The sequence below is a fragment of the Microtus pennsylvanicus genome, chromosome 6 (genome assembly GCF_037038515.1).
Source record: "Microtus pennsylvanicus isolate mMicPen1 chromosome 6, mMicPen1.hap1, whole genome shotgun sequence".
Lineage (NCBI taxonomy): Eukaryota > Metazoa > Chordata > Mammalia > Rodentia > Cricetidae > Microtus > Microtus pennsylvanicus.
Window position 1 is genome coordinate 97,669,730 of NC_134584.1, and position 268,092 is coordinate 97,937,821.

At 45.5% G+C, this 268,092-nt stretch overlaps 5 protein-coding genes and 2 non-coding genes across 28 annotated transcripts; 3 read left to right on the top strand and 4 right to left on the bottom strand.

Annotated features, from left to right (window-relative positions):
* The first annotated feature begins 51,137 nt into the window (after positions 1-51,137).
* On the top strand, positions 51,138-60,021 carry Gins3 (GINS complex subunit 3). Its single transcript, XM_075977008.1, has 3 exons — positions 51,138-51,388; positions 53,194-53,427; positions 58,662-60,021. Exons 1-3 carry the CDS (start codon positions 51,203-51,205, stop codon positions 58,890-58,892), a joined length of 651 nt encoding a protein of 216 aa, XP_075833123.1. The 5' UTR covers positions 51,138-51,202; the 3' UTR covers positions 58,893-60,021.
* Positions 60,022-91,242: 31,221 nt separating this feature from the next.
* On the top strand, positions 91,243-125,894 carry Ndrg4 (NDRG family member 4). Of its 6 annotated transcripts, none has more exons than XM_075977012.1 (17): positions 91,243-91,342; positions 107,494-107,588; positions 110,406-110,450; positions 116,998-117,103; positions 117,310-117,430; positions 117,514-117,576; positions 117,748-117,808; positions 119,426-119,512; positions 119,595-119,651; positions 119,942-120,045; positions 120,602-120,658; positions 120,740-120,791; positions 121,481-121,528; positions 121,690-121,725; positions 121,845-121,896; positions 123,313-123,351; positions 124,099-125,894. In XM_075977012.1, exons 2-17 carry the CDS (start codon positions 107,517-107,519, stop codon positions 124,251-124,253), a joined length of 1,155 nt encoding a protein of 384 aa, XP_075833127.1. In that variant the 5' UTR covers positions 91,243-91,342; positions 107,494-107,516; the 3' UTR covers positions 124,254-125,894. The 6 variants fall into 6 exon arrangements, with proteins under 6 accessions (XP_075833127.1, XP_075833128.1, XP_075833124.1 ...); XM_075977009.1 differs by having other exon boundaries at positions 91,268-91,843; XM_075977013.1 differs by lacking the exon at positions 123,313-123,351.
* A 985-nt stretch (positions 125,895-126,879) lies between these two features.
* On the top strand, positions 126,880-129,949 carry Setd6 (SET domain containing 6, protein lysine methyltransferase). The gene is made up of 7 exons (XM_075977028.1): positions 126,880-127,277; positions 127,359-127,500; positions 127,619-127,813; positions 127,944-128,064; positions 128,859-129,039; positions 129,135-129,277; positions 129,418-129,949. The coding sequence occupies exons 1-7, from the start codon at positions 126,908-126,910 to the stop codon at positions 129,733-129,735; spliced, it is 1,470 nt and encodes a 489-aa protein (XP_075833143.1). The 5' UTR covers positions 126,880-126,907; the 3' UTR covers positions 129,736-129,949.
* Positions 129,950-130,988: 1,039 nt separating this feature from the next.
* Positions 130,989-209,463, bottom strand: Cnot1 (CCR4-NOT transcription complex subunit 1). Of its 10 annotated transcripts, XM_075977021.1 has the most exons (50): positions 209,332-209,421; positions 205,078-205,182; positions 193,636-193,898; positions 187,021-187,128; positions 185,938-186,036; positions 185,479-185,547; positions 185,338-185,392; positions 183,816-184,019; positions 181,728-181,896; positions 180,300-180,426; positions 180,046-180,156; positions 174,312-174,482; positions 173,780-173,907; positions 172,309-172,549; positions 170,656-170,775; positions 169,802-169,924; positions 169,346-169,497; positions 167,114-167,264; positions 165,811-166,012; positions 164,569-164,715; positions 162,999-163,123; positions 162,432-162,718; positions 161,629-161,707; positions 160,491-160,721; positions 159,922-160,062; positions 158,345-158,524; positions 156,297-156,413; positions 155,809-155,919; positions 155,489-155,566; positions 155,136-155,313; positions 153,998-154,128; positions 152,149-152,445; positions 150,871-151,011; positions 150,672-150,776; positions 149,733-149,852; positions 147,799-147,990; positions 146,766-146,908; positions 145,879-145,987; positions 145,619-145,788; positions 144,750-144,981; positions 141,787-142,035; positions 139,444-139,607; positions 138,983-139,100; positions 138,191-138,292; positions 136,885-137,058; positions 135,582-135,731; positions 134,382-134,562; positions 132,488-132,620; positions 131,492-131,626; positions 130,989-131,343 (listed from the first exon to the last, which is right to left on the bottom strand). In XM_075977021.1, exons 3-50 carry the CDS (start codon positions 193,735-193,737, stop codon positions 131,265-131,267), a joined length of 7,131 nt encoding a protein of 2,376 aa, XP_075833136.1. In that variant the 5' UTR covers positions 193,738-193,898; positions 205,078-205,182; positions 209,332-209,421; the 3' UTR covers positions 130,989-131,264. The 10 variants fall into 10 exon arrangements, with proteins under 10 accessions (XP_075833136.1, XP_075833134.1, XP_075833137.1 ...); XM_075977019.1 differs by lacking the exon at positions 205,078-205,182 and having other exon boundaries at positions 144,729-144,981; positions 164,584-164,712; positions 209,332-209,463; XM_075977022.1 differs by lacking the exon at positions 205,078-205,182 and having other exon boundaries at positions 164,569-164,712; positions 209,332-209,463.
* On the bottom strand, positions 156,775-156,910 carry LOC142853217 (small nucleolar RNA SNORA46). The gene has a single exon (XR_012911135.1). It is a non-coding gene; the product is annotated as a small nucleolar RNA SNORA46 (small nucleolar RNA).
* Positions 166,709-166,842, bottom strand: LOC142853218 (small nucleolar RNA SNORA50). Its single transcript, XR_012911136.1, has one exon. It is a non-coding gene; the product is annotated as a small nucleolar RNA SNORA50 (small nucleolar RNA).
* Positions 209,464-243,867: 34,404 nt separating the features above from the next.
* Slc38a7 (solute carrier family 38 member 7) lies at positions 243,868-260,284 on the bottom strand. 8 transcript variants are annotated; one of them, XM_075977029.1, is made up of 12 exons: positions 260,227-260,284; positions 259,561-259,665; positions 254,857-255,243; positions 253,279-253,477; positions 252,940-253,084; positions 252,062-252,160; positions 251,423-251,480; positions 251,109-251,223; positions 249,773-249,920; positions 249,137-249,336; positions 248,258-248,312; positions 243,868-245,580 (listed from the first exon to the last, which is right to left on the bottom strand). In XM_075977029.1, the coding sequence occupies exons 3-12, from the start codon at positions 255,124-255,126 to the stop codon at positions 245,478-245,480; spliced, it is 1,392 nt and encodes a 463-aa protein (XP_075833144.1). In that variant the 5' UTR covers positions 255,127-255,243; positions 259,561-259,665; positions 260,227-260,284; the 3' UTR covers positions 243,868-245,477. The 8 variants fall into 8 exon arrangements, with proteins under 8 accessions (XP_075833144.1, XP_075833150.1, XP_075833145.1 ...); XM_075977035.1 differs by having other exon boundaries at positions 252,870-253,084; XM_075977030.1 differs by having other exon boundaries at positions 260,213-260,280.
* Between the last annotated feature and the right edge of the window lie 7,808 nt (positions 260,285-268,092).

The following is a 268,092-nucleotide window of genomic DNA, read 5'->3' on the forward strand; positions in this document are numbered from 1 at the left end:
TGGGTATGGCTACAAAGCCTCCCCTGTGCAAGATGACAAGGTCCTTGGTTGGAGCCACGGCTACCTCCCGCCCATCACCTGCCTCCACTTAGACAAGCTGCCTTACAGACCGAGTGCGTCTCCAGTCCCTCATACTGCCAGGTTGGTTTCTTGGAGATGGAGCCTAGTTTTCTTCCTCCATGATCTCAGCTTGTGGGTCCAAGATAATCTACTGGATAGTCCTAGGAAACCATGTAGCCTGGTGGGTTCTGCTCTGCAGTTGCTGAGAGAAGGCTTGGTTCCTACAACTGCTAGGACTGGATGAGAATTGACAACATCATCGTAAGATAGAAAAAGAGAGGGCTGGCAGCCTGCTGGCATGGGCTCTCAGGAGAGATTCACTTGGTGGGCAACAGTGACCATAGAGAGGTTTGGGGAAATGGAATGGGAATCTAAGAAGTGGTGACTGTCTCCTACTCATCCCTGATGTCCTCTGGGGAGGGGGTTTGGACATGAAGACTGATCTGTCCATAGTTTGCTGCTGAAAGACCTCGGGACATTTCCTGGGCATTTTCTCATTTCCCTGGAAGAACAAAGGAAATGCTCCCCAGAGAAGGACACGATGGCCCAGATTGGTCACTTCCCCAGTCATCCACCTGGGGGTTGGCAGGGGAAGAGTGAACCCAGATGCTCCCAGCCCAGAGATGGTGAGCCAACTCCGTGAGTTTCCCTGCCAGGCTATGACTGCTTCTATCAGGGGCAGGAGCAGAGACAGGAAATGGGACTCTCAAGGGGGCAGGGACTGTTAAGTGACCTTTTCTTGAGGAGTCTGTTTCTATTCACCCCAAACAGAGAGCCTAACAGCAGCCAGAAGAAAGGATTTCATCCAAGTCTAGCCTGGTGAGCCAGCGAGTTTGGGGGTTACTCAAAGGAGGAGAGTAGAGCAGTTACTTGTCAAACCATGAACTTTAATCAAAAGCAGAACTTTTTTGGAAAAGTCCGATACTTTTGAGGGAAATCTCATTGATTCCTCTTTGATTATGTTTCTGAAGCCAAGAGGCCACGGATCACCCCAAAGATGAGGTGTTTGGGAAATGGAGTCTGTTATTTCCTTTACTCTCCACTATATCTGATAAAAGAAAATAATAATTGCTGACCTAGCAAATAATCAGCTCTTTAGTGCCATACTCATAGAAGACAACACTAATCTAACACCGCACCCTTACCCCAACCTGAACTCCCTCCATAGACTACTCACAGCAGACATCACCAATCTAACACTGCACCCTTACCCCAACCTGAACTCCCTCCATAGACTACTCACAGCAGACATGACTAATCTAACACTGCACCCTTCCCCCGACCTGAACTCCCTCTGTAGAATACTTCAGAATAGGCAGTCATTACCAACCAGTCATTTCACAAGAAAAATCAAAGACTCACTTTCTCCTTCACAGAAAAGAGATTTATTCAGCAGCTTCCAGCACTAAAAACAAGAATATACAGCCTACTAGTTCAACTAACTCAAAATATCAATTTCCAGGGGCTGGAGAGATGGCTTAGTGGTTAAGAGCACTGGCTACTCTTCCAGAGGTCATGAGTTCAATTCCCAGCAACCACATGGTGGCTCACGACCATCTGTAATGAGATCTGGCGCCCTTTTCTGGCATGTGGGCAGACATGAAGGTAGAATGTTGTATGCACAATAAATAAACATTTAAAATCTTTTTAAAAATACCAATTTCCAAACTAAACATTGTAAATAATTTGCAAAAAAGTGAAAAAAATCATGGTTATGTTTTTGGATTAATTAGAGAATACACGGATACTTGAACTAATATCAAGTTTGTAGTAGTTTGTTAGTTTGACTTTGGAATTCAACAGTTTGAATTTTTTCCAGAAATATTTCAAGGTTTTCTGGCTATTTACAATGCCATTCCCACGACTTCTCTGACCTGGCAACCTCCAGGCTACCCCGCATCTCTATGCATTCTCTCTGTTGAATCCTCATCTGAGCTGGAGCGTGCGCTTGGCAGCCTTTGGTGTCTGGTGTCTTTTATATGGAATGGTGATTTCAATGCTGCCCAAGTTACTGTGTGTATCAATGCTTCGTTTCTTTATAAAGCTGGCTAATAGTACATGTATGGGCACACATGTTTGGACATGCATGTAATATTGCCACCGTTCAACCTCCTTTTACAAGAGGGCGTTTTTACTCTGGGGCTCCTGGGAATAATGGAATTATTCATATTTATCTGACTTAAGTTTCTTGGGCCCTTGTCTGCATGGAGTCACATTTTCATCATATCTGGGGCTTTTCCGGCCATTGTTACCCTACTTCTGCCCCTCTATCTCTCTCTCTGCATTTCATGTATGTTGATGTGCTCTTGGCATCCCCGTTCATTTGTCTTTGTTTCTCAGGCCTGCTAATCTTGATTGATTTAGGTTAACAATCGTTCCCTCTCTTCTAGCCGGCTCCTGAAATGCTTTATGGAATCTTTTGGGAGGATGGTGATTATGCTTTTCAGCTCCCAGTTCCTATCTGGGTCCGTTTTTATACTCGAGCTCTTTAGCTATTAATATTGCCTGTCTGTTCTCTCACTGTTCCCATCATTTCTTTTTCTATATCTAGTTCTTTGACTATTCTGGAAATAGATAGTTGGTCCGGGGAGTGCGGCTCAGTGGCTGAGCCTGGGTTCATCCCTAGCGCCGCATGTAGGTCCCTTGTGTGCAGATCGTCCTTTCTAGGTTCCCATAATTCTTTGAAAGTAGGGACAGCACTTGGATCAGTTAAGACACCACAGAGCTAACCTTCCTGTGGGCTGGCTGGTTTTTTTCTAGGCATTCTTTTTGTTCCTTTAAGACCTTGGTTTCCAGAGTTCTGAAAAACTTAATTCTAATGATTTTTACTAGATTTTTCCATTAGTTTTTATGGAAGGACAGACTTTAAAATTTTTTTAATGCATTCTATGTGTGGACAGACTTACACCGAAGTTCCTTACACTGCCATTTTTACGAGTTCTCCTTCTTCATTCATTCATTTATATGGTGACAAATACACTTAGACACTCCCTCATCACCTAAACCTTTTCAACGGCAATGCAGTGGTGTTAATATATTAGTGTTGGGCAGCCATCAACACGGTTCTTCTCCAGAGCATTCTTTTTCTGAAGCAGGATATATGTATGTACCCTGTGTAGTAGTCCCAGAGAGCTGGCCTGGAACTTATGTAGACCAGACTGGCCTCGAACTTGTGGTGATCCTCCCGCCCCTGTCCCTGATATGCCAAAATTACAAGTGTGCACCACCACACCTGGCTCCAGAGGTCTTTCATCTTTTTAAATGGAACTTCACCTCTCAAACTGTAACTTCTGTCCCCTTTGTCCACAGGCACCATTCTGTTGTCTGTTTTTTAAGAGTTCTGATTGCTCTTGCAGAGGACCTGGGTTCAATTCTCAGCACCCACATCGTGGCTTACTATCTGTAGCTCCAGTTCTAGGGGACCTGACACCCTCACACAGACATACATGCAGGTAAAATCCAATGCACATAAAAATAAAAATAAATAAACTTAAAATAGTGAATGAAAATTTTTTAAGAATCTGGTTACTTGTGACCCCACACATAAGTAGATCCACCCAGTATTTGTCCCTTTGTGTCTGACACTTCATTTAACACACTGTCTTTACTGTCCAGTTGTGTTGTGGCATGTATCAGAATTCCATTCTTTATGTATTTGGTGGGGTGGGGCAGCTGGGGTTGACATCAGGAGTCTTCCTCAGTCATTCTCCAGTGTTTATGAAGCAGTCTCTCAGTCAAATCCAGAGTCTACCAATGAGGCTAGTATCCAGTCAGCTTGTTCCAGGGATCTCCAGTCTCGGCCTCCTGAGCCTCAGGATTCTATGTGGGTCACCACAGCCACCAGGCATTATGTGGGGTTTGGACCTCAAGTTTGCGCTTTATCCACTGAGCCATCAGCCTAGAGGCTCCACTCCTTTCCAAACATCACCTTGTATCTGCTCGTCCTTGGGTGATGGATAGGGCGTGTCCATCCTTTGACGTTGGTGGGTAACTCTCCAAATTCTGGATTTTAATTTTGTTAGACATGTACCCAGTTACATCTTATTTGTCAACTTGCTTTTGGGGCAGAGCTCAAAATCCCAGGATGACCTGAAGGTTGCTATGTGGCGGTGGATGACCTTGAACACCCGATTCTACTGCTTCCACCTCCCAAGTGCTGCTCCTTACCATATTTATGCTGGGGGTTGAACCCAGGAGTTGGTGTTTACTAATCAGGAAACCTATCAACAGAGCTACACCTCCAGCCTTCTGGCACATTCACACACACACACACACACACACAAATAAATAATTTTTTTTAAGATTCAAAAGCTGATAAGCCAATTCAGTAAGTTGCGAGACTATAAACCCAACATACAAAACTTATGGCTACAGATATGACTTGGTAGGTAAAGTGCTTGCCGTTTAGCATGGGTGCCTGACTGTGGATACTGAACAACCTCATAAGACTTGAGTACATTGGTGCACGCCTGTCATCCCAGCACTGGGGAGACAGAGACAAGAAGATCCCCTGGGCTTGCTTAGTCACTCTAGCCAGATCAGTAAGCTCTGGGTTCAATGAGAGACCTTGTCCCAAAATTTAAGGTGAGGATCATTAGAAGAATATACCTGCTTCCAACCTCCGGCCTCCACATGCACACACACACATGTGCACATGTATCTACACACATTGATTCACATGAATACATACATAAACACAGAGACAGAATTGGTAATATTTCTATACAGTAACAACAAACAACTGAACAAAGAAATCAAGAAAACAATCCCAGAACTGTAGCACGGAAATACTCAGGGATAAGGTTAATCAAGAGGGCAAACATTTGTCAACTAAAAGCCATAGAGCACTAATGAAAGAAGACACAAATGACTGGGAAAGTGTTCTCTACGTTGGGGCTAAAAGAATTAATGTTGTGGGACTGAGAGATGGCTCAGAGGTTAAGAGCACTGACTGCTCTTCCAGAGGTCCTGAGTTTAGTTCCCAGCAACTGCATGGTGGCTCACATCCATTTGTAATGAGATCCGGTGCCCTCTTCTGGCAGGCAGAGATGCATGCAGACAGAATACTGTATATATAATAGACAAACAAACAAATCTTTAAAAAAGAATTAATGTTGCTAAATGCTAAAATCTTCATAACTCTCAATCTATAGATTGTATGTAACCCCTATCAAAAATTTAATGGCCGCAGGTGTGGCAACACACACCTTTAATCCCAACCCTTGTGAGGCAGAGGCAGATCAACCTCTGTGTTTGAGGTTGATCTTGTTTTTAGAATGAGACCCTGTCTCAGGAAAAAAAAAAACAGTATCATTCTTTCATAGAAACAAAAAAATCCTAACATTCAAATGGAACCACAGAAATACTATATAAGGCAAAATTTCTTTGCTCCCAAATAAAAAAGCTAGAGATCTTTCACTATTTGATTTCTAAGTGTGCCACAGAGCTCCGGTAATCAAAGCATTGTGTGCTGGAATTGGACTGGGTATTCAGGCCAGTAGACTAGAACAGAGTCCACCTGTACTTGTGGACAGTTGATCTCAGCAGAGCTGCCAAGGGAACACAACGACAAAACAGTCCCTTCAGGACACTGTGTGGGAAGCTGGATGTCCACTTGCAGAAGAAAGAAATCAGACCTTTTTCTCACACTCTATTCAAAAGGAACTCAAAATAGATTAAAGGCCTGAAACTGTAGACCCTAGTTCATAGAGGAAAACACAGGGGAAAGTTGATATTTTAGGACTTTTGTGACACAGCTCCAAAGCAAAACAACAAACACCAAACTAGATCAATGGGCCATGAGTTTTGTACAGTACCGGCCTATGCAGAAAGCAAGCAAGCTAAAAACACTTGCAAAGGAAGAAAACAGCATGAAGAATGGTCCCCGGCGGGGCTAGAGAGATGGCTCAGTGGTTAAGAGCATTGCCTGCTCTTCCAAAGGTCCTGAGTTCAATTCCCAGCAACCACATGGTGGCTCACAACCATCTGTAATGAGGTCTGGTGCCCTCTTCTGGCCTGCAGACATATACACAGACAGAATATTGTTATACATAGTAAATAAATATTTAAAAAAAAAAAAAGAATGGTCTCCGGCATGGTGTGTATCTGGCAAGGAGCTAACATCCAGGACTCCTAAGGAAGTCAACTTAATAGCCAAAAAAAAATCATATGATTCAAAACAAATGGACTGAGAGTTGGGGTCACAATGTGTGCCTGTAATGCCACCAAGCACTCAGGAGGCAGACGCAGGACTGCAAGCTTGACCTCAGTCTGGGCTATATTGAAAGACCCTGTCTTAAAAGGGATAATGCAGTTTTAAATTTTTTGAAATGTTCAAAAGAACTGGGTAGATATTTCTCCAAAGAAGACACTCAAGTGGTTGGCAGGTATATAGAAATCACACTTAGCATTACCGAACATCTGTTAGGACAGCTGGTTTCAAAAAGACAGAAGACAAGCGTTGGTGAGAACGAAGACAAACATTGAAGAGACAGAAACCCATGTGCAGAGATGGAAGAGTTTAAAATGATGGTGCTATTTTGGAAAATAGTATGTAGGTCCCTCAAGAAAGACTTAAAAATAGAACTGTGCCAAAAAGAACGAAATCTGACTATCAAAGAGATAAATGCATCCCCTTCTTCCTGCAGTATTATCTAGAGTAGCTACAAAGTTGAACCAACCTGGACCCATTTCCAGATGGGTAATGGGAACACGGTATTTATGCACCCTGGAATACTACTGAGCCTCAAAGAAGGAAATCCTGCTCCTTGTGACTGTACATGAATCTGTAGGACACTATCTCAGAGGAATAAACCATGCACAGAAAGACAGTGTTTTCATAACATTTATGTATGGAATCTGAAAAACCAAAGACGCAAGGAACGGAATGGTGGATGCCAGGGGATGGGGAAAAAGAATGGGGCACCAAAGCTTCAGTTGGGCAGCATGAGTGAGTTCTGAGACCCATTGTACAACCTGGTGACTGTCATCAACAATGATGAGTCCTGCACTGTTGCTATGAGAACAGATCTGCAGTTTTCTAGCAGGTAAAATAAAGGATAACAATGTAGAGTTATGGACATGGTAACCAACTTGTTTGTGACCATCCTCTTACAGCAGATATGTATAATAAAATACCCTGTTGAGCTGGCGAGCATGAGGACCTAAGTACAGACCATAGCACCCATATGGACTCAAGAATGTGTGTCTGTAAACCCAGTACTGAAGGGTGGAGACTGGGGAGCCTAGAGGCTCACTGGCCAACCAGTCTAGGCTAAGCAGTGATTTCAGGTTCCGTGACAGATGCTGTCTCAAATAGTAAGGTTCAGAGCAACAGCAGAAGACACCCAGTGTTGATCTCCACAGATGTATGCACAGGTGAGCACACCTGCACACATACAGACACCGCACACACTGTGTGGTGTGAATGAGAGTGGCCCCCCAGAAGCTCATCTGTTTCCGTGCTTGGTCCCCAGTTAGTGGAACTGTTTGGAAATGATTAGGAGGTGTGGCCTTCTTGGAGGAGGTGAGCTTTGAGGTTTCAAAAGCCCACACTAGGCCCACTTTCATATTCTCTCTCTCTTCCTGTCTGTCTGTCTGTCTCTCTCTGTCTGTCTCTGTCAGGTCTCTGGGACTGGCCATTGTCCAGTTCCACTTGGGACCTCATTGTTCCCAGAGGAGGTTCAGGGTTCCCTTAAGTGAGAGGCACGTGGTACCTGGCCACCAGCCTTACAAACGGCAAAATTTCCCCTCCCCATAAGGATCCTTTTGCAAATTAAATGGATGGTTTTGGGGCTAAGCCTTTCGTATTCAAAGTAGCAGGGCTGAAGACCACAGTCCCTGTAGGAGCCTCGCTGCATAGGAAATCTGCCCATAGAACAGGGTGCAGTTCAATGCCTGTACTTCCAAAAGGCCATCCAGTGTGGAGACAAGCAAGCTAAGAAACAGGAAGTAGAACTGATTTTTTTTTCCCCTCTAAACACACTATGAAAAGATCATCACTTCAGAGAATGTCTGACGGGCTATACATAGCCACACCTCACCTCCCGTGGCAGGGAGTTAGGGATGTGGGGGTGGTGGGAAGGAGAAAGGGCTCTTTTATTTTTGGCTTTATTCAGTTTTGTACTTTTCCTTTAATAAGATTGCGTGGCTTTTTTTAGAGCAAGAGACATTTACAGGACAACAAGCTGTCATCCTGCCAGCCTCTCTGTGGTGTCCAATGTTTTAAGAAGATTCTAGTATAATTAGTAACAAAGATTAGTTTAAGTTTCAGAAAATAGTGCTATACCTGGGGACGTACTGCAGTTCCAGTCACTCCGGAGCTGGGGCTGGAGAGATGGCTCAGTGGCTCAGAGTACTTGTTGCTCTTGCAGGGGATGGGAGTTTCATCGCCAGCACCTACATGGTGGCTCACAACCGCCTGTGGTTCCAGTTCCAGGGATCACATAGCCTCTTGGGTGGGCTCTGTACACATAGGGAACATGTAAACTCAAGCAGACACACCACTTGGGGGCTGCAGAGATGGCTCAGGCATTAAGAGCACCTGTTGCTCTAGCGGAGGACCCGGGTCTGGTTTCCAGTACTCACAGCAGGCAACTCACAGCGGTCTGCAGTTCCTACTCCAGAGGATTCAATACTCTCTTCTGGCATCTGTGGGAACTGCATGTCTGCGGTACATAGACATGCAGCCAAAACACGCATATACATAACAAACCCTTTTAATAATAACGAAAAGCGTTTTTAAAAGTTACAAAAGGGGAGTTCTGGAGAGAAGGCGCCATGGTTAAAGAGTGCTTGCTGCTTTTCAAGACAACCCAGTTTGGTTCCATACATTTGCATAAATAAAAGATAAATATATATGATGATACAGCTCAATGATAGAGCACCTACCTAGGAAGTACAGGGCCTTAGGTTCAGTACCCCAAAACAAGACCCCACACACATACAGGTACACAGTTGCACCCATGAAAAGTGCTAGGAAGGAAAAGCCCAACCAGGAACGGACTCTATGCACGCTATTTCAGATCGTGGTGGGCAGGGGCGAGCAGCTGTGTGAACACTCCCAAACTGATAACTTAGTCTCTGGAGCAACACAGATGAGGGCAGAAGTTCGGACTGCAGCGGTCAAAGTGGGATTTATTAAAGGGGGATTTATGGAGATGTAATTGGCTTTGAAATATATTTAAAAGAAAAACAGAAGAGCAAGGACCCAAGGATACCAAAGACAGAGCTATCCTGGTCCTGTTGGTCCTGTTTTCTTTTGTCTCACCTTGTGACACCAAACCTGGCCTGCTGGTAGGTACCTGAGGTTGACCTTGAACTTGGATCCTTCTGCCTCTACTTCCCAAGTGTTGGGATTACAGGTGTGCAGTGTTGAGAACAAACGCAGGGTTTCGTACACATTGGATCGTGGCTCTAAGTACTTCCTAGATAACTAGATAATGACTTTAGCTTCATCCTGGCTCCTGGACTGGATCTTCACCACAACACACTCATGCTAGGTGTGTGCGCATGTGTGTGTGCATGGGCGTGTGTGTGTGCATGGGCGTGTGTGTGTGTGTGCATGGGCGTGTGTGTGTGTGCATGGGTGTGTGTGTGTGTACATGGGCGTGTGTGTGTGTGCATGGGCGTGTGTGTGTGTGCATGGGTGTGTGTGTGTGTGCATGGGTGTGTGTGTGCATGGGCGTGTGTGTGTGTGTGCATGGGCGTGTGTGTGTGTGCATGGGCGTGTGTGTGTGTGCATGGGCGTGTGTGTGTGTGCATGGGTGTGCGCATGTGTGTGTGCATGGGCGTGTGTGTGTGCATGGGCGTGTGTGTGTGTGCATGGGTGTGTGTGTGTGCATGGGCGTGTGTGTGTGTGCATGGGCGTGTGTGTGTGTGTGCATGGGCGTGTGTGTGTGTGCATGGGCGTGTGTGTGTGTGCATGGGCGTGTGTGTGTGTGCATGGGTGTGCGCATGTGTGTGTGCATGGGCGTGTGTGTGTGCATGGGCGTGTGTGTGTGCATGGGCGTGTGTGTGTGTGCATGGGTGTGTGTGTGTGTGCATGGGCGTGTGTGTGTGTGTGCATGGGTGTGTGTGTGTGCATGGGCGTGTGTGTGTGTGCATGGGTGTGTGTGTGCATGGGCGTGTGTGTGTGTGCATGGGCGTGTGTGTGTGCATGGGTGTGGGTGTGTGCATGGGCGTGTGTGTGAATGGGCGTGTGTGTGTGTGTGCATGGGTGTGTGTGTGTGCATGGGCGTGTGTGTGTGTGTGCATGGGCGTGTGTGTGTGTGTGCATGGGCGTGTGTGTGTGTGCATGGGTGTGTGTGTGTGCATAGGTGTGTGTGTGTGTGTGCATGGGCGTGTGTGTGTGTGCATGGGTGTGTGTGTGTGCATGGGCGTGTGTGTGTGTGCATGGGCGTGTGTGTGTGTGCATGGGCGTGTGTGTGTGCATGGGCGTGTGTGTGTGTGCATGGGTGTGTGTGTGTGCATGGGCGTGTTTGTGTGTGTGTGCATGGGTGTGTGTGTGTGCATGTGTGTGTGTGTGTGCATGGGTGTGTGTGTGTGCATAGGTGTGTGTGTGTGTGCATGGGCATGTGTGTGTGCATGGGTGTGTGTGTGTGCATGGGCGTGTGTGTGTGCATGGGCGTGTGTGTGTGCATGGGCGTGTGTGTGTGCATGGGCGTGTGTGTGTGCATGGGCGTGTGTGTGTGCATGGGCGTGTGTGTGTGCATGGGTGTGTGTGTGCATGGGTGTGTGTGTGTGCATGGGCGTGTGTGTGTGTGCATGGGCGTGTGTGTGTGTGCATGGGTGTGTGTGTGTGCATGTGTGTGTGTGTGTGTGCATGGGTGTGTGTGTGTGCATGGGCGTGTGTGTGTGTGCATGGGCGTGTGTGTGTGCATGGGTGTGTGTGCATGGGCGTGTGTGTGTGCATGGGTGTGTGTGTGTGCATGGGCGTGTGTGTGTGCATGGGCGTGTGTGTGTGCATGGGCGTGTGTGTGTGCGTGCATGGGCGTGTGTGTGTGCATGGGCGTGTGTGTGTGCATGGGCGTGTGTGTGTGCATGGGCGTGTGTGTGTGCATGGGTGTGTGTGTGCATGGGCATGTGTGTGTGCATGGGTGTGTGTGTGTGCATGGGCGTGTGTGTGTGTGTGTGTGCATGGGTGTGTGTGTGTGCATGGGCGTGTGTGTGTGTGTGTGTGCATGGGCGTGTGTGTGTGTGCATGGGCATGTGTGTGTGCATGGGTGTGTGTGTGTGCATGGGCGTGTGCGTGTGTGTGTGTGCATGGGTGTGTGTGTGTGCATGGGCGTGTGTGTGTGTGCATGGGCGTGTGTGTGTGTGCATGGGCGTGTGTGTGTGTGCATGGGCGTGTGTGTGTGTGCATGGGCGTGTGTGTGTGCATGGGCGTGTGTGTGTGCATGGGTGTGCGTGTGTGTGTGCATGGGTGTGTGTGTGCATGGGTGTGCGTGTGTGTGTGCATGGGCGTGTGTGTGCATGGGCGTGTGTGTGTGCATGGGCGTGTGTGTGTGCATGGGCGTGTGTGTGTGCATGGGCGTGTGTGTGTGCATGGGTGTGCGTGTGTGTGTGTGTGCTTCACTTAAGGTCTTGGATGATAGCATTGAAACTATTATTAAATGTTTAGGCTAGAGCCGGGCGGTGGTGGCGCACGCCTTTAATCCCAGCACTCGGGAGGCAGAGGCAGGCGGATCTCTGTGAGTTCGAGACCAGCCTGGTCTACAAGAGCTAGTTCCAGGACAGGCTCCAAAACCACAGAGAAACCCTGTCTCGAAAAACCAAAAAAAAAAAAATGTTTAGGCTAGCATACACAGTAAGAGTTACAGCATGGCTCATTCATGTGTGTCATATTTTGTTCTCATTTATTCTCCCCTTCTTGTACCCCCAATTCCCCCACTTCCGTCCTTTTCCCAGCCAGTCCCTGTTTCTGCTCTCCTATGTCATATTTTCCATTACCTTCTTTGTTTTCCACCTTCCTAAAGACCTCTTCCTCCCCACTCATTTCTAGTTTTGTAACTGACAGACAGACAGACACACACACACACACACACACACGCACACACACAAACTAGTGAACCATGTGGTGTCTGTCTTTCCGATTCTGACATGTTTTGTTTAGAAGGTGCTGTGCAAGCTTCCAAAGGAAGGAAGTAACCAGTAGTCATATTCAAATGTGATGTCTTTGAAACATATAACAACCAGCATGGCATGGTAACCCTAAGGGTGCAGCAGTGGCATGCATCCCTTGGCTGTAACCAACAGCTCTCGAACTGGAATTGAGAACTGCTCAGCAAGAGGAAAACCATGCCCTGGTACCGAAAGCCTAGGTAACTATTCAGTGCTAGCTGAAATGATTATTGGAGAATCTACAACCACTAGTTTACTAAACCATCATAATCCCTAACAACAATCTATTTGTCCCTATAGCTGCAGATAAGTGTAGTCTTCACCCCTCATCAAGAAGATTTCTCTTTGCAACTAAAGGAGACCACTACAGAAAATCACAGCCAACCAACATACAGAGTTGTGGAGCCCAGTCCCAATAGATACATATACAACACACTCCTGTGCCCAAGGCTCAGGGGCTATTGTGAAAGAAGGAGCAGAAAGACTATAAGTCTGAGGATGGGGGGATTTGGTCTGAGATTGTGCCTTCTAGTAACGTCAGAAGCTACACCCATAAAATGTCACCAACATGACTGCCTAAACCTGAGCTAACAAGCACACCAATGAACATGTTAAACTGGATCGGGGAAAACCCAAGAGGCCTCAACTCTACACAAACTGTAGGCAATTGAGAAAATCTAGAAGCAGGAGAAGTGGTCTCCCCTAAGAAGAACACACCAATTGGTTGTCCAGCACCAAGTGGTCAACCCTGAAAACATACATACAAGTGAAATTATATTGATTGAACAGATTATATTTAGGAATATGTATATACATGTACAAATATGCATGCAACAACAATTAGTGAGAAATTGGCCATGAATTTGTAGCAGAGTGGGGAGAGGTGTATAGGAATATTTGGAGAGAGGAAAGGGAAGACAGAAGTAGTGCAATTAAATTATAATCTCCAAAAAATAAAAAGAAGAAAAATCTGTGACAGGAAAAAGAATCATCAGCTTACCTATGAAGGTAAATTTCTTTGAGTGACTTTTGGGGAATATTATTTTAAGGTGCGTTGCTTTTGTTTATGTGACATTTTTTTTTTAAAAAACTCTGCGAAACTGTGGTTCTTTGCCCATCTAAAACACTTGATGGTCTAATAGCTGAATGGCCAATAGCAAGGCAGGGGAAAGGAGGGATGGGGCTGACAGGCATATTCTGGGAAGATCTTCCCATAAATAGAAGGAGAAATGAGGAAGAAGAGGAGCAATGGGAGAACAAGGAGAGAAGGATGCCAGGGGCCAACCATGGAGTCAGAGTGAAAGTAAGATACACAGAAGAAAGGAAAAAGCCCAGAGGCAAAAAATAGATGGAATAATTTAATAAAAGCTGCCTAGAAACAAGCCAAGCTAAGGCCTGGCATTTATAATAAACAATACGACTTTGTGTGTGTGATTTATTTGGGAACTGGATGGTGGACCCCCCCCCCCCAAAGAACAAAAGACAAAAGAGTAAAACATTGCACTGTATTTTGACATATCCATCTAGAGCCTGAGAAAGCTTAAAAAATATATATGGCTCCTTTAAGAGTTTGTGTCTGCTGGTGAGCCCTTGAGCAGCCAGTTTTCTAAGTAGGAACAAAAAATGAAGTAAAAATGCCTGCCATAATGCAAGCGTCGGCATTCTAGAGCTCCAGGAAGGTTGAACACAGTTCCTGGTCATGTGCCTCCTACCTGGTTGCAAGCTTTGGGTCTGGCTTTCACAACCCCACCTGAGAGTGGGTGGAGTCAGTTGCTGGAGTACACTGAGGATCCAGGTGTAGCTTAACAGTCTACAGTTAGCTGGTGAGGTCAAAAAAGGTTAAAAGATAAGCAGTAAAAGAGGTCCAGATTTGGAAAAAAAAAAACTCTAAGCAGATTCCAGTGTGTTTAACAATGTATGTAGGCTTAAGAAAGAAAGAAAATGGGTATAGGCAGAAGTAGAAATAAATAGATTAAAAATAATAAAGTCTTTAAAAAGCAAAAGTAATGTAAAAGAATAGAGCCATGGGAAGCACACAGGGAGTCTGGATCCTGTATAGTATTGTGCTAATTTTGAATTTTTTGATTGCTGAAAAGCAAAGGACAGCTGCTAAGAGACCTGGAATTGAAAGAGGAACTGTGGAAATAAACCAGCCTAGATATTTTAAGAATGCTTTAACTTTAAAAAAGTGAAAAAAAAATGTATCTGGCAAATGGAAATCAAAAATACTTTGGAGAAGAAGTTTTGCTTTTGTTTCCACAGGAAACAAGAAGCTGTGAATTCGTTCCTGGTTAATTTGGATCTGGTTTGATGAGGGAAGACCTCCTAAAACTTGACAGGTGATATCTATCAACAAAGGTTATAACTGGTCTTCCCAGGGCTTGGCTGTTATCTTGACCTTAAAAATACTTCTCCCACATTCAGCAGGAAGCAGTCTAGAGAACACTGCGCCTACATTCCCAAGAGAAAAGGGAGTGTGGGTGGTTTTTTATTGGTTATTTTGTGGGTCATGGAAGTTGTTATATTTAGGGGAATATAGGATAAAAAGGCAACTAATAACCTCAGATATTTTACATTGGCATGGATTTTGTTATATGGGTACAAATTCAAAGTCAATTTTGTTACACTGTATATATGTTTTTGCTCTTGTTGAAAGGACATTTGTATATTGATACAAATTTAAGGTAATTTTGTTACATCACATAGTATATATGTTTATACTCTTGTTGAAAGGACATTTGTATATTGATACCAATTTAAGGTTATTTTTGTTACAACATATTACATATATGTTTTTGCTCTTGTTTAAGGTATTGTATCTATGCAGTTAATTATAAAATGTAAGGTAAAATTCTAGTTTTTGGAAACTATTATGGACTATTTAGAATAATCAAGAAAAATAATCAAGTCAGTAGTTATTCATCTATAACAATCAAATTTGCAGCTATACTAGGTATGTTTTACAGATCATATAGAGATATATTTTTAGATAGATAGATGGGATTCAAATACTTCAAAGACTCATAGAATATGACATTCTTCTTTCTTTTTTCTGAGGCAGGGATTCTCTGTAGCTTTGGAACCTATCCTGGAACTGGCTCTCATAGACCAGGCTGACCTCAAACTCACAGAGCTCCACCTGCCTCTTCCTACCAAGTGCTAGAATTAAAGGCATGTGCCATCACTGCCCAGCTAAAAATTTTTATGACAATGAGACACATATTCTACTGGAAGCACCAATTTACTTCAGAGAAGATAAGGGCATTGAATAAACTTATGGAGTTTGCTTTCATTGTGGCAAAGTTAGCCACTGAGCAAAGAAACTGCTCTTGCCTTTGGCTGCTGACTATATGCTGTACAGACTGGACATGCAGGACCCACAGGAAAATGACTGCTGAAAACTTTGCCAAAACAAGGCAGGATGGTCCTTCAGGGTTCATGATTCACAGAAGAAACTGCCAGACATTCTACAGGACACAGAAGAAAGTGACTGACAATTTGTCAATATAGGTGGAACAGTCTTTCAAATTTCTTGCTTCATAGAAAAGTCTACCAGATATAAAGGCTGAAGATGGATGACCCAACATTGCAAAGGAACTTGGAGTGATTATCCAGGCAATCAAATGTCTCTGTCATTTCTAGAGTTTTTGGAAGTCATTTCCATTGTACTTTTTGTTTATTTAAATAATATTATATCTTTCTGGTGCCTTTGATGGAGTTGAAGACTAGATAGTTATAATTGCAGTTTTTCTTAGGTATGACAGAAAACAAGTTAAGTACAAAATTTTAGATTTACTAAGATGAGATAAATTATAGAATATTTAAATTTACCAGACACAAATGAATTGGACTCAGTACATTGTGAATGTAATCTTTATTTGATAATTGTTCTTTTTTTTTAAGATGTGTTTATTATGTGTACAGTATTCTGCCTGCATATATTCCTGCAGGCCAGAAGAGGGTACCAGATTTCATTACAGATGGTCGTGAGCCACCATGTGGTTGCTGGGAATTGAACTCAGGATCTCTGGAAGAGCAGTCAGTGCTCTTAACCTCTGAGCCATCTCTCCAGCCCCGATAATTGTTCTTATTGTATACAGCCTTACTATGTTAAAATTTTCATTTTTGTTTAGAAAGAAAAAAGGGGAAATGTTGTAGAATATTATCTTAAGGTGTGTTGCTTTTGTTTAAGCAATATTTGTTTAACTCTATGAAGTTGTGCTTCTTTGCCTGTCTTAAACACCTGATGGTTTAATAAAGAGCTAAACAGCCAATAGCAAGGCAGGAGCATAGGCAGGGCTGGCAGACAGAGAGTATAAATAGGACAAGTAATGAGGAAGAAGAGGAGCAATGTGAGAACCAGGGGAGGAGGACACCAGGGACCAGCCACCCAGCCAGCCATGGAGTAAGCGTAAAAGTAGGATATATATAGAAGTAAGAAAAGGAAAAGGTCCAGAGGCAAAAGGCAGATGGAATAATATAATTTAAGAAAAGCTGGTTAGAAATAAACCAAGCCAATGCTGGGCATTTATAAGAAAGAGTAAAACTCTGTGTGTTCTTATTTGGGAGCTGGGTGGTGGCCCCTAAAGAACAAAAAGACAAAAGAGTAAAACATTGCGCTGTAGGTGACTATCCAGACAGATGCTTCTGTCATTTCTAGAATTTTGGAAGTTGCTTACAATATACTTCCTGTTTGCTTAGATAGATAATATATCCTTCTGGGGTCTTTGATGGAGTTGAAGACTAGATAGTTAAAATTAAGTTTTCCTTAGTTATGATAAAAGATAAATTAGATATGAAATTTTAGACTCACAAAGATATGATAGATGATAGGAAATTTTCTTTAATTTTTCAAAATACAAAGAGACTAAATATTGTAGCTGTGATTCTTTTTTATTACAAAGCTATTTTATTAAGGAATGTATTATCCCAAGGTTCTTGTTTTTAGTGTGTTAATACATTTTCTTCCCACTCCCCTTCCTTCCCCCCTTTCCCTTCCACTCATAACTGTAATTCTTACTTCATAACTGTTTTGTTATAGGTAATTTTACAATGTTAAAGTTAAAACCTTCCTTTTTAATTAGACAGAAAAGGGGAGATGATGTGGGATGCTCATCTGTATGTTGTGAATATGTTTTATTACCATTGTTTAATAAAGAAGTTGTTTTGGCTTATGATGGGGCAGAACATAGCTAGGCAGAAAATTCAAACAGAGATACAGAGGAAAAAGTAATCCAGAGACAGAGAGGCACCAGCAGCTGCCAGAGAAGGAAGATGTAAAGTAACAAGCCACGAGACTCTTGGTAAAATATAGAGTAATAGAAATGGGTTAATTTAAGTTGTAAGAGCTAGTTAATAGTTTATTAACTAGCTTATTAGTTAACAGGCTTATTTCTAATAAGCCTGAGATAATAGGCCAAACAGTTTGTAATTGTTATTAAGTCTCAGGATGGTTATTCGGGAATTGGCGGGCAGGAGCTAAAACCTCCAGTTACCTCAGCTTAGGCGATGTGAGACATTGTCTCAAAATTAAAACTAGAAACCTCTTCCCAGAGGAAAAGCAAAATAAAATATTACTATATTAGAGGAGGTGAGGGGTGCAGTCACTGCTATAGTAAAGGAGGTGAGGGTGCAGTCACTGCTATAGTAAAGGAGGTGAGGGTGCAGTCACTGCTATAGTAAAGGAGGTGAGGGTGCAGTCACTGCTATAGTAAAGGAGGTGAGGGTGCAGTCACTGCTATAGTAAAGGAGGTGAGGGTGCAGTCACTGCTATAGTAAAGGAGGTGAGGGTGCAGTCACTGCTATAGTAAAGGAGGTTTGGGGTTCAGCGTGCCCTTTATCAGTACAGTCTTCACCTCCCTGTTTGTGTCTCTGATGGGTTGGTTATCTGCTGAGGGAAAGGCATTGGGGGAGGGGATCCCAGATAAGGCCCTGGGTCATTTTCTTTCTGGGACCCCTTTTTGAGGAGGCCAGTGAAGTGGGTGTGCTGAGCAGATATGCCCCTCCTTCCTGAAGTGATGGCAGGGTGCAGAGAAGTTTCTTTTTTCCTTCCTTCTTTCCTTCCTATTTTTCTTTCTCTTCTTTTATCTTGTGTGGTTTTGGAAACTGTATACAATTTAGAGGGATCCAGTACACATCCCAAGACAGTTCCAGAAAATAAGTTTTAAAGATGATTGACAAAACAGGAGTCCATTAGACATGGTCCCCGAGGGCCCTGTTTGGGCAGGAAAGATAATTAAGCCTCTGTTGTAAAAGGTCACTTTTAGCAGGGCGTGGTGGCACACGCCTTTGGTCCCAGCACTCAACAGGCAGACAGGCAGATCCCTGAGGTTAAGGCTAGTCTGGTCAGCAGAATGAGTTCTGGGACAGCCGGGCCTGGTATAAGGAGAAAATAAAAACAACTAAAGGTCACTCTTAACCAGTCCATGAAGCAAATGGCTGCAGTCCCATCAGCTTCATCCTGTGTCTATGGCAACAGACATCAGAGCTGTGATTAAACATGAATCAGGGACCACTACACTAGTCCCAGCAGCAGCTACAAGTGTTTATGAGAACCAAGTAGCAAACCACATGTCCTTTCAGGACCCCTGACCTTTTAAAGGGAACACAACGCTGTCAAAGTTCTTGCTCAACCTGTCTGCTTAAGAACACGGTCCCCATCTGCTCTGGGGACTTTGTCACAGGAGGACGGCTCTCCACCTGGACTACTTTCCATCCGTGGGCTGTTTGTAAATCACAGCAAGACCTAAAAGGAAAGGATGGAATTGGCTCTGGGATGCTATTTTTAATGTATTACTTTACTTTTGTGCATGTGTGTGTGTGTGCACGTGTGTGGCCATGCGTGTTGCATGCATGAGGAAGTCAGAGGACACCCTGCAGTTCTCCCCAACCATGTGGGTCCCAGGGATGGAATCCAGGGTCTCATGTTTGGCGGCAGGTGCCTTTACCAGCTAATCCTCTCTCGAGCTCCACATTTGCCACTTTACTTGGGCTCTGGGGACCAAACTAAGGTCATCAGGCGCTTACAGCATTTATATCCACTGATCCATCTTCCCAACCCATAATTATATAGTTTTAAAAACAATATTCATTTTTTTTCAATTTTCTAGAATTCAGGGAAAGGAGAGGAATGGTTCAGCTGGAGTATCATCTTGCTTTACAAGATGAGGGTTTTTAGCTGCACCTTCATAACCCAAATGAAAACGCTGGGCATGGTGCCATGGGCTTGTGGTCCTGACTGGGGAGATGGAGACACAAGGATCCCCGAGGCTCACTGGCCTTTCCGTCTAGCCTTAATAGAGAGCTCCTGCCCTATCCTGAGAAACCCTGTCTCAGGAAGTGAATTGGGTTTCAGAGGATGAGACCTGAGGCTGTTCTCTGGCCTCCATGTGCGCACACACACCTGCATACATGCTCAAATACAGGCATGCAACTACATACATGAAAACACATATGCAAAAAAAAAGAACATTTCTGAAATTCAAATATCAAGGAGTACCTGAAATTCTGACTGGGTTCTTTGCTGTTCATATATTCATATCATATTATATATACATATATATTTTATAACATTCAATTTAAGCACATATGTTGTAGAATATTATTTTAAAGTGTATGATTTTTGTTTATGCTGCTTTTATTAACTCTGCGAAGCTGTGATTCTTTGCCTGTCTAAAACACCTGATGTCTAATAAAGAGCTAAATGGCCAACTGGGCGGTGGTGGTGCTCGCCTTTAATCCCAGCACTCGAGAGGCAGAGGGAGGCAGATCTCTGTGAGTTCAAGGCCAGCCTGGTCTACAAGAGCTAGTTCCAGGACAGGAACCAAAAGCTACAGAGAAACCCTGTCTTAAAAAAAAGGGGGGGGGAGCTAAATGGCCAATAGCGAGGTAGGAGCAAGGATAGGTGGGCTGGCAGGCAGAGGGAATAAATAGGAGAAAACGAGGAGGAGGAGCAAGGGAACAAGGAGAGGAGGACATCAGGGTTCAGCCACCCAGCTACACTGCCAGCCACGGAGAAAGAAGTAAAGAAGGGTATACTGAAATAGAGACAGATAAAAGCCCAGAGGCAAAAAGTATTTGGGATAATTTAAGAAAAACTGACAAGAAACAAGCCAAGCTAAGGCCTGGCATTCATAACTAAGAATAAGTCCCTGTGTGTGATTTACTTGGGTGGTAGACCTCTCAAAAAGCCAAAAGAGTAAAACATCACACAACACATATAGTTTTATATTTTTCTGAATCATCTGCTCTGAATTTTATTCTGTCATTATTCTTCAATGAGAATCCACTGTGTTCTTTTTACCCTTTAATGCATGGAATGCCAGCCCAGGGTTTTGGGCCTGCTAAGCACACGCTCAACCTCTGAGCTACATCTCGGTTCCCACATCAGTCACCGTTCGTTTTCTCTGCTGCGTGGCTTCTCCTGAAGACAGGTGAACAAATGTCTCTTCACCCTAGATAAGGCCAAAGACCAAACAGACCAAAGACATTGCCACAGGAGTTTAGCTTGATGAACCAAGAAGTTTACTGAGCCTGCTTCCATCTCCACAGGTACTGGTTACTTACAGGAGCGTGACTTACCCACAGGAAACCAGACGGTCTCCCCTCCCCCGTCTGTGTAACTACTCCCTCCCAAACCACATGACAGCTGAGACAGAATTACAGACAGGGAACAGGAATAGAGTGTGGGGGAGAGGAACAGGGGAGTGGCTGGAATCTCAAAAGTCTAATGACCCTTTCCACCACTTCCTATGAGGGTGTGCCGACAGGCCCTATCTTGTGAGGGTCACGGGAGGGTCACTGCCACTCTGAGATGGTAACAGCTGAACTACACTTGGAAAGCATTTCATGACAGCCGCTTATCATGCCTCACACAGAGGTCATTTATTGTTAGCCCCCGACTTTAGGAGGCGGGGCTCTTGGCATCTGCAGCATCAGTTGGACGCATTTAGAGATTCAGCTGAAGCAGAAAAGTCAGCCTTATCTGACTGCGTGTGTGTGAAGATTAACACACTGCAGGGAGTGACTAAGAGAGGGCCATGGCGATGCAGCAGCAGCGGGCGGCTTTCAGCCACTGATTTCAGTCTTTGGACCAGGTAGAGAAAAGGAATAAGGTTATTAAATTAGAACAGGCCAAGGGGGGTGTGGTGGCAGGTGGCTTTCTGAGAGTTTGAGACCAGGCTGGTCTGCATATCCCAGGACAGTCATAGCTACATAGTGAGTCAATCTTGTTTCAAAAACAAATAGGAGAATGAGGAAAGAAAAAAAAAAGAAAGAAGAAAGAGCGAGAAAGGAGAAAGACAGAGAGACAGACAGAGAGACAGAGAGAGAGAGAGAATATGGAGATTATAATGATTGCGTAGTCTATCTATGTCCTTAACTGTCTCCTGGGAAGGATGAACTTATTTTCAAGTTTGAACAGAAAAAGTTCTAAGCGTCCATCGGTGGACAATAGGAATGCCCACAATGGGCCATCATTCATTTTTTTTAAAAGAAAGAAATCTGACCATATACTACAACATGGATGGATCTGGAAGTCACTCTATAAAGTAAGACAGTCCTAGCTGGGTGTGGTTGTGCAGTAAGCACTCAGGAAGCAGAGGCAGGATGAATGAAGTTCAAGGCCAGCCTGAACTGAAGAATGAGATCTTGTCTCAGAAAACAACAATGGGGGGGGGGGGAGAATAAGCCAAACAAATCATTTAAAAATCAGGCAAAAGGGGAAGCTAGAGAGATGCCCCAGATTTCCAACATCCATGTGGCAGTTCACATACTTCTGTAATTCCAGTTCCAAGGAATCTATCTTCCTCTTCTGCTCTCCCAGGGCACCAGGCATTGTACACGTGCATAGTCATACACACTGGTGTAACGATCTGTCCTGTCCCTTTAAGAGACAAGCCCCGCCCACTCCCTCCCCTGTCTGCTGAGGCAGGCAGATCTTCCTTTCCGCTTGCACCCAAGTCTCTTCATTTTCCGGCTCTCCCCCTGAGATGCAGCTTCTGCCTCTCTCCATTCTGCATGGCATGCCTATCCATGTCTCTGTCTCTCGCCTGCCTCGTGGCTCCCTGCCTAGCACCAGCCATCTTTAGAGACCTGCGTTGTGGTCTCACAGTGTGCCCATATGTCTGTTACTCCTCGTGGCCTGCTGCAGTCACTCGGGGAACTGCGCGATTCTTGCCTAGGACTGACTGCTCTCGTGACCGCTGTTCGCTGCCTGCTGCCACTCGGGGACCTGCAGTGTTTCTGCCGCTGCAGCCACCAGGGATCCGCAGCATTTTACTTTGACCATTACAACTGGTAAAACACTCATACACACAAAATAATCTAAATAAAACACTCAGACACACAAAATTATCTAAACAAAATAAGGCAATTCTTGGAGGACAAATCCTGCATGCTTCCACTAACATGAGGTGTCTAAAATAGACTCCTAGAAACAGAACAATGATTTCAAGAGGCTAGATGGAGGAGGAAATGGGAATTGACAGCCAATAGGCAGACAAGAGATTCAAATTTATTGCCAGTAGAGACGGACATGGAAAGGTGTACATATAAATGTTTATATGTCTGATTTGACAAACTCTCCACTGAGTTCCTTGCTAGGCATTCCCATCCCCTTGGGTTTTAATTTTCTCAGAATCAGACATCTTATCTGAGCCTTTAATGCCATAGGTGTTAGCCACCTTCCTCATTTCCAACTTTGTATTTGGTTAACTGAGTAAATCAGCCCGGGTATTTATTGTAGATGAGAAATGGTGGATATTGTTTGCTTTAGAATGCTATGAGTAAGTAGCGTGGATCAGATGTGTTTATCTTTCAAAAAATAAAGCAGGTTGCTTCATTCTCAATTTAAAAAACAAAACAAAAAAGCTTCTGTAAAGCAAAGGACACTGTCACTAAGACACAAAGGCAACCTACTGACTGGGAGAAGATCTTCACCAACCCCGCAACAGACAAAGGTCTGATCTCCAAAATATATAGAGAACTCAAGAAACTAGACTTTAAAATGCTAATTAACCCAATTAAAAAATGGGGCACTGAACTGAACAGAGAATTCTCAACAGAAGAACTTCAAATGGCCAAAAGATACCTAAGGTCGTGCTCAACTTCCTTAGCAATCAGGGAAATGCAAATCAAAACAACTTTGAGATACCATCTTACACCTGTCAGAATGGCTAAAGTCAAAAACACCAAGGATAGCCTTTGCTGGAGAGGCTGTGGAGGAAGGGGTACCCTCATCCATTGCTGGTGGGAATGCAATCTTGTGCAACCACTGTGGAAGTCAGTGTTTCGGTTTCTCAGGAAATTCGGGATCAACCTACCCCTGGACCCAGCAATACCACTCTTGGGAATTTACCCAAGAGATGTTCTATCACATGTCAAAAGCATTTGTTCAACTATGTTCATAGCAGTATTATTTGTAATAGCCAGAACCTGGAAACAACCTAGATGCCCTTCAATGGAAGAATGGATGAAGAAAGTATGGAATATATACACACTAGAGTACTACGCTGCGGTAAAAAACAATGACTTCTCGAATTTTGCATGCAAATTGATGGAAATAGAAAACACTATCCTGAGTGAGGTATCCCAGACCCAAAAAGAAGAACATGGGATGTACTCACTCATAATTGGTTTCTAGCCATAAATAGGGGTCACAGAATCTACAATTGGCGAACCTAAAGAAGCTAAGTAAGAAGGTGAACACAAGGAAAAACATATCGTTATCCTCTTGGATAAGGGAAGTAGACAAAATTGCCGGGGAGAAAAGTGGGATCTTGGGGGTGGGGTGGGAAGGGGGTAAGGGGAGATGGGGAGAGAAAAGGTAGAAGGGAAGGAGGGGGGACTTGGGGAAATAGGAGGATCGGGATAAAGGAAGGTTGGATAGGGGAGCACGGAACCACAATTCTTAGTTAAGGGACCCACTTTAGGGTGGGCAGGAGAATTGACCCTAGAGGGGCTCCCAGGTCCCCAAGCTGAGGTCCCCAGTTAGTTCCTTGGGCAGCTGAGGATAGGGAACCTGAAATGACCCCATCCTAGCGCAATACTGACGAATATCTTGCATATCATCTTAGAACTTTCATCTGGTGATGGATGGAGATAGAGACAGAGACCGAGACCCACACTGGAGCACTGGACTGAGCTCCCAAGGTCCCAATGAGGAGCAGAAGGAGGGAGAACATGAGCAAAGAAGTCGGGACCGCGAGGGGTGCACCCACCCACTGAGACAGTGGAGCTGATCTACTGGGAGCTCACCAAGGCTAGCTGGACTATTACCAAAAAAAGCATGGGATAAAACTGAACTCTCTGATCATGACGAACAATGAGGGCTGATGAGACGCCAAGGACAATGGCACGCAGTTTTGATCCTACGCAATCTGCTGGCTTGGTGGGAGCCTAGCCAGTTTGGATGTTCACCTTCCTAGATATGGACGGAGGGGGGAGGACCTAGGACTTACCACAGGGCAGGGAACCCTGACTGCTCTTTGGACTGGAGAGGGAGGGGAAGAGGAGTGGGGAGAAGGGGAGAGGGGTGGGAGGAGGGGGAGAAGAGTGGGAGGAGGGGGAGGGAAAGGGGAGGCTGGGAGGAGGTGGAAATTTGTTTTTTTTTTCCTTTATTCTTTTATCAATAAAAAAAATAATCAAAAAAAAAAAAACAAAACAAAACAAAAAAAAAAACCAAATTCATTGCCAGCCAGTCCAGCCAAATCAATGAGTTTCAGGCTCAGTGAGAGACCCTATCTCAAAAACCAAGTCAGAGGAAAACTGAGGAAGACATTAGATGTCGGGCTCCAGCCTCCATATACATGTGTGCAAATGTGCACTCAACACCCCACACATGCGCATAACCATGTGGCATGGTTCTTATACATACAACACACATGGGGTGTGGGGGGAGAAGAGAGAGAGAGAATGTTTGTCAGTTAGTAGTTACTTCCCAAGTTTTCCCCAATCCCAGGACCTCTGGAAACACTCCCGTTAGCACCTTCCACCCCACTCTGGACTTGGCTACTCTAAAGACCCCACGTACGTGGAGAGCAGCATGAAGATGGAGGATGACTTTGCAGTGGGCACACGATGATGGAGATTTTCTATAACTGGCTTAGGTAGGTTTTATATTGCTGTAAATAGACAACATGACCCTGGGAAATCTTACAAAGGAAAACGTTTAATTTTAAACGTTTAAAACTGCAGGTTTAGTTCATTATTGTTAAGTTGGGAGTGTAGACCCCAGCCCCTCGCATCCATCCCAGCCCCCCAGGCCTGAGAGTTGTATTGGTCTGGACTCCAAATCCTAGCATGCCAGGTCCTGACTGCCCCCCTTCCCAGGACCACTCCCACAGGGTATTTAAGTGAGCTCCCCAAAAGAGAAACACGTGATCTCTTTCCTCTACTCCCACTGGTTGCACACGGCCTCCCATTTCCCCCTCGGGGTCACCCGAGAGCTCAGGAATCCCATTAAACCTGAACATTTCTTAATTTGGCTTGTTGTGATTTGGCTTGATTGGGATTTTTGCGTCGGCTAGGAAAAATTCCTAACAATTATCAGTATGGTGGGAAGCATGGTAGGGAGCGTGGAGGCACGCAGGCAGACACGGTGCTGGAGAGCAGCTGAGAGTTCTACCTCTGGATCCTCAGGCAGCAAGAAAAGAGACACAGGGCTTGACTTGAGCTTTTGAAACCATGAAGCCCTCCCCTGGTGACACACTTCTCCCAGTAAGGCCACACCTACTCCAACAAGGTCATACCTCCTAATCCTTTCAAATAAGGCTACTCCCTGAGGGGGGGGGGCATTTTCATTCAAACTACCATAGTACTGATGGTTATTACACAACAGCATGAACACATTTAACACAACTGAATTGTACACTTTAAAGTAGCTGAGATAGTCAGTTTTATGTTGTAGGTATTTTACCATAATAAAATTGAACACCCAAATCTGGTGCTGGAGAGAAAGAGCTACGTCATCAAAAGCAATGGCTGCTCTTCCAGGACACCCAGGTTAAGTCCCCAGCACCCACAGGGTGGCTCACAGCAAATCATAACTCCAGTTCTAGGTAAACTAATTTTACTAAAATGATATTGGGCATTTTTTTTCAAAACCAAGATGCAATTTAACAAAACCTACGGAGTAAGAAACTATTTGGCTATAACTATGAATGTCTGTTAGGTTTTAACATGTACCCGAGCGTCTTGGTGAGGCGTGAGAAGTTAAGTCATGAGGCTAGCCATCTCCCTCTTTTTACAAACTAGGAAAGAGGAAGAATACCTAGCTTTTCCAAGTCCCTAAAATGTTTCATTTCCAGGGCACTAGGTTACACAGCCTAGCGAAAAAGGAATTGCTTCTGGGGCAGCTGAACCTCTCCTCCAATCTTCTTCCGATGAGCAGGTTAGAGCACTATATATCTTCCAGGGCCTGGAAGAAGCTGTGGGCAGTGGCACCCAGGAAATACCAGCAGATCCTAGAGTCAGTCGGCTGTGTGTGTCGTAGTTGTTCTAAACATCAAGGCATTCCCAGGTGAGCGAGCATAGGAAATCAAAGATCCAAGAATATAGCACCCACTTAAGCACGGTAGCGCAGGCCTTTAATCCCAGCACTGGGGAGGCAGAGACAGGTGCATTTCCGTGAGTTTGAGACTAGCCTCATCTGTCTAGACTGTTCCAGGACAGCCAGAGCTACATAGTGAAACTCTGTCTCAAAACAAACAACAAAATAGTAACAACAAACCCGAGATGGAGCCCCAAGTTTAATGGCCGTACTTTGTGATCTGCGCATTACAGTCATCAGGGGAGTCAAATGCTGGGTGTGAGGCTGGGCGTCTGGCTTCCATGTTCTGCAGGTGTCTCCAGGGTTCCCAGTACCTCTTAGGCTGGAAACATTGCCCATCTGCACCAGCAGAGCAGGAAAGATACCGCAAGCGAAGAGTCCTGCTCACCCCAAATCCTACTCAAGTCGTTAAGAAAGAGCTGAGCAAGCAACGAAGACGGAAGAAACACTGTTAGGGACAGAGGAACTTCTTCCTGCCCCGCTCAGTCATTCGCGGGTTTCGGCATCCGAGACCGGGCTGGAGCTTGCTGCAATGATCATTTTGGACGGTAGGAGGCAATGTTGCCCACAGCATTCCACACTCATGCTTTCTCCAAGGGGCAGCCTGACTTCTATCTTGACAATTCATGGCTGAGAAGTGGCTATTTGCAGCTAGAGAGAGAGAGAGAGAACGTGCTCAGAAACAAATGTGCACTAGCTCCTGGTCCCTGATTTTCAGAGGAACCATGGAAAAGATACGGGAGGGGAGCTTTTGTTCACTGGCTAACGCCTCAGTGTTTTGGATTTTTTTGTTTTGTTTTGTCCTGGTGTCGAGTGGTTTTTCCATTTGTCTCCTCTCCACTAAGGCTGTGTGCAGAAATGAACTCTCAAAGCTGTGGAAATGAACTCTCAATGCTGACTGACTTAGGGAGAAAGGGTCAGCTGAGTCTGTGACCATCCCTGGATGGCAGAGCCAAGAGAGTGATTTAGCCAGGGTGGTGGTGGCACTTGCAGCTGCACATGGCTTCCCTTGTTGGCTCTTGTAGCCCCTGCGTATTGAGTAGACCCTTTTCCAGTCCCGGAGTCGGCTTTTGAATTGGGTTAAAGGTAAGAAAGAGTTCACTTAGTGGGGATTCTCTGTTGGCATATAAACAAACCCTCTACAAATTAGACAGCCCGGTGGCACAGAAAGGCAGCCGAAGATTATGCCAAGTCTCTAGAGAAATAAATCAAGCTGGCAAAGAGAAAACCCATGGCAGACATGGCATTCCATCCTCGTTCTGGTTAATTTGGTTCTCCAAATTTAATGTTTGTAAGCGAGTATTCTCAATGAAGTTCCAGCACTTTCCAGTTTCAGAGTTGAAAACCGTAAGGCTTTTGGAAAGACGACTGACACACAACCCTTTCCAACAGGTGAGAGCTTATTGCTAGCTTTTTCCTTCCGGAAAGTGAAAATACGTTGGCATCACTCACGCTGGCAAGCCAGGACATGTGGAGCAGGAGGAAACCAGAGGAGATATCAGGACGGGGTGAGGCAGTCACGTGGGCACAGTGAACACTTGTCTACTTAATTTTTCCCCCGTGGAGACTTTAACCTCCATCTGACTGGCAAGGGGACACAAGCAGACAGCCCTGTGGCTGCTCGGAGGTGCTTTGTCGGGTTTCCTTACCTTTCTCAAAACGACTCCATTCTAGGAGCATTTGGGAGTTGGAAGGGACAGAGCTCAGATGGGCTATATCTCATCTTCTAGATCAGCTGGAGCCAAAGATCTGGGTTTTAAGTAGGAGTTTTGACCACTGCATGCCACGAGACATCTACAGACATGCTGTGGCACTTGTGAGCCTGCATTCACACGCATACACACACACACACGCACACACACACACAATTGTTTTGAAAGCTGAACCACAAGCTGATGTGATGTACAAAGACATCTAGCCCAGCTACTCCAGAGGCTGAGATGGGAGGGTTCTGAGTGCAGTGATGATGTCAGACACACAGTTCTTACTGCCTGACGACATGAGAAACACCGTTAGTTCTTCTTTTTAAAAAGAAAGATCATGCAGTTTTGTCCTAATTTGTGATTTATTAAAATACTGTTTTGATTTTAGTTTTCCTGTGCAATATATTTTAATCATTATATAGAAATATTTATCTAACTTTTATCTTTAAAGTTTTTTACTTTCCTTGTATAGCTCAGAAAAAAAAATCTGCTCTTCAAGATTTAAAAAGCATCTTTTAAATGGCTGCGGGTGTAGCCTATGGAGAAAGTGAAGCAGTTGGAGGTATAAGGCTCTGAGTTCAATCCCCACCAAAACAAAACAATAACAAGCATCTTTCTGCTACATTTTTGAAATGCTTCAATGGTTTCATTATAGTTATGCTGGCAAACTGTTTCACGTGAGATGATCAAAGAAAGACACTGCAGGAAGGAATGGGCCCGGAGGACCGAACCTACAACAGCCCTGCAACACATATTTATTGATTGGTACACGAAGGTTATTTTTAGGGTAAAGTAAATTCCTCATACCAAAACCCATATCCCATCTTCGTGTTTCCTGAAAGGAACACCTCACCCTTGCAATTGCGGTCCTTATCGTGCAGTTGGCAGTACGCAATAGGGTAAGAGATTCCTGGTTTGCCAGGAGCGTCTTGTGACTAAAGCCCCTCAAAGGCTGAACAGCGTCTTCAGAAAAACAGCTCTGCAAATCACAGAGAACAATCACTGTCTTCCACAATGATTGTTTTCAAGGTCTAAGTACTTCTAAAAAAGCTACTACTTCATTCTGATGTTTATGTCAGATTCAGCGCTTTGCTGGTTTCCTCACTGTGTATTTAAACATTTGGGATCTAAAAGTAAATCAAGATTATTCCTCCTTTAGGGACCCTCCCACCCTCTGGAGTTCTTAATGTTCTATATATGTTTACTTTTGGGGGGGGGATTAAAAGTCAGGTGTGGTGGCATTTCACAGAAGCCCTGGCACACAGCGACCAGGCAGGAAGATTCTTAACTTCAAGGCCATCTTAAGATGACAGACTGAGTCTCTATCTAAAGAATAAAATAAATAAATAAAATTGCAATTTGACTTAATAATTTCCCCATATTTATTAAAATTGGGGGCTAGAGAGATGTCTCAGTGGTTAAGAGTGCTTTCTGATCTTGCAGAGGATCCAAGTTAGACTCCCAGCACCCACTTCTGATGGTACACAGCCCCATGTAACTACAGTTTCAGGGAGTTCTGATGACTTAGGCTTCTGTGGGCCCCTGTACTCATGTGTGTGTGTGTGCACACACGTGTGCACACATACACACACACACACACATGCTCATACATGCACATATCCCCCATACACATGCACATAATTAAAAATAAAATTGTTTTAAATCTACCTTTTAAAATAAAATATTTAATTTTTTATTAACTATTTTCCAGGCATAGTGGTACACACTTTTAATCCCAGCACTTGGGAGACAGAGGCAGGGAGATTTTTGTGAGTTCTAGGCTAGCGAGGGCTACAAAGTGAGAACCCATCTCAAACAAAACAAAAAAAAGCTACCTTTCTTTTCTCCACTGATCTGAAATGCCCATTTTAATCTAAAAACCAGTTCTTGTGTGTATTTGGGAAAAAGAAAAATCACCCCCGGGGTTCTCTGTATTCCATACCCAAGATTCACATGGTCAACCAAGGACCAGGGTTTGTCTGTTTGGATTCTTTCCAGCTTATTCTTAGTGTGCCTCACACTCCTTGTGTGCCCACACTGGTGTCTTTATAAAATTAGAAGCTCTCTGAGGGAGGGGAATGCTTTCTTATTAACTTTTAGATCTGAAAGATTTTCCTTATTGGGGGTTGGCATTTAGTCAGTATTAGTTACTTGATTAAACTTAGAATTGAAGGCTTGGTTGGTAGAGTCACAGCAGAGCTAAGCCCCTCCTTTACAACCCCCCCCCCCCCAGCCAACTTGAAACTCCTCTATTAGGGTTCTCCTTATCAGTCTCTTTAAAGTCCAGGCTCCAGTAGCTGTTCCCATTGCTTACTGGTTTTGCTCCTGTCCAACCTTCCAAGTATGGATGTCTGTTTCTCTAGGTCAGACTTATCTGCCATGTCCCTACAATGCCCGTGGCCATCTCTCAGATGGTGACACACGGAGGACATTCCACGCACTGCTGGGGAGAACAGCCTGAGGTGTGGGAGGAATTAACACAATGCTTTTGAATTTTTAAAGCTGTGTTAAAACTCAACGTGTTTGGCCATCTGAGCTTTTTTTTTTAATTTGTAAATTTTATTGAAATTTATGCTTAATTGTAATAAACATGTGTGTCTGGTGGTGATGGGTGCACATCTGCAGCGTCCACAGGTCCTTATATAGCATGAAATTATCATCTGGGTCATTTTATGTGCTTGGTACGTTGTCATTAAGAATGTCTCAGTACCAGGGGCTGGAGAGAAGGCTCAGCGGTTAAGAGCACTGACTGTTCTTCTAGAGGACCTGAGTTCAGTTCCCAGCAATGACATAGTGGCTCACAACCATCTATCATGGGATCTGATGCCCTCTTCTGGCATAAAGGTAGAAATGCATTTAGAGCACTCACATAAAATAAATAAATAAATCTTTTTTAAAGGGCTGGAGAGATGGCTCAGTGGTTAAGAGCACTGGCTGCTCTTCCAGAGGACCCAAGTTCAATTCCCAGCACCCACATGACAGCTAACAACTGTCTGTAACTCCAGTTCTAGGGGATCTGACACCTTCACACCAATGCACATAAAATAAAGTTAAATAAATTACTTTTAAAAATGCATCAATACCTTTTAGCTGTGACCAAACTATTAACAGGAACACCTTAAGGGAGTAAGGCTCATTTTGGCTCGCGGCTTCAGGTGTGTTTCCACTTATGGAGGAAGGGAAGGCAAGCAGAGGACCATCCATGGAGGCCAGAGCTGGAAGTGGAAGGGAGCCTGGAAGCAAAGAATGGCTAGAAAGAGAGGCAGGACTATTGATTTTCAAAGGCCTGCCCTTCGTCACCTATTTCCTAGGTTAGGTTCCGCCCCATAGAGGCTCCACAGCTTTCAAAATAGTCTCAAGACTGAGGACCAAGCCCCGAAAACACAGGTCTGAGGGAGCATTCCAGACTCAAACCAAGATAATGAGCGCTCACAAGCTCACAGGCTGTGTGACGGTTCACACCCTCCACCATCAGAACCCTTTGCTTCTTACAAAACTAAAGGCACCTGGGCATAGTGTCTCACACCTATCTATAGCTATTTGGAGGTGGAACAGGAAGATTAGGAGTTCAAAATGATTTAATTAGCTCAAAATGATTTAATTGAGGCCATTCTGGGCTATATGAGCCCACGCCACAAAGAAAACCCTAAAGGCATATCCATAAAAACAAAATAAAACACCCCCTATTCTTGATTTCCCCCAATCCCTGAGCCTCTTTCTAATCTCACCATCAGTCCACAGGGGTTCAATTTCTCCTGTCTTTTATGTTATAGTTTAGCAAGTGTAATAAATTTCCTACCTGTAGGGGGTAATATTTTAACAAATCTGCATCACCATTAAAAGTTTTTTTTTTAGAAGTCGTCTTGCAAAACTGTAAAACATTTTGTTATTTAAAAATGTAGAGTACACACAAGGGTAGGGGGTGTCGTAAGGGACCCCACTGTCCCTAGTGGCCACGTCAACCTTTGCTACCCCAAGCAGGGTTTTTCATTAGCTTGCTTCCCCTTCCATTTATCTAGGTTATTTTGAAGCAAATCTCAAGCTACTACGAGCCCCCAAAAATTCCAGTGGCATCCATGGGACTCATAAAAATAAAAGGACAGATAAGAAACAAACAGAAAGCAATTGCCCTGCTCCAAAGATGAAAAGCCCCGAACTCTATCTCTGTCTTTGATAACACTCCACCATCTCTCACGCAAGTTAGAGGTTATATAGACAGAGTGTATGCAGATAACAGAAAGTGTGCTGCTTTAATTGCTTTAAGTGATTCCTAAGTTAGAGAAGTGGCAGAATAAAAAATGACCGTAGCGAGGACACATTGGGGGTTAAAAGAATAACAGCAAGTCAGAAGTTTCTGCAGAGCGAGCGTCCGGATATAGAAAGAGAAAAGGAACAAGCCAGGGGAATGGAAAATTACTGACTTGTTAGAACAAAGCCGTGACAGCTGCTGACTCTAAAATTAGGAACAGAGGCGAATTTTCAGAGCACCCCCCAATAACTCACAAAGGTTCAATTCACCCAGCACCTTCCCGAGCAATGCTAACTCTCAAAAAGTGTGCACTGAACTTCCAATGGGTCTTCCATTCTGCAATACCTCACTGGCCCGATGCTCATGGCCTGCTGCCTGCAGGACTTTACCTCTCTAAAGGGGCTCCCCTTGAGTGACAGATCACGGAAAGTTCAGAGCAAGACGACCTCATCTCTAAAGATGTCTGCAGTCTCTGTGCTTTCCCGAGGCTTTTGTTTTCACAGACAATCTGAAAAAGCCATAGGTATTACCTGTCGCTATCCCAAAGTGAGGAGTTGCTATGACGACCTCAGCACCCTACCTGCACCATGAGGACCGTGAACTTTCAAACTGGGAAATAATATTTTTTTTAACTGTCTGATGCAGAAATTTAGCCAGATAAAGGAAGAAAGAGAGCAGACAAGAGAAAACAAGAGAGAAAAATGTAAAAGGAACCCTATGCAACGTTCTGTGCCCAGGGCACATTTGCCTTTGAGACGACTGGACAGTAACTGGAGGAGCCCACCGGTATCTGAGTACACAACACCCCGAAGTACCTAACTCAAACTCGGGGATTCATTTTGTCACTGACTAGCTCATAGGTTTGGGAGTTGTTCTTGATTCCTTCAAAGTTAGAGATTTTAAATAGTGTCTAAAAGTGCTGCTTTACCCCCCTCATCCAGAAAGCCAGAGTGATGCCATTGTAGATGCCCCGACCTTATAACGGGATTGTGTCCTGTAAACCTATCATGAATTGAAGATGTCTCCCCTACTGGACACCACATCTTAGTAGTGTGTGACAGCATGTCGGTTGACTGGGGGCTGTCATTCACTGTCAACCCGTAGCATTGCAAGAGAATACCGCTGGTTCTGGAAAATCCCCAAGTTCAAAATACAGTTTCCGCTAAATGTATAACACTCATAATTGTAAAGTCAAAAACTGGTAAGTCGTCTGCGGGTGGTCACTATAAATACTTAGAAAACGGAAGCAGGAAGCCTGGCGATGGTGGCGCACGCCTTTAATCTCAGCACTCGGGAGGCAGAGGCAGGCGGATCTCTGAGTTCGAGGCCAGCCTGGTCTACAGAGCTAGTTCCAGGACAGGCTCCAAAGCCACAGAGAAACCCTGTCTCGATCGAAAAAAAAAAAAAGAAAAGAAAAGAAAAGAAAAGAAAAAAAAAACGGAAGCAGGAAAGACACGGACTCAAGTTCAGACCCATGCAAGCTCAGGGCCAGCCTGGGGTTCAGAGTGAGACCCGGTTTCAGAAGTCCCCCAACCCCTCAAAACCAGTAGTTGGGAACCAGGGATTTTGAGTGTTTGTAGAATATTAGCTTTCTGGCTGAAGAGCTGGCTCAGCAGTTAAGAGCATTGCCTGCTCTTCGAAAGGTTCTGAGTTCAATTCCCAGCAACCACATGGTGGCTCACAACCAACTGTAATGAGGTCTTGTGCCCTCTTCTGGCCTTCAGGGATACACACAGACAGAATATTGCATACTAAATAAATAAATTTTTTTTTAAAAAAAGAATATTAGCTTTCAAGTGGACAGAATTATCCTGCGTTCTCAGTAACTACTACATGGTAGCCTTGATATGGAGATAGTTGCAGCAAGAAAAATAGATATATTTTTGGACTTCATCCACTTTCCAGACTCACAGAAGCCAGGAAGCTGAAGGTACTCTCTTCTAACCGAGAGGAGCCATCATTGGAAGCTAGAAGATTTTGTGATCTGTGCTTTAGCCTGTAAAATGACAAAGAGGAAAAAGGCTCTAGAAGCACCCTGGAAGGTCAGGTTTGGGACTCACCAAGCAGGAAGGGATGGTTCGGAAATGACTTTGGTGGTGGTGAATGAAGGCTGTTAGAACCCTCAGTCTCTCTTCAAGGGGACAAGATGCTTCTCAGTTCCAATGTGTTCCTAAGGCTCATTCCTCAATTGGAAAATCGTGGTTAGTTAAGACCAGGGAAAGGCTACGCGCATGCAAGTGAGGACTTTCTTTCCAGCTCTGATGCTGTGGACGCCTGGGTCCAAGTAATTCTTCGTTGTGTTCTTCCTAGTGGGAAGTTTCAAAGCACCCCTGCCCCGTGCCTTCTAGAGGCCAAAGGCAACAACTTCCTAGATGTGACAGCCAGAAATGTCTCTACCTATTTACGCAAGACTCCTGTTCGGGCCCCTTCACTTGGTGGGGAAACCGTGGTGTGCGTGTTCAGCCACTGGAGCAGGGCTGATCCCATGCACAACCGCTGGTTACACGAAGCAGAACCTGGAGCACCATCTGAGACAGATGTTGCAAAAAATCAACGACTAGGCATCTACCATGGTTCATTTGGGGAATTCCTAATCATTCTTCAGCGGCCTAAAGAACGCGACGGCAACAGAGCCAGGCTTTGTAGACTGTAAGCAATGCCGGTGGAGTAAAGGCTTTCCTGAAGCCATATGGCGGTATAAATGACAGCTGTCAAATAACATCTCACAGGAATCCACTTCAAAAGTCAAATTACCATAGACAGAAAGCGTGATCGGGGTGCCAGGAATCCAAGACAGAAAACAAAGTTGTTATTTAGCGTAGGGATGCTGCTGTGTAATGTGGGGAGGGTGTGGTGGTTGTCACACAACACTATAACGGGCTGAACACTACTGAACTGTACAATTAAGATGACTAAGATGCCAAGTTTCATGGTACATGTATTTTATCACATTTTCTAAAAACAGCACGCTGAGTTCATCCTATTGGTAGTGGGAGGAGTGAACAGTCTCCAGACATTTAAGGGCTCTGATTGGCCTGGCTTTGATCCATCTGTACCTGGAGTAGGCAGAGGTGAACAGGATAGAGGGACCACGGTTTTCAGAGGTCGCAGGAGAGCGGGAAAGGGCAGATTCACACATCTGACTCTCGCCTGGAGTAAGGAGCCTGCGATGGCAGCTTCCGCTCAAATACATGGCAGGTGTGGTGTGGACAGAGAAGCACAATACAGAAAAATGGAGGAGAGAGACAGGCACAGGAGTCGGGCAAACAAAACAGTGGTAGCAGCCTAACAATCTATCGCCATCAGTATGATGCGGCTTTCTGTCTTCATTGTCCCCTGTTATCACTGTCACCAAGTTGGAAGGGAATTGGCTTAGCAAGCCACATGACAGTCATCATGAAGTTTGCTGACCAGCTCAGGCTTCTGCCAAGGCAAGCCTGTGGTTTAGAAAAGCAAACCCTATTCTGAGTAAGTCTGCACTTCATGAGCGGGGAAAGGGCTGGGCTGGCACAATTGGCTTTGGACACCTTTTGACACCCTTTTGACAGTGGCATTAGACATTAGAATGCCGTGGGCAGAATCACAACTAATGAACCAGACAGTTCACAGCACAGCTCTGCCATTTTGCAGGGTCGTCCCACCTCTGGGTGCCCCCAATGCCTTGTGAAAATGAACATAGGTGGCAAGATCAGACTCTCTGTGTCTGACCAAGGAACAAAGACGCGGGTAGCTTATCTCTCTCTCCCCACCATCCCTCTCTCCTTTCCCTCTCTCACTTTTTGAGACAGAGTCTCACTATGTAGTCTAAGCTGGCCTCAAACTCATGATTCTCCTGCCTCAGCCTCCTCAATATTTTTTTTTGTTTTTTTTTTTTCGAGACAGGGTTTCTCTGTGGCTTTGGAGCCTGTCCTGGAACTAGCTCTGTAACCAGGCTGGTCTTGAACTCACAGAGATCCGCCTGCCTCTGCCTCCCGAGTGCTGGGATTAAAGGCGTGCGCCACCATCGCCCGGCTTCAGTATTGGGTTTTTAGGAGTGCATGTGCGCTTGTGTTCATGTTCGTGTGTGTGTGCGTGCACGCATCCACTCATATGGCAGTCATGGGTCACCTCTAAGTATTATTCTTCAGTAGCCATCCTCCTGGTTTTTTTTTTAACACTTGGTCTCTCTCTTGGCCTGGAACTTGCCAATTCAGCTGCCTGACTGGCCAGGGCGGGAGAGGGGCAGGGAATCCGTGTGTCTCCATCTCCCTAGCACTGGAATTCCAAGCACTACACTTGGCTTTTTACATGAATAGAAGAGATGCCCCTGCCAATGGGGTTGCTCCTGAGGAAAACGGGGAGCGAGAGGTTGAGGTGAGACAGGTGAGGAGGGGCTGGAGAGGAGGCTGAGATTGAGGCAGCCAGAGGCCAGCAGGCAGCTGAAGATGAGGAAGAGGATGAAGCACGAAGCTGGAGAATATGAGGATGGCTGGGCAGCAAAGGAGAGGTTAAACCTAAAAGGTCACTATGGCCTCATCACCCTCCACTTTCCGACTCAGCATCTAAATGTATTCACGTGGGTAGAGCAGTCGCCTATAGTGGGCAGTCCCACGGGAAGATGAGACACATGCTCTTCCACCGCACCAAGACCACAGCGTCAATTTTGTAACAGGGAAGGGAGAGAAAGCCCCCCAACCTCAAAAGTCCTGTGTTTCTGCTCGAAAGCACTGTACATGGGAAACTGTGTCTTTTATTTCCATTTTATGTTTTTAAAATATTGCTAGAATTTGGCTATTATTTCTGGTGACAGTGACCTAGCTAGCCCTCAAAGCACTCTCTGTCCTAATTCTGACTTTACTTGTCATGTGACCTTGTTCATTATAATTTCAAAGGACAGAAAAGGTTTTATAAAAAATATAAATAAATAAAATTGACAACAAACCAGTAAACATTTAAATACCTGTTTAATAAAAGATCTTAAAAAACTGTTTGAGTGTGTTTGTGTGTGCACATGCATATAGGTATGCGCACGTGTGTGCAGGTGCCTGCTGGGGCCAAAGGTGTTAGATTCTCTGTGAACCTCCTGATGTGGGTGCCAGGAACTGAACTCAGGTCCTCTGTAAGAGCAGCAACAATGCTCTTAACCACTGAGCCATCTCTCCAGCTCCATGTGTATGTGTGTGTGCATGTGTGTATGTACGTGTATGCGTGTTTACTTTACTATAAGTAGTTGGTTTGTATGAGATGGTTTAAAAAGCTAAAGACGAAAGATTCTGTTCCTTCCTTCTTTTCTTTGTTTATGAAGTTGCTATTTACTTATTTATTATTTGTTTGGTCTGCTTGCTATATGCATGAAGCAATGTCCAACAACAAACCATAATTTTATTTTGCTGACTTGTTCTAACAAAAAACTTTTTTAAAAAAATCTTATTAGAACAGTTTTTTTCTTCATTCAGACAAAACTGAATGAAAGTACAGCTCTTTCCCTCATACTCCCACCATCTCCTGCAAACAGGAAATATTGCAATCTCTCAGCAGAGTAACCTGTTTCTTCCAGGCAACAATCCTACAGAGCAGGGCTTCATCTCCTAAAGTCCATTGCTGTCAATAAGGTCAACCTGGCTTCTGTGCAATCTGTGGGTATAACCCTCATCACTCTCTATGGAAAGACTATTTCGTCTTTCCATACTGAAGGGTGACACCCACCAAACAGCAATGCTCCCTTCCTTCTCGTCCCAACCACCAAACCACCTTTCTCTTTTCTGTCTCCATGAACCAGATTGCTTTGAATACCTCAAGTAAGTGGGGATCTTAAGCTATTTTGACTTGTTTGTTTGAAATGTGGTCTCATTCTGTCCTTGAGCTCTATAGATAGCCCAAGTTGGCCTCAAATGATATGAGATTTGCCTCTGTATGCTGTGAATATCATTGGTTAATAAAGAAGCTGTCTGTGATAGGGTAGAAAAGAGGTAGGTGGGGAAAACTAAACTGAGTGCTTGGGAGAAGGACAGCAGAGTCAGGGAGAAGCCATGTAGTCCCACCAGAGACAGATGCTAGAACTTTACCTGGCAAGTCACTGCCTTGTGGCGGTACACAGATTAATAGAGACTGGTTAAATTAAGATGTAAGAGTTAGCCAATAAGAAGCTTAAGCTATTGGCAAACAGTATTGCAAACAATATGGTTTCTGTGTGCTTATTATGGGACCAGGCGGGACAGAAACCTCATACAACACTCAAACATGAACACATTCTCCTGCCTCGACCTCCCTAGTGCTCCCTGCAGGTCTCTGTTTGTTTCAACAGCATTATTTCACCCAGTAGAGGGTCCTCAAGCTCAGCCAGGTAGCATGTGCCAGAATGTTCTTCTGGAAAGTGCAGGAACATTCCATATTTTGTTTATTCATTTCTTTGTCTGTGAAAACTTGGGTGATTTCTACATTTTGCTATTATGGATGGAACTGGGTCATATTTTAAACACTAAAATTCTGTGCCGCAAGAAACTCCTAAGTCTTGGGCAAACTGGGACAGTTGGCTGCCCTAGCATGAATCCAGCTATCAGACCAGAAAGAAGCTAGGCCACCAGTGCAACAGGACAAAGATGCCCAGCAGGCAAAGAAAGCCCCCTACCTGCACAGAACATGATTGTGTTGTTCCAGGAAAGGTGGCTCTTTCTGAAGAACCCCTGGGGACAGAGCAGGTTGAGGAGAGGTGGCTGTCAGAGGTCCCCAGTGGACCATCCAACTCCCAGTGACAGAAAGATAGCATCAATTGTCCAAATGGGGTACCAAAGAGAAGCTTGCTCGGCACCTCAACACACACAAGGCGGGGAGGAGAGGAGAGGAGAGAAACTCCCCCATATTAATTTTGCTCAAAACCTAGCCTTACTCTTAAATGCCACGGTATGTCAGAGATCAAACCTCTATAAAACAGAAGGGTTTTCTAGCCACAGGCAACTTTATTAAAAAGCCCTGCATGTTTTCCTCCATGTTCAGTCAATACAAAAACTGTTTCTTCCCCCATGCTTTGCGCATTGTTCTGACCACACTTGCTGCTGCCCAAGGGTCTGCATTTTTAATGCAGTTTGTGTTGTTTTGTTTTTGTCTTTTGTTGTTTACACTGGATCATTTGGGAGTGAACAGAGATCTCAGATTCTGGCCTTCAGTGCAAGATTTTGGTATCACTGGAGTCTGCCAGGCCAGGCTCTGTTTTCCAGTCTGTTGTTGTGTGGCAAGATCGGGGCCAGTAGGTTTTAGGGAGGTGTAATGTTCTCTTTGCATCGGTTTCCCAACTGTTAGTGCTGACAGATTGGAACATTTTTCAGATTGCTGGTGGCCTCAGGAACGGGTGGAGGAAAGGAAAATATTTTTTTTAAAGCACTTAATATGTTTATTAGGGGATTATACCACTTTTTTTAAACCTCAGATTTGAAAATTCTTCTACAAATTTTGTCATTAGATTTGTTTGTATTATTTTGTGTGTGAGTGTTTTGCCTATGTGTATGTGTGCCACGTGGGTCAGAAGAGGGCGTCAGATCCCACAGAACCAGACTGCAGATGGTGGTGAACCACCGTGTGGGCGCTGGGAATTGAACCTGGGTCCTCCTAACAAATAAGTGCCCCTAAATCACCGAGACATGTCTCCAGTCCCACATTTTAAATACCAACTTTGACACAATGTCTTTGGTTTGCTAGCAGTGTAGTTTTCAAGTATTATTTTTTTTTTAAAAAGGGCCTTTCAGTCATTTTTTTAGTTAATTAGTTTGTTTCTTTTAGAGTAAAAAAAAACTTTCATCTTCTACAGAGGTTTCACCAAGAACTATCAGCTGCGGGGATGGGGAGGGGGCATAGAAAGCCAGAACATGGCGATGATGACTCAGGACTGTCTGCTGTAAACACCAGTGAGGTCCACTTTTCCAAAGACCCAGCAGCTCTGGTAGCTCTGCTTTAAGGTTTGGGTGAGGTGAGCAGCTGTTCCTGGGGTCCTTCCGGAAGCGCGGGGCTGCTTTCCCTCCAGGACACCGTCCAGCTTGTTGAGTTAATACCCAGGAACACCGATGCGGATATGGCTGAGGAGCGACTTAAAGGCACAAGCTATACGCGACGACATTTTAGAAGGTAAAGGCTCCCATGGGCCGGCACCACTGAGTAGCGTGAAGTGGAGTCACGGGGCTATTTATCAGCGGCTGAAGGTGGGCAGAGCGCCCCCTGAGTTCATAGGGTCTGGTGAGGCCAAGATACACAGGGAATTTATCAACCAAGAGACTCAGGTAGCCCCGTTTTTCTTCTTCTGAGGGGGTCTTGTGTAGCTCAGGCTGTCCTTTAATTCATGATCCCCCCTGCCTGGGTCTAGGGTTACAGAAGCACACCACCATGCCCAGTACTCAGGTGACCATTTGAAGTCATGCACGAGGCTGGCACCTGCCCAGGATCCTTTCCCTTCCTCGCAGATTTCTCTGAATGGAAAGAGCATGCTCCTTTTGGTACATGAATAAACTGGTGGTTTGCGTGTTCCCGTTTTAGCTGTTACAGCCCCCGCCCCCCAAAACACCCCTGTGAATTTCATGTTTCCTTTATTTTTACATTTCTTGGGGTTTTAAATGTCTAAGAAAAAAGTGGAGGCACAAATTAAAAATTCAAACCTTGCAAAAATGTACATGGTTATAATTAAGTCCTCTTCCCCTGCCCCCTTGCCCATTCTCTGTAGAAGAAACTGTGGCTTCCATTTTTGCTGATATCTTTCCAGAAGTATAATGTGCAAATACAGGCATACTTATAGATAGACAATTGCTATTTTTCTTTATTTTGTACCTTTATTTTTGTTTGTTTTTTGGGTTTTTTTGTTTGTTTGTTTTTTCGAGACAGGGTTTTTCTGTAGTTTTGGAGCCTGTCCTGGAACTAGCTCTTGTAGACCAGGCTGGCCTCGAACTCACAGAGATCCACCTGCCTCTGCCTCCTGAGTGCTGGGATTAAAGGCATGCACCACCACCGCCCGGCCGTACCTTTACTTTTTAATTAATATTTTTTTAAAAAACATTTTTCTTTACATATAATTGCAAGAAACAACACAGATTCTATTCTACTCCTGAAACATATCCCTTTTTAATTTTATTTTGAGATAGGTCTTACTAAGTTACTCAGACAAACTTTAAGCTTGCAAACTCCCTGCCTCAGCCTCCTAAGTTGTTAGGATTACGGGCCTGCATCACCAAGCATGTTGTAAGTGCTTATAGAGCTTCATACAACATCCCAAGCAAAACGTCAACACTGATACAATTCATCCATCTTGTGAGAAATGGTCACTTATTGTCCTGTTCATGGATACCTCGGTAAGTGTCGATTTGAAGCCATTTTCAACAGTGTTTACAGATACCTTTGTCTGAGGACGTAGATGGAGCACTTTGGGAAGGTGAACTGCTGGGTCCTGGGGTGGGTGTGGTGGCTTTGGGAGACACCGCCGACAGTTTTCCATGTCGGTTGACCACCCCGTGCCCTCATCAGTCCTTTGGAGGAGTTTTGCTTGCTTCCTAACCGTGCCAGCTTTTCTGGCCTCCCCACCTTAATCCTTCAACTATTCTACTGGTGGAACTGCCCCCCTTTCCTCTTTTCCGGTGTGTGGTACTCAAACCCAGTCCCCACACAGACAAGGCAAGTGCCGTATCCCTGATGATGTCCCCGGCCTAGAACTCTGACTTCTATTGCATGTCCTTGGCGACTAATGATGTTGAAGATGTTTTTTATAAGTTTATTTTCCCATTTTCCCTGATTTTTTTTTATCCTACGCTTTCTACTGTGAACAGTTTCACACACCAAATGTTGAAAGGATTATACAGTGAGCCTCCATCTGCCCAGAACTGGATTCCAATAGCTGACATCCTTCTTCTGCAGGGTTCCCTCCTCTCTTCCCTCTCCCTCGCTCTTGATCTGCTGTTGGCCACTGGTAAGTAAGTTTCAGTCATGATGACACTTGCCTCATAATTACCCAGGGAAGTCCTCCTGAAGAGAGGCTCTAGGAAGAGGAGCTGTTCTCCATAACTACAAAATCATGAGTGCATCTAGCACAATTAACAATAAACTCCTTAAAATGTTGATAGTCTATGTTCAATTCTCCCAAAGTCTGAAAACCATTGGTAATCATTTTTTATTGAAGCGAAGAGGGCTGGTTCGTTGTATTTGTATATATGTATGTATATGTGTATATATATATATATATATATATATATATATATATATATATATATATATATATATATAAAATCAGACACTACCACCACTCATAACATTGACTTTCTGAAGGGCCAAACTACCCCAGTTGTCTACTGAAAGATCTTTACTTTGAGACAATTTCTTATGCTATAGTTCAGACTACCCTCAAACTCAACCTGGCAATCCACTTACCTGCCTTAAGTCTCTCTCTCTCTCTCTTTTTTTTTTTTGTTTTGTTTTGTTTTGTTTTTCGAGACAGGGTTTCTCTGTGGTTTTGGAGCCTGTCCTGGAACTAGCTCTTGTAGACCAGGCTGGTCTCGAATTCACAGAGATCCGCCTGCCTCTGCCTCCCGAGTGCTGGGATTAAAGGCGTGCGCCACCACTGCCCTGCTCCTGCCTTAAGTCTCAAATGCTGCACCACTAAGGCTGGTTTAGGAATTTTAAAAGCATATATGTTCTAGAATTTTTGGTGGTTTAAAATGGTAATATTTTCTCTCATATGTCGTGGATCACAAATTCTGGCAGGGTCCAGGCAAGCCATTCTTCTTTTTCCACGACACTGGTGAGAATTGGTTGTCAGAAGGACAGGTATGGAGGGTGCAAAATAGCTTCACTTGAGTATGACACATGACACCTGTGACGGCAAGGAGCGTGGGATCAGCTGAATCTGCTCGATGGGATATGTCTCTGTGGCTTCTCTAGCATGTAGCCTCTTAGATCATATCTCACGGCTGTTGGGGAGACCCTGTCGGGGACATGACAGGAGACACATTAGCTCTTTTAATAACCTCGGCCTCAGAATCCACATCACCCCCATCAGGCTCCATGTTCAAAGGTGGCACAAAGCTCGCCCCAGTGCAAATGAGGGGCAGCTCTGTTAAACTTCCACGTGACCACAAATGATCTGTCCTTCACTCATGTGCAAAATTCACATCCTCTTGTTTGGAGCGCTGGCTCAGCAGTTAAGAGCATTTGATGCCCTTATAAAGCACCCAGATTTTGTCTCCAGCACCCATATGTGACTGTAGTTCCACGGAGTCTGACACCTTCTTCTGACCTCAGGTCCAGGCATACATGTGGCACACATTACAAAACAGGCAAGCAAAATGTTCATACACATAAAGCATAAATAAATCTTTTAAAAATCGACAGTTTCTTTCATGACTCCTTGCTATAGTTTGGATAAATGACCTGAAAAATCCCTGTGCTGAACGCTGGGTCTCTCTGCCTGTGGCACTCGTGAAGGTTGCTGCAGCCTGTGAGAGGCAGGGCCCACCTGACATCCCTGAGGCTTCTTAGAGTAGTGGGATATATTCAGCAAAGATAATAATTTTTTAATGATGTCTTAAAGAGCTAGAGAGACCCCAGCCCCTCTCCCCGCTCCTGTCCATGTCCAGACCACAAAGTCAGCAGCTTCTTTCATGTCAGCTGCTGCCATGAACAAGGAACAAGGCTAACCTGCCATGGACTGAAATCTCTAAACTGTAAACCAAAATAATCTCTCTTTGGAAGTTGATTGTCTCTGACATTTAAAAATGGTAATGGCAAACTGACTTGTTCACCTGTCCTTTAAAATCTCATTCTTTGGTAACATCAAGCTCGGGTCTGGGGACAGTCCTTTCTTCACAGGGTCCCCTGTGAAGCTTCTGTGTGAGCACAACCTTAGGAGTCTCAGGAGCACTGTGGTTGAGCTGAAAGAGCTATCAGATAAACCCTGAGTGCTCTCCCTCACCATCACTCCCACATCCTGGGGTTGGAACCTATGGCTTGTGTGTGTGCTAGATGTAACTCTATCCCTGAGTTACATCCTTCACCCTTGACATGAGGAAGGATCCTACTGTGTAGCCCAAGCTGGCCTTGAACTTGTCATCTGCCTGCCTCTACTTCCAAGTGTTGGAATTACAGACAGGCACCACCATACCCAGGTCCTCCAAGGTCTTGGAGAAGATTTTGTAAACCTGACCCAGCTATATAGGTAGGTACTGACCGACTTCAGAAGTCTTGATTGGCATATTGGGATGGGAGTGCTGGAAGCACATAGAACTGACTCAATTGGCAGCTAACCTGTGCCCTTAGGGGAATGAGTCAAAGATGGGAAGGGACCGTGTATAGACCAAAGCAGAGACAGATCCTCAGCAACATCTTTGTGGTTCAGCCAACCACAGTGTCCTCAGCTCAACTTGAATGCAGCTTGGAAGTCCTCAAGTTGTCTAAGCAAGTTTGAATTGGATTTTCCTGTTATTTAAGGACATAGGGGAGCTAAAGAAACAGCTCAGTAAGTATAGTGTTCTCTAAGTCAGCATGACCAGGGCCTTGTAAAAAGGTGCAGGCTTATATATCAGCCCCGAGGGTGGGAAGATGGAGACAGGAGGCTTCTGGAAGCTTCCGGGTCAGCCTAGATGAACCAATGAGAGATTTGGTCCCAAAACATAAGCATAAGGGCATCTAAGGGCAAGACCCACCATTGACCTTTGACCTCTATATACACATGTACCTGCACACACCTGAAGTACACATACACACCTAAAATGCCTTGATAATTATGAGCATGATGGTGCTATTGGTCAGGATAAGGCAAAGCGGTGGGAACAGGTGGCCTGGGATGAGGTGTGCTTTCTCCTGAACCTTCCCAACCCCGGTCTTTCCTCTAGCTTCATCCTTGGCTCCGGAATGACCTTTCCTTATATTTGTGGGCCTGCTGCAAAAGTCCTACTTTTACTATAAAGCCATCTTCTAGTGATCTTTCTCTAAAACATTTTAGACATTGTTCATTTATTTCGTGTGTGTGTGTATGTGTTGTGGAATATTTGCACACTGTGTGAAGATTGCTGTAATAAAATGTTGAACGGTCAATTGCTAGGTAGGTGTGATTTCTGGGGAGAGAAAGGAAGAAGAGGAGGAATCTAGACACAAAGGGAAAAGCCTGGAGACATGGAGAGGAAACAGGAGGTACAAGATGGAAGAGAGGTAACACCATGTGATAGAATGTAGATTAATATAAATGGGTTAATTTAAGTTATAAGAGCTAGCTAGGAACAAGCCTATTAGAAGTCTTCATGATTAATAAAAAGTCTTGGTGCCATTATTTGAGAGTTGGATAGTGGGACAGAAAAAGAGTCATTCCATGTGTGCATGGATACACACACACACACACACACACACACACAAAACAGCACACATATGCAGAGGGGAACTTGCGAGAGTTTGTTCTCTCCTTCTGCTAAGTCATGAGCTGTGGTAACAAGTGCCTTTACCTACTGAGCCATCCTGCCCATGCTGGCGGTTCTTCCCTACAGCCTTTATAAACACTTTCCCATCTAGGTTATAATCCACGTTGCCTTCCGAGCCTCCACATCATTTTGGACAAGACTCTCATTGCCCTGCCCCCCTGTGTGCTGACAGAGTCCTTACCAGCCCAGGACTGTCAAACCCATCCTGTGCCCACGTTCGCAGCCTCAGGACCTGTAACAAGCAACTGAACATCTTGATGAGCGAAGGCAGTCTCCCCCATCTTTTCTCAAATAAATCTGTTTACCACCCCTTCTCCTTTAAAAAAAATAGTCTGACTATCCCAGAGCTTAAACTATAAAACAGATTACCACAATAAGATGGAGCTACGGGAATGGTAAGAAAGGTATTTTTTGTGAAACTGCAAACACAGAGAAAAGGAAAGTCGGACTAACAAGTGCCTTTGTTACAGCGATGGCAATAGCGGCCTCTTTGCCAAGCGAAGCGGATGACACACAAGATCTCTCTGAATAAATAAGATGGGTTTACAATTTCATTAGTACTGCTGAAGACTGTGGGAAGAATCTAAAATCAGCGCTACCCACATGGAAGGTCGAATCATGCCCATCAATTTATTTTGATCTTGTGGAAGGCGTTTTGGAGCAGGGCTTAAGAAATAGCTCAACCAAAAGAACAGTCACATTATGTAAAAATGAGCCCCACTGATTTCCATCCATTAACCTTACATAATAAGATTTTAAACATAGCACTGTAATTTCATGATACAAAAGAAAATACCTTAATACAGCAATTTGTTCTAAGAGGTGGTAAACTCTACCGGATAATTTGCCGGAGGGTGGGGAGAATTGAACAGTAACTTCTCACCTTTAAATACATTGAGAAACTTGAGTTGGAGAGGAAAGAAGAGTGGCCAAGTCTAGAGTAATGGCGGTCACGAATGATGGTGGCTATTTAACAAGCGTTCCATGAGCGCTTCCTCTGTGCCGGATGTCGTTCGTGGCGCTGCGGATGCAGGAGTGAATGGACGCGGTTAACGATCAGTTTTTGAGCACTTTCTGTGGGTCCGCGAGCAGAGATCTGTGCAAACTGGCTCATTTGCTCTGTCCTCACCCCAGTTCTCTGAGCATCTTCATTAACCCTTCTTACAGGCAGGGACACTCCAACGAAGCGGTTTCCTGGCAATCACAAAGGTGTCTCAAGGGGTGGCCGTTAGCTACTAGCTGGCACTGATGAGTTCTGAAGCTGCACAGCAATTCAGTGGTAGCAGAATGTCTCACCAGAGAGAAAAAGCCACTTTCACATGTATTCACTGTCGGCTGAAGCACTCCGGTCTCACAGTTACTGTAAAGCCAACATTCAGGATGGCTTTATCTCAGTCTCAACTATATAGAAATCATCGGAGCTCAGTCAGGAGCTCCATGGCTTCAGCTTGTGGGTCTAGAGGAACTCGGGACTTAGACTGTACCTTAGAAAAATATTTTTTTAATCCCTGATTTCAGCATTTTCAGGTAAGAGCCGCTAATATTAAATTTCTAAAATACATTTGGCAGTAGGGTTACAGGGATGGAGAGAGACTAAAAGTCTTCCCGCCCCACCCCTACAGAGCTAACACTCTGAGAAGGGTAACCATGCTGTGGAAATGCAAGAGAAAAGTAATCTGGACAGTGAAACAGACAATTGCAAAGCCCTGAGGTGTGAGTGTGTCTTTGGTCCCCAAAGAACGCAGTGAGGTTATGGACAAAAACAAGGCGAGGCAGACGGCTAATGCAAAAATCCAAGTGGGAACTACCAGTGGCTTGGACTAGGCTTGCAAGTATATTCAACCTGCAGCCTGAAACCCACGTACAACCACGATGACAGCTACAAATGTGGCCCAATGCAGCATCATCAGCTTACTTAAAACTTTATGAAGTTTTTGCCCCTTTTTCTGTGACTCAGACTGTGAGGTTCTTGGGTGTAAATGTTGTAGCTAATAATAGCTTTTTGCAGTGTCAAAGGCTGGACGCCCCTGCCGGAGCAATGAGAAATGATCACCTACTAGAGCTTCTGTGAAGGCAAAGGCAACGGCGACATTTTGTTGATAAGCTAATGACTGGGAATAAGAACTAGGGAGGGATCCAGGAAACCCTGCCAAACGCTAAGGACGGAGCCCAGTGCATCTCTGTTTCCTTCCTGCCCCACAGATCTTCCATATCCCTTGCGTTTGGAGTTCTGTCATCAGTAATACAACTTCTCTACTCAGTGAGAGAAATTTAGAGAGCTCTGTGAGCACAAGGACCTCTGTGCTCCCAACACCATGCTGAGGCGTGTGTGCAGGAAATATCGGCTTTGTGTGTATGTTAGATAAACTGGTTTGGGACACAGACTTGGAATGACTGATTTATTAACTAAAGGCATGTTCACAGGTAACTTCTTTGCTATCTCTAGGAAGCAGCTAACTCTGCAGGGGCAATTCGTCCTAATGTCCCCAAGGGCCAAGATATCAAAGCATCATTAAATACTGACAAGATGGTAGCAGCAGAGCCGGCAACGGTTGGACTGTGTGACTGCTAATGCAGGAAACAGATGGATTTTGTTGTATAAGAGAAGCATGGAGGGAAGTTAAGGATGACAACCCCATTCATGCAACGTTTATGGAGACCAGCACAGAAAAAGAGGGGAGGTTAGTGTAAATCTACCTGGTTTCTTATTGTTAGGAATATTTCTTAAGACGAGCCTCTCTGCCGATGCAAATAATTCCAATCAGACCAAATTAAAGATGCCCACACTTAATGCAGCCCTCCGGGTGGCCGGGAGAGCATGGCGAGGGGGGGGGGAGAGAAGGAGGAGGAGGAGGAGGGAGGGAGACAGACCACGTGTGCATTCTCTGGGGGGCAGCCTAAGTAGCCTGTGGGAGTGGCTCTGACCCTCCCTGGGGTGGGGTCACCGCTTGGCAGGCTTTCCAGGAGGTGGAGTCCGGACCAAGGCAACTCCCAGGGGAGGAGGCTTGAAATGGATGTCAGGGGCTGGAGTGATGCTTCCAATCAAACATCCCAGACTCCTTGGATATAGGGGTGTCCGGGAGCTGGGGTCGCACTTCCAATCAAACACTTATCACCACTGCTAGTGAAACGGCACTATTTTAAATATGGTACGCACAAGGATGCATACCTGTAACCCTAATGCTTGGAAGCCTGAAGCAGGACACTCCTGAGTTTAGTGCCAGCCTGGGCGGCATAACAAGATGTTGTTTCAAAAATGTGGTAGGATATTACAAGTGAAGGGGAGGCAAATAGTATCTGAAGTTAAAAGGGTTCATTTGTAGGAACTGATGAAAACAATTTTATCCCTGCCATCTCTAATACACTTTTCATTAAATATTCCGTGATCTATAGCAGGGAGACTTCTCAATGAACCCATCATCAATTGAAAACATTCGGTGAAAATACATTTGATTCCTTACCCTACAAGATATCCCAGCTTAATTCAGTCTGCCTCAAATGTCCTCAGAACACACCAGCCTATGGTGGGCAAAATCATCTATTTTATAACAAGACATTGACTATCTCATGTTATGTATCGAATGCTGCATTGGAAACAAAAGCAGAGTGGGTGCGTGAATAGCTTTTGTGCCACTGTGAAGTGACAGGCTGGGAGTGGGGCCGCTGGGAACTGGGAAGCAGCTGTCTGTAAGACGCGGATACACTCAGGAAGTTGACAACAGTGGCTGCACGTGACTAGCTCACCCTGAGTTTGCCTCTGATCCTGCCATGTCAACAGGAACGCTATTCATAATTGTTTTGAAAGATATGATCTCGCCATGGAACTCCGTCCGGCCTCAAACCTGAGATCCTCTTGCCTAGGCTCTGCCCTTGCTGGGATTCTGGGCATGGACCACCATGCTTGACATTACTGGGACCTTTTAAAGTAGCTGCCTAGAATAAATTGTTTTATAGTGACTAGTGGTGGCGTTAAAAGAAGAGGGGGAAAAAAAGTAAAGAAAGCGATGTAAATTCTTCATTCATTTAACGCAAGTATTTTGGCAAGAAAAAAAAACAAGTGACTGTTGCTTAGCATATGTAAAGTTCTAGTCCGTATTTAGAAGGCTATTGCTGAATGTAGTGAATTATGTGAATACGTTAACAATTTTTTTTTCATTCAAAACCAAAAAAGAGTGAAGATGAAAGTCATGCACACCTCCCTTCCTGTGAGCACACCGCTCCCAAACTCCAGCACCCCCAGGAATGCCCTTCTACAGTAGGGAAGTTCTGCATCACGCCTCGCAACAATCCCCCTCCACCTGTATCCATGTGTGAGCAGTGCCACCCATCCAAGCGCCCAGCAACTATGCGCGACCTTTCCTTTGCTCTCTTCAGGTACGGAACCTGTGATAACACTTGGTACTGAACTCCCGTGTGTAGGGTGGCTGTCAAAAGACCAACTGGACTAGGATTTCCTAGTCTAACTTCCTCTCTTGGGAACCTAAACTAAGAGCCACAAGAGGAATTTGTCAGTTGGCAGAAAAGCAAGCTGGAAGGTCCTGAAAAAGACTTTGCCACCCAACCTGGCCCCGTGCCCCACCAAAGTACCACAAATAGTTCGTAATTCAGCACACAATTAGACATTTGGGCTAGAGCTTGTGTTTTAGTTTCTTCTGTTGTTTTCGAAAACAAAAATTAACCTATCCGTGAAAGGACTGTAATGAAAGCGGATTTAATGAGGAGTGAAGCAGATAGTATATAACGGTTTTATTTGAAGTCACCAAAGATGTTTTTAAATTTCATACATTTATCTAAAGGGCTGCATGAATACAGTCCAGTTAGTACAAACGCTGACGGTCCCTTCAGGTCATCAAGCTTCTAAGTACTTTTCCCAGCCTAGACTACCTGTGGCGAGAGAACTTCCGGCCGACTCAGCCAGTGCTTCGGAGCAGGGCGGTGGCTCTGGTCCCGATCAGTGGCTTCATCTATTGCTTCTGCCTGAGCAGCCGCAGGCCCGCAGGGATCGACTGCTCGGGTCTGGCGAGCCAGGCGCGGGAAAGCGAGTTTGAAGCAGGGCGCGGTTCGCAGAGCGGCCCGGCCCTCTCGTCTCCCGACGCTGCCGCCAGCAACCATGTCGGAGGCTTATTTCCCGGTGGAGTCGGGCGCGCTGGGACCTGAGGAGAACTTTCTGTCCTTGGACGACATCCTCATGTCCCAGGAGAAGCTGCCGGTGCGCGTGGAGAAGCCCATGCCGCGTCTGGGCGCCTTCTTCCTGGAGCGGGGCGCGGGCGCCGACTCGGACCAAGCGCTCCCGCAGGTGAGGCGAGCCGGGGAGGCCGCGGGGACCCGGGGGAGCTGCCCAGCGCTCGGACTGATTTCCTGCCATCACCGAATTCATTTCTAAAACTCTCCAAAGTTATTGGCTTTCCGAACGCTGAAGGATTGGCTGCAGCCGAGTGCCTCAGGGCTTGGTCCGGCTCATGTTTTCCCTAAAACTTTTTTTGAGGTGTGTGAGTCTGGGGGCTGCAGATCGCCTTGTGCGTTCTGCACTGATGACAGCGTCAGCAGCCTGTTCCCAAGGGCCGGTGATCCCCCCCAAGGGCCGGGGGATGGTGGGGTAGAGGTGGGTGTGACTTAACAGAGGTTGAGTCGCTCGGCCAGGGTCCCACAGAAGCCCATGGTGGCTTAACCAAGTCAGTCCTCGGTAAAAAGTTGCTCATACACTTTTCATTGTTCAGAGTGAATGTGGCAGCTCCGTGTATTAGCCCCTTTGCCCACCTAGAAAACTGACAAAGGCTGGGTAACAAGGTCAGGGGCCTCTAGGAAGTGATAAACTGGGATTCGAACCTAGCGCCTTATGGCTTCAAATAGGAGATTTAATTTCTGGCTCGTCATCTCATCTCATCTTGTCATATTGTTTTCCAATTCTTTTAAGACTTTGAGAAACGTAGACATTGACCCTTTCACCGTCACTGAAGCCATGATGTGGGTTGGGAAGGGACTGCCACCTGACTTCAGATTGATTCCATTTTGTTCTCTTCTACCAGCGTCCAGATTGGTGCATTTATACCAAAGAATATTTTTAAATTATTTTAAAATATTAATTTTTATATTTTTATAAAATATTAAATATTTTATATATTATATATATTTATATATGTTTTATAATTTAAATATTCATTTACTTTGGAAAACTTCCACTTCTGTCCTGTTGTTGTTCTTTGTCATGTTTTCATTGCTGTTGTTATAACCTGTTTTCTGTCTTCACTGCATCTAACATGAAACCTCAGCCTAAGCTGACCTCGTAGAACTTGAAAGTAGCGCAGTGATGCCAGAGGCTGGGGTAGGGGGTGACGACTAGATTAGCGGGCATTGCTCTGATGTGAGCATTAAGGAGTCCTGTGTGCTGCTGAGTAGCGAGTGACTGTAGAGTATAGTGAGGTGCTTGCTGTTTTGAAGAGCTGGGGAAAGGATTTTTAATGTTTTCACTTCACTACGAAGAAATGTTTGAGGTGGGCACTTAACTTGATGTAAACGATATACAGTGTGGAACTGTACTGCATCAGCATCTAGACCCCCATAAACATTCCATTTTAACTTACCCAGTTAAGAAAATAAATAAGGGCTGGAGGAGTGACTGCTTGCGTACAGTTCTTGATGCATTAGTATGAGGACCTGAATCTCTATCCTCAGCACCCACATCAAGAGCCAGGCATGACTGTGTCTCTAACTCTGGCAGTGGTGGGGTAGGGACTGGGGTTAACTGGCCAGCTAGTTTAACTGAACTAGGTAGTGCCAGGTCAACAAGAGAGCTATCTCAAAATTAAGATGGAGAAGGCATTGTGACAGCAGCCTCTGGCTTCCACACATACCATGGGTAGCAGGTAGGCAGTGTGGGTCCCTGCCCTACGCTGACACATACACCCACACACATGCGCTTGCGCTGAAAAGGTAAATACAATTTTTAACTCTATGGTTCATTTCTTCAGATCACGTCATAGTGACTTCCTCATTAGAAGAGGCAGTATTTCCCAGAAAATATGAATTTCCTTTTTTTTTTTTTGTCTCCACATACACTGACTGTGCCTTTGTTTTTGAATTCTGCGCTCTTGTCTGATGCAGGGCACGAAGCTGGAGTTTCCCTTGTGGCTGGCTAAAGGCCTCTTTGACAACAAGTGGCGCATCCTGTCCGTGGAACTTCCCAAGATGTACCAAGAGGGATGGAGGACTGTGTTCAGTGCAGATGCTAACGTCGTGGACCTCCACAAAATGGGGCCCCACTTCTATGGGTTTGGCTCCCAGCTTCTGCACTTTAACCATCCAGAGAATACATCTATCTCCCAGTCTCTGCTGCAGGTAAGCGGTGTGAAGTATTAGGATGTGCATATGTTAGCAGCCAGTGATGGCAGTTACCAGACGTCATTTTCACCCTATGCGTTAGTCAGAGTTCTCTAAAGGAGAAAGAGACAGAGAGAGAATGAGAATGTGTGTCTGTGCGTAGGGTCTTAGAGCTAGAGAGCTGGCCCAGTGATTACATACTGCTCTTTCAAAGGACCCAAGTTTGTGCCTAGTACCCATGTCAGGCAGCTCATAACCACCTGTATCTCCAGTTCCAAGGTCTCTGACACCTTTTTCTGGTGTCCATAGCCACCGTGTACACAGACATTGATATACATACATAAAAATAAATCTTAAAATTTTAAGCTATTAAAAAATTTAAGATTATAATCTAGTTACAGCATTTCTCCCTTCCCTTTCCTCCCTCCACTCCTTCCCCATGTGTCCCTCCCCATTCTCCATCAGATTCAGTCTTTTTTCCACTGATTGTTATTGCACGCATATATATATATATATATATATATATATATATATATATATATATATATATATATATTTGCGTATACATATGTATTCCTATATATGACCCGCTCAGTCTATATACTGTTTCTTGTATGTATGTTTTAAGGACTGATCATTTCAAAAAAAATAATAAGTTGAAAGAGTACCCGTGGGCTCTCAGATCTATAAAAAGCTTCTAATTGGAGAAGAAAACTATTAAGGGGATTTATTAGATTGGCTCACATGATATGGTCTCAGTGGTCCAGCAATGGCTGTGTCGCACAGAAGAGACTAAGAATCAGTAGTTGCGCAATCCCAATCTGGTGCTAGAAGCTGGAGGACTCTTGGAGAACTGCTGGTTCTAGTATCAGCTAAGAAATGCCACCCCGACAGGATAGGGGAACGTGCAAGAGTGAGGGCAAGCAGATGCAAGCAGACGAAAAGCAGCTTCCTTCTCGTCCTTTGATCTGAGCTGCCATCAGAAGGTGCTGCCTAGGTTTAGGGTGGGTCTTCCCATTTCAAGTAAAGAAAATCCCTTCTAGAGCTTGCAATTCAGTTGACTCTTTTTTTAAAAAAAATATTTATTTATTATGTATACAATATTCTGTCTGTGTGTATGCCTGCAGGCCAGAAGAGGGCACCAGACCCCCTTACAGATGGTTGTGAGCCACCATGTGGTTGCTGGGAATTGAACTCAGGACCTTTGGAAGAGCAGGCAATGCTCTTAACCTCTGAGCCATCTCTCCAGCCCTTCAGTTGACTCTTGATCCACCAAGTTGACAACTAGGATTAGCCACTGCGCTTAGGGAAACTTAGGGAACGTATGGTCCATAAATTTGGTTTGTGCTATTCTTGGGTGACCTACACTTACACTGTGTCTGCCAGATTGTTTTGTTTTTTTTAATTGATCCAGGGATGTAGATCAGTGATCTAGTGCCTGCCTATTATATGTGAAGCCATGAGTTCAAGCTCTAGTACCATTAAATATAACCCAGAAAGGTTTTCCACGATATATCCTGGAGGAGTGAGAAGGGGACTGAATGATGGATAAGATCAAGATTTGTGTGTGAAATTATCAAAGAATAAATAAAAGATACTGTATTTTAAAAGGGAAAACCAGTTAATCCAACTGCTGTCAGTCACCTGACCAGGTGGAAAGCTTGTTTACCTGAAGACATGCAAAGGAGGAGGGAGGAATAATTGCTCCTTATAAGTTAATGTATATACATCTTTCCCAGATGATGTTCCATCTTAGATCGTTTTAGGATACTGGCCAGAAAGCCTAAACATGTTTTCTTTAGCCCCCTGGGGCCTCTCACTCATGTGAAGTCCTCTCTACTTTCTGCCATACAGCAGCTCACTAACTTCCATTGCAAAAGGTGTGGCTTTCTCTCATCCTCTCCCCTGTCTTGCTTCCTTAGGCAAGGATCTATAGCTTGCCCTGCCTGTTGGTTTTCTCAGACTTTAATAAAATTCTCCTCTGGCTTCAAAACAAAAAAAAAATTTACACAATTATAGGGTCCTATGTAATGTTTTAATATGTGATGCTTATGTCAGGTTAAACATAGCTATCTTTTCAGTATTAATTCTTTTGTGTGTGTATGGTATGTTTATGTGTTAAGTGAGTGCTGGTGCATTCTTGCCCATGGCACACATGGAGTGGTCAGAAGACCACTTTGGGTGTCAATCCTCACCTTCCACGGTCTCTGTTTTGCTATTGACTACAGTTAAACTAGTCAGTGAGCGTCCCAGGAGTCTCTTGTCTCCACTTCCCATCTCACCACTGAAGCAGTGAAAGTACAGCTGTCCAGTGCTGTGCTCAGCTTTTCCATGGGTTCTGGGAATTCAGACTCAGGTCCTCATGTTTGCTTGGCAAGTGCTTTACCCACTGACCCACCTCCCCAACCCCTTAATCATTGCTTTTTTAGCGTTTGGAAATGTGCAGTTCATTATAACCCTCCATAGCCACTTTATTGTGTGGTAGCACTCCAGAACTTCTTGTTCTTATCCGATACATTTAAAAAAATATGGCCTGCCTATTCCTTTTTGTATTTACTTCCTAAAAATTGGAACCATCAGGAAATTGAAGAAAAAAGACAAAGGTGATGGTAGATGATAGGTGGTAGGCACATTGTTAAACTGTTATAGCCCAGTTGAAGGTCTGGACTGGAGCACCTTTTGGAAGTACTCGAGTTTCTTGTTTATCTGTTAGGTTCCCTTCTTCTGGAATTAAAGCGTGGCTCTCATTAATCTGATCTGTGATTTACTGAAGCTGCGTGGCCTGTCTTAGCATCAGTTTTTCACCTGTACGACAGACGTAACAGTAACATCAAAATCACAGAATTAATAAACAATGCAGTAGTCACGTTTCTGCTGTGATAAAACACCATGGCAAGGCAGCTCACAGAAGAGTTTGTTGTGGGCTTACTGCTCCAGAGGGTAACAGTCTGCCATAGCAGTAAGCAGCCAGCATGGTAACTGCAGCAGGAAACTGAAAACTCACTTCCCTTACAGTAAGCACAAAGCAGAGCGAGTACATTAGCCCGTAGGAAACATTCCCATTCAGACCACTGCAAACTGTAGCTAAAACAGTAATATATATATTACTGTCCTTTGTGGTATATCCTATTTTAACTCTTCTTAATTATTCTTGTAATGTCAGAAAAAAGGGATCCTTTGTGTCTCCTGAGCAATAAACAGTCAAAAGACTTTAATGCCTCCTTTTTAGTTTTATACAAACTGTTGGCTCTTATAAAACTGGAGAGATTGCTTATAGGTTAAGAGAGCCTGCTCTTGCAGAGGACTTGAGTTAGCTTCCCAGCAACCATGTTGAGTGAGTCTCAGTGGTCTAGAGCTCCAACTCCAGGGGACCCAGTTCCTTCGTGGCACCTTGGTAGTCACTTCAGCAGCACAGTAAGAACCTGTCTCAAAAAAGAAAAGAAAAGAAACAAAAACAAAAAAACTTGGGGCTGGTGGGCTGTGATGGTACACACCTTAACCCCAACAGTCAAGAGGCAGAGGCAGGTGGATTTCTCTATTTGTTCAAGGCCAGCATGGTCCACATAATGAGATCCTGTCTCAAAAACAATAACAAAAAGTTTGGGTTTGGAGGGATGGCTTAGCAGTTAAGAGCACTGACTGGTCTTTCAGAGGACCTAGGTTTGATTCTCAACACGATATGGTGGTTCACAGCATTCTGTAATTCCAATTCCAAGGGTATCCAACACCTTTTTGTGGTCCCCCAGGTCCTGCGCATATGTGGTACAAGACATATATGCAGGTAATATACTCATACATAATATAAATATAAAGAGAAAAAGCATTAAATCTTATTTTGTGACTGCCTGATACCACAAAATTAAGGAAGGAAAGAAAGAAACATTGCTATTCATTCAGTAAAAGAAGTCCATACATAGACTACAGACCAGAAGGTTGATGCAAGTTCACGAAAATGCAGAATGCAAAGCATGTTTGTTTACCAATATTTGGCCTTTTGGGTATCTCGTTAAGTTACTTGGTAGACCTCTAACTTGTTCAGTGTTCTAGGCTGGCCCGAATTTAGGATCCTCAGCCTCCTAATATCTTGGATTACATTCTGTGCCAATAGGCCCAACTCCCAGCACTTGTTCTTGAATTAAAGTTTTCTTAAAATAAGTTGTGTGTTTTCTTTTCTCATCTCTGCTTTCAAGTGTTTCAGAGTTGCTTCTAGACTAAATGATTGTCCTGTGAGACAGATGTGAAAGCTGAATTGGGGCTCGTGGTTTTTGCTCAGCACAGTGGTGAAATGATGCCTCTTGATCTTATGCACCCCCATCCTGCTCTTAGACTGAGAAAAATAGAAACCGAATCAGTTCATCCCAGATCCCATCTGGTTGAAAGCTGTTGGTTACAATTCCTGTAGTCATTGTTACCAATAACAACACGCAGTGCTTTTCCAGGGGCTTACTATGCGCCAGCCTCTTGCTATCTGCCCTACATACATTGCTTCTCTAGTTTTAGTGACAATCCATTGGATTTCCATAACAACCTATTTTATTGTAAAAGAAACAAAGGCTTTCTTTAGTAGTAGAGGGCATGCAAGCCTCCTGGGTGAGTCCTGAGACCAAATTCTTTGAAGCCATCTAAATATTCCAGTATGGGGGCTGGATAGAAGGCTCAGTGGTAAGAGTACACGTTGCTCTTGAAGAGGACCCGAGTTCAATTCCCAGCACCCGCTTTAGGTGGCTCACAGCTGCATGTAACTCCAGCAACAGGAGGGCAGGTACATTTATATCCATATACACATAGCCACATAATTTTTAAAAAAATAACAATAATGTCAGATATGGTGGTGAACACTTTTAATTCTAGCACTTGGGAGGCAGAAACAGGTAGTTCTCTGAGTTCCAAGCCAATCAAGGCTACATAGTGATACCCTGCCTGATAAATAAATAAATGAATTAACGAATAAATACATAGTGATACCCTGCCTAATAAGTAAATAAATAATGCTCCAGTTTAAAAAAACAAAACAAAAAACATCTGAGGACCAGCAAGATGGCTTATCACGATGAAGGCACTTGCATCTGAACATGATGACTGTGTTAGGTTGGAGGAAGGAGTGTCTCCCACAAGTTGTCCCCCTAACCTCTACACACATACATGGTATCACATGTGCCCTCTGTCTCCCCTCAAAAATAAATTAACAGGTCTTCGATCTGTCTGGCTTTATGAGATGTGGTATTGGCCCTGATTCTCTTACTCTTCTTCAGACTTTTATTGGCCGGTTCCGCCGCATCATGGACTCCTCCCAGAATTCTTACAATGAAGACACATCTGCACTAGTAGCCAGGCTAGACGAGACAGAGAGGGGCTTATTTCAAATAGGGCAGAAAGGACTGAATGACTTCCAGAGCTGGGAGAAGGGTCAGGCTTCTCAGATCACGGCATCCAGCCTCGTTCAGAATTACAAGAAGAGAAAATTCACTAATATGGAAGACTGAAAGTGGAACAGAACTGCAGCTTGTGGATCTCTGTGTCCCTCAGAAGACCACTTAGCTTCATGACCCAACTACTGCCTCAGGACTTCAGCAGTCTCCAAGCTTGGAACTATCTGGTTGGTGGCAGATGTGGATGCTTTTGATCCTATTGGTCTTCCTGGACTTTAGTTACCTGCTGTTCCACAGCGTGGGCCTTTTGACCCCAAGACTGCAGCTGAGATTGAGCTGGTCTTAAATAGGGGTCATGGACAAATGCAAAGTCAAGGTGGAACTAGGATTCCTCGAGTGTCTGGTCTCCTTGGCTGCAAAGGACAAGCACAAAGTGGGCCATCTCTGCCTGTTCACAAATTTCTCCTCAGCTGATTTGCCTTACCTTCCTCATGGCTGGACAAAGAACGGCACCCCCACTATGCTGCCCGCCTGCTGGGACTTACCCCAGTTCCCAAAACAGGAAACTGGGAGGAAAGGGGAAAGTCAGATGGATGGCATAGCAGAAGGGAGGAGACATTGAGCTTCTGTGCCCTGTAATGAGGGCTTTTGAGCTAGAACCACATCCCTCAGTCCACCCAGAGGGGCCACGTTCCTGTGTTTGTCAGTGATCTCTGGAGCACTGGCACACGTCTTCTGTTCCCTGTCTAGAAGAGCTGTCAGGGAGGTGCTAGGAGTTGAAAAGTGGTTATTAACTGGGTGTTTACCAGTAATGTTTGCACCAGGGGCTTACACTGAAAAACAGCCTGCAAGTGTTAGTAGGGAAGACGCCTTTACATCTTTTTCTCCAGGAAATATTACAACATTAATGCAAAGAGGACCCCTGACCACTTACTGGAAATCTGTTTAAAACTGCACCAAACGGAGGGATGAGTTCTCCAGATCCTAGGCTGTCACTGTCAAAAACCTCATTTCCTAAGGCCATTTGGACTGTCTGATGGACAACTTTTTCACACCACCGGTCACCCCTGGCATCCTATAGCTACTGGAAAATATCTTCATTGTAATTTGGAGAGATTTGGGTGTCCAGATCCCACAGATAATTTAATGGATACTTAAAATGACAGAGATGCTTTTAAATACCTGTCTTAGCATGAAATTGCTTTTATCATTTGACTTCATTCTAAATAAATGATGAACTTTACATTTTGTACATGTGTTGTCTAACTGCAAGGCTGCCAGGATTCAGCAGACCATCTAAGGACATGTTCTTTGATCGTATTTGACTGTAATGCTCAAATCTGTATTTTAACAACTGCACTTGTATTTGTACAGTATGCAGGAATACCAGGAGCGTTCTCTGGGAGTGTGCTAGGCCCTAGAAAAATGACACATCATTCCTACCACAGCTTTTGTGCATCCTCAGGGCCCAGAAACCAGGGTGCAAAGATTATATTAGCTTAGCTTTTGGCAGCTCTGCTTTCACAGGTAGCTTTGTCTTTAAAGATAATACTGAGACTGCTAATGTATTTCTCTTTTTAAAAAGCATAAAACTAATTTTCTCAGAGGCCACGTATTTAGAACTTGTTTTAACTTTTTAAACATTATATTATAGTTTTTAAACTGATTTTCAATTACATAATGTCCTTCAAATCTGTCGGACTTTTCCTCTTCCTAGAAACCACCCGCCCCTCTCAAGTTCAGGTTTCTAGGTAACTGTTTAGTTCATTCGAAGAGCTGGGTTTTTTTTCCCTCAAAAAGAATGAATTGTCTCAAATATTAAAGTGTTTCTAAAATTGAGAGAGTGAATGTGCTTTTTTTCCCTTAAGGGCCCTCTATAGGTAACTGACCACAGTACAGACAGAAGACTTCATTCACTCTGCAGGTTTCCCTAGGGACACACTGGGCCAAGGCGCTCTCTGAGTTCTTTCTGCTGTCCCTGACCTCTAACGTCTGGACAACTCCAAGCTTAGGCTATGGATCTTGGTATATGCTGATGACTCCCAAGTTCAGAGCTCCAGCCCGGCTCTTGCCCTCCAATCTGAGACCCGTACCCAACCATCTGCATGATGTCTCCACTGGAGCGTCTGACAGATCGCATCGGGATCAAGACTGAGTTTCCAGTCGTAGTCCCAGTCCACGCTTGTGACCTTTGTCTTCTCTCCTTGTTGCTCTGAACAGAAGAATGTGAGTGCTAGTCTGGCTTTTCCTTCTCCATCTCTTGTAGGCTCACCTTTAAGCAACTGACCACCTCTCCTACCTCCAGTGCTATCACCTAACTGCTCTCTGCATTCACCTTCCTTCTTCAGACTTCTCAGCATCTCCCCGATGCTTTGGTCCAAACATCAGATCCAGCCAGCGTCTTCCCATCTGAGTGGAAATGGCCACCCCATCCATCATCCTCACACTATCTGTTAAAAACTCTGCCTTTGGTCCACTGACCAGTAGTCAGTCACCTTTCTTACTGCTTCTGTAGCAGGAATAATCTGTTTCTTATTTTATATAGAGAATTTCTTCCTAAGAGTTGAGCCTCTTGCAGAGCTACTCATTTCATCCTCAGTACCATTGAACCAGCAGACTGCCGTGTCTGAAGTAGTCACACAGGAATGTGAAATATTAAACATCTCCAAAAGCTCATCTAAGAGTTGGTTTCGGAGCTGCAGAAATGTGGCTCATGCCTGGCAGTCAGGAGGCCTGGGCTCAGTCCTCAGCACTATTAAAGAAAATTCTGCATGGAATTCTTGTTCCGTCACCAATCTTCAAGAACCTCCAGAGAACTTTTTATCTGTATTGAAACAATGGTGTGCGATACCAAGATTAATCTTTGCAAAGAGAACCGTGGAAACCTCTTCCATGTTTCTGGAAGTGTTTTTGTGTTGATGAGGAAAATATGTACTTCGAGGATCTTATAGAACAAAATATAGACTGTAATTATAAAATGACTGGCTAAAAGTGCTTGCTGCCCAGTCTGACCACTTGAGTCCAGTCCTCAGGATCCACGTAGTTGAAAGAGAGAATTCATTCTCTTAGGCTGTCCTCTGACCTCCACGTGTGCACCAGAGCCTGTGTGTGTGCACGCACACAAAATACATTTTAAAAAATTTAATAAGAAATTACTCTCTGCACCATGGCTTCAACATTTGTTCTCTAGTAAAGGTGAGCAGTTTGGTGGGACTGCGGAGATGGCTCAGCGGGCAAAATGCTTGCCTTGCAAACACGATCTGAGTTTGATCCCCAGAAGCCATGGCCAAATACCAGGCATAGTGACTGCACAGTTGTAATCTTGGCCTTGGGGAGGCAAAGGTAGGCAGATCCTTGGGGCTCACCCACAAGCACCAGGCAGCCTCGCCTACTGAGCAAGCTATAGGCCAGTGAGAGACAGTCTCAGATAGACGTACAGTACCTGAGGGGTGACACCAGAAGTTACCTTCATGTTTTCATTCTTATGTACACATGTGCACATGTACCCAAATACACAAACACACAAAGAAAAATAATGAAAGGTCTCGGAAAGCTGGTATTGCTATCTCCTGATATTGCCCTCGTGAGTGATCTCCCTTTGTTAGTAGTGGATAAACGGTACAGTGGAGCGAGGGCCAGTCAGCAGGGTCACTGTACTGGCTACTCTTCTTGTCACTGTGAAAGGTTTATTTTGACTCAGTTGAAGGGGCTCGGGTGCAGACATGTCTCTGGCCACGGGGACATGCAGATGTTACCTCTTCATAACAAAGTCGAGACAGCAAGTGGAGCCTGGCATTAAAGTGGAGCTCAAGGCCAGTTCAGTGACCTGCTTCCTCCAGTGAGTCCCCACCTTCTGAAGATTCCATTATGTCCCTAAACAGCACCACCAAGTGGGGACCAAGAGTCCAAAGGCACGGGGCAGGTCACACTGAAGCAACTCCATCTTACTGAAAGCAAATGACGAAAGCCTGGGTGGGCTGGGCCTGCTTTGGTTTGAGCATATCATGGATTTTTCCGCCTTCTGCTTGTCTGCCTAGTTATTCAAGCAGACAGTGTAGACCAAATGGTTTGCTTGGCAAGTAGCAGCATCCTTCTTCCAGCCCCAAAGACAGGCTAAGAAGACAAGGAAACTTAAAGGGATGCAAGAAGAGAAAGGAGTCCCTGATCTTGGAGTTTGGTTGAAGTTCTTCATCCACTGAGTCAAGAACTAAGGTACAACCAACAGATTTGCTTTGAAGTTTGCCTGCAGAGATAAAACTCCTTTTTCTAAGATAGAACCCCAGACAAGGATGTTAAAAACAGAAAATAAAAAAGGTTTCTTGAGGTAAGAGTAATTGTGGCCTTTTAATTTTTTTTAAACCTTAGCAACATACCTCAAAACTATCTTACAATTTATTTTACAAGAAGGAAATACTTGAAGAAAAATAAACCAGCTTGTATTTTTGTACTTGTTTTTAGAGCATCACGTAATCTTCAAATCTTATTTAAATTCTGTGCCCTTTGAGCAATGTAATTTCAAAAGCCACAGAATTATAGACACCCAAATGTGACTTTCTTATGAGTTTTCCCACATTGGGTGTGTACTGCCCTTCCCTGTCTTCAGGAGTCTGTCTGCTCTGTATCTAGGATATATACTAACGTCATTTTCTTAGGTATCACTCTCTAAAATGTCCTTATGTTTAAGCATGTATGTTGTTCCTTATCGCTACTTAATAAGCTCACTGGCTTTACCTCACTGTGACTCATTGTGAAGTTCTGTCCTGTGCAAGGATCGAGCATCATTTGTGTGGTGGTCACTTGGGGGAAACTCCAGAGTCTGGCAGCAGTGCTGGGCTGTGTCTCCCTGCTGCTGTTGATAGTCCTATTATCCTGTTGTTTCCCTTCTTGTTCGGGTAAAGGTTCGTGGTCCTCACTGTCCCTGGAAGGTCTCATCCTGCCTGCTTTTCCAAGATCCACATCAGAACTAAAGGTCATTATTTCATTCAACTATTTGGAAATAATTTTGGATTCATAGAATAAATGTAAACACAGGACAAAGAGTCTTTCTGTATTCTCTCTCTAATAACTTGAATCGTGGTACATTTTCAAACAAAATGTTAACACAGGTCAACGTGTTAATCCCCAGACTTAATGTAGACTTCACCAACTATTCTACTGATGTCCTTTCCTATTTCAGAATCTGATTCAAAATCCTGTGTTACACTTAGGGATCTATTGCTCTGACAGGTAAAATAGCGTCAGCATGGCATCTGAATTTTGGAAGTTCATCTTACCAGAGTAGTTTCATTGCATAAGGAAGAGAAGGCAGGGTTTCCAGGCCAGCTAGCCCCATTCGCTTATGGGACACATAGCTAGTGAACTTACCGTGAGGGCAGAACTACTCACTGGAGCCCCTAGTGCATACATCTGGCAGAAAAGGATGTCTTGGATTCTACTTAAAATTTCTTAGCATTCTGTCTCCGACAATCAGTAACTTAATTGTCTCTCCCTTTCCCTTCTGGCTCCTTCTTGGTAATTTTCTTTGTGTCTAAATGAGCTTAGGATGAGCACGATTTTATATACCAGCATTATTAACAAGTGCCGGCACAGCTCTGAAAATAGTGCCTGGGAGTCACTTGTTTCGGAACTCAGAGAGCCGGCTCCTGCTAACTCCCACCCGTGGCTAATTACAAAAAAGTCCCAAGCCCACAAGACAATTTCAGCCCCAGTTTCATCCCTGAGGGAGGAAAAATCTGTCTGCCACATGATTTGCATGCAGAACTAAAGCTTGCCTGGGGACGTTTTCTTTGGACACAAGGAGTAAGTGAGTAGCTAAGAACAGAGCTCCAAGTTCACCAGAGGTGGACTAAAGGGAAGGGGGTTTGTTTTGAAGCCCGGAGACTCATCTGTCTCTTCAAGAGCAGAGCAGTATTTAAACTTCCAAAGAACAGTCATCTTCACGTTCGCTCTTGCTGAGGAGATAGCCCCAGATCCTTCTTTCACATTTTCCATTCAAGATACCATGTTTAAGTAATATGTTTCTTTTCAAGTAATGAATCAGTCCAGGAAACACTAGCTGAAGCTAGCTCAGGCTTTGATTGATTTTTCAGAGGGTCTTACCAGCTGAATTTCTCAAATCATTCCAAATATTTTTAGTGGGGAAAAGAGCCATATGCCAATGATAAATTATGCTGCTGTGTGACCAGGCATGGCAGTCAAGTGCTCTGATTTTTTAAGGCCTTTTAAAAAAGTCAATAAAAATTAAAAACCTTATTTCATTGAGATGTTGTTATTTCCTTTTAAAAGGCTTTTCTGCCAACTGCAAATAAACCATATAAAAAAACCATTTGCCTTGGGTTATTGTATGTGTGTCTGTAGAGAGAACAGAGTGTTCCTCTGAGCTAAATGGGGAAGAATGTATCACTGTGGAATTATAGCTCGCACATACCCACCTCCTCCCTGTCATCCAAGTGGTATGGTAAGGTCTCGCGTGGTCCCACACTGCCATGCCAGTCTCCTGGGGGAGATGTTCTCTGTTCGGGGCATCAAGGAAAAGAACTAATGCACGGAGGACAAGCTGATGGAGGCTGTTGAGGGTTTGATCCTTCCAAAGTGAGAGCAGAAGGACCACTGGGAGGAACTAGTCAGACTGCTGAGAATCCCTGATGTTAGCTAGGTGGGCTGATATGTGTCTGTAATCCCTGCTTTCAGAAAGCTGGGGCTGGAGATTTGTAACTTCAAGGCCAGTTTGGGCCACCCTGTCTCAAAGAAGAAAATGGTTTTTGTTTGTGTCCGATGCATGCAAAAAAAAATGTGTAACTTATTTGTATGTTATGACATGTTATAATACAGTGGATGTCCAGAAGTTTCCATTCAGTTCTAATGCAATCATGTTCCTCCTGCAATTTCCCCTTACCCACCACCTCCAGAGGTACTATCCTTCTTGATTTTATGTTTCTCATAAAATTATCCTTCTTGATTTTATGTTATATCAGATTTTTAGATCTGATGAATATATTGTTTTGGTTTGTTTTTAAAGTCTATGAAGATAATATACTCCCAGATGTGTTGCAGCCGGAGGGCTGGGGACTCTTTTGCTCTATCTAGATGGGAACGAAAGCTACATAAGGGGCAGCTCTCTCTACTTTATTAGCCAAGTTCCAGAGGCCCAGGCCTGGGTCTTCACAGCCATAACCTTATGGCTTCTATCATCAGGTTTTGGAAGCTGGAATACTTGCTCTAGGAGTTCAAGGCAAAGGCTTATTGCTTTGCACTTGGAGTATCAACGTCCTGAGGCTGGAGTTCCAGCTCACACGCTTTTGTGTGTTGGGAAGCATGGCTCTTTGGACCTCGGCAGCTCTCTCAATTCAGCACAGGACCTGCTGTCCTCCTGTCTCTGCCCCACCTTTGGCTCTTCCCAGCCTCTTTCCCACAGTCTCAGCTTCTATAGACTCACCCTTGTTCACACTCTGGAACTCTTGAGCTGCCTCCCTAGTGCTACAGTACAGTTCAGGCTAGTCCAGTATCAGGTCTTCTGCAAGGGCAACAAGTACTTTGAACAGTGAAGCCATCTCTCCAGCCTCAATAGAAGCAAGTTACAGGAAGGACTTGCTTGGGCTTTAAGTTTCATTATGGTAAAGAGGGCGTGGTGGAATTCTTGGCAGGGGGAGTGAACAAACAGAGGCTTCTTGCATCTTGGTAGATCAAGAAGCAGAGAGGAGGGCCCACACCTGGGTACTTGCCTATCAAAGTGGCTTGGGCTGCTGCCAAGGGCCATGTCTGGATCCATGGCTCTGCTGCAGCTGCAATCTCTGTTGATGTCCATGGTTCCTGTTACCACTGCACATAGTGAGGATAGGGTTACACAGACTTGGTCCTGCCCCTCACCAACTGCACCAGTCTGGAGAGTGGGCCCTCCACCTCCCCAGGGCAGCACAGTAGAGCTGTCCTTGTTGGTATGGGTGCAAGTGAGCTAGCCTTGAATATGTGAGAGTGGACGAGCTAGCTGGCTTGCCGTGGCATGGGCAAGAGAGAGATAGCCCCTTTGCTCCTCCCCCTTGTCACCTACTGCAGGCCAGAAAAGCTGCTCCCATGGTCATGAAAGTGAGAGAACCAACCTCCCCTCTCCAGCTGCAGCACCCCGGATAGTGGGCCCTGCACCTACCCTGGGACGTATACTAGAGAGGGTCCCATTAATGGGGGTGTATGCAGGTGATTCAGCACCATGACTGCGTGTGGGAGATCTGGCCCCACCCTTCACCCATCACATGGTGTGGGGGAAGATGAACTCCCTCCCATTCCTCACTGCCTATGGCCAGTGGGAGTACTGGCCTGAGGTCCTCAGAGTGGGAAGATTGACACTGGCCCCTACTGTTGTGGAATGTTATTTTAAGATGTGTTACATTTGTTTAATGATGCAAAGATGTGTTGCATTCTCTTAGGTTACATTGTTTAACTCTGTGAAGCTGTGTTACTTTGCCTGTCTAAAACACCCCATTGGTCTAATAAAGATCTGAACAGCCACATCGAAAGGCAGGAGAAGCTTGGCGTTGGTAGCACACACCTTTAATCCCAGCACTTGGGAGGCACAGACAGGCGGATCTCTGTGAGTTTGAGGCTAGTCTGATCTACAAGAGCTAGTTCCAGGACAGGCCCTAAAACTACACAGAGAGAAACCCTGTCTCGGAAAACCAAAAGAGGAAGGAAGGGAGGGAGGGAGGGAGGGAGGGAGGGAGGGAGGGAGGGAGGGAGGGAGGGAGGGAGGGAGGGAGGGAGGGAGGGGAAAGAGAAGAAAAGAAAAAAAAAGGCAGGAGAAAGGATAGCCAGGGCTGGCAGGCAGGAAGAAAATCTGAGAGGAAAGATCGGGGAGCAAGAGGAGAGAAAAGACTCCAGAGGCCAGCTACACAGCAAGCCACGGAGTAAGAAGTAAAGAAAGGTATATAGAATAGAGAAAGATAAAGGCCCAGAGGCAAAAGATAGATAGGATAATTTAAGAAAAACTGGCTAGAAATAAGCCAAGCTAAGGCCAGACATTCATAAGAAAGAATAAATGATTATTTGGGAGCTGGGTCAGGTTAGCCCCCAACGAGCTTGCAAGTAAAGAGTTAAATAAATCAACCCATTACACCCCACTGGCAGCAGCACTAGGGAGAGCAGGCTCTGCATCTTGCCTGGGAGGACCAATAGAGCTGACTGTGTTGTGTGTGTGTGTGTGTGTGTGTGTGTGTGTGTGTGTGTGTGTGTGTGTGTGCAGGTGAACAGGCCCAGGGGGCATGAGAGCAGAGAACTGGTCCTGCACTCCCCCCCCCCAATGTCTGCCATGTGGTGGCAGGGGTGAGGAAGAAAATACCTCTCTCCCTCACCACCTGCCACCTGCAGCAGGTGAGAGAGCTGGCCCCGAGGCCATCAGAGAGGGAGAACTGGCTCTGCCTCTCACCAGTGGCAGCACACAAGAGAGAGGGCATGGCTGACCCTGATGGTGGGGACTCAGGTGAGTCGGGTCTGTAGGAGTGAGAGCAGGAGAGCTGTCCCCACCCCCTCCCTGGTATGGCACAGAATGGTAGGGGTAGGGGAACTAGGCCCTCACCCCACTCCTTGCCCCTCCAATAGAGGCAGGAGAGCCCGAGAATGAGAATAGAAGAGCTGGCCCTGCCCCTCACTGAGGGCAGCAATCCAGAGAGCTGGCCCTGGGGGTGTGAGTGCCTGTGAGCTGGACCTGACATGTGAGAGCAGGAGAACTGGCCCCACTCCTTGCTGTCACATGGGGTGAGCCAGCCAGGGCAAATGCTGGAGAGCTCATCTGGGTGGTGACAATGAAAGAGAGCTGGCAGGCTGACCAACTCAGCTACCCACCCAGGCCCAGAACCAGGACTACAAGGTAGCCCACCCCAACACCTTTGTGAACTGCTGGAGCATGTGAAGGGGCTGAACCTGCAGACACAAGGCAACAACAGGATATCCAAGAGGAGTCCCAATGAGGGCTCAGTATTGATATCGTAGCAGAAGCCAGAGGCACTGAACCAGACCAACGACTCATAGCAATGAGCACTTACAAGTAAAGATGTATAGACTAAAGGGTACACTGTGTGACTCCCTGGACCACACTACAGCTTCCTGCCCAGATTTGTTCTATTATTTGTTCGTTGTTATTATGGTTTTTTGGGTTTTATTTTTAAACTTTTTTTGGTGGGGGTGGAGTTGCAAGGGCAGAGGACAGAAGCAAGGGGACAGGGAGATGAGTGGGATTCATGGATGCATGGAGAGAAATCCATGAAGAATTAATAAAAAGTTGAAGAAAAAGAAGAGAGGAAGACTACAAGTAGAGCAGGGCTTGGCCACCGCTAGTCCCTACATTCCAAGGGTCCCACAACCCCCCAGAGCAGCCCCACCAACTGGGGACCTAGTCTTCAAATGCAGGAGCATGTGCAGCACATTTCAAGTCTAACCCGTAACAAGCAGCAGATCCTGCGTGTGCAGTCAGAAGAGCCTGTGCCGCACTAGTGCTCAGATTGGAATTCCGCCTGTCACGCCTTGCTCACCTATGTTCTTCAGCTCACACGTGGGCCAACCACAGAGCTTGCATTCACCAAAGGCTTAAGTCACTGGGGAGGTGTTTCCCTTCTTGTCCACACTGCAGGGAGCAGGGCCATCTGGAGCCAACAAGGCTTAGTCTACCTGGAGTAGAGCCTTCCAAAGCCTTGCGTGTGACCAGGCCAGGGCGGCCCTTTCTCATGACACCACCTTCCAGCACAGCGTCTACAGGGAACACCGCACTCGTAATGGAAATCTTGCTGGGCGATGGTAGCGCGCCCTTTAATCCAAGCACTCAGGAGGCAGAGGCAGATGGATCTTTATGAGTTTGAGCCCAGCCTGAGCTACAAAGTGAGTTCCAGGACAGCCAAGGCTACACAGAGAAACCCCATCTCAAAACACGAAACAAAATAGAAATGGAAATCCTGGCCCAAGGTACACCCATCAAATAACCACTACCTGCAGTATAAATAGGATTCCACTTTCTGTTTCAAAACAGGGCTCATACTATTGACAATTCAGGCTCATTCCTGAGATTGCACATTGCTGTTTTTGAAATGTTGCTCTGCGTAGCATTCTGCCTCTGGGGTCTCTGGCCTATTTAATCTGATATCTCAATTGGCAGAACACTGAGGAGCCTCTGAATTTGATTGCATATGTCTAATCTACAGACTTGGCTGTTGTAGAACTCCCCGGCCTGCCTCTGCCTCCATGCTCTCTCTCTAGTCCCAGCACAATGATGGAGGGCTTGCTGTGATGAGGACCATAGTGCAAAGGAAGCAGGGCCCAGAGGAAGCGAGCTCCCTTCAGACAGACAGGGCCCAGGCTCAGCGAGCTCCCTTCAGACAGACGGGGCTGACTGATTTCTGTCATCTTGTATGGCTTCTACTGGGAACAGAAGCTTGTCCTATTCAGTCACTCATCCATCTGTCCATCCCCCCAGGAAGGGCCTTCTCTGCCCTTGTGCCAGTGGTAGGCATGGGGTCTGCAGCTGGGGGGTGAGGTGGGGAATGGGTGGCTGGCCATCCGTCCTGCCTTTGTGCAGTTTACATTCTGTGAGGTGAGAAAGATGATAAGCCGGACTGGAGTAAAATATGTGAGGTGAATTAAGTATGAGTGAGGGCGAACAGCTGGAGACACTCTTTACATGATGAACTTAAGAAAGCCAAGGATAGGCGCAGAGCTAGCTATGTGCAAAGGCCGGTGTAAGATATTCGAAGCAGAAGATCTTCCAACCAGTGTCTGGTTCTGGAAGAAGAAAATAAAATCTGTGGTACGGCATGCTTTTGAGAAGGGGCAAAGGCAGGCCCTAGCGGCACGGGTGTGGATGGCAGTGACAGGTGAGGTGGTGGAAAGGAACAGAGTTAGATCCCTGGGGGTAAACAGAAAGGACAGCCCGGGCATAATTAGCTGTTATTTGGGAAGATGGGGGGTGTTCCCTTATCAAACGTATAAGCCCAGCAGGAGCCACATCACTGGCCTTGAGAACCTAGGCTATGGCACCCTTCCAAACCAGAGCTAGGACATGGGGTTATAACAGTTAAGCAAATGCCACAGCCACAGTTCTCAGTGTCCCCAGGCCAGTGCTACCTGTGAATGCATTGGAACTACAAATCCCAGTGCTTTGACCTGGACCTTCCGGCTGCACAGGACACACAGCCTCTTACCGGAGAGATGCTCCATGAAATCAGAATTGCAAGACGCATCCTCCAGTGTGCCCTGCAGTCAAGATGGAGATTCACCTGGAATCACCACACAATGAGGACCGGACCAGCTCACACGGGGTGAGCTGATCTCAAGGTGTAAGAAGAGAGACAGGTCTGTGTCTCCACAGTGCTGGCAAAACTTCCTAGTTGGCTTCTGTGACCCTGGCAAGGTGTGAGAGAAATTCCCTGAAGCAAGTTGAAGCCTTCCAACCAATTTTGAGCAAATCAGGCAAAAAAAAAAAAAAAAAAGAAGAGAAAAGAGGTTATTTTCAACCACGGACCAGCTGCAGAGAGTGTTACCAAATTATCTGCTAAGAAAGCCTACCTTTGGGCTAAGACTACCCCCACCCTGAGTGTGTGCGGGGTTGAAAACAGTTCTGTGCCTTCAGTAGCTCACAATGCAGCCCTCCTTCACAGCCAGCAGAACAACAGGCTTTGACACTTTAATTATTCCAATAGAAACCCGTTAATGGGGTTTTAGTGAAAATAGAATTCAAATAGACTTCAAGTCCCCTGTTTTTTGCAGCCAGAGGCACTGGCTAGAGATTCATTTCCACTGTGCCATAGTTGAGAGTTATGGATGTTCAAGAGTGTCAACAACACAGGGGAAGGTGACTGGCTGCAGCAAGGTCTGTCATAGACCCACAGGAAGCGCTGCCAGCTGGGCACCCCAGGTCGCTGCAGGGAGGGACAGCAGGAACGCTTCTGGGTTGTGCTCCTCTGCCCTGCATGGCATGGGCTCCGCCAGCTTGAATCTTCACAAGATGACCAGAGTGTCCATTTCCATCTTCTTCATAGCTTAGATGGATCATTTCTCCAGTAGGGTCCAGTGTCTCATCTGAGAGCACCCAGGTTCAAATCCAGATTGCCATTTTAGAAGTGCATGATTGGGGGTGAGCCACTGGTCCTCGTTTTCCACACCTGTAAAATGGGAACATAGCTGTGCTTTTTATTTTATTATTTTATTTTTTATTTTTTTATTTTTTTTATGCTCTGAGGAGACCTGTAACTTCAGAAAGAATAATAAAGCCTCAGGGTGAAACTGGTAGGGGCCAGGGTCAGACATCCACTTAGCTGGCAAAGTACTCCCAGGCCCACCCATCTACCTCCTTCATCCTAGGCATATTCCTGTCTGGCAGGAAACCTAGAAGTAATTGGTTCCTCTTACCCCACCTCGACTTTTTTTTTCTCCTATTGATTGATTGATTGATTGACTGAGATAGGGTCTTAGTCTATGGTCCAGACAGACCTGGAACTCAGGGTTGTGTCTCAGCTCCCGAGTGCTAGGATTGACGGCATATCTAACCATGCCCAGCCTCTCCTGATTTTATCACTTCCCGTCCTTGCTGTTCCAAGCTGCTCACAGCGACTGTTGTTTGGGACACATTAATGCAGTGTGTCATGAGGTTACACCAGTGTTTACATACCACATGTCCTCTCATGAGGGACTGAGCCCATGTCTAACTCTGACAGTGACCCAGATAAATGGCGCCCGTTTGCGAAATGAGGGGATATTTTGGAGTTTGGGGGCTGGTTTTGGAATGCTGGGAATCATCTTACACATGCTAAGCAAGAGCTCTCTTCCTGAGCAGCACCCCCGCCGAGCTGCACCCCAGCCCCGGGATAGCTTTCTTATTTTAAAACTCTACCATACTTGTGCAGCATGCTTTAAATTTGTTATATAAATAGTATTTGTTTCTTCATATACAGCTTTATAAACATCTCAAAAGCCTACAGTGAAAGAGAGGCCCCTTTGCTACCACCTCTGACACCCCACACCCTGCTCTGAGTGCCTTCCTGGGGATGATTGCCACTTCCTTCCAAGGCCTTTGTATGTGCACACACAAGCCTGTTGTCTGTGTAGGCGTCGTTCTGTAACCTGAACAGGATACTCAGAGATCCCACTACCTTGCTTGGGTTTGGTTAAAACAGCTTCAGGGTTTGTCGTGGTAAGGTCACCCTCCTGTACCCTCTCCTTCTCTGAAGGGTTTGCACTCTGTATAGAATTTCACAATGCTGCGGTAACTGTTGCTAGACCTACAGTAGATCCGCATGCAAGGCTGCGTTGTGCGGGGCACACTTTTGGAAACAGAACTGATGGATGCCCAAGGGACGTGTGCATAACGTTAGGGTGGCCACTACCAAATGATCTTCTCAAAAGCTGCTACGTCTTCTATTAAAACAAGTTCCTTTAAATTCAAAAGTAGCTCATCTTCTTAAAAATATGTAAGTACACAAAGACCAGCAGTTTTAAAACATCTATAATTGCAAGTCAGATATGGTGGGACACGCCTGTAATGTCAACAGGTAGAGGCAGGAGGATCAGGAGTTCACAAGGTCATCCTTGACTATAAGGTCAGTTTGAGGCCAGCGACCACGTGTGACTTCATCACCCAGAAATGATAACTGCTAGCACATAGGCTACTGAGCCTTTAAATGCAGCCTTAATGTAATGCAATTCTCTTTAGTAACTGATCTTTTACCGTTAATATATATCCCAAGATTTCCCAAGTTATTAGCAACTCTTCCATCTTAATGATCTCAGCTCCCAACATGGTTTGAGACAAAAAGAGGAAGCTTATGTGGAAAGAAGGAAGCTTTGGAAATTATTTTAAAAGGCACTAGAGAGATGGCTCCGTGGTTCAGAACACTGGCTGCTTTTCTAGAGGATCCAGGCTCTATTCCCAGCATCCACACAGAGGCTCAGTTGTCAGGGATCTGATGACTTCTGGCTTATGACAGCCCCAGGCACACCACACTCAGGGTGCCTAGACATACAAGCTGGTAAAGCACACATTAAGAATAGAAAGTGCTTAAAGACAGCTTTTAAATAATTTTGAAAGACTGCAGAAGGCAACACTAATCCCGTCTTGGTTTATCAAAGCCCACAGAACACAGCCCTGGAAATCCAAAAGTTGTCTGTGGAATATTCTGCAATCCTGGTCCCTGGTGTCTTTGGAGGCTGATAATTCTGATGTCTTCCCAGCAATACCTATCAACATAATAAATGTAACTAACTTAAGGGGATATGATTTCAGAACACACACAAGATGTCTAGAGACATAGTCCCTTGTCTATTGCCATCACTTCAGACAGTTGTGCTGAAGGCCTCCACTGGGATGACCCACAGCATGAATGACCCATAGAACTTTTGACCTTGTATGGGGTCAGGGGTTTTGACTTTTGTTTTTCTTAGGACAGAGCCTTTCCATGCAGTCCATGCTGACCTCAGACTCACAGCAATCCACCAGTGCTGGGATTACAGGTGTGAGCCGCCATGAGAGCCGCCATGTGAGCCGCCGGGCAAGCCTGGACTCTTGACTCTGACCCAGGACTTCAGTCCTGGCCCCGCTTCTGGCTCCAGTCCCTCTGCCCGTTTCTGCCTTTGGAAAACACAGGCGTTAATAAGAGGTTTCAGGGTTGTTGTGAAGTTAAATGTGCTCATATGCATACAATGTTTGGAAGGGAGGCTGGCACAGGATAAGCGGTAATTACGCGTCAGCTCTTGTTATTTCCAGCACTTTGCCTTTGTAACGTTTCTAACACGCATCGGATTACTTCTGAGGGATAAATTCCTAGAGGTGGGAATAGCAAGGTTAAACTGTTAGCATACTATAAGATTTAACAGATATTATAAAATTTCTCCCTGAAGATTCAGATGCAGTAACATCCGAGGTCTGGGTAGTGAGTAAAGCTCATCCTTGTGGAGCCCCAGCCATACTTTATTTGCCCAGCGCTAAGGCTGGAAGCCAGCCTAGCCTGTAGCGCTGGGCAAGTGCTTCATGAAGCCCCGGCTTCAGTCCCTTCGGAACTTTCACTGGAAAGAGACAGTAAGCAGAATAAATAAGTGAGCCGTGAGGTGGCCTGCGCTGAGGTGGCCAGCGCTGGACAGAGAACTCAAGCAGGGTCAGATCAGGTGGGGTGGCCAGGAGAGGGTCTGGGGCCATGCTGGCCTGTAGGGGTGGGGAGTGAGAGCACAGGAAGGCAGAGCGGTGCTGGGGTGAGGTCGGCCGAGGGGAGCCTGGATGACCAGATCGAACTGCTATGGGAGCTGTTTGGAGCTTGCTAACCAGCTCTAGGAAAGGCAGAGTGGGCACTCAAGGACACGGGACAACCTGAATTTGTGTCTTCCGTGTTTAATCTGTTTAAGAACTGGAAGAGGAAGGGGCAACTGCCATTCTCCTCCAGGAAAATCTGACATCCCGTTTTCTCAGTGAATTGAAACTATTCAGATGCCCACATCCCTTCTTTTCTCCTTAGGACAGTAGAAGGGTAAAATGAGGGGCTGCGGCTCGTTTGTCAGTTCCCGGGCTGTGTTCCCAGGCAGCACTGAGGCGGCAGCTCCAAGCATTTAGGTCTGAGGTGACGGCGTCCAGATGAGGAAGAGTCCCTGAACTGCCTCTTCTCCTGTGCCTTCCGACCCCAGAGGGGTGAGAGTCGGAGAGGCAGCTCAGAGGCTGTAGTGTAGCGTGGGCCGACAGGGGCAGCAAGCCAGTGCACTTGAGCGCCATCAGGGCCCCTGTAAGTAGCCTGGAATCTCCACTGATGGCTCCAGACGTAGAGCCTGTGCCTTGAATAAGCTAGGATGAGCCAGGGGCCTGTGAATGATGAGACAAAGAGTTGAAATGGTTAAAGTGAGGGAAGGTGATGTGGGTGAAGGGTTAAGGCAGGGTCATGTACCTGTTGATACGGGAGTCAAAGCCGAGCCCTCGCAGGACGAAGTTTATCTACATCTTGCCCAGTGCTCCCATCTGTGGCTTCCCTTGGTGATGTGTTGTGGATGCCCATTGTGTGTGGGTGTGGGTGCCCAAACGGAGGGTATACAGAAACTGCCAAGAGGGGCTGCCAGTTCCCGCGGAGAAGGAGGAACATTCTGCATCCAGGAGCCTGGCTAAGCACCCACAACCTCCAGTTCCTTCACTATTTGGACTTCTAACCCCCAGTGCTGTACACTGTGGTTTAACCTGTGGTCACTAGTTACAGCCCCACAAGAAGTGAACACAGAAAATGGGAGGGGTGTAAAATTGGAGATTTTCTTAGTTCATTCAGGCTGCAATAGCAAATCTTACAGACTGGTAGCTTATAAACCCAGTTTGGCCAGCAAGATGGTTAGGTGGGTCAAAGGGCTTGTTGCCAAATCCAACAACTTCGGCTCAATCCCCAGGCCCCACAGAGTGGGAAAGGAGAACCGACTCCCACAAGTTGTCCTCCACACATGTGTGTGGCATATCTAACCACAAAAATGAGTAAGTAAAAATGCAGTTTAAAAACTATAAACTGCTGGGCATGGTGGCGTACACCTTCAATCCCAACATGCGGGAGGCAGAGGCAGACGGATCTCAGAGTTCGAGGCCAGCCTCTTCTATAGAGTGAGTTCCCGGACAGCCAGGGTTATAAAGTGAGACTCTGTCTCAAACAAACAAACAAACAAACTAACTAACTAACTAACTAACTAACTAACTAACTAACTAACTAAAAGTTATAAACCCCAGAAATGTACCTCTCTCTGTTCTGAAGCCTGAGAAGTCCGAGGCTGGTGTGTGGTGAGGGTGTTTCCCCTTTCATTCCTCCCCACATAGTGGAAGGGCTTAACAGTATGCCCGGGAAATGTACCCATAGGCTCGGGTGTTTCAAAGCTAGGTTCCTAGCTAGAAGTGCTGTTTTGGAATATTCTGGAACTTTTAGGAGGTGGAGTCTCACTAGGGAAGTAAGTCGCTGGGGGCAGGTCTTGAGGTCTGATAGCCCTGCCCCACTTCCTGTCTACTGCTTCCAGATGCTCTGTGACTTTCCCCTGTTGCCTGTTGCTATGCCCTTCCCACCATGCTGAGATGGTGTCCTTTGAACTGTAAGCCCAAATAAGCCCTGGCTCTTACGTAATGTCTTCTCAGGTGTTTGGTCACAGCACACATGAAAGTAACAAATAAATAAATCTCTTTTATGGGGTGTCAATTCCGATCATGCGGCGAGTAGGTTTCGGCATGAACTGGGTAGGGCACAGACCACAGCCCCTGCCTCCAGGGAGACTTGTTTCTCAACGGCTGTCTCCTATTTGCAGTATCCATCTGGCTACTTCCCTCCAGATATTTTCTAAGGGCCCATGACTGTCTCAAATGTCAATCCCACCCTGCCTTGCCCCACCAGCCCTTAGTGGTCCAGGCAGAGGAAGCATTTGGTTGAGTCTGGGACCTCAGAGTAACCCGAGCTCACTCGGGCAGAAACAAACAGAACACCTACACCTTCAGTCTGCCCTCCTGCCGTTGGCACATTTGCTATTGTGGCCGGGCGTGACTTCTGTCCTTCCTGCCTTTCACGTGTGTGCGTGTGAGAGGCTGGGATATCCACGAGCCCCAGCCGGATTCTGTCGCTGGTTCACTCTGCCCTCTTGAAGACGGACAAAGAGGGCCGTTTTGAGCTCTTACATCTGTCAAGAACGAGACTGATAGAGACAGCGTCATAAATAATGCAGAGAGTGAAAGCCTCGGGTCAGAAATGGCTTGACTTCATGGCCATAATGCCTGACTAGGCACTTTTAGTGACCTATACACAGGAGAGCTGGCTCAGCGCAAGGACTGGATTTAGGATGGGATTTTCCTTTGCCGTTGGTGCTGGGATGATCACGCCACTGAAGGGTCAATTTGGGATGAAAGAGGGGTGTCCTATGAGCCCACAGGCTGCACAGCCTTTGCAATGATGCCTCTGCCAGTGTCCTTGGACTCTGCCCAGCACACTGAGAACAAGCTTCCCAGGGTCAATGATTCCTCAGCACCCCAAAAAGAATAAGGTCGAGAATATAAGACAGCAGGGACTGGTCACATCTGCCTCAGAGCTTTCAGCCCCGTACAGGTCTGCAGTGCTCTCCCAGCACGTTCTGAAGCCTCACCGAGCCCTGAACTTGCCACATCACAGAGTTGACATGGTGGGATCTGCGTCTGTTTGCAAGGACCATTGTCATCTTACAGAGCACCATCTCACTGAGCCCCGAACTCACCACATCACAGAGTTGACATAGTGGGATCTGTGTCTGTTAGCAAGGACCACTGTCATCTTACAGAGCACCATCTGTGGCTTGTGTAACTCTGCACAACTTACCCCACTGGACTAAGTGCTGCTCAGGCCCGAGGCTCCATCTGCCTTCCTTCCTGAATCCCAAGAGCTTAGAGCACAGCTCAGCAGTGCCCAGAATTGGTCCACATCTGCTGCATGGAAAACATAAAAAACACTCTCTGCCCTGCAGTCCGCCTGGAAAATATCAGCAGTCCACAAAGTCAATGGTTTTCAAAACTCTCTAACTCTCTCTCTCTCTCTCTCTCTCTCTCTCTCTCTCTCTCTCTCTCTCTCTCTCTGTGTGTGTGTGTGTGTCTGTCTGTCTGTCTGTCTGTCTGTCTGTCTGTCTCTTTCTCCCTCTCTCCACATATATAAGTGGTTTGAATAGGAGGTATGGCCCCTATAGACTCAATGCGCATTTGAATGCTTGCCCTATAGGGAGTGGCACTATTAGGAAGTGTGACCTTGTTAGAGTGGGTGTTGCCTTGTTGGAGGAAATGTGTCCCTGGGGGGGGGGGGGCGGGACAGGCTTTGAGGTCTCATATGCTCAAGCTATGTCCAGTATGGTACACAGTCTGCTGCTCCCTGTGGATCAAGACACAGGTAGGAGTCTCGGCCCCTTCTCCAGCACCATGTCTGCCTGCACACTGCCATGCTATATATCATATGAATATATGATATATATCATAATATATATATATACTTTATTACAGTTGTTAACCCAGATTTTGTTCTCTCTTCCCATTGAGTCCTATTTTATTTTCAGGGGAGCCTTTTGGGCATGGTGTTAAATTTATAAACATTCATTCACCAGGTTCATAAAACAAGGCTTGCCTGAGGCTTTGTCTAAAGGACTAGATTCTCTTTATGCATTATCATTTTTAATTACATGTTACAGCCAGGCGGTGGTGGCGCACACCTGTAATCCCAGCACTTGGGAGGCAGAGGCAGGCGGATCTCTGTGAGTTCGAGACCAGCCTGGTCTACAGAGCTAGTTCCAGGACAGGCTCCAAAGCCACAGAGAAACCCTGTCTCGAAAAACCAAAAAAAATAATAATAATAATTACATGTTACAGTCATTCTAGTCTTACTATTAAAATTATGCACCCCCTCCCCATGTTGGGGATTAGAGCCAGGGCCTTGTTTATGCTGGACCAGTGACGCCCCTCTGAGCTACATCCTCAGCCCTCTATACATTGTTACAAAGTTAAAACACTAGAAAATACAACAGAAAGAGAAGTACAAGCAAGAAACAAAATATCTTTTAAGTCGAGCACCTGGGTAGAACCGCTGCATCTGGGCACACATTGCCCCAGCTGAAGTAACCTGCCTCTTCAATATTTTTCTTTCTATTTGTTCTTTTTCATGCAACACATCCTGACCACAGCCTCTCCTCCTTCCAATCCTCCCAGTCACCAATCTCCACCTCTCCTCTCCCCCAGATCCACTACTCCCGTTTCCCTTCAGAAAAGAGCAGGCCTCCCAGGGATAACACGATGCAGTGACTTTGCATGAACCGGGCATTGGTGGCACATGCCTTTAATCCCAGCACTCGGGAGGCGGAGGCAGGCAGATCTCTGTGAGTTCGAGACCAGCCTGGTCTACAGAGTGAGTTCCAGGATTGGTTCCATAGCTGAGAAACCCTGTCTCTAAATAAATGAATAAATAAAAAGACTTTCCGTAGCCGGGCAGTGGTGGCGCACGCCTTTAATCCCAGCACTCGGGAGGCAGAGGCAGGCGGATCTCTGTGAGTTCGAGACCAGCCTGGTCTACAGAGCTAGTTCCAGGACAAGCTCCAAAACCACAGAGAAACCCTGTCTCGAAAAACCAAAAAAAAAAAAAAAAAAAAAAAAAAAAAAGACTTTCCGTAAGCCCTTATATCAAAGCTGGATGAGGTGACCCAGTAGGAGGAAATGAGAGCAGGTAAAGGAGTCAGGGCTGCCCCCACTCCCACTGTTAGGAGCCCCATAAAACCCCAAGCTAAGCAACCACACCATGTATGCAGAAGACCTAGCACAGAACCATGCAGGCTCCGTGATTGCTGCTTCAGTCCCTGTGAGCCCGTGAGCCCTGCTCAGTTGATCCTGTGGGCCATGGTCTATGTCTTTTCATTTTTAGAATTTATTTGTGTGTGTGTGTGTGTGTGTGTGTGTGTGTGCGCGCGTGCGCGTGCGCGCGCGTGCATGCACACGAGTGTACATATACCGTGCGTGCGTAGTAATGAAATGTGTATGAGTGCAGAGGCCAGAAGAGGGCGCCAGATCCCCTAGAACTGGAGTTACAGTCGTCTATTGCCTGCCATGTTGCTGGGAACTGAACTTGAGTCCTCTGAAACAGCAGTATGTGCTGTTAGCCACTGAGCCATCTCTCCAGCTGCCCAAACTTCCTCTTTTTACAAGGATCTAGTGTAGTTTCCCAGGATTCTTCTGAGCCCAGGCACACTGTCAGACAAGGCATGAGCTCTGCTGAGCTGGTGCATTCCCTGACCCCACCGCTCCAGCTCTGAAATGCGCAGGCTTGTATGAGCCTGGGTTCAAAGAAGAAAACAAAGATGGAAAACTCTATACAGCAATCAGCCCAGCAAGCAAATTTTCAAGGCACACCTATTTTTAAAAGCAGAGCTATTAAATTAGCCAAAAGGAACACACCAGACCCAGCAGAGTGAGTTCCAAATGGCTTTTTGAAATAATTAACTCAGACAGCGGAGATAAGTACACTCACTATCAGCAGGAAGTGATACAGGGCTGCAAACTGGAGGTGGCCCTAGGGTGTGCAGAAAAGGGGCTGGGAAGCCAGACGTGGTGGCGCATGCCTGTAATCCCAGCATATAGAAGGCAGAGGCAGAATCGTGAATCCAAAGCCAACCTGGACTACACAGCAAGGTCCTCATATCTTCTCCCCCCCCCAAAAAAAAGCTGGGGGAGTAGCTTGGTGGCAGAATGCTTGCCCAGCATATACAAGGTCCTAAGATTGATTTCCAATACTAAAAAATAAATAAATAAATAAATAAAAGAGGAGGAGGAGGAGGAGGAGGAAGACGCACTGGCAGAAGATGAGGAAGGCTGACCCATGAAGTCGGGCATCTCTCCAGGGGCTTTTCAGTTGTGGATTTAGGCATCTAGCCTGTGTCTGACTCCATCACAGACCTCTCCAAACTTTCTTAGCTCCTCTATGCTTGGGTTTCTCATCTATAGAATGGGGATAGCAGCTTTGCACAGGGGCACTAACAGTACCATAGCCAATGGTTTATCTGAGGCACAATTACAGTGATTAAAATGGGGCCAAGCTAAATAACCGCTTCATAGGATTGTGGCAACAGACATAAAATATTTCAGCTGATTATCGCCCAAGTGAGCTTGTGATTGTTGGTGCTCCTATGAAGAGTGGTGTGGAAGGGGTTGACAAGATGGTTCAGCCAGGAAATGGTGCCTGAGTTTGACTCACAGGACCACACGGTGGAAGGAGAGAACTAATTCCTGCAAGCAGTCCTCCAACCATACACAGACCATGGGGCACATTCGTCTACACATACACTAAATAAATTAATTAAGTGTAATAAAGATACTAAAGAATGGGGTGGAAGGTGAGTGGGTGTGTGTTTGTGGTTGCACAGCTTGCGTTTAGCACTGCCAAAATCACTGAAATGATTGGGACCTCAGAACAAGACTGAGCCAAAGAGACAAAGCAAACAAAGCCAGCCTCAAGTGCCTCACAGACACAGCCCCTGCAGGAGCTAGAGCTGAGTGGCCCTTCTCACCTGGGAAGAGAAAACAATCCTGACTACAATCTCAGACCCAAGACCAGAAGAAGCAACACATTCAGTCATGAATGTTCCAACTCATCTCCACACATACAGCATGCACACTCCTTCCTAACACACACACACATTTGTATACGCCCGACCCTCCACACAGTAGGAGGAGTTGACTTCTTATGGCCATGACTTTGAAGGGAAATGGGAGCTTGCCCCTTGTGCCAGCTGGCTTGGCAAAGAAGGAACTGCTTACAATGTGTATCTTGTATATAGGAAGAGGGGCAGGTTGTACCATACACCAGGAGAGGAGGGGGCATGGAGGGAAAGGGAGGCTGGCAGGTAGGAGCTGCCCCTGATCCTGCCCAGAGGACTCAGAGAGGTCACAGCGTTGGCAGGCAGCATCTGGTCCCAGCAGGAGGCGAATAATTGGCTATAAATAATGTATGGGGTGAGCAGGGATGGAGTGGAGGAAGCTTAGGCTTAGATGCAGGAGAGCCCTGAAGGAATTCCCACTTTTGCCTTGGATGGGTAGTGCGTCCTCTCACAACCAGGCCATTCATCCTAGCGACCAGTCACTGTAAGGATGACCAGACACACAGAAAGGCCTAGACCAAAGGTATTGTAGAGGAGAAAGAAAATTAATTTTCCTCTGCCCCTCGTCCCGAGTTCCCTGGCTGTGCTCCCATAGATTATATTTACCAAGGACAGAAGCCAGACTAGAGAGGGCCATGGAAGGACTTGCAGATTCAGGGGGGTAGACTCGGGCTCAAGAGCATCTGACGTGTTGTTGGGGGAGTGACAGGACAAAGGGAGACACAGTGGGAAGGCACCAAGGGAAGATGGGACCACTTAGATTCACCATGATGCCCCACTGTACCCCAACTGTCTCCCTGGTAAGAAGCTAGGAATCTGGACAAACCACGTCCTTACTGGGTGTGGTGCTATATGCCTCTGATCTTCAGTCAAAAGATCTCAAGTTCCAGGCCAGTCTGCCTCTACGTACCCAGACCCTGAAAGAACAGAGACAGACAGAGCCCACAAATGTATGTCCTGCGTTAGGCAAATAGGAGGAACCAGAAAGCTTTCTATGTATTTGGCTCTTCTCCACCGTCAGCTCAAGCTAATGGATATGATAAGGCGTATGTGTGGGGGTGGCGTATTTTGCCATTACTGTGGTATCACTCGCAGACGGACACTGTCATGACTCCTGCATGATGGGCCGGATGGGGAGAAGTGCAGACTCCGTGCACGCTGACTCTGTGAAGGCAGCAGGGGGGACATCCAGAGATGGCGTACAGACCGGAGCCCAGGCAGCGACAACATGCTAGGGCCCGCCTGCTGGACCTTACTTCTCATTTCCCAGCTTGCAATCCCTTCACTTGAAAGTTTCTGACCCCGTGTCCTTCTTCGCAATACACATGACCCAACCCAACCCTCTAAGTCGATGGGTTTGTGTCAAGACAAATCTAGAACCTCCTGGAGACCTCTCAATAGGCCCTTCATATAAAAATGGGGGGGGGTGATTACTTTTTCTTATGTGGGTTTCCTGCCAGCAGTAGCCACTTCAAGTCAACCATTATTTAATAAGTGGCTATTAAGTGATGAGAATTATGGTCCTTGGCATAAGAGATGGGACACTATCTTAATTGTTTTTTACCGTGGTTATAAAAGAAATTATCACTTAAGAAGCTTAAAACAACACACATTAAAAATTTTTATGTGGGGCTGGAGAGATGGTTCAGAAGAGCGCTGGCTGCCCTTCCAAAGGACCCACATGGACGCTCACAACTTTCTATAACTCCTGTTCCAGAGGATCTGACACCCTCACACAGACAAACATGTAGGCAAAACACCAGTGTACATAAAATACAAATAAATTACTTAAAAATTGTACATGTATCATTATTTTGTCTGCATATCTGTCTGCGTACCATTAGCACACGGTGCTAGCAAAGTCCAGAAAGGACACCTAGTTCCCAGGGACTGGAGTTACAGACAACTATGAGCTGCCATGTGGGTGCTGGGAATTGAACATGGACCCCCTGTAAAAGTTCTTTTAACTGCTGAGCCATCTGTCCAGCCCCCACAGTCACACTTAAATCCTAGCTTTGGGGGACTTATGTCTGAAACGTGTTTCTTCAGGTTAAAAGCACAATAGCCCCTTCACTGATCCCCTTCTGGAACTCCAGGAAATGAACCACACGTCAACCCTTCTCAGCTTCCGGTCTGCCCACCCACTTGGGTTCACTGCTGCAGGGGAATATCATTTTAAGCTGTGTTACTTCTGTTTATGCTCTGGAACATTTGTTTAATGATGTAAAGGCGTGTTTCTTTTGTTTCTGCTGCATTTGTTTAACTCTGTGAAGCTGTGACTCTGTGCCTGTCTAAAACACCTGATGGTCTAATAAAGAGCTGAACAACCAACAGCAAGGCAGGAGCAAGGATAGGCTGGGCTGGCAGGCAGAGAGAATAAATAAGAGGAGAAACCTGGGAGACAGGAGCAAGAGAACACGGAGAGGAGGCATGGGGGCAGGGTTAGCCACCACAGCCAGCACAGAGTGAGAAGAAAAGGTGTACAGAAATAAGAAAAGGCAAAAGATAGGATAGTTTAAGAAAAGCTGGCAAGAAACAAGCGAACCTAAGGTCAGCCTTTTGTAATTAAAAATAAGCCTCCGTGTGGGATTTATCTGGGAGCTGGGTGGTGAGCCCTCAGAAAGCAAAAAGAGTAAAACAGCCGACAACACATGGCCCTATCCCCAACTTCCAATGCTACCTGCTTGGGCTCATGGCCCTGTCTTCAACCTCCAAAGCCACCAACGACTTCATCAAACCAAAGCCTCCTCACACTTCCCTCCTGTCCCACTATTTCCTCTCCCTTCTGCTTTCAAGGACCCCTCTGACGACATGGGTCAGAGAACCGGGGATGATCTCCTCTTTCAGCTTTGTTCATTTCCTTGGAGGAGGCACGTGCCAGCGTGCTCATGAGGTCAGAGGGCAGCTTGTTGGAGCACGTTTGCCTCTTCCACCCCGTGTACCCTGGGGACTGGACTAAGGGTGTCAGACCTAGTGACGGGTGCATACCTGCTGCGTTACCCCTCCCGCTGCCAGGCTCTGTCTAAGCACGCTAAGCTGGGGTATAGCACAGTTGGTAGAATGCATGAACGAAATCCAGAGCTGACTTCCCAGCCCCATATGAACCAGATGTGTAGGTACACTCCTGTAACCCCGGCACTTGGGAGGAGGCAGAGGCAGAAGGGTCAGAAATTTAAAGTCATCCTCAGTTACACGGCAAGTTCAAGGAGTTGAGTGGATCCCAAGTCAGAGAAGTGGACTTGGGTCAAGTTCAGAGCAGGGTGGGGCTGTGACAATGACAATCCTAGAAGCCTGAGCTCACGGGAAGCGGTTCCCAGCTCCCAGAGCCTCAAGACAGATTCTGCTGGGCGTGTGTTTTCTCCTCGAGAAGGGGAATGGCTTTGCTCCTCCTCTCCATGGCCCACACCTCATCTTTCTGCCAGGTTCTTGTCTGCTGGGCATGGTGTCTTCCTAGACTCACAGGGAGACGATGGAGGCGTGCATCCGGTCAGTTGCAAGCTTATGCTGCAGCCAGTGGGCACGAAGGTACAGGGAAGCCACCAGCCATGAGGGGCACCTTTCTCTGACCCTGCCCTGCCCTGCCCTGCAAAGGACACTAAAAGAACCCCTCCGCTCTGCTCCCCGTCACAAAGTACAGGCTCAAAAGCATCAACCTGTTTGATTTGGCTAAATAGCTCGCCCACAGGTCTGTACCAGTTTTGTTTACAATATTTATCTGAAGTGATTAACAGGAGGTTGCAATAACTGAAAAGAAGCTGGTGGGCTTACTCCTCATTCCGTTCCTCCCACTGTAATACTTTACATAACTATAGAACACGATCAAAGCCCTGGGCTTTTACTCCAGGTTCTTCTCCTTGGATTCGCCCCAGAACCCGCACAGGTGTGGGGACAGTCGTGCTTTGAGCACACACTGGCCTCCAGATGGGGATGAGCCAGCCCTGACAGGTGGTCAGAGAACACATAACCAGACAACGGAGGCTGCCGAGTGGCTCGCCAGACGCGTGTGCAAAGGCTTGGGTGGCGGGAGCTACTTGCGATATTGCTTGCAGTTATGAAAAATGAATGCAAAATCCTAAAGGTTCAAGTATTAAGGGGTTGGCTAAGAAAGTCAGATCCAAAGAAAGAAGGTCAGTACCAGCTGTTATTAATTAGAATAGAATTTTTGTTATTGAGATAGACTCTCACTTGATAGTCCAGGTTGGCCTGGAAACTACTATATAGTCCAGGCTGGCCTTGAACTTCTTTCCCGGTTTCCTTAAAGAATCATTTTTATCAAGATAAACATAAAGGGCTGGTGAGATGGCTCAGTGGTTAAGAGCATTGCCTGCTCTTCCAAAGGTCCTGAGTTCAATTCCCAGCATCCACATGGTGGCTCACAACCAACTGTAAAGAGGTCTGGCGCCCTCTTCTGGCCTTCAGGCATACACACAGAATATTGTATACATAATAAATAAATATTAAAAAAAAAAAAAGATAAACATAAAATGGTAATGGTTATGTCCTAAAATGTAAATATTGGCTAATAAAAATTTTCTTGCTATCTCTGTGTGTGTGCGTGTATAGGTTGACAGATGGATGCATGGACAGAGCTCTTCTTTTTTTAAAATATTTATTTATTTATTTATTTTTATTTATTATGAATACAATATTCTGTCTATGTGTATGCCTGCAGGCCAGAAGAGGGCACCAGACCCCATTACAGATGGTTGTGAGCCACCATGTGGTTGCTGGGAATTGAACTCAGGACCTTTGGAAGAGCAGGCAATGCTCCTAACCTCTGAGCCATCTCTCCACCCCCGACAGAGCTCTTCTTGATCACCCCATCTGCTGACCTTCCATTTATCTGCAGGCTCAGCTGTCTCCTCCAGGTAGACCTTCCTGAGTGCCAGCGCCCCTCAATGCCTCCACAGTAACCTCAGTTATACAGCCTGACTGTGCCTTCCTGGTCCCTAGACTGTGGGGTGACTGCTGGTTTCTTCCATCAGTTCATGGAATTTCAAGAAAAGCTCAATGTTGGGTCAACTCTTGTTTCCAGTGGACTCTGGAGCACGGGGCTTGACACCGGGGGATAAGAAACCGATGTCTCTGAAGGTGAGACCGGCTCCCTTCAGCGAGCTGTCTGGCACCTGGCCACTGAATAGGGATGGGAGGGGAGCCCCTGCCTCCTCCCTCCCTGCTAAAAAAATGAAGTTTCTTTGGCCCCAGGCTCATCTGTGCCCCTGCCTAACCCCATCACTTAAGTTCTTCCACTTGCTCCCAGTCATGGTCACAAGGGGACCAGAGAGGGATGGTGACTCAGCCCAATTTATCACCACAATGGAAAAACCCAGTCACCTGTCCTCCTGGCAGCAGGCAGCGCTGTTTCTGCATCTGGAAGGGCAGCAAGACACACCGCTTTGAAGGTCCTTTTGTCTTTCACCTGCTGGAAAAAAAGAATCAAGAAGAGAAAACAGAAGGGAAGACCACTGGTTGACAATGGGGGCTCACAGTACAGTGCAAGTCTCGGGGACCAGGGACAACATGTTTCTCAGCACCAGGCTCCAAGCTAAGTGTCTATGTGTGTCATCTCTTAGCAGTGCTGCAAGCCCACTGTTGCCTGGGATTGCTTCTGGGCACTTATTTGGCTACCAGCATCCAAGGTGATCCTATGAGGCAGAACCCACTTCCCTGTTCCTGGCTTCCCTTGCAGCTTTATCAGAGGGCCTGATCTGGACTCCCCCAACCAGATGTGCTCTGAACCGTGAATTAGAAACTGAAACACACAGCATCCATCCACCGGGTGAGGATGGCAGCGGAGGTCGCAACATCCACTCTGGTTCCAAGGCAGCTGTGGTCCAGATGGCAGTATACAGTGTCTGTATCCACAGGTACTGCTAGCTGCAACACCCCGGCCCGGGCATGACCCTGGCAATCTTAGTTCCAGATCAAGGCTGCCCGCTGATCAAGCCTGGCTTCTGCCATCCTGAGTTGCCAGATCCTTTAACCAAGTCCCCTCGTGCCCCAGTTAGCCAGAATAGGTTGTTTCATGTCTGGCATTCCAGTCTGCTGTCAAAAGAGGAGACAGGATCTTCCTTCTCCAGCCTAGGCATGGCACAGCCAGTCTTTTGCTTAGTCTGCATAGCAGTGACTGATGGAGCATCTTCCAAGGAACTAGGAACAAGGCCAAGGACACTTCTTAGGGGCACTCTGTCCCTGCACAAGCTTGGCCCTCTGCTGTGTTCCACTCCCCTCTGTTAAAACCCCACTATCAAGCTTGCCTTCAAGCAGCGAGCAGCCTCCGTAGGGAGCTAAAGATGAGGGAAGCCCCACAGCTCAGGGGACTGGCAGTGGGTTCTTCTCTTCTGCTGGCTCAGAATCAATCTTGCAGCGACTTGTCCACAGCATCTGCTCCCACGGCACCATTGCTTGACTCGACAGCCTCCAGGGGGCTTCAATGGTCACCTCTTTTGTCATCTAGCAAGTTGCCACATTCTGGGGTCGGAATGCAAATCCTGACACAACAGGTCACGTGAGCCAAACTGTATCGGCTCAAGGTCATTGCAGACACTGGGCCTCACACAGACAGACAGACCAGAGCTCTTGCCAGGAAGCCTTTTACAACCTCTAGGGCCTGTTTTTCTCCATTTCTAGGCAAGAACTTCAGTGAACTGGACATTACTAGCAATTCCAATACAACACAACTATTGGTTTATGTGAGGGGAATCTTGCTCGTGTCAGCAGTATACCCCCCTGACAGAACACTATGTAGCTGCTAGACGCATCCTGCACATGAAGGGCCCATGGGACTTGCTGAACATGTTTCTTCCAGTCTACATGCTTCTTTCTCTGAGAAACGCCCAGAAGAGAATACATCCCAAACAAAGGCAGTGAAGCTAAAGGCTGCATTCAGGAGGTACTCCCTAGGGTCCCCGTGTCAGGGCTCAGAACTGCAGGGGAATGACAGGCCAGTACTTGGGGCTGTTTTCGGTCATATTTCTTGTCAAAACTCAGCTGTAAAGAAGCCCCAATGGCCAGGATCTTGGGAGCACTGGTCCCATACAAGCAAGCGCTTCATCTGGGCCTGACGCTGTGCCCCGGGGCTCCTCTGACAGGGTTCCACTGATCCACTGATGGGTGGCGGTTGTGGTATACAGGTCATGGTCGGCGTTCACATAGCCACCAGGCGCCTGCTCCACATCCAGCTTTGGCTGTTGCCTTTGCTCTTCTCTGTGCTTCTCAGCCTCCAGAAAGTACTGGCGCAGCTCCTCGGCGATTCCCATATTGTTCAGGTCACATTCTACTTCATCATCTGACTCCACCGCCCGCTCTTTCCTTCCCACAGTGCTTCATCTTCTCTTGTGGATGCCCGGGTCCTCACAGCTGTCATGCAGAGGCCACCCAGAGCTTTCAAACATGAAGAAGAAATGTAGGGCAACTCCTGCCAGGCCGTGTGCTTGGCTTGGAAGGCTGAAAGACATTCAGCTTTAGAAGCACGGGGGCTCCAGGGAAGAAGTACATGAGGTGAGAACCATGGGAAATGAGACAGGAGTCCCTGAACTTTCTGTAGGCAGTCTGGTGCCTGTGCATCCAAGCTACTGCGTGATGACAATGTCACCAGTATTGTGCATATACCAGGTGAGAATACCTACATTCGGTAGCCCTCCATCTTGATGCCATTATTACTATCTCTGATTGGAAAATCCAAGTGGGCTCCTGTGTGCACAAACTTGCAAATGTCAAGCAAGGGCATGTCAGGCAGCGGGCATCTTATCCTGTGACTCGTTCTGAAATACCTGAAAAGGGCAGATGTTGGGAAGTCTGACTCTACGAGGCAGCAATGACCATCTCACCATCACCAATAATAACAACCACTATCGAACACTAAAACCATGTATCTGGCAAGACACTAAACATGGCCTTCAGTGTCTGTCATTGACTTCGGGGTGGTATGTATGTGTGTGGTACATGTGTGTGTGTATGTTTGCGCCCATGTGTGCATGCCCCTGCTTGCTGCAAGTTGACACAGGGTGTCTCCGTTTTGTTTACTGAGGCAGTCTCTCCATGAACCTGTAGCTCATCATCCAGCTAGCCCAGCTACCCAGGAGGCCCCACAGATGGAGTCTTTGCCTCTTGGGATTACAGATGGCCACTGAAGAGACTCTGGCCAGCTTGAGCAGGGCAAGCAAGACTCCAGCAGACCTTGCCCTTTTCTCCCTGAGTTCTTCTGTCCCCAAGGTCCAGCTACTAAAGTATTGATGTCCAGCAATCAAAAGCTTTGGCTTATCTAATTAACATGCCCAATCAAAATTAAACACCTCATCCTAACACGGGGTTTCCCCTCTTTACCTTTATAAAACTGACATTTTCCTCTGTGCCACGTCTGTCTCCTCTGTCCAGAGGCAGTCCTTTGTCCCTTTGGGACAAATACCCCTGCCCCCTTTCCCTTGTTCCCTTCCCCTTCTCCTTCATCCTCTGTCTTCTGTCTTTGTCTCTTATTCCCTGTCCTTTGACCCTGTGGGGCAAATAAATCTCCTTTGTTCGAGAACTTGGTCTTAGGGTTCCTAAGCCAACACTTTCCCTTTCGGCCATCATGTCTATCAGGCTTTATGTGGGTTCTGAGGATCGTAATTCTGTTTGCAGGGCAAGCGCTTTATCTTGAGCCATCTTCCACTGTCCTCCCTGACCCCGGCTCCCTCCTCCCCCACCCCACCCCGTCTCATGATTTAACAGGAGTCTTCTGAGGTCAGCTCCATTCCAGTTTCACGGAGTGTGAAGAGGCTAGAAGAGAGTAATAACTCAGAAGTCACAGGGGTGAAAAATAAATAAAGTGCTTGAAAGTGTGAACCCCTACTTTTCTACCTACAGAACCATAGCCCAAGGAAAGAAAGGTTTCAGAGATGCTTCATTCAGTCACCAAACTGCCCCACCCCAACTCCTTTAACAAAGGAAGACACCAAGAGGGAGGGATTTCCCAAACCTCCAGAAACCAAGCTTGCTGCTCTGGTCTCAGCGCTTATCCAAAGCACCACACAAGCTGTAAACAGGGATGTGTACCCCACCTGCAGCCATCAAAAGCTCAGCAGCTTCTTCAGCAGGCAGTGGAGTTAATTCATTGCCACTTCAAGTGTTGGCCACCTGAAGCCAGGGCCAGCGTGCATCCACGCGGAGCGCTGTGCAGAAGGGGGACCCTCTCTGGGAGCCCGTCAGAGGTGAGCTGCAGACTGCCTGGGTCTGTGCCAGGCTGTCGGTCATCCCACCGGGCCTCCCGCCCACTCCCACAGCCGGTGGGCGCCCCGGAACAGCCTCTAAGCAGGACTAGCGGTTCGGCCCACGCCCACCCACCCACGTGGGCACGCCCCCCGGCGCGGCGCCCCGCCCCCAGCTCCGGGGCTTGCTTGTGCCGGGAGCCTGCACCGCTCGTGGGCGGCGACGTCCAGGCCCGGCTCCCGCCTGCGCGACCGTGTCGCTCGGCAGCCTGGGTGAGTCGCCGCGCCCTCACCCCTGTCATCCCCTCTCGGTGCAGCCACACTGCAGCCCCGCACCTTCTTCCGCGGCCACCTCCCGCCCACGCGAGGGCGACGCCCTGTCTCCCAGCCATCCCTCCCCTTCTTGGCCCGGACCCCCGGAGACCGGGACACTTGTCTTGCCGCGACGGCCGGGGGCAGCAGGCGTCTTTGTTCGCGTGGAGCCCCTCCCGCGGTGCCACGCTCCCTCCCTTCGGCGCTCACCCCGGCCAGGTGGCGGCGGGTGTCTTTTGGGGTGCGAGGCTGTGCCATTGGTGGATTTTTTTAAACCCTGCTGGAGGGGGCGGTGAGCGCTCCGCGCTACCGGCTGCTGCTCCCGCCGCTCCAGCTCTCCCGCCGCTCCGGCTCTCCCGCCGCTCCTCTCTGCGGCTACCGCGCGCCTTGCTCCGGGCGGCCCAGCGCGCTCCCCGGACGCCGAGATGAAGGTGCTGGGACACAGGCTCCAACTGCTGACAGGTACCGCAGCCCGCCGCTCGCCACTGCCGCTTTCCGACTTAGAGCAGGCTCGAGGCGCGGTGGCCCGGGTTGGAAGGGGCGATCCCTGGTGCGCATTCCCAGGAGAGCGAAACCTGGAACACACCGGGCTCTACTGAGTCCCGGGCACCGGTGTCTGGGAGGGTGGAGCGCCAGCGCTGGGGTCGTGGAGCGGCGAGAGAGGTCCCCTGCGGTGTCCCGCCAGCTCCCGAGCAGCTTCCCCAAAGGCTCTATCAGTTAACTGTCGCTTGTCCCCTGAGAAAGCAGCCTTGGGCCTCCTGGGAGAGCGGGGAGAACCTGCGCAAAGGCTTCTTCCTGCTCTCCTATGACCGTCAGAACCCCATTTCTCTCTGGGGAGAAGTTTCTTGCTGGAAGTAGAGTCAAATGGCCTGGGAAGGTGGAAGCTAGGGTCATCCACCTTGGGACCACCACGGATGCACCACTGAGGGCATCCTTCGGCCAGTGACTGGAATGTCTTGGAGAAGATAGATGCCTAGAGGAGATGGGAAAGGGAGCAAGGACAGGGGCCAGGTGTCTGAAAGGTCCTCACACATGAAACCCAACAGCACTGGAGGCTGCTGTGTTCCCAGGGTGGAGGTGGACACCTGGCCTGGAGGTGACAGGCCCTGTCCAGACCCCACTGGACCCAGCTGGGTCTTTGTCAGGTGCCCAACCCATGTATACCCGATGAACATACTACAAGAGATGCCTTCCCACACTTGGGGACCTGGTAGAACGCAGGCCCCAGACCATAAAATGAGGAAGGGGCTGCCGCTCCGTGTGTAGTCAGGAACCAGAATGGGATCTGGGTCTGGGAGCAGAGAGGATGCAGAGCTTAGAGCAGATGGCTGCATTTGAAGGTACAAAGTAGAACTTTCCGTTCATGGGAAGGGAGGCCACATTTCAAGCTGAAGCATCAAGGGGTGGTCTGTGTGGACCCTCGGGTGCGAGTGACTTGATCCAGGAGTGGCTTAGCACTGGAGGGCCCCGTATGTGTGGGGGATGATGGGAGCTGGAGGGAAGTAGGCCAGGTGAAGGTTTGGGCTGTGAGTGTGTGTGAGCATGTGTGTGTGAAAGTGTGCATGTGTGTGTGGTGGGGTGTGAGAGGAAAGTAGGCCAGATGAGGGTTTGGGCTGTTTGTTAAACCACAGTGGGCCATGCTGAGCTCATAGAGAAGGGATCATAGGAATCCCTGGCTGGGTGTTTTGGGCACCCACCACCTCCTTTCAGCTTTTTCTTACGGCTCTCACATGAGACAGACCTGGCCACCCACCTTGAAGAGAGCTGCAGGCAAGTTAACTTCTCAAAACACCCTGATGGAAGGGGAGAGGTCTGTGGAGCCTGGGGTTCAGAGTCCTGCTTGAGCGCAGAACCAGGTCCTCCCATCTCCATGTGGCCCTCAGAGGGAATGGATGAGGGATGCTGGCATCACAGTGAGGGTCTGGACGTGGGTTCCATGTGCAGTGTGCCCTTAGGCCCTCATTGAGCTGTGCCAGGCTTTCTGAACCCCTGACCAGGCGTCGACAGGACTCTGTTAGTGTCGTGAGCTCCCAGTGTACCAGACCTGGCTGCGGCCAGGTGTGGTGGTACACCTGTAATCTTGTCACCCAAGAGGCTGAAGCACGAAGGTGGTGAATTTAGGGCCAGCCCGGGCTGTGAAATGAGTTCTGAACCCCTTTTGTTATATCCTTCATGCATCCCTCTGCTCTCACCCCCCCCCACACACACACTCCCTTTTATCTCATAGGTTTAAACTCCAGCCACAGCTAGCAGTGATTTCAAACAGGTTGTCTAACCTCCTGCGTAGGGTCTCATTATACAGACACCTAAGAGATGCCATGAGGTCTTCTGAGGCACAGCAGGTGACACATCTGATTGGGACCTCAAGGGTCCCTCCGCTTTGACTCCTTCTCCTGATAATGAAGGAGTCCACCTGCCTTGCCCTGCCACATACACACTCCACGTTACCCCTGCTGACAGGCAACTGGCAGATTTTTTTTTTTAAACTCATCTCCTTGGAGTGATGTTTAGGGGACAGGTTGATGGGTTTGTAGCGGTAGCATACAGCAGGTGCTCAATTCTTGGTTTGGCCCAAGCTCAAACCTCCCGCTCATCACCTGTGCTTCCAGGATGGTTTTGCAGCGCTCACCCTCCCCCCCCAGGAACTTGGTTCTAGTGGTTCTGGTGGCTTCCATCTTACCACTGTACCTATTTCTGCTGGCAGCATCGGTTACTTTGCCACGTCCTCGTAGCCGAGAGTGGGTGATGCATAGCCTACCTGATGTGCCCACGGCCTCCTGCCTGCTCAACTTCGGGCCAGACTAAGCCATTCCTCAGCTCATTTCCTCCTCTGTGAAATGGGATGGAGCAGCGCCTTCCACGCTTAGATGTGAGCATGCTTGCCAGATGTTGCAGCATCTTGGTTTCTGAGCTCGCTCCTCAGTGCCCTGCGGTCTCTAGTCCCTCTGCTCAGTGGCACCCAGTCCCCTCGCTGGGTTCTCCGCAGTAGACCTCTGAGGACCAGGAAACCTCACTGCCTTGCTGCAGCCAGCATCCCAGTGAAGCGGTGGTGTGTACCGAGACGGAGGAGCTAGAGAGGAAGACTCGGGGTCCCGAATCTAGTCCCCAAAGGCAGTTCTGTGCCTCAGTTTCCCCTCAACAGGCCCACCAACAATCGGGCACCATTTAAACATATCCCGTAAAACTGCGAGAGATTCCCCATGACTACAGTGGTTTTAATGAGAATGGCCCCATAGCCTCGTATACATGAGAACGTGGTCCCCTGCTGGCGGGAGTGGGGAGTCCAGGTCCTCAGATCTGGGGAAATGGACACTCTGTCCACCGCGTGCAAGAAAAGCTGGTACAACTCTCATGAAGAGCAAATGGGTGGTGGTGTCTCAGAGCTGTGCCTCTGCAGTTGAATTTTTAGGAACGAATCAAGACGCGTGCAGGGGTATCCATTCAGGGATGTGCGTCCTGTCATTATTTACTGGAGAAAGTGGCAAGTTGTGGACAGTAGAAGAAGGTGTTCAGCTCAGGACACACGGCCCAGGCAGCTGCAGATTGCATGGCCAAAGGCCGTTTACCCACCGCCCAGATGCCTTCTTAACAATGTGTGATCATCACGGTGGTGACAGCTCGCAGGTCCGTGGCCTTCTCCACTGCCGCAGTCTCAGGTGCCTGCTGTATGTCATCTTGCCATCATATGAGCAGCATCCTTCCCCTTTTAAGGAAACTAAGGCAGAAAATAGTTAAATCACGTGCCGGAGGTTACAGAGATGTCAGGTGGCTGACTGGACCTTGAGCCACGAGAGATGGCTCTGGGGGTGGAGATGTTTCCTTAGAATCATGTTTCCTGCCTTAAAAAATAGCATTTTCAAGGCTACGGCTCTTTAGCCCCCAAACCAAAGCTTTTTCAAGGTGGTTATGGGCATTGAAAAAGCCATGGTGGACAGATGGCAGAAATTACAATACCTTTCCTTTGTCTCCCAGGGTATATAATTTTCATTTTTTTCTTTCTTCATTTTTCTTGGTGAATGTATGTTACATGAACATCAAATTTACTTTTTTTTTTTTTGGTTTTTCGAGACAGGGTTTCTCTGTAGCTTTGGTGCCCGTCCCGGAACTAGCTCTTGTAGACCAGGCTGGCCTCGAACTCCCAGAGATCCGCCTGCCTCTGCCTCCCGAGTGCTGGGATTAAAGGCGTGCGCCACCACCGCCCGGCCTTTACTTTTTTTTTTTTTTAAGACAGGCTCTTTGGTAGCTCGGTAGCTCAGGTTGGCCTTGAACTTACTGTGAACTGACGAGAACCTTGAAATTCTGACCCTCCTGCCTCCAGTTCCCTAGTGCTGGAGTTACACGAGTGTGCCACTATGCCTGATGTATAAGGTCCTGGGGATTGAACCCATACAGGCAAGCACGGCACCAACCGAGTAGCATCCCCAGCAGTTACATTCCGTCCCCCTCCCCCCCGAACTGAGAAGTAGCCAGCAGTGATGGTTCACACCTATGGTCCTAGCTCTTAGGAGATTCCGGCAAGCATGGGTTACAGAGGGAGACTGCCTCAACAAAAACAAAAATACAGATGAATAAAACCGAAGCTTTGCAGATACAGGAGAGCACCCTGGAGACGGTGGTTCCCAGGAACCCGTCCTGCAAACTCAGGGACAGCGTGCACCCGTGACCTGTCGAAGGATGCACAGCCGGGGTCTGAGGGCTCGTGGGAGTTGGCCTTCCAAGAACCCGAGGGAAAGCAGATACTGCAGCCTAGAGAGCATCCCAGGAAGAGGTGAGCACAGTATGCAAGCTCCATTCTCAGCCTCCCAGCATAAATCCATACCTCAGTTTCCCCTTGTATGTTCAGGGTGTACTAGCCCGAAAAATGACCCCAGGCAGGTATTTTGACCTAAGTTCCTAGAACCTAGGAGTGTTGGCATAAGCGCTGGAGGGACCTTGCTGATGGGATTAAAGATTTCATCTGGAGAAAGTTACTGGATTAGCAGGTGGGCCCTTTGTGTACCTGCTTCGCCCCTCCAAGGGGAGGGGGCAGAAACGGGCCCAGTACAGAAGCAGAGGCCCAGAGCAAGCTGCTCTGATGTTGGCCAGGCGGTGGGGAGGGCCACCAAGTGCTGCCTGAAGGGGGGGGCGTGCCTCACAGACCCCCTGACTTCACCCAGCCCTCCAGAACTGTAAGGGAGTTAAGTCCAAGTAATGAAGATTCATCATAGTAATGCCACCAAGATAATGAAGATTTATCAGACCTGGCGCTGGAAAGTGACCTCCTGCCGAGAAGGTGGCAGGCCCTTCAGGGTTGGGTCTGCATGGAGGCTTCCCATCATCCCTGGCTATATGACCTGGAGCTGAACCTGGCTGTGCCCCACTGTGGTCCTGGGCTCAACGGAGAAAGCTCCATAGAAGCCTGCACTGACTGTGTTCCCACCCTACCTGCCACATTGTGGTCCCCTCGGGTATGGGAAGAAGAATGTGTATACACCTACACACACACACACACACACACACACTTCCTAGCTTTTAAGCCTTTGGTGTCCAGTGTTGACGAAATGTCCACTCTGGAGTGACTGGAAGCACGCACATCTTTGGGACACGCCAGCTTCTTCAGCCCACTGCAGCAGCTAGCTGGGGGTGCTGTGTGCCTCGCTGTGTACCCCATCCAAAGCAGGTGAGACAGGGACTTCAGCCACTTTGGGAGACACGGAGGGAAGTACTTCTGGGTGTCTTCAGAGTATAGAGGTGGTCCCATAGCTGAGTCCAGGGTTCGTGAGCCTTCAGACCATGCTCTGTATCCAAAACTGTCTCCTGATGGCTCCAGTGGCCAGACCTTGAGTGCCAGAAATGGCTTCTAGCAGTGTTAACCCCTTGATACTCTGGTGGGTGTGCCTGGTAGGCTGGGGTGGGGCCTAGGATAAGAGTGGGACCTGGGGCAGGGCTGGCCCTCTTCCTGGTGAGGGGGCTCCCAGTAGACAATGCCTAAGCTCGCTTCTCACCCACACGGCAGAGTGCTGGGCTGTTGATGGGCAAAACCTTCCCAGCTGTCCACCAGCACAGCTCAGGAGGCACCTTTGGTGACCCCTATATTTGAAAAGACCTGCACTGTCCTAGAGTGGAGGGTGCACTGGAATGCAGGGGCAACAGCCTGTCTCCAGGCCAGAAAGACCCCCTGAGCACACCCCACGGCAGCCATGGTAGGCACGGGGCTGTCTGCTTCTGTCTCTCTTCCATTCTTGTTTGGGTTGGCAAATTTCTTAGGCCCTTCTCGACAACGGGCCATCTTTTGTGCCCAGTCAAGAACTCTTCCCCAAGGATTCCAACAAAAGCCTGCTCTGAGTGGAGGCTCTGCCCACCCTGAGCCGCCTATAGGGCGTGGCCATATGCCCCACACCCTTGGGTTTCCATGGCTCCCTGCCCTCACACTGGGCCTCATCTGATCTCTGCGCTAATGGTGGAAGCGCCAGCCTCCCGAGGACCTGTGTCCACACTCATCCTCCCTCTGCCGTCTTCACCTCCACCTGGCTCAGGTCTGAGAGCAGACACCTTCCCTTCTCCCCAAGATTTCCCCGTGACCCAGAACAAGTGTCAAACCACCCTGCCGTCTTCCTGCCTCCCTGTCTTTCACACCAGGCCCTACTGTTTCTGTTCAGAGCACCAGCTCAGAGGGCCTTTCTGGTCCCAGGCTAGCCTCATACTTTCTGTGTAGCTGAGGAAGATCTTGAACTTCTGACCCTCCAGTCTCTACCTCTCAAGTGCTGGAATTAGAGGAGTCTCTTCAGGGCTCTGCCTCAGTTTCCCTGTCAGCTTTCCAGGCTGAGGTGACTGTCCCACTCAGCCTGTCCTGCTCACCCCACTCCTCTCCCTCACTGCTCTACCCAGCTTTCCTTGCCTTCACCCCACCAAGCAGGCAAGCGCTCACCTTTGAACTTGGTCGTTCCTCCAGCTTGGATGCTCTTCCTGGACTCCCGAGCCTCCTTCTTGCCTTCCTTAAGCTTTTGTTTGAGTCTCTTCAGTGAGGTGACACCTCTAACCACCCTGATTGAAATGGCCTCTGTGAGCAACCCCCAGGCCTCACTCTGTCCCTTCCGTGGCCTCCGTGTACCACCCCCAGGCCCCACTCTGTCCCTTCCGTGGCCTCCGTGTACCACCCCCAGGCCCCACTCTGTCCCTTCCGTGGCCTCCGTGTACCACCCCTGGGCCCCACTCTGTCCCTTCTGTGGCCTCCGTGTACTACCCTTGGGCCCCACTCTGTCCCTTCCGTGGCCTCCGTGTACCACCCCCAGGCCTCACTCTGTCCCTTCCGTGGCCTCCGTGTACCACCCCCCGGCCCCACTCTGTCCCTTCCATGGCCTCTGTGAGCAACCCCCAGGCCTCACTCTGTCCCTTCCGTGACCTCCGTGTAACCCCTGAGGAGAATACGGCAGGTGGCACCTCCTACAGACTGGGCACTTGAGAGAGAAAGCTGGCAGGTGGCTGGCGCTGTGGAGCCCTTTTCTGCGGCGACACTGATTTCTAGAGTGCTGATTAAACAGGTGGCTTGGAGGGGCTTTGATGAGGAAAATGCCCGGAGGGGATGTGTGTCGGCTACTGTCCGAGACCGCGGCACAGATCTGGGCTGGGATGGCGTCCTGCCTTGGCTTATTACCTTTTTGATTCTTACACCGGGATCCGGGACAAGCGTGTCTTTGTTTCTGGGAAATTCGCCAGGCTGGGCAGACACAGCTGAATTGAGTGGGATGCCTGTGCGGAAGAACTTTGAGAATTTCTGACGGAAGCGCCAAACGAAGCTTCGAACTTGTGTAGGTCACAGTTACCCGTGCAGGTGCCAACTGGTGCAGTCCTGAGAGCTGTGGGTCAGGGACTGAGCTTAAGATCAGCGAGGGCTTAGTTGTTGGGGGTCGGGAGCAGAGCCAGGAGCATGAGCACTTCCTATTTGCAAGTGGAAAGCCCCTCCCATCCCCTTCCCTGTGTCTTCCTTTTGCACAATGGGGAGGGTCTCTTCTCCCAGAAAATGTATGTCACAAACATACATTCGTGTCAGCTGTATGTGGCAGAAAACTGATGATGATCACAGGTTAAGCAAGCCGTGTTCCCCTCTTCTACACAGGCCTGGATTCCTAGTTACCTGTGTTGCCATTGCTGTTCCTAGTGTCTTACCTCTGCGTCCAAGGTAGCTGCTCAAGCTCCTGCCATTTGGCAGGGAAGGAGCCAAAGAAGAGTTTATCTTGGGCCAGTGAGGCGGTTCACTGGGTAAAGGCACTTGTAGCGGAGCCTGATAACCCGAGTTCCATCCGCAGAAACCCAGGTGTCAGGAGAGAACTGACTCCCACAAACTGTCCTCTGACCTTCACAAGCAGGTCATAATACGTGCACACCCATCACAACAAAACAATGCTCTGGGCAGTGGTGGCAGGGAGCACCTTTAAACCCAACAGTGGGAGGCAGAGGCAGGGGAATCTCTGAATTCAAGGCCAGCGTGGTCTATCAGATTCTGGGACCAAACAAGTTCCAGGACTGGCTCCATTGCTACTGGAAAACCCTGTCTCAAAAAAACAAAAACAAAAAAAAAGAAGGAAGGAAGGAAGAAAGAAAGAAAGAAAGAAAGAGAAAGAAAGAAAGAAAGAAGAAAAGGAATACTACATCAAAGTCACACGCTACACACTCAGAACTGAGGTGTTACATATCATGGTCATGAGCATCATTCCCATTGCCAACCTGCTCTTCTAAATTTCTCTTCTAAAATTCCTCAATGAGGAAAGGGGCAGAGCACGCATCGGGTTGGCAACGTCTCCTGAGGCGGTTGGGCGCTCCACACAGTTGCTGCCAGGGGTGCTGTTAGGATTTTCGTTCCCTCTGCCCTGGGTCTGGGGATCAGAAGTTCCCTGCCTGGATCTGTGTTGTATAGAGGAACGGAGCTCACACGCGAGCTGTGCCTCAACTCCCAGCTGCAGAGCGCCTCGCGTGCATGCTCTAAATCTCTGGTTGCCTCTGAAGCTGGGGGCACCCCACAGTTGATGGCAAGTTGGCCGCACAGCCCTGCTGTCCTTGCCATCTTGGGAGCCTAGAGATTGTTAGCAGGTGTCAGCGGCACTGTGTGCTCTGGAGAAATGCCACCGCAGAGACCAGGATGGCACATAAATGTGGGCACCAGCAGCAATGAGAGAACCAAAGGTGGGGATTGGAAGGCAAGGAAGCTGAAGCCATTTACTTCCCCCGTTTTTTGTTTGTTTTGTGTTTTTGGAGTCCTGTGAGGGAGCTGGGCTGTTTGTTTGCTTGTTTTGGAGACAGGGTCTCACTATGTAGCTCCGTCTGTCCTGGAGCTCATTATGTAGACCTGGCTGGTCTCAAACTTACAGAGATCCTCCTGCCCCTGCTTCTGGGTGCTGGGATTAAAGGCAGGCACCCCGCCCAGCTGAGAGAGCTGCTTTGAGTTCCAAACAACAGTCCTCTGTGATTTCAAAGACAAAGCCTTGAGTGGTGGGAACTTACGGTGGGCTGGAAGACACCTTACAAGTGAGGACCAGAGTTCCCCAGAATCCACGGAAATGCTGCCGTCTGTAATCCAAAAGAGGCAAAAAGATTGGCAGAGTAAGCTGCATGGCTGAGATGGAACTCCAGGTTTAGGGGGACTCTACCTTGATGTATGAGGTGGAGTACCACCCAGGAAAACACCTGATGTCACCTTCTTGGTCCTACGCACACACACACACACACACACACACACACACACACACACACACACGTCCCTCATCCTGTAGGCGACAAGTCTTTTTGTAACGGCTCTAGAAATGATGAAATAAAACCTTGTGGATCCCCTGGCATTCACAGGCCCTACGTTTGATCTTCAACACTGACAAAGAAAAGAATAATATAAGCCAGATTTCTCACCATTTGATAAGAGAAGCTGGATAAAGTCTGTGGTGTCCCATTGTACTTAAAGGAGTTAGAAGCCTAGTTCCAGGCTCCTTGTATGGTCACAGTAGGATAGATGCAGAGCAGATGTTAGTACCGTGCTTCCCTGGCTCTGTGGCTGACAGGACCTGGAGCACGGGTGCCCCCGCTCCCACTTCCTGCTTTCTAAACAGCATCCTCTACAACAGCAACCTGGACCCTGGGCAGGAGGGTGCCATGGGGCATGCAGAGAACATGCAAGACACACGTGCGATGCCAAATGTGGCTGGCCAATAAATGATGGGTTCATGTCGAAAGGACAAAGTGTCAGCTGAAAGGGATGCGAGGTGGCCCACTTTGAAGAACAAAAGAGGCACAGCAGAATTCGGGCTGTAGAAATCTCCGCGCGTCTGTTGTGGTGTGCTCATGGGCTGGGTAGCTGCACAGGGCAGAAAGGGTGCCTCTCTCCCTCTGAGTCCCCACCAGCAACTGGACAGGATGATGGAAATAGAAAGTTACCATTTGACGAACACCACAGTAAGAACTGTGGACAGGAGTCATCAAGGGCTGCTAAAATTAGCCTGGGGAAGCCTGACAAGAAATGGGGCCTTGGCAGAGTACCTTCCTACGCGGTAACCAGTTACAAAGAAAGATCGTTCCAGCGGCAGAGAAGCCCAGCAGGTGCCACCTCCCAGCGACGGTCAAGGTCGCCAGCCCCAGCGGCAGCACAGGGCAGCCGCTAGTCCAGTGTGCCAGGCAGCTCTGAGCCCACACATGGTTTCTCCTCTGACCTTGCCCCAAATGCCTAATGTTGAGTCTAATCAAGAGCAAGCGCAGACCGAAGTCCTTGTTCAAGTTCACTGACCAGACTTTCACAGTAACAAAACACCGAGGGCTGGGGACTGTGCCAGCTGCAGAGAGGGGCGCCTTGACAGCCGAATGCTGCTAGGCCCTGAACCCCACAGCCCCAGCATCACCTGCACACTGACAACATTGTATCTGTGCTTTCTTTCCTATCTCTTCCAGCTCTATTTGTGCCTCCATAGCACGAGACGATTGTGGGAAACAGGGCCAAAGGTGTGTGGAGGAGTGGATGGTCTGGAGTTGGCATGTGTTACAGTTCATCTGTAAGATAAAGCACAGGAAACACTGATTTATTACAAGTGGGTTTTGTCCTTAATGATGTGTACAATGTGTCGCTTCTGGTCCAGTGGTGTCTTAGAGGAGATGAAATCTGGTATAGGAATAGAAATCCGTTTGATCGCCTCCCAGCCAGCACCCTTGACAGGTGAACTGTTATTCCACCTGGAGCCCTGTGAGGATTTCGTTTTGAATTTGCCGACACAGGCACGTATTTCTTACATAAATGGGATATTTTTTTTAATCCTTACCATGTGGCACGTCCTTGTCCAAAGCTGTGTGTCTTTTTTTGGTTGCATGACACCCCTGAGCATAGGTGCTCTCTGTGTGTTGGCCTTCTCGTCACGTGAATTGCTTGAGCATTTTTACCGCTCTGGCAGAGTCTGGGGTCCATATATACTTCTCTCAGCGTGCCTGCAGTATTTCCTCTAGGGTTTGCACCCTGACACAGAATCCCCTCACCCTTATCACCTTCCAGGCTGTTGCCCATGAAGAACATAATAATGGTTGGGGTACGGGGGTTGACAGTTGTTGGAGCCCAGTGAGAAAACAGGAGAGCTGGTCTCTTTCAGGTCTAGAACAAACCAAGGGGCAGCAGCTAGAGGGGACATTGGAAAGCTGGCCAGGAAAGAAATGTCCTATGTCCTCAGGTCCAGCCTCTGTCTCCCCTGCTGTGTAAGGACACTCCCTGGACCCTCCCTGGGTCCATAGCATCTTCCCTGGGTGCCCTCTCCTTCCATGCTGTCTTCTCATTGGTGAGGTGGAAACTCTGAAGAAGAGACCCTACCCTCTGTGGTCAGGGTAGGGAAAAGGGGGCAGCATTCAGGGAGGATGGCTCCAAACCCCTAATATTGGGGTTCTTAGGGCTCAGGGTCAGGTGTGGCTGGAGCAGTGGGGGACCCTAGGCCAGCCACATCTGGAAGGGTGTTGAGGTGTGCAGGTTTGGAGGCTGTTCTTGTGACAGCCTTCAGGTGTTTGTTCATTTGATTATTCTTGTGACCATAGATCCTGTGACTGGCAGTGATACAGCCCAGCTGGGCAGTAGGGACTGGTTTGGATCTTGGCTGGTCAGGTTCCCTCACAGGTGGGAAAACAGAAGCCCTGTTCAGTCCTCTCTTCTGCCTTGGTGTCACCTGGTGCTCCTGAGTTTGTCGTCTTGACACAGTTCTCTCCTATGGCCTGGATTCTGGGGATTGAACTCAGGGCATCAGACTTGGCGGGTGATGCCTTTACCTGCTGAGCCATCTTGCTGGCCCTAATTGCTGTGTTTTTAACCCTCCTTAATCTGAGGGTTCTATTGACTCAGTCCCATCATGGAGCCACATTTAAAGATGCTCCCAAATGGAACACAGTCTTGACTTTGCCCTGAAACAGAGTCAGGAGGAAAACACGTGTCTGGATGGGCAGGGAGGACACCCATGCTGAGCTCTGCATTAGGTTTTTTTTGTGTGTGTGTTGGCCTCATTTTTAGGTATAGAACTTTAACACACCTAAGCTCATCAGATCTCAGGGTCTAAGCAGGGTAGGGCCTGGTTAGTACTGGGGCGGGAAACAAAAGTCTCCATGACAGAGTGTTCCATTATTCTGTGTGGTGCTTGAGACAGCAAGTAGAGATGACCTCAGCCTGGGCCCTGCACCAGAGAGCCACAGCCCTGCCCAGCATGGCCTTTATACAGCTGTTGTCTCTGCAGTTCCCCCACCCCCGAGTTTTCCAGGGTAGGCACAGGAGGCCCGTGACTCCTCCCCTGCGGTCTCCTTGTGAGCTGCCCACACAAAGCTGGGCAGTGAGTGATGGCAGACATGGCTCTGCACTGTGGGGACCATGGCCGTGGCCTAACCACTGTAAGTGCTGGGATTGGTGTAACCCAAGGCCCCAGATCCACCAGCCTCTAGAGAATGAGCGGTCTAGAGGAAAAAGAACAGAGGGGAAAGATTTGGTGGCATCTTCAGGCCCCACCTGTGTCACTCAGATCTCAACCAGGCCACACCGGGAAGACAGGCAGTATCTCCCCCCACCACCCAGCCGCTGTGGAGAGAAAAAAATATGTGGTTTTCTGAGGAAGACTGTCCTTTGCTGCCCTTGGGGGGAATATCACTCTAGCGTCTACCCGGAAGCCCCCCAGAGCAGGCCAGGCTGCCTAGGCGTTTCCTAGGGCGGAGGCAGGCTAAGTTCTCTCGTTGTCTCTCCCTACCTCTTCCCGGCTACTCCCTCATGGCAGACCATCTGTCCCTGCACTGCCCACCCTCCACCCTTTTAATAGCCCTGTCCCTGGAGAGAAGGGCCTCCAGGTGGCTTCACAGCAGGTGGGGGAGGGCAGGACATCCCTATGACGCCTTGAATTGAATTGAGGTGGGTGTTGGGGAGGCAGGTGGCTAGGAATGTCCTGATGAAGGAGGTTCTCAAGGCGGGGGGGGGGGGCTTTCCGAGCTCCCACTCGGGGATGGATGAGTGTGCACAGAGCCGAAAGGAAGGGAAGACAGGGCAGAGGGAGCCAAGGGGACGCCATTCTAAAAATACAACCCATCTGCGTCTTCGTTAGCTAGTTTCCTGGGAAACCTCTGGGAACAGAAAGCTCAGCAGGGTGGCAGAGTGTGATCGTGCGGGGGGGGGGGGGGGGGGGGGGGGACGACGACCCAGGGCAGATCCTCCTCCTGCCTCCTGTGCTGAGGGTTAGGACGAAGGCTCAGAGCTGCCCTCTGGTCAGACATGGGTTCCATCCAGGCCTGGGACCTTTGAGTCCTGGGTCAGTCACTGGCCTTCTGTAGGAGGAGCAAACAGGACAGGGTTCAGGAAGGGCAGCTTCTGCCTTCCTGCTGAGGACCCACTGCAGGAGAAGGCTAGAGAGAGTTCATCCCTCCACCTTCCAGGTGACATGACATTAGAGTGTGAACACGGACTAGGCACCCAGACAGGGTCTCAGTCTCCTTGCCTCGCTTCCAGTCAGGGTGAAGTGTGTGTTAGCCCAAGTTAACAATTTACAAACAGTGGAGGCCTAATAAGGGGGAGAAATTGGACTGGATGGTGATAGCGCTGAGGAGGCAGAGACTGACCGATCTCTGTGAGTTCAAGGCCAGCCTGGTCCACAAAGCAAGTTCCAGGACTGTTACACAGAGAAACCCTGTCTTGGGAAACAAAACAAAACTCTAAGCTAGCCTGGTTTACATAGTAGACTTGTAATGTTACAGGTCAGCCAAGGCTACATAGTGAGACTCTGTCTCAGAGATTAATTTAAATATTTAAATTTAAATATAATTTAGATATTTTTAAAAATATCTCCTTCCATACTTTAGATTAGACATCATTTTTTTCTTTTTCTTCTAGTCATATATTACATCTCTATTGCAGTTTCCCCTCCCCTTCCCTCCAGTCTCTTCCTCCTACCTCTCCTCTCCACCAGATCCACCCCTCTGCCTCCCATCAGAAGAGAGCAGGCCTCACAGGGACATCAGCCAAACGTGGCATAGCAAACTACAATAAGACCAGGCAACCTGGCAGAAAGAGAAGGGTTCCACAAGTTGGCAGAAGAGTCAGAGAGACCGCCCCCTCTTTCACTGTTAGGAACCCCACAAGAACACAAAGCTACTCAGCCATAACATATATGCAGAGGGCCTAGGTCAGACCCCTGCAGGCTCCCTGATCTCTGCAAGTCCCCATGAGTTCCGGTCAGTTAATTCTGTGGGCTATGTTCCCGAGGTGGACACCCTATCTTCAATCCCAATCTACCCCTCCAGGAGCAATGCCTGAACTAGTTGCTTATTATGAATATTTTATCAAAGTTTTACTGTCTATCTTGGCACCCCCATCCCCACCTCCACCCCCACTCCGCAGTAGCTCACTCTCCACCATGCTCTGTCATGGGATAATGCTTTAGAACACTGTAAAGATTTGGCAGCGGACCGGGCAGGACAGAAACCTCCCTCCCCGGGGACTGTGTGACATGATGCACAGCCTTCCTGGGTCTTCTGGTGGGGCCATTTGAATCTCTCCTGCATGGTAGGATTCTGAATGCTTCTGTGGCTGCTTTGTAAAAATCCCTGCCTTTGTCATGCATGTGTGGCGACATGCATGCAGAGATCAGAGGACACCGTGGGACTCGGTGCCGTCCTTTCACTGTGCAGGTTCTGGGAATTGAACCCAGTCGTCAAATCCGTTGCCGGATACCATTAGCTGCTGGGCCACCTCACTAGCCCTGTTAGCCGCATTTCCCCATGATCTGAAATAATCTTAGTCAGATTACCAAAGCAACGTGTGACCCCAGTGGCCCAATGATGGGCTTCTGGCTCCTTCCAGCTTTTCTGTTGATGGTGACACTGGTGAGCCCAGGTACATTCTGGCCTCTGTCACTATACCAAGGTGAGAGATGGCACTGCCTCTCCTGCGAGCCCCTCGTCCTGGGTTCCCTGCGTGTCTGATGTTTTTGCTGCACCCCTACACTGACACACACAAGGCAAATGTGTACGTGCTCTTTAAGTGTGACCCTTTCTTCCTCCAAAGCTCCAAAGTTTCTGTATCGGGGCTGGAGAGAAATGGCTCGGGGGTTAAAAGCACTGACCCAGTGGTCCTGAGTTCAATTCCCAGCATCCACATGATGGCTCGCAACCATCTATAATGGAAATCTAGTGCCCTCTTCTGGCCTGCAGGCATACATGCAGGCAGAGCACTGTATACAGAATAAATAAATCTTGGGGGGGGGGAGTTTCTGTGTCTATCGAGTCACCCAGAAATCGGGGTATGGGACCTTCTGGTGGATGTAGGCTGAGATCTTCAGCCCTGACGCAAGCTCTGTTCAAGTCCCAGGAAAGAGAGCTCCCTTCCTCTCCAGCTTCAGTCTACCAAAGCCCCTGCAAGGCACTTCTGATGCATTCTTACCTCCCCACAGAACCCCTCTGCCTCACCGTAAATGCCGGGTTTTGTTTGAAATTTACAGGGATCCTCTTGTGTTGCTTAGTTTTGCAGAACACGTTTTTATTTGAAAAGAGAAAATACAATATAATATTCCTTGTCATCGCCTAGGGGGCAGTAGCCCTGGCCTGTGTTAGCCTCACTGGGCAGCTTCAGAACAAGGCCCAACCTCATGCTCCCTTCTTTCTAGGGCTTCTGCTCCACGACGTGACCATGGCCGGGCTGCAGGAGCTGCGATTCCCTGAGGAGAAGCCCCTACTCCGGGGCCAGGATGTGACAGAGCTGGTGAGTCGCCCCTTCCAGGTCCTGGGGGCCGTGCGCCACCTTGTGGTGAAGAGGGAAAATGCGTGTTTTCCTGCAATCTTGTCTGTGGTACTAGAGAGAACTGCCCTGTGAACTCAGAGCTACCCAGAATTGACTGGTTCTTGTTTCTTTTTTCTTTTCTTTTCTTTTTTTTTTTTTTTTTTTGGTTTTTAGAGACAGGGTTTCTCTGTGGTTTTGGAGCCTATCCTGGAACTAGCTCTTGTAGACCAGGCTGGTCTTGAACTCACAGAGATCGGTGCACCACCACCGCCCGGCCTGGTTCTTGTTTCTTGAGGAAGTTGCGGGCGGGATCAGCCCAAGTGTGCATCCAGCGTTGCTGGGTATGCATCCTCTTAGCCTTGTTTGCAGCTGGGAAAGGCAGGAGCCCGGTGCTTTCCACCTTCAGCTCCGTGTTTTATTTCCACCCACCTTCCAGCCTCCCGCCAGAAGGAGCAGCAAGGATTGGGATCAGGTGGCTTAGTGGGGGCTCTGGGGAGCCCAACCACATGAAGCCACAGCCCTGCCCCTCAATGGGGCGTCGTTGGTCATTCAACGCATAACCTCGAGCCAAGCACCTACGCCTGGGTTATTCAAGGGTAGCCTGTAGGACCGGCAGTGAGCTGCGCATTTGACAAACTCCTCATCCCAGGTTCCAGAGATTGCTCCCCCGCCCCTGCACCTCCTTCCTTCCCAGCCTCCTTGAACCTTGAGGGTATCTGCCATATTTCCAGCCACTTCGCATCAGTCGGAGGACTTACAGGCAGCCCTCCTATTTTATTCTGGCTCTGCTCAAGCGTTCCCAGGAAGCCTTTGCTGGCCACTAGGCTGTTCCTGGCACCCCCACACACACCCTGTTGTCACTCACAGTGTGTCCCCAACCCTGAAGCACGGGTCTGTCTTGTGCCCAGGTCTCTCCAGCCTCCTGCAGCACCTTGCTGTCCCTTTCTCCTGACTCACGGTCCTCCCCTCCTGTTCCTGGCAGCCTTCCTCCTCCTTCTGCTGAACCCAGTCTCTCATTTCACGCCAGCGGCCATCAGGGCGGTAGTCTACCACTCTGGTGTTTGAGATCTGTGTTTCAGACTCGTGCAGAGGCTCCAGTCCTTGAGTCAGGAAGAGGCTCTTGCTGGGTACCCGGTCACCTCTACTTTTTCCAAAGGGGCATTTTTAAAAAATGCCCAGTGTAGCCTCCTCGTGACTCCCAGCAGAATCCTGGCGGTGTCAGCTAGCTGCGCCTTTGTCTTCAGAAGCTGCCCTTCCTCAGGCTGTGATGCTGGCAAGGTCTCTTAGCATCCTGAGTGCAGTGCCTGCCTGACCTCTTCACTCTCCGAACGGCTGTAGTTTGCTGGGTACAGACTTAGGTACAGGGATCTAGAGAGGGGTGAGTACGGCAGGCCCTCACATCCACAGTGTTCACACCCAGGACCTCAGTTAGTCAGAAGCAGCCAGAGAAAATCGTCTGTACACACTTTTCTTGTCCTTGCTCCCTTACCAGCGGAGTATAGCATCTACTTCCACGACATATGCATATCTTCTAGAAGGTGTGTTATCGGCAGCCTAGAGCTGATTTAAATTGTATGAGAGGAGAATCGTGGGTGCTGGGCAGATACAATGCCATCTTAGAGAAGTGAAGTTTGGTACCTACCGAAGGTTCTGGAACCAATGCAGAGGCAGGGGATGACTGTATTCTTTGTGCCTTTCCACCTCTATAAGCCACTTTAGACCGGCTTTCCATGAAGTCTGCAGGGTCTGAGGAGTCCCAGGTTCCAGGGGACACTGGCCGCCCCTTCTCTGGACCTCCCAGGTCTCCGCGCCCCTCATGGACTTTCCATTCATCCAGACCCTCTCCTGCCCTTTTTTCTGACCTCAGACACCTCCTGTGATTCCCAGGGTTTCATGCCGGCTCATTTTCCTGCTGTGTCTTGGTTTGTGGGCCCATCCCTCCCACGCGCCTATCTCCTGGGCCCCTAGCTTCCCGAGAGCATACAGCACACCCTACCATTATCTGCCTCATCCTTTCTGTCAGATTTTGTGTTTTTAACAGAACTGCCTCCTTCTCCCCCGAGGTAATTACCTTCCCACACTTGCTTTGCAATCCTCTCACTGAGGTGCTTTGGTGACAGGCTCCATCAGTGACCAGCCCCGCCCCCTTCTGCCAGCAGCCCCCTTCCTAAGGAGTTCCAGAAGTGGCCACCCGCCTCCCTTGACGGCTGTTGTTCCCCTAGGCCTTGGAAGAGTCAGTAGGTCTCCCTACATAGCCGAGGCTGGCCGTGGGTTCCCAGCCTCCTGGGTGTTGAATGGTTGGCCCGTGCTACTTTACTCAGCTTTGGGTGTCTTCTGTCATGGCATCTGGAGTCCAGAGGCAGGACAGGCGCTATTGGAAGATGCCACTGCCAGTCTCACATAGACCCAGGAAGGTTGAGAGAGTTGAATGGGCACTGCTGCCAGCCTTGACAATACCTAGTGTGCACAGGCCAGGACACTGAACAGGCCTCAGCTTCCCTCCCTGCCATGGAGGTGACAGTCAAGGTGCCTCTTTGCTCCTCCACGGTCCTCTACCCTTGTGTGCAATGATCCAAAGCCAGCACTCAGAGATCCCAGTGCATCCTACTTGTAGAGCAGCCCTTAGTCTCCCCGATACCCTACAAGATAGAGATCCTTGCACTGTCCAAACCCCGACACCCTAGGTAAGCCCGTGAGCCCCTTCTGTCAGCATGAATATGGCTGGGGTCAGAAGACCAGTCTGCTCCGGGCAGAGACTGGGAGCTGGTCTAACTTGTCCTTCTTGTTTGCTTTCCTTAGGATAACCCTGACACCTTCCTCTCAGTTGTGGACACAGACTGGAAGGTAGGTTAAAGTTCGCCTCTCAAAATGTGGGGCCCCGTATCTGTGTGGACCGCATTCCCGCTGGGCTGGGTCGTAGAGGAGAGTCATAGCCTGTCTGCATGTCCTGGTCTCTGGTGGGGAGGGAGGACAGGTCATCTCATGGTCTAATGACTGCCCCCACTGCTCACAGCGCCTCCTCCACTGGCTTCCTGTTACGGTTGCTCCCCCTACCCAGCGGCGGGCAGAGCGGGAGTGGGGTGGACCCTCTGTGAACAGCACAGCTGGGAAAGAAGCAGAGGCCTCAGGCCATGAGTGTGCAGAAGGGAGCGAGAGATGCTGTCGCCTGAATCAGCATTTTCCACCCCGTGGAAGCTAGGTTGACTGTGAACTAACTCTGGTTTCCATAGCAGCCGTTGCCTGGACAACCGTGTCCTCTTTAGTTTGATGCCAAAGGTACCATGAAAATGGAACTTGCTCTTTGTTTGATTCCTTCGCATGATTTTGTTCAACTGTTTCTCCCCTCTGAAATCCCCAGGAACCGTGTGGTTCCAGGTCCCAGACCATATCTAACAGCGGCATAGGACAGAGAGGGACATAGGCTTCCAGGGCTCTCAGACGTCACTGGCCATCTGAATATAACAAACCAGTTCAGAGCCCCCTCCTCCCCGCTGGATGGAAGTCACCCCAGGCCACTTTCTTTTCTCCTCCTGACCTTTATTTGGGTCAATCTCCTTGGAACAGTTTCACAGTCTGGATACGGGAGGTGGGGCTCCCCGATGGCTCCTCCCCGTGAAGCAGTACAAGAGGTGGGGCTCCCCGATGGCTCCTCCCCCTGACGCAGCTAGCGAGCAAGAATGAGGATCTGGGCCTGTGTTGGTCCCTTGGTCACGTGCCTCTTCAAGGAGGGAGGCGGTAGGCAGACCTTGCTCACGCCCACATCCCCTGAAGTCACAGGCCTCAGCTGAAAGTACAGCACTCTGATTGGCAGCTGGGGCCAATCAGAGTCCCCGAGAAGGATTGGGAGTGGAGCAGCCTCTTCAGAAGGGACAGCCAGAAATCAGCAGAACAGGCCCTGTCATGGAAGTCTCTGTCTGTGACAAATGAGGGTGGGGTGTATGAGTGGACAAGCCTCGAGCAGCTTGTGCACGGTGGGATCCTGGTTCTCAGCACCTTTGCTCCGTGAAGGGCAGCGTGCTCCCAGGGAGCGCTTCACAGAGGCAGGTTTTGCTTGGTTTTCTTTTTCTTAAAGAAAAACACCCACAAAGATGGCTGTTTTCTGGGCCACAGCTGGGGAACCACCGTCATGCCCAGCACCACAGTGGCAGGCAGTGTCACTGTCTCTGGCTCTACAGGGTCAGCTGCAGGAGAAAGAAGCAAGACAGAGAAACCAGAAAGCATAAGAGATCCCAGTCCTGGTCCATTCATGTCCACCCCACCCCTGCTGCTCCCAGCCTGCCCCAGTCTAGGTTCCCCCTCCCCTGCCCCACGCTGCCCCAGCAGGCTCATTCACTCATTCACAGTGAAGCGGCTCAGAGTGCTTAGAAGGGAATGGGCCAAGTGTTTGGACATCTCCCCCCACCTCCCCCACTCCCCGTGACCGTGACGAGGCACCCCCAACTACAGCACGCAGTCGCAGTAGAGCGCCTGACATGACTTCTGGTGCTGTGGCTTCTAGCTGTGTGAGGCGGAGCAGCTAATCACGTGTCTGAAAAGTGGGTACTGAGTGAGAGAGTGGAAAGCACTTAGGGTCTGGCATGGGGGACATTCTAATGTAAGTGACTGCTCCCCTCGATGGTCGTACCGGGGGCCTAGAATGCTGAGATGCTGAGAAGCCCTGCTGCCCCTTACCTGAGCGAGAAAACAATCAGACTCCTGGGCCTCAGGCACCCCGTCCTGTCTCTCAGGCTTCTGTGTTTCCTCAGAAGCAGAGAATTAAATACCTTGCCCCAGGACCCCGCAGACAGCTGGTTGAGCAGACCTGACTTTGGGTCTGTGGGTTTTCTAGCCAGCAAGCTGAGCAGAGACAGGAAGCTCTGGAAGAGGCCGGTGTTCAGGGAGCATCTCCGTTGGGAGCAGGGAGAGGGGAAACCCCTCCATAGGTAGTCAGGGAGTGGGCGTGGGTCGGTCAAGGACTGCAGGGAGTGGGAGTAGCAGGGTCCCATGGGTAGATTTGGGAGGAGCAGACCGGAACAGGAGGGCTGGGGCACTGTTCCATGTCTCTGTTTGGGGGTGGCCTGGTCAGAAGTGGCGCAGGCAAAGCTGTTGGTACCCAAGACAGAGGCTGTTACTAGGAATAGTGCACGTAGCTGCTGCAAAGGAGGTCACCAGGCGGGGAGCTGGCCACCTTTCCCCAGGACCCACCGGGATGCAGGGCCGTCAGCGCAGATAGGGACCGGAGGTGCTTTCCTCTACCAAGGAGACAGAATAGGGGCACCGGCACCCGCCCCCACCATGTTCCCTGTTACTTTGGTCCTCTCAGCCCCGGGGCGCCCTCCTCTGTCACTTCCCTGGCCTACTTCCTCTCTTTTACTCCCCTCGTCTTCCTGCTCCTCTGTGCGCTGTGTGCCTTCAGTCACCTTTTCACCCTCGCTGTCCTGATGGATAAAGCGTGCAGCCTGGGGAAGCTTGTGTGTCCTCTCCAGAGCCCCAGGAGCTGGATTCATACAGACTGGCTTCAGAAGACAGGACTTGGCTTGAGTGTTTGTTTGGAACCCAAGCATGTCAGCCTGTCCCCCGCCCCCCTTGCCTTATCCTCTTGCAGGAGTGTGGGGTCGAGGAGGGCTAGGCCTTCCCTATTGCTCCTCTGCTTCTGCCCAGCACCCCCAGACCCCTAAACTCCACATTTGCAGGGCTGTGGGTCAGCCCTGGGCATCTGTGTTGGCAGGGTTGGAGATGCCTAAGGGGGGAGACCCCGAAGCAATGGATAAACTCAGGTGCTCCCCAAACCAGTGACGTCCTCCCCAACCAGTAACTGCCCTCAAGGTTATACCACCTAGGCTGTCTTCTTGCTGGGATGTCTGGGCCTGGGAGTCAGGTGCTCCAGATACTGGGTCTCTCGGGACCCTTGTGCTCCCAGGGAATGGAGCCGAGCGCTGAGACGGGTCTGCAAGTCCAGTTTTTCAGGCCACCCCACACTGGGATTCATATCTGTCAGGCACCTCGGTGTGCGTGATGCAGGGGTGCCTGTGTGTCCCTGGCTGCTGCTTCCCAGGAGCCACGTAAAGCTGCACCTGATGGAAGGTGCCTGGGTGCTAAGCATCCTTGAGCTGCAGGGGCTGGGGACCATCGGGGTGTTGTGTCACTAGGGCGGGAGGGGCTGAAGCAAGGCGGAGTGAGCGAGGATCTCAGAAACCAATTGGAGCCAGGTTTGTCTCCTAACAGCCAATGTGGGAGCCAAGACTCGGAGTGAGCAAGTAGCTGCTCAGAAACCCTTCAGGGAGGAGGGACCAGCCTGGGCAGGGCCGGGATCTGTGTATAAAATCACGGGGAGCTGTGCGCCCTGTCACAGAGTCGCAAGTCTCCCACCCAAGCTGTCCGAGTGACTCAGGCTTTTGTTTGCGCTTTCTGGTTCGGCAAATTCCCTTCCGCGGCAAGATGCCGGAGTGCTGGGATGGGGTGAGTGAGGGTCCAGGGGCGCTGCGAGATGGGCAGGGAGAATGGGGCATCCTTGTGACCTACAGAGGATAAGGTGTCCTCCTGACCTGCCTGGTGACAGCGCTGCTCCGAAGCCTGTCTTCCTGGTCTCTTCCGGCACTGGGTGGAGGGCTGGGTAAGGATGGGTCCATTGGCTTCTGTTTGCTGGCTTGTGTTCTCGGCCTCATCTGTGAACTCTTGGGGTCACTTCAGCTTGGTGCGTCCCCTGTGAACCTCTGCCACGTTCCTAGCTTCTGTCAGGGTTGTGCCTGCAGGGTCTAGCCTGGCGGCGGAGGGGAGGGGAGACCGCATGATGCTGGATAGCTTCCGCAGAGCGTCATGTCTCCATGAGGAGTTGCTTGTGTATCCCCAGTGCACTGCGGTGCCGGGCAAAGAAGGCGGCGGGGTCTGGGTCTTCTTCGCGGGAGGAGTCAAGGAGAGGCTGCCCTGCTTTATTTTACAAGGTGGGGGAGACAAGACTGAAGCACTGAGCTGGCAGGGCGTGGGGCCCCAGGACACCTCCTCTAGCTACGCGGGAGGAACAACGGCTACCCAAGCCCTGTGCTCTTCCTCACGGTGGGAGATGCAAGGGCAGCTTTGCCCTGCACGCGGGCGTTCCGTGCCCCTGCCACTCATTCTCCTTTCCGGCCTGATCATAATCAGCCTCTACCCTCCCGTGCAGACCTGAATTACCCAGGAAGCTGCCGAAACCAAATCCTACCACATCCACCGCCATCGCCTTGGTGTGTCACAGTCCTGTTCTGACCCTCTTCTCCCCAGCCCTCAAGGTCACTGGTGTGGAGAGACAGAGCGAGAGACGTCAAAGCCCCCTCCCTTACTGCCTGCCGCAGTGCATCCCTCTAGCTCCCACCTGGAGGTGGGGCTCTGACGTCACTGAGAGCCAATGGGAGCACTCTACCCTGGGAATTGAGGGGCTGACAGTCTGCTGGGCTGTGGCCTTTGAGGCCTGTTTCCCCCCCACACACTCTGGTCAGCGGCCTGAGGGGTGGGGATGCTCAGCCTCCATCATACCACCTGGGTCTGAATTCTCCGCCCAGGGTTGAGGAGGATGCGGTGGTAAAGATGTTATTGGGAACTTTCAGTCAAGGTCACTATGCCTCAAGGCGAGAAATTTGGTTAGCATCACTCCTGTGGGTCCCCATGACCTGGTCAAAGCCAGAGCTTCCCCTTCTGGGAAGTGAACCCTCCTTAGCAAGGCCCATGCTGTGTGACTGATGGTATCTGCCTAGAGATAAGGACTTGGGCAGCTACATCAGGGTTGGGAAGGGCAGTGCAGACCACTCTGGTAACAGAGGGCAGAAACCGCTCACTATTTTGGAGAGTTCCGAGGCCCCGGGGTCCTTGCAGAGCGACATTGGACCCACCACAGCAGAGAAACAGCCCCTTTGCTGGCTGCCTGGTGCTTTTACACTGTGTCGCTCACGCCCCATCCCTTCCTTTAGAGCTGAGAGAACAGTGGAGTGACCGTAGCAGGGACCCCAGAGGAGAAAAGCAGCTGGCTGGGGTGGGGGCCCCCCTTGGTGAACCTCAGCCCCGCCCCTCAGAAAATGCTCTCCTCGGTGCAGAGCCACAGCCCTGAGCTGGCATCTTGTCAGCTCTGGGTTCGACCTTGAGTGAGTGGATTATCCTCTCTGGGTCTGCGTCTTCCTGTAGAGCAAACTGTAGAGGGTTGGGGTCCAGTGAGGAATAAATGAGGTGTCACATGCCAGGCACCAGTGAGCAGGAAGCTTCTCCGGTCAAATGGATCATGAGGGAGGATGGAGCTGGGAGGCTGTGTTGGGCTTGGGCCTAACTGAGGTCCACAGGATGATACTCAGGCCTCCCCTCAGAGTATGAATCCCAGAGTGTAGCCTGTGGCTGTGGGATTATCACCTCTTTTCCTTCTGGAGACCCAGTCTGAACAGTGGGCCTCTGACGCCACACCCCAAAAAGCCAGACTGCGGGAAGCTGGCTTTGTCATCCACAACTCCTTCTTCTGAAACCAGTGTCTCTGTCAGCAAAATGGAGTCTAGGTTCTCTCGGTCTCGAGTGTCCAGTAGGAAACTTGGTATACAGTCAGAGCTCAGCCACTTGATGTTTCTCTCCCCTTGGGGATGTAACACCACCCCAGCTCGGGGCCACTAGCAGAGGTATCGGGACCCATGTGATACAGGGTTAGGGTTTATTCAACTCTGACCAGTGAGCTAGGAATTTCCTGATTGAGGAATCCCAGGAATGGCCTGTTTGCAAAGAGGCCGGTTGACAAGGTAGCCCCTTAAGGTTCAGGGGTGCCACCTACAACAGCCCCCCTTCTCTGGGCCATGTCTACTTACTGCGGCTCCCACAAAGGCTCTATGGGATGAGAGGCCACCTGCCCTGTTCAAAGTCACACAGAACCAGGTCCTCCTGAAGGACTAGCTCTGAGCAACAAAGCCAAGGGCACGGAACTGCAGAAGGACTTAGGGGCAGACCTGGCCATGGAGATGGGTACCACAGGGCAGGGAATTTGAGGGAGCAAGAATAAGGACAGAACAAGGACAGATGTGTGGAACGGAGCAGGATGTAGCTGACGTGAAATGTTTGCTGTGGATGCTAGGTGGGGCGGTGAGGCCATTCTGCAAGAAGGAGGCACCCCATGGTTGGTAGTGGGGAGGAGACTGGACTGGGGTGGCAGAGCCCTCTCGAGAGGGCTGTGTGAAGTGGAGAGAACGCTGACCTCCCAGGACCCTGTGGCAGGCTGGATGCAGAGCAGGGGCAGGGCAGTGGCAGGTTCGTCTGTAGAGGGAATCGGGGCTGTTCCTGCGCCGACCACCTCTGAGGAGGAGGTTCCACTTGTCCTCTGTGGGGTGACCTGAAGGAATAGACACCTTGGCTAGGGGCTCTAGCACCTCATTCCCCAAGAACCAGAGCTCCCTATGTCATCTGTCCCCTCTAGGAACATGACATCGAGACGCCTTATGGCCTTCTGCATGTGGTGATCCGGGGCTCTCCTAAAGGGAACCGCCCAGCCATCCTCACCTACCATGACGTGGGCCTCAATCGTAAGTGCAGCTGTGCTCTGGTCACCCTGCCTGGCCCCACCCTGAACTGCAGAGCTGGAGAGGATTCCCCCGCTCCATGCATGGTCCTGCAGATCTCGGCTCACCCTCCCCTCTGCTTGGCCTCTGATCTGGGATTCCCCACTGGGCCCCTGACATCCTTGATGCCTGTCCTCTGTTCACGCCCACTGAGAGGTGTGTCTTTGCAGACAAGCTGTGCTTCAACACCTTCTTCAACTTTGAGGACATGCAGGAGATCACCAAACACTTTGTGGTGTGCCACGTGGATGCCCCTGGGCAGCAGGTGGGGGCGTCTCAGTTCCCTCAGGGGTAGGTACCCCCGAGTCTCTTTCCTCTCTCCAGCCCTGTGCCCTCGCTGTCCCCCAGGTCCTGAACTTCTGCTCTGTCTGCAGGTACCAGTTCCCTTCCATGGAGCAGCTGGCCGCCATGCTCCCGAGCGTGGTACAGCACTTCGGGTGAGTCCTTCCTAGCTCCCGCCTCTGAGCTTGGGGATAGGAGTTGCCCACACCACTGAAGATAGCCTGGCTTCAGTGAGAGGCTGAGGGTGGCAGGGGAGACCTGCTCTGACTGAGTCTCATGGGAAATGACATCCCAGCCTTAGAGGGACCAGTTCTGCTCTACAACAGGTTCAAGTATGTGATTGGCATCGGAGTGGGAGCCGGAGCCTACGTGCTGGCCAAGTTCGCGGTGAGTTTCCCCACCCTCATGGAGAACCCCGGGTCAGGCCAAGAGGGTGACCCCTACTCTGCTCTTCCTCCCCCTCTTCTTCCTTCCCTTTTGCTGAAAAACTTTTTCCCTCCAAGGAAATGGAAGGAAGGAAGGAAGGAAGGAAGGGAAGAAGGAAGGAAGGAAGGAAGGAAGGAAGGAAGGAAGGAAGGAAGGAAGGAAGGAAGGAAGGAAAGAGAGAGGTGCTAGGCTGTGGCTCCGTGACCGTGTTCACCTTGCACATCAGGCTCTGGGTCCCACCCCTAGCATTACACAATAGAGGAGATGGACTGATGAGAAAGCTCAGCAAGTAAAGCACCTGCCCCACAAACCTGGAGACCTGAGTTCAATCCCTGGAGCCCACATAAGGGAGGAAGGAGAAAAGGGACTCCACAGAGCTGTGACCCGCCACACCTACACCAACCATAAATGAATACTTAGAATAAATCAGGAAAATGAGTCCCTTCCCCCGCTCACTGCTTCGGAAGACTGTCAGCCACTACTTAACCCATCTCCAAAACCAAATTCCTGTTAGCAACAAACCAACTTGTCACCTTGCCCACCAGCGCAGGTTGTCCCCAGAGGACACAAATGGTCCTTTAACCCAGCACTACGCTTACATTCGGGTTCTGAGGTTCAAAGAGAACCGCATTTCAGAAACAGCAGGTTAGGCGGGAAAGCCTTCATCTCTAAAGCCAGGAATTGTTTTAGGATTCAAACATTTATTGTTGAAACAGAAACAGAATTTTCGCCTCTAGCTTCTGTTCCAACACTGAGCCGTTTTTGCCAGCTGTAGACTAGTCCAGACCCCGCAGACAGACCACAAGGCCTCTGCATGTCTGACACCCGTTCTTCCTACTCGCGGGCCAACCCTTGAACACCCCTGTCGCAGTCAGCACAGAGCTGGCTTTGGAAAGGACTGTGTCTTCTCTTCTCCCACAGGTACTTCAGCCATAAAAAGCTAGGAAGGAAACAGCCTGTTTTAAGATTTTAAGATGGGGCCTGCAGGCTGGCTCGGCAGGTAGATGAGCTCGCCACCAAGTCCAGCGGCCTGAATTTGATCCGCTGGACCCAGATGATAGAAGGAGAAAACCAGCTTCCACTAGGGTTTTGTTTCATATGAGAATGTATACACACACACACACACACATTCACACTTACTAGGGTCTTGCCTCCCTCCACATGCTCGAATGCACGTGCGCACACACACACACACACAAATGAATGAAGAAAAGTAAAAAATTTGCAAGATTTAAAGATATTTGATAATCAGTTTTGCAACACCATTATTAACATATTAAAAGCCCTGGCAGTGTGGCTTCATGATAGAGCATTCTCTGGGCACGTGTGGCAGAGCTCTGGGTCTCACCCCCAGAACCACACGTACATACACAATACATATACATGTCCTAGAAAGGGTAATGGATTCCGTCTAAATCAAAAGATCTTTAGGACTGGGCAGAGAAGAGGAGCAGCAAGGCCCCCCGGCATGGGAGCCTTATACAAACCCAGGTCCCCAGCTGGCCCATCTGTGGTATCGTGAAGACTTCACCAAGCAAGAGCTTCATGACCTGTTTTCTCTTTCCCCTCTCCCTGCAGCTGATTTTCCCTGACTTGGTGGAGGGGCTGGTGCTGATGAACATTGACCCCAACGGCAAAGGCTGGATTGACTGGGCTGCCACCAAGGTGAGCACCAAGCCCACATGGCCCATCTGGGAGAGCAGTGGGCTGAGCTGGGCCTCACCCTGGCTTTCCTCCCCTCCTGCAGCTCTCTGGCTTGACCAGCACTTTACCAGATACGGTACTCTCTCATCTCTTCAGCCAGGTAAGGGGCAGAACGGATTGCATTTGGGGCGTCCTCGGTAGCAGGGGCTATAGACAGGGGCTCAGCCAGCGGGGAAAAGGGCTGCAGGCTGAGCCAGGCTGAGTCACACAGTACTGTGTCTGAGGTGGTCCTTGGAAAGTCTTTCCATGCCCGATGCCCCTCCTCTGCCTTCCAGACCACTCCCACTAGGCTAGGAGTGGGGCCAAGGCTGTTCTGTAGATGACTCCCATGTGCCCTCTCAGGCCTGAGCCCCAGCCTGTCTGTACCCCTTCCCTCCCCCCCACGCCCAGGAAGAGCTGGTGAACAACACAGAGCTGGTGCAGAACTACCGGCAGCAGATCTCAAACGTGGTGAACCAGGCCAACCTGCAGCTCTTCTGGAACATGTACAACAGGTGTGGGTGTTCCCATCCCCCATGGGAGGGTGCTAGGCAGGCAGCACCATCCCCAGACTGGAGAGGAGCTGGAGTCTGGGAGAGGGTAGCTTCCTGCCTGGGGCGGCCTCCTCTAAGTTGAGGGGGAGCAGGGCCATGTACTCTGGCTATCAGGTTCTTGCTCTTCCCCGTTGGTGGCTGGAAAGGATATCAGTCACACCCTTGGTCCCCACCGCAGGACGAGGTGCTCAGCCCCATGCCTTTGCTTTTGCAAACTTTTAGTAAGACAGCTCCTGCCGGAAGAAACCCCCACAGTAAGGAAGAGACCCAGATGAACGCTAATATTCAGTCAGGGTTGTCTGTGTGGTCCTGCAAGATGGGAGAGGCACGGATGCCGAAGCACATACCTGGCTCACTTGGGAATGCTGGAAAGGAGTCATGACAAGGACAGGCCAAAGGATAGGTCCCGTGTAGGCAGAGCAAGTCTGTGACTCCCAGGTTTACCAGTTGGCAGTGTTGGGATCCACCTCTGGGGGGGGGGGGGATGCCGCCTTTACTTTTGTCCCTCCCCGCACAGCCGCAGAGACCTTGACATTAATCGGCCTGGGACCGTGCCCAACGCCAAGACGCTCCGGTGAGTGGCTCCTGCCCTCCAGCCTGTCCCTGCCTTTGCCCCTAAGCCCAGGCCGGATGACTTTTATCTTCTGTCTTGTAGTTGCCCGGTGATGCTGGTCGTCGGGGATAATGCACCTGCTGAGGACGGGGTGGTGAGTGTGACTCCCCTGCGCAGGCGCGGGGGTTAGAGTCTGGGGCAGATCCTAAGTGATGGGTTTCTCAGATACTCTTCTGCCACCTGGACGCACACTGGGGCCTGACTGCCCACTTTGTGCAGGTAGAGGGGCCTGGAGAGTCTAGGACCTGGTGGTCCTGCCTCTCTTCTCCCCAGGGTAGCCTACCTCACTTCAGTTTAGAGCCCAAGGTCCGCTTCTCCCAAAATTTGACCCATAAGTGACTCATAGACATCAGTGTTCACCCTGGCCACCCAGACACCCAAGATGGGGCTTGTACCGCTCCCATTGGAGCTCTGGCAACACGCCGTCTCGGGGTGGGCGCCTAGGATGTTCCGAAGATACCAGACTTTCAGGGCTCATGAGGAAGGCTGCACTGGCCACCTTGACCCAGGCAGGGACCCCAGTGTCCCCTGCTATCCCTTAACACTGCCCAGATCCTCTGGAGTGACCCTGGCCTTCTGGTTCCAACCCTGGTCCCATTCCTGCCCCACTTGCTGTTGTGAGTGGAATTTCAGGCCCCTCAGACCAGCAGGCCTCCAGGGCAAAAGCCTGGGAAGGGAAGGCCTTGGGCCTGTACCTTCCTCCCTCCCCTCCCTGCTCTGGGTACAGAACCTGCCAAAGCAGGTGGAACAGGGGCATTGCTGCAGCTGGCTCCTTGTCCCCAGGTTGAGTGCAACTCCAAACTGGACCCGACCACTACGACCTTCCTGAAGGTGAGACACCCCGCCACCACCCCAGCCCATCAGCCCGGTGGCCCAGCTGCAGGGAGGGGGCTGCTTGGCAGGGCGGACGGGAGCAGGATGGTGTTTGGACAGCACAGTCTGTCCAGGTGTTGGGAGGGGCTCCTCAGTCCCCCCTGTTCTTTTCCTTTCAGATGGCAGATTCTGGTGGTCTTCCTCAGGTGACACAGGTAAGACCCCAGGCCCTCCTGCCATTGTATCACCCAGCCTGTTGGGGGTGGGGGTGATGGCATCCTCCCCGCTAACCCTAGGCAGCCAATCAGAGCACTTTGTGTCCATCTTATTGCAGCCAGGGAAACTGACTGAGGCCTTCAAATACTTCCTGCAAGGCATGGGCTACAGTAAGTACACCTCCACCCATCCCGGGCAAGGGACTGGGACACAGTGCCCATGTGCTGGAGAGTCTGTGGTTGAGTGTACCCTGTCACCTGGACCCCAAAGGCTGGGCTACTCTCCCCAGACTCTGCATATATTATAAGGTGTGTGTCCCAGGCCCAGCCAGCTTCTCTGCTTGGGTAGAACCTTAGGCATTCTTCTGAGTCCCGTGTCAAGGCCCGTTTGGGAGAGGGCTCTTCTTCCAGCCCCTGAGAGTCCAGCACCTAGGCCTGTTTTAGATGAGTCACCCACACCCTGTTGGGATTAGGACACCTCAAAAGGCTCTTTGTCACAGAAGGAGGGTTAGCGCCAGGTGCATGGAGTCTGGGACTGGAGAACGGAAGTGGAAACGTGTCCAAACCTGTGGAAAGGAAGCCTGAGGACCAGCTGAGATCCAGGGCTCTAAACCAGCTCCCTGGTCCCCTTCCCGAAACATTCCCTCATGTAACAGCGATGAGACCCAGGCTGCACCCATGAGCACCCAACACACACACCACACACACATATACACACACCACACCCCCCCCACACACCACACACACATACATACACACACCACACACACACCACACACACACACACACCACACACACACACCACACACACACAAACCACACACACACACCACACACACACACCACACACACACACAAACCACACACACACACCACCACCACCACCACCCCACACACACACAGAGAAAGAGAGAGAGAGAGAGAGAGAGAGAGAGAGAATATGAGTTGTTCTGACAGCTCCTGTGTGCCTCCGGGACCTCTGGTCCCCTCTTAACAACACGCAACTGCCGGGTGAATCGCTCTCCCTCAATCTGGTGCCCTCCACCAAAGACTTCAGCCTCTGGAGCCTGTACCTCCTTGGGACAGAAATAGGATAGCCCTCCACCCTGCCAGCCCCATGGGGAAATAGCAGAAAAAGGGCACAGGCTGACAGGGAGGACTAGCCAGAATTCTAATCTAGGCCCCGTGCACTCTTGGAGCTTGGCAGACATCTGCAAGGCCAAGAGTGAGCGACACTTGCAGACACTAGAGTGCGTCTCTGGGCTTCCCGGGAGTCGGAGGGGCTTTGGAAGATTGTACGACCTCCTCCCCTTTCTGTACAAGATTGAGTTCTGGTAGAGCGGTGAGGGCACTAGGTCTAGGGTGTGGCCCACGGAGGCTTAAATCACAGCCTGGGCTGGAGAAGAGGGAGACCCAAGAATCCTGAGCCTGCTGTGTGGCTTCCACGAGCGGCCGTTTGAATGGGCTCAGCCCTGCCCTGTCTGTGTGTCTCATCTTGGCCCATCTTGATGCCCTTGGGCTGGCCCAATCTTCACCATGTTCTGTGTCTCCCCTACCCTTGCCCTCTCTGGCTATCTTCTCTCTTAGTTGCACACTTGAAGGACCGAAGGCTGAGTGGAGGAGCAGGTAGCCATGGCCCCTCTCCTGCTGCATGGACACCCTGCCTAGTCCCCCTCCCCCGCTCCACGGCCATGCTGCAGCCACACTGTGTCTTGCCTTGGAATCTTCTTGTGTCCTGCTCAGTTCAAAGCCCCAGTGGATCAATCCCCTGCTCCTCTGCGGACCCTGGTCTGCAGAGAGCACCGTCCTGTATGGGAACCTGACGTTGGCTGATCTCGGAGCAGTTGTCTTGTTTCTAGGTTGCCATGGGCTGTGGGGCTTCCAACGCTTTGGGAGTTAGAAACAGAAGTTCAGACACAGCCCTAGGCCTTTGCAGGTGTCATGCCTGTCCCTGGCCCAGCCCCTAGGTGGACTGGCCTCACCTACAGTAGCAGAAGCAAGATTCAGGGCTTGTGGCTGTGTTCTTCACAGAAGCAGTCCTGCCTCCTACCCTGTCACTCTCTGGATAAAGGTCTAGTTGGCTGCACAGTGCCTTCCTACCCAGCCCTAAGTGCCTAATCAACACCTGCCCTACCCTTCCGTAGCTCTGGGTAGCTGTTGGGACCTAGGACCCTGCTGGCTGCAGCCCCATCTGACCTGCTCACTGTTGCTGGCTCTGCATGCCTGATGGAGCCAGTGCCAGCACCGCGGCTTGGGCTGGGCCTCTGTGTTGTGGCAGGACTGGGTCTCCCTGGCCGCTTTGCTTGCCTTGCCCTTTTCCTGCCGCTGGTACCCACCCTGCCTGTCCTCAGGGCCCTTTGTTTTTGTCCACAGTGCCCTCAGCCAGCATGACCCGCCTTGCGCGCTCACGCACCGCATCCCTCACCAGCGCCAGCTCTGTGGATGGCAGCCGCCCACAGCCCTGCGCCCACTCAGAGAGCAGTGAGGCCATGGGCCAGGTCAACCACACCATGGAGGTATCCTGCTGAAGTCCTCGTCCTGCCCAAGACGCCTGCTTTCCTGCCCCCAGGTCCCACTGCCATCTCTGCACCGGCTCATCTTCCATTTAGTTTATTTTTGTGAGAGCGAAGGGGAGGAAATGGGGTTACTTCTCTTTTACTTAAAAAAAATGAGGGGATCCACCTTAGACAGTGCAGCAGGACAGTCTTCGACGGTGTGAGGGGCTGGCCGGATCCACTCCCATTTCTCTCACCATGTTCACTGGTTGATATGGCTCCTGTCACCTACTGACCATGGCCCTGGGGTGGGGGCAGAATATGGGATACAGTATTGAAGAAAGAATATGGCCCACCCCCTGGGCCTGGCAGATGTGAAGACAGCGTGGGACTTGAAGATGGTGGGTGATGAGCTCAGGCTCTGATGTGAGTGGGTGTCAGACCAATGGAGAATCCTAACCCTCAGGGGGTCCCTTTCCTATAACCCTTGCAGCAAGCACACTTAGTCTGATAGTACAGGTGACAGTCATGAGGATGGAAGCCACAAGAGGGCGCTCTAAGCAGACAGCCATTTTCCTGGTGCTCTCTGGGCAGGATAGCTATGGAGACAGAATATGGAGAACCCTGAGGGCAGGAACCCCCATACTCTGTCACTCCAGGGCCAGGTCCCACCCTGAGGCAAAGGTCAAGATTGCTTTGTGTGCTGTGTGTAGCCCCTGAGAACTTCATGGTGATCCCTTTGGAGCCCGAAGGTACTTGAGTCCATAGAGATTGCTCTTGTCCTCAGATTCAACCAAGAGTGTTTGTAGCAATGCCCTGGTCAACTTGGGCCAGTGAACTCGTTAGATCTGGTCCAAGACTGAAAGATCCCGCGACCTCTGCCTGCTGGAGGGGCTGGAGCGTGCTTGGTCCTGGGGTGGGAGATGGGTGGGGTTTTGAGGTGACCACAGGTGTAGAGGCCTAAGGCTCTTGATGCACCCTCGCCTCCCAGAGCCCATAGCTACGCTGTCTTCCTGTCCACTATCTTACCAGGTAGATTCACAGCCCAGAAACCAGAGCTTCAGCCTGGTCACTGGTTTCATCCACTGTAACCTCCAAATGGGGGAGAGAAAGAGGAGCTGTGTGTGTATGGGGGGGGGGGTTGTCGTGTGGGCGTTCTGAAGTAAGGACACCTACATCCAGGTATCTGTGGCACAGGCCACCCCCTTCTGTAACTGTAAGCCATTTCTAGACTGCTCTCAAGTCCAGTGGAGTGTGTTCTGTCCCCGGTTGTGTTCACTCCTGTGCTCCCGTGAGTGTTGAATGTGATTGTAAAGCTGGTAGAATTCAAATCCCTTACTGTAGACAGCACTTCAAGTATTGGACATCTCTCTGCTGTGTCCTCAAGGTATCTATAAATATCTATACATTATATATATATGTATGTGTGTGTGTGTATATATATCAGGCCCTCCTGTGTCTGGTTTCCCAATTGGTGATTGTCTCCTTTTTGGTCAAGATGAACTTTTATTGGAGTTCATTACTTTCTTCTCTGTACAAAGTTAAGAGCCTAATTTTGTGTATTCTGGTGGCTGATCAGCGATTTTGAGATGACAAAATGTAAAACAAAAAAAAAAACCCTCGTTGATGTAGAAAATTAACTGTGCAGAAAAACTAATAAATAAGTTAATCATATGAATGTGGTGTTTCCTGTCACGTGGAAGGCTGGAACTGCTTGGCTGCCTAGCTGCCTTGGGCTCAGGTGGGTGGAGGGTAGCTATGGTTTCTGTCTACCTTCAGTGCCTGTTAACACACATTTTGGGCGGAGTGAGAGTTGCACAGTCTCAGTCTGTTGCCCAGGCTGGTCTTGACTCACAGAAGTCCTGCTTAAGCTTCCTAGGTGTTAGGCCACCCTGCCAAGCTTTTGTTTTCCCTTTCATGGTGATGGGAATTGAACCAGGGTGGTCACACATGGCAAGGTTCTATCATGAGGCTATATACCCTGATTGAGACATGATTTTACTGATCCTGACACTAGTTTTTCAGGGTCACAGCTGAACAAAGAGTTTAGGCAGGAAGACCTCTTCAAAGCAACGGCACGCCACTCTTTTGCTTGGCTTTTATTGCTTTTGAGAAACAGTCTCTAGCCTAGGCTGGACAGGAACCCATCTCAGCATCCTAAGTACTGGAATTACATTGCCAACTTCTCCATGTCTAATCATTTGTTCCATTGTTCATTCACCTGATATTGACTCCTTCCAATGTATCAGTTGTTTTTAAAAAAGCAAGTAAAATTAAAGAGCCTATCATTTCTATGCAGAAGATGAAAAACGAGTAAGTTAGCAACTGCGGGTGTGTGTGTGTGTGTGTGTGTGTGTGTGTATTAGATGTAGAAAACCTTCAGGCCCCTTCAAACCCACGTGCAAACTGTAATCGACACAAGTCAGTGAAATAGTTGGCTATAGCTAACCAGTGGTCGGTCACTACCGCGCAGCAGCCAAGACCCCAGGAAGAAACCGGATTTTGTTTCTGCACTCTGCTGTCGGGAACGCGCCCAGAACTAGGGTGGAGGCAGCACAGAGCTCGCCCGTGTGCTCGCGGACGCGCCGCTCCTAAACCCGCAGCGCCGGCGCCGGGACCCGAGCCCCGCCCCATCCGCTCGCGTACAGCGTCACCGGAAGCGCAGGGAGGACGCGGCGCCTCCCGGTATGGCGGCTCCTGCCAAGCGCGCGCGGGCGAGGTCGCCGGTCACCGCTGCCTCCCCGGTCCTGAGAGCCGCCCCCGCGCCCCTGCCGCTCCCGAATCCCGGGCGCGGCCACGTCACTTGCTTCTCCCCGCTGGCGGCGGGACCCAGCGGGGACGAGCCCGACGGCGATGCGGTGGCCGGCTTCCTGCGCTGGTGCGCGGGAGTGGGGCTGGAGCTGAGTCCCAAGGTGGCGGTGAGCCGGCAGGGCACTGTAGCCGGCTATGGCATGGTGGCGCGGGAGAGTGTGCAGCCGGGGGAGCTGCTGTTCGCAGTGCCGCGTTCGGTGCTTCTGTCTCCCCACACCTGTTCCATCAGCGGCCTGCTGGAGCGAGGTGGGTAAGGGGCAGAGGGTTGGTTCCGAGGCTGGCGGCGGTGTCGCGCCGGGGCGGGCGTTCACCTGGCGTCTTCCCTAGAGCGAGACACGCTGCAGAGCCTGTCGGGATGGGTGCCGCTGCTACTGGCGCTGCTCCACGAGCTGCAAGCCCCAGCCTCACCCTGGAGCCCCTACTTCGCGCTCTGGCCAGAGCTGGGGCGTTTGGAGCATCCCATGTTTTGGTGAGAGTCAAGGGAAGGGCTGGGGAGAACCTGTTTCAGCCATTTTGCTCAGGGCACTGGATACCTGCAGCATCAGAGTGGCAGGTTGTAAAGGGCCCTGGGTGGGTTGTCCTTGCAGGCCAGAGGAGGAGCGGCTGCGCCTCCTAAAGGGTACTGGTGTCCCGGAGGCCGTGGAGAAGGACTTGGTGAACATACGCAGTGAATACTATTCCATCGTCCTGCCCTTCATGGAGGCTCACTCCGATTTCTTCAGCCCCACTGTTCGCTCTCTGGATCTCTATCGCCAGCTTGTGGCCCTTGTAATGGCTTATAGGTTAGTGCTTAAAGCCTAGAGCAGACCCTCGCCTTTAGAACCATTACTGCGGGAGAAGGTGGGAAAGAACAGTGAGTGATCCAGGTCCCTCACCCAAGACCGTGCCTTAGCTGAGTTCTCTCTGCGGCAGCTTCCAAGAACCGCTGGAGGAAGACGATGATGAAAAGGAGCCCAACTCCCCCTTGATGGTGCCTGCTGCAGACATACTAAACCATATAGCCAGCCACAATGCCAATCTAGAGTACTCTGCAGTGAGTGAACCCCTTGGCCTGGTTATATGCATTGAGTCAAATCATTGGGCTCCATTTTCCTACTATCGTGAAAATGAGTAGATGAGGTTAGCTACTCTCCTGTGTACTTTTGGTATCTAGTTACAGTAAAATGGTGCGGGGACACCTTAAGGCCACCAAAAAAACTGCCCGCTCTTGCCGTCACCTCAGGCCCCATGGTGAGCATCAGTACTTTTCAAGAGGTGGAATGTTCATGGCCAGAGGAAGCCCCCACTGTAGTGTTGATTCTGTATGTAACATTTTAAGACACACGTGTATGTGACGAGCAATTAGCAAATGGTTTGAGCCTGGTGGCTTAACACCGATAATCTTGTACGGCTGAGGCAGGATTGAAGGCTCACCACGTTAACTCCAGACATCTAGTTTATACTTTAAGACCTTGTTGGCATATGTGACTTTCACTTATTCCTGCTATTCTGACATGAAGTTTAACTTCTTTTTCACTGTGTAGCCCTGGCTATCTGAAACTCAAGAGATTACTTGGTAAGCACTGGGTGTGCATCACCAGGCCTGACCTTAACTTTTTTTTTTTTAAAGGTAGTGACCTTTAAGTGTAGATAACTACTCAGAGATGCACCTGGTACGCGAAGCTAACCTGTAACATTGGTTTCACCTCCTTCTATAATGGAGGGTTTAACAGTAGACGATGGTATGCAGTCTCAGCCCAGTCAAATAGGCTCTCTTCTAAGAGCGAAGTACTCTTCATAGGCTGGTGGGGGTTAAGGTGTGGCCCCAGCTTTTCCCTTTTATCCCAGGATTATCTCCGGATGGTAGCTACTCAGCCCATTCCGAAGGGTCATGAGATTTTCAACACATATGGGCAGATGGCTAATTGGCAACTGATTCATATGTATGGCTTTGCTGAGCCCTATCCCGACAACACAGACGACACCGCTGACATTCAGATGGTGACAGTCCGAGACGCTGCACTGCAGGGTGCGTCTGCCTGCCCCAGGTTCCACTGATGCCTTTGCTGACAGCATTTGGTTCGCTGGAGGTATTTCCTCCCGTTTTCATCCATTACTTCACAGGAGCAAAGGATGAAGCTGAAAGGCAGCTCTTGTGTGAACGCTGGGATTTCCTGTGCACACTGGAGATGGTAGGGGAAGAGGGAGCCTTTGTGATTGGTCATGAGGAGGTGTTGACTGAAGAGGAACTAGCCACCACACTCAAGGTATAGACTGACAGTTATGGGGTGCTGGTATTTAGAAAAGCCAAACTCAAGACCAAAGGACTCAGTTTTCCTCCAGTGATGTATCTGTCGAAGCCCCCAGAGAGTAGCACATCCTAACTAAGGGCCCACATTCCCTCCAGGTGCTGTGCATGCCTGCCGAGGAGTTCCAAGGCTATAAAGTCCAGGCTGGACGGGGAGAGCAAGAAAGGGAAGAGGACGGCTTGAAAATCACAAACATCCCCAAGCTCCAAGTAGCATGGAGACGGCTTCTTCGAGACAGTGTTCTGTTGACTCTACAGACCTATGCCACAGACTTAAAAACTGATCAAGATTTACTTAGTAATAAGGAGGTCTACGCCAAGCTCAGCTGGCGGGAACAGCAAGCCTTACAAGTCCGCTATGGTCAAAAGATGATCTTACACCAGTTGTTGGAACTCACAAATGAGCAGCTTCCCTGAATGACCAGCAGCGAGAACCTTTTAAGCTTGTGTTTTGTTGCCTGTAAAAGTAGCTGAAGGTAAACTAGGATTAATCCAAGGCAAGAGTTACATGTTGACATTTTAGGATTGAGATTACCACATTTGGGACTCGCTGCCAATTGTTAAGAACATTCTATTTTTACTAATGTCTTCAGATTTTTAATAAAATTTAATAAATATGAATTGAGCTCAACTTTGAGAAGTTCAGCCTTTTTGAAGTCGTTTCCTGTAGAGAACTGAAGCAGCAGGTGGTTCTGCTGCACTTTCAGTCTGCTCGGCAGTCTCAAGTTGGTTCTCAGTGTCACAGAAGGACATCCAAGCTTCATTCAGCAAGGTAAACACTACTTATTCATACCAAAAAGCCTAAACCTAAACTGAATTCGTTTAACTACATATTTTCTTGCTCCAACAATTTCTCCCTGTTGAAACAGAAAAGGTATACAAAAATTTCCTTAGGCATGGTTATAGTAGTAATCCCAGCCTCCAGGAAGCTGAGGTCAGAGACAGATAATTTGGTCTGTAAAGTAGTAGGGATTTTGACTCTAAAAAAAACCTGTAAGTAGGAAGGGGAAAATTTGATCATTCAACAAGTGATTATTATTTCCTGGGAGACTGGGCTATCTACTTTGTCCTCACCAGCACTGGCGGCAGCTGCTACTGAGAAAGGCAGTGGACTGCTGTGTATGTCATGACTTTATGGTTAGGGTCTTCACACATACAAGAAAGCTGAGCTAGGGCCCAGGAACTACAAAGGCTACAAAACAGAACATGGACAACATGGACCTGTTCTCCTCAGAACACTTAAAAGATCCTTACAAAAACCAACTGCATTAGTCCATCTGACTCTTGTTATTTAACTAAGCATGGTGACAGGAAGCCCGACGAGAGGTGGTTTCCTCTTCAGCTATGTTCTCCCTTAGGACCAAAAAGCAGGCCCAGCTTCCCTGCGAAAAGGCAAACAAATCCCGTGGATCAACTGTGGACTGTCCTGTGTTCTCAGGCTATTAAGAGTCTAGCATACCTACATCTTTTAACGACTTAAGTTGTTTCTCAAGCTTCACTACCTTTTTTTAAAGTGTTACATGAATGTAATGTTTTGCTGTTCTTTGGAATGCACAAGTGTCAGAAGACTTCTGAGCTATGCTCAAGCCAAGAACATGCCATCACTGCCTCTACTGCAAGGTACCAGTTTATGTACTTCCCTTAGACACACTTGGCACACACCCAAGAAGTTCAGACAAAAGTTTTCTCTTTCATATATTTACACAAGTTCAAAATGATATTCACAGCATCTTCTAAATTTTGGCCAAGAGTCAAAAAAAAAATGCATTTAAACTTTGGAACTTGCCCACATAGACAAGAGGCCAACCCCAGCATTTGATGGGGCAGACACCCGAGAACCAAAGGGCTGGGAAAGTCAGGAGGAGCTGAAAGGATTCTTCAGTTTATGAACTTGGTTCAGTAGAACCAAGGTCGAGGATGCCTCTGGCAAGGGATATACAGTTCATCTAACTGGCACCAGTCCCTTCCATCACTTGCTGAGCCTGTTTCTGTCCCATGCAGCACTGTGCAACAGACTGGAATAACCTGGAAAGTGAAGACAAGTACAAGTTTAGGCCTAAGGATAGCTTAATGTGCATCAGATATTAACTGCCTTTTATCTCATAGACCCAAATTAGAAGCTTTTTTCCCCCTTCTGTTTCCCTGCTAGGTACTTAAATAATTTTAAACTCACTTTTCAATCTCTGGGGCACAGTGTACAAACTCGTGGTTCCAAAACTTAAATGCTGGGTTTTTAATCAGCTCAATGAAGGTGATAAGAAGACCCCAAGGATGCGGCCTATTTACAATCAACCGTTCCAAGAGAACCCTAAAAGGGGGTAGAAGGGTTAATTAATACATAAACAAATTAACTATACCTCCGTTTCTTCTTTCTCTATTAATTCACTTAGAATTTTTTAAACAATTATAGCATATGTAAATGGGTGGAATTCTTTCTATGTGGCTACAAGTGCTGGTTTACACATTATACTGTGACCTGCTACTTGCAATGCTTGCTTTATTCTCACTTCATTGTTTCCTGGGGGCAAAGATTAAGGACTGAAGCCTTTGCTGCAGCTTTAGACATAATTACAAACAAAATGGTATGTTGTAATCCATGCAATAAACACAGTTCAGATGCATGAGTCCTAGCATTTAGTCAGGTGAATTAAAGTTGGGTTTTGTTTGTTGAGACAGGGTTTCTCTGTGTAGCCCTGGCTGTTCTTTCTGAAACTCACTTTGTAGACCAGACTGGCCTTGAACTCAGAGGTCCACCTGCCTCTGCCTCTGCCTCCCTAGTGCTGGGTTTAAAGGCGTGCATCATTACACCCGTCATAAATAAGTCTTTAAGGTACCTCACTGTGCTATGTACCAATTTCCAATCCTATACATATTTAAACAACAGAAAACAGTATGATCCTACTGCAGCTCTACCTTAAAAAAGGAAATACATACAAAGGAAGTCTGTATTATTCAAGAATCTGTATACAAATGCTACTGCCACTGGATACATACTTGCCACCAAGTATGTTGCTGTTATTGTAAACTAGTCCCTAGCACCCCAAAGCAAACTGTCAATAGCAACTTCTTTTGTAATTCTCCAGACATGCTTTAGTGTAAGACAGCTGAACTGGGAATGTATAGAGCTCCATTCAGGGCCCTTTTAAGGCATCTTGACAATAAACCTCACCTTGTGATCTGTTCCTGAATTGCCTCGGTGTTCGCCTCGGCAAAAAGGTACAGCATGGTGCAGCTGAAGTAGTGAGTGTGGCTGTTTGGGTATCGCAGCTGGTTTGCAATTGCATTTAAGAAGAGATATCGGCCTAAAAAATTAAGGAATTTTGATTTAGGGTTCACTCTTGAAAGGCTAATACGGGAGACAATTGCTTCTGTTTCTGAAGGGGACTGATAAAAGAATTAGCATGGCCCTTGTGCGAGGATGACATCAGAATCTGTAACGGGTATTCTAATTTAGGGATTTCCTAGTGGTTCTCTGGATCCCACCGTTTTTTGCTTCTGTAGGTTTATCAAAAATACTTTCCATGTTATGAATTAGCAAAAATTCTTACATATTTGTTTTTGAAACCATCTCACTATCCAACCAGCTGAAACAGTCTATTTCATCTAGCACTTGGAAAACTTTGTAGACTTGAAATAGGCACAATGAAGGAAATGTCTTATGATGAAAAGAGCCCGGACCTCAATGTCTTTATCTTTTAGAGTCTTGCCCCTAAAGATCCTTATACTGGTAGAATAACAGAGGATGGGGGTATCAAATCCAGAATATTTCACATGTCCAGAGAGCAATCGATTTCTTATCATCTGGATTTGATTATCTTGTTTGTACAGCTATCACAAGGACCCTTAAACACTTACCTAAAGAATGTAACAATGTTCAATTGTTAAACTTTGCTTTTACATTCAAGTACCTTTTGAAAATAGGTAAGCAATACCAATCTATATATCAAATATAGTTAGTTATCCTTTCAAGATATGTAGCAAAGTTAAAGTAACAGCCCTAAAGTACACAATGAGTGCTAATATGGCAAATTCTCAAAAAGCTAAAAATATATCTGTCACTCAACTACACGCACAACTCCTTTGCATATGCCCAAAGAACACATTCTATTCCACGGACACTGGCTCAGCCATGTCCACTGCTGCTCTATTCATAATAACTAAGAAATGGAAACAACCTAAATGTTCTTCAACCAGTGAATGAGTAATAAAAATGTACATTTACACTATGGGCCACTTATTTAGGCTGATAATACTCCCAAGAGCCAAGAGAAAAAAAAAGTCATGAACTTTGCAGGTAAATTGATGAACTAGAAATGATCTCACTAAGTTGAGCAACGACAAATATCTCATGTTCTTCTCCTTTTCCCCCCCTCCCTCTCTCTCCAGGCTCCACATCTTCAGAAATAAGTACATATCCTGGAGTAACTGTAAAAAGCAGAAAAATAAAAGGACCCTGCTGGGGATAGGGATGGGGGGGGGGGGGGAGAAAAGTACAATACAAGGAAAATGAGAAAAGGGGAGAGAATAAAGTAGGGATGTCTGGAAAAGTCATAAGGAATCACACTATCAACTGTTTCTTTGGGGGGGGGGGACCTAAAATAAGAGTCCTGACTTAGCCACAGAAGAAGCAAGATGTGTCTGACTCGCTGAATAAGGTACTGAGCCACATGGCTAGCACAGACAAGAATAAGTTTTAAGTATAAGGGCTAGTATAAGTTTTAAGAGTTAATAAGAACCTGAGCTAATGGGTCAATCAGTTTATAACTAATGTAGACTCCATGTGATTTCTTTGGGACTTAACGATTGCAGGATTAGACAGGACAGAAAACTCAGTCAACAAATAAATGGTGCCCACAAGGACAACTGCATCCACATAAAGATAAAAAATAATAGCGTTAAGTACAACTTATTTATAGCAAAATTTACTCAGGTGGGCTCTGTTTGCTAGAGGCAAAATGTGACTCATTTAAGTGTGGCCTAAAGAAATTTTCTAGATTCTTGCAATTTTTATCTGTGGCAAAGTGCGGAGAATTTGGCGATGCAAACTGGCCAGCTTCACTCACCCTCGGTGTCTAAGTCCACAGCCAGATTCTGGAAGATGTCCATGTGTGCTGAGTGGGTGATGGTGCTCATTGAAGGCGTGCTGCCCTTGTTGTGGATGTGTGCGATGGCCTGAGTCCCTACATAGAGCACCAGTGCATTGATAAGCTGGAGGTTGTAGCGATTGCCAGGCTCGTTAGATACCTAAAGGGGCAAAAGAGAACACTTTACCAAAGAACTAACTGACTAGCACTACTATTTCTTTTATTTTTTTTCCAGAGACAGGATCTCATAACGTAGCTCTGGCTGGGTTCCAACTAAGAGCTCCACCTGCCTCTGGTTCCCAGTGCTGAGAGTCAAGTGTGCACTACTATGCCCCACAGCACTATTTCTCAACCATCTAAAGGCTCTCTAGAAGAGATACACAGGTCTTGCTATTCTTTGCTATTTAAATAAAAGAAATGTGCTCAGGACTGTGAGCTATACAAATACACAGTTGCCCTAAGAGTGATTGAACCAGTCAGTTCCTTTAAGGAACCAAATACTGTATCACTTTTCACATTAGAAAGCTATAAAATAGGGGCTGGTGATATGTATGGCTCAGTGGTTAAGAGCACACTGGCTGCTCTTCCAGAGGTCCTGAGTTCAATTCCCAGAGACCACATGGTGGCTCACAGCCATCTGTAATATCTGGTGCCCTCTTCTGGAGGCAGAATGTTGTGCTGTATACATAATAAATAAATAAATCTTTTTTTTTTTTTAAAAAGAAAGCTATAAAATAACACTTTCATACAAGCACAACTTCCATAACTTTAGTTATAAGAAGTCAATTCTACTTCAAGTCACTCTATAAAGGAAATTTAATTGCAATCCCTTTATCTAAGCCAGGGCTTACAGAAAGTAATGTCTTTCCCCAAGTGGTTTCATCTATAACTGGGTCGATGATAAAATATTAGTAAAGTATATAACCCAGTTAAGGTCACCCAATGAACAGGTATGACAATATTTTGGTGTGTATATAGGGATGGGTGTATTTTTGGGGGTGAAGTCTTGCCAGTGTAGTTCAGGCTGGCCACAAACTTGTGATCTGTCTACCTTAGTGCCCAAGAAACAGGTGTGTATTGCCAAATTCAATCAAATTCAACAATGTTTCTAAATGAGACACACAATGTACAGTGCACACAAAGACAGAGCAGAGAACAAATTAAGTCAAACCAATTAACCTGTAGGTTACTGCGCAGATCCGACAGAAAAGTGACAGGGGATCGAGTTTTAAGATAGGAATCCAGATCTTTTTTGAACTGAGGTGGCATCACTCCAGTGAAATTGGTGAGGATCCGAGGCGCAATGTTAATTTCACTCAGCATGTCCACCTGCCACAAATAGCAAGAATTGGAATCAAGCACAGAATTAACAAATCACACCTAAGACAGAAAAGTTAGGACAACTTTCTAAAACTGTCCACACTTGCACACAGATGGTGAACACCACACATTGGAAATTTCGCATTGTTAGGAAGGGAAATTAAAGAATATTTTTATGCTGTAACTTGCACTGTTAGGCACTGTCTTGATTTCAAATTAGTACAGATGGAAGACTCCTCACTCACCACCAAGAACTCCAGCCACCAAAAGAAGCCCCAGTCAAATAAGAGAACGTTACATGATTTTTAAAATGTACTTGAAAGGGGCTTAACATAGATCCAAGAGCAAATTTAAAAGGCTAGTATTTATTTATGCAAATGGTGGTATGATTTTTAAGTGGTCCCTTCCCTTAAACAATTTAAACACATACACAATGAAACTTGTGAGCTACAGATATTGCAAAGATTAGTTTCTTCAACTATGCAGCATGGGACTAGTTCAACATTTAGTCTGGGATTCAATAATTATACCTAAATTTAATGTCAAACTTATGAGAAACAGTAACCAGAAAAATAGTATAAACCAATATTCAGACACAATATCATGCCTATCACGATTAATAACAGAATTAGCTACCCGAACAGTATCATTACCTAAAGCACACATGGAGAGGATTAAATAATAATTTTAAAAATAGGCTGCTTGCCAGGCAGTGGTGGCGCACGCCTTTAATCCCAGCACTCAGGAGGCAGAGGTAGGCAGATCTCTGTGAGTTTGAGACCAGCCTGGTCTACAAGAGCTAGTTCCAGGACAGGCTCCAAAACCACAGAGAAACCCTGTCTCGAAAAACAAAAAAAACAAAACAAAACAAAACAAAAGGCTGCTTAACAAAGGGCTGAAATATTAAGATAAAAAAATTTTCCTTTTGGAGCTATGAAAGATGGCCCAGTGATTAAGAGCACTGGCTGCTCATGCAGAGGACCTGAGTTCAGTTCCCATCGCCCACATGCCAGCTCACTCTCTAATTCTACTTCAAGGGGATCTACTACCTTACTCAGGCCTCTACAGACTCACTCACACACATATACATACACAGATTAGAACTAAAATTGTAAGACAAAAGCAAAACAAAACAACCATGCTCCATCTATTTAAACTTTACCTTCAGGTTAGGAGTGAATGGGTCTGGGAGCCTCATATTTCTTGGGAAGGCACTCAGGATCAAATTTCTTAACTGGATACAATTAGGAGGGATCACATCACAGAACCCATAATGGTAATCACAAAGGAACTCTGGGAAATCATGCAAAAGAACTAGCAGCACTCTTAGAGTACCCTACATAAAAAGGAAAAAAATGTTCCACACTAAGAAATCAGTATTTCTACCAGCATCATGAATTTTAACTCTGGTCAAAAATGCCAAAAGTATGTGTTAGTAACATTTTAAAAAAAATTATAGGCTTTAATCAATAAATATTGTTAAGAGCATAAAAATAATTACATGTAAAAGTCATGAAAAATTAGCTTTAAGACCTGGAGCCATGAATAAAGGTCAATAATGTATTCTGCACAAAAACAATACAACGATGCAGCATCTATCCCCAGAAGCTAGAAAGAGAACTGTAGAATGAACAAAATCAAAGAAAGGTATAAAAAAAGGGGGGGGGTACATCAACTGAAAAAACTTATTAAAAAACACTTGCTGCTTAGATCAAAGCTAGCTAGTTCTTGACAAGTTAGTAAATTCAACAATTCTGATAAATAGGTGGTAGGAATCCCTTAGCAACCCGAGATAGCCTAGCATTTGTAAGAAGGTCCTAGGTTTGATCCCCAGTGCCACAGAAAAACAATTTAAAAAGGGTACATCTGTACATGAAAATCTTATTATGAAATTATTAAAGACATCAGGTAGTACACGCCTTTAATTCCAGCAAAAGGGAGACAGAGTCAGGATGATCTGAGTTCTAGGCAAACCAGGGCCAAATAGTGAGGCTCTGCCTCAAGAAATAAACATCTCTGGAGATATGGTTCAGCAGTTAAGAACACTTGCTGGTCTTGCAGAGGACCAAGGTTTTATTCCCAGCACCCACGTGGTGGCTCACAACCATCTGTAACACCAGTTCCAGGAGCTCCAGCATCCTCTTCTGTATTCCCTGAGCACCAGACCCACAAGTGATGACTATATACATGTATGCATTCCAAAGTCATACACATAAAATAAAACCAAGAAGAAAAATGTTTAAAAGAAAAAAACCACTAAGGAAATAGGAGTTAAACCCCCAGTGAGATTGTACAAAACTGCTAAAATGGAGGCAGGGAGAAGAGCAGAGAGATCAAACCTAAACTGGTAGAGGCACTACTAATACTAGAGTTCCCTTAAGTAGGGCCTCTGAATCTTGTGTTACTGTAAAAACTTAGTAACAGCCCACGTGTTAAAAAAATCCCAGTTATTTGTAAGTAAAAATTACCTTATAGAGGATTTGCATAGGTTTAGTGAGTTCCACATTTCTAAGGAAAGGCGCTAAATATTTGAATAAATCAATCAACAGCTGTGCATACATAGGCCACCCCTAAAGAAAGAAATGTATATGAGTTGTACTGACATTTAGAAGTTGTTCAGTTACCAAAAGGTTCCTCGGGTTATCACACTGTGGTCATCTACACTAACGGCACTGACATGACAGGACCTCAGGTTATGACACTGGTCATCTACACTAACGGCAGTAGACAATACTGACATGACCTCTCGATTGTTTATTAGCTTAGTGTGGTAGTAGCACGTTTCATCTTTTTGTGGGCATGCCATGCACGTGTCTGCGTGCCATGGTTTGCATATGGAAATCTAAAACAAAATCAAAAGTGATTATTTCACTTTTTTAGCTACTTTAACACGTGGTAGTTACATTTTCTTCTGCTCTGAAGAGTCAAATGAAGGTACTATAAGTAGTATTCTTTTGCCACTTAATTGCAAATTGAGACAGTTATTATTGTTAACGCAAAGGATTAAGAGACTGACAGAGATGGTCCATAACAAAGCTAGAGAAGCAATAGGTGGTCACCCAAGAAAGCCTTATGTATTCAAGTACTTGATAAGTCTCTTTACATTCTGTGATCTGACATTTAATAATTACCAAATAACATGCTTGAAAAAAAAAACCAACTACTACTACTAAGTAACTAATAGAAATCTACATAAACAGTGCTAGTAAGCCCCCAGGTAGTTACAGGCTTCGTCTGTGGGAGATAAACTGCAGCCACACCTTCTGCTGTGGCGTATGTGCCAGCATTCTTGCGATAAAGATCCGATGGGAGATCAATTCAAGCCAGGCATATACAAAGCCAGGAGCTTTGGTAGGCCTTAAGATGTGGAATGTATTGCTGAAAGAAAAATTTCAGAAGCTCAAACTTTATATTTATATCAAACAACATACAAATGCAGACAACATGCAAGTTACTTTACAAAAAAATAACTTGTAACTAAAGAAACCAAAAGTTCTACCTGAGTTTGACTACACTAAATCAAGTCCTTAAATCTTAACAAGTACAGCTCGTGGTGTGGGATTCATGCCTTCAATTCCAGCTCTTGTAAGCTAGAATCAGGAGAATTAGGAGTTCAAGACCACCAGCCTCAGTAACATAAGAACTCTGGAGGATAATCTGAGCTATAAGGCCCTATGTCAAATGACAACAAATGTAAATCTCTACTAAGCCCAACACTCACCAGAAAGCTGTAAGAGTCTGGAAATTAATGGTTTCCAACACATGCTCAGGTGCATTGAGCTCCAACAGCAACATGATAAAAATCCTATGGTAGGGAAGCTGCTGAAATTCACTCTGCCGAACATCATGATCCTGTAGGAGAACTCCTACTACAATCCCGAGAACCTATACAGAATACACAGTTTACAACTCATTAGTCACACATATGAGCCACTTGCTGTTTTCAATTCATGGCTTTTTAATTTTGTTTATTTTCTTATCTATTTAGGTTGGTTTTATGAGACAGAGTTTCTCTGTTACAGCCCTGGCTGTCTTGGAACTCATCACTGTGTAGACCAGGCTAGCCTTAAACTCAGAGATCTGCTTACCTCTGCCTCCCAAGTGATGGGATTAAATGCGTAGGCCACCACTGCTCAGCTAACTCTTTTATCTGTGTTCTTGGACTGAACCTAGGCCCTCACAAATGCTAGGCAAGTTATTTTATCACTTGAGTGCTATCTTGGGGCTTTTTAAAAAACAAACAACAACAACAACAACAAACAAACAAAAAACCCCAAAACTTTGGGACAAGGTCTAAGACACCTAAAGGCTGGCTTTGAACTTACAAGTCTCACTGTAATGCTCCCGCCTCACCCAGTCTTTCAAATACTTACTACAAAGCACTTTGAAGGGAAAAGGTGATGGAGGAAGGTCATTGGCTAATAAAGGAACTGCCTTGGTCCATTTTATTGGTTAGGACATAGGTAGGTGGAGTAAACAGAACAGAATGCCGGGAGGAAGAGGAAGTGAGCTCAGACTCGACAGCTCTCCTCTAGGGAGCAGAGGCCTCAGAGAGACGCCATGCTCCCAGCTCCCAGGCAGAGGCACACTATGAAGCTCCAACCCAGGATGGACAGAGGCTGGAATCTTCCCGGTAAGCGCACCTAGGGGCGCTACACAGATGATTAGAAATGGGCTAAATTAATATGTGAGAATTAGCCTAGATAGAAATGGGCCAAGCAGTAATTAAAAGAATACAGTGTCCGTGTAATTATTTCGGGGCATAAGCTAGCCGAGCAGGGGTGTTGGGGACACAGCCCCGCCTTATTACTACAGCCCCTTATTACTACAAACAGGCACATGCCATTTGAACACAAATTTGTATTCTGGCAGAGACACTTGTTTAAATCTGTGTTTCCTCTGAATTTCATTGTCATTGGACCAAAACTTCTACATCCTCCACAGATGGCACTGGTTTTTCTAAAGCTATAGAAACCTGGGTGTCTCTTCATCATACTGAACACAACAGTGTTAAATCTAATGTGACCTGATAGCAACAAAGGGCAAATGGTTCTCAGCTCTCAACAGTCTACTCAGTTTGCTCACTGATCAGCATGTGTGTGTGTGTGTGGGGGGGGGTGACGTGGGGGGTGACGATAAGGACCCAATTTTATTTTTTCAAGAGCAAAATCTAGTCAGGGCGTACACACGGGCACCATTAGTAAATGCAGACTGCACTTTCGTTTCCTGGCTACCCAGACCCATTTAATCTCACAGAAATTGTATAATTACAGCAATACTTGGCCGATGGCTTAGGCATATTCCTAGCTAGTTCTCACATCTTAAAAATTAACCCATTTCTATTAATCTATGTATCACCGTGAGGCAGCCTGTGGCTTACATATAATGTTTTGGCATCTTTCTCCTTCGGGTGGCAGCAGCTATATATATATGGTGTTTCCTTGACTCGGCCTACTCTATATATCTCTGTTCAGATTTCCCTCCTGGCTTTACTCTGCTAAACCATTGGGCAAAACAGCTTTATTTATCAACCAATAAAAGCAATACACAGACAGAAGGACATCCCACATCAATTTTGATATTCAACTATTTCAAGAATCCCGCCATATAAATCAGGTCAATAATTAAATCTCACTCCTGATACTACTGGTCTACCCATCTAGACAGCAACTAGGGGTAGGAAGACACCACCCACCTGCTATCTCCTATTGGGATCATCTAAGCACTAACACACCAAAATACATTTTGAATTTCTCTATTTAAATATTGTTAAATACTATTTTCTTTTAACTGAGGTGAATATTATCACTTCATTTTTGGATTAAAAAAAGCTACTACAAAAGGTTTTAAGGGCCGGGTGTGATGATACATGCCCCTTAATCAAGCACTTGGAAGGCTGACTGAGTCTGGTCTACATAGTGAGTTCCAGGTCAGTAAAGGGATACACAGTGAGTACCTGTCTCAAACAAAGGGTGGTAGTGGTGGGAACCACACACAACACAATGGAGCAGAAAAAAACAAACAACAACAACAAAAACCCAAGGATCAAGAAAGCACTCCAGACCTTATTCAGGAGATTGATCTTTGTGACAGTGTTGGTGGCCTCCCCAGAGTGCTTCACTAACAGTGCAATGAGGCGGACAAAGGCATCCAGGTTGTGATAGCACTTGGCTCGTATCATGGTGGGATTAGCAGCAGGATTGTGCTGCTGCTCTGCTTGAGCACGGTAACTGATTTCGACACACATTTCAGTGCAAAGACGAAAAAACCTTGTTATGAGGTCATCAGTCTTAAGTATTCCTTGTTGGTGCATCTACAGTAGGAACAACCAACACAGTGAGATCATACTCAACATCAACTTTATACATGTTAGCTTTCAAACAACCACACTATAGTTTATTTCCATTTCTAAGTCTTACTTTGTGAAAGGATGCCATTAGAAAAATGACCCCTCTATTATTGAAGAGCCATGGCAGACTTCCTCCCAATTTTAATGCATGAAGATTGAAATTGACAAAGATATAATTAGCCTTGAAGAGGGTATGTACAAATAATTCAGGAAATTATATAAATAACACTAACTTTTAAAAACTTTCAAGGTGTTAATATATTGTTCTCTCAGAACGTCTCAATAGCTTGTACATTTAACTTCCCATAAGTAACACTTCTTCTAACAGTTACCCTCCTCTTATTTAACCACTGGCAAAGCTTTTGAAACTCTGGCCAACTGCAGAAAAATTATTAATTTATTTAATAAATACTCAAGAATCAAGATTGTTATTTAAATGTAATGTTCTTTTATACTACTATAATTAGTGGAAAAGGCCAGTTCCAGGTCAGGCAGGGCTACATAAGCAACACTGTCTAAAAAAATAAACCAACAGTCACAGCGGAAGTACATTAAAGCAGAAGAAAGATCATCTTGGAAAATTTAAAACTATTTAACTATCTTGATAAACAATATAAATAGGTTGAATTATGTAAACAATGTAACCAAGCCAAGACAGAAGGCCGGCAAAAAGACTTTACTCCACTCTGAAATCATTTAAAATTTTGAAGAGGAAGATGATGTACCATGACAAAGCACAAAAAGTAAAAAAGAAAATGCCTGGAAGGTCTACTGCACCACCTGCCTGAGAGAGATGGGTAAAGCAAATAAGGCGGAGCTAGACAGAAGCCACACCCATACCCAGGCCACAAAAATGCCCATAAAACACCACACATTTGAATTTCTCTCAGTGGAATAAAAAAATCAAACTATAAACATAGATGATAGCCTTTCAATGGACTTATGTTTTATAATATCCTGGATTCTTCTAGCAGAAGAAATTTACATGGCATTCTTTACTAGTATCATTTATGTTCAAAGTATATCCATCTAATTCTTAACAAGTTCATCCACACTTAACTGTCAGGTATTTTAAAAAGAGACCAATTAATCTTTCTTTGGCAAGACAACCAACTTTTGGTTTCAATTTGAGGAAATGGAAAAAATAGAATAATCAAGTGTTATATCTTACTGAACAAATATTGTACCATTTTATTAAGGAAATTTTAAGGTCAGTTCAAGAAAGTACTATTCCTGACAAGTTTTGTTACAGTAAGGACACTAATTCTTCCTCTTTGTTGCTCCCATCACTGAAAACAGTAATGAACAAAAACAGAATACAAATGAACCATGACTACTTTTCCCCCCAGTTTATTCTGTAACTGCTTTTTACGGTTTATTTTTACTGTATTTGTGTGCCTATGGATGCTTGCTGGTGTGCACGTGTGTTCAATGGTGCAGATGTGTGCACATGAATGCAGATGTCTGCCAAGACCAGAGGTGTGGGTTGTCCCTGGAGCTGGATGAGTTACCCAATGTCAGCACAGGGAACTAAATCAGTCCTCTGTCAACAGTACAAAGTATGTGCTCTTAACTGCCTAGCCATCTCTCTAGCCCACAACTACTTATTCTTGGTGTGGTGGTCTAAGAATGATCCCCATATAATCTTATGCTTAGTCACCAGGGAATGGCACTATTTGAGAGGGATTAAGCCTGGCTTTGAAGTAGGTGTGGCCTTGTTGGAGAAAGTGTATCCCTGGAGGCAGGCTCTTTTTATTTACTTATTTATTTATTAGGGGCAGTGCTGCAGGACTGTGATGCTGCTCTACAGTTTCAAATGTCTATGTCAGACCCAGTATGTCTCTTGTCTCTGCTTATGGATCAGGATGAAGCACTCAGCTATTGCTCCAGTGCCACATATGCCAGCATACTCCAAGCTCTGAAAACTGCAAGCAAGCCCCCAATTAAATGCTTTCTTTTCTAAGAATTGCCTTGGTCATGGTGCTTCTTACGAAGAAGCTTGGTACACGTGATTTTTAGAGAGCAGCTCAATTTCCAACACTTTCAATTTGCATCAGATTCAATAAACATATAAACTAAAGAAAATATGGTAAAAATACTCTACTACCAAATAAGGATTTATTGTATCTTGTTTTTAAAAATTTACGTGGTAGCTAGGTGTGGTGGCACAAGCCTTTAATCCCACCCAGCACTTGGGAGGCAGAGACAGGCAGAGCTCTATGAGTTCAAGGCCAACCTGGTCTACAAAGCAAGTTCCAGGGCACATACCCAAAGCTATACAGAAAGAAACCCAGCCTCGAAAAACTACACACATAGGATATTCTAAAATTGTAATGTATTGGCTCAAAGTCCATCACTGGTGACTATTTTATTAGTAAAATGATATTCTGTAGCTTCATTTTTCATTTTCTGACCCCACCCACCATACACTGTAGCTATGACAAATGGGATAAATAGACTAAAGGAGTAAGAATACTGAATTTACAGTAGCCATCATCAGTAGTGAGGGAAAAAAACACAGGCCATATTATTTTAACAGACCATGGTGGTGTTATTTTTGCTTGCATGAGTATAGAGGTAATTCTGACCACAGGTATACAATACTGAACTTTAATAATGGAGTTATCACACCCTACTTAATGTTGAATAAAAAGCACCTTTCTTTCCAAAAGCTCTACCTGTCCAACAAACGCAGAGAAAGCTTTGGTACTGTCACGGCCAGCTGCTGCTGAATGGTATAGATTCACCCATTCCCTCAGAAGATACTCTGCCTTCTCCCTCAGGCCTGGAGGGTCATCATATTCTGAGGCTTGAGAGATCCCAGAATGCATCATAAAGTTAGGGCCTCCGTGAGCACGATCAATCATTGCTTCATAGTTGGATCGCACTACTTCCATCAGCTGGGGCAATCTAGTATGATAAATTTACAGTGAAAATCAGTTAAACCACCATTTTTTATTTTATAGATACACAACTGGACCATTTATCAGAACTTGGGAAAATCAAGTAGGTGAGGTTGGCTGGTCAATGAGCCCTAAAATCCGCAGTGCTGAATTACCAGTCTTGTGTCACACACATTCCTGTGTGTGTACATGAATGCATGTGCACATGCTTGTGGAGGCTAGAGGACAACCTTGGGTATTATTTCTACAGAATTTGTCCATGTTGTCTGGTGATTAAGTTTCTCACTAGAACCTGGAGCTTCCTAAATCACCTGTCCCTACTCCAGCACTGGTATTCCAAGTGTGTGTGCACCAATACACTTGGTTTTAAGGGTGGGAGCATCCAAAGACTGGACTTAGATCTTCCTACAAGCATTTCACTAAACAGAGCCAGTGCTCAAACCAGGTTTCTGGTGCCAACTCATCAGTCATTGTATGCACAGAAGGCAGTTGACTTAGCGTTCACACTTTCAGGATATCATTAGGCTTAACTAAAATTATGTCTTAGGTGAAATAGTTACAAAATAATATTAGTGTGTACGTTAATTTCTAAAGCGCTTAGAGACTGCTGAATGCACAAGGAAAGCAAAGCATTCCATCCTTACCCTTCTGGAGCATTGCCTCTGGAATGAGCATTAATCCTCATGAGGGTTTCAATGGTATGGAACAGATCTGCCTCAGTAATATGGGCAACACTCCTTTCATCCACCAGCAGAATTTTTACCAGTTGCATAGCAAATGCCACGGCCATGTAGTTTAAGCCATTCTCCATTGACTGGCAACACAGCAAAAATGTGAGAGAGATAATTAAAATAATAGCACTCCCTAAATCCTTTAGTTTGCTCAAGTTAAATTTCTTCCATACCTGAGCTAGATGAAGATCATACTGCTGCATGTTAACCAAATGATTTCGAATTAACAACTCCACAGCCTCCACATTATATTTATATTCATCTCGACATTCAATTAGGCACCTAGAAAAAGACAGTCTGTTAGCCATATTAACCACATTGGCAATGTGTTCTACACAAAGGTATCTAAAGAGACAAAAAAAAACCCACAAAGCAGACAAACAAAAACCACCAACAAACGACACAAAACAGTATCAAGCTTTAACACAATAAGCAGGCTAGGGATAATGAAGCATAATCTAGGCTTAGCATATACAAGGTTCTCAGCAAACTGCCCAGCCAGCAGAAAGATCATTTGAAATGTTAACAGTCCAGGCTTTGCTTTTACATTGGGAAGTAGGAGAAATTTCATTCAAGACACTAAAATATTTCAACGAGTGCTACTGTGAAATCTTGAAAACAAGTGAACTAAAATGTATTCCTGAAAATCATGTACTGGAACCACCCAACAAGTCTTACCCCTTAAAAATCAAAAATTCAAAGCCCCATTTATTGTGTAAGCAAAAGAAAGACATCTGGAAATAAATAGGCTATGTCTATCAAAAGCTAGCCTACGGCGCTTTAGAAGATTCAGTGGTTTAGAATACTTTTTGTTCTTGCAAAAGCCCCAGGTTTAATTTACAGCATCCACGTGGTGGCTCAGAATCATTCTTCACACCAATTTCAGGGACTTCAGTTGTCCTCTTCTGTCCCCTGCAGGCACCCAGCACACAGAGTAGACATACAAGCATGCAATACATAATGTATGCAAGGAAAATATTCATGTACATAAAATAAAATTTAAAACCTAAAATAATGATAAAACTGGTCCAGTAATGACTTGTTTTCTAAGGTTACCCACCTTGTGATCTGTTTGTTGCACCATGGAGATCCATATGCCCTGCCATCCTGCAAAGCTTTTAGTACCAAGAGGTGACATTCCCTGTATCGCAGCAGCAGGTCAGCATCAGCACCACTTGTGGCATCTAATAAACCCTCTACAGCCTATGGACAAAAGAAAGTATTCAAAACTATGGAAAATACAGGACTCAGACCAAGTATGCAAGCTGGAAATCAAACATACATAATTTCTGAAGCTTAAAACTCTTATCTTCACTCTCAACTTTCATCTATTTTAAACTTAATCATTATTATTTGCCGTCTTAAGTCTCTACACAGTCAAAAGTCAAGGGCCAGCCCAGCGGTAGTGGTGCATGTCTTTAATCCCAGCACTTGGGAGGCAGAGGTAGGTAGATTTCAGTGAGTCTGAGGACAACCTTCTCTACAAAGTGAGTTCCAGGACAGCCAGGACTACACAGAGAAACCCTATCTGAGGGGGGGTGGGGGGGACCCTGGAGTGGGCGTCAAGGGCTTCCCAATTTAACCTGCCCATTCCTCAGACACTTGTATCAATTTACTTACTAATAGTAGTCATTCACCATATTTCCAAAATATTACCATACAGAAAAGATGTCCCATCTAGCTACTTCTAACTACCATAACTACATTCTACAGCAAGAGGATAGGATGGGGAAAGTGTCAACAAAACTTGGTTTGTATTAATTTTTATTTATTTATTTTTTAAAATGTTGTTGTTCCATCTTTTTTTAAGTTTTTTTTTAATTTATTATGTATCCAATATAGTGTGCTGCCTCCCTGTATGACTGCATGCCAGAAGAGGGCACCAGATATCATTGTAGATGGTTGTTAGTCACCATGTGGTTGCTGGGAATTGAACTCAGGACCTCTGGAAGAATAGTCAGTATCCCCAACCTCTGAGCCATCTCTCCAGCCCCTGTATTAATTTTTAAAACCCAATTCTAATTATATAGATTTAGATACAGGTCAGAGTCTATAAACCTAGTTCCTTCTATAAGCAATAGTTTAAAACCAACCTTCTGAAGTAATCCAAGAGCAGCTATCGCATCTCGAGAATTCCGAGACAACACTACAACCTCCAAAAGACTTCGTAGAGCTTGGGCTTGAGGATTCATGGCCAGAGTTGGTGGAATGGCATGTAGGTGCTGCTCCAGTTCTGTAATACACTTATCATAAATCTGAGCTACATCATCTGTTGCCCAAGCTTGCTGTTTTAGAAAAAGAAATAACCAAAGAAAAAAAAATTAAGGTTGTTCACTGGCATAATGTACTAATGAAATAGAAGTCTGTCCTCGGCATATTTCTCCAGCTTATTTTTTTATTCAAATTATAAATTCTGTTCTATAGCCCCCAACATAATAAATGATCACAGAGTATAGTATCAATAATGCAAAAGACTGAGCACAGCACATGTGGCATCCAGGAAGCCTTCTGCAACTCAGAAGTCTTACAAGTTATAGAGCATGACTGGACAGAGTAAACGTACAGCATCACTTCTGTGCTTTCCTTTATTTCACCTTTCACAACAGTGTTTCTCTCTGTAGCCCTGGCACTCCTGAACTAGTTCTATAGACCAGACTGGCCTCTAGCTTAAGAGATTCGCTTTTGCCGGGCAGTGGTGGCGCACGCCTTTAATCCCAGCACTTGAGAGGCAGAGGCAGGCGGATCTCTGGGAGTTCGAGGTCAGCCTGGTCTACAAGAGCTAGTTCCGGGACAGGCACCAAAGCTACAGAGAAACCCTGTCTCGAAAAACCAGAAAAAAAAAATCGCCTTCCTCTGCTTCCAGAGTGCTAAGATTAAAAGCGTGGGTCACCATGCCCAGCTATGTGCTCTTCCTATTAAAAACATACCACTGGCCTGAAAGCCTAGTGTAACCATAAAGACTTGAGTACAAACCTTCAGAACTATGTCAAGATGGGTGTTGGGTGTGATGCCTCTCCCCTACTTGACTCTAGGGAGAGGGAATAATTGTTCTTTAGGGGTGTAGCTGATATTAAATTGCCTGATCCAGTAAAAACCCTACCTATACCCATGCAAACAAGCAAGTTGCCCTACTTAAATTCACTGGGTTACTTATTTATTTATGAGTGTATGGATGCATATGGAGGCCAGAAAATAATTTGTGGGAATCAGTTTCATCCTTCCTGGGGAAAATACAAATTTTCAGGCTTGTTGGCAAATGCCTCATTACACCACTGAGTCATTTCTCTGGCCCATCGGTAAGCTTTTCAAGATAAGTAAATAGAAAGGGGTATAAAAGTGGGGAGAAAGGGAGGAAATTAGGCTCGAGGAACTAAAGGAGAATAAATGAGGGCACAAGAAAGGTAAATATGCTCAAAATACATGCATGTATGAATAATGAATAAATCTTAAAACTGTTTCAAAGACAGAGCCTTCACAAAATACATACTCAGTAAAGGCACTTTATATCATTCTTTCTAAAAAAAGAAAACTACCAAAAGCAAAGAGGGCAACAGGTCACAACTTCTCAAGCATGGAAATGTTTTTCTTATATTCTCAACTTCAGGTAAATCTCTTGAACAATTTTAGAAACTCTGCCTTCAAGTAAAAGTAGGTATAAATTAAAGAAACAAACACATACTCTGAGCCGGTGGCGCACGCCTTTAATCCCAGCACTCAGGGAGGCAGAGGCTGGAAGATCTCTGTGAGTTGGAGGCCAGGACAGGCCCCAAAACTACTTAAAAACCCCGTATTATAAAACAACAAAACAAAACAAAAAAAGAGCTACTCTGAGCTAAATAGTACAGTTAAGCTAATGCCAGAACATCATACAATGCCTACATACCATGCTGATTTAACAAACATCACCTATAACTCAATGGCTTCCATTCCCCTATACCCAGTAACAAGCTCCCAAGCAGAAAGTGATGCATTATTAAATTATATTTCATGACACAAACATCTAATTTAATCCAAGTGAGGTATTTACCTTCATTGGCTGAGCTAAAAATCCTGTAGGCTGACTTAAGTCATTTGTAGGTAAGAAGCCAGGCACATTTCGTGCAAACTCTTCATATACGGCTAGCTGCTTTGGGTCCACACCGCCAACCTTAAAAGAAGAAAGCCTTTTTTTGGTAAAATTTCCTTCACAATCAAAAGAAACTTTTTTTTTTATTTAAATTGAGGTGGAGAGGTTGAGAAAGGGTCTCTCTATGTAGTACCAGAACTCACTATGTAAACTAGGCTGGTCTCAAACTAATAGATACTCCTCCTTCTGCTGGGATTAAAGGCATGAGCCACCATGCCCAGCTGAAATTTACTTTCGGAAAATACAAAGTTTGTATTAGGATTCTGATAGAATCCTTTAATATAACATATGGCAGCATGCACACCCATAGACTACACAGAAGATGTTTTCTCATTTTCCTGGTAGAGTCACTGTTATTAAGAACTTTTTCACTAGAGCCTCAAGTGTTGGTACAGCTATAATCCCAGCACTCAAGAAGCAGAGACAGATGATTAAAAGTTTGAGACAGTCTGGACGATATATGAAAGCCCTTCCTCACAACAATCACTAAGAAATGGACTGTGTCGTGCATTCTCCCTTGATGTTGTTTTTATTAGGCCCTCACCATCAAGTTGGGATCAAAGTGGAGCTACCAATGAAAGTATACCAGAAAATGTGAAAAAGCAAGTTGGTAAACAAGAGCTAACAAGTACATGAACTTTTTATACCAACACTGAGCAACTCTGGGGACGGGAAGAATTTCTATACCTGCTCCAGGACATTTTAAAATGAAATGATAGTAGAGATGCTTTCTTCAGAAGCAGTATTTAGACACACTCCCTAGTCCTGACAAGGTATTCATGCAATAGTAACACATAGAAAGCAAAGGTGAAGCAAGGAGAAAACAGCCTCAATTCTCACTTTCAGCCTGATTTGCTCTGGCATCCTTTCCGCTTGATATGTTAATACAACAGGATCACAGTATCTGCGTCCTTCTTGCCGAGCATGTTTTCTCAGCTCAAATTCCTACAAATAAAAAAAGTCACTGAGGTTCTTGTTATAAGATACTTCCTCAAATTCAAAGAAACCACAACTTTAAAGATGAATGCTAAACACTTACAGTTGCCAATCTCTTGTCCATCTCAGGGCCTGCTTTCTCCACTGCAGTTTTCTGAATAAAACAGCAAGCTAATTCACAATTGTCCTGAGCTAACTGAGCAGCAGCCTGGTCCATCATTTCCCTTTGTTGTGGGGATGCAGTCTATTGAGAACACAAAAGAAGTTATCTTACAATGTACAATTAAGAGATGCAGTACCGTCAACAGGTCAGTCCAAGTATATATACTTATATACCAGTCACTACTCACAAGTAATTGCAATTCATTCACCTCTGAGATGAAAATACTTTTAAACATTTTATCAATTGTGGTAAACACAGTGAACAATGGTTAACAGTAAAGAAACAATTACTTCTAAATGTGATACCTGAGACTCAAGAGTGACCTGAAGACACAGTGTGTGGTGACTACACATAACAAAGTAATTTTAAATCACTTTATAATGCTCTAATCCAACTACCAGAATTAAATGCACCCATAACAGAATTTAGATTGTTTACTGTTTGTTAAAAAATGTTCAGCTCAAGCATAGTGGTAATGCCTTTGATGCCCCCCCCCCAACTGAGGAGGCAAAGCAGGTGGACCTCTATAAATTAGAGGCCAGCCTGATCTCTATACATAAGCTTCAGGACCACCAAGGTTGTATATGATCATGACCCTGTTCAAACAAAGAATCTTCTCTTCTTTAGGAAAATTGAGTATCTGCTAAACACCGCTGAGCACACAACTATGTACAAAAAAGTAAATGTGATCCTTTGCCTTAACACAACTTAAGAATCTAAAGACATCAGTGCTAAAGTGTGCCTTAACACAAAAAAAGTTATGGATTCCAACAAGGAAAGAGGGAAAAATTTATATTTAAAAAAGAGGGGGGGGGACTCTCTGAACATAGCGGACAATGAGGACTACTGAGAACTCAAGAACAATGGCAATGGGTTTCTGATCCTACTGCACGCACTGGCTTTGTGGGAGCCTAGGCAGGTTGGATGCTCAACTTACTAGACCTGGATGGAGGTGGGGGTTCCTTGGACTTCCCACAGGACAGGGAACCCTGATTGCTTTTCGGGCTGGGGGGAGACTTAATTGGGGGAGGGGGAGGGAAATGGGAGGCGGCGGCGGGGAAGAGACAGAAATCTTTAATAAATAAATAAATAAATAAAAAAATAAAAAAAAAAAGAGGGGGAGTTATTTTAGGATAAAGTAGTAACAGTGGGTGTACACAGGCAAAAACTCTGGTAAACAAGTAATGAATTTTATAGTACATAAAATGATCCACTTACACGAAGGGCTGAGGCAAAACTGTTTTTTAGGTTGGTAGATATGCTCATCAGTAAAGGCTCCCTGCAAGTAATCATAGCCATTCCAGCTGTCAAGTTCCGCATCATGTGATGAGCTGCTATTCGCATTCTGGATTCCTCAGAATCCAGGGCGAAATCCTTTCTGACTATCTGTTCGCAAGTAGTCATGGCAATCTTAATTGACCGATCTACCACAGGATGAACTAGCTCCTGGACAGCCCGTTCAATTGCTTGCCGCACACACTGCTTCAACTGTGGATGAGCCTGAAACAAAGGTATCTGGAGAGAGAAGAAGAAAGGCACAAATCATGTCATCAGCTTATTTAAATAAGACAGCCAAATAGTGACTCTGGTATTCTCTCAATACTATAGAAACTACAGTATTCACTTAAAACTAGCAAAACCTCAGGAAACAGAAGCTGGGGAAAATAATAAATTGGTATAACCTGTAATTCATGCTTTTTAAAAATTCCCTTCAATTTTAACAGGAAAGCTGATCATTAAACACCTACTGCTTATAGACACATTACATTGAGTTTCTAACTTAAAATTATGTCTAAACTAATTGTTAAAAAGGCAATTCCTTATCAGTTCACGGTGGTACCCATCTTTAAGCCCCACATTCAGTAGGCAGAGGCAGGAGAATCTCTGAGGCCAGTCTGGTCTACAAACCGAATTCCGGGACAACTACGACAATTTTAGAGAGAAACCCTGTCTCCAAAAACAACCAAACAAGAAAAAGCAAATTCTCAGGAGCCAGAGAAGATGGCTCACTGATCAAGAGCACTTCCTTTTCTTGCAGAGGCCCCAGGATTTGGTTCCCAGAACTTACATGGTAGCTTCGTTGCTGTGAATGGTCTCTAATTCCAGTTCCAGGGGATCTGGTGTCCCCTTCTTGCCTCCTCAGGCATACATGTAACTTACATATAATACATGCAAGCAAAACACTGATACACACAAAATAAAATAAATGTTGAAGCCTTTGGCTTAGAAATTCTATATACAAACTGCAGTCTGCCAAAAGAAATGGCTTAATACCAGACCAAAGTGACATGATAATGAAAGCAAATAATAAAGAAATAAAGAATACTAAAGCATAAATTAAGAATCCTTTGACCGGGCTGGAGAGATGGCTCCGAGGTTAAGAACACTGGCTATTCTTCCAGAGGTCCTGAGTTCAATTCCCAGCAACCACATGATGGCTTATAACCATCTGTAATGAGGTTCCGGTGCCCTCTTCTAGCATAGAGGAGTACATGCAGGAGGAACATTGTATACATAATAAATAAATCTTAAAAAAAAAAAAAAAAGAAGAATCCTTTGACCTATGTGTAGATTATCCAAAATTTGATTTTATTGCTAGTATATTAAATCACTGTGGGGTAGGATAAGAGTAACAAATAGGAATGTCAATCAAAGACAATTTTTACACGCAAAGGGATCTTCCTTGTTATATGCATTATAGAGCATGCACACATACACAGGGTTTCTTTGTGTAGCCCTGGCTGTCCTGGAACGTGCTCTATAAACGAGGCTGGCAGATTTGCCTGCCTCTGTGTCTGGAGTGCTGGAATTAAAGACATTTGAAGGAAACAAAACAAAAAACAAACAAAATAACCCACAACCAGCTGGTGAAGAGCAAAGGCCCAGTGGTTAAGCACGTGCTGTTCTTATGGAGGACCAGGAATTGATTACAGAACCAATATAGTAGCTCATATCTGTAACTCCAGTTTCAGATCTGATGCACACATACACATAAAACAATCACACATATAATAAATCAATATTTTAAACAAAGAAAGAAAGGAAGGAGAGATCAGTTTTTACTTACTGTAGGGTTTAGAGTAATGTGTGGGGCCAAGCCTGCCAGAGAATAGACATTGATGTCGTGGTAGCTGTACTGTGGCTGTGGTGGAACTGTGGCTGTACAGGTAGTACTGGTAGCTGGTGTTGTAGAAGTTGCTAGATGTAAAGAGATAAGAATGCACATTTGTTGGCCATACACAAAATTAACTGGACATTATATGGACCTTGTATACTTCAACTAAGTTAAGACTCTTGAGAAGGGGGCACTTAAGGTCACATCTCACCCATTCTGAAAAATAAATTGTTACATGAACAATGAGCCAAGTATATAAATGTCCACCAGTGGCAATATTTCATAGCACAGAAACTTTTTTTTATCCCACCCTCCTCTCCCTTTGTTTGAGACAGCGTTTCTCTGTGTAACAGCTCTAGCTGTCCTGGAACTCAGAGGGCTCCATCTGCCTCTGCCTCCCAAGTGGTGGGATTAAGTGTGTTTTAAGGGTAAATCTACAAGATCCATGGGTACCTGTCTTCAACCTAGCCTTTACCAGGCTCACTTGGAATTTGTCAAATGCCAGGAGTTAGGGGTGGGGGCGCGGAATGCTACAGGGTGGTGGCTGGCATATTTTACCAATACCTCACTGTTAAATATAACTACATGCAACACAAACATGTTTACTTGACTGGGTCCCAGGCTGGGTGAGAACTAAGTATGTAGCTTAGGTTGGTATCGAACTTACAACCCTCCTGGCTTTAGCTCCTCCAGGGCTAAGATTATAGGCCTGCATCTCTAAACCCAGTCCTGATCGTCTTGATAGAGGTAAAATAATGTTCTCCTAGCAGGTGTATATGATTTGACAAATCTTAGCCTTTAAGGAACAATACAGGCTATTGTGTTATTCAAGTATTTTTGATACTTAAAACAATGTAGGAGATAAACTAGTCTGGTTATGATACAAGGACAATTAATTGACTCATTTGCCTAAGAATATCTTAAGAGATGAGAGAAATCTGATTAGCTGTTACTCTCACTTGATTATTAGAAGACTCACCAAAAGGCAAACAAGATTTTATACAAGGTGGGATAGTTAATGGCTTGCTTATGTAGAGATGTACCGTTTGAGAAGATAATGGTTGACAAAAGGCTAGACTTCTGTACTTACTTGTCGTTGTGATGGCAGGAAGCTCTTCCGGCTGTTTGACGTCTTTCTTTGGAGCGGAGAGTTGTTCATCTAAGTTCTTCAGGCGGTCTTTATCTTTCAGTAGGTTTCCAGGTTTGAGCTCATTGATGTCTAATGCAAGGTTCTTACAGAGCACCTCAATCTCAAACTTCAAGTTTAACTGCATAATTCCAGTATTCGATTAGAATTTTGAAGAGAAAAATCTAAGTATTATTCATAAAATATACCACCTTCAATCCTATGGTACAATGCCCACTGCCCCCTTCAACGTCTGTCTTTACTGCAAAGATTAATCATCTTAAGAGAGAGAATTCTCCAAGATGAGGCAATTTTACCTTTAAGTCATGCTCTTGGTGTAGCTCAGCCAATACATTCATAATTGCCATTGTCCAGGGGTTTGGTGGTCTAAAAACCTAAAGAAAAGTTACAGTATTAAGCTAGCTCTAAATCAAACCATTATTTAGTACTATTTCAACATTTTCATGACCATGACCAAGTATTCCAGAAAAACACCAAAGGTAATACATTCTGTCTTAGAATTTCACCTAACTATAAATACCCAAGATCAGCTAAGGCAGACTTATGTGCAAAAGAACAAACCTACAATCTCTTAGGAATTGTGTTAACAATCTCTCAGAATTCAGCATTTACTCACCAGACTACGAATGCTGGACTCTAGAACTTTGGCAACAAAGGGCACTACATAAAGCAGCTCTTGTTGTCCTTTAACATAAGCTTCTAGCAGCAAAGATTTCACATCCAAGTCCTAAAATTTTAAAACAAAACAAAACTTCTGAGAATGAGAATCTGCTCCAGAAGCCCTCGGGGAAAATAATAAAATAAAAACCAAAACAAACAAAATAAAAACAAAGCAAGGAAAGCTATCTCACTAAGCTCATCTCTCAAAATATAATCAATACATTACCATTGCCTGAGAAAAAGAAGGGGGTGCAAGCACACCTTACTGGCTTTACCATATCCTAAACAAGCCCAAGAGACCATGGACATAGATAGAATTAAGAATTCTAACATGGTCAAAGTCTTAAAAAAAAAGAAAAAGAAAAAAAAAAGAAAAATCCCAGTGATAATTAAAACACTTCGTCCAGTCAACTTTTACACATGTATATCCATCTTAAAACTCACCGTGTGCAAAATGGGTTTATTTTTAGCTAATGTGATCATTCCTAGCCAATGCCCCAAGTTCTTCAGCAAAGAACGATCAGAGAAATTGGCCGCAGCTTTATCAGAGGTCAGCAGCACCTGTAATAGTATAGGATTTATAAATATAAGAATAAGCTTTATGAAAGAAATTCTCCATTTTGTATCTAGGAATTCTATTATCTTTTCTAAGGTATTTTTGAGAAAATACCCAAAGTAGATCTATTCCATATATCATATTGGTATTATCTTACTATGTTTATTACCAAACCTTTGAAAATGTTTTAAGGAGCTCAATAGGTGGAATACTAATCTATCTTGTACAAGACACATTTGGGTTGGAATCCTGTCAACACAGAGTAAGTAAACAAATAAATGGTTATTATTGAAATTTGTCTCAAAGTTTATATGAGAACTTCCAAGATAACAGTAATCCTTACTATAAGATAGTTAAAACTGAACACAATGTTCCTTAACTCCATATAGCACCAGCAAAATGGCACAAGTCAGCTGTGCAACAAGGAGCCAGGAATTCTTTTCGCACTACAGCGTAACCAAGAATGGGGAAAATTCCCATCCATAGGTTTAAATATAGTGCTACTTCCTAAGCCAGACCCAAGTTACTCAGCAGTGGATGATCTCAGCTCTATCTTGTTTACACTGTTCCTTGAAAATGCTTAGTATTCAAACAAATGATGGAAGATATCAGCAAATCACTTAAAGTAAACCAAGAACAAAAAATCAAATATATAAAAGAAACTATTCAGGACTTGAAAACTGAGATAGAAACAATAAAGAAAACATAAGCCAAAGGAATTATAGAAACAGAAATCATGAGAAAAAAGATCAGGAACCACAAATGCAAGCATGAAAAACAGAATACAAGAAATGGCAGAGAGAATCTCAAGTGTTGAAAATACAATAGAGGAAATAGACTCATCAGTTAAAAAAGAAACAGTTGAATTTTATACAACAAGTATAGTAAGAGCTTGACCTTATGCTGCCAAAGCTATTTCACAAATAGGTCTGGGATCTAGATAGCCAACACTTGGCCAGCAGAATGGTTTTCTTAAAGACTATTTCTAGTTCTTAAAAACCAACATGGAGAACTCAGAACATGTTATACCCCATCTCCAAAGAAATGAGGGAGAGTGGCTGTGCACAACCACATCCCCAAGATGGTATGCTACAAATATACTGAATAGTTATATTTAACAGAAAGTAAAATACTGAAGCCATATGTGAAAAGAAAACAAATTCTAAGAGGTGATCACACTTAAGCAATATACAAGGTTAAAAGATTAAATTTTTTTTAGTATTTATTTAATTTATTATTCATACAGTATTCTGTCTGTGTTTATGTCTGCAGGCCAGCAGAGGGCACCAGACCTCATTACAGATGGTTGTGAGCCACCATGTGGGTGCTAGGAATTGAACTCAGGATCTTTGGAAGAGCAGTCAGTGCTCTTAACCTCTGAGCCATCTCTCCAGCCCCCAAAAGATTAAATTTTTAGACCAGCTAGATGACGCAAGTTAAAGTGTTAGCCACCAAATCAGATATTCTGGTATTTGATAGTCTATGTTTGAGCCCCAAGACCCACATTTTAGAGAACCACCTCCTGAAAGCTGTCTTCTGCGCACACTTGTGCCTAAGTGCATGAACACATGTGCAAATGTAATTTTAAAGAAGTTTATAGAACCCAGTAGTTAAACATCATAAAGTCTATAGCACACTCCATGGGTGTCTAACATATTTATTTATTTATTTATATTTATTTATTTATTTGGATTTTTGAGACAGGGTTTCTCTGAAGTTTTTGGTGCCTGTCCTGGAACTAGCTCTTGTAGACCAGGCTGGCCTCGAACTCACAGAGATCCGCCTGCCTCTGCCTCCCGAGTGCTGGGATTAAAGGCGTGCGCCACCACCACTCGGCCCTCTAACATATTTAAAAAAGACAAATAGAACAAATTATCCAAGTTCTACCTGCTAAAATCAACTTAAAGCAAATTAAAGGATATATAAAAACTCTTACTTTAATGTTTCTGTAGGTTTCATTCAGAACCATCTTGTTAAATTCTGGATTCTTCAATGTGTCAAGAAAGTTGGAATACAGGCTATGAAAGTTTGGCTCAATACTGACTCTTTTCATAACTAGATATTGGGAAACCCAAGGCATAAACTCTTCCTTCACGGTTTCTTTAAGCTCTTCAACCTAGCCAATCAACATGAAACAGGCAATAAAGAATTAGTACAAACAGAAAAATAGATACAACGAAGCCTGGGTTCTATGAATCACACCAACACAGCATCCAGCTCCATATAAACTCTAGCGCAATACTTATCTACTAAACTCTTGTATGATACTTAATTACTAAGCTGGGTCTCTCCCCATTTATTTTGACAAGTACACCTCAGATTCACAAGTGCAGGTACAAATACTTTTTTTTTTTTTGAGGCATGGTCTACATAGCTTGAAACTCACAATGTAGACCAATGTAGGCCTCAAACTCAAAGAAATCCCCCTGCCTCTCTTTGACTATGTTCTACCTAAAACCTACTTCTTTAATCTTAAAGACTGCCATTTAAAATTTCTATCTTAATTTTTGCTCTCAGAAGGCAAGCAATGTTCTTTATGTTTTTCAGAGCTCTACCTCACAGTACTAGTGGTCCAGTTAACACTTAAAATAGTTTCTGGAAAAAGATAAAACAAACAAAACCTTCCATCAAGGTTGGGCATGGTGGTGCAGAGGAAGAAGACAGAATTTAGAGGTCATCATGGTTAACACAGTGAGCTCTAGCTGGCCAAGACCACTTAATGAAACCTAGTCTCAAAAACCTGCCATTAAAAATAAAATAAATAAATAATACTTTCCTTATCAGGAAAGCATGACATTACTGCAAAACAAAATATCTGAAACAGTGCCAGGCGGTGGTGGTGCACGCCTTTAATCCCTGCACTCGGGAGGCAGAGGCAGGCAGATCTCTGTGAGTTCGAGACCAGCCTGGTCTACAAGAGCTAGTTCCAGGACAGGCTCCAAAACCAGAGAAACCCTGTCTCGAAAAACCAAAATAAATAAATAAATAAATGAATGAATGAATAAATCTGAAATGGATATACTGTTTAATTCTTACAAAAATACCCTTTTTCCCCTCTTTTTTAAAGACATGCACCACCACGCCCAGTTAAAATCATACCTCTTAAACTGAGTTTGTTCACTGTTTTTAGACAGGCTCTCTATCACTATAATAGAAAAACCTAATCTTAAACTCCTCGTGTTTGCGTTATTGTCTCACTTCGCTTCCTCAGTAGCTTGGACTGCAGACTCACACAATACATCTGACTTATTGAACTAAAAAGGGTGTTTGTTTTTAAAAATCCCTCTTAGGACATACATGATCTAATTACATGGCAAGTAGAAAAAGACAAGATCTGAGTAAATTGGGAGCATGGGGACCATGGGAGAGAGTAGAAGAGGGGGGAAGAGGACGGAAGGGGAGCAGAGAAAAATGTATAGCTCAATAAAATCAATAAAAAGGAAAAAGAAAAAAATCCCTCTATCCATCAAGGAAAAGGAGAGGGCATTTTATAAGTTATTATCTCATGCTTACCTTCTGGGTCATATTTGACTGTGAGAGGTTGTTGAAGATAAAAGCAATTTTCTCTTGAATATTTTCTGGGGGCTCTACAATCCTCTCGGTTTGATCTGTAGCCACAAGCAATGTATCTATATTTGTTGTATTTATAGAAGGCTAGAAGTAATAAAATACATTAGATTAATGTTTCATTGGGAAAAAAAAAATCACAGAAAGTAGAAAGGCTGGCCAGATAGCTCAGAGGAGAAAAGCACTTGCCTCTAAGTCCAAAGACCTGACCTTAATGCCTGGGACCCACATGCCAGAGGGGAGAAATGACTCTAAGTCCTCTGACTTCCACAATACATCACAGCACCAAACACACAAAAAATAACAAACTATGTAAGTAATTAAACACTTTTTTAAAAAAGATTATAGAGAATCTATTAGCATGAAAAACACATATGGTATAACTACATTGGTAAGATAGTTAAATCCATTATTAAAATATTATATAGTGGTCTTTGGGGAATGAATACAAGGAGAAATGCTGATCTTTATGCTTACATAATGTACAGAGCTGGAAAAGAAAAAGACCTACTTACTGGCACATCTTTCTTAAAGCTGACTCCCGTTGGCTTGGTGACTGTAACCGTTTTAGCAACAGTGGTTGTTGTTGAGGTGGTTACCATTGTGTTAACCTGACCCGCAAGAGGAGCTTTTGCTGGAACCTGGGCCTGGGCCTGAGCCTGGGCCAGTGCAATACTTCCAGGGGTCGTGATAGAGCCCTGCATCTTCACAGGAGGATCTCGAGACTGCTGTCCGTACTCGATATACTATGTGGGTACAGAGGGGAACATACAGAGGCTTACTTAATAGAAATGGGGGAGGGAGTTTTGTTTCATTCATCATTATCATCATTTTGGAGACAAAAGTTTCTCTGCATAACAGCCCTGGCTGTCAGGAAATCGCTCTGTAGACGAGGTTAGTTAGCATCGAACTCAAGAGATCCACCTGCCCCCAAGTGCTAGGATTAAAGATGCATGCCACCTACGCCCAGCTAAAATGAATAATTTGTTTTATATGTCCTCCACTTATGAAATGATAAGAATAATTTCAAAGTTCTCTTGTAGTCTTTGTCCCTTAATCCTTGCCCTATACTGACAACAATAAACAAGTGGATACCGTGAACTCCTGTTAAGATAAAATATTAGTATGACAAAATGCTTTAAAGTAGACTAGCAAAACTACTTATAAAAGTAGTCTCAGGAGGCTGGAGAGATGTCTCAGTGGTTAAGAGTAATGGCTGTCCTAGAGTACCCAGTAACCAGACATAAATTATATGTGTGCAGGCAGACAGCAATGCACACAAAAAATACTAGTAAAAATAAATGATTTAAAAAAGTAGTTTTCGATATCTGTAAATAAAATTCCTTAAAGCCTTAAAAATTCGAAATTTACATCAAGCTTCTTTTTTATTGAACACTGGCTTCAAACACACTACAGTGTGCTGTATGTCACCAAGGAACTGCATTTCACTTCCAAAAGCATATATAAATAAGAAAGAGGAGAAACGACACAAGTTGTCCTTCACTCCATACAGGCCACGAAAAGCGCATGTCCTTATATACATACACACAATAATGAAAAATTATTTTTAAAAAACCTTAATCTTAGTAGCATTTCCCATAAATCTCCAAACAGATCTACTCAGCTGGCAAGCAGTACAGATCAAGCACTCACCTCCTGCAAATGATGTGGAAATTGCATAAAGTGACTAATAGAAGCCAAGTGCTGACAATACTGAGGATAGTCCTTCAATCTGCCAAAAAAAAAAAAAAGTTCATTCAGCATTTCATGTAAGAACAGAAAAAAAATGGGTTTTTATTTGTTTTTTTTTTCCTAGATACTACTATGTGAAATCATTTCCCCTGGTGTTACTTTGACAAGACTGTCAGGAAGCCCAACAGGCAGTTAACAGTGCGGCACACAACCGCGGAACTTAACAGTAGGAGGAAAAGCTCAAAGCCAACCTAGTTGTGTCTCAAAAAGGGAAACAACCAAACAAATAAAACCATTAATAACAAAGAGATGACCACCACAATAGGGGGAAGTGGAAGAAGGCAGTCATGACCATCATCACTCCAAATCAGAAAAAACACTGCCCAGGTATGGTCACACAGGCTGGTAATTCCAGTACTTGGGGCAGTGAGGCAAGAGAATTGTGATTTCCAGGCCAGAATAATATACATAAGACAGATCCAAACAAATTTTTTTAAAGTGATGTAAAAAGTAACATAAGATAAATAAAGTCATTACCTCTATTTTTAAAAATCTTATTTTACTACCCCCCCCAAACAATAGACTGGGGGCACAATTCAGTATACACTTAATGTAGAAGTGTGTACATGTGTGTATGTAATATAGAGTAGTTATTGCTCCAAAGTGAAGATACTACCCAGAACTAGGAAAGTTGAGAATGGAAGATTCAAGTTTCAGATAAGAGTTGGGGAAGAAGAAAGAAAGAAGTCAAGCTATATACTCACCTATTTTTAAATCTATCTAGTGCAGCAATACCAAAATAATACATTTTTGATCCAAAAGGCTTCCGTAAGGCTTCAAGAACATATCGCAGGGCCAGACCCAATGCCATGTAAGTGACCAGTCCTTTTTCAATTATGCCACCAAACAGGCAGGCTGTTATATGTAATTCTTTATCAGGGTACTGGGGGAAAAACCGATATTCTTCAAACAAGTTCCTTAGCATACAGTTAAATACTTCTCGCTCCCTTTTTATAGTAGAGTCTTTAAATCTCTGTAGCATTTCTAGTACCTAGAAAAGCAAGATAAACACAACACAAACGTTACCAAGAGTCTTCCTATTATATCTTAATGGCAGACTTGCTAAGAAAAGTACTTACCAATAGAAAACAGAGTTTAAGACAAACATTAAAATTTCGTAAGTTACACAGAAATACTTTAAGTGACTTAATACTTTATTAAGTGACTTAAATACTTTAAGAACACTTTAAGTGAATTTCTAAAAACCTTGAAAGGGCACACTTACTTACAGTTTATGAAAACACAAGTAATTACAAATCCCAGACACTCACCTCATCAACGGACATGGTTGGATGTGGTGGATGATTATATATTCGCTGGAAATAGCTGTTTGCTTCATCATCTATCTCTTTACTGAAGTGCTGATTGGCCTCTGGCCACACCTGAGATAAGTCGGCTGTTGGGCGGTAGGGAGGGGGGAAGGCTATCAGTATACATGTGAAAGTCTTTCTTCAATTCCCCAAGAGAGCCAGAGACTGATATGGTCCTAACTTGGGGGAGGAAGGGAGACTGAAGGAAGTTATTTACTGATTGATTTTACTAATAAACAAGAAAGACTTCTAAATAAATTACTCAGTTCTACTACAGTATTTTCTAAGTCATACTGCTGTAAAAAGTTCACCAGGCTACAACTCCTAACATATTTACCATTAACACAGCCCAGCACACTCATGGTGAGCAAATGTTTACTAATTTAATAAAAACAGGATTTAACATAGAGCATGACCTATAAACACAAAGCATGCCACGAAACATTATCATTCAGACAAGCCGTTCACACTAACTCTCAAGTTGGTTTCTATTTTTAGTATTGATGTTATTTGAAGACAAAGTCTCAACTATGTGCCTCGGGCAGCCTTGGACCTTCATATGTATCTCTCTGGCTGGCCTTTTACTCAGACATCCAACTGCCCCTGCTGAAATTAACGGCCTGCACCACCAATACCTGGTCTGTTTTCTTTTTCTTTCTGAAAACTTACTTTGTGTGTGTGGATGTTTTGCCTGCAAGTATGTATGTGCAACATGCACATACCTGGTGCCCTTGGAGACTAGAAGACTGTCAGATGCCCTAGAACTAGAGTTATATACACTTGGAAGCTGCCACATGGGTACTGGGAATTGAACCTAGGTCCTCCGAGAATACCCAGTGCTCTTAACCACTTTTTTTTTTTTTTTGAGAAAAAAAAACTAGAACTAATGTGTATACAGTAAACCAGGGTGCAGGAATTCTTCTATTATAAATATTTAGTTCCAGTAATAAGACAGACTTATGAGTCATTGAACTATGGTGATGGGTAATATTACTAAGGAAGTGGGCCTTAAAAATCGGTCTTAAATTTGATCATATGCATTACACAGTGATATTTATGAGGTAAATAAAATTAAATATACTAAGAAATTAATATATAATTTACTTCATAACTTTGAGTAACTGAAACAGAAATCTGAAATTTTCTTGGCTGTTCCTCTTATTCATTCTTTTCCTGACTTCTTTCCCCAAAGTGAGAAAAGGTTTCTCTAAATAGCTCTGGGTGGTCTAGAATTCACTATGTAGACCAATGTGGCTCCAACTCAGCGATCCACCTTCCTTAAATGCTGGGAATTAAAGGCACGTGACACCCCCTCTTATTAACTATCATTTTGTTCTGGCAATCCAGAGTACAGAGCAATAGCTCTAGCTTTTTATTTAATTCAAATTTGTATATTCCCACAGGTCTAAGGATGACTCTATTATGAACATGAAAGTACATGTTTTTGTCTACATAATTCTAAGGACAACACACAGAAATGTTTTACATGTATCAGTCACGCTCCACAATCACAGACAACACTACCACTTACAAGGTTTCATCTTACTCTGCTGGAATGTAGGCTGGTTGAGTCCAGAGGTGCCCAGTTTCCTCTGTACAAAAGGGTCGTTGTTCACTGCAGGAAGTCCAAGGGCCCCAGTTCCTATACCAGTCAGGCTTCCTGTGCCAAGACCACCTACTAGAGAGAAGGAAGGCAGCCAGAAGTTCAGTTAGTACTTTCTGTTCTTTGCTTCAGAGAAAAATTAACTTATTGTGTGCATATGACATATATACAAATACAGGTGTGCCACGGCACAAGCGCAGAGGTGAGAGGGCAAACTATAGAATTGTTTCTCTCCTTCCACCTTTACATGGGATCAAAGGATCAAACTCTTATCTCCAGGCTCTCAGGGCCAAGAGCCTTGTCCACTGATCCATTTCACAGGCCACACCATTTACAATAATAGTAAATATGTAAGTTTAAAGTATACTCTCTCAAAGAATATATACCAACTCAAGACTACAGTGATTAAAGAATTTCACGGAACCATTTCACAGCTACCATGAGCTAGGATTCTCTACTTATTCCCCTGAACTCTAACGTCAAAACTAAGCAAAGAACAACAACTAAAACCATAAAGTCTAACAGTTATAGCTTTGCTAGGACCAGTGGTTTTAGTTTAAGTAAATGAATGGTCAGCTCTAGAACCATACAGCAGCAGCAATTACATCACTTATCATGACACATTACTCCTTCAGTTTTGATGTCCTAACTTACAGCTTGCACGAGAAGTATATGTATAAGGAGAAAAATAAAAATTTCACTATAAAATTACAAATCAGTAATACTGAGAAGGAATTAAAAAGGTTTTAAAGATACACCAGTATTTTCTATGTAGATATAATACAAATCAGGCAGAACGAAAGTCTGAATTTGGTATGTACAGTCTTTTCTACCTCTGATTCTTAAGGCTGAATTCAAACCATTACATGTGACTGGTCCACTACTAAATCCCTAGCACCAATTAAATCACATTAAAATGTAACAATAATTAAGTGAGCACCATGGTACATATACTATCATTTGGTAACAAAAAAGTCTTCTCATACTAGCTCAACAGAATTTACTACCATAACATCCTAATCAAACAGTATGTTTCTTTCTTCCTTTCTCTTTCACATTTTTGTTTAAAGTACCCTTCTTTTCCCAGTCACTCCAAACCCTCTAGCATTCACTAACGAGAGCATAACTAAAACTGAACAAAGAATTCCACCATACCCAACTTTCCCTTACCTGGAAGTTGGGATGAAAGTCCTCCGATACCACTGAATGCAGTTGTTTGATTTGGGGTTGAAAGAGGTGGAAATGCTTTTGCTGGTGACTGAGGAGTACTGAACGCAGAACCCAAATTTGGAGGAAAACCTTGCATACTCTGTGTGTGAGGGGCAGCTGAACCACCTATACTAAGAGATGCCATTCCACCAAGAGGGTCAATCTAAAGAAAAACATAACCATGTATTACAAATGTTTTGAGGAAAGGCAGAAATGGCACAAATGTAGTTAATTCTTAGTAATACCTCTTTATACTCTTAAGCACGTTAACACCCACACAACTATAAAAGAACAGTATCAAGTCTGCTAGTCATTTTTCATACTATATAAGTATGGGTTTAAAGAGTTAAGCCCTGCCATAAAGTACCAGAGCCACAGGAGACTATAAAACTTACAAGACAACTGCCCTCCCTATTGTTTGACTAATTTACTTTTATTAATAGTGTTGGCCAGATATTACATTATTAAATCAAAACTAATTTCAACCTGTTGTTTCACTTACAACAAATAAAAGTATTAGAAATTATCTTTCAGTTTAAAAACATCAGAATTTATAATCTTTAAGATAAAAAAAAATCACCTCTGATTTTTAAAAGAACCAACAAAACAAGATGTATGATTCAGAGATTGTTTTTAAAAACATCTAGTAACTATACTCCAAATATCTTAGTTGTGGCACCACTTCACACGTTCATGAGTATGGGAAATGACAAGCAAATCTCTCTCTAAAGTAGACACTGAAGAGTCACTAAGTGCCTTTCCTTCCTCAAACCCCAATCTGTCACTCAGTGCATCTGAAACAGAAGTGGAATATGTTGCTCCCAAAGAGAATGGGGTGGACGATGTCAGGGAGTAACTTAAATGTACCTTGTTTTTAAAAGAGCAGTTCAGTTGAGAGCTGAAGAGCCCAGTTATAACAAGTCGTTATGCTCTAGTACTGTTCTTGGCCCGTGAAGCTACAAACAAGACACATCAGATTCAAAGGCAGTGCTTACTTTCTCAAGAGTGTAATTCTAACTTTAAAAAGAAACCCTCTTCATTTACCTACATAAATGGTTTTATATCTTTCCTCTCAGTTATGTTCTATTTGATTATTAAAGTCTATTCTCAGTTATAATGCCTATGGAAGGATCGCCTTTAAAATACGCTACACATGCAGCTATCTGAAGTATAAAAAACTCAAGTTGCTACTGAAGATGCAGAAATTTGTGGTCTATTCTGAATCTATGAACAAATAAAGACAAGAACTTTAACATTTAGTTACCTGAACAGGAGAAATGGCATCTAAGCTGCTAGCACTAGGAGGGCGACCTTTTGACATAACTCCAGGTGGTGGCTGTCTGGCCTTACTCATTACATTACTGCAATTGGCTACCATGGTGAGGATGGTCTCTGATAACTCCTGAGAAACACTCCTACAAGGAGAAGAAAAATGTAATAGATGCTTGCCGTTTCCCAGAATACCTAAAGATATCAATCTGATCATCAAATAAGATGTTCTGGAACAATGGCTACAATTGTACCTCACCCCTTGCACCTGCTATTTACCAACAGAATTTTCTGAACCTTGAGTTATCTTTAAAACTTTTGGTAAAAACTGTACTTGAACAAAGACATGTTTTACTAGAATTAGAGAATGGGAGCAGCACACAAAGTGGCACATGCCAATAATCTCAGCCATCAGGATGCTCAAACAGAAATACTGCTTAAATCTGGGAGTTTAGGACTAGCCCAGCTTGTTTCTTTAAAACGACAGCAGTAATAAACACCAGTGCTCAGATAACTTAGGAAGCACTTATCAATTCAATGAACTCAACAGTTCTAGACAAATACAGCAACAACTACAAAAAAAACAACCAACATAAAATTTCTCAGTTAAATACCAGTGAACTAACTCAACAGCATACTGAATACATACATACATACAAACACACACACACACACAAAGAATTATCATGTGAGATTTAATAGTAAAATACAAGGTCTGACCTTCAAAATCTTACTAACATAAGCGCACATACCAAAAGAATTTAAAAAATTAAAAAAAGAAAAATCACATGGTAATCTTAGCAAATAGCACAAATTACTTTGACAAAACCCTTTCAGAATAACCACCCCACTCAAAACAGAACTGGAAGCTGGGCTAACAAGTGTAATCCCCAGACTCAGGAGGCTGAGGCAAAGAAGGTTACTTTAGTGGTTAAAGGCCAACCTTGTGAATGAGTTCAAGACCAGTCTGTACAACATAGTGAGACTTATCTCAAATGACAAAAAGAGAAGAAAAAGAAAAGAGACCAAAAAAAAAAAAAAAAAAAAAAAAAAAAAAAAAAAAAAAAAAAAGCCAGGGAATTCAACCTGAAAAAGGAAACCTATGAAAACCCACAGGTGTCAGCATGGTAAAGCACTTAACACTTTGCCCAAAATCAGAAAGAGGCAATGCTCCATTACCATTACATAAGAGTAGGAAGTAAAAAATATCCAGATTAGAAAATCAGAAAGTCAAGTCAGCTAGTGGTGGCAGGAGACAGACGGATATTCTGTAAGTTCGAAGCCAGCATGGTCTGTATAGTGAGCTCTAGAACAGCAGAGCTACATAAAGAAACCCTATCTCAAAAAGTAAAATAAAAAATTAAAAAAAAAATCAGAAAGTTGGGCATATTTGTACTTATAGATAACACATTCTTTCATAAAATACCCAGCAATAAATTTAACATGGGGGCAAAGTGAGATGGCACCTGCTGCCAAGTCAAGCTCGATGGCTTAGTTTGAACCACGGAACCTATACGGTGGAAGGAAAAGCCTGACTCCATAAAACTGTCCTCTGACCTTCACCCCTTTGCACACAAGTGCACTTACACAAATGAGATGTACACACACAAGACAAACTTTTAATAAAATTGTTTTAATTCGCCAAAAAGACAAGTTTTATATACTGAAAATACTATAGAAAAAAATAGTCAAAGAACCAAAAATCATAGACATCCCAGTTCATAGAAGTCTGAATTTTATTAGGATGGCAATTTACCTATGAAACTACTTTCTACAAAATCTTATATTATTTGTTAAGAGGCCTACAAGGCCTGATTATAAGCTGAAGATGAAACACACTCACTGTGAACCCAGAGCTCCCTTGCAATCTGCAATACACAGAAATTCAAGAAAATTCAAAAAGAAAATTGGAAGGATCTTAATTACTCAATTTCAACATTTACTAAAAGGATGGTTTAAGACAGTATGGCATAGCAATAAGGAGTCATATAGGTATATCAAGACAGAATTAGGAATCCATCAAAAAAAAAAAAACAACTTTTTTGAGAAGACAAGCTAAGAAATTATATTTTCGTTCAGCAGTGTTGCTAAGACATACTGTTAATTCTGTAGCAACTTGGGACTAAAAACCAACAGATTTCCTTTTTCTTTTATTCCTGACTGTTGAAATTATGGGCATGTACCACCCCAAGCCTGGCATAATAGTCATTTCCAACTATATTCTTACCCTGCACAAGCCTGTAGACAAGCCAACATTGTTGCTAGAGTTTCAGCAGGAAGTTGAGCACTTTTCGGTTGATCTTTCTCTGGGGCAAGTCCACCCAAAATAGAAGGGCACCTTCTCTTTAAAAACGTCATGCATGCCTGAATAAAAGGCTCCTAAAAAAAAGAAGAAAATGCTATAGTGTATTTTACATTTAGCTTAAATATTTTCAAACTGAAGAACTAAACAATGTAACTAAGATCTACAATAAATGACAGTAAAATAAGATTTTAGATGTATCTTAAAAGGGGCCTTCTTGGGATAGGGATGTGGCTCAGAGGTAAAGCAATGGCCTAGCATGCACCAGGTCCTGTGTTAAACATCTTTTCATTTTCTTTTCTTTTTTTTGAAAAAACTATTTCTTTAGACATTTTAGCCACCAAATTTTTAAAGAATGAGCAATTCCTGCTTACTGCTTACCCCATGTTCTCTTATTTTATCTGTTAGCCACTTGTCAAGTTTGAGGTATTCACGACGTGAAGCAAGTGCAGCAAGGTCAATAACAAAGGCAAATGGAGTGCCATTTAGCAGCATTGACAAGGCCTAAAGCAGAACATTTACATAGTCAAGTGATAACCATTTCTTTGTACTATTTTCTACTTCCTGTTTTTAATACACAAATCTACTAAAAAAATCATCTATTTCCTTCATCAGTTTTTTTTTTTTTGGAAGGATGTACTCTATTTAGAATCAAGGCCCCTTTTTAAAGGTCAACTCATGACCACTACTTGGTTCTTTTTCAATTAACAATATCAAAGGCAAAGTAAGAGGGTAAATAATGACCCTTTCCCATTTTTTATCATCTACATGCAAGTTTAACATAACCTAAACACCAATTACAACACTTTTTATGACTAGCAGAAGATTCTAACAAATTTGTTAGAATTGAAACAATTCTGCTTTCTACAAAATTTTAACTCACCGATTACTCATGACTGAAGCTCAATTATCACTTGCTTTAAAACAGTCTTGCAAGGCTGGTTACATAGCTTTATGGTACTTTGCCTACCTTTCTAATCCCTGATAAGTCAATTCTGAACACCACGAAGGCAATCAATCAAACAAACCAGCCTTTATCTGAGTCACACCAACCAAAAATAAACACTGCGCTTATCTAAAACTATTCTTTTCGTTACCTTTCAATGTACAAAGTAAAATTTTAAATCTTAATTCAAATAAGCTAGTTACATGTACAATATTCCTAACACATGTACATTATATTAAAACATATTAATCATTAGTGAACAATTGCTGTTGTATTCCTCTGAAGTCACCTTCAAGTCCTGGGCCACGTCAAGTATTCGAGACAATTTGGCCTGATCATATTGTTCCCCTCTCATGTACCATTCTGCCATTGCATGCATTATAAGTTGGCGAATTGATGGAGACTGTCCCTAAAAAAAAAAAAAGAGGGTAAAGTTAAATGGTAACCCTGCCAGTCATTTGATAAGGATTATTACAAATGTCTAGCTAATTTTCCATGTTCTACTTTAAAAATATCACTACAGAGGTTCAGCTTAGGCTTAAGCACTATGTAATTACGGTAACATTCTTTACACCTTCCCAAACCTGGTCAATTACTCCAAAAATTCTGTTTTTCTATGAGCATTTAAGTCTGCTTATTCATTTTCAAGTATGAAATATAAGACACAATAGCCAAGTGCACTGGAGTGTGCCTATAATCTCAGCATGCAGTATATGAAGTCAAGAGTTCATGATTACTCTGAGCTTAGTGTATTCGAGGCATCAAGAGACCCTGCATCAAAAAACTAAACACAAAACAAAATGTTAAGGCAGGCTCACTTGGCATAATAGCACATGCATGAAGTCCTAGCACTGAAGAGTCCCAAGCCAGACAGAGAAGTGTGTGTGTGTGTGTGTGTGTGTGTGTGTGTGTGTGTGTGTGTGTGTGTGTGTGTGTAAGGAGGGCATAAGGAGATATTTACTTGGCAAGTATAGTCTATAAATTTTGGGGTTAAGGGATAGAGAAATAGGTAAAAATGCTTGTTTTGTAAGCATGAGCACATAAGTTCAGATCCCAGGACTTGCGTGTCTATAACCCTGCAATGTAAAGTTGAAACAGGAAGCTTGCTGGCTACCAGCAGAGCTCTAGGTTGAAGGGAGAGAAAAACGAAGTAGGATAGGAGAGTCTAACTCTCTGAATGCATGTACTGACAAAAACACACACATACCACAACCACACCAAAAGCAGACAGATAAAAATAATACCACTAAAGCTATCTTTGGGGTGAAGAATATAGCTAATCTGCTAAAGTGCTTCCTTAGCACAATCAAAGTCCTGGGTTTAATTTCTACCACCACAGAAGCCAGGGATCCTAAATTGAAAGTTATCATCTTGTCACTGCCTGTGACACATTTAAGTCTTGACTCAAACAAAACAAAACAAAAAAATAAAAAGACTCATTTGTGACTTTTCTAATTTATTGTTGAAAGCAACATCAGGAGCTTTTGTTTTCATAGTAAGTATGTAAGCTCTTTGTCAAGGCTGAAATGTATCACAGCAAGTAGCAAGTTTTATTGATGCTGAATTTGAAAATCTAATATCCTTGATCTCTGGTACTTTTATAAAACTGACAATAGGATCCTAAAAGATAAAACCTGCTTGATGACAGTAAATCTTTCTAATGGAACACAGAGATTTGTTATTCTCGTGTGATCTTTAGATTTATTAATGTATGAATTTTGCCTGCATGTCTGGTGGCATCAGTCAGAGAAAGGCTTCTGGCTTCCCTAGAACTGGAGTCATGATCACAAATGGTTGTGAGCAGCCATGTGGATGCTGGGACCTGCCTCTGCAAGAGCAGCACTTTTATCTGCTAAATCATCACTCCAGACTTGAAACACCAAGGTTTTAAAGGATGTCAAAAAATGCGATGGAGACCTGATAAGCAAATTAGTTGTCTTACCTGCCCATGCCATGCATAGTGCAAAATAATGGCAGAGTTAGGATGGTTTCCAAGGAAAATTGGCATCAAAGTAGAGATGAGTTCATGGCGTAAGGTGTGCCAGGAGGTGTTGATTTGTAGTAAGGCCAATACCAGCATGTCTGGACAGTGTTTGATAGGGAAGCTGAAGAGTTGTTTCACTTGTTCATACTGCCCAACCTCTGCAAGCCTCAGCAGAGACTCAATCAAATCCAAGCTTTTCCTAACGAGAATGAAGGAAGAAAGATGCTCAGCGATCAATGAAAATATTTTTTTTAAAAAAATGTTTTTTTCTTGGGCGCTAGGCACTGAAATCATGTCCTTATATGCACTTTACCACCAAGTCATATCTCTAGCCTTCAAATTCACTCCAAATTAGATATCAGCTATAGAATAAAACTACATAAATCACAGTCCTTCCACACCTTGGTATTAGAGAATATTCTTAAGAGACTGCTATAGATTTTAAAAACTGTTCACATGCTGCTGGGGTTATAGAGAAGCAAGAAAGCACTTGCAGAATGCTTTAAAGCCCTTCATTTCATGAACATTGTGTGTGCTGGAGGGAGGGGAACCTGCGGCTATGCCTACAGATTAATTAAAAAAGAAATGCAAATCAACAATTCATGACTGATTTGCATAATAATAGAACCTCACTACCAAGATTTTTATGACTGGGGTAAAGAGGCAAATGTGATTTTTTTTTAAATAATTTATTTAACTTTATTTTATGTGCATTGGTATGAAGGTATCATATCCCCTGGAACTGGAGTTACAGACAGTTGTGAGCTGCCATGTAGGGGCTGGGCATTGAACCCAGGTTCTCTGGAAGAACAGTTAGTGCTCTTAATCCACTGAGCCATCTCTCCAGCTCCCAAATGTAATTTTATAATAGTTAAAGTGCATAAAACTAAGTAGAATATAGTTGACTTTAATCTTATCTAAAAATCTAACTCTACATTTAGTCCTTGAAGAAAAGGCTAAGGCCATACATAACGTGGAATGGCCTAAAATGAGATATACAGACTGCGGCTGGCATTCTGTCCCCAAAATGCTAAAAAGACACTTTTTGGGCCAATTAGACCTAAACATAGAAAATTTATCAGACCTCACAAAAACAAAAAAAAATTTAACTAGGGACAATGTAATAAAGAAGAATTTTTATTCACCAACATTCTCTTTTAAAAACCTTTATTAAATCACCTCATTAAAAATAAAATTTCCAGGCTGGAGAGATGGCTCAAAGGTTTAAGAGGACTGGCTGCTCTTTCAGAGGTCAATCCCCAATACCCACATGGTGGTTGACTCACAACTATCTATAGTGAGATTGAGGCCCTCCTATGGAATGCAGGCAGAACACATAATAAAAATAAAATTCGCTTTAAGTATATTAACAGTATTATATTACTTGTTCAATAAGAGCTTTGTATTTCTAGAGTGCAGGAGTATTTACCATGTGGCAATTTCTCGATTGTCATCCTCTGGTGGCGCTTTCAAAATGTCAGTAGCAACAGTATGACAGGGGTAGTCGGCAAAGCAGAAGACCTCTGGGTTTATGAGGGAATGCTGGATGAAGGAGAGCTGCAACAAAACGACAAAGACCTTATTTTCATAAAAAATTAGGAATGCTGCAAAAATATGAGCCACTTACACAAGGCTAATATCAAGGTTGTTAGATAATTAAAGTTAAAAAAAAAAACCACCAAAGAACCACTTGCCCTTCAGAAACAAGATAAATCAGAAGCTGGAAAGTGATAAGATGATATGAGTATGATAAACATACTCAAACTGGAAGAGCTTGACTGCTGCACCTCAAAAAACTCTGATCAGTTATAAAACTGTGAAAATAGAAATATAACCTGATGGCAAACAACAATTTCCTTAGCTAACCAAAATAAATTAACTAGACTATTACAACCAATGGATAAAGTGGCCTGATAAAAGAAGTAATTATTATTTCTTCACTACCTAATCATCATTCTTACCTGGCCTTCTGCATGTTTCCAAGGCCTATATATGAAATCCACTGGAAACACTTCCATGCCCAGGCCCCTCTGAATACCATAAACCACGTTATGAAGCCCTTTGCTGTCACGAATTTGAAATCCAGGATGGTCCAGTTCATAAGTTACTTCCTTGAAATTCAAACTCGGGTTCTAAAAAGATGAAAACATTTCAAAATTAAAACAAGTATGGGCAAAGACAAAATAATCCGAAAATCTAGGTATTCTATTTAACATAACCACGAAAACCAAAGATTTTTGCAGCTTCAACGAGGTTTTTTCATTTTTTCCAGGCTGGCCTTGAACTAAAGAAAAATCATCCTGAAGTGTTGGAACTAAAGGTGTATACAACCACAACCCTTTCCTTATAAGGTTTGGACGCATAGACATGAAAAAAAAACCTAGGTAATAACAGTATAACATTAATGATGCATTATCTGCATCTAAATTAAAATATAATGAAAAAGAAGTAAACACCACAGACACATTTCTTGTAAGGCTGCCAATTTCTCAAGGATAGCCTTCCTAAAGGTGTATACTACTGCATTATGCATGTATTTGAAATTCAGTGTTATTTCAAGTCTACATGAATAAAAATAAACAAGATATTAAGAATGACCTGGGTAGCTGGGCATTGGTGGCACATGCCTTTAATTCTAGCACTCGGGAGGCAGAGACTTTATCTCTCTGAGTTCCAGGCCAGCCTGGTATACAAGAGCGAGTTCCAGAACACACTCCAAAGCTACAAAGAAACCCTGTCTTGAAAAACAAAAAGAAAAGCAAAACAAAAAGAGCTGGGTACAGCAGCACATGTTTACAATTTCAGTCTTCAGTAGACTGACCCAAGAAGATCAGGAGTTTCTACTCAGCCTGTGCTACATAGTGAGACCAGACCCTGTCTCAAAAATAACACCCCTTAATAAAGTCAACGCTATAATGTATTGAAATATATTTATTTGTGGAGCTGGAGGTTCAATCTAGGACCTCCTTTATGTTAGGCATGTATTCTATCACTGAATTATTTTACCAATCCTATTAAAGTTCTTTTAAAAGTTTTAAAAATTTTATTTTCTGTGTATTTTGTTTGACTGTATGTGTATATACTTTGTTTATGTACATATGTATATCCAGTTCCCATCGAGGTCAGAAGAGGGCATCAGATACTCTTGAACTGGAATTAGACACTTGGGAGCCATCATGTGAATGCTGAAAACTAAATGCAGGTCCTCCAAAAGAACAGCAAGTGCTCTTAACCTCTAAGCCATCTCTCCCGCTCTCTTTTAAAATAAAACAGCCTCCATATATGCTTCCCCTCTGTATTCTGTGAATATGTTTTATTACCACTGGTTAATAAAGACGCTCCTCTGGCTTATCGCAGGGCAAAATGGAGTCAGGCAATAAATCCAAGCAAAATAGAGGAGGAAAGGAGGCAGAGGCCATGTAGCCAAGCCACTCAATAAGCAAGAGGTAACAAACCACGAATCTCATGATAAAATATAAAATAATACAAATGGGTTAATTTAAGATGTAAGAGTTAGTTAATAAGTCTGAGCTAAAAAGCCAAACACTGTTGTAATTAATATAGTTTCTGTGTGATTGATTATTCAGGTCTGGGTAGCCAGGAAATAAGAGTCCTCTCCATTTACATCTTTAAGAAGTCTTAACAAGGGCTGGAGAGATGGCTCAGAGGTTAAGAGCACCTGAGTTCAATTCCCAGTAACCACATGGTGGCTCACAACCATCTGTAATGAGATCTGGTGCCCTCTTCTGGTCTGCAGCATATATGTAGGGAAAATGCTGTATATATAATTAATAAATAAATCTTTTTTTTTTTTAAGAAATCTTAACAAGCCAGGTAAGCCAAGTGTGCTGGTGTTCATTGGTATAATCCCAACACTCTGGAGGCAAAAGCAAGTCGTCAATCTAAGTTCTTTATAGGATTATAGGACCAACCTGGTCTTTATAGGAAGCTCTAGGCTAGCCAGCACTACACATGGAAAAACCCTGTCTTTTCATTAAAAAGGAAACAACAAAAACAAAACTGTAATAATAAATAATACACTTATAACCTGGACCTTTGCAGTTAAATTCCCAGTCCCTTGAGCTCCACTGTTTTTTGCCTTTTCTTTGCAGTGCTAATGATCCAACCAGGCGCCTTGCTTCTCTTATACAAGTGCTCTATCACTAACCTATACCACAGGGATACTTTTTTTTTTTCACACTGCAATTTAACTATGTTTAGGTAAACAAATACAGCTCATTGTATCACAGCTATCATACTCAGGACAGTAACATACTACACATTAGTTGAGGTAAGAGGACAAGTGTTCAGTAGTGGACTACTCCTAGATTAGTGTTAGTATATACTATTCTGATTGCACAGTGACAAATTACCTAATAAAAGAGTTCTCAGAATATTCCTTGTTAAGCATCATAGCTGTACTGCTAAGAAATGTAACAAAGGCTCAGGTAGGAGGAATTCAAATTTCAGGCCATCATGGGCAAAATAAAAGTTTTAAAAATAAAAAGAAGCAACAACAAAACACTGTATAAGACACTATCTCAAAAACAAAGAAAGTGGCCGGGCGATGGTGGAGCACGCCTTTAATCCCAGCACTCGGGAGGCAGAGGCAGGCAGATCTCTGTGAGTTGGAGACCAGCCTGGTATACAGAGCTAGTTCCAGGACAGGCTCCAAAGCCACAAAGAAACCCTGTCTCGAAAAACAAAACAAAACAAAAAACAAAACAACAACAACAAAAAGACAGTAAGAAACAAGTAATAAAACCCAACAAGGAAGTAGAACAATGGTTCTCAACCAGTGAGTTGTGAGTCCTTGGGGAAAGGGGATCAAGAGTCCCTTTCACAGGGGTCACCTAAGACCATTGGTAAACAGGTATTTGCATTATGGTACAGCAACAAAATATAGTTATGAAGTAACACTGAAGACAGTTTCACAGTTGGAAGTCACCACAACATGAGGAACTGTATTAAAGGACAGAATCATTAGGAAGGTTGAAAAATCACTGGACTAAGATATCTCAGTGCAAATTAAAATTCTAAGAATGGGATGCTTCTGTACACTGTAAATATGTATTGTTCCCATTGGGAAATAATAAAAGCTGTTTGACCAATAGTTAGGTAGGACAGGGTTAGGTAAAACAATCAAAGGACTCAGAGAAGTGGTGAAGTCTAGAGAGACTCAAGTAGCTGCACAAGAAACAAGCCAGCAGACCAGTAAAAGCCAGTTAAGTGACAATACACAGATTAATTTAAATGTAAGAGCTAGTTAGTAATAAGCTTGAACTATAGGCCAAACAGTCTGTAATTAATTAAGTTTCTGTGTGACTATTTGGGACTGTCCAGCGGGGTCACAAAAATTCTTCTTCCACTTACAAATTATGCCTAGAACTCATGCTTGAAAAAGAACAAAGCTGGGCATGACTTTAAACCCAGCACTTCAGAGGCAGGTGGACCCTGTCTGAAACAACACATCTGTAATCTCAGTGCTGAGGAAACAGTCCCTACAGTACAATGACCTGGTAACCTAGCCAACTTGATGAACTCCAGGCACAACTAGGGACCATCTCAAAAAAATATGGGGAAAGGCAAGGAAAATGGCTCAGGAGGTAAACCATTTGGGCCCTGAGTTTGAAGCCCCAGAACCAATGATGTTACTATGTAATCCCAGTGCTCCAGCAAGGAGAAGCATAGTTAAAAGAATTCCTAGAAATCTGAGCTAACCAGACTGGAATAGGCAATAGCAAAACACAAAAAAATTGAGAATCTCCTTTAGACAAGATGAAAAGCAACATAGAATAGCAGGTTGTCCTTTGACTTTCATGTACAAATCTCACACACACACACAGGTGAAGAGTGATTTAGGAAGACAAACCCTGGCTACCAAACAGACACCCACATACCCATCAACATGCAAAACCCAAGTCATTGGCTTTGATCCCTGAAGCTATTAGAAAATTAAAAAAAAAAAAACATTAATTCTGTTAATAATGAAGTTATGAGAGAACACATGGGTTCTCTACAACTAGGTCTTGGTAGCAAGTTGTAAACATGAAAATTAACAATGAGAACTAGGATAAACACCTCGAAGACTGTTGAGAGTTATGAGCCGGGTATAACAACATGGGCAGAATGTCTAACATGTATTGAGGTCTTAGACTCAATTTCAAGGACCCACCGAAAAGTCTATTCATATCTTGCCAGGGTTGGTGGTCCCACCACTCAGGAGGTAGAGGATTTGAGTTCAATGTCGTCCCGTGCTACACAGCACCAAAATAGAGGATTTTGGTTTGTTTTTTCTTGCTGTGCTGAGACTGAACAGAACATTCAACATGCTAAACAAGCACTCTACCATTGAGCCACATTTCCAATTTCATGTAAGAAACTATAAAAAATACTACTATCCGGTTCAGTTTTTTCAAGGTAGTCTTGACAAAATGACATGGCTGGCTTGCCTGGAATTTGCAAAATAGATGAGGTAGGCTTCCACCTGTATAATAATATTCCTGCCTTTGTAGGCATGCATCACCACTCCAAGACTAAGTTAGTTTTAAAGTTACTTTTATTTTATGTGCATTGCTGTTTTGCCTGTATGTGCGTTTGTGTGTGAGGGGGTCAGATACCATGGAACTGGAGTCAGAACCTGGATCCTCTGAAAGAGCAGGCAGTAAGCACAATTGCTGAGGCTTCTCTCCAGACCTGTAATTCTTATATTTTTTCTTTGACATTTTATCAAGATATTACACTTGAATTTACTATTCTCCGGGTGTATAAATTTCATAAATCCCTCTTAATAACAAACTTGGCCTTTATGTTTTACTTAAGCACTTCCATATTTCATCCAGGTGTTTTCCTTATATGGAGGGTCAATTTGTTTCTGAATAAACAGAAAATAAAGATCAATGTGTAATAAAGATATTTTAGCTGCACATACACCAAAAAAAAATATTCAGGCCTGCCTTCTCAACAACTCTTCAGTTATTACTTTGCAACTTGACCAAAAAATACACTTAACAATTCACCATTCTGCCAGGCAGTGGTGCGCAAGCCTTGAATCCCAGCATTTGGGAGGCAGAGGCAGGTGGATCTCTGTGAGTTTGAGGGCAGCGTAGTCTACAACTCAAGTTCCAGGACAGCCAGAGCTGTTACACAGAGAAATCCTGTCTTGGAAAAAAAAAAAATCAAAACCAAATTCACCATTTTAGCTCAGAACTGTAAAATAGGAACTACAAAGATGATTTATTTGTGCCAGTCTCAAGAACCCTGCGTTCAATATCTAGCCCCTCCAAATCAACTGGACATGGTAGCATGCATCAGTAAAAGCAGGATGGGTGGGGGGTGGGCACAACACAACAATAGAGGATCTATAGATTCAGTGAGCTACCCTTTCAAAAGTAAGATGAAAGCTGACAGAGGAAGAAGGCATCCAAGGCCAACCTCTGGCCCCCACATACATGCACGTACACACAACGGGTAAGTGACAATTCCTAATGGAGGGGAGAGGCTTGAATTTCATTATGAACTGTTTAATGTATTGATTTATCATGAATGCTTCATTCTGTTTTGAACTAAAAAGTGGAGATATTCCAAAACATTGCTGGTCTTATTCAGTTGGCCACAAAACTTATAAAACAAACAGCAAAAATCTTGAGTACATAATGTTAATATGAATACAAAGCCCAGATCATATGTACTCACCAGTTCTTTAAGAACATCAATCAAAACCTCTACATTCCATGTGTGTGCCTGTGCGCCTTCACTTTTATCTTTTCCGTCACTCCAGATCCCACTGCCAGGAGCAGAGATGCTCTGTAAAAGTAAAAGTACAATTAAGCAAACCCAACTAACAGATGTTTTCATCTTATGTTGAGATCAGTCAATCATACTGTAATTCAATAAACAGAAAAGGACAGAACTTTAAGTCTTTTGGTATACAGTTGAAGACAACAAACCTGTAATGGAATACCGTCTGTTAATCCTGAATGAGTTCGAGCCATCATTCCCAAAACCCTGGCAACCTGGGCAGCTGTGACCTCCCGAACACCAAACTGCATGATTATATTGCGACATTCTTCAATACTGAAACAAAAATAATACTTAAAAAAAATGCTTACTTCCACCTCATACACCAAAACTAAAAAGTACTACAAATAAATGAGCTGTGGTATGAAATACTTAAATATAGGGAAATTAATGTTTTGTGTTACTTTTATGCAACTAGAAACATAAAAATCACTAGCTTAAAAAAGTTATCCCTAGTAGGGCAGTAGTGGCACACGCCTTTAATCCCAGGACCCAGGAGGCAGAGGCAGGTGATCTGTGAATTCAAGGCTAGTCTAGTCTAGAATGAGTTCCAGGACTGCCAGCAATACACAGAGGAAACTGTCTTGAAAATTAAAAGAAAAATTTTAAAAATTAAAAAAAAAATGGTGCTGGATTCCCTCTGTATGCTGTGAATATGTTTTATTACCATTGAATAATGAATGAAGCTGTTTTGGCCAATGGCTTAGCAGAACAAAGCCAGGTGGGAAATCCAAATCGAGATATAGAGAAAAAGTAGGCAGAGTCAAGGGGGATGCCATGTAGCTATAGAAGGAAATACGTTAACCAGAACCTTTCCCAGTAAGCCACAGCATTGTGGCAATACACAGATTAATAAAAACGGGTTAATTCAAGATGTAAGTAAGAGCTAGCAAGAAATATGCCTGAGTCATTGGCAGAACAGTTTTGTAATTAATATAATTTCTGTGAGATTATTCAGTTCTGGGTTGTCGGAAAACGAGCGAGCAGTTTTCGCTTACAATAGTACTTTCAATTCTTAGTATAAATCAACTTCATTTTTTAAATTATACTGTGTAAAATTATACATGTCCATGCATGTGTGTGTGTGTGTGTCTGTCATTTGTTCAGTCATCAGAGGACAACTTGGATGGAATCTGTTCTCTCCTTCCATCAAATCCTTCCAGAGAATGAAATCAGGCCATCAAGCTCAGCAACACCAGCTGAGCTCTCTTACCAGTACCAAAAGCAAGCTAATCACACCCTCAAAGGTGAATCTGATTAATATTTAAACCTTGAAAATATATCCTACCCTCTTCACGTTGCTTCTAGAAGTTTAATTCAAAACAGCAAAGTGAGTGCATATGCTAAAATGTCACTGACTGAACTAAAAATATGGTTCCTAGAGGAACTGGTAGGGATGATAAGTCACAAGCTCAAGCCCTAGAATATTTATAGCTGAAAACAACACACCAGACTAGTGTGTATAAGATTAAAATTAAGAAGCAACAATCCTGACGCACATGGCAACAATTTTGCGTACCTTTTTTGAATAATCATGCTTAAAAACAACTACAATTTTGTCATGTCTTCCTACCAACCTTGCACAAAAGCCATAGCCTACTTCTTGCATGAAATCAGCCAGAGAGCTCTCCATCATGGTTTTAGCTACCCCTCCAGAGTCAGGCAAGATCCTGTCCATTAGAATGTCCCGTTTTTCAGGGTATAAAAGTGGTGCAAGCACCACAGGACAACGTTCTTGGGGAAAATCTGAAAAAACAAATGGAATAAGACTGTTATAAACAACTAAAAGACAACCTAGAGGCTAAAGGTGCAGCACATTAAGAGTTGCCTAGCTGCCGGGCGGTAGTGGCGCAGGCCTTTAATCCCAGCACTCGGGAGGCAGAGGCAGGCGGATCTCTGTGAATTCCAAACCAGCCTGGTCTACAAGAGCTAGTTCCAGGACAGGCTCCAAAACCACAGAGAAACCCTGTCTCAAAAAGCCAAAAAAAAAAAAAAAAAAAAGAGTTGCCTAGCAGCCAGGCAATGGTAGTACACACCTTTAATCCCAGCACTTGGGGGCAAAGGCGGGTGGACGTCTGTGAGTTCAAGGTTAGCCTGGTCTACAAGAGCTAGTTCCAGCAGGGCAGTGGTGGCGCAGGCCTTTAATCCCAGCAGTCGGAAGGCAGAGGCAGGCGGATCTCTATGAGTTAGAGGCCAGTCTGGTCTACAAAGGGAGTTACAGGACAGGCTCTAAAGCTACAGAGAAACCCTGTCTCGAAAGAACAAAACAAAACAAAAAAAAAGAGCTAGTTCCAGGACAGCCAGGGCTGTTTCACAGAAAAAACCCTGTTTCGAAAAACAAAAGACAAAAAAGAAGAGTCTGTGTAGCACGCCTGAGGCCCTGGGCTCAATGCCCAGCAACATATAAAGGTACATCTCTCCTGCTATAGATCTAAAATCCCTTCAAACCTAATTCTTCTGCAAACTCATATTTAAAATCAGGTAATTTTATGGCTGGGTGTGGTCATGCACATATTTAATCCCAGCACACAGAACGTAAGGGCAGACTGATCTTGTTAAGTGTGCTGGAAGACAGCCAGGACAACATAAAATGACTGGTATAAAAAAAATTAAATTTTCCCAAGCTATGATCTCAATACAATCCTAATTTTGAATTCTTTGGGATCACAAAACAACTGTTCATGTGTATACTTTAACTTTTTATTTACAGATTCCATCACCTGTTTATCAATTCAGACTAAATACTACTAAACTTTCATAGCAAAATTCCCATATAAGGGGCAGAATTCATTACAGGGGAACAGAATGCACTAGAAACAGAAAGTTTCTTGTGACTGAAAGTTGATGCAGCTTAAATTAAACTACATAAACAACAGGAAGTAAAGAAGAGTCACATTTCTCTTTTATGAGGATAAGAGGATGGGGATTTTATTTATTGATCTTGAAAGCAAATTACTAAGTAAATATAAGTATTACCAAAAATGGCCAACCTAGTTGGATGTAGGGTCACATCCCTCTAATAACAGCATTCAAGAGGCAGAGGCAGCTGGGCGATGGTGGCGCACGCCTTTAATCCCAGCACTCGGGAGGCAGAGGCAGGCGGATCTCTGTGAGTTCTAGACCAGCCTGGTCTACAAGAGCTAGTTCCAGGACAGGCTCCAAAGCCACAGAGAAACCCTGTCTCAAAAAAAAAAAAAAGAAAAGAAAAGAAAAGAAAAAAAAGAGGCAGAGGCAGGCGGATCTCTTGAGTTCCAAGCCAGCCTGGCCTACAAAGTGAGTTCGAGGACAGCCAGGGCTACACAGAAAAAGCCTATCTTCAAAAAAAGAAAAAAAAGGCCAACCTTTCAAATTAAAAATAGCTAGATACCATAACGTAGTTTCCTTCCCTGGAGTGGGAAAATGCTGCAGAGAAATATGCCTCATCTTACCTGTGACTGTACTTATATTTAAAATCAAAAAAAAAAAATCACACAGATGAAATTAGGTTCACTTTATACTTATTCTTTCAAAAGTTCTATTACAATTTTTATACTTAAAAATGATATTATAGTCATTTGTTATAAGAAACAAACTAAAAACAAAAACAGGAAATCATCATCTTCACTTATATTCCAACATGCTTTTTTATTACAGTTTGTGACCACCTGTGATAGGCTATGACTTACCTCTGCGCAGTGTCTTAAGAAAAGCGTCTATTTGTTCCTGTCCAACTCCAAAGGCTCCCTTCTGCCCAAAGAGGAGATGGGAGAGTAGGAGATGTAGGACCTCTATTGCTATATCTTGGAAGCCACCTTCTTGATTTCCACTGACGTCTGCGTCTATGTAAGAACGCAGAAGATCTGGAAGCTTCTGTTTTATAAACTGGGCAGCTAAAAGTCAAATAAGCCAAGTTACTATTATACCATAATAAAGATAGATAGATAGATAGATAGATAGATAGATAGATAGATAGATAGATAGATAGATAGACAGACAGACAGACAGACAGACAGACAGACAGACAGACAGACAGACAAAGTGTTTGTGTGATCACCCTCTGTGTTCATCAGCACACATTTTTACCTCTCTCGTGCTCTCACATAGCTCTGTCTGAGAGGATACTCAAACAATGACTGATGAAAGGAAGAAAATGTTTACAAGATGAAGGTTCTGGTCAGGTGTGGTGGTGCACACCTTTAATCCCAGCAGGCAAGTGGAGCTCTGTAAATTTGAGGCCAGCCTGGTCTATAGAGTGAGTTCTAGTATAGTCAGGGCTATTACACAGAGAAATCTTGTCTCAACCACTGTCGTCCCCCCGCCCCCAAAGATGAAAAGTTCTGAAATCAGTTTCACAATGATGTGAACGCAACTAATACCACAAAATTCTATGTTAAAAAGCCAGGGCTAGTGCCGAGTGTGGTGGTGCATGCCTTCAAACCCAACATTAATGAGGCAAAGACAGGTGATCTCTTGAGTTTTGAGATCAGCCTGATCTACCCAGGGAGTTACAGGACATCATAGCACATGGCTGCAATCTCAGCACTTAGGAAAGTTGGTGAGTTTGAGGCCACTTGTGTATACAAGCACAAGTTTGTATTAAAAACAAGGGGAAAGATGGCTCAGTGGTTAAAAACACTGGATATTCTTTCAGAGGACCCAGGTTCAACTCCCATGACCTCCATGGGCACCAGATGTGCAGAAGCATTCATGTACACAAAACAAATAAAAATCTTTTTTTTTTCCGAGACAGGGTTTCTCTGTAGCTTTGGTGCCTGTCCTGGGACTAGCTCTTGTAGATCAGGCTGGCCTCGAACAAACAAATAAAAATTTTATAGTTGGGAAAAAACAAACAAACAAACAAGAGCTGGAGAGAGAGCAGTTGAAAGCACTTGTTACTCCTGCAGAGGACCCAGGTTTAGTCCCCACTATGCATGTGGCATTTCACAACCAGTTCAAGAGAACCTGACACTTTTTTCTGGCCTCCTCAAGCACCAGATACACCCGATGTACTTACACACACACAAAACGCTCATACATGCATAAATATAAATTTAAAACAATAAAAAAAACTACTTAACACTGGGGGAAAGCTCAGAGGTAGCAATATTGTCTACCATGTCCAAAACCTGGATTGATCCCTAATATCACCCAAGTATGAATTTAAAAACGATCAAGAAAGAACCTTATACTTAGTATAAAATAACTTACCAAAACCCCTGAGATCTGAACTAGAAGAATTCAAAAGGGCAAGACCAAAAATTACCTGAAACAAGAAGGAGTTATATTAACAGGAGTCAAATGGTTTTTAACTTTCATTTCTGCCTACATCTCTTTCCTCAAAACACTTACCTCTTGTACTTTACTTAACTTGAGAACTTTACTCAGCTGGGCAAATAAATGGGGTGCAGGCTTTAGACTCTGAAACATAAATTTTTTTAAGATTTAACTTTTTAACAAATGATGTAATTTAACCAAGTTTTAAAAGTATTCATCCAATCACAGCACAATACACACATGACATAATTCTGAGCTACTATAAACAACACACTATATTCTAGAGCTGTAGCCCAACAAACTTAAACCTTTGAGTCATCTGGTTTAGTAAGATTCCATTTGCTACCAAGCAACTACCTAACTCAGTATTATTGCACATTCAAACTGGTGTGGTGTTTCATGTCTACAACAGCCCAGCGCTAAGAGATTGAGACAGAAGAATGGCCAGAATTACACATACACATACACCCTGCCTCAAAAATGAAGGGAGAAAATATATTATCACAATCTTACTAGAGATAAAATTATACTAACCTTCTGGTAGTGCAATGGATTATCAATGGCATATGACAATGTCGAGATAAAATTTGGCTTTGTAATCAGCGAGGCACACTCCTGAATCAGAAACTGTGTCTTCAAAAAGATAAAAATAAAAACAAACTTCTATTAGCTTCTATTAGCATTAACCATTATCTCACATAAAGAAAGGAAAAAGAGAACCTACGAACATTAGATGCTGAATAGTTTTTACTATCAAAATTAGCTATCTATTCCTGGGTGGTGGTGCACACCTTTGATCCCAGCATTCGAGAACAGAGGCAGCACAGAGGAAGGCAGATCTCTGAGAATTCGAGGTCAGCCTGCTGTACAGAGTGAGTTTTTGGGTCACTCACAACTATTACACAAAAAAATCCAGCCTTGAAGAAAAAATAAAACAAAAGAAATCTTGTTTAAAAATCCGCTTAAGCCGGGGGATGGTGGCACACGCCTTTAATCCCAGCACTTGGGAGGCAGAGACAGGGGAATCTCTGTGAGTTCGAGGCCAGCCTGGTCTACAAGAGCTAGTTCCAGGACAGGAACCATAAAAGCTACGGAGAAACCCTGCCTATAAATAAATAAATAAATAAATAAATAAATAAATAAATAAATAAATAAATAAATAAATAGCCCTGCCTATAAATAAAAAAATAAATAAATCCGCTTAACTATATAAAATGTACCAGCAACGAGTGTTAAACCAAAATGTACACATTAGAGTCTGTTAGTAAGTCACAAACACTATCAAAATTAACTCTGACAAGACTGAAAATCAAGCCAAAGACATCTCATTCAGAACATGAGATATTCTATCTGCCTTGTCAAGTAGGCCCTCCCCCATTCCTGCTTCCTTCATCAGGCAAATCCAGCAGCCGCTCCATAATCCTAAAGTAGACTGTCTTCAGTATGTAGGCAGGCAGAAAAGAGAAGTATAGGAAAGAATCCCCAATACCTCTTAGCTACCTTTGTAAGATTATGTTCTGGATGTTATCCTGTACAGTTTCCATAAATTATGCCCTACACTGCAAATTTACAAAGTGATTGGGGATAATAGACATAAACTCTTAAATCCCCAAATACCTGATGGAAATCTTTGCCACTGCTTTTACCATCGCCACTGAAATCCACATGTGAAAATAGACAGCGTAATAAATGCCTGTCTGCCTCAGGACCGTGCCGATTCACAATCTGAAACACAAAAATATAAGTTTGAAGGAAGATTTGGAAAAAAAAAATAAGAACTAGTGATATAGTTCAATGCTAGCACTTGTCTAGCACACATGAACACTTTGGATCTCATAAATACAGTTTTAGGAAAATAAGTCCCTGGGTAAAATTCACCTTATAGCTATAGTTACAGGAATTACTGATGAGCATGGTGGCAAAGGCCTAATAAATCCTAACTCTTAGGATTCAAAGAATGGTAGGTCAGGATTACAAGGCCAGCCTCAAGCTACAGAGAAAGTTTAACCAGTTTGGGTGGTAGAAGACCCTGTTCTCAAAAACAAAAGCAAATTATTGGAGCCACTCAAGTAGAAGTACCTGTATGCAATGATTACTTTTAAATTTATTCGTTTTGAATTGGCTAAAAGAACACAAACCTACCAACAATTAACACACATAACTTGGCATGGTGGCCCACATTCACACCAAAATTATGTAAAGTTTATTTACTAAATGACATCAATTTGGGATTTTCTATTTAGCAGTTTTACAACTAACACTTCACAACTCAAATTTCCTTTAGCAACCAATTCTTGACAAACCTTACACTCACGGCCAGATCTAAATGAATCTGCAGACAGCTGGATTGCTACATCAAACTTCAGTGCTTTAAATGCTGACCTTCAACTTTGTATAGCCTAGCTAAAGGAACCTAGCAAACATTGTGGGTAAATAGTTACATTTGTTAAATGCTGGTATTAAGATTTCAAAAATCCCCCAGGAAGGTACTAGTGGCAGTTGATGGCTAAGAGATGAATAGTTAACTCTCCATTGGGGAATGACCACTCATGCCCTAGTGCAGTGGTTCTCAACTTTCCTAATGCTGTGGCCCTTTATTTCAGTTCATGTTGTGGTCAACCCCAACCATAAAATTATTTTCACTGCTACTTCATAACTGGAATTTTGCTACTGTTAAGAATCATATAAATTTTTTGGAAATGAGGGCTACCAAAAGGGTCACAACACAAAAGCTGAGGACTATTGCCACACTAACTGGACTCTGAAAGTTATTAATAACAACTACTACAAACAAATCAAATGTTTATGATTCTGGGAGGAAGATGGGGTAGGGAGACTAAGGGCAGTTAGACAGAGGTAGTGGTGGGTGGAAATGATGAATATACATTATATAAATGAAATTAAAAGAATAAAAAAATACTATTTAAGTGCTGGAGAAACAGCTTAGCAGGTAAGAGCACATACTGCTCTTTTAGAGGACCAAGTTCTCTTACCAACACCCACACCGAGTAAGCTCACACTGTATGTAACTCCAGCTTGAGGGATCTGACATTTTCATCTGGCCCCCATAGGTCCACACATACGCACAAGTAAATATAAATCTTTAATATATGGTGTATATATTAAAGACATTAAAAATAAGTCAAACATAGTCGCATATGTTTATAATTCCAGTAACTAGGAAGGCAGATGCAGAAAAGGTGAAAATTTAAGACCATTCGCAGGTACATAGCAAGCTCAAGGCCAATGAGGACTACGTAAGACTCTGCCTAAAACAATAAAAGAGCACACCAATTTATAAACCAATATCAAAGGGTCAGACATGAAAATACATGCAAGTAGATACAGATTGAGCAGCTGTATTTCAGAAATGTTATGTATACACATATATGGACATATATGTATGTTTCAATTAATGCGAGAAAGAGACATGAATTTGAAAGAGCAAGGAAGGGTATTTTTGGGAGGGTTTGGAGGGGGAAATGATATAATTATATTATCTTAAAAAATAATAAAATTAATTTCAAAAAAAGGCTTTTCAGCCAGTCAGTGGTGGCGCATGCCTTTAATCCTGGGATAGGCAGATCTCTGTGAGTTCAAGGCCAGCCTGGTCTACAAGAGCTAGTTCCAGGATGGGCTCCAAAGCTACAGAAAAACCCTGTCTCCAAAAAAAAAAAAAAAAAAAAAAAATACTCAAAAAAGCATTACAAATATGGTGTACATGCTTGTAATGCCAGCACCGGGAAGCTGAAGTAGGAGGACTTCAAGTTCTGGGCATCATGGGCTACAAAATAAAACTCTGATTCAAAATAAGTGATCAATAAAATACATAACTACCTACTTTGGGTTAGGAATTTTATTTATCCATTGATTTCTGAACTAAACATTATAGTGAACTGCCTTAGATTATCTTCAAAAACTGACAAAATGCATTTGCTGGAAAAGGCAGGTACCAGGAGGTACTAAAACCATGTATCTATGCCACCATGCCTAACTCTTTACATGGATGCTGCGAGTCCTAACTCAGGTCTTTGTATGTTGTGCAATGAGCACATAACCCACCAGCATCTGCTCTAAGCATTTCATATTGCCACAGAATGAGTAACAATAACTACAAAACTACAAGAAAATAAATATCTGGTAAGAACTGGATCGCAAACAAAAAGTACTTAGGAAGCAGAGGTGAGCAAATATCCATTGAGTTCCACATCAGCCAGGGTTAACATAGTGAGACCCTGCCTCAAAACCCACATGCACAAGCAGGGTCAAGGCAGCTGAGAATATGGCTCAGTGGCAGCACACTTGTCTGGCAAGCACAAATTCCTAGATTCTATCCCTACTAGCCCAAAATCTTCATCACCAATTTTCTAAATAAAGCAAACAGGAGAAATGTCAATGTTAAATGACTATGATAATTAAATATCAGTGCAATTTTAGCTTGGCAAGATGGCTCCACAGGAACGATGCTTACTACCAAGCTTGAAAACCCAAGAGCAACCTCTAGATCCACCTAATGCAAAGAGAAAAATCAACTCCTACATGCTGTCCTCTGACCACCATAATCACTCTGTGGCACATACAACCAGCCTCCACAAAAACAAAGTAAAAATGTCATAAATAAATGTAATTTAAATGTTTTTGAGACAAGTGTCTCATTATGTAATTCTGGCCATCCTGGATCTCTACACCAGGATGGCCTTGAACTCAAAAAGATCTGCCTGCCTCTGCAGATAAACCACTACACCTGGCTGAATAAATGTAATTTAAATTTCTTATTTTTGCACTTCTGAAACACAGAAGACAAGTATAGTAGCATTTCGATATTCCCAGCTATTTAGGATGCTAAAAAGGATCCCTTGAACCCTCAAAAAAAAAAAAAAAAAAGCTATGACCTGGGTTTAATCCCTACCAAGACTTAATCCCTACCGAGATGGAAAGGGGAAAGACAGAGAAGGGAGAAAAGGAGGAAAAAGGAAGTAAGACAAATTTTTTCCACGACAGTATCTGTATTTCAGTACTTGGGAGGCCAAAGCAGAAAAGTATGAGTTCCAGGTCAACCAAGATTATTTGAGACCTTGTCAAAAATAGAAGACCTAAATAAATAAATAAATAAAAATAGAAGACAAAATTTATTATAAAATTTAAAAATAAGCTGGCTGTGGTGGTACACATCTTAAATCCCAGCACTCAGGAAGCAGAGGCAGGTGAATCCAAGGCCAGCCTGATCTAGAGTAAGTTGCAGGACAGACAGGGCTACTGAGAGAAACCCAGTATCAAAATAACAACAATAGACACAATATTAGTACCGAGGTTAAGTTTACATTACCACAAATAGATGAAATTATGTATGAAATCTGCTCTAAATAGGGCAAACAGGCTGTATGAAAATAGATTATGTCTTGAAATAAAGTTAGAGGATAAGTGTAGGTTTATTGTATTATACTTTATCCTTCAAATCGGTTGACGTTGAAGAGTGCTGTGAGTTCAAAATCATTTTGTCACAAAATATCTCACACCTAAATAAATGGACAGACAGGCGGATGGATGAATGAATTTTAAAAATGATCATAAATCAGCATTTTTAAAAGAGAACCCAAGCAGGCTGTCCTCAAACACACAGAGATCCACCTGCCTCTGTCTCCTGAGTTCTGGAGACACCAGGTTTAATTGGGGCTGAGCCACAGTTCCTCAGCAAAAATGTAGATTCCCAGTCTCATCCCATCCTAACCTGCAGAGTTGACACATTAGTTCTATCCTACTTTCCAAATTCTCATACCTGCTTCCAGGGAATACAACCTCACCCTGTATCACAGGCCCAGTTTAAGAAGGTGAGAATAAGAGATCCATACACAGTTTGTAGAGTAGGCACATGCATAACCACTGTGAGGCTACAGTGAGACTGTCTCAAGAAACAAAACAGCAGGGTGGTGGTGGTGGCGCACGCCTTTAATCCCAGCACTCAGGAGGCAGAGACAGGCGAATCTTTTTGAGTTCGAGGCAAGCCTGGTCTACAAGAGCTAGTTCCAGGACAGGCTCCAAAGCTATAGAGAAACCCTGTCTTGAAAAAACAAACTAAACCAAACAAAAACCAAGCAGGGCTTGGAGAGATGACTCAGCAACTGAAAGCACTGGATATTCTAGCAGAGGATCCAGGTTCAATTCCAGCACCCACAGCAGCTAACATCCATCTATAACTCAAGTTCCAAGATCTTCTATGACCATTTTTAGCCTCCAAATGCCCCAGGAATGCACATAGTATGGAAATACAAGAGACAAAAATTCTCACATACATAAAATTTTTTAAAAATTAAAAGTGTGGGGCTGGAGAGATGGCTCAGAGGTTAAGAGCATTGCCTGCTCTTCCAAAGGTCCTGAGTTCAATTCCCAGCAACCACATGGTGGCTCACAACCATCTGTAATGTATACATAATAAATAAATAAATATTTTAAAAAATGAAAAAAAATTAAAAAAGTGTGGGGCTGGAGAAATGGCTCAGCGGTTAAGGGCATTGCCTGCTCTTCCAAAGGTCCTGAGTTCAATTCCCAGCAACCACATGGTGACTCACAACCGTCTGTAATGAGGCCTGGTGCCCTCTTCTGGCCTTCAGGCAGAAAGAATACTGTATACATAATAAATAAATAAATTTAATTAAAAGTGTGCCAGATGTGGCGGTGCACACCTTCAATCCCAGCACACAGGAGGCAGAAACAGACAAATCTGTGTGAGCTAGAAGCCAGTCCGGTTTACAAAGCGAATTCCAGGACAGCCAGGGCTGTTGTACAGAAAAACCCTGTCTCAAAACAAAGAAAACTTTTTTAAAGAGGCAAGATGGTTCAGTGCACACCTTTATTCTCAGTACGTAGGTACACATGAATTCAAGGCCAGCCTGCAGAGTGGGTTCCAGGACAGCCAGGACTATACAGAGAAACCCTACCTTGAAAAACAAACAAAAAAAAGATGGCTCAGTGGGTAAGGATGGTCCCTTAACACCAGCTGGGGGGGGGATGCTCTTTTCTGGCCTCCCAAGGCACTAGGTCAGCACAGCGCATACATATATGCTATAGGCAAAACAATCATAAATAAAATTTTGCTTGATGTGGTGGCACACACCTTAAATGCCAGCAGAGACACAGAGGCGGCAGTTCAAGGCCAGCCTGATCTGTGAAGGAGTTCAGGCCAGCCAGAGTTACATGGTGAAACCCTGTCCCAAAAAAGGAGAGAAAAAGGAGAAAAGAGAAAGGGTATCATATTTAAAAAGGCTAACATTCCTATATATGCAGATATACTGTCTTTTAAAAGATAGTTAAGAAAGAAAACGACTTAATACCCACTGCCCACGGGTAGAAACAAATAGGCAAGCTAACCAATCAGTTCGTGTATTACACATTTTTAAAGAATTAAGCAAACCTATAATTGTTGCACACATACCCCAAAATAAAAGACCAAAACTAAATACTGATGCGTAAATCCTTTCTTAGATTTGGCTAAGAAAATCAGGTACATATTTCACTTATGTTAGTTACCAATGAATCAACTACAATTTCTATTATAGAAAGGAGAATTAAATGTGGTTTAGTTTGGTTTGGTTTGAGACACACTCCACTTTACTGACTGAGGGAGGGCCTGTGATTGAACACAGAGTTCATCACTTATGGCTAATCTGGCTAGCTTCATTGCCCCGGGATTCTGTCCCTCCTTCCAGTGTGCTGAGATTATAAATAGGCTGCCAAACTTTCTCAACTTTTATGTGGGCTTAGGGAATCCTACTGCCCATCCTCACATTCAATACACAGTAAGCACTTTTTTCTGCTAAGCCATTCATCTTAATGCTGAAGTGGAAAAAAAGGTAGAATTAGACCAAATCAAGTCAGATCATGTTTCTTTTATGCTAGTGTTGTTTGTTTTTGAGACAGGGTCTCTTTATGTATCTATAGCAGGTCAAGAACTTGGTAGGTAGAACAGATTGGCCTCAAGCACAGAGATCTATCCACCCCACCTGCTTCTCAAGTGCTGGGCTAACAGCTTGTCACTACCCCTGACTTCATGTTCATTTACAAGTAGAAAAACAAAGAATAAAGAAAATACTCATAGACTGGTATAAGGTCTGTTACGTACTATAGTAAAGCAAAGTAACAAAGGAGCAAATTAACCTCTCACACAACATCGTCACATAAATTGCCAATAAATTGTTTTTGCTTCAATGGTATTTACATACTGAATAGAATACTTACATGCTGTATTTCCTGCTGGCTGGCTCGGTAGTTTTTCTTGGTTAAATTGTCCACCAGGTAGCTGATTTGAGACAAGGCCAGCGAGAGCGAGTCAAGATTCATTGCTGGTTGGGGCGGAAGCAGGCGGCCGAGCCCGGCGCAAAATCACCATTATTCCCCTTTAGTCACCTCAGAGGCAGGTTAATGCTTTCTTTGTAATTAGGCTATCTCTGTTATCTGTAAATGTCTTCAGTTCTTCTTTACTCTGTTCTGAAACATGGCACCTGTTTAAAAATAAAATTCCAGAATTCAGTTGGTGGGGAAGGCTAAGTAATTTTCAATTTTCATCTCACTCATTTAAATTGCTATTAAAGAACCTTTAAAAAATAATTATGTCTATCACTGTAGATTTTTTAAAAATGCCAAGCTTTTAAATTAAAAAACTCTTCCAAGAGTTTAAATTTAATAACACAACCTGAAACTTTTGAGATATCCATTTTATCAATTTCAATTAATGTCAGAACCAACAGGAGCACACTTGGTTAAAATTTGGATTTGATACTAGGCCTCACTGAGCCTTTTGGCTGAGATCAGGTGTAAATTAGGGTCCAAATAAACTCACCGCCACTTACTTTCAGCTTCCCTCTCCACAGTATCCCTGGTTCCTAAGGCTCCATTTATTCACTCTATTTCCACACTACTGCTTCAGAATCAGACAGTTTGGTGTTAAAGTTGTATTCAGAGTGTATATTGTAGGTATTTAAATGGTTAACTGAAAGTCAAGTAAGAACTCCAGAAGCCAAAGCTGAAAGTGATCATAAGACTAATTTAGACTGGAGAGATGGATGATTCAGTGGTTAAGAGCACTGACTGCTCTTTCAGAGGTCCCGAGTTCAATTCCCAGCAACCACATGGCGGCTCACAACAACCTGTAATGAGATCTGGTGCCATCTTTTGGTCTGCAAGGGCACACATGCAGACAGAACACTGTTTATATAATAAATAAATCTTTAAAAAAAATAATTTAGACCCTCAGGAGGCAGAAGGATCTCTGTGATTCAAGGCCAGCCTGGTCTAAATACTGAGTTCCAGGACAGGCTACGCTACATAGTGAATCTCTGTCTCCAAAAAAAATAAATAAAAATAATGGTTTAGAAAAGAAAACCCCAGACGGTCTCGAAAAACCAAAAAAAAAAAAAGAAAAAGAAAAAGAAAACCCCAAACTGTAGTAAAGTTAAAATGGCAGGCTGTTCATTAGTTTATTCCAACCATTCTAGTCAGCTAACAGAAACAAATACCAAAGTACACTCTTTTCTCCATTAGAAATTTAAAACTTTTATCATTTAAAGCGTAAATTAAGGTAATTTTGCTTTTTACAAGATTGATTTACACGCATGCCTGTGGAGGCCAGAAAAGCCACTGGAACCCTTAAACTGGAATTATGGGCTGTTCAAAGTAGCCTCATTTGTTTTGTTTTGTGTTTTTTTTTTTTTTTTTGTTTTCGAGACAGGGTTTCTCTGTGGTTTTGGAGCCTGTCCTGGAACTAGCTCTTGTAGACCAGACTGGTCTCGAACTCACAGAGATCCGCCTGCCTCTGCCTCCCGAGTGCTGGGATTAAAGGCGTGCGCCACCACTGCCCGGGAAAGTAGCCTCATTTGTAATTGGAGACAAAACCCAACTCTTCTATAAGAGCAACAAGTGCTTTTAACCATGGAGCCATCTTTCCAGACCCAACTTCATGAAGATTAAACCTTTATCTTTAAATTTCTTCATGGTAATCAAGTGTTTATCACACCAATAATCTCGAGCCTTGATGAAGACTATATTCCTACTAAGTGTGGTACATATGCCTATAAATCCTAAAGCAGGAAAATCAGTTCAAGATTATCCTTGGCTATGAGCTCAAGGCCAATGTGGCTGGCCTACATTTGAGATCTTGTCTCAAAAAAACGCAAGACTATTTTCATTCCCCCCAAATTTTAAAAAAATATAAATAGATTTTATCAGTAGAAATAATTTTCTTTTTTTTTGGGGGGGGGGGGGGGGCTTTAAGACAGGGTTTCTTTGTAGCTTTGATGCCTGTCCTGGAACTCTCCCTGTAGACCAGGCTGACTCTGAACTCACAGAGATCCACCTGTCTCTGCTTCACAAGTGATGGGATTATAAAGGCGTGCGCCACCACCGACCAGCAGCAGAAATAATTTTTAAGAATAAAAAATACTCAGCTTAGTGTCTATAACTACAACTTCAGGATTCTGTTGCTGGCCCTCTTCGAGCTTCTGCAGGGGCTGACATGTGTTAAGAGTTAGTGCGCTCTCGCTCTCTCTCTCTTCACACACACATACAAATCTTTTTAAAAAATTAGGAGCAGATACGAAGTACGAATATCTCTGTGAACTCTATCCCTGGTCTACAGACCATGCAGACACCATGTGGGTATTGAAATTGAACCCAGGTCTTGTGGAAGAGCAGCCAGTGTTCTTAAGCACTGAACCATCTCTCCAGACTTTTCAAATCAGTTTTTAAATTATTTCTGCAAAATATCATCAGCCAAAATAATATTCAAAGCATATTTTACATGCATAGTATTATTTGACAGAAAATTACAAATATATGGGTTGTGTGTTTAGGTATTTATCACTGATAGAACATTTGTCAGCATGTATGTGCCCTGGAGTCTATCCCTAGCTCCATAAAACACAACCAACCACTTATCCCTCATCTCCCACGACCTAGCGTGAACCAAGAAATGTGATCTAGGTCACCTAAAACAAAACTAGACACTCCCCTCCCTCCAAGATGATGGTTTACTTTTTTATTCTGATGATCCCACATAATTTTCCTTTGAGCTCCTTATTAGCTTTTGGTCTAACATAGGAGACCTCAGCCTTTTCTTCTCTATATTCTTTTCTTAGTAATCTACTTCAGTCTATGATTTTAAAAACCGTCTACAGCATTAACTCTCCAAATCTACCTCCAGCTCAAGCCTCTCTTATGGTGTCGATTTTTATTGCATTTCCTGATAGCCAACACACAGTATGTTTAAAAAAAAAAAAGCAAAAACAAAACTGGTCTTCCCACTCACTTTTATTTACATGCTTGTGAAGTCTTCCCAATCTCTATTATTATCTTTTATTCATACCAATATTTAAACTCCCTCTCACTCCCTACACCATGTGCTCCTCCTACCATACTTAAATCTGATAACCTAAAGACCATTTTGTCTCTCACCAGAATTTACTATGACAGATTTCTAACTCATCTCTCAGATCCTATCTACTCTTCTTCTCTGTAGTGTATTATCAATATAAACAGAAAAGTTTTGTGTGTGTGTGTGTGGAAGTCAGGGGTGAAGTCAAGATGTCTTGCTTTATCTTCTGGGGTGGGGGATGCTTGGGAGCCTCTCACAGAACCTGAAATTTGAGTTCTGTGAAATTTGCTGGCCAGCAAGCCTCTCAGGTCTGTCTGTTTCCACTCCTCAACTATGGTGTATAGATCAATCCACACTCAGGTCACCATGCTTATACAGGAGCACCCTGCCCACTAAGTCATCTTCTAAGCCCTAAAAACTTGAAAAAATAACATGAAAAACTTTAAATGTTACCCTGTGCCAAGTGTGGTGGCACATACCTCAAACCCAAACATCAGAGGCTTTTTTTTTTTGCCTTGTAATTTTTTAAATTTATCTTTATTTTATATGCTTGAATGTTTTGCCTACTTGTATGCCTAGGTACCACATGTGAGCAATGCCCCTGGAGGCTAAAAGAAAGTGTCAGATCCCCTGGAACTGGAGTTACAGGATGCAATTGAATTGCCATGAGTGCTGGGAATTGAAGCCAGGCACTTAGGAATCTTAATCACTGAGCCATCTTTCTGTCATCTACTGTAAAAAAAAAAAAATTAATCTAAGTGAATAGAGCTCCCTACTTTCATTCCACTATAATTTTTCCCTTTTCAGCTGATTTTTCTTTTTTTTTTTCATTAAACTATATATATTTTTCTCCGCTCCCTTCCCTTCCTCCCTCCTCCCATGATCCCCACACTCTCAATTTACACAGGAGGTCTTGTCTTTTTCTACTTCCCATGTAGATTAGATTCATGTGTGTCTCTCTAGGGTCCTCTTTGTTGTCTAGATTCTCTGGGATTGTGAATTGTAGGCTGGTTTTTCTTTGCTTTATGTCTAAAAGCCACTTATGAGTGAGTACATATTTGTCTTTCTGGGTCTGGGTTACCTCTCTCAATATGATGTTTTCTAGATCCATCCATTTGCCTTCAGCTGATTTTTCTTGAAAAAAATATTTTGATCATATTCTTTATCTTCCCATCTCCTCCAAACTCCTCCCCCATAGCCAGGGGGTGGTGGCGCACGCCTTTAATCCCAGCACTCAGAAGGCAGAGGATCTCTGTGAGACCAGCCTGGTCTACAAGAGCTAGTTCCAGGACAGGTTCCAAAACCAGAGAAACCCTGTCTCGAAAAACCAAAAAAAAAAAAAAAAAAAAGGCCTATACAAACTCCTCCCCACTTCCTACTCAGTACTCAACCTCTCAAAAAAAAAAAAAAAAGAAAACTAACAAAAAATTAGTAATACAAAACAAGAGATACATAAGAAAACATGGAGTGGATTTTGTGTTGGCCAACAGTATATGCCCAAGAATGTGGTTGATATAGTGACATTCCACTGTAGAAAACCTATTTCCCCTTTCCAAGAAGTTATCAACTGCAAACAGCTTCTTGTTTAGGGGTGGGACTGTGTGTGCACTTCCCATTCTCCCTGATGAGATTTTGTTTGGTTTGAACCTGTACGTAAGCCTTGTCCCTTGTGTATATTATTTTTGAGACAGAAAATCCCAATGTAGTAGCCCTATCTGTCCTTGAATTCTCTCAGGCGCCTACCACTGAGCCTCAAGTGCTAGGACCTCAGATGAATACCACTACTTTGCCTAAATTATCTCAAGATTACTAAATTTCTAGCCCAGTACATGCCTATGACCCATCTCTCAGGGAGTTGAGGCTGGATTAAAATTTCAAAGTTAGGGCTGGAGAGATGGCTCAGTGGTTAAGAGCATTGCCTGCTCTTCCAAAGGTCCTGAGTTCAATTCCCAGCAACCACATGGTGGCTCACAACCATCTTGTAAAGGGGTCTGGTGCCCTCTTCTGGCCTACAGACATACATTCAGACAGAATATTGTATACATAATAAATAAATATTAAAAAAAAAATAAAATAAAATTTCAAAGTTAGTCTAGACTACAAACAAGACCCTAGCAAATAACAAAAACCAAGACTGCCAAGTAATTTTCTAGTATAGTAACTTCATGTAATTGGTAGGACAGGATCATTCTGTTTTTATACCCAGCACCTAATACACTTACTTACACAGATCACTGAAATGTTTTAACAATTTCATTTGAAAACCAAGCTTTGGGTGGCTCAGCAGGTAAAACACCTCCTGCTGACAACCTGAGTTCACTCCCTGGAACAGAGATGAGAAAAAAAATAACTCCTGAAGGCCGTCCTCAGACTCCCACAAACACACACAGATATTTAAAAAATAAACAAAGTCTTAAGAATATGCACCTCCCGGAGAATCTAACTTCAATTCCCAGCACTCCCACCAGACAGCTCACAGTTCTCTGTAATTTCAGCCCTAGGGGGAATCTGACACCTCTGACCTCTACAGGCACCTGCACAGAAGCCAGTGCCCCACACACCTTACTCCACAAACTCCAGTTCCAGAGGGCCCTACATCTGCCTTGAAGGTACCAGGCACATACATGCAAGCAAAACATTCATACAAATAAGAACTACATCTTTAAAAAGAAAAACAATGTAGTCATAAAACACAATAAAAATGATTAAAATCCATTAAAAAAAAAAGAACAGCCAGAAAACAACTACTTTTTAAACAAGTCTCACCTCCTTAAAAACGTGTATTCCTTAAAACACATGTATGAATCCTTCCAAACCCCACAGAAGTTGTGGAGTGTACCACTAGAATAGTTACGGTGGGAATCCCTACCCACAGAAAACCAAGTTAAGAATGAAAATATTCTGACACTAACATTAAACCCATCCCAGTCACATTATACTCTTTCTCCTTCATCTCTCAATGTGACAATGCTCCACAGGGCAAAATGAAAGAGCACTGACAACCTGTCATGACCACACACTTCTGTAATACTCTAGAGCAGGGGTTCTCAACCTGTGGGTCACAACCCCTCTGGGAATTATTTACATTACAATTCGTACCAGTAGTAAAATTAGTTATAAAGTAGCGATGAAATAATTTTATGGCTAGGGGTCACCACATGAGGAACTGTATTAGGAAAGTTGAGAACCACTGTTCTATAGGCTAAGCATTAAGTATGAGGATACCCAGGCAACACAGGCAGACACTCAAAATAAACATACCGTCAAAAAGGGCACTAACATGTCACAGCAATATACCACAAATTTATTTAAAAGTAATACATTTAAATATATTTATAAATTTACAAATATAAGTATATTTGTATTATATTTGTAAATATATATCTAATTAAATATTAAAGATAAGGCTATTTATAGTGGGTTGGAAATACAGCTCAGTGGTAAAGTGCTTGTCTAGCCCACACAAGGCCCTAGGTTTGGTTCCCAGCAATACCCCCACACACACCTGACCAAAAAAAATAAAATAAAATAAAAGACAAGTATGTTATATAAACACATTTGGGGTATTTTTGGGATAGTTCTCCAATAACAGAACAAATAAAGGAAATTTCCATCGGTGTAAAGATTATCTGCAGTCCACAGAACTTTCTCAAAAAGGCAAATAACCAGGGCCGGGCGGTGGTGGCGCAGGCCTTTAATCCCAGCACTCAGGAGGCAGAGGCAGGCGGATCTCTGAGTTGAGGCCAGCCTAGTCTACAAGAGCTAGTTCCAGGACAGGAACCAAAAGCTACGAAGAAACCCTGTCTCGAAAATCAAAAAAAAAAAAAAAAGGCAAATAACCACTTAATGTCGTTTTCTCATAAACACCTGCTTTGTATCCTGTAGAAGGAAAAAGCTTAGGAAATAACGCTGACATTTTCACTGGAGAACACCACCCAATAGAAGGTGAGCCAGCAGTGGTGGCGCACACCTTTAATCCCAGCATTTGGAAGGTAGAGGCAGACAGATCTAAGTTCGAGGCCAGCCTGGTCTACAAGACCTAGTTCCAGGATATAAAGATATACAGGAAATCCTGTCTTGAAAAACAGGGTAGGGGACTGGCGAGATGGCTCAGCAGTTAAGAAATGCCTGCTCTGCCAAAGGTCCTGAGTTCAATTCCCAGCAACCTCACAATCTGCAATGAGGTCTGGGTGCCCTCTTCTGACCTGCAGGCATACAGGCAAACAGAACACTGTACACATATAAATAATCTTTAAAAAAAAGTCACTGGAAGACACATTACTATTAAGAAAATAAAAAAGAAAAACGGTATACTCACAGACATATCTAGAGCATAACAATGGGTTCGTGCACTTTATCTGTACCTCTCCTATCCCAGCTAGAAAAAGCAAAATTACAAACTGAAAAGGCATAAACCAAATGCACCACAAAAATGTTGGTAGATCCAGCACTGCTCCTGAACTCACATATCCCAGGCTCATTTACAACGTATAATCCACGCAAAACTCATTGTCTCAAGTAGCTGGGATTAAAGCCATATATCATATTCAGCTCCAAAAAATTAATATTCTAGTCAGATAAGATGCCTCAGCAGGCAAAAGCACTTGCCACGTAGCCTGACTACCTGAGCTCAATCCCTGTGCAAAGAGAGAATAGACCCTCTTAGGCAGTCCTCTGACCTCCATGGCGCATGCACGTGCACACACAAACACACACACACAATCTTTAATTATAATTTTTCGAGCTTGTAACATGGCTCAGTAAGTACTTGCCACCAATCATAAAGACCTAAATTTGATCCCTGAGACCCACATGGTAAAGAGACCCAATTTCCGCATGCCATCTCAGATCACCACAAGGACACTGGGGCTGGCAGAGGACCCCTCCAAATAAATTAAAAATTGTTTTCAATGTTTAAAAACTCTATTCTTGGGCTTAGAAATGCCCAATGTCAGAAATGCCTTTAGAAGGGATGGGAAGACAGCTCAGTGGTTGAATGTACTTGCTTTTCTCAAAAGGGATCAAAGTTCAGTTCCCATGTCAAGTGCCTCAAAACCACCTTCAAGTCCAGCTCTACGAATCCTACACCTCTGGCCTCTGCAGGCCAGCACGTGCACGCGCGCACACACACACATCCACACCTTTTAAAAGGGGGAGGCTGGAAAGATGGCTCAGCAGTTGAGAGCACTGAATGCTCTTCCAGAGGACCCAAGTTCAACTCCCAGCACCTGTTTTTAACTCAAACATCTGACACCCTCACACTGTTTTTAACTCAAACATCTGACACCCTCACACTGATGTACACATAGGAAAAAACACTAATGCACACAAAATAAAACAGTAAATATTAAAAAAAAACAGGGCTGGAAAAATGACTATGTGGGTAAGCTTGCTGGGTAAGCATTAGGACCTAAGTTTAAAGTCCTAGAACCCGTAAAACTGGACATGGTAGTAGGTGTCTGTAATCCCACTGGTCCTACAGCAAAATGGGAGGCAGAAGCCAGGAAAATCCCCTGCAGCCCCAAGACCAGTTAGGCTGGCACAGCATAACAATGAACAAAGAGACCCTGTCTCAAAGTGAAAGGAAGGACTGACACCCACTGTTCTTCCCTGACCTACATTACCTTCAAGTAGGCACACACACATATGTAAACAGACAGACAGACAGGCAGAAAGACAGACAGACATTCTGTCTCTCCCTCCCTCCCAGACCCAGGATGCCACACTTTTCTCAGGCTGTTGGGAAGATAGCAGACATTCGGAACAAGTGTGCTTACCAAAAGCAGCTCGTGTACTTTCAAAACAAAAGGGCCTTGCTGGGAGAAACTGGCTCCCTCAGTACAACAAAAATACTGGTCTAAGCTTCAAGATGCCCTTTCACTGGAACTGAGGGCCCAATACGAAGACCCAGAGAACCACTGTCATCCACCAGGACTACATCAACTACATCTGAAACTACAATTCAAAAAGTTCCACAAGAACATGTCTGTGCACCTGTCTCTATGCTTCAGGAATATGCAGACAGAAGGCTAGAGGGAGCTCAGTGGGTAAGCACATTAGCTGCTCTTCCAGAGGACCTTGAGTTTTATTCCCAGCACCCACGTGGCAGCTCTCAACTGATTAACTTCAGTTGTGGCGATCTGATGCCTCCAAAGGTACCAGACCCACATGGTGCACAAATATACATAAAGACAAAACACCCACACACATAGATATAAATATCAATCACTTTCTGTTTAAGAAAGTGTAGATAGGTGGTGTTATCAATATGGGCAAATGCAGACCCCTGAGTAAGATAAAGCATTTCAACCCGTTCAAGGCTGCTGGCCTTGAGAAGCAATTCTAATCAGCTAGGTGTGATGGCACACACCTTTAATTCCAAAAAGGTGGCACAGGTAGGTGGATTTCTCTGAACTCAAGGCCAGCCTGATCTGTAAAGTTCCAGGAGAAAGCCAGGGCTACACAGAGAAGAAACCCTGTCTCAAAAAACAGGAAGGGGGAAGCAGCAGCAGCAACAATCCTGTAAATTCTTAGGACTAAGATTTACTCCCCAAAATTACCTAACACTCTCTTTCTCTTTCTTTCTCTCTCTCTCTAAAAAAAACAATGATCCAAGTGCATTCTTCCTTTGGAACCCCTCTCATCCTCAAGGGTTCTTAACAAAGACCTTGGCCGGGCTATGGTGGCGCACGCCTTTAATCCCAGCACTCGGGAGGCAGGGGCAGGCGGATCTCTGTGAGTTCGAGACCAGCCTGGCCAGGACAGGCTCCAAAGCCAGAGAAACCCTGTCTCGAAAAACCAAAAAAAAAAAAAAAAAAAAAAAAAAACCCCAAAAAAAAAAAAGACCTTAGTAGTGAACTAGGCACAGTGAAATATGCCTTTAATCACAGCACTCAAAAGGCAAAGGCACGTGGCTATCTACCTGTTCTACATAAATTTCAAGCCAGGCAGAGATATATGATGAGTATCTAAACACTCCCCACCCCAAATGGGGAGGGTGTGTGTGAGATGGGACAAGGTGTGCACACCTGCACCCATATGCCCAGGCAGCCTAAGGCAGTAAGGTTCCAGTTCCCCAGTCCCAGGCCAGGAGAGGAAAAATTACAAGACTATTCAAACAATTAAAAGGAAGGGGGCAGAAGGAAAGCTGAGACTAGTTGGAGATAGCACAGTGGTTAAGGTTAGTTAAGAGCACGTATTGCTCTAACAGAGGTCTCCCGCTGGATCCCCAACACCACCCACACCTAGCAGCTCACCTACTCCAGCTTCATGGGATCTAATCCTTTTTCTAGTCATACACATACATACAGGCAGGCAAAACCACGTCATATTATAATATTAAAAACAAAAAGTAAGACAGTGCTGTGTTAAATACTTGGAAGACAGAGGTATTAAAGTCCAATTTAGGTCAGCTTGGTTCACATTACAAATTTCAAGTTAGCCAGAGCTATACAATGAAGTTCTGTCTCAACAAAGAAAATGCACATAGTAGGCTGGGTATGAGATAGTTCAATTGTTAAAAAGTGTTTCCCACCAACACATAATGACTTGAGTTTGAATCTCCAGACCCTTCATTAAAAACCAGGAACTGGCCGGGTGGTGGTGGCGCATGCCTTTAATCCCAGCACTTGGGAGGCAGAGGCAGGCGGATCTCTGTGAGTTTGAGACCAGCCTGATCTACAAGAGCTAGTTCCAGGACAGGCTCCAAAACCACAGAGAAACCCTGTCTCGGAAAAAAAAAAAAAAAAAAAACAGGAACTGTGGCGGCGGTCATAATCTTGGTAGAGATAGGAGAATCCCAAAAGTTCCTGGGCCACCTAGCCTGGTATATGCAGTAGGAAACCAACTAAGACTGTCAAGCAAGGTGGAAAATGAGGCCCAACACTTGAGGTTTTCCTCTCACAACACTAATGCCAAGCCTGCATTCATTCACACACACAATGTATGCATGGTATACGGCCATCCCTCAGCATTTCATGTAATAGGTGATCACCCTCCCCCCCAAAAAAAGTTTCACACCTGTGTTTGAGATAGTCCCTCAGGCTGGATTACAACAAGATATATTACTGTCTCAGCCTCCCTGGTGACTGGATTACAGACATATACCATCACAAACAACTTTCTACTACAGTTTATTATTTCATTAATGCAAACTTTAGGAACTGTATTTTAACAAGTATAACAAAATTAAGCCACATCATCAAAGTTGAGTTTCCCAAAATGAAAGACTGAAATGCTGTTTTGTTTTTGTTTTTCCAAGACAGGACCTTACTATGAAGACCAGGCTGGCCTTGAACTCATGATTCTCCTACCTTGACTTGAAATGTAATTGTTGTTATTGTATCTGTGTATAACTCAAGCAAACATATGAAGATCAATGGACAACGCTGTGGAGTTGTTTCTCTCCTTTCAGGCTCCTGAAAGACATTTCTTAATTAAATCTGTCCTGTTCTACTCTTCCAGAGGCAGCTTTTACAAATCTTAACACAAGAAGGGTTTCAGATTAATGACTACCTTCTCAAAGAACACTTTTCAAAGAATGACTTTTATTTGCTTTACTGTAGTCCCCCAAATCTATAAAAATTAATGTGAAAAACATTATGCACAGTGCAGGAGCTCATTTTGGTCCAGACTGATGACCAGCACCTTTATCTCAGCACCTGAGAGTGGGTTCACTGTGAGATCAAGGCCAGTGTGGTCTACATATTGAGTTCCAAGTCAGCTAGTGCTAGACATGGGCTATCTCAAGAAAACAAACAAAACTGTGAGCCAAAAAACATGGACCAGTAAGATGGCTCAATGGGAAAATCTTTTCACCATCCCTGATAACCTGAGTTCAATCTTCAGGACCTGCCAAGTGACAAAAACTGACTCCTACAAGTCTTCTTCTGGCTTTCAAACCTGCATGCACATACATATACATAAATATAATAAAAACTGTGAGCCAACAAAAAAACACTATTGGGCTGTCTCTACACAAAATCTTAACATAATATTCATTCTAGTACCATGCCCCAAACCATAAAACAAAACAACCTCATTTGGATGTCACTTTGAAACAGAAAATTTATTCAGGGTCATCTAAAATATGCTTCAGCTAATTTCTTTCCCCTTGAGACAGGATCACAAGTACCAAAGCTAACTTGAGTTTAAGTTGGCCTTGACCTCCTACTGATCCTCCTGTTGAGCCTCAGGTAAGTCACTAGGTCCAGCTTTTCAGCTAATTCTTTCCTGTAAGTGTAAAGTTTTGTTCTTGGGTCTCAGTGGTTAAGCGCATATACTGCTCTTGCAAAGAACCCTGGTTCAATTCCCAGCACCCATGTGAGACCACTCATAACTGCTCCTAGTAACTCCAGTTCCAGGGAATCCAACGCCCTTTTCTAGCCTCATTAGGAACTCGAACATACATGGTGCACATACAGACAAGGCATATTTACACATAAAATTTTAAAATTTGTTTTGCTTTTATTAAAAATATTATCCAAAGAGAAGTGATGGCGCACACACACCCCAAAAGGGTGGTTTATCTCAGGGGTAGAGCATCTGCCTAGTGTATGTTCATGTCTTGTGTACAAGCCCCAACACCATATACACAGTGAGTGAGTGACACCAAAGCTTTTCAAAAAGGCAGATACTACTTTGTAGTAACTCAAGAAGTGTCAAATGGGGGCAAGTGTAAATGCATCAATGGGTAAAGCACTTGCCACCAAGTCTGACAACCTGCATTCTGTCCCTGGGACTCAAATAGTAAAAAGAGACAACTCTTGAAAGTTGTCCAACCTATACATACATAAATACATATACACACACGCATATACGCTTATATATATATTATATATATGAGTACTGTGGCATGTATTTACTCATACAAATATAAACACACACTACAATTATTTTTTACATTCAGGGTTTTTTTTTTTTTTTGGATTTTCGAGACAGGGTTTCTCCATAGCTTTTTGGTTCCTGTCCTGGAACTAGCTCTTGTAGACCAGGCTGGCCTCGAACTCACAGAGATCCGCCTGCCTCTGCCTCCCAAGTGCTGGGATTAAAGGCGTGCGCCACCACCGCCTGGCCTACAATTATTTTTTAAAGAAACCTAACTTTAGATAATATGGTGAGGAATCTGTGAATAGATAATCCTATGGTGCTGTAATCCTGTCAGTAAACTGAGGCAGGAGGATTCTGACCTGAACTACAACAGCAATACCTTCTCAAAACAAACAAAGATGCTGGAGAGACAGCTCAGCAACCCAAGAGAACCCTTGCTGCCCTTCCAGAGGTCCTGATTACCAGGACCAACATAGTGGCTAAAACCCACACATAACCCAGTTCCAAAGGATCCAATGCCCTCTTCTGATACCAGGCACACACATGGTGCACATACATATGAGCAAAACATACTCAAAAGTAAGTCTGAACTTTCAAAACTGACAAAAAAATAAAGCCAACTTCTACAATTACAATCTGTAAGGGCTTCAAAATGGTTCAGCAGGTAAAGCATTTGCCACACCAGCCTGAAGACCTGAGTTCCACTCTTTATATTCACACAAGAGTGCGAATACTGACTGCCTCTTCCTACAGGGTTTCTCTGTGGAACCCTAGCTGCTCTGGAAATCGCTCTGTGGACAACACTGGCCTCTGCCTGGTCTGGGAGTAAAATACATCTATCTTTTTTCTCTGACCTCCACACCTGAACTGTGGCACGAGAATTTGAAACTCACCCACGTACACACATACAATAAGTAAAATTTTAAAAAAAATGTAGTATTGGGCTTAAAAAAAATACTTCCAGGTATTCATTAGGGGTTCCTAACCCCCACCCCTTGATTCTCCTCCCTGGTTTTTGTTGTTTTTTGAGAATAGTTTTGAGATGCAGCCTTGGCTGCTGACAAAAGAAACTGCTGAGGTCTTCATCCCTGCCTCTGTAGCACCGGGATTACAAGCAAACCAGTACCACCACACCTGGCTAAAGGTCAGTATGGTTTTGGGCCTCACTTCTAGACTTGTTTCCACCACATAGGTGAAAAAAGGAACAAATTCCCAAGTCAAGTCCCTCTCCCTGCAGAAGACCCTTCACTAACTAGCACACTACCATTCAAGTGCAGTCACTGCTTGCTACTCTCAAGTCCAGCTACCATCAGTCTGTTTTCCTGCAGACAAGATAATAATGCGGTGTTCTCCCGCATCACTCAAACGGATAAACATTTACACTTCCGCCATTTTCACACATGTATCCCTACTCCTTTTCAAAGAAGTCATGAGGAAAATGTTTGGCATATTGTTTTTTTATAAAAAGCGCTACTTTTTTTTTCAGTTAATGAGTGTTTAAAAAAAATCTCCATTGTAATCACAGATGATCGAACTGCAACGAAACATGTAGGGAAAACACAACATGTAGGGAAACTCCAGTACTGTTAATCAAGTTTTGAACAGGGGGAGGGGGGGACTGGCTCTTTACTAAAACCCCAAAGACAGGTGACATCTGGGACTAGAGCTCACTGGTTCAAGGCTTGCCTGGATTAAATGCCCACGGAAGGAGGGAGTGTGACATTTAATGGGATGACTACTGAGGATCGTTTACCTCTCGTGAAGTCTTATTTTACTAACAAACTCCTTCAAAGGCACTTTTTAAACCTACGAAGCACACGCCTGCAAGTAATGTCTGTGGGCACAGGTGGGTGAACTCTCAGAGCCGGTGGCATGGCCAAAAGGTACTTGTGTTCAGCCTTAGGTTTTAAAGCTCTCCGAGCCCTGCACCAACTTCAAGACCCGACGAGAGCTCGGCTCACTAGTGGGCACTTGCCAGGGGAGCTGGGGGTGGGGGGCCGGGCAAGCAGGACCGCCATGACTACCGACCCCACGGGTAGCGAGGAGACCAAGTGGGGGGCCGGCTTGGTTACAAAAGTGCAAGCGTCGGGGCGCGCGAGTGGAACAAGAAAAAAAAAACCTGTGGCGAGAAGTAACACGGAAGTGCTCGCTCCCGCCCGCCCCTCCCACCGCCGGGCAGCCGAAAGCGGGGGGCTTGACAACGTGCTGGGGGCGGCGGAGGGGAGGGAGTCCCCGGAAAGCGCAACAGTCGGCAACAACTTCGAAGCCGTCCCCGCCCGCCGGGGACCTAGGCCGAGGGGCGCCTGCGCCCAGCGCCCTCCATCCGGGAGCCCGGGAGAAAGGAGCAGTTGAGGAGCTCGAGCGCTCCGACCAGGACGCAGCCTGCGCTCGGGGAGCTGAGCCGAGGGCCTGGGACCCAAACTGCCGCCTCCGCCGCCATCCTCGAAGCCTCCAGGCCCCGGGCCGAGCCGCTCCGGGGCTCGCCCGCGCCCGGCGCTCCGCTTCCAAAAACCTCGGCGCCTGGCTCCCCGCGGGGAGCGAAGGGTCCGCGAGCGGAGTCGGGTACGTCCCCTCCCGCCTCGCCCCCCGCCGCTCCGTCCCGGCTGCTCCCTCGGTCCCGACGCTCCGGGAAACGCTTCCAATGGTCCGGGTCCACCCCCGGCACCGCTCCCGCCCGCACCCGCGTCCCGAGGTTGACACTGCCAGCCCCCGCCACTCGCAACTCCAACCCGCCTCACCTCAGACGGCTCCGGCAGCGCTGGACACAGGAAACTCCTGGGTCCTCGACTCCGGCTCTCCTCGACCCCCCTCTTCGGTTAACTCCGCTTGTTTCTCGACAAAATGGCGCCCGAGGTCGCGCGCTCACGTCGTGGCCTTTCCCCTCCCCGTTCCCATTTCTTCATTCGCTGCCCGCCGATGGAGGGATGGCCCAGGCGCCAGCCAATGGCCGCACGCCGTCCGCAAGAGCTACCCAATCAATGCCAGGTACCCGCGGATTTAAACCAATCAAACACTATCACTCGCAGAAGTCAAGGAAGAAACCAGGGCTCCTGCTAGCAACTACCAATCCAGACTCCTATTTCGCGGGCTTAGGCCAATTGCCTCTCGCTGGCCTTGAGGGATCGGGTCCGAGCCCGGGCGCCTGCGCACCAGGTGCGAGCCAATGAGTAGACGCTGGGAACTTCGATTTGGAGCTCCGGACATCTGCCTGCGAGCTGCTCGGCCTATGGGAACTGACTGCTCACTGCATCCCACAAACAATAAACACGGAAGCAAGCCCACAACGCATTGCCACCCTGAGCACAAACTACTCTAACTTAAAAAGAGAGGGTGATGCAGCCCTCGTCCACTTTCCTTCGTCTTTCGAAACGCCACGGTCCGAGAGGCTGCGCGAGTTCTCAACGGAAGCACTGTCCACCCCTGGGATCTCTTTAGCAAGGAGCACCAGCCATCGGAGAGCACCAGACTCGGGCCAAAGTGGAGGAGCGATGCATCCTGGGTTGTGTAGTCGCACGCCCCGCCCATTCCTGTCGCAAAAGTAACGTGATTGTGTCCATCACTGGCTGCGCCCTAGAGGAGCAATGCATGCTGGAGAATGTAGTTTCCCAGATGCCCACCTAGTCCTAGCTCTTTTAAGTTTCAAGTTTCTTTTCCTGTTCTGTCTGTTGAAGCAGGGACGTTTTGCAGAGAGGTAGAAACTGAAATTCCCCTCCGGTTCCTGGCTGTGTTCAAGGATGCTAATGTCCTTTGCTTCTTGGACAAAAGACTGTTATCCATAGTGCCCTCCTATCTTGTAGGATTTTTGTTTATTTGGGTTTTGAGAAAAGGTCTCATTCAGTTAGCCCAGCTGTAGTCCAGACTGGCCTGGAATATACTGTGTAGCATAAGCTGACCTCGAGCTCCACGCAGCCATCCCAACTACTGAGATAACAGGCATGACCTCTCACAACAGGACTATTTGAATTTAAAAGAGGCCGGGCGTTGGTGGCGCACGCCTTTAATCCCAGCACTTGGGAGGCAGAGGCAGGTGGATCTCTGTGAGTTCGAGGCCAGCCTGGTCTACAGAGCTAGTTCCAGGACAGGCTCCAAAGCCACAGAGAAATCCTGTCTCGAAAAACCAAAAAAGAAAAGAGAGAGAGAGAGAGAGAGAGAGAGAGAGAGAGAGAGAGAGAGAGAGAGATTTGCTAATGCCCATCATAATCCCAGAAAAATTCTTCAAAAACCTCGAAAGAACGGTACTCAACTTCATTTGGAAAAGCAAAAAAACCAGGATAGCCAAAAACAATCCTGGGCAATAAAAGAACGTCTGGAGGCATCACAATCCCAGACTTCAAACTCTACCACAGAGCTACAGTACTGAAAACAGTCTGGTACTGGCATAAGAACAGACAGGAGGACCAATGGAACCGAATAGAAGACCCAGATATCAATTCACACATCTTCGAACACCTGATCTTTGATAAAGAAGCAAAAAATATCAAATGGAAAAAAAGAAAGCATATTTAACAAGTAGTGCTGGCGTAACTGGATATCAACATGTAGAAAAATGAAAATAGACCCATATCTATCACCATGACAAAACTCAAGTCCAGATAGATCAAAGACCTCAACATGAAGCCAGCCACACTGAACCTTATAGAAGAGAAAGTGGGAAGTACACTTGAATGCATTGGCACAGGGAACCACTTCCTAAATATAACCCCAGCAGCACAGACACTGAGAGAAACAATAAATGGGACCTCCTGAAACTGAAAAGCTTCTCTAAAGCAAAGGACATGGTCAACAAGACAAAACAACAGTCTACAGAATGGGAAAAGATCTTCAAAAGAGATTTGCTAAAAACTTTATTTTATTTTACATATATGGGTGTTTGCCTGCCTGTAAATCTGTGCCACGTGTGCAGCCTGTCCTCAGAGGTCAGAAGAGGGTGTTGGATCCTCTGGAAGTGGATTTACAGACAGTTGTGAGCCATGTTGTGGGTGCTGAGAATCAAACCTGGGTCCTCTGGAAGAGTAGCCAGTGCTTGTAATCTCAGCCATCTTTCCTGCTTCTAGATTTTTAAAAAAGGGAGTGTTCGCCTGCCTGCATATATGTATATATGTTTTCCCTTGTGAGTGTGTGCCTGGTACCCAGGAAGGCATTGGATCCCCTGGGACTGGGATGAGAGCTATAGCTATACGGTTGGAAGATGTCCTGTGAGTGCTCGGATTAAAGACATGTGATCCCAAGTGCTAGATCAAAGACGTGAGCTCTGTTTCTCTTTTAGACTGGACCAATTTTCCAATCTCTCGTAGCCCCGGGTGGCCGTGAACTCACAGAGGTCCTTCAGCCTCCACCTCTACCTCTGCCTCCTGAGTGCTGGGATTAAAGGTGTGTGCCACCACTGCCTGGCCTCTATGACTAACTAGTGGCTTAGCTCTGCACTCTGATCTTCAAACAAGCGTTATCTGTTAAATCACAAACAAATGTCACGACAGTTCTCTATGCATTCAAGGCCAGCCTGGTCTGTGTAGTGAGTTTCAAGACAGCCAGAACTGCACAGCTAGAAGGAAGGCTAGGAGGTGGGATGAATATAATCAAAATTCATTAAATACATGTGCAAAATTCTCAAGTAATTGCAATATTGTGTTTCTTTAAAAAAAAAACCTTCTGAAACATTCAAAAACCCACTTCCTACCTGGGCTCAGCACTAACTTCCTGTGTTATATTCCCCTCCTTAGACAGGCTTCAACACAGAGCCTCATGTGTGCCAGTCAAGTGCTCTAGCCCATGTTTTGTTTTGTTTGCTTCATACAGAGCTGCAGTATGTTGCCCAGGATGAACTCAGTGTCTTATTTCTGCCTCAGCTTCCCAAGTGCTGGGAATCCAGGCACAAAGCACCACACTGCAATTGGATGGTATACTTGCCAGCCTAGATCTGTACCACTAAGCTCAACTACCAGCCCTGGTTTTGTTTTTAATCGGCCAACTTCTTCTAAAGGGTTCAGTTGATGGGCAAGCTCATCCACGCCTTGGGGCCCAGCGATGTAGGGGCTGAGTTAGTCACCACACTTTCTGGGTCACAAAAAGGGCTTGAGCTAGAGCTCCTGCCTATATGCAAGCAATGGCAAACTGAAGCTTGATTTTTGTTTCCTGATGTCTAAAAAAAAAAAAAAGAAAGAAAGAAAAGAAAAAAAGCTTTTTCAGAACTGAGGACTGAACCCATGGCCTTGCTTCCTAGTCCTGCACTCTAAATCCTCAGCCTCTTTATTTATTTATTTGTTTGTTTGTTTGTTTGTTTGTTTTTTCGAGGCAGGGTCTCTGTGGCTTTGGAGCCTGTCCTGGAACTAGCTCTGTAGACCAGGCTGGTCTCGAACTCACAGAGATCCGCCTGCCTCTGCCTCCCAAGTGCTGGGATTAAAGGCGTGCGCCACCATCGCCCTGCTCCTTAGCCTCTTTAAATAATGTTTTAAAGACTTTTGTGTTCATGAGTGTTGTACCTGAGTGTGTGGATGTGTAGCATTCCATGCCTGGTGCCCACAGATGCAGAAGAGGGCTCTTGGGAGCACAAGAAGGTGTGAGGTACCAACACCCGGAACTGGAGTTACTCTGTGAGGGTGCTAGGAACCCAGGTCTCTCCAAAAGCGGCAAGTCTCTTACTTGTTCAGTAACTCTCCAGGCCGGTTGTTTGTTTGTTTTGTTTTGTTTTAATACAGTCTCTCACTCTTGCTGGCAAGTCTACTCCCTCACTGGCATTAAAACCTACTTCTTTGGCATTCTAGCACATGATTGTATATATGGCCGTATGTGTGTGTGTGTGTGTGTGTGTGTGTGTGTGTGTGTCCTATCAGTCTGTTCCTCTAGAGAACCCTGATTAATAGAGATATTAAGTTCTAGTTGGCAGTGGAAGGTACCAGGTTCACCCAGGTAAAGATGTCCAGTAGTCCCCATTGAGCTGAAGCTCCAAGAGATTTTAGAAACCGGGGGCAGCATTACTGATGGCTAAGGGAGCTGCTGCCTTAGAGGAGGTGGCAAAGAGCTGAAACCAGAACTATGAAAAAGATTCCCCTGAGCCGGGCGGTGGTGGCGCACACCTTTAATCCCAGTATTCGGGAGGCAGAGGCAGGTGGATGGATCTCTGTGAGTTCGAGACCAGCCTGGTCTACAGAGCTAGTTCCAGGACAGGCTTCAAATTCAAAGCCACAGAGAAACCCTGTCTCGAAAAACCAAAAAAAAAAAAAAAAAAAAAAAAAGAAAAACAAACAAAAAAAAAAAAGGCTGGAGCCGGGCGATGGTGGCGCACGCCTTTAATCCCAGCACTCGGGAGGCAGAGGTAGGCGGATCTCTGTGAGTTCGAGACCAGCCTGGTCTACAGAGCTAGTTCCAGGACAGGCTCCAAGGCCACAGAGAAACCCTATCTCGAAAACCCAAAAAAAAAAAAAAGGCTGGAGAGATGGCTCAGTGGTTAAGAGCACTGACTGCTCTTCCAGAGGTACTGAGTTCAATTCCCAGCAACCACATGGTGGCTCACAGCTATCTATAAGGAGACCTGGCACCCCCTTCTGGCATGCGATAACACATGGAAGGAATGCTGTACACATAATAAATAAATAAATCTTAAAAAAAAAAAAGATTCCCCAAACTCTTGGCTAGAGCTGGAAGAGGAGCAACTCAATTTTAGGGCAAGGGCTAGGAGCATTTATCACAGCAACAGAAAGGAAATTAGAACACATCCTTATCCTGGCTCCCCAGCAAGACTTTCCCAGAACTTATACTCCCCCTCCTCTGGGAGCACAGGGCCTCTAAACACCTGTCTCCTCAAGAAATTGCAAGCCAGGTCAGCATCTTCCTGCAAACAAGAGCCCAGAGGTCATGCTGCAGCACTCCTGGCCAAAGGGGCCTCTTGTACTGCCAGCCCTAGGCAAGGAAAGGAGACCCATCTGAGGATGGCATTGCCTACTATAAACTCGGGGAAACTGGTAATCGTGGGGTCGCTTTCTCAATCCTGCCTCCAGATTAGTTAAAAGCACCTCCTTGATTGAGCCTGCCCCACACCCATGGTCACAACTGCCCAGCCCACTCTGAAGACCCTCACTTCCATCTTCTCTCCAACTGAGCATGTATCTCTCCTTAAACTTCTTAAACCTTATGCCATCGTGCCTGGCTCATCTTCGTAAGTCATTTTAAAATGTTATTTGGTGTGTGGGTGTGCGCTTCCAAGTCTGGGGACAGCTTTCTGTCATTGGGCCTCTCCTTCCACCTTCTTGAGGAAGGACCTCTCGTATTTCTGCCACTCTGCATGCCCAGAGCTGTAATTCCAGGCCCAGGAGTTCCCAGGTGATCCTCCCACCTTTGCTGTCTCTCATCACAGAAGTGAGTCACTTCAGCAGCTTTCCGTGGGTTCCGAGGATTAAACTCATGTTGTCTTGCTTGCCTGGTAAGAACTTTACACACTGAGCTGCCATGAGCTGCTTGCTCCCCCACACACATACTTTTTCTCCTGAGACCCGGCCTCATCCAGTTTGTCCAGGCTCATCTTGAACTCACATTTTAGTCCAGCCAGCCCAGCTTCATACTTGGACTGCCTTGCCTCAGCTCCTGGAGTAGGAGGGACAAGACTGGATCACAGGCCTGACCTCCATTTCTTGTTTCAGCAAACGTCTGAGTGTTTGCTCTGTCTAAGCACTGTTCAGCTGCTGGAATTATGGCCAGGAACAAGCTTCCTTGCCTTATTCCGCATCTCAGTACCGGCTGTGTCTACCCTACATCTCTTCCATCCATGACAATTCCTCAGTCCTGTAGAAACACAAAGATGCAACCTGGCTGCCATACCTTTATCAGTGGCTACTCAGAACTTAAACTCACACCTTCAGTTCCCAGGCAGAAGGATATTCTGATATACAGAGGGCCTTCCTACACATCCTTTCACTGAACCCTATGTGCCTAACAGTGACGCAGCTATATCCAAGAATCTCAGGGACCATAAGGAGCCTCTAGGTAGAGAGTATACTTAGAGGTTGAGAGGTTCAAAGCTACAAACATTCCTTCCCTACATCCAAATATTCTATGTCCTGCCCCCATTCCCATTCCCAACTTGGGGACTCCCATAGAGATGCTTCTGTTGAACCCCATGTTCTCTCTCCATGTCGTATGTCCCTAATCTGTGATCTCCTCATGAAGACCGACTCCTTCCTCCTCACTAATATGTAACATCTCCTCTGTAAGAGAGAATTAGCCACAACGCCTCTAAACCCTTTCCTTCTGGAACTCTTCAGAATTCCACATGGTCTACACTGTGCCCCAGGGAAAGCGAGTAACAAACCACGGTGGGGAGGGCAGAGCAGTACAGCCATTCTAACACTTTCCTCTATGTCAGAGAGACCTGTCTTGGATTGAACCAGGGAAAAACGTGTGCCCACCACCCTAGGCACCCCACCATCTTGACCCTTTTCAGGCTCAGGTCTTACTGTTCCCAGGCCCATGTTGCCCCTGGCACAGAAAGCACCTAGCAGATAGCTGGGAATGTAGCACAATGGTAGGCAGAGTGCTCACCTATATGTGTGAGACCCCAGACTCCATACCCAGTGTAGACTGAAAAGGACCAAGAAAAAACACCCCGACCCTGACTTGCAAACAGGGTTTGAAATCCCACCAATCCCTGAGGTTCCTGAGCACTAAATCACACCGAACCCTGAGCACCAAAAAAAAAAAAAAAAAAAAACCAATCCCAAGCCACCCTGAAAAGCCCCCCCACACACACAAGGAACCAGACAGTCCCCTCCCCTCCGCAAGGAATATAAGCTCTGTATCTTGTTCAATTTGCTGCCACCTCACCCCTAGAGGCAGCCATCTTCCTGGATTCTTCCCTCCCAATAAATCTCCTAAATAAGGTTTGGTCGACCTTCTTTCGCCAGAGTAGAGTGGAGCAGAGAAGTTACAACTTCTGCTGGAGCCACAGAGCAGAACTGTAACACTTTTGCTAGGGAAACCTTCCCCTTGCAGAATTATTACACTCAGGGGGACCTAAGCAGAGCTGTAAGGCTTTTGCTAGGGAAACTTTCGCATAAGGACCTGAGTGGAGGGTGGTGGTGGCCCACTCCTTTAATCCCAGCACTTGGGAGGCAGAGGCAGGTGGATCTCTATGAGTTTGAGGCCAACCTGGTCTACAAGAGCTAGTTCCAAGACAGGCTCCAAAGCCACAGAGAAACCTTGTCTCGAAAGAAAGAAAGAAAAAAAAGAAAGAAAGGAAGGAAGGAAGGAAGGAAGGAAGAGAAAGAAAGAAAGAAAGAAAGAAAGAAAGAAAGAAAGAAAGAAAGAAAGAAAGAAAGGACCTGAGTAAAACTGTAACAACCTTGCTGGGGAAAACCCTTCCTTTCTGGGGCAGAGTTGGGGAAACCTTTCCCCTGGAGCAGAGCTGTAAGCTGTTACATGGTATTCTTTGACTCCCGACTGCCAGGATACCTTTTCATCTGAGCTGCAATGCTTACACCCAGCACTGCAAAAATAACCCCTCCCACACACACACACACTCCTAGAATACAGTTCATAGCTGGTACAAAACTATGGAATCAAAAGCAAGGGTCCTTGGGTGCTAGAACCTAGGCTCTGGAATAGGAACTCTAAACTTCATATTCTATCTTTATGCCCGTTATTTCATGCTAGGACCCACACTCTGAGCTTCATTTCCATCGCCTGTGAACGGGGACAATAGCATCTATTTCATTTTCTCCCACTAACCTCACTAACCTACTCTAGAGGTAGTGAGAGACAGTGAAATACTGAGGGCCTGCCATACAGGAAGGTGCGTATTCTGTCATTCAGCAAATAGGCCTTAAAGTGCCTCTTCCCCATAGGACCTTGGAGATTCAGCAGCTAAAAACAGAGTTTCTACATTCATGCATCTTGTGGTTAATTTGGGGGCTAAAATAAGCAAAACTCAGTAAATAGCATAATAAATAACAAAGGAAATAATGTTACAATATAATGTTACAAAAAGAAGAGAGAAAGTGGAACATAGGTGGTCTTGTTTTTGTTCAGTGAGATTCCTCTCACCAGAGGATTTGAAGAAATCCTAGTGAAGTGAAAAGGGAGATCTGCTGACACTGAACACAGAGAGTTCCAGGCAGGGAAGCCCAAACCCTAGTGATTTCAGGGTTTTGTTTTGAGACCTAGAGCTCCTATTCTTACCTTCGTCTGTTTGTCTGTTTCAGACAGGGTCTCATGTAGCCCTGGCTGTCCTGGAAGGCTCTACATAGACCAGGCTGGCCTCAAACTCACAGAGATCCTCCTGCCTCTGCCTCCCGAGTGCTGGGACTAAAGACAGGTGCCACCATGACCAGCTTTGCTGGCCCCTTGGTCCCACAGACAGTTCTTCTTCAGCTTTCAGGCAAGTGTAGCCCATCCCCCTTTCTCCTTCTCCCTCCCTGCTCCTTAAGACCTCTTCAGCCCCTGTTATAGCAGCAGCATCATTTAAGCCCCAGCAATGCTTAAGCAGGCACAGGCAGCCCGTTTATGGCAGTTCTCCAGTTGTTCTGGGCAGCCCTAGAAGTTTGTGTTACAGCCTGCCTTTAGTTGTCTATCCAGCGTTTTGGGTGGGTGTGGCGGGGGCTTCCTCTTTGCCTTATCGCATGCACTCCTCCAAGCAGTGCTGTTTTTTGTTTGTTTTTTTTTGGTTTTTCGAGACAGGGTTTCTCTGTAGCTTTGGAGCCTGTCCTAGAACTAGCTCTTGTAGCCCAGGCTGGCCTCGAACTCACAGAGATCCGCCTGCTTCTGCCTCCCGAGTGCTGGGATTAAAGGTTTGAGGCCAACCTGATCTACATGGAGAGTTCTAGGACAACCAGGACTATATAGGAAGACCCTGTCTCCAATAAACAAACATTTATTGGGGCCATCTGTATTTCTTCCTTTAAGAATTGTCTCTTCATTGGTCCTCCTTTTATTGATTGGATGGTTTAATTCTTTTTTGATAGATTTATTTATGTATTTTATGTATATGAGTGCCCTATTTGCATGTATCCCTGTGTGACAGAAGAGGGCACCAGGTAGAAAAGGGCATCAGGTCCATTATAGATGGTTGGGAGCCATCCTGCGGTTGCCGGGAATAGAACTCAGGACCTCTGGAAGAGCTCTTAACTGCCGAGTTATCTCTCCAGCTCCCTGGAAGGTTTAATTCTAGTATTTAATTTCTGGAGTTCTTTATACGTTCTAGATATTAATCTCCTGTCAGATATATAGTAGGCAAAGAGTTTTCTCCCTTTCAGGAGGCTGTCTCTTCAGGAGGCTGTCTCTTCAGGAGGCTGTCTCTTCAGGAGGCTGTCTCTTCAGGAGGCTGTCTCTTCAGGAGGCTGTCTCTTCAGGAGGCTGACTGCTTCCTGTGCTGTGCAAAAAATTTAAAAAAAAGCCTTAATTTCATGCAATCCAGTTCAACAATTCCTAGACTTAGTCCGTGAGATTTGGAGTCTTTTTCAGAAAGTTCTTGCATGTGCCTGTATCTTTTGGTGATGTGGTTGATCAGTGAGTTTACTTAGAATTACTTGGAAGGGCATTTAAATGGCATTGGTAAAGTTAGTTACAGAAGTCTGAGCAACTTATCAGGATCCATCAGGACTATACCACTAATATATATATATATATATATATATATATATATATATATATATATATATACACATATATATATGTGTGTGTGTGTGATAATATATATGTAATACATGACACAATATAATTATATATGTAATATAATATCACTGAAGAAAATGCTGCCTATGGATCCTTAGGAAAGGGTATGGCCTTGTTAGTCCCTCACTCTTAGCAACTGTGGCACTATTTAAAAGGATGAGAAGGAAGTGTGTCACTGAGGGTGAACTTTGAAGTCAAGTCCATGCCAGCCCCAGGTGCTCTCCTCTGCCTATGAATCAGGATGTAGCACTTGGCTACAGTTCCAGTGCCATTCTCCCTGCCATGAATAACCACCTGAAATTGTAAGCAAGGCCCCAGTTAAATGCTTTCTTTTGAAGAATTGCCAGCTAGGCAATGGTGACACATGCCTTTAATCCTAGCACTCAGGAGGCAGAGGCAGGCAGATCTCTATGAGTTTGAGGCTAGCCTGGTCTACAAGAGCCAGTTCCAGATCAGGCTCCAAAGCTACAGAGAAACCCTGTCTCGAAAATCAAAACGAAAAAAAATCAAATCCACCCTACTCATTCTAAAAATAGAATAGCTGGACTACAAAACAAACTCCAGGACAGCCACAGGAAAACTGTTATTATGCCCAGATCCTCAAAGTTACCCAAAAACCAAGTCCCGTATGTATGTAAAAGCAAAGAGCCTTTATTTTACACAAGTTTGCAAACTTGGTCTCTCCACAAGTTCAGTGTATTTCGAGTGGGGTGAGGAATTTCTAAGGTTCAAGACCCCTGATTGGCTGACATTTGTCTAGGGGTGTCCTGGTGAGTGAGTGCTGGCAGGTGAACCTATCTACAATGGTTGGAACGTTAGGCATTTCCTTTGGATGGTCTGTTCTTGGGTGGTGCCTGGGTAATATCAGTTTGAGGTCCTTCCCCCCCAACCAGATATTGCCTCAGGGTAAACTACTGAGACTCTGGCCTCCATTAAGCTTCTCACGGTCCTACATTGACAGATGATGACGGTTGGGAGTTAAGAACTTCTTTTGGGTGGTCTGTTCCTATTAAGCTTATCACGGCTGGGTACTATAGAAACCTTGTCTCAAAACACCAAAAATAGGGGCTGGAGAGGTGGCTCAGAGGTTAAGAGCATTGCCTGCTCTTCCAAAGGTCCTGAGTTCAATTCCCAGCAACCACATGGTGGCTCACAACCATCTGTAACGGGGTCTGGTGCCCTCTTCTGGCCTGCAGGCATATATACAGACAGAATATTGTACACATAATAAATATTTAAAAAAAAAAAAAACACCAGCCGGGCGATGGTGGAGCACGCCTTTAATCCCAGCACTCTCTGTGAGCTAGTTCCAGGACAGGCTCCAAAGCCACAGAGAAACCCTGTCTCAAAAAAACAACAACAACAACAAAAAAAAAAAAACACCAGACTTGACTCAGAGCTAAGCGTGGTAGTGCGTAACTGTAATCTTAACATTTGGGAACCTAAAACAAGCCAGAGGCCAGCCAGGGCTGCTAGAACTAAATCCAGAGTCAGAAGAAGGAGGCCACCACTCAGCTGAAGAGTCTCGACAAGGCAAAATCGTACTCTTAGTCAAGAGGATGTGTGTAGCTCACAAAAACAAAGGAGCCAGCACTCCTGGCAAGAAGCACTTTTTATTCCAGTGCAGCAGGTCACTGTGTCTTTTCCAGATTCCCGGCCCCCCATGGGCTTCACAGTCAGTGCTCTCGGCTGCTTTTTTAAAAAGTCAGCACAAAGGAAATGAAGGAAAGTGGGAGGGATCGACCCCTTCATTCACGAAGTCAGGAAAATGCAGCAGGGCTTTTGTGGAAGTAAAAATTTTACCAGGTGGGGTGCAGTAAGAGGGATGCAGGAAGAAGGTTGCATTGAAGTCTTGTGTGGCAAGGGAGATAAAAAAACGACCTTAATTATTTGTTGTAAACACAAATTTTACGCTGGGCGATGGTGATGCATGCGGTGGTGCATGCCTTTAATCCCAACACTGGGGAGGCAGAGACAGGCAGATCTCTGTGAGTTCAAGACCAGACTGGTCTACAAGAGCTAGTTCCAGGACAGACTCCAAAGCTACAGAGAAACCCTGTCTCGAAAAAACAAACAAACAAAGAAAAAAAAACCCAAACACAAATTTTACAGTGTTTATAGAAAGGCCTAATATTTAATATTTCTTACAGGCCCACACCAAAACATGCTACCTCAAAACAACAGAAAAACAAAACAAACACAATGGGACTGGAGTGGAAGTTCAGTGACACTGACTTTTTCTCTTGAGGTCCCAGGTTCCCTTCCCAGTACCCATATAGTGGGTTACAACTGTCAGTAACTCCAGTCCCAGAGATCTCTACTGTAATGATCTGTTCTGTCTCTTTAAGAGACAAGCCACGCCCATTCCTTCCCTTGTCCGCTGAGGCAGGCTGATCTTCAGCTTCCAGCCTGAGTTCCTCTCTTTTCTGTCTCCCTCTTGTAGAGGCATCTTCTGCCTCTCCCCACTGCTCTTCTTTCCCCTTTTTATCTCTGTCTTCTCTCTCCCTCCCTCTCCCCCTCTCCTCCTCCCTCCCTCCCTCCCTCCCTCTCTCTCTCTCTCTCTCTCTCTCTCTCTCTGTGCTCTTCTCCCCTTCTGTCTTCCCCCTCCATAACCCACTGAATAAATATCCAACCTCACTCTGCATGACATGCCTATCCACGTCTCTGTCTTTTGCCAGCCGCTGTGTGTCTCCCTACCCTGGACCAGCCACTGCTGGGGGACCTGCAGCCGTCCCTGCCTAGGACTGGCTGCCCTGAGGACCCACTGCCTGCCGCTACATGGCCCACTGTCACCACTTGGGGACCTGCAATGTTTCTTCTCCCTGCCACCCCTGGGGATCTGCAGCATCTTTAATTTTTCCGTTACACCTACCCTCTTCTGGCCTCTATAGGCACCAGATATAAAAGTCATGCAGAGACATACATAAGATAAAGCTCCCATATACATAAAATAAAATCTGAAAATTACCTAATATAACAAAACACTCATCCCAACCACATACACATATATAGAAACTACCTAATTGCTGCCTGGCAATAGTGGCAAACACCTTTAATCCCAGCACTCAGGAGGCAGAGGCAGGAGGATCTCTGTGAGTCCAAGACCAACCAGATCTACAGAGCAAGTTCCAGGACAGCCAGAGCTACACAGAGAAGCCCTGTCTCAAAAGAAACAAACAAAACCAGCAACAACAAAACAACAATCAAAAATACAAAACTAAGCTAATCACATAATGATGAATTTTGCAGGAATCTCCTATCTCTCTCCCTCCGTCTTCCTTCCCCCTCTCCTTCTCCCACCCTTCCTTTCCTAAGACAGGATCTTAAATAATCTAGGCTAACCTCAACTTTGCTAAGTAGCTGAAGATGACCTTGAATGTTTCTGTGTCAACCTCAAGCAGGACGACAGGGGCGTGGAGACACAGCCACACCTGGTTTATGCTAATGCTGGATACAGAGCCCCGGGCATGCTGCGTGGTAGGCTCTACCAACTGAGCCTCACTGTCAGCCCGGAATCCCTTTTGTAATGAAAGCAAAGCCAATTCAGGGAGCTTCCCGACAGATTCCTGGTCATTAGGATTCAGACCTGCACAGTTTGGGGGTGGGAGAGAGGAGGTCCGTGACAGACAAAGGAGTTGGGGACATCCTATCTCTCTTGGCAGAGGGGAATGTTCTCTCTGACAAGGAACAAGGACTGTAACCCTCCCTCCCTGTTGGACCCAGGCTTTTGACTGAAGCACTGTGGGAGTGCCTGGGGCTAGGGAGGCTACACCTCCTCTGTGTTTCCCTTTCTTAGCCACCCCCCCTCCAGTGATGTATATCACTGAGATTAGTGCCCCCTACTTCCCCTAGACATCCTTCCTCTCCTTCCCATCCCTTCTCTTCCTATACAGAAAACTAAAACTGACTCAGGCCTATTGTGCTACCATGTTTCTATTAGTATTAAAAAAGCCCTCTGAGGGGCTGGAGAGATGGCTCAGTGGTTGGGAGCATTGCCTGCTCTTCCGGGGGTCCTGAGTTCGGTTCCCAGCAACCATATGGTGGCTCGCAACCATCTGCGGTGGGGTCTGGTGCCCTCTTCTGGCTAGCAGGCATACACACAGAATGTTGTATACATAATAAATAAATAAATAAATATTTCAAAAAAAAAAAAGCCCTCTGAGGAGTTCAGAGTGGCCCAGGAGGCGAAGAACCTGCTGCGCAAGTGCAAGCATGAGAACCTGAATTTGGATCCTCCTCTACACACACATCAAGACTAGGTATGACGGCATATGTAACTCCAGTGAGGGGGGGGCATGGAGAGGAAACAGGAATGTCCCCAAGGATCCCTGAGTTTACTAGCCAGCCAGTCTACTCCTCAGTGGGGTTTGGGTTCATTGAGAAACCTGTCTAAAATAATAGGGTGGAGAGTGACAGAGGAAGATGCCGGACATTGACCTCGGCCTTCCACTTGAACATATGCAAGCACCTGTTCAGAGTTTGAAAGTCTGGCCCCACACTCTTGAAACTAGAGATACTGAGAAGGAAGGGCCATACACCTCCCTGCTTTTTCTGTCTTCTGTCCTTTGAGGGTTGGTTCCTGCTCAGGCTTCCTGACCGTCTTCTCTCTCTCTCTCTCAGTTCACACTCGTAGGCCGCTTTCACCACACCTCTCAGTTCACACTCTTAGACCAAGTACATCGCACGGCCTCTTCATCTGCTTTCCTAGTTTCTTCTGCATCCAGGGTTTGAAAATGAAGATAGCCATGAAAGAGGCAGCTGTTTAAGTAGCTTTTTTTTTTTTTGTTGGTGGTGGTTTGTCTGTTTGCTTTTGGTTTTGTGGTAAAGAGCAAAAGGAAGGAACAAGAAACGAAGTTGAGCAGTAAAAACCCATCACACACACACACACACACACGGCTACTGCTTGTGGTGGGAGCTTTTATACAAGGTATTTTTGTTCTGCATCATTGTTTTGGAACCTCGACTCCAAAGAGAAGAATACAGTGAGTTTTCTTAAAGTGAACTTAACTTCTGAAAGCATAGTGATTTGGGCATGTATCTAGATTCTGGGATCCCATTTCTTAGTGCTCACTCAGGAACACTACGGAGAACACCTTTTGATGTCATGTAATGAGTAGGATCATGGTCCCATTAGAACCTCATAAATGTCATTCGTCATTTTTTTTTTAATATTTATTTATTATGTATACAATATTCTGTCTGTATGTCTGCAGGCCAGAAGAGGGCACCAGACCTCATTACAGATGGTTGTGAGCCACCATGTGGTTGCTGGGAATTGAACTCAGGACCTTTGGAAGAGCAGTCAATGTTCTTAACCACTGAGCCATCTCTCCAGCCCTCGTCATTTTTTTTTTTTTTGGTTTTTCGAGACAATGTTTCTCTGTAGTTTTAGTGCCTGTCCTGGAACTAGCTCTTGTAGACCAGGCTGGTCTTGAACTCACAGAGATCCGCCTGCCTCTGCCTCCCGAGTGCTGGGATTAAAGGCGTGCGCCACCACCACCACCGGGCCCGGGTAAAGTCTGTTCTTATCTCAAGTAGAAAAATAGATTGCTTTGAGTTCTGGGTAGTTTCAGACGTTTAAAAAGTTAGAATTTGTTGCTAAAAGTTCTTTGGGAAATGATGCCTCTGGACTGGATGTTGATGACACCACCACCACTGTCTCTGCCTATGTACACGAGCAAGTTCACGTAGATCCTGAACAGAGTTAGGGAAACTGAACTGATATTTGTCATCTTCATTTAAAAATTAGTATCTGGGGACTGGAGAGATGGCTCAGTGGTTAAGAGCACTGGCTGCTCTTCCAGAGGACCCGGGTTCAATTCCTGGTACCCACATGGCGACTCATAACTGTCTGTAACTCCAGTTCTGGGGGATCTGACACCTTCACACCAATGCACATAAACTAAAAGTTAAATAAATTATAGAAAAAACGGGAAAAGAAAGTAAAAAAAAAAAAGAAAAAGAAAAAAGAGCAGCTGGGCAGTCAGGGCACATGCCTTTAATCCCAGAACATGGAAGGTAGAGTCAGGTGGATTTTAATGAGCTCAGTGAGTTTGAGGCTAGCCTGGTCTACAAAGCAAGTTCCAGGACAGCCAGGTACCAAGTGGCCTATACTCTCGGAACCTGTCTAAGGATGGAAGGAGAGAGTCCTCCACAAAAACTGATCTCTGACCTCCACATGCGTGCTGTGGCATGTGCACACCCTCCCCCCACGTATCAAATGCACACAATATTAATAAATAAAGTAGGGACTAAAGGGATGGCTCAGAAGTTAACAGCACTTGCTGCTCTTCCAAAGGACCTGAGTTCTGCTCCCAGTATCCATATTCAATGACTCACAACTGCCTGTAACTCCGGCGTACATATCTTTGTTGTGATTTCAAGACAGTTTTTCTCTCAGTTTCTGAATGCCCTGGAAGTCTCTCTGTAGAGCAGGCTGGGCTTGAACTCACAGACTTCCTCCTGCCTCTTCCTAGGATTAAAGGTGGCACTCACCACCATGCCTGGCCTGCCCTTACTTCTTAGGTCATACAGTGTTCTTGTTTGTTTTAACTTGTGTATAATACTTCTATCATATATCATATGTAAATGTTACCTCGGGTTCAGAGAGTGGAAAAAGAAATCCAGCCAGGAATGGCTGCTAGTATGTTTGACAAAATAATCCAAGAATCTCTTTCTGTATGGCTTGACCAAATGGTTCCCCTCTCCTGGAGACAGTTTAGCAACTTACCCAGCACCATCTATACCAGCTCCCAGGAATGAGCCTTTCTGACACAGTGGACATGAAATGACACTTGGCTTCTTCAGGCACAGATGTGATGCTTGGCCAACAGGGGAACTGAAGGCTGGTGGGGGAGGGGAGCCACACAGACATTAAATGTTTTACAAGGTTGATTGACTGATAGTGGAGAGCTAGAATGTTATAGGCTGGGAGCCAAGATACCTCGGGCTGTCTTGACCTTTCCTGGCTGTTTATCTCCCACCTCTGTGGGTGACCGAATACTCAGGTGACGGTTATTAAGTCCTTTTGGAATGTACAAACACTTCTCTAGATTCCACCAGCCCAAAGGCTAACAATGTCAACAGATAACATCGGAGACTTGCTGCAGAGATTTCCCGGCTTTGCGGAAATCTACCTCTCTGAGGTTCCGATTAATGTATTTGAAAAGTGCCTTGATGTATAGTTTTCATGAAACTGTTACCACATTGCAAAATGGTGTTTGTGATTACCTGAATCCGTGGTCTTGGAGCATCATCATTCAAATTTGGCTCCAGAATAAACTATCTTTTTTCCCTTGGCGTTGAGAGCTGTTTCTTTCTTTTAAGATTTATTTTACGTATGTGTGCATGGGTATGTGTGTGTGTGCGTTGGAGGCCAGCCTGGTCTACATAGTGAGCTCCAGGCCAGCCAGGACTACAAAGTGATACACACACACTCTGTCACACACACACACATACATGCCAAGTGTACCCACGCACGCACGCACGCACGCATGCACACACAGAAGGAAGGAAGAAGAAAATGAAAGAGGTAGCTGGAGATGTAGTTCTGCAGTATAGAGTTTCCTAACATGGGCTATGCCCTGGGTCCAACCTCCAGCACAACAAAATAAACAAGGAAGGAGATGTTAAAAGTGTAGCTTGGTGGTAAAGTGCTTGTGGAACATTATAGGCTCAGTTCCAGCCCTAGCAAGAAAGAGAGGGCAAGGATAAGAGAGAGAGAGAGAGAGAGAGAGAGAGAGAGAGAGAGAGAGAGAGAGAGAGAGAGAATGCACAAGAGGCTGGAATACACATCAGAGTGTCTCACCTTGGCAGGTAGGTAGGGTGCTGCGTTCTGGCAGCCACTCATGCTGTGCACACGCCCTGGGTCAAACCTAGCGCCCAGAGTTTTCCCACGCTGTTTTCTTAACTTACCCAGACAGCTTATCAGATTTTTCCTCTTTGCAGATGTAGAAATTTGGGGTGTAAAGTGCTTTTCCTGGAGCTTACGAAATGCCTTTGGAGCTCAGGGATCAAGTGCGATATGCATGAAAGTGTCCCATGGTGCAAGTGCATAGTGAGTGCTTTGGCCACAGACCAGAAATGGCAAAACTCAAGGCTCAAATTCAAACCTGTCCAATTCATGCTCTCTAGTCTATATGTATATATTATATTTATATTATGATTGTAATTTTTTTCCTGCAACTTTTAGTATTCAAAAGAGACAAAAGCTAGGCTGGTCAGATGCTTCAAGAGGTCAAAGTGCTTGCTGTCAAATCTGTCAGAGTTTGATTTTCAGGACCTATGTGATGGAAAGAGAGAACCAACTTCCGTGAATTGTCTTCTGGCCTCCATTCATGTGGCGTGACATACAATAATGAATACTTTTAAAATTTAAAAAGAGAGAGAGAAACAACTACCCAAAAACATGGTGGCACATGCCTGTATTCTGTGTGTGAGAGAGGCATCAGATAGATGGCAAAGCATCATCTAATCAGGAGTTTACAACATCCAGCTGAGACAACTGGAGTATCCCAATTCAGAGAGCCAACTAAGGTAACATCATCAAATCGAGGTGTAACGTGCAGCAGAAATTAACTGGGGAAGTTGAGGCAGTTATCCGAAGTCCACAATTGAGCTTCTTCCCATGGATGATCTTGCCAAGGCTAAACTTCCAGTTTCCCATTCCCGTTGCCAGCATTTTCACATCAGGAGATAAACAACAATAACCTGTGTTGGAAATCATTGCTGTCCAGCTGTTCTCAAGGACACCATGTTTTTTACTCCCGGGCTGATTACTGTTCATTTTCCTCCCTGTAACAAAGGTAAAGGACCCCCATTCCAAGCCCAGACAAAGGCCTAGAAGAACATTTTTTGAGACAGACTTGTTTGGGTCTGAAGTGGGGAGGCCAACCCCGCTGGAGAGCCAGCGTTCCCGTGAGGTCAAACAACACGTGACGATTTCCCAATATAACGGACATTACAGCTTATCATCCTAGCACTCAGGAAGCTGGAGCAGGAAAGTCCCCACACATGTAAGACCAGTGTAGGCTGCACAGCGAGTTGTTAGCCAGCTTGGGCCTCAGAGTAAGACCTTAGTCCATGAAGCAATTTCTGAGGCATTTTCTCACTCTGGCCACCACCTGCACCTTCTGCACCATCTGCCCTGAAGCCTGGACAGGAGATTGACACAGAACAGGTGCTTGTGGAGGAATGAAAGACAAGCAAAGAGAGAGGGAGGGAAGAGGAAAGACCAAAGTCCTACCCCCAAGGCAAAAATCTCTGCCAGACCTTACTTAAGTCAATGTGATTCAGTTCTCTTCCTGAAGTGCTTTCTCATCAAGAAGAGATTTCTAATACATTTGGGAATGATTAATTTTAGGGCTAGGAATGTAGTAGCTCAGTTGCTAAAGTGCTTGCCTAGCAACCATGAATCCCCGGATTCGATCCCCATCACTGCATAAACCATGTATGGTGTTGTACACCTGCAGCCACGGGACCTGGGAGGTAGAGTCAACGTGCTCAGAAGTCCAAGGCCAACGTCATCTTTGGCTTCTTAATGAGTTTGAGGCAAGCCAGCAGGCATACATGAGACCCTACCCCGCCCCCCCCCAAAAAAATCATTGATTTTTAAACACAATACATTATTTTTTCAGACATGAAAATATTAGTGTTACTAGGAGAGTAAGCTACTTACCACTCAAAATTCAATATCAGGGACCTAAGAGATTTATTCATGGGTTCATAAAAGCTGAGCCTAGGGACTGGAGAGATGACTCAGTGGTGAAGAGCACTAGGTGCTGCTTTTCCAGAGGACCCAGGTTCGATTCCTAGCACCTACATTGGTGTGAAGGTATCAGTTCAAGGGGATCTGATACCTTCACACCAACGCACAAAAATAAAGTTAGATTTAAAAAAGAAGCCGAGTCTACTGGCTTCCGAGATCCATCTTGGGAGATTAGAGACACAAGCACCTTGACAGTCGGGGAAAGTAGGGGCCGAGTGGGAAGACCTTGTTGAGCAGGTCTTTGTCAGCCAGGACACAACCACTTTCCTCTTTCCTTTTCTCTGCCCACTCCAGAATCTTCTCTCCCTTGCCACGCCCCCTTCCTATTCACTTGCTTATTTATTTAGGATTTTTTTTACATATGTATATTTATTTATTTGATTGTTGTTTATGGGAGAGGGGCACACGTATGCCATAGTGCAAATGTGGACGTCCGAGGATCACCTGGAGAAGTGCAGCTAGCCCGAGCCTAGAAGACAGGCTATGCGTACTGCAGAGGGCAGAGCCGGAAGAAATAACCCAAGTCCTTTGGAGGAACTCAGAAGATCCTAAGTGAATCCCATATAATTGGATATTTATTGGAAGCCTCCATAAAATCCTCAACGTAAAAGGCTAGAGTTTGTATTATCAAACACCTGGAGGGTTATGGACCAAGAGAAGACTTGGAAGCTACAGTCTTGTCATGTGCAAATCTGTATCTTTTGCTTTCTGCTTTAAAATTAACCAGGGGATGGATGTAAGTAAAATGTTTCTGAGTTCTCCTAACAACACTGTAGCAATTTTACTTCATTCTAAGAAGGGCCTTCTAGCGGGGCGGTGGTGGCCCACGCCTTTAATCCCAGCACTTGGGAGGTAGAGGCAGGCGGATCTCTGTGAGTTCGAGGCCAGCCTGGTCTACAAGAGCTAGTTCTAGGAGAAACCCTGTCTCGAAAAATCAAAAAAAAAAAAAAAGAGCTAGTTCTGGGTCAGGCTCCAAAACCACAGAGAAACCCTGTCTCGAAAAAAAAAAAAACAAAAAAAATAAAGAAGGGCCTTCTAGTTAATAGTTGGTGCTTCAGAGGCACAGACACAAAACCCTGGGGCTTCCATTTGGCCCTGAAAGTGGGGGGCAGGTTGGATAGAGCCTCTGGGATCTAATGCTACTATCTTCCAGTTGATAAGGGCAGAACTGAACTGAGTTAAAGTACACCCAATTAGTGCCCACCATGGAACGGAATGCTTACTCAGAATCAGCATGAATGAGGAAACTCCCACACAGCTGGTATCAGCATGAAAGTAGACAAGGAAGAAACGGTTTCTTCCCTACAGTCTCAGAACAGGTGAGGAGATTAACACATTAATTGGGTATTCAGTTAAGCCGGATAGTCACTGAATTGTGGTTATTTGAGGTTCAGAACCTAGGCATCAACCATTAAAACACAAGCCAGAAGATTGCCTTCTACTGAATATTGGCTCCCTAGAGGCCTGGCCCAAAAGAAAGTCCAAGCTTGCTTCTCTTTGGACCTCTGTTAATCCTGAGCAGCCAGGAAAGAGAAAAAGATGTTAGGAGCTCATAACTGCCAAAGTTCCCATAGAAGCTGAGAGACACATCTGTCTCACAGCCCCGGCTTGTGTTTGGGGTCAGTCCTATGACCTTTCTTGGCCTGAGCCCTGGACAAAAGTTGGTGGGACAGCTGGTTCTAGCACTGGCCTCTGTTCATCTAGGGGCATTTCAGATGCCAGTTGCAGGGGAGGAAGGAGTGAGCTACAATTGGTTGATCTGGTTTAAGTTTCATTGCAGGTCTCCAAAATCCCAATGTTCGCAAGAACCAGGGAGGGCATATTTCCTGGGGAAAGCGTCTGGCTTGGAACTGTGGTGCCTGGAGAGCCATAGTCTGTCCAGCTCTTGGTTGTGATTTCCACAAGGATTGAGAATCCCCTGCCAGGTACTCAAATTTCTCAAGGAAGCCAGGCAGCTAGGTTTCTGCATCGTTGTTCTTTGCTAGGTTATTTTTTTAAATATTTATTTATTTATTTATTTTTATTTATTATGTATACAATATTCTGTCTATGTGTATGCCTGCACACAGACCTCATTACAGATGGTTGTGAGCCACCATGTGGTTGCCGGGAATTGAACTCAGGACCTTTCGAAGAGCAGGCAATGCTCTTAACCACTGAGCCATCTCTCCAGCCCCCGCTCGGTTATTTTTTGTTTGTCTCTTGCTTTGTTTGCTTTGTTTTGTTGAGCCAGGGTCTCACTATGTAGCCTGGGCTGTCCTGGAACTCACTATGTAGACCAGGCTGGTCTCACACTCACAGAGATCCGCCTGCCTCTGCCTCCCAAGTGCTGGAACTAAAGGTATGTGCCACCATGTCTGTATAGCCCAAGATGGGTTTGAACTTGTGATCCTCTTGCCTCAGCCTCCCATGATTACTGGCATGCGAAACTATTTGCCATTTTTTTTTAATTTTCACTTTTTTATTCATACTGGTCTCACTCTATAGGCCAAGATGACCAAAACTTGGACTCAGAAGGCCCTAGGCAATGTTTTTTTTTTTTCATTTTTCAATGCTTCTTTATCTCCCCCCCCCCCCCCCCGCACACACACACATTTTCCTTCTTAGTTGCTCTTCTCAAGACGCAAGTGCGGGAGGGATTCTTCTTGCAAGGCCTGCGATAAGGAACTGGAAGCAGACACTGAGGATGACAGAATCTGTCAGACGTGGGAGGGACGTCATAAGTTCCAATGCAGCCACTGACAGCAGAAGCCAAGGGACAAAGTAATCGCTTTAGTAACAATGTGCCAGGCTCTTCTTGCCTTTCAATGACTGTCTTACCCTGTTGTTCCCTAATTATATCTTTCTTACAATTCTGAAGGGAAGTTTGCTAGATCCCATGGGTGCCGCAGCTGCCTAGTGTCTTGAAAAGCAATGGCTTCTGGAATGTGGGCTGCGTGCATCTTATCTCCTTCCCGTAGACTGGCAAGAGTTGCAGCCCAGAGGATCTAAAGAAAACACAGAGGATCAAAGTGTCTGTGCTGATTAACAAGGCTCGAGTCTGGTTTTTGTTTTGGTCAGCATTTCTGGCTAGTGCCCTTCCAGGTGTGACCTTGTCCTGTAACTTGGGACTAGGGAGTGCTCAGGAAGGGAGGTTCTGTTCCGTGTATCCCTAGCTAACTTCAGTGGGCAGCTAATCTCTAAAAGATAGACTTCAGTGGACAGCTAATCCTTGGGAGACAGAGTGACGAGAAACTTCTTGGCAGGGGTGGGAGGAGTGTTTGTATTTTCACAAGGAACCATGGAATTTCACCATCTTATTTCACTGGTGAGGGACCTTCCCAGGGTCATGGAGGTCAGTGCTGAAGCTGGGAGCTAGGGCTCTGTCCGGAAAGAACTTTGGTCCCAGCGGTCAAATTAGAGGAAGATGTGCTGCAAAGATTGGAGGTCCTTTTGTGGAAGTGTCTGGCAATGGGGGTGTGGGACTGCTTCTCTGTAGCCTTCCTTCATGGAAACACCATTCCATTCCCACAGGATTCTCAATTGCCTGCTCTGTATGGCACCAGCTCAGTTCTTGGAGTTATCTTAGAACACTTTAGGAACTTGATTTGATGAAAATTCTCTCTCTCTCTTTCTCTCTCTCTCTCTCTCTCTCTCTCTCTCTCTCTCTCTCTGTCTCTGTCTCTCTCTCTCTCTCTCTCTCTCTCTCTCTCTCGTGTGTGAACCCAGTGCATCATGGTGTAAGCTAAGGACGCACTCCCCCACTGATCTAATTCTCTTCTCCTTGCTCCTCACTTCTCTATACATTTCATTTTATTCTTGTTGGGTGTTTTGCCTGTGCGTAAGCTTGTGCACGACATGCGTGCCTGATGCCTAGGGAAGCCAATAGAGAGATTAGATCCCCTGGCACTTGTCGGTGGAGACTGAGCAATCATTTTCTGGCTGCCCAGACCCAAATAATCACACAGAAACTATATTAATTACAACACTGCTTGGCCAATAGCTTAGGTGTATTCAGAGCTACCTCTTACATCTTCAATTAATCCATTTCTTTTATTTTATATTGTACCACGAGGTTCGTGGTTTGTTGCCTCTTGTTTCTTGGGCAACTGCATGGCATCTGCCTCCTTTGGTAGCTACATGAATGTCTCTTTGACTCTACCTACTCTCTCTCTATATCTATATCTCTCTATCTTTTCCAGCCTGGCTATATTCTGCCCTGCCATAGGCCAAAGCAGCTTCTTTATTAACCAATGGTAATAAATCATATTCACAGTCTACAGAGGGGAATCCCACATCAGGCACTGAGGTTACAGATGATACTGAGCCATTAGGTAGGTGCTAGGAACTAAAAGGAGCAGCCAGTCCTCATACACATTGAGACATCTCTCCAGCCCCTCCCTTTCCTTCTTTTGAAGGAGTCTCGTTCCCTAGTTGAGCAGAGCAAGGAAAGTGTGGCAGAAGTTATGGAGTGAAATGCCTTTTCTCCTGGAGAACGACTGTGTACGTTCAGTGATAAGAATTCATTATTTGTGCGATCCTCAGAGAATGCAGTGAGTCCCTTTGATGAGTGTCACCAAGCTCCCCAGAGAATCCTACCACAGCTCCATGTCATCTTCCCTTTGAGTCTTTTTCCCATGAGCACAGTTCAAGTGGGGGCAGGGGGAGACTAAGGAATAGAAGAGGATGGGTTTTATGCTGGGCTGTCGAGGATAGATGGGCATCTACTCTCTGCTGTGATTTCTCTGAAAATTTGTTCCATGACAAATTTCTTTCTTCTTTTTCTCTAGACAGTCTAGACAGGGTTTCTCTCTCTCTCTCTCTCTCTCTCTCTCTCTCTCTCTCTCTCTCTCTCTCTCTCGACAGGGTTTCTCTGTAGTTTTGGAACCTGTCCTGGAACTAGCTCTTGTAGACCAGGCTGGCCTCGAACTCACAACAATCCACCTGCCTCTGCCTCCTGAGTTCTAGGATTAAAGGCGTGTACCACCACGGCCCTGCTAGACAGGGTTTCTCTGTGTAACCCTGGCTGTCCTGGAAATCCCTCTGTAGACCAGGCTGTCCTCAAACTCACAGAGATCTGCCTATCTCTGCCTCCCAAATGCTGGCATTAAAAAAATGTGCCACCAAAAAAAATTAAAAAAAGAAGAAAAAAATAAAAAAAAATGTGTCACTATTGCCCAGCTCAAATTACTATTTTTTGAGAAGAGGATACTGGGTCTGTCTCTGTCCCCAACCCCTGGGGTGATCATCTGGGACTTGTGAGGAGAAACAGCCTGTGAGAGAAGATAAACGTTTGAACCACAGGTCTGAAGGCATGGCTGCCGGGCTTCCCACCACTTCTGGTGATCTTGGTAAGCCACCTTCAGATGCCTTTCATTCTAAGAATATTCGGTTAGGAGGCTGGAGCAATGGCTTAGCAATTAAGAGCACTGGCTGCTCTTCCAGAGGACCCAGGTTCAATTCCCAGCACCCACATGGCAGTTCACAGCTGTCTGTAACTCCCCAGTTCCAGAGAATCTGACACCCTCACACAGACATACATGCAGGCAAAATGCCAATGCACATAAAATAAAAGAAAATAACGTTGGGTTAGATCAGGTTCTCAGGAGTGTTTTCTTCATAAATGAGGGGGGAAAAGCGGTAAAGGAGAAAGGAAAGCAAAGTGCACAAGAAACAGTTTCCAGGTGAGGAGATAGCTTTGTACAGGGCGCAGGCCTTGGAACTTCACAAGGCCCCACCTCAAAGGGCATGCCACTGTTTGTCCAGGTTCCCTCCACTCTCAACTTCTGTCAGTCCTTCAGCTGAGTTAGATCCAGCTGGTTCTAGTTCCAGAAAGAATGAGGCTCCTGTACCAAAAAAAAATATTCATTGGAGAAGTGTCTCTGAACTTGAGATCATCATGTCTCTGTGACATGAGGAAAGGCTCATACCACTCACATAAGAGACTTTGCCTAGCTGGGCGGTGGTGGCGCACGCCTTTAATCCCAGCTCTCTGACAAAGAAGCAAAAAATATCAAATGGAAAAAAGAAAGCATATTTAACAAGTGGTGCTGGCATAACTGGATATCAACATGTAGAAGAATGAAAATAGACCCATATCTATCACCATGCACAAAACTCAAGTCCAAATGGATCAAAGACCTCAACATAAAGCCAGCCACACTGAACCTTATAGAAGAGAAAGAGGGAAGTACACTTGAACGCATTGGCACAGGGAACCACTTCCTAAATATAACCCCAGCAGCACAGACACTGAGAGAAACAATTAATAAATGGGACATTCTGAAACCGAAAAGCTTCTGTAAAGCAAAGGACACAGTCAACAAGACAAAACGACAGCCTACAGAATGGGAAAAGATCTTCACTAACCCCAAATCAGACAGAGGTCTGATCTCCAAAATATGCAAAGAACTCAAGAAATTGGACACCAGGCCAGGCGGTGGTGGCGCACGCCTTGAATCCCAGCACTTGGGAGGCAGAGGCAGGCGGATCTCTGTGAGTGAGTTCGAGACCAGCCTGGTCTACAAGAGCTAGTTCCAGGACAGGCTCCAAAACCACAGAGAAACCCTGTCTCGAAAAACCAAAAAAAAAAAAAAAAAAAAAAAAAGGAAAGAAATTGGACACCAAAAGAACACACAATCCAATAAAAAAAAAAAAAAAAGGAGTACAGCCGGGTGGTGGTGGCACACGCCTTTAATCCCAGCACTTGGGAGGCAGAGGCAGGTGGATCTCTGTGAGTTTGAGGCCGACCTGGTCTACAAGAGCTAGTGCCAGGACAGGTTTCTTTTCGAGAAACCCTGTCTCAAAAAACAAACAAAAAACCAAACCAAACCAAAACAAAGAAAGAAAGAAAGAAAGAAAGAAAGAAAGAAAGAAAGAAAGAAAAATAGAGTACAGACCTAAACAGAGAACTCTCAACAGAGGAATCTAAAATGGCTGAAAGACACTCAAGAAAATGTTCAGCATCCTTAGTCATCAGAGAAGTGCAAATCAAAACAACTCTGAGATTCCATCGTACACCTGTAAGAATGGCCAAGATAAAAAACACTGATGACAACTTATGCTGGAGAGGTTGTGGGGGGAAAAGGAACACTTCTGCATTGCTGGTGGAAGTGCAAGCTGGTACAACTCCTTTGGATATCAGTGTGGCGATTTCTCAGAAAATTAGGAAACAATCTTCCTCAAGACCCAGTAATACCACTTTTGGGAATGTACCCAAAGGATGCTCAATCGTGCCACAAGGATTGAGCTTAACTATGTTCATAGCAGCATTGTTTGTCATAGCCAGAACCTGGAAACAACCTAAATATCCCTCAACTGAAGACTGGATAAGGAAAATGTGGTACATTTACACAATGAAGTACTACACAGTAGAAAAAAACAACATCTTGGGCTGGAGAGATGGCTCAGTGGTTAAGAGCATTGCCTGCTCTTCCAGAGGTCCTGAGTTCAATTCCCGGCAACCACATGGTGGCTCACAACCATCTGTAATGAGGTCTGGTGCCCTCTTCTGGCCTGCAGACATACACACAGAATATTGTATACATAATAAATAAATAAATATTTAAAAAAAAGAAAAAAAGAAAAAATAACATCTTGAATTTTGCAGAAAAATGGATGGAGCTAGAAAACATCATATTGAGTGAGGTAATCCAGACACAGAAAGAGAATTATCACATGTACTCACTCATAGGTGGTTTTTAATCATAAAGCAAAGAAAGCCAGCCTACAAACCACAATCCCAGAGAATTTAGACAACAATGAGGACACTAAGAGAGACTTACATAGATCTAATCTACATGGGAAGTAGAAAGTAGAAAAAGACAAGATCTTCTGAGTAAATTGGGAGCATGGAGACCTTGGGAGAGGGTTGAAGAAGGGAGGGGAGAGGCAGGGAGGGGAGCAGAGAAAATTGTAGCACTCAATAAATATCAATTTAAAAAAATCTCAGCTCTCAGGTGGCAAAGGCCGGCAGATCTCTGTGAGATCCAGGCTGGCCTGGTCTATAAAGTGAGTCCAGCCAGGACTGTTACACACAGAAACCATGTCTCAAAAAAAAAAAAAAGAGTTCACATCCTGATCTTAGAGAACTGGGAATGACCTGGGATTTTGAAACCTCAAAGCCCATCCCCAGTGACACACTTGCTCCAACAAGGCCACACCCTCTAATCCTTCCTTAGTATTTATTGCTGTGAACAGACACCATGACCACATCAACTCTTATAAAGAAAACATTTAATTGGGAGTGACTTGCTTATAGTTTCAGAGGTTCAGTTCATTATCATCATGAAAGGGAGCAGGCAGACGTGGTGCTGGAGCTGAGAGTGCTACCTCTTGCAGGCAACAGAAAATCGACTGCTGTTACACACGGACGCTGGAAATCTGAATCCAGGCACTCACGCATGCACACAGGTACTTTACCCACTAAGCCGTCTCCGTAGTCTCTTGTCTTCTTTGAAGGGATTGGATACAGATAGAAAGGACAGAAACTATGGGGAGGAGGTAGGAAGCACAACGACAAAGAGGAAACCCTGAGCTAGATGAGGGCGGGGGCTAAGAAGAAGAAAAAAGGAGCCGGGTATAGTGGTACAAGCCTTTAGTCTCAGCACCCAGCAAGCAGAGGCAGGAGGATTTTTGTGAGTTCGAGGAAAGGCTGATCTACATAGTAGATCAACAACCACACAGGAGGAAAGGGAATAGGACAAAGATGATTTTAAAAAATGGTACTAAGAGCCGGGCGGTGGTGGCGCATGCCTTTAATCCCAGCACTTGGGCGGCAGAGGCAGGCGGATCTCTGTGAGTTCTAGACCAGCCTGGTCTCCAAGAGCTAGTTCCAGCACAGGCTCCAAAACCACAGAGAAACCCTGTCTTGAAAAAACAAAGAAAGTAAAAAGTGGTACTAAGAAGCATCAAGGGCACTGGAGAGATGGCTCAGCAGTTCAGAACCTGAGGACCGGTGTTTGAGTCACAGAACCCACATGGTGGCTCACAGCCATCTGCAACTCCAGTTCCAGGAGACCCAACACCCTCTTCTGGCCTCCACTGACACTAGGCATACACGGGTGACTAGACATTCATGCAGACAAACTACTCATACACATACAAGAAACTAAAATATCAAGCGGGGCATGGTGATGCCCACCATTAACTTCAGCCATCAGGAGGCAGAGACAGGCCAATTTCTGAATTTGAGACCTACTTGGTCTACAGAGTTCCAAGACAACCAGGGCCACACAGAGAAACCCTGTTTCTAAAAACTAATAAATAAATGAACAAATAAAGTTTTAGGGGCTGGAGAGATGGCTCAGTGGTTAAGAGCATTCCCTGCTCTTCCAAAGGTCCTGAGTTCAATTCCCAGCAACCAACCACATGGTGGCTCACAACCATCTGTAATGAGGTCTGGTGCCCTCTTCTGGCTTTCAGCATGCACACAGACAAAATATTGTGTACATAATAAATAAATAAATATTTTTTAAAAAATAAAGTTTTAAAGATGTTATTGAGAGGCTGGGCGGTGGTGGTACATGCCTTTAAATCCAGCTCTCAGGAGGCAAAGGCAGGCGGATCTCTGTGAGCTCCAGGTCAGCCTGATCTACAGAGTGAGTTCTAGGACAGTCAGGATTACACAGAGAAGCCCTGTCTAGTAAAACCAAAAAAAGTTCTGGAGAGCAAACTGTCCCTTGTTCCAGCGGTGCCCTACCTCACGCCTAGTCCTCCCCCTTCCTCTTAGTTCGCTTCTCCTTGCTTTCATGGCACTCTGCTGTATCAGCTGACTTCTCGGCCGTTGCCCACTGCCCGCTCTGAAAGCAGGCAGCCTTTCTCCTGAAGTTGGTCCTTGCTTCTGGATGTCTTCCACGCCTTTCTCTTGTAGCTCTGCCGCTCCGTGTCTTAAAGCACACCCTTCATCGACTTTCTAGGAAACGTTGCTTAGAATGCAAATTTATTTACCTTCTGATTACCTGAACATATTTTTATTTCTATTTCATACTCATCAAGAGTTGGTTACATACTAAAACCTAGTTTGAAAATCATTCCAATTTAAACATTTCAAGCAGGGGTTGGTGAGATGGCTCATTGGATAATGGTGCTTGCTGCCAAGTTCTACAGGCTGAGTCAATCCCTGATATACATATGGCAGAAGGAGGGATCTAACCCCCAAAAGTTGTCCTCTGACTGCCACACGGGCACTGTGGCATGATTCCCAAATAAATAAATAAATAAATACAACTAAAAGTATTTAAAATTGATTTTATTACAAATATCAGTTTTGGGGAGTAGAAATATGTCACAGCACAGGTGTGGAGGTCAGTTTCTGGGACTCAGTTCTCTCTTTCCGTCATGCGGATCCCAGGGACCCCAACTCAGGTTGTCAGCCTTGATAGCAAGCCCCTGTATCTGCCATCTCATCAGCCCTAATAAAAACTCTTTCTGAAGCAGCTTTGGTAATGATGAGAACTTCCTTTCTACCCACTCCCCTGATACCACACACTTAACAGAAAAAGGAAACTTTTTTCTTTATTCTCAATGTGTAGAATATCTGCTATCCCAGCCCTTAGAAGACTTAGGGGTGAGGAGTGAAAATTACAGGCCATGCTGGATTCCATACACACACCCTCTCTGGACAAATAAAAAGCACACAAGTCCTTTGTTGTCTCTTTACCATTTTTAACTTTTCTTCTTCAGTAATTATTGGGACAAGAGCGATGGCTCAGCGATTAAGAGCACTGGCTTAATCAGTTCCCATTACCCACATGATGGCTCAAAGCCGTCCATCACTCTAGCTCCAGGGGTTCTGACCCCTCTCCTGACCTCTGTGGCCACCAGGCACACATGTGGTGCACATGCATTCGCGCAGACGAAACCCTCATACACATAAGGATAAAAATAAATCTCGTTTTTCTTGAGACAGGGCTTAACTGTTTTATTCTATAAACCAGGCTGGCCTCGAACTCACAGAGATTTTTCTGTCTCTGCCTTCTAAATGCTGGGGTTAAAGGTATGCACCACCATGCCTGACAATAAATCCTTTTATAAAATAATAATTACTTTTTGAGATGGGTCTTCATATATAGCCTGGGCTAGCCTTGAATTTATAATTATCCTGCCTTAGTGTGCCAGTGCTGGGATTACAGACATACACCACTGTGCCTGGATTATTATAATTTTAATTTTGGGGTGTTATTATTTTTTTCACTTTAAAAGAATTTTTATTTTAGTTTATGATTGTAATATCTTCATTACTCTGTGTATTAGTGATAGGTATTCATCTCTGTGTCTCTCTGTCTCTTTCTCTGTCTCTCTCTATATATAGGTTTTTAGAGACAGGGTTTCCCTGTGTAACAGTCCTAGCTATCCTGAAACTAGCTCTTGTAAACCAGGCTGGCCTCGAACTCACAGGGATTCACCTGCCTCTCTCTGTATATTTTCTTTAACTTATGATTATTATTTTTATTTATATTATTGTTTATCATTAGCTAATAAATGTTTAACATTATATACTTATTTATTATTTGGCTTCTTAAGATAGGCCTTGCTTTGTAACTCTGGCTGTAGACCAGGCTGGCCTTGAACTCACAGAGATCTGCCTTCCTCCACCTCCCCAGGGCTGGGATTAAGGGTATGTTCCATCACCCCACTGGGCCCTTCTGTCGACATTAAGGCTGTCCCCTCTACGATCCTTTACTCTGTGTTGGACCTCTGCCTGTGCTTCTTTCTGTAGAGCTAGGGATGTTCAGCCTTAGCCCTTGTTTTCTATTTATTTGCCAGGTGAAGCCATCACTTTAGGCCATTGGGCCATCACTAGGCTATCTGTGGGTCTTCTTTTTGGGTTCGTTTGGCTCCCCTCAGCCAGCCAGTCAGTTTGTGCCTGTGTTCTCGAGAAGAAACTGAGACAATACACCTATATGATTAGAATTGTTTTATTAGTCTGACTTCCACATAAGACTGGAATCTGTGGCTTCAAGGTGGCCCTGCCCTAGTATAAGGGTGTCCCTTAGATGTAGCAAACTCCAGTGACTCAGAGACTTGGAGTCTCCTCTGGGAGTGCCAACTTTGCAACTCCAAAAACAGAAATTACCCAAGGGCGACCTCTATCTTCTGAGAGGGAAGCTGCAGTTGCTTATTCTTTCCGTGTAGAGAAACACCCAACACGGTACCTATCTGCCAGGCACTCTACATTAATCTCTCTTAGATTTCCATGTCTTGCTTATAAGGTGGCACTACCGTCTCCTCACATAGCTCAACAAAAGGAGGCTCAGAGTAGTGAACCAAGCCCCTGAGTTCTGGCAGGATAGGAGGCATTTTTGGGAATCAACCCACCTCTGAGGTCAAAGACCATTCCAATCACCGGGCTCTCTGTCGCTCAGTGTTGTCAAGAGCAGAAGCATTGCTTAATGGGAGTGTTAGACATGGGTGCCACCTCAGACCTGCTGAAGCAGGACAACAGCCTAGTGATCCTAGGTGGCTCTTCACTTATGACTTGTTTGCATGTTAGAGTGTAAGAAACACCCCAAGTCCAAGAGGCAGGGGGAGTACCCAGCATGCATCTTCCTGAGATAAATAAGAAAGAAATGTGGCCTACTCTTTCTTCTTTTTCCTTCCTTCCTTCTTCCCTCTGTCCCTCCCTTCCTTCTGCCCCTCCTCCCTTCTGTCTTTCTGTCTTGCAAGGGCTCTACAGATGCAGGCCATCCCCAGCCCTCAGGCACCATCTTTATGACTCAGCTTTACCCAGCGAGTTATGAGTTATGTGGCTGAGATCAGTGACTGTTCCTTTTAGATAAACAGACCTGGGGAGGTGAGGACCTTGCCCAGTCCCCTAGCCAGAAGGCACTGACCACTCGATGTGGATTGGCTGAGAGAGGATGAGAGGGTTCAGAGATCTGATGTGTGTGCCTGAATGGGGACTGTGAGTCCCTGGCTTGCCCTGTGGTGTCAGAGGTCATCGTGCTGGCTGAGAGTGTTCTCTGGTTCCTTGTTGACTTATACGTGATAAGAATGCTGTCTGGCTCCATTGACACGACCTGTGCAACCCCGGCTAACTAGTTAACTTCTCTCACCTTGGCGTTCTTCAGTTGCACCGTATGGAGCTGATGCAATAAAGCGTTAGCAATATTTGAGAGTCCAACGGGTGCTGCTCTCCATGCAGCTGCTGAGCACCTGGCTCCTGCGAGTCAGGCACCAGGTTGACGCCTGATCCATGAGAAGACACTGCCCTGTTGCCATGGAGCTTACAGTGTCATGGGAAGGCATTGATTGAGTGCTTCATGGCGTGGCACATTAAAATGGGGGAAGTTCCAGTATGAGGCATGGATGGGTGAGTTGGGCTGCTAGGCATGAGTGTTACCTTTCCCCCCTCTGGGAGTGCGGAAAGAATGAAACACATTCTCTAGTACATTGCCTCCCGGTCAAGATAGTGTGAAGGCCCAGAGCTATTCTGCCGCCCTGACCCATTTGAAGAGCTTCCTCTTTGGAGGCTGAGTTCCCTCCCTCATTTGAGTATTTCCGAGCAGCGGAGGCAGTAGTGGGAAGCATGGTGTCTAGACTAATCCTAAAGAGAAGCCAGAGATGCACCACCTTGGCCACTCTCCCACACCTAGGCAAGGTTCACCTACACTAATCACGTCTTAGTTCTTTAAGCTGTATTTCTCTCACTTCAGGACCTCCACTCCCAGAGTGCTCACTGCTTGGAAAGTTCTCCCCACCTTTCTCTACTTAGCTAATCCTTACTCAAGAGTAAGGGGCCGGATCAAATATCACCTCCAGAAAGCCCCCTGGACTCCTCAGACAGGTCCTAAGGCATCTGCAGTAATTTGGAGCTAGAATGTCCCTGAAATGCCCTCTGGTTAGTTTTCTTCTCCATCTTGTGATAGGAGGTGGAAGGAAGTTTGGTCACAGGGGTATGCCTCTGAAGGGCATAGGAGGACTCTAGACCTTGTCTGGTTAGCTTTTCAGGCAGGTTTCTCTATGTTTTAAGGCTGGAGATCTCCCTTTCCCCCCACACTGAGTGCCAGGATTACAAGTGTGTGCCACGATTGTTTTTTATTCCTTCTTAGCCACATGCTCCTGCCATGACATAGTTTGCCATCCCAGATCCAAAGCAACAAGGCCAAGTGGTCAAGAACTAAAATAAACTTTCCCTCTTTTGAAGTTGATGATCTCAAGCACTTTGTTCCAGTGACAGAAAGTTTATACTGATCAATCCAAACACTCCATTTTCTCTTTTTGATTTTTCGAGACAGGGTTTCTCTGTGAAACAGCTCTGGCTAGGGGCTGAAAAGATGGCTCAGCGGTTAAGGGCACTGACTGCTTTCCCAAAGGATCCAGGTTCAAATCCCAGCACCTATATGACAGCTAACAACTGTCTGTAGCTCCAAGATCTCAAATTTAGCTGCGGGCATAACACCAATGCACATAAAATAAAAGTAAATAAATTAAAAACAAAACAGTCCTGGGTGTTCTGGATCTAGCTCTGTAGACCAATCTGGCCTCAAAGTCACAGAGATCCTCCTGCCTCTGCCTCACAAGTGCTGGGATTAAACTTGTGAGCCACCACTACGTGGCTCAAACACTTCCTCCTTGGGACTTCCACGTTGGGTGCCATCAGATCTGTATGACTGCTCAGCAGAGGGAGAGTTTGAGTTAGGACAGAAGTAGGGCACAGAGAAGACACTCACCAGGCAGTGGGGAAAGATTCAAGGGAGGTAGAGAGGGAGGTATCCAGAACCTTCTATGGACTCTTGCTTGGCAAGAGAGCCTACTGGTCCCATTCCTGGCTGTAGAGAGCCAACTGTCATCTACATGTCCCACCCCAGGTCTCCTTCCTGCCATTTATGCCTTCGACTCTGTTCCAAGCACAAAATAAAAGAGACAACAATTCAACAGGGTAAGCCCCTTTATTAACCATCCCCACTTCTCCAAGTGTGCTTGAGCAGGAAAAAACCCAGCAAGACACTAGAAGAGGACAAGGGAGAGGAAGGGAAGGGGTCCTGAGATCAAGCTGAAGCTGGATTCTAGTCAACTGTCTCAGCCGGCCTGTCTCTATGCCATGCCCCAGCTTTACCCCTGGCCAGTCCCTAGAAAGCAGCACTTGGAAACCAAGGGAAAACAGCCATCATGGGACCAGAAAGGATGGGTACCAGGAATGGATGGGAAAAGAGCAATTCAGCTAGTCTGGATGCTGAGCTTCTGCCGCCTCTACTGAACTGACCTGAGTTGGGGTGGGGGCTGCCTTGAAGGCCCCCTTTCACTATTTTAGGCAGAATAGATGGAGAATATTATGTGGAGATCAGTTTTGTACCTGGACTTATAAAAGTGAGCAGGGGCAGGAAAGAGGTTAAGGTCCGCAAAATACAGTGTCTGGTATGACCTCACCTGGGGCAGCTATGACTCAGAGGGATTCCCGGGCATTGAGGCCAGGACTGACAGATGTGTGGAGCTGGGCAAGCTGACGTGGCACGGTTTGGTGCCATCCCTACCATGCTAAATGCCAAAACTCATCCATGAATGAAAGAGAAGAGATAGGGTAGGGGGTGAGGGATGGGTGGGGTGTGGGAATGGAAGTTAGAGTCAAGATGGAGATAGTACAGGAAATGTCCAGGGTCCCCAGTCTAAGTTCCTTCTGGGTTCTTGGGCTAGGTTTAGCTGGGGAAGAGAGAGGACCGGTTTGGAAGAGCGAAGAAATGGTGCTGGGACTTCACCCAGACCTTGGGCAGCCTGGCCTGGAAGGAAGGTCCAAAAGTCCCAAGCCTGTGACTCACCCAGAGCCTCTGAAAAGACAACAGACCCTCTGTCCACGTGGGAAGCTAACGGAGGAGTGCTCGCAGCACCATGGCAATGGCAGCCCCTAGCCCAGAGGCAGGCCGGCACCATTTGTAAACATTTGACTTAGTGATGTCTAGGGACATAGGAGGATACCCAATCTGGACCCATTAGGTTTGGATAAAGTCAGGGTAGGGACCCTAAAGACTTGGGAGGCTACCAGAGACTCACAGGGAGGCCCACAGGGGAATGGATAATTATACGATGTCAGCGTCTCCTTTGGAAGTTGACAGGTCCCAGGAGAAGCCAGCGCTGGCTTCTAAGAGACACGGGCAGGCACTAAACCCCGAGGTACTGAGCACAGTCCCGACAAGTTCTGTGAAGGATGCCAGCCCTATGTATACAATTTTGTGTTTTTTTTTCCCAGAGGAAGTCAGAATGGTCTTTCTCTTCTGGGACTCACTGACCTTCTCCCTTCTCAGGTCCCAAAGGTTTGATGCTCCCGTGATGTGAGACCTCCTGCCACCATCCATGACAATGCCAAGGTTGGGGAGCAGGAAGGCAGCTGGGCGGGAGCCGCCCACAGATTTGCAGTTGATTCTGTCCCATGACTGTCCCTGGAGAAATGTGTCCAGACGTCACCAGCTGGAAGAGGATGTGGGACTTGGGGTAGCTCCACAGCTCTGAGAGATGGTTCTTGGTCACACGTTTGCTGAGAGGCAGGGTTCAAGCCAAGAGGTCCACAAAGATGGCATTGGCTGTGGTTTGGCCAAAGATGAAAGCTCCCAGGGTGACCAGAAGGACTCCATAACTGACCAGTGCCCACCAGCTGTAGGGCAGAGGACAAGAGTTTCAGTCATTTTTTCCCCATGTCTCTGTAGACTCCTATCTAAAACAGTTAAAACTCAGTCACCCCACTTCTGTAGGCAGAACACCTCAGGCTTCCCATGAACTTCCCCATACAAAGCTTTGCGACCCTAGTTCACAGTTAAGGAGACCAAGACCTAGATGGACTAATGCTCAAGGCAGGACCACGGCAGAATGTGAGTCTTCTAATGGGAAGACACTGAGGAAAAAACAGGTGACAGGAAAATGGGATGTTGCGTTCAAAATAACATTAACAACAACAAAAAACAGAAGGCAGGGGGGCAGAGAGAGGGCTCAGTGGTTAAGGTCACAGTGTTCTTCTAGGGGATCCATATCAGGAGGCTCACAACTACTGTAGCTCCAGCTCCAGGGAGACTGGGACTGGATACATCTAGCCTCTGTGGACACATGTGCACATGCACACGAGAGAGAATTTTAAATAAAGAAAGAAAGAAAAAAAGCAGAAGGTAGACATCTATAACCACATGTAACAAAAATGCAAGGGGGTTATCACTGGCATTGAGATGAAGGGTAATTTTTATTTTTTCCTTTTTTTAATTGATATTTATTGAGCTCTACATTTTTCTCTATTCCCCTCCCTGCCTCTCCCCTCCCCACTTCAGTCCTCCCGCGAGGTCCCCATGCTCCCAATGGAGATCTTGTCTTTTTCTAGTTTCTACTTCCCATGTTGATTAGATCTATGTAAGTTTCTCTTAGTGTGCGCATCGTTGTCTAAATTCGTTGAGATTGTGGTTTGTAGGCTGGCTTTCTTTGCTTTATGTTTAAAAACCACCTATGAGTGAGTACATGATTTTTATTTTTTTAAAGATATGTCTGTTTTTACTTTATTGGTTTTTTTTTTTTTCCTGAGACAGGGTTTCTCTGTGTAACAGCCCTAGCTGTCCTGGAACTCGCTCTGTAGATCAGGCTGGTTTTGAACTCACAGAGATCTGCCTGTCTGTTTCCTGAGTGCTGTGATTAAAGGCATGTGCCACCACTGCCTGGCTACTGTTTTTAAATTTTATAATAAATAACTTTTTGTTTTGTATTTTTAGGCAAGGTCTTACTGTATAATCCTGGCTGGCCAGAACTCATTGCCTTTCTGTCTCAGCCTCCCAAGTACTGAAATACAAATATTGCCATGGGATAAATTCATTTGCTCTTCCTTCCTTTTTCCCATCTCCCTCTCTTTTCTATCCCTCACTGCCCCCATCTCTCTCCCCTGTCATGGTAGAGACTGAACCCAGGGCCTTAAATACTGCAGGCGAGCACTATCGCATTGAACTATTTTCCCTGCCCCGGAATAATTTTTTTTTAAAAGCATGAAACCTTTTATCAACTATTATTCAGAGAAACAGCTTTTCCTTCACCAGATGACTCCTGGTGGTGTTAAGTGTTTGAGTCAAGGTCCCACTCTGAGGTCCAGGCTGGCCTTAAACTCGTGGCAATCTTCCAGCCTCAAATAACAAAATCACATCCAAACCCCTGTGTATACTGCTCAGCTCTGTCATCACACATACATGCACAGACACAGTTTAGGTCACAGTCCATAGGGAAAACACGTCTTAGGAGAGGGGTAAAGTAGGCTGTGAGAGAAAGACTTACTCCACCTGCTTTGGATAAGGTTTCACTATATAGCCCAGGCTAGGCTGAAATCATGTAGACCAGGCTGGTTTCGAACTCTAGAAATATTCCTGTCTCAGGCTTCCAGGTACTGGGGTCAGGAGTACGCCTGACATGGGACTCTCACTTTTTCTTCTAAAGCCTTTCAGCCGGGCGATGGTGGCGCACGCCTTTAATCCCAGCACTCGGGAGGCAGAGGCAGGCGGATCTCTGTGAGTTCGAGACCAGCCTGGTCTACAGAGCTAGTTCCAGGACAGGCTCCAAAGCCACAGAGAAACCCTGTCTCGAAAAACCAAAAAAAAAAAAAAAAAAAAAAAAAAAAAAGAAAAAAAAAATAAAGCCTTTCAGTAGTACATAAATTGTTTTTTGTTTTTCTGAGACAGGGTTTCTCTATGTAACAGTCCTGGCTGTCCTGGAACTCTCTCGGTAGACCAGGCTGGCCTCAAATTCAGAGATCCGCCTGCCTCTGCCTCCCAAGTGCTGGGATTAAAGGCGTGCGCCACCACTGCTCAGGATGAATTGTTATAAACAGTTCAGATTACCCACGGCAAAAATATACATTAGAGCTCCATAATTTGGGGAGCGACACTAGAGGACTGAACCCAGGGCTTCATACGTGACAAGCACATGGTTTGTTACTAAGGCATACTTCCAAGCACCAAGAACTTTTTATTTGTGTGTGTGTGTGAGTGGACGTGCACATGGGTAGGTGTGTGTGGAGGCCGGAGGGATTCATCAGAGCTGGAGTTACAGGCATTTGTGGGAAGCCTGGTGTGTTACATGGATGCTAGGATAGGAACTCTGGTCTTAGGACTGAACAGCATGCATTCTTTCTTTTTCTGAGACGGGATTTCTCTGTGGAGCCCTGGCTGTCCTGAACTCACAGAGATCCTCCTGCTTCTGCCTCCCAAGTGCTGGGATTAAAAGTGTGTGCCACCACTGTCCAGCTGACCCTTTGCCTATTTTAAGGTCCCTTTTCATTTCCCTAAAAGGCTTCTCGGCTGCCCCTGCTTTACCTGGCTGGTTTGACCTCCTCCATCTCCGACAGTTTGGCCTGAATGAGGCACAGCCCTAGAAGACAAGAGGTAACGCTGAGTTTGGAAGAGACGATGGGGTCCCTCCCTCAGCCCAGTTCCGCCCCCCCTCCCCCGCCCCAGCCAGGAGGTAGTGGTGATTATGGAGAAAGGTCTGTATCCTCTACTAGAGATCCTGAAATCCAGACTGTCAACCCTGACCCACACCCAGCTGGACGCCCGGCCTCTGCTCTCCCAAGACAGGCCAGCAGATAACCGGAACCCTTTGGGCTACATTCAGATCTCAGCGCTAAGGGGACACACTGAATGAGACTCAGTGGTAGCTCACATCATCTTGCCAACTCCAGAGCAGACATGACTCCCTTGCTCCACGTCCAATGGGAAGAGCTTTCGAGGTTACTGGACAGAAACAAGCTGGGTGTAGTAGAACTCATAGCTGGACAGACAGGACGGATTTCGGGGGAACTGCAGCCGACATGTGTCTAGAATTTGGATCTCATGACTTCAGTCTCAAGGTGCCACCACCGGGCTTTCCTTCCTCTGGACTGGAATCGGGTACCCAGATCCCGAGGGTCAAGGGTCCACACACTTGAATTGAAGGGTAGGAGTAGAGACCCTGGACCTGGGCCTATTGGGCTTCAAATGGGCTATTAATAGTTGTCTCTAGCCTCACATCTCATCAGTAAAACAGAGATCACAACCTTCCAACCAGGAGTCAGTGTTGCCATGGCAGCATCTAGATGAGCCAGGTCAGCGAGCAACAGAAAACGGTGGTTACTTTTGCCAGCAGGTTTTGAGTCCCCAGCTAAGGTTAGGGAGGTCCTGCTGTGTGGGGAAGATAGGGGCACCTGGGGTGTGCACCTGGGAAGATGAAGATGAAGCAGGCTGCCAGGCCTCCAATGACTGAGATGACCTTGCCGATGTCAGGGATAAAGAGGGCTAGCAGCAGGGTGAGCAGGAACCACACCAGCGTCTGCAGGACTCGGCGCCGTCGCTCCCGCCCCACGTCCTCCTCCACTGGCACCCCCTTGTAGCGCAGCCACAGGCCTTCCACCACAGCCCTGATCACATGAGGAGGGGCTCAGGGTGCTTTGGCTAGTGCAGGGAGGGGGAGATCCTGAATGGGCAAGTGTGTGGTCCCTGAGCTTGGGTCCTCATCTGTGACCATCACTGTCCTTGGTTGCTATGGGCTACAAGACTTTACCTCTTCACCTGGATATGGACGCCATAATTCCCTTTATAAAAGGAATGGATCGGGGTGTCCAAAATGTTGGCTGGGAATATATAAAGGCTCAGGATAGGATATAGACTGGAGATCCTTACAGGGCTCACAGAATGGAACCAGTAAGACCTGGCATGGAGTATGGGAGAAGGGCATCCTAGACTCAGATTCTTTCTGTTGGCTTCAATTTTCTTTGACACAAAATGGGCTCCCCATAAGGCCATGTATTGTGCAGGCTCCCAGGGGGCTCTGGACAGGGTGGGGAAGGGGCTCACCGCCCACAGAAGTGCAAGATGGGGTAGGAGGTGAGCACGCTGAGGATGATGAAGGCTCGGGCAACGGCCACAGCCACGTCCTCGGAGGGGTAGGACCGGAGCACATCTGGATCCACAGCAGCTCCGAAAGTCAGGAAGCCACAGATGCCTAGGAGCAAAAGCAAGGGGAAAGGGAGGGTGAGGGTGGACCGCCTACTCCAGATGGGAGTGTTGGAGCAGCCTGGGAGGTGAGAGCAGATGCCCCACTTCCTGCCTCCGCAGGTGTTGCTTGCTGGAGCCCAGCAGCACACACGGGTGCTTTCTGCACGTGTCTCCCTAACTTCCACACACACCACTGCATCTGCTCAAACCACTGTGCTGCCACCACACCACTCGGGTCTCAGCTCAGATGTCCCCTCCTCAGAGAACGCTGCCCTGCCCATGCGGTCACGCCCACCCCAGTCACTTGTTTCCCATCCTGCTCCGTTCTCTTCCGATCACCTCTCTCTAAATCTCCTGTCACCAGCCAGAACAGAGGACCCACGGCAAGAGGGACTTTGCCTGTTTGCCTCTTGTGTTTCTTGCGGTAGCTTCAGAGGCTGGGACAACTCGAGCCCAGGCAGCTCCTGCCCTCATCTCCTACACAGGAGGATAACTCCCAGTTCATCTCTCCTGCCCAAATTAACCCACGCAACAGCCAAAGATTTGACCGGTCATTTCCCACCCAAGAAATGCATCCTCTTAGGCTCCCGGCAGCATCCATTGCTCTCCCATTGGCTGTCCAGTCTCATAGGTACCAACTTCTTACACCCCGGCAATACAGACCTTCCCCCATTCCTTCCCCAGACAACCTACATTGTGGTTACTCTCTTGTGGAATGGCTTTTCCCTCATGGACCTCTCCAGGTATCACATCTTCAGAGAGGAGCCTTCTGTGAATGCCACACCCACTCAGTCCCATCCCCCCCCCACTTCCTGGTTTCATCAGCCACTGCCTGGAATTCTTTTTTCTTTATTACCTAAATGAAACTTTCTCCTGTCTCGAAAAACCAAAAAATAAAAAAAAAATGTATAAAAACTTTCTCTAAGACTGTCGATCCCACCAGGGCTTGGGCCAGTTCCCTGCACAGTCCTTGTAGCAACTTTACACTGAGGGTACCTTCCCTTCTGATAGCCACTTAGCATCAGAATAGAACCTGTGAGCAGGCAGAACACTCTCACCTTGATGAGAGTTCAAGTCAATGTCTACCGAAGTGCTCACCCAGCTAAGAGTGCAGAGGAAAGCTAGACCAGAAACTCTGGGGACTCAAGAGGGAGTGGGAGCACGCCAAGCCTGGCCTCTGGAGGAGAGCACTCACCTGTGCCCATGTAGACAGCCAGAGCTATGACCATGGCCGCTGTCACCACTCCACCCCAGGTCTTTATCTCTGGCCGCTGCATGCTGTTGAACACGGGCACACTGCTCACATGGCACTGTCCAGGTGAAGGGTACGGTCATCGTGGGGAAGCGACCTCATCTCCAGGTTTCAAAGGCCCCAGGGAGAAGGGACAAGCCAGAGGCCCTTGGTTCATCCGTCCTCCCAGGAATCCTACCATCCCATCCATAATCCGAGGGTCCTCCCAGGGTGGGGGGAGTGAGCTAATGGGATAGCAGGGACCCTGCTGCTGGCACCTGAAATCCGAAGCAGATGGTGGGCATGGCATTGAAGACGGCCATCCAGGAAACTGGTCTGTTGGCAAACACAATGAAATTGCCTGTGAATCTCACAGGGTCACCAACTGTCCACACCACCCTTTCTGCATTCTTCCACCAACAACCAGCATCCCACACACTAAACACACACAGGCAGAGGACCCGTGTCTATGTGAAATTCAGGAGACAGTCTCTAAAAGGCCACCTTAGGACCAGAGTCCAGAATTCCTGGCTCCTGAACTAGGACTTTGTTTTCCTGAACTGTTCTTTTAAAAACAAAAAACAAAAGGGGTATGGGAGAGCTGGACATGCAGATGCATATCTGGGATTCCAGCACTTGGGAGGTAGAGGCAGGAGGATCGGGAGTTCAAGACCAGGCTGCATAGTAAGTTTGAGCCTGGTCTGAGCTACACGAGTCCCAGTCTGATAAATCAAAAAAAAAGAATAATTGGGAAAATGTGCCATTTTCTTCCTGGAACTCTCCCCAGGTTAGGACCTTGCATTGCATGGTGGCATCCGCTAGATACTAGACAGGCCCTCTCCCCTCCTTCCTACAATGAGACGCCTCATCTGGGTAGCAGCTTCTACCCCATGCATTTCCCAGGGACCCTCACCTACCTGGTCAGGATGTCCCCTGGGCGCATCTCCTTATCTGGCCAGATGTATTTGATGATAATAATGGCGGTGACGTACCAAGTGCCTACAACACTCAGGAAACTGCCAAGAACGAGAGATTTGACTTCCTGCTTCCCAGGCCCAGCCACCCCTTGTCCAACCCCATGCTCAGACGTACCCATCCTTGCTCTAGGGATTCAGGAGAAACAAGCGGCAGAGAGACCTGCCACAGGGAGGAGGCTGCTAGCATTTTAGCCAGGGGACATGCGCTGGCTCAGAGACCACATTCAGGAACTGGGCTCCAGTGTACAGTACAAGCTCAGCCTGAGCAGCCCAGGTGTGGCAAGGGCTTACAGCTGGCCAGCCTGTGGGCCTGGCATCTGAGAACTAAGAGATTCTGGGATAAAGGGGGAGAGTGTAGAGACTGGATTGCTAACATTTAAGGAAACCCTGGAGATGGCCAAGTATGAAAGAGCCTCAACCCCCACAGCTTTTCAGATATAGGGCTAGGAAGCCAGACCTCTCTCCCCGAAGTCCCAGCCACGCTGCCAACACTAAGATTGCCAACTCCCAGATTCCGGAAAAGCCAAAGCCCTGGCCAGCACCTGCCCTTACACCGCCAGCCGTTGCCAATCCCTTCTTTGACAAGGACTTTTAGATCACACCTTCCAATGCTGCAAAAGGCCACTATCTTCCTTGATAAAAACGGAAAAGGAACGTTCTGGGCCTAGAATTCTGAAGCTCTAGCCTGCCCTGGCTTGCCTGTTCTTGTTCCCCAAGGAAGACACCATGGGGGAGAGGGGCTCCCCACCAGAAATGGCTCTCCAGTTGCCTTTGATCAGAGCCTCTGTCTGGCCCAGGCTGGGTTGGGACCTCCGAACCTGGCATATTTCTGGAAGCCGATCTCCCTGGGGATGGACAGGGGCAGGATGAAGAGGAAGGCAGTGAGGCTGATGGTGAACTTGCGGTCTGTGTACCAGGGGCTGCCGCTGGCCCCTTCGGGGTCCTTTGTCATCACAGCTATAACTGCACGGGGAAGAAGGAGCGAATGTCATGCCAGGCCATTCAGGATGTGGCCCTCTGGCTTTGGCAGGGTCCTAAGATTTCCCTCTAAGGAGCAGGACTCGAAGAGAGGGCAAGTCCTAGTGTGGAACATTCTTTCCCCGCTACCCCAGGAACTCAGGCCGAGGAGAAAGACGAGAGCTGGGGAAGAACCTCACTCTTGTCCTGCTGGTCCCCAATGATGATGAGGAAGGCGATGCAGGTGCCGAAGGTGTAGACCGCGATTGCTACCTCACACAGCACGCCCGTCAGCTTGCCGCACACGGCCCACACCACCTCCTGGTAGGTCCTCTCATTGCTGGCCTGGGAGCAATAGGCCAGAATGACAAGCCCACTAATGATGAAAACCAGCATGCCCTGCAGGCAGGAAGAGACGAAAGGGTGTGGGAAAGGTGTCGTGAGCTCAGTTTGGGCATCTTTTACACTAATGTCCATAGCAGGTTTGCAGATGCAGGTCCTTATACTGCAGGACAATTTTAACTGATTACTAGAGGTAACCAAGTTGAAATTTTCTTTAAAAACGAGTTTCAGGGCTGGAGAGATGGCTCAGTGGTTAAGAGCACTGGCTGCTCTTCCAGAGGTCCTGAGTTCGATTCCCAGCAACCACGTGGTGGCTGACAACCATCTGTACTGAGATCTGGCGCCCTCCTCTGGCGTGCGGGCATACATGGAGACAGAATGTTGTATACTGAATAAATAAATATATCTTTTAAAAAAAAAACGAGTTTCAGTTGCTAGAGAGACGGCTCAGTGATTAAGAGCACTGGCTGCTCTTTCAGAGGACCTGGGGTCAATTCCCAACATCTATATGGAGGCTCACAGCCATTTGTAACTCAATTCGGTGGGGATCTGATGCCCTCTCCTGGCTTCCACTGGCACTGCATGCATGTGGCTCACATACAATTAGGCAAAAACATACATACACATACAATAATTAAAAAACAAAACAAAACAAGATAATAACGAAAAGAGCTTCATTCAAAATTTCGAACATGCAAACAGACTGAGAATAGGGTGGACCCCAAACAGCTTCAAACTCAGCTTCGAACCAATTTATGATTTTCTTTGCTTTCTTTTTCCTTTTTTTTTTTTTTTGTCTGTTACCCCAGCACTTGGGCTGGGGAAGCAGGAAATCTGAAGTTAAAGGTCATCCTTGGCTCCATAGAAAATTCAAGGTGAGCCTGGGCTACAACAGCCACCTCAAAAGGCAAAAAAATTAAGCATGCAGATGACGTTCAAACCTCTCTCATTGTTAGGAAGGCTTCTGATCGCAACTGGCCTCAGTGTGAAGAGTTCTGATACCTGACTTAGGCTTCATTCCCCTCCCCACCCTTTTTAAAGACTTCTTTATTATGCACACAGCATTCTGCCAGCGTGTATCCCTGCATACCAGGAGAAGGCGACAGATTTCATTACAGATGGTTGTGAGCCACCATGTGGTTGCTGGGAGTTGAACTCAGGACCTCTGGAAGAGTAGCCAGTGCTCTTAACCTCTGAGCCATCTCACCAGCTCCCTCTCTTTCTTTCCCTCGTCTACCCTACTCTTTTCATACTCTTGTATTGGTTTTGGATGGTAGCTTTAAAAGAAAGTTCTGGAATAGATTGGTAATGTCTATCAGTTACAAGAGAGGGAAGAATAACAGCGTATGTCCTCAATCGCTTAACTCTGATTCAAAGCCTCCCCTGCCAATCAAAGAGCCCAGGACACCGCCTACTTCTGCCGCCAGCACACTCACCATCTGCAGGGCGATGCCAGCTGCCACACCCCCAGCGGTGCTGAAGGCTGCTGGGAAGTTGAGCAGTCCTGCACCCAGGCAGGCATTGACCACAATGAAGATGGCTCCAAGCGTAGACGTGCTGCCTCTGTCTGGATCTCCAGGAGACGCCTCCCCCTCACTCTTGGGGGCCATGTCCACACAGGGACTTTGCAGCAAGCGGGCCCGCTCCCCAGCATCAGTGCTGGAGCCCCACTCGCTGTAGTCACTGTTGATGCTGACCTGGGCCATGGTCCAAGGCTACTTTTCTTCCGAGAGCTGTGGGTTCTGCCTCACGACCACATTCCCGGGGTAGCTGAGAGAGTAACTGCCCCCTTTGGGCTACTACTCCGGGGGACTCTAGTCGACCTGGGCAAGACAAAGAAAGGCAGACATTATGCTTATCCGGAAACAGTGACTCTGGGGCACAAAAAGATGATGCAACTTTCCCAGAGCACTTGGCTAGGATCTGCACAAGTACCAGGCAGTAACCAACTGCATGGCATGAACTCCTCAAGGCTAAGATGCAGGTGCTGCTCTGTGCATTGTGTTCTGTGCACTGAGGTCACAGTGTGTGGGTGACAGACACAGAAACATGCCAGCTGCACACCTGATTTGTTTCACTACACGTGATAGTGGGGCTGGATGGGGATGGTGCACACCTTTAACCCCACCGCTCCAGAGGCAGGCAGATCTCTGAGTTCAAGGCCAGCGTGGTCTACAGAGCAAGTTCCAGGACAGCCAAGGCAACACAGAGAAACCCTGTCTCAAAAAGAAAATGAAACAAAAGCGTGGGAGAGGCTGGGGATACGGAGAGGCTCTGATGGAGCACTTGTCTACCAATTCCCAGTACTGGAAGAGAGTCAAGGACGCAGAAGACAGGAGTGCTACCTGGAGCACCTGGAGAGGCCCCAGGGGACAGGTGTGTCACAGACACGGCTGAGATCATCTGGTCCTCTGGCAGCTCTGTGATCAGCGGTTCAGAGAAATAGAAGCACTGGCCCAGGATGGTCCCTGAGCAAGCTGCAACACAGCCTGGACCTACATCCATCTGGCTTCCCAAGAGGCCTGAACACCACAGTCCCAAGAGAGCTGCTGCTATGAACTACGGAGCTTCAGTTCATTTCAGCCTGGCATGCTTTCCTGCAATCCAGACTACATGGCTTTCAAGGCCCTTCGAAATTCAGGTCAGCTCTCTCATCTCCCATATGGCAATCCCTGCCATATTGATCCTCCGTAATTTTTTTTGTTGTTATTTTTGTTTTTTGTTGTTGTTGTTGTTGTTAAGATTTGAGACAAGGTCTCTCTATAGTCCTGGCTGTCCTTGAACTTAGAGATCCTTCTGCCTTTGCCTGAGTGCTGAGATTAAAGAAGTCTGCTGCTAGCAGGAAAATGTGGTATATTTCCCCCTGCAAGACAGGGCTTCTCTATGTAGCCTTAGCTGTTCTAGATTTTGCTTTGTAGACTAGGCTGGCCTTGAATTCACAGAGATCTGCCTGCCTCTGCGCCCCCAGTGCTGGGATTAAAGGCGTGCGCCACCACTACTCAGTGCTAGGAAAATAATTTTTTAAATTGCATTTCATCTATTTGTTTTTTGTGTGTGTGTGTGTGTATTTGTGTGGAGGTTTGTGTTTCATCTATTTGCTGTGTGTGTGCTTGTGTGGACGTCAGAACGTAACTTTTGGGAATGCGTGTTCTCCTTTCATAATGTGGGCCCAGGGGACCGAACTCAGATCATGAAGCTTGGCAGATTCTTTGACACACTGAGCCATCTCACTGGCCCAGAAAGATAATTCCTAATTGTGTGTTTGGAATAGTCCCAGCCCCTTCGCTGGCCATTCCAGGTTCCATCTCTTCCCCATTTCTCAGCCACTCACTGAGCCCTTCTCGGAGTCATCACAGAGCCTGGCCCTACCCAGACCCATTTCCTTCCATCATTTGCTTGTGTGCTAGCCCTGTGTGCCCTAGGCTTGCTTCCCCTAGCCAAACCAAACGGCTCTGAGGGCAGACATGAGGTTATTGTTACTACAAGCCACAACTGAGTCGACAGGACTGACACCAACGAGTCTGATGCCCAGGCATTGTGTATGCTACCCTTGGTCATGTGGCAGTCACTGGTGGCTGGGATTCAAAACCAGGCTTGCTGAGATGGCTTAGCCGGTAAAGATGGCCGGTGCCAAGCTTGATGACCTGAGTTTGACTCCTGGGACCCACATGGTAGAAGGAGAGAAACAACTCCCGCAAGTTTCCTCTGATCTACACACACAGACACAAGCTGGGCGGTGGTGGCACACACCATTAATCCCCCAGCACTCTGTGAATTCAGCCTGGTCTACAGAGTGGGCTCCAGGAGACTGTTACACAGAGAAATCCTGTTTGAAAAACAAAACAACAACAAACATAAAAACCAGATACAGGGGCTGGAGAGATGGCTCAGTGGTTAAGAGCACTGGCTGTTCTTCCAGAGGTTCTGAGTTCAATTCCCAGCAACCACATGGTGGCTCACAACCATCTGTAATGAGATCTGGCGCCCTCTTCTGGCATGTGGGCATACATGGAGGCAGAATGTTGAATACATAATAAATAAATAAATCTTAGAAAAAAAAAACAGACACAGACACAACTGAATGAATGAACAAAGACAAAATAACATCAACATTGCTAGAACATTCTTATGTGGCCCAGAACAGTCATCTGCCTCTGCCTCTGTCCTGGGCCTGCTGAACTGATAAATTTTAAGTTTGTCATCTTCTCACTATCTGGAAAAGCACAGCCTAACTGGAGGCTTTCCTTTAGCCTTGGTTTTTCCTTGAAAGCCAGGAGGTCCACTCTTCTTCCAATCTTGAAATGCTTTCAGGAACCCAGCTCTGAAAACAAGTGTCCTCGCACCTCAGTGCCGGTCTGAACCGCCAAGAGGAATAATGCTTCTTAAAGAGCCAAAGTTAAGGCCACAGCATGAGCAGATCCATATTGGGTTTCATGGTCTAAGTTGGTGAGGACAACTGACAAGGTCTCTTTCTCAAGAGGGCACCAGATCTCATTACAAATGCTTGTGAGCCACCATGTGGTTGCTGGGAATTGAACTCAGGATCTTTGGAAGAGCAGGCAGTGCTCTTAACCACTGAGCCATCTCTCCAGCTTGGGGTAGGGAGAGGGTTGGGGTGAGGTGGGTGGGCAGGGAGCTATATAGTATAACCTTGTCTCAAAAAAGTTTTAAACTAAAAAATCATCCCTGAGCTAGGAGGGGCTATGCTCTCATTTAGACCCAGAGGCCTGAAGCCTAACTAACCTGACCACTTCCTAAGTGCACGACCTTGGGGAAGTCACTTCAGTCCAATAAGTCTTCTTTTGTTTTGTTTTGATTTTCAAGATAGTGTTTCTCTGTGTCACTTTGTTGCCTGCCCTGGAACTAGCTCTTGTAAACCAGGCTGGCCTCGAACTCACAGAGATCCTCCTGCCTCTGCCTCCCGAGTGCTGGGATTAAAGGTGTGCGCCACCACCGCCCGGCTTCAGTCCAATAAGTCTTTTCAAGGCTTATTCTTATGAAGAGCAGGCTGATATTAGTAAGCATTACCAGGCTGGGGGTGGTAGAGCCTGTGCTTCTGTAAATGAGGCCTGGGAGTCAATCCCCAGCAGCCGCCATTTGGGGGCTGGTGTGATGGCTGAATGGGTAAATGTGTTTGTAAGCAAGACTCATGACTTGAGTTTGATCTCTGGGACCTACGTGGTGGAAATAAAGAATGGCCTCCTGAAGGTTGTTCTCCGGCCACTCAGGAACCATGGCTCGCTCATTTGTTCGTTCATTCATTCATTCATATTCTCATTCTCTATAATTGAAAAAAAAATCCCATTTCCTTCCCCCAAAGGCAATGATTCTGACACAACCAATGTTTATCCTAAGGCACCCCTCTAAATAAGGTCATTCCATTGGGGAGTCTAGAATAGACTTGAGGCCCCTGGGGATGCTTCCCAAGTGTTCCTTCTGATGGTGGACAAAGCTGGGGACATCACCCCCAGAAGGAAGAGAAAAGTTCGGGTGCTCTGGGACATCTGAAGGACATAGTTCTAGTGCACACACATCTGCTGGGCCAGAGTCAGAAACGTCAGTCTAACCACAGACTTGTTCCTCTTATGCAATCTGCCCCAGCCAACTCAGCAAAGTCTCAGTGGTGAGTAGTAAAGGCAGGCTGGGGACGCCCCAGGTCCAGGCACAGCTCCAGAGAGGTCTAAGGCCACCCGTGCCACATTGCTAACAACAAGGAAACAGACATTATGGTCACATGGTCCCAAGCCTCTCTCTAAGAAGCAGGCTTCCCTTTGGCACCCTTGTCCCAGTCCTGTGCCATCTGCCAGCCTCTCCTGCAACCATACAAAAGCTCATGTTGAGCTGGCGGTGGTGGCCCACGCTTTCAATCCCAGCACTGAGGAGGCAGAGGCAGGTGGATCTCTCTGAGTTCCAGGCCAGCCTGGTCTACAGAGTGAGAGAGGCTCCAAAGCTACACAGAGAAACACCGTCTCAAAAAACTAACTAACTAACTAACTAACTAACTAACTAACTAACTAACTAACCAACTAACTAACCAAAGCAAGCAAGCTTAGGTTGAATGATTCCATCCCCTGGACTCTCACTGGTCTACGAGCTCTCACCCCTACCCCAATTAATCAGCCCCACTGTTCCCAGCTTACCTGCTATCTCAGAAGTGCGTTGTTCTCTCTGCCCAAAGGTATGGGATCCGAGTCTCCTGACATCCCTTTTTGGCCTCAAGTTCTTCTCAAGGCTTTACCTAAAACCTGCAGTCAGTACAGAAAAGAATTTGACCTTTTGCAGCTGGTTACAGGGGTGAAGGTGGGGTTACAGGAGTAGCTCTGAATAACCCATAGTACGGAGTGGAGTGCCAGATCAGATAGAGCAAAGGCCCACGGAGGAAAGAAATTACGTTACGGTCACAATGAACATTAGCAGGGCCAGAACTATAATCACGATACATTTATGCTTAGGTCAGAAATGGAATAGATCTTACCCGCTTCCCAGTCTAACCTGGGGCCAGCACTGAAACATGAAGTTTAGTTGCATGGGAGGTGGGGAAGGGAGCACCCGGCCAGGGTGGGCTTGGGTGAGCCCCAAGCATGACGTAAAAGCGGTGGGTTGCGTGTCTAAGCTGACTAGATCCTGGCCTAGGACTGAGTGGAGAGCCGCCAGCCTAAGGCGTGGCTGGGCCGGTGCAACAGAGGACACCAGAGAGGATGGCTCTGGAGCCCTGCGGGAACCTGGTTGCAGCAGAGATGGGGAACTCCAAAGACCCAGAAACCCTACAGTCCCACCTGGCACCGCCCGTACCTCCGTTCACAAACCTCGTAGGCGTCTTTTCCGAGCCGACTTTGGAAACACGTGAGCTTGGGTCACATGACCACCCGTCTGGCAGAGGCTGCACGACACTCTGGGAATTGTAGTTTTTAAGCCAGTGTCATCCTCGGACCGCACCAGCTTCTCAAACCTACAACAAATTTCTGAGCCAACTTGGCTCCCTGCCAACACGTTTATCCAGTTATTTTTAGGCATGATCTCTTGGCCAAACCAAACACTGTTCCTTTCTCCTGGAAAGAGCGTTAAGAGGTTTGGCATCTTTGTCCTCGGGGGCAGTGGGCCAAAACTATTTGGCCTTATTATCTTTGTTCCTGCATTCATTCCAGCAAGTGACCAAAGAGTGTGAGGGACCATTGAACAAAAGAGAGAGAGAGTTTGAACATTCATTAATCCCTGGCTACAGCCTCAAGGCTGTATTTTAGAAGTGTGTCAGGCGTTAACAGGCTCTCAGTTTATTGAATGGAGGTGAGAATGCTCAGAGCCTTGGCTTCTGTGCTTGACTGTATGCCGGTTATAAACAGAGTCAGTTTCTTCCTTTTTATTTGTGGTACTAGAGCTTGAGACCTGGACTCTAGGCAAGAGCTATACTTTTCAGTTACATCTTTAGTCTAGTCTAATCATTTTTCTTTTACTTTTCCTTATGTGTGTGTGCATTCCACAGTATGCACGTGGAGTTCATAGGGCAACTTGCATGAGTTGTTTCATGAGTTGCTGTCCGGTGGGTTCTGGGGATTGAATTTAGATCCTCAGGATTGGGTGTCAAAAGCCTTTACGTATTGAGACTCGCATTGACCCTACGTCTCATTTTAAAAATAACAGAAAATGCCAAGTTGGGTGTGGAACACATGCCTGTAAACCCAAAATTCAAGAGGCTGAGCCAGGAGGATTGTGAGTTTGAAGTTAGCCTGGGCTATGCAGCTTTGCTTAAGAAACAATGCAAAACAAAACACATACTCATCACACACACCCCAAAAAGATAAAAGAGACAGCGTTACTGAATCACTGGAGTCAAGTGCAGTTGTAAGAAATAGTAAAAGAGACACTGTGTGCCAGTTTGCACCAATGAACAGATTCTGCAGAACGTTAGTCTAGTATCACACAACCAGAATATTGACATTGAAACAATCTGCTGATTATCTTATTATTTTTAAATTTATTTATTTCAATGCATGTGAGTATATGTGTGTTTGCGGGTATATTTTGTGTGCATGTATGTATGTATGTCTCTGTGCAATGCATGCACTGCTGATTTAAATGTCTACTGCCCATGGAGACCAGAAAAGGGCATCAGATCCCCTGAAACAGGTATTACAGACAGTTGTCAACTCCCATGTTGGTGGGACCTCTGGAAGACCAGGCAGCACTCTTAACCCCTGAGCCATATCCCACAGCCCCTGCTGATAGTCTCTAAATCTCCCATTTTATTTGGCTGTATTTGCTCTATAAAATTTTATTACAGCCGGGCGGTGGTGGCGCACGCCTTTAATCCTAGCACTCGGGAGGCAGAGGCAGGCGGATCTCTGTGAGTTCGAGACCAGCCTGGTCTACAAGAGCTAGTTCCAGGATAGGCTCCAAAACCACAGAGAAACCCTGTCTCGAAAAACTAAAATTTTATTACACATGAGCGAGATTAGACCTGAGCCCAGTTCCCAGCAGTGACAATCATCTGCATCTCCAGTTCCAGGGGATTGAACATCCTCTTCTGGTCTTTGAGCGTTCTCTCTCTCTCCCTCTCTCTCTCTCTCTCTCTCTCTCTCTCTCTCTCTCTCTCTCCTCTCCTCTCCTCTCTCTCTCTCTCTCTCTCTCTCTCTCTCTCTCTCTCTCTCTTTCTCTCTCTCTCTCTCTCTCTCTGTCTCTCTCTGTCTCTCTTTGTCTCTCTCTGTCCCCCCCCCCCCCGGAGTTAGGCCGGGCGATGGTGGCGCACGCCTTTAATCCCAGCACTCGGGAGGCAGAGGCAGGCGGATCTCTGTGAGTTTGAGACCAGCCTGGTCTACAGAGCGAGTTCCAGGAGAGACTCCAAAGCTACAGAGAAACCCTGTCTCGAAAAACCAAAAAAAAAAAAAAAAAAAAAAAAAGAAAAAGAAAAACTGGTTAGGCCAGTAGGCCAGGCAGTGGTGGCACACACTTTTTTTTTTTTTTTTTTTTTTTTTTTTTTTTTTTTTTGGTTTTTCGAGACAGGGTTTCTCTGTGGTTTTGGAGCTTGTCCTGGAACTAGCTCTGTAGTGGCACACACTTTTAATCCCAGCACTTGGGAGGCAGAGGCAGGCAGTTCTTTGTGAGTTCAAGACCAGCCTGGTCTACAGGGCAAGTTCCAGGATAGGCTCCAAAGCTACACAGAGAAACTCTGTCTTGGAAAAACTAGAGAGAGAGACAGAGAGAGAGAAAAGAAAGAAAGAAAGAAAGAAAGAGGGAGGAAGGAAGAAAGAAAGAAAGAGAGAGAGAGAAGAAAGAAAGAAAAAGAAAGAAAAGCTGTCTAGAAACAAGTCAAACTATGACCAGGCCTTTATAACTAAGAATAAGCCTTTGTGTGGGATTTATTTGGGTGGTGGGTCCTCACAAAAGCTAAAAGAGTAAAAAAAAAATCACACAATTAGAAGCTATAATATGTACGTATGCAAAGAACCTGGTACAGACTGCTGTAGGCCCTGGGTGTGCTGCTTCAGGCTCTGTGAGTTCATATGAGCTCTGCTCTTGTTGATTTAGAGGACCTTGTTTTCTTGGTGTCCTCCAACCCCTCTGGCCCTTACTCTGCCTTCTACATCGTTCCATCTCTTCTTTGTGGTTCCCTAAGACCCGAGGGGAGGGATTTAAAGAAGACACCCCATTAAGGGCTAAGTGTTCAAAGGTACCCCACTCTCTGTATAATGAATGTCTGGATGTAGGTCTCAGTATTCCCATCTGCTGCAGAGGAAGCTTCTGGAATGATGGCTGAACACTCATCTATCAATATAGCAGAATGTCCAGAATGTCATTAATAGGCATTTTATTGCTACTTTTTTTTTTAGAACAGTCGTATTTGGTTTTACCATAGGTCCCTGGGATATCTAGGTTCGGGTTCTTGGTTACTCAAGCAAGGTCTGGTATGGGTTCCATCTCATGGAGTGGGCCTTCAATCAAATAATACATTGGTTGGTTGCTCCCACAAGCTTGTGCCACTATTGCACTAGAATATCTTGCAGGTAGTACACCATCTTAGATCAAAGGTTTCGTAACTGGGTTGGTGTTTACGTTTTTTCTTTGGTAGCGTCAGAATACCTTCCTGTTCCAAAAATACTAACACATAAAGGGGAAGGCTCTGTGTAGGTACTATCTCAACCTCTCTATGCTCAATGAGTTATGTAGCTATTATCTTCACTATATGAATATGTATATATCTACTTACATTCATTCTATAAATTCTGTTGTCCTAGAGAATCCTGACTAATAAAGTCTATGTTAAAACCAAGTGGACTTTTCTTGAGGGGATACTTTTAATTCTACTTCATTAGGGGCCAAAAGTCTATTTAAATTGTTTACTTGATCTTGACTTAACTTTAGTAAGTGGTATGCATCAAAGTATCCATTTCTTTCAGAGTTTCCAATTAGATGGAGTACAGGTTTCTAAAGTACGTCCTTATGGCTATCAGGATTCCTTCATGTCTATTATGATGTCCCCACTTTCATTTCTAATTTTGTTAATTTGGATATTCTCTCTCAGCCTTTTTTAGTTAATTTGGATAAGAGCTTATATACCTTATTGATTTTTTCTCAAAGAACCAATTCTTGGTTTCATTGATTCTTTGTAACTTTTTTTGTGATTCTTTGTAACTTTTTTGTTTCTATTTTATTGATTTCAACCTTGAGTTTGATTATTCTTGCCTCTACTCCTTTTGGATGTGATTCTTTCCTTTTGTTCAGGAGATTTCAGCTGTGATGTTATTAGTACGAGAGCTCTCCATTTTTTTTATGTTGGCACTTAGTGATATGAACTTGCCTCTTAGACTGTTTTCATTATATCTCACAGCTTTGAATATGTTGTATTTTCATTTTCATTCAATTCTAAACAGTTTTAGGGGCTGGAGAGATGGCTCAGTGGTTAAGAGCACATTGGCTGCTCTTCCAAAGGTCCTGAGTTCGATTCCCAGCAACCACATGGTGGCTCACAACCATCTATAAGGAGATCTGGCACCCTCCTCTGGCATGCAGGCATACATGGAATGTTGTATGCATAATAAATAAATAAATCTTTAAAAAAATAAATAAACAGTTTTGAATTTATTTCCTAATTTCTGTCTTGACTTGTTTTTTGTTCGGTAGAGAGTTGTTCAGTTTCCATGATTCTGTAAACTTTCTGCTGTGTCTGTTGTTGACATGCAGCTTTCACTAATGGTGGTCAGAGAGGATCCAGGGTGTTATTTCATTTCTGCATATGTTGAGACTTGTTTTGTCCAAGTGTGTGGCCAGTTTTGAAGAAAGTTCCATGAGGTACTAAGAAGATAGATATATTTTTTGTTTGGGTGAAATATTCTGTAAATACCTGTTAGGTTCCTTTGACTTATGACATCAGTCAGCTCCAGTGTTACTCTGTTTAGTTTTTGTCTGGGTGACCTGTCTGTCGGTGAGAGTGGGTACTGAAGTTTCCCACACTCAGTGTGTGAGCAGTCAATATATGACCTCAGCTCTAATAGTGTTTCTTTTATGAACTCGGGTGCCCTTGTGTTTGGTACATAGATGTTAAGAATTGAAATGTCCTCTTGATGGTTTTTTTCCATTTGATGAGTATGTAGTGTCCTTCCCTGTCTTCTTCTGATTAGTTTTGGTTTGAAGGCTATTTTTCCATATATTAAAATGGTGACATTAACTTGTTTCTTAAGTCCATTTACTTGGAATACCTCTTCCCATTCTTTGGTATGAGGTACTTGTTTACCCCCAAAATAACTTTGTGCAACCATCAGTAAATATGCCCTTACATGACAGTTTAAGTCCCGTGCAGCAGAGCCGGGATCTTCCTGCTGGCACATAGGTCTACACCTCATCTGGAGTGACCTCTTTCTTTGATCATCTCATGCAACACAAAACACCTGACATGAAGGCAGATGCTCCTCAGGGACCACAGGAGAGAGGAAAGCAGGTGTTCATCAGGATCAGCTTAGTCCCCTAGGAATGGGGGCAGAGAGTGAGGAGAGGCCGGAGCAGATGGTCTGCTACAGAGCTGGGGATGAGACTGGGGGATTGGCATGACTGGCAAGATAGTGCAAAGGTTCCTCCATCTTGTGTTCTTGCCGATGCCATTTTAGATTTAAGAAGAATTTGATCTTGATGGAGAATCCTGGAAAATTACCTTCTATTCTAGGAGCCAAAGCCAAGATGCCCCAGCTAGCTTATCTCAGCTTCTGTTAAACTGCTTGCTTACCGAAGTCTCCTTCTGCAGCTGCTGAATAAGATACCAGAACGGTGTGTGTATGTGTGTATGTATGTGTGTTTTTTTTCCCCCTCTAAAAGCCTCTTGCTCTAAATGCTCAAAACTACTCTTGGGTCCCGAATACCTGAGTGTAGTTCTAGCCAGCTGTAATAAAGACTTCCAATTGGCTATAAACTGTATCTGAGTGGCCGTCTCTGGAGGGAGAGGTGAAGATCTGCAGTTAGCCTCCCACTTTCCTCCTGGCCAGAGTGGCCTGCAGGTTCCCAGGGAGCGCCCCCTGGAGTTAGGGGCTGGGATAAAGCAATGAGTAAGGTTTGGAGAGGGGAGAAGCTTGGAGGGGAAGATCTGTGGGAGGAGGAAGATTGCAGCAGGTGCTCTGCCACAGAGCTGGGGCTGAGACTGGGGGATTGGATCCGGAGGAGCTTAGGGAGAGTGAAGAGCTAGGGTTAGCCTACTTGCTTCCCTGGTCAGAGTGGTCTGTGGGTTCTCAGGGAGTGCTGCTGGAGCTGGGGGCTGGGATAAAGCATTAAGTCAGGGGTGGGAGGTTAAGAGGGGAAGATCTGTGTGTGATCTACTGGAGATGGGAGTGGGGTGGGGGGGAACTGCAGCCAGTGATAGGCTACAGAGATGGGGATGAGACTAAGGTTTGGACGTGGAGGAGCTTAGGGAGAAGTGAAGATCTGTGGTTGGCCACCTTCTTCCCTGGCCAGAATAGTCCTCTTCCAATCATAACCCTTGCCTCCCTCCCACCAGATGCCTCCTAGAATCTGGAATCCATTCCCTATTTATGGATGGCTGTGTTGTGTGTGCATGGTGTATGCATATGTGCACATGTATGTGGGTATATATGCCTGTGGGCAGAATGTGGAGGACATTGGATGTCTTCCTTCATTGTTTTCTGCTTTATTCTCTCCATACAGGGCCTGCCAATGAACCCAAATCTGGTCATTTGACTGGCTGCCCAAAGAGCTCCAAGGATCTATCTAGCTGTCTCTACTTTTGCATGGGTTCTGGGGATTCCAACCTAGGTTCTCATGCTCTAACAAACCGCCCAGCAAATGCTCTAACCCACTGAACCACCTCCCCGGACACTTGTTCACAATTTCTAAAGGGTTTTCACTTTTAAAAATGTCAGAGTAGGGCATGGTGTCACATACCTTTAATCCTAGCACTTGGGAAGCAGGTGGATCTCTGGGAGTTTGACGCCAGCCTGGTCTACATAGTCCCAGGGCAGCCAAAGCAACAGTGAGACCTAAGGAAAAATTGCTATTGAAATCACACTTTTTCCAATTAGATTGCTATAACTGGATGCTGAGAGCTGGGTAGGTTAAACAATGGAAATGTTGATAAGTTGAGGTATCTCATAAAGGTTTATCTCATGCCTGAAATCTGATTCTGGAGAGGCAGTTCATAGGTTAAGAGTGCTTGCTGCTCTGGGAGCTTGGAGATCTGGGACTGGCTACCAGCAGGGAAGCTTCTGGTGTGAGCCTCTGGCTCTGCTCCGTTCTGTGTTCTCCTATGTAGAGAGCAGCAGGAGGAAGCAAGCTGACTCCAGTCTCTTCTTACGAGGTCCCTGATACCACTGGATGGTTCTACACTTCCTGAAGGCCCCATCTCTAAATGGTATCACGAGGTTGAGTTTTCAGAAAGTTCTTGCCCATACTATATGACAAATGTTTCCCTATGCTTTTCTCTGGCAGTTTTAGTGCTTACGGTTTTAAATTAACGTCTTTGGTTTACTACAAATTGAGGGTGTGTGAGAGAGATGGGGGTCTCACTGTGTAATCCTGGCTGGGCTGGCCTTGAACTCACAGATTGTCTGCCTCCTGAGTGCTGGGACTAAAGCTGTGTGCCATTATTCCAAGCTTATGATTTTGGGCGAGTGAAGAGATGTAGATTTCATTTCATTCTTTCAGATTTATGTGCCTGTTGTATACAGTGTGAATTAAGTGTGTGCCTGGTGCCCTCATCAGAAGAGTATTCTGGATCCCCTGGAACTGGAGTTACAGATGGCTGAGCCACCCTGTAGGTGTGGGGAACCAAACTTGGGTCCTTGGCAAGAGCAACAAGTGCTGTGAACACTTGTGCCATCTCTGGCTCCCCAGTTTCCCTTTTCTACAGGTAGATATTTAGTTTTGTCAGCATCATTTATTGAAATGTCTTTTCTGGTTTTTTTTCTTCATTTATGTTTGCATACATGCCACAGCACATACACAGAGGTCAGAGGTAAGTCACCATCATGTGGGTTCTGGGAATCAAATTAGGTCATCAGGTTTGGTGACCGACAGGCCCCAGTGTATGTTCTTGATGGTGCACATCTTTAATCCCAGCACCTGGGAGCCAGAGGCAGGGGGATCTCTGAGTTTGAGGCCAGCCTGTTTTACAGAGTGAGTCCCAGGCAAGACTACACAGAAAAACCACTTTCCTAGCCCCGCCCACCTCCCAAAACAAG

Bases quoted from the DNA above. Each gene is read 5' to 3' on its own strand.
- Gins3 (XM_075977008.1), top strand. From the start codon at position 51,203: ATGTCGGAGGCTTATTTCCCGGTGGAGTCGGGCGCGCTGGGACCTGAG. The intron at 51,389-53,193 runs GTGAGGCGAGCC...TGTCTGATGCAG, and splicing joins CGGACCAAGCGCTCCCGCAG to GGCACGAAGCTGGAGTTTCC. The intron at 53,428-58,661 runs GTAAGCGGTGTG...ACTCTTCTTCAG, and splicing joins TCTCCCAGTCTCTGCTGCAG to ACTTTTATTGGCCGGTTCCG.
- Ndrg4 (XM_075977009.1), top strand. From the start codon at position 91,807: ATGAAGGTGCTGGGACACAGGCTCCAACTGCTGACAG. The intron at 120,659-120,739 runs GTGAGTGGCTCC...TCTGTCTTGTAG, and splicing joins CCCAACGCCAAGACGCTCCG to TTGCCCGGTGATGCTGGTCG. The intron at 120,792-121,480 runs GTGAGTGTGACT...CCTTGTCCCCAG, and splicing joins CACCTGCTGAGGACGGGGTG to GTTGAGTGCAACTCCAAACT.
- Setd6 (XM_075977028.1), top strand. From the start codon at position 126,908: ATGGCGGCTCCTGCCAAGCGCGCGCGGGCGAGGTCGCCGGTCACCGCT. The intron at 127,501-127,618 runs GTGAGAGTCAAG...TTGTCCTTGCAG, and splicing joins TTGGAGCATCCCATGTTTTG to GCCAGAGGAGGAGCGGCTGC. The intron at 128,065-128,858 runs GTGAGTGAACCC...CTTTTATCCCAG, and splicing joins CCAATCTAGAGTACTCTGCA to GATTATCTCCGGATGGTAGC.
- Cnot1 (XM_075977016.1), bottom strand. From the start codon at position 193,737: ATGAATCTTGACTCGCTCTCGCTGGCCTTGTCTCAAATCAGCTACCTG. The intron at 187,129-193,635 runs GTAAGTATTCTA...TTTGTGTTTCAG, and splicing joins GCCAGCAGGAAATACAGCAT to ATTGTGAATCGGCACGGTCC. The intron at 185,393-185,478 runs GTAAGTGTTTTG...TTCTTGTTTCAG, and splicing joins AGTTAAGTAAAGTACAAGAG to GTAATTTTTGGTCTTGCCCT.
- Slc38a7 (XM_075977029.1), bottom strand. From the start codon at position 255,126: ATGGCCCAGGTCAGCATCAACAGTGACTACAGCGAGTGGGGCTCCAGC. The intron at 251,481-252,061 runs GTAGGTGAGGGT...GTTTGCCAACAG, and splicing joins CCAGGGGACATCCTGACCAG to ACCAGTTTCCTGGATGGCCG. The intron at 251,224-251,422 runs GTGCCAGCAGCA...TCACCTGGACAG, and splicing joins CCATCTGCTTCGGATTTCAG to TGCCATGTGAGCAGTGTGCC.